The sequence below is a fragment of the Ctenopharyngodon idella genome, chromosome 3, assembly GCF_019924925.1.
Source record: "Ctenopharyngodon idella isolate HZGC_01 chromosome 3, HZGC01, whole genome shotgun sequence".
NCBI lineage: Eukaryota > Metazoa > Chordata > Actinopteri > Cypriniformes > Xenocyprididae > Ctenopharyngodon > Ctenopharyngodon idella.
Genome location: NC_067222.1, coordinates 42,662,574 through 42,950,931, shown reverse-complemented (window position 1 = coordinate 42,950,931; position 288,358 = coordinate 42,662,574). Strand labels below are relative to the sequence as shown.

The 288,358-nt window shown below is 38.4% G+C and overlaps 8 protein-coding genes, 1 long non-coding RNA gene and 1 pseudogene across 17 annotated transcripts; 6 read left to right on the top strand and 4 right to left on the bottom strand.

The window, feature by feature from the left end:
* The first annotated feature begins 11,084 nt into the window (after positions 1 to 11,084).
* Positions 11,085 to 22,957, top strand: tsen54 (TSEN54 tRNA splicing endonuclease subunit). The gene is made up of 11 exons (XM_051888008.1): positions 11,085 to 11,239; positions 12,390 to 12,548; positions 12,647 to 12,710; positions 12,794 to 12,877; positions 14,359 to 14,457; positions 14,651 to 14,703; positions 14,813 to 14,917; positions 18,018 to 18,589; positions 19,909 to 19,969; positions 20,101 to 20,214; positions 22,012 to 22,957. Exons 1-11 carry the CDS (start codon positions 11,178 to 11,180, stop codon positions 22,157 to 22,159), a joined length of 1,521 nt encoding a protein of 506 aa, XP_051743968.1. The 5' UTR covers positions 11,085 to 11,177; the 3' UTR covers positions 22,160 to 22,957.
* Positions 22,958 to 27,566: 4,609 nt separating this feature from the next.
* Positions 27,567 to 33,200, top strand: LOC127507724 (5-hydroxytryptamine receptor 3A-like). The gene is made up of 8 exons (XM_051885022.1): positions 27,567 to 27,720; positions 27,813 to 27,857; positions 28,099 to 28,208; positions 28,922 to 29,094; positions 30,730 to 30,890; positions 31,860 to 32,070; positions 32,347 to 32,478; positions 32,739 to 33,200. The coding sequence occupies exons 1-8, from the start codon at positions 27,637 to 27,639 to the stop codon at positions 32,990 to 32,992; spliced, it is 1,170 nt and encodes a 389-aa protein (XP_051740982.1). The 5' UTR covers positions 27,567 to 27,636; the 3' UTR covers positions 32,993 to 33,200.
* Positions 33,201 to 34,787: 1,587 nt separating this feature from the next.
* Positions 34,788 to 36,323, top strand: LOC127509180 (uncharacterized). Its single transcript, XR_007929165.1, has 5 exons — positions 34,788 to 34,921; positions 35,093 to 35,191; positions 35,702 to 35,916; positions 36,017 to 36,080; positions 36,167 to 36,323. It is a non-coding gene; the product is annotated as an uncharacterized LOC127509180 (long non-coding RNA).
* A 15,120-nt stretch (positions 36,324 to 51,443) lies between these two features.
* LOC127509380 (E3 ubiquitin/ISG15 ligase TRIM25-like) lies at positions 51,444 to 114,486 on the top strand. Of its 8 annotated transcripts, none has more exons than XM_051888041.1 (7): positions 51,463 to 52,209; positions 90,202 to 90,297; positions 90,390 to 90,623; positions 93,484 to 93,648; positions 101,072 to 101,090; positions 110,668 to 110,715; positions 113,275 to 113,795. In XM_051888041.1, the coding sequence occupies exons 1-7, from the start codon at positions 51,631 to 51,633 to the stop codon at positions 113,793 to 113,795; spliced, it is 1,662 nt and encodes a 553-aa protein (XP_051744001.1). In that variant the 5' UTR covers positions 51,463 to 51,630. The 8 variants fall into 8 exon arrangements, with proteins under 8 accessions (XP_051743994.1, XP_051744001.1, XP_051743995.1 ...); XM_051888037.1 differs by lacking the exons at positions 90,202 to 90,297; positions 90,390 to 90,623; positions 93,484 to 93,648; ... (1 more) ...; positions 110,668 to 110,715; positions 113,275 to 113,795 and adding exons at positions 55,158 to 55,250; positions 55,347 to 55,580; positions 65,046 to 65,205; ... (1 more) ...; positions 65,621 to 65,823; positions 94,483 to 96,409 and having other exon boundaries at positions 51,491 to 52,209; XM_051888034.1 differs by lacking the exons at positions 101,072 to 101,090; positions 110,668 to 110,715 and adding an exon at positions 93,995 to 94,042 and having other exon boundaries at positions 51,444 to 52,209; positions 93,484 to 93,643; positions 113,275 to 114,486.
* An 11,707-nt stretch (positions 114,487 to 126,193) lies between these two features.
* On the bottom strand, positions 126,194 to 127,320 carry LOC127507713 (ankyrin repeat and SAM domain-containing protein 4B-like; annotated as a pseudogene).
* Positions 127,321 to 135,810: 8,490 nt separating this feature from the next.
* On the top strand, positions 135,811 to 145,158 carry LOC127509382 (tripartite motif-containing protein 16-like). The gene is made up of 6 exons (XM_051888042.1): positions 135,811 to 136,479; positions 137,586 to 137,681; positions 137,778 to 138,011; positions 141,799 to 141,958; positions 142,425 to 142,472; positions 143,615 to 145,158. The coding sequence occupies exons 1-6, from the start codon at positions 135,901 to 135,903 to the stop codon at positions 143,944 to 143,946; spliced, it is 1,449 nt and encodes a 482-aa protein (XP_051744002.1). The 5' UTR covers positions 135,811 to 135,900; the 3' UTR covers positions 143,947 to 145,158.
* A 5,163-nt stretch (positions 145,159 to 150,321) lies between these two features.
* Positions 150,322 to 155,673, bottom strand: LOC127509383 (ankyrin repeat and SAM domain-containing protein 4B-like). Its single transcript, XM_051888043.1, has 2 exons — positions 155,374 to 155,673; positions 150,322 to 151,728 (listed from the first exon to the last, which is right to left on the bottom strand). Exons 1-2 carry the CDS (start codon positions 155,532 to 155,534, stop codon positions 150,621 to 150,623), a joined length of 1,269 nt encoding a protein of 422 aa, XP_051744003.1. The 5' UTR covers positions 155,535 to 155,673; the 3' UTR covers positions 150,322 to 150,620.
* A 2,865-nt stretch (positions 155,674 to 158,538) lies between these two features.
* Positions 158,539 to 170,019, top strand: LOC127509377 (peroxisomal membrane protein PMP34). The gene is made up of 9 exons (XM_051888031.1): positions 158,539 to 158,806; positions 158,908 to 158,968; positions 159,643 to 159,709; positions 162,414 to 162,562; positions 163,395 to 163,511; positions 164,687 to 164,832; positions 164,906 to 165,001; positions 165,512 to 165,594; positions 166,260 to 170,019. The coding sequence occupies exons 1-9, from the start codon at positions 158,735 to 158,737 to the stop codon at positions 166,405 to 166,407; spliced, it is 939 nt and encodes a 312-aa protein (XP_051743991.1). The 5' UTR covers positions 158,539 to 158,734; the 3' UTR covers positions 166,408 to 170,019.
* Positions 169,869 to 175,972, bottom strand: dxo (decapping exoribonuclease). 2 transcript variants are annotated; one of them, XM_051888029.1, is made up of 7 exons: positions 175,669 to 175,968; positions 175,179 to 175,544; positions 173,761 to 173,987; positions 173,462 to 173,681; positions 171,455 to 171,590; positions 170,979 to 171,073; positions 169,869 to 170,846 (listed from the first exon to the last, which is right to left on the bottom strand). In XM_051888029.1, exons 2-7 carry the CDS (start codon positions 175,244 to 175,246, stop codon positions 170,717 to 170,719), a joined length of 876 nt encoding a protein of 291 aa, XP_051743989.1. In that variant the 5' UTR covers positions 175,247 to 175,544; positions 175,669 to 175,968; the 3' UTR covers positions 169,869 to 170,716. The 2 variants fall into 2 exon arrangements, with proteins under 2 accessions (XP_051743989.1, XP_051743988.1); XM_051888028.1 differs by having other exon boundaries at positions 175,179 to 175,972.
* Positions 175,973 to 178,818: 2,846 nt separating this feature from the next.
* pitpnc1a (phosphatidylinositol transfer protein cytoplasmic 1a) lies at positions 178,819 to 287,617 on the bottom strand. The gene is made up of 9 exons (XM_051888033.1): positions 286,925 to 287,617; positions 219,577 to 219,725; positions 207,341 to 207,429; positions 203,340 to 203,347; positions 196,395 to 196,466; positions 188,409 to 188,504; positions 184,758 to 184,913; positions 183,642 to 183,705; positions 178,819 to 180,205 (listed from the first exon to the last, which is right to left on the bottom strand). The coding sequence occupies exons 1-9, from the start codon at positions 286,970 to 286,972 to the stop codon at positions 179,892 to 179,894; spliced, it is 996 nt and encodes a 331-aa protein (XP_051743993.1). The 5' UTR covers positions 286,973 to 287,617; the 3' UTR covers positions 178,819 to 179,891.
* Between the last annotated feature and the right edge of the window lie 741 nt (positions 287,618 to 288,358).

Sequence of the window (288,358 nt, the reverse complement as noted above, 5' to 3'; positions counted from 1 at the left end):
TCTGCCGTGCGCGTTGCTGGCGGACGCGGCTCGACCTTGAACTGGCAAGTCCGGACCTGCCTTTGAATGCTGGGTGGGAGACGCACCAAGCCGACTGCAGGACTTGGCTACACTCAATGAAAAGAAAAAAGCCTACTTTAAGCAAACAAGAGCATAGTAAACTCTTTCACCCTACTCCATTTTCGCATTTATTTATTTATTTCCCTGCCGCCTCTTCATTGGCGTCCCGCACATGCCTCTGCCAGGGTCTTTTACGCTACTCATGGAAGATACACTTTTTTTCCCTTCCCAGAATAAACCTTGATTTGATTTCTTTATTTCTTTGTATGTTTCCCAGTGGAGCAAAGACTTTAAAATGATGCTGCTTTACATATCTGAGGCGCTGCCTTCAATAGGTGAGCTGCCGTGGTGACAAAAACCTGACAAAAGCCCCAATGCTGGATCCAAATTGGGACCCCCTCGTAGACTGGCCCAGCCAAGGTTTTCTCCAATGCCACTCTCAGTTTTCCACCCCCAGCAATGGGACCCGCCGTTAGTGGCTGCCTCTCCCATTAAATGACTTGATTGGAACAGATGGAGGATGAAGTGAAACACAGACTTCTAAAGCAATTTCCCACAGCCCTTCCCTTTCCAATCAACACTGATACTGTTTTTGAAAGGCGAAGTGTGTAATTCCTTTGCCACTAGTGGCACTAAGCGGGATTGCGTCTGTTTGTTTGAGTGGCCAGACTGGGTCAGACATAACAACGCTGGGACGTGCTTAGAATAGCACACTATTTATGCAATATATACTATACTGTGTATAGCAGTGTTGGGGAAAGATACTTTTAAAAGTAATGTGTTTTACAATATTCCATTACTCCTCCCAAAAAGTAACTGATCACGTTACTTAGTTACTTTTAATGAAAAGTAATGGGTTTGTTACTTTTGCGTTAGTTTTTCTTACATGCACTCTAAAAAATCTTTGGGTTATTTTTTCTACCCAAGTCCTGGGTTGAGACTTATTTTGGGGGGTTATTTTTCCAGTGTTTGGGTAGTTTTTGTTTTACCCAGATCCTGGGTCAGACATAACAACCCAGGGGTTGAGTTATTTATCACGGGCTTTTTGCAACCTCGTCAGGAGAGAGCAGTGCAGCTCTGTCAAATTGGTGCATGTCTTTGGTAAAATACAGGTTTGTGTACATTTTATTTTATCTAAAAATTCATTATTGTTCTGTATATCGTTTAATTTTATGCAAAGCAACATACAGGGGCGCAATTTGAGTCACCTAAATCAGTGTCACATCGGTCTTTTCAAGCGATGGAAATGCCTGATGCCTTGCATAAAATGTTATGATTTTATTCAAAAAGATATAGAATATAAATACTTAGGATGTTAAAATATGTTCTCAGAATTGTACACTGATTATTTATGGCCAGGTTATGGAGTCAGTCACAGTATTTTTCAGCTGCGAGTGAAACACAGGCGGCGGTGAAGTTAGCACTTGCCCCGCCGAACACGAGCCATCTCCGGCACGAGATCCAGCGCCGTTACAATGGAAACAGGACAACAGACTGGTCGATTACACTTGAATTACTTCTAAATGTTTAATTTTTACTTCTAATATTTGTTAAACGAGCTTAAATCTAGGCAGTATGTATTAAAAACTATATAAAATATGCTATACTATGATTGAAAATAAAGGAATTATAATGCAAACCAGTGGTTGTGTGGAGTATTTAAAAAAGTGGGTTTGTTTTTAACCCTTTATTGGGTTGTTTTTAACCCAGTGTTTTTTAGAGTGTGAGCTGGGCTTTCTTGTTTGTTTTTTTTAAAAAAAAAAGGTTTTATTTTTGGCATATGTTAAGGCACTTTCACACCAAAAGTGTGGTTCAGGCTGAAGGAAATGCAAATTCACGTCTGTACAGTAGAGGGCGCAGCTCAAACAAACCTTTCAGCTGTGGTGCCATTCTGGATTGCAGAAGAAAAGGGCGCAATCAATAAAAAGGACAAAAAAGTAACTTGCGTTACTTACTTGAAAAAGTAACTCGGATATTTTGTTGTAAATTTAAGGCCCTGTCCACACAAACTTGGAGATTTGCAAAACCACAGCTTTTTCAATGCGGTTTGGCCGCTCGTCCACACGCAAACGCAGTATCAGGTCACTGAAACTTTTTTGAAAACTCCTGTCAAGGTTAAGATTTTCAGAATCCGGCTGTCGTGTAGCCGGAGATTTTGGCTTGTGACGTCGGAACCGGAACCGGAACCGGTAATAACCTTTTTTTCAGGATTCTTATTGGCCAACATTACTTTATAGTTACGGTTATATCGCCACCTGTTGGTTTGGCATGCTCTTGACAGCGCTTCATACCGTGTTTTTGCATTTCATGTGGATTTTCTTTTTTAAACTAAGGAGGAAAAACATTTATAAAAATACCCATGTACGTGCAGTGGACTAGGCCTAAAAGTAATGTGTTACTTTACTCGTTACTTGAAAAAGTAATCTGATTACGTAACTCACGTTACTTGTAATGCATTACCTCCAGCACGGGTATAGTATGTAAATGTTCTATAAATACCCTGGTACTTTTACCAAAATATGCAGTTTATAACAGAGCACATTGTGAGGATGTATCCCACAATGCACTGCACTCGACTTGATCTTCCATTTCCAGTGAAATGAATGAACCAGAAGAACAGGCTGTCAAACGTTAAAGTCATTGTTCAACATGAAAAGTTTGCTATCATGTATTCTCTCTCATGTTATTCAAAACCTGTACAACTTACATGGATGCCAAATAAATTAATTAAACATGCAAATGATGAGGTCATGTGACAACTGTAGTAACAACAGTGTATCATACTGGGTCAAAAATCACTCTAAAATTCAGCTAATTGACTTCAACATAAATTTAAACTATAGTACATTTTCATTTAATTGCAATTAACATGCAATTAAGTGACCGAAAAACATTACATTCAGTTCACACTTAAGTATATTCTTTTAAAGTATATTATGTCCACAATAAGAACTCTATTTAATAGTATGCTGAAGTGTACTTCTTTTCTTTCAATGGTGTGAAAACCCAGACTGGTTTATGCTTGTTTGGTGCTGGTCTAGGTGGCGAAGGTGGCGAAGACTTTCTAGTTACACGAGTTAAGAAACTTGTGGAGACCAAAACACAAAATACAGTAAGCTGGCCTTTTAAACAGGGTTGAAAGCTAAAAAAATACCGTCAATGTGAATGTATGTGCGTGCTGGCATGCAGACAGGTCACGTGACCCACTGCGGTAGATCTGATCTGGTCCCCCGGATATTATCATGGTTAATGGATGAGCTGAAGGTCCATGAAATTTATGACACTCATTAGCTTAGCGTCCCTCTCGCTGGCTCTTTTACAGCGAGGCGTGGGAGGGGCCGTGTGTTTGCGTGGGGTGATCTTTAGCCCCCGCTCTGGGATCAGACAAACACTTATTAACTGAGAGGAATGCAAACAAGCCAAGACTTTAAGGCTGAACACACTGGAGAGAGAGAGGAAGAATCTACCCCCCATCCACACACACACCTCATACATAACAACAAAATTAGCCATGCAGGGAACCAGCTAGAACATTCTGGAAGCGTGGAATCTCCCCGAGGGTGAATAGAGTAGAACACTGTGACCTTGAGGAGGAAAGTAAGGAGTGTGCTGCCCGTATGCCATACACACATTAATCAGCTCATATCTGGAGTCACGGGAAGTTTATGAACACTGAATACAACAATAATTGTTCTGCCTTGACAAAGCCATCATAATGTTGTTGCACAAACTTGAGTTTCTGACTCTAACTTCTGCTAGAGCTTTTAAGTTATATCGGCAAACGTTGAAGGTTTTCTTGTAATGGATGATCACATATTTACATTTACTTCCATCACAAATTTTTGACTGTAATTTGACAGACGCTTGGTGCTTTCAAGCTACATCAAGCAAACTCAGTTCATCAGATGGTTTGACTATTTGGGTTTATTATTTCTGACTGGACTCTCCCATAACAGACAATCCAAAATCTCAAAAATGACAGACTTCCCATGTGAAAAATAAGTACACTTTAGTATAGTTTTAAAAAGAGTACTTGGTAACACTTTATTTTGATGGTCCACTTTAGACTACTAACTATAACTTTGCAACTAGGCCTACATGTCAACTAACTCTTATTAGGGTATTAGTAGACTGTCTGCTTAATATCTGCTAACACTTTATTTTTGATGCTCCCCAACAGACATTCTACTAACTACAAGTAACTTTGCAACTACATGTCAACTATAAGTCATTAGAGTATTAGTAGACTGTCTGCTTAATATCTGCTAACATTTTATTTTTTTATGCTCCCCAACAGACATTCTACTAACTACAAGTAACTTTGCAACTACATGTCATCTATCAGTCATTAGAGTATTAGTAGACTGTCTGCTTAATATCTGCTAACATTTTATTTTTTTATGCTCCCCAACAGACATTCTACTAACTACAAGTAACTTTGCAACTACATGTCATCTATCAGTCATTAGAGTATTAGTAGACTGTCTGCTTAATATCTGCTAACACTTTATTTTGATGCTCCCCAACAGACATTCTACTAACTACAAGTAACTTTGCAACTACATGTCATCTATCAGTCATTAGAGTATTAGTAGACTGCTTAATATTTGCTATCACTTTATTTTGATGCTCCCCAACAGACATTCTACTAACTACAAGTAACTTTGCAACTACATGTCAACTATCAGTCATTAGAGTATTAGTAGACTGTCTGCTTAATATCTGCTAACACTTTATTTTGATGCTCCCCAACAGACATTCTACTAACTACAAGTAACTTTGCAACTACATGTCATCTATCAGTCATTAGAGTATTAGTAGACTGTCTGCTTAATATCTGCTAACACTTTATTTTGATGCTCCCCAACAGACATTCTACTAACTACAAGTAACTTTGCAACAACATGTCAACTATCAGTCAGTAGAGTATTAGTAGACTGCTTAATATTTGCTATCACTTTATTCTGATGCTCCCCAACAGACATTCTGCTAACTACAAGTAACTTTGCAACAACATGTCAACTATCAGTCAGTAGAGTATTAGTAGACTGCTTAATATTTGCTATCACTTTATTCTGATGCTCCCCAACAGACATTCTGCTAACTACAAGTAACTTTGCAACAACATGTCAACTATCAGTCAGTAGAGTATTAGTAGACCGTCTGCTTAATATCTGCTAATACTTTAATTAACAGTCTACTACAGTCTACTAATTCTCTAATGAGAGTTAGTTGACATGTAGTTGCAAAATTACTTGTAGTTAGTAGAATGTCTAAAGAGGACCATCAAAATAAAGTGTAACCAAGTACTTAATATGGAAATAACACTCTTTAAAAGGATATCCAGTAACCCTTTATTTATTTTAGTGTCCTTGTTACACATTACATGTAGTTACTGTAGTAATAACCATGAATTACATGCATAATTACATGCAACTAATCATAAACCCTAATCCTAACACTAACCCTATAGTAAGTACATGTACTAATTATATAAGTACTCAGTACTTGAATGTAAAATTACACTGAAACAAGGACACCTTAAAATAAAGTTTAACCGAATATACTTGTGTGAACTGAATGTAATGTTTTCAGACACTTAATTGCATGGTAACTGCAATTAAATGAAAATGTATTATAGTTAAGATTTATTTCAGGACTGAAGTACATCTTTATATGTAATTTCATAATTACTCCTATTGTCTTTGAAATATGGTTACTGCTGAATGTACTGACAAGCATTTATGATAAACTAAAATATACTTTAATGTAATTTCTATTGAAACTTGTGTGTGATGTATTTAAATAAATTTTTAATTACTTTTATAATGACGAAGTTACAATTTAATACATTTAAAATATATTAAGTTTAAATAATTATTAATAATTATATTATGAAATAATAATAAAAAATTATTACGTTAATATTGAATAACACACTAGAGTTAAAATTATAATCAAGTAGCCTACTTTACATGTGCTTTAGCATGTTAGTCAACACATCAAAATAAGTGTACTTCTTTAAAACATGACAAAAGATTATTAATACATAATGATTTATTTTAAAATGTACTAGTAAAACTTGACATTATTAAAAAGTACACTTTAATGTACTTTTTAATAATGTGATAAGAAACAAGCATGAAAGTGTCTCTCTTTAAGAGCACTTAAGTGGCCTTTTATTTCATTAATATTATATTATCTGCAAGTCCAGTTTTTTAAATAGACTTTTAAGGTTTGAAGTACATTCACATTCAATACAATATAGTAAGGCGTGTGAGGGGCACATGTGTTTGTGTGGGGTGATCTTTAGCCCTCTTTTTCACAGTTGATTCAATTGATAAAACTGTCTCAAAATGTTCTTGATTTTGAATCTGTCTGTCAATGCTCAAACAGCCAGCCAGAACACCAGCAACAGTAACCTCTCTAAACATCAAAAGCTTATAACCTCTAATATTCTGTCCAATTATTCAAACTAATAGACTTACAAGGCCTTCAAACTAGCCTCAACTTCTAAACAAGTCTCTATCAAGCAAGTCTGCCTTTGTTAGACTGGATCAGCTGGACTGAAACATTTCATTAGCACACAGTCGCACACCAGAGGCTCTGGAAACGTCTCTATGTTCAGGGGTGTTTGAGTAGGACTACTGGCTACATGTGGCATTGCACCGAGCAGCATCACTAAAAGTGCAGGAGTGTAAACAAAGCACTACGGGCAGATTAACAGATTAGTGCTGAAGGAAGCAAAACTACCGGATGAGTCTGTGATGCTATGAAGGTAAATGATTTGTCCTCAGCGTGGCTTTGTTTGCTAATAGTTTCAATGGTGTCAGCTTCTGCACTGCAGACCTGTTTGCACAGGATAGACCCTTTAAAGAGACTGAGAGGTCTTTGATTTTCAGGACTGAGAGAAAAAGACGGATGAAACTCACTGAAATATATTATTCATTTTAAATTGATAATTCATTTAAATTGGCAGCACTTGAACCACAAACTGTTTGTTTTTGTACTCAGAGAGCTTGCAAAAATAGGTAAATCCATAATGAAGTAGATGTTTGAGCCCAAAAAATTTGGTAATTTGATCAATCGTTTTTACTAAGACCGTGCAGAAAAAAACAACAACAAAAAAAAAACACACACACACAGACGTGTTTAATTTGGAAGGATTAAAATAACAAAGTAGGCCTGAGAAAACTAGTGTTTTCTTAATAAGACTAGAGTTGATAATCGAGTTGACCTTTTAATATGACCTCTCTGGCAATCTGCTTCACCAGTGTTTTGAAAACCAACAGTCTGCACAAAAGTGGAAAAAACCCAACAGCTCTGCTGATTTTAGATGAGACAGACCCGATTCAGTGCATTAACCAGCGGATTAGAGAGTCACATACTCTGAAAGACCTTCACACATCCCAAAACCCGGCAGTTAAGCGTTCCTGAATGGGATAAAGAGAATCACACACAAAGCTTCGGCGTCACTTTTGGATCGGCGCAGGAGTTGTTTGACGTAACTGACCACAAATCTGTAAAGAACTGTATAATGAACCAAATAAAATCTTTACAATGCCCATTCAAGATGTTCATGCAGCTGTAAATGATTGGATATCATAAGTATTGCCAAGGCAAAACATCATTAAGTCAATTCTTGCGCAGTAACACTGTTTTAAAGTGACACAAACCAATCAATACGCTCAAACTATCACATAATTCATCAAATACATTGTTAATGCTTATATTTTCCAAACAAAAATGATGTCACTTTCTGGAAGATGATGTCATTGAGGAAGGGGACATTACAAAAGACTAACAGGATGGAAAGAAAAAACCTGTAAACTAATTATTTAAAACAAAACTGAGAGAAACATTTCAAATAGACCCTAGTGAAAAAGTACACTTTAGCTTACTTTCATTTATTATGGAAATATTACACTTTAAAAGAATATACTTAACTGAATGTAATGCTTTTGGACACAAATAATTGCATTTTAATTAGAATTAAATGAAAATGTGTTATATTTTTACCTTAATAAGTCAATAGCTGAACTTTATAGTGTTTTTAACCCACTTAAGTACCAAACAGTTGATGGATCCCGTCGACTTCAATAGTATTTTTTTTTCCATGCTGGGGTCCATCAAATGTTTGGTTACAAATATTCTTCAGAACATCTTCTTTTGTGTTCAGCTGAAGAAAGAAATTCATACAGGTTTGGATCAACTTGAGGGTGAGTAAATGATGACAGAATGTTTATTTTTGGGTGAACCATCCCTTAAATATTCACCAGATAATTTGATAAATGAAAATGAAAACACAAGAACAGAATGTGATGCATCAGAAACTCTCAGAGTATTTATGTGTATATATATATGTACAGAACGTGTCATGCTGAGCCATGCATTTCTCTGCATGGGTGGCCCCGTTTGGTCAAGAGAGACACCACTGTCAGCTTAAGCCGTTTGTTGCCATGGCGATGGGTAGGACTTGGGAAGCTATCTGGCTTACTGGAAACGTGGTTCATTGTTGACTTTCAGGAAGGGGGTGGAGGAGCGCAGGCGGCGCTGCAGGAGGAGCTGCAGTAGCCGTGTTTTGGTTTGTGAGGTGTCTGTCTCAGGTGCCTGAGCTTTGTGGCCATTCAGGTCAAACAAAAGAGAGCTGGATGTGTGATACGGACAAACACACGTCACCCTTCACATCTTTCACCTGATACCCCCGAAAACACTTCAGTAGACCAACCATAGCCAGTGCGCTTCATCAAAGAGTCAAGCACTATAACAGACCAACAAAAATCAAATGATTAAATAGTTCACCCAAAAAATTGTTCACCCTCATGCTATTATTTTTTTATCGTGGACCATAAAAAGAGAACTTTTACAATTCTTTTCTACAAAAGTTTACCTGTTAAAGGGATAGTTCACCCAAAAATGAAAACTCTGTCATCATTTACTCACCCTCAAGTTGTTCCAAACCTATATGAATGTATTTCTTCTGTTGAACACAAAAGAAGATATTTTGAAGAATGTTTGTAACCAAAGATGAGCCCCATTGAGTATTTTTTTTCCATACTATGGCAGTCAATGGCTACTGTCAACTGTTCACTGTCAACCAATGGATTGACAGCGCGGAGTTGTTTGGAACTATTGAGAGCTCCATAAACTCCATAAACCATGTCACAACTCTCGGCTCTGATTCGTTCATGGAACATTTTTACTTCTTCTTATGTTTTTTTTTTTTTTTTTTGTAAATGTTACTACTTGTTTCAAAACATTTAGAGAACATTCAAAAGTAACATTCCCTTAAAGGGTTAGTTCACCCAAAAATGAAATTTATGTCATTTATTACTCACCTTCATGTCGTTCCACACCCGTAAGACCTTCGTTCATCTTCAGAACACAAATTAAGATATTTTTGTTTAAATCCGATGGCTCAGTGAGGCCTTCATAGCCAGCAATGACATTTCCTCTCTCAAGATCCATTAAAGTACTAAAAACATATTTAAATCAGTTCATGTGAGTACAGTGGTTCAATATTAATATTATAAAACGACGAGAATATTTTTGGTGCGCCAAAAAAACAAAATAACGACTTATATAGGGATGGCCGAATTCAAAACACTGCTTCAGGAAGCTTCGGAGCGTTATGAATCAGCGTATCGAATCATGAATTCGGATCGCGTGTCAAACCGCCAAACTGCTGAAATCACGTGACTTTGGCGCTCCGAACCGCTGATTCAACACACTGATTCATAACGCTCTGAATCTTCCTGAAGCAGTGTTTTGAAATCGGCCATCACTATATAAGTCCTTATTTTGTTTTTTTGGCGCACCAAAAATATTCTCGTCACTTTATTATATTAATATTGAACCACTGTACTCACATGAACTGATTTAAATATGTTTTTAGTACATTAATGGATCTTGAGAGAGGAAATGTCATTGCTGGCTATGGAGGCCTCACTGAGCCATCGGATTTAAACAAAAATATCTTAATTTGCGTTCCGAAGATGAAGGTCTTACGGGTGTGGAACGTCATGAGGGTGAGTAATAAATGACATTAATTTCATTTTTGGGTGAACTAACCCTTTAACGTTCGGATAACCTAAAAAACAAAGTTTTTAAAACATTTAAAAAAAAACTGGACGTTTTGAACGTTAAGAGAACATGTAGAAATAATAACTTAATGGTAATGTTAGCAAAACGTTCTTAGAACATATTTTTGTTACCTCTTAAGTAGGACTTCAGTACATCTTTATATGTAATTTCATAATTACTTCTATTGTCTGTTGAAATATGGTGAAAGTGTACTGCCAATACTGACAAGCATTTATGATAAACTAAAACCCAATAGTATTTTTCAATTGGCTTTTGGATTATTGCATAAAGTTTCTGATTTTTACATGTTTTGTTCATTATGATAATCTTCACAAATGAACACAACTTATGAAGCCTAAATTTAATCCTAGATAAATATAGACTATAAATACACCATGGTCACCATGGACTTTTCACGGTCACATTAAGCTTCTTACAACTCTTTCAGTCTTTATTTAAAAACACTTCCCCTGAGAGTTTGCGTTAGAATAGTTTGCAAGATTGTAATTATAAACACAATGAGGCTGTGAAAGCAATTAGTGAGTAGATGAGTTTACCTGTTCGGCCTAAAGACATTTAATGTCCTCGACAACCTCCGTAGTCGCATAGCCACTTGTTAGCATCCGCCTTTTACAAGACATAAAAATCACAAGAGGGTATTATTGATGTTTATGTATTAGAATAAAACATGAAAACATCTGATCTTGAGACCATAATTCAGGAATTTAATCAAATCCCTGCCAAAAAAAAAAAAAACACTTCAGGACAATGGAAGTTTCCAGGTTTTGGCTTACAAAAAATATCCCTGCAGCACTCCAATCTAATTAAATGTCATTTAATATGTTAATACTGTATTTTAACCGTCTGTTTCTGTTCGTAACTTTCATCGTATTCCTTAATAAAACAAAACAAAACAACACCGCCAACAAAGATGTAGTATGTGCTGTGCTGCCATCTTGTGATTAAGGCGCACAATCGCATGTATTGTATACTTTGCGCACTAGGACCCCGAAACGACACAGGCAGCAGTAAATATGGCAGACAGCGACACATCTACAGATGCTCACAAACTCAATGTTTATCAGGAGTTGCTCAGGTAAGTGTCATCGTGTATTCATTGAAATAAAGCCGTTGTTAATTGTTTGTGCCGTTATAGTTTATTGATTCGTTCATGATATGCAGCAACACAAGTGATAACCCTCGTGTCAATGTGCTGAAACAAGAAACATGCGCCAGGCAGCAAAGCAAACACTAGCGGCGGCCCGCCTGGGCGCTTTCAAAACACACTTCGTGAAGCTCCGAAACCTCTGCGAATCATTTGTTTCGAATCAGTGATTCGGAGCGCCCAAGTCACGTGTTTTCAGTAAAAGAGGCTTCCTTTAATCAAAACTGTTTCGAAAAGTTTCAAAATTTCAGTGGTTCCATTGGCTCTCCATAAAACAAAACAAGCCCTACAATTTAATAAAATAACACATACGGCCTATTATAAGGCGTTTATATTTAATATTATTATGATGAATTGATTATTAATTGTATGCACTAGATTACACCTTCGGTAAATCATTTGCAGTTGGTTTGTAAGAGAGATTTTTATGCATGCTTTGGTTGAGTTTTCGTTGTATTTACACTGTTGTTGACCAGCAGGAGTCACCAGCGTGTGGCGTTTCGAGCGCTTCGAAACAGTGAATCATTTTGCGAATCAATTGATTCAAAGTTTCGAAAAGCTTCGTTTCTCCCGTCACTAGCAAACTCGCTAAAGTTAGATCATGTGACAACAGGGTATGACAGTAGATGTTCTCAGTTTAGAGAAATGTCTCTGTTGCAGATTTTTATTATGACTCTATGAATATATGAGGATCAACTCACATTTGTTTCCATCCGATCACTAATATACACAGTACAAGAGCCATTGTGTCGCTCATATTCTTGGGTGTTTCAGCTTTGAGCACTTTTGGTCCACTACTAGACTACCTTAAAACACACATTATACACTATTTATATCAACAATTTCCAATAGTGGATATGCATTACAGTAGAATGAACAAATGTCATTTCCAATACGCCTAAGATTATGAATTTAATAGCATTCTGTGGTGGAAATGACCTTGCAAGCATTTAAGAATGAAGGGAATAAAGAGGTCTCACTCTGTTAAGGCTAATTTCATTTCCAATAAAAATTCATTCAATCCAATTCATGCACAATAAAAATATTCTGATGATGATATTTGTGTTTGCTTTGCATGCAGTCCATCAGAGCTGTTTGAGGCGAGGTCCCGGAGCCATAAGATACCAGTGAGGGGTCAGAAAGACTTCCTGCCCGATGGGTCCGAGAAGCAGACGGCCCATCTGCAGCAGAGTCTGGACGAGCACTGGACGCTCCTGACCGAGGAGAGGGTCGAGAGACTGTGAGTCATGTCATAAAAACACAGGCTCACTTACTGCACAACACGTAAAGCTAAGAAGACGGAAAGAAATGTCCTGATGCGTTTGTGTTTCTGTGCAGAGGGAATCTAGTGAAAGCTGTCTGGATCCCTGAGGAAGCACTAGTGGAATTACAGTCACCAGCAGTGAGTCCATGTCGAACATCAAATGAATCATTGTCTCCATCTGTTCATCGTCAACCCTTAGTAACTCTCATGTTTTTTTGCAGGGGAAATTTTGGCAGACGATGGGTTTTTCAGAGAGAGGCAAGCAATACCTGCGCCCTGAAGAGGCTCTCTACCTCATGGAATGTGTGAGTGGACATTTCCATTCTCATATTTATATCACGCTTTGAGTAATCTTATATATATATATATATATATATATATATTTATGCAGTGAAGTCTAAGAGGTTGCGCAGTCTTCAGTGTCACATGATCCTTCAGAAATCATTCTAATATGATGATTTGATGCTCAAGCAACATTTATGTTGATTTAACACATTCATTTGATTAATTAGTTGGAAAAAAATAATGTGTTAACATTATTAACACATTTAACGCCCCCGCCTCAGACTAGGTCAGCGTAGGTCATCTTACATTTCATACAGTTGATTAGTGATGAACATGAGGCAGGGCAACAACTCACTGTGTGATGAAGCCTATAGAATGCAGTTAAAATACCTCTAAAATTCAAGATATCAATGAGTAAATGTGAGTTTTTTTCCTCATATATCATGATATAGTTAAGCAATATCACAGTGATGTTTTTGTCCAGTATGTGTTATTGATTTTATACAACAGTTCAATAAATAAGAAGTTATTATTGTGTTATATTTATATAGTTACACAATATTGTCTACGTTTGCTCAATTTTGCCAACAAAAATATTACCTATAAAGCCAGAGCAGAACTTGTGCATCTCTGAGCAACACACAGTGTTGTTTCTTTTCTGAATGAATCTGCGATTTGAGCGAATCAATCGGGTGAACCAATGATTCAATGGTCCATTCATAAAGAGAAGTATTTACTTCACTCCTGAATGAATCGCCATTTGAACAGATCAAATGAATGAATGAATCAACGACTTACTTATTTAGACATTTAACGCCACCTACTGGCAGTTTTAATTTCTTATTTAGAGTATCATTTAATTAAAAATTTCATTTCATATTTCCATATTAATAAAAAACAATTAAAGGTATAGTTCACCCAAAAGTGAAAATTCATCATTTATTCACCCTCATGGCTGTTTAAGCCTAAAAGTTTATGTTTAAGAAATTCTATGTTAAATCAAATCAAATATTTATTTTTCTAAAGCTACTTTTTGTAACGTCCATTTGATGATTTTCTCATTTAACACAATAATGACTTTAAATTATCTTTTGGGGGTAATTTCTTATGCAAAATTTGATGTGCGATAATTTTTCGATTAATTAATCACTACATTGTGTAATTAATTTGAGACATTTTTTTTGGTTACACTTTATTTTAAGGTGTCAGTATTACTGTGTAATTATACATTTAAGTACTGAGTACTAATAATTAACTACATGTACTTACTATTGAGTCAGAGTTAGGATTAGGGTTTGGTTTAGGATTAATTGCATGTAATTATGCATAATTTCTAGTTATTACTACAGTAACTACATGTAACAATGACACTGTAAAAGAAAGTGTTAACAAAATTTTAATCGCTTGACAGCCCTAATTTATGATTATTATCAATGTTGAGCTTAACACCTTAATATTTTTTTGTCAACTGTGTCTTTGTGATGTTTTCTTCCTAATTCAGGGCAATGTGCAGGTGTTTTACCGGGACCTTCCTTTGTCCATTCAGGAGGGATATGAGCGCTTTCTCTCTTGTGAGACTGTGACTCTTCATCAGTATCAGGTTTGTCTCCTGATGAGAAAACACTCTTCTTAAAGGTGCACTCAGTATTTTGTGCTGTTAAACATATTTTAACTCTTTAAAATGATGTACACGTACACTGTCAGAAAGTTCCAAACCACTGGAACAAAGAAGAGCAAAACCTACAGTAACAATATACTGAGTGCACCTTTAAACATTGTCTTCCTTCATTTAGGTTTTTGGACATTTGAAAAGGCTTGGGTATGTTGTGAACAGATTTGACCCCAGGTAACAATCACATACTTATCCTCAGTACAATCAATTGCGGTTGCGTGTACCGAAATGATAGTATCAGATATTTCACTACAGTGTCCAATAAAAGTCATCTTTCACACAGTTCAGTCCCGTCCACATATGAGAGACAGCTGAATCTGCCGGCATCATCATGGGACAAGCAGAGAAAACAGCTGAAGAGGAAACGCTCTCAAAGTCCTGTATCCAGGTACAAGTCATGTTTACCACCGCAGTCTTCTTCAGCTCCTGCTCATGTTGATTAACAGTTACATATTTAAAATTTTGGATTATGATTTATTTTTATTTTTAGGTGTATATAGTAGAAGCGGTAACACTTCACACCGAGGTTCCATTAGTTAACATGAACTAACAATGAAAAATACTTCTGAAGCATTTATTAATCTTAGACAATGTTTATTCCAGCACTTACTAATACATTATTAAAAGCAAAAATTGTTTAATATACATGAGCTGACATGAACTAACAATGACCTGTTGTATATTTAGTAACCAACACTAGCAAAGTTTAATAAATACTGTAATAAATGTATTGGTCATTGTTAGGTAATGTTAGTCAATGCATTAACTAATGTTAATTAATGGGATCGTATTGTAAAATGTTGCCCTAGAGTCTACAGGGCTTAAAAGGTGCATGATTTATGGACCAAACTAGCAGGTTTCCTCTTTTGTAAAATCTGTTCTCTGATTGTAATCTGACCTTATTTGCCTTCAGATATTACAAGAGATGACTTAAACTAAGATGAAAGCAAAACTATATCTATTAAGGATGTTATTATTATTTTTATTTTAATTTAGCTCAATGGAAGTGTTAAAATGATCTCATTTAAATATTTGAATGTTTTTGGTTTTTATTTTATTATTTATTTATTTTTTAGCAGCTGCCCTTTTTTTTAGATCTTAAGATGAAACCTTTTATATTTAATGAACTTTATTAATTAAGCAGCTATAGCCAGTTGAGATGTTTGACTTTATTCAATGTTTGACGTATTCAAATCCCTAAACAAAACATTACTACACAAATTGGTCTGCACTGCATGGTGGAAGCAGGTCGGATGATGCAAGAGATGATGATAAAAGGAGGGAAGAAATAGACTAAAACATTATTAAATAATTTTTAATGGGCTGAATTTTCATCTGGAACCGGCGAACGTTCAACATAATTTTAATCACAAAATAAACAAATAACAAAATGAAAGTAAAGCGCCAGCTAGCCTAGTCCAGGCCTGGGGCCTTATTTATAAAACTTTCAGTGGATTTCATCCTAAAAGTTTACGTACGCACAAAAGCTAGATTCTGCATACACACAAAAGTTTTCAGATTTATAAAACCATGCGTACACCAGAACCTGCGCACAAATCCCTTTATAAATCCCATTCAGCGGAAGATTGTGCATACATGCATCTCCACCCTGTCTCCTCCCCGAAGCTTACGACGCCTAGTTTTACTATGCATAACCTCATCTGCATATCATTTCCATGCATATTCTCATCCACGTGACTCCATGGTTAACAACGTCAAAGGTACAAGACATTGGAAAATATTAGATACGAACTATGAATGCCATTTGTGCCATACACATTACATTGATAAAAATCATCCAATACCCTCTGTATGTTTTAGAATAAATATATCAAAATATCCATAAAAACAAAATATAAAATACTTCAGATAAAGGTTTTAGAATAGAGTTGATTCATTCATTTCCACTGGCCAAATAGTATTTTAATTGTTTTAAACAATTCGAATCAAATTAAAAAAGTAGCTACTATCTAAATTCATATCACTTTTGTTTAACTTCTGCGTAATGACTGCGTAATGTAACTTCAGTGCTTATCGCATTAGTGAAAGTGTAATATTAATGTGAATGTGTTTATCAAAATGAGTTTCCATGTGAGTTTAAATCATTCTTTTATTTATTTAAACTGCTATTGTGAACATGCACTGTATTTACGATTAGGACTCAGAATGAGGATTTAAAGTGGTTTTCCTTCCTCTGCCATCAGTCCCTCAGATCACCATCGGTGTCGCCAAACTGCTCTGTCTCCAAAATGTTCATACACATAGGTCAGAGTTTGCGTGGAGGTGCACAAATTTTCCCGTCAAGTTTGTTTTTATAAATCACAACTTATGCGTAGGAACTGGCGTACGCCTCTTTCAGGGCCTGTTTTGTGTGTACGCAACGGTTATAAATGAGGCCCCTGGTCCTCTCTCATCCTTCACTGTTGTCAATGCTCTTTTTATCCTTCCGAGCTCCTCCGTGAGACTTGCATCAGGTGTGGCGTGCAGGTAACACTCATTAGCACTCGTGTCACCGGCCTCCGTTTCCACATACCCTCGAGACTGCGCTCTACCCAAACCACCCCTCCACCACGGTGGCCGCAGCACCTGGGGGTAAGGACAGACAAGGCGAGTGAAAAAGAGACGGAAGGATGAGGAGAAACAGAGACGAGAGAGGGAAAAAAAATTCTTGGTCAGGTTACCAAAACGCACTACTGGGTGAACTCTGGTGAACTCTTCGACTGCAGGAACCAGGGTCTAAATGAAGTTCTGGGTAAAAATTTCCCCCTCAGAAAGTCCCTGCTCATGAGGTAGTGCTTTTTCAAAGTTCAGGAGCATTCAGGGGTGGGACTTGGGCGCTGAACTTGCTGATTGGTTGACTCCACGCAGCATTTTATTTCAACCACTATTTTTAAAAGTCTGTTGCGGTGCGTGCAGTAAGAGTTGTTTACTATTCGAATCAACAATGGAGTTTAAAAAATACGACCGATGTTTAGGCTTTATTAAGCTTATATACAGAGGACGAAATCTAACGGGAACTGGAAAGTTGTGCACAGTCCTATGTCACCGGACTTAATCTTCACAGTACTTTAGACCGCGATTAAAAACGCAGACAGCAACAGATCTGGGGGGGAAAATGTTCCTGGGACAAATTGTTCCGGGTAATTTCGTTTAAAAAGCGGCTTTATAATCACTGAAGCGGTCCGCACTGCGAAATCAATCTCTTACATCGTATATCTGCACTTTGTTGTTCATAAAGGTCAAGTCAAGTCATCTTTATTTATACAGCGCTTTATAAAATACAGAAACAATTCAATTCAAAGCAGCTTCACAGTGATAAAGAGTGATGAAAATGAAATGAAATGAGGGGTAAGTGTTGGATGGGGGGTTTGCGACGTTTAACCAAGGCAACAATTTAAAAGTATCCCAATTCCACGGAAAAAACTGCGGACTGCTACTTAAATTTAGTTCTAACTCTATATTGTCATCTCTGTCTTGATCGGCCTCAGTGAAAAACAGAACACGTCACCAGTGGAGAAGACAACAGCTGAAGACCAAAGTGACGAGCTAGTTAAGAGCAGTGAATCGCCGGCGGCCACAGATCTGTCTCCGCAGGAGCCCTTGCAGTCTGCTGAGGCCTCTGACAGGACGTGGTGGATAGAAGGGGATGTCCAGCCTCCACCTGCTCAAGCCCAAAGCACAGCTCCTCGATGGGACTTCAGCAGCATCTCTTTCCCAGACCTGGGCTCTCGTAGGAGCCGCTCGGTCTGCCTGGCTTCTCCAGACCGAAGCCTGCTGCCTGGCGCTCTGGAGGTGGGCGACTGTGATGTGACTCCTTGGCTCAGCAGACTCAACATGAAGCAGGAGAAGCTGTCGCGCCGGGACAGGGAGCGCCAGAGAGAGCGAGATCGCTACCACAGGGATGTTAATAGTGACCGAGAGGTGCGACGCTGCAGGAACTGGGCGGAGTATTTACAGCTGCTGGAGGAGAGGAGGCGGCGGCGGCAGAAAGATAGACCCGCGCATCTGTGGGAGAGGGAGGTGAAGCCGCTCACTCAGCCCGGCCAGTGCGCCTCACACCGTAAGAATACGCTGTTTCATTAATAGATTCCTCAAATGACAATGACAGAACAAACCCGTCCTCTATTGTTTGATCAAATATAACTAACGTAAGAATTAGGAAGCGTTTGGTTGCTCTTTCTAATAAGGTTTATTAAATAACTATCAAAATATTAAAGAAGTTTCAATTTGTTAACATTATTAGTGAACATTATTAAAAAAGCAATAATTGTTTATAGTGTTTATTAATGTAGGTTAAATATTAATAAATGTATTGTTATAAATGAGTAATTAATAATAAATTATTCAAATAAGTAGTAAAGTAGTAATAAACAATTAATTTAGTATTGTTTATATACTATAATAGTATTTATTAAACTTAATTACTTCAGTTAGTTGAAAAGGAAACATTTCTAATCTTTAAGTTTGTTTTCATTTTATTTTAGATTTATTTCAATTAACAATTTTTATTTCAAGTACCGATCAAGTACCGATTTTTATAGTTTTAGTTTTAGATAACAATAACACTGGTAATAAAAAATTACTAAATGAATAAATGTCATATAATAAAAATAATAATGATAATATAGTGTTAATTCATGTTTGTTCATAATACATTGATTAATAGTAATTCTGTACAATTTAAATGTTAAAAATGTATTTGTATATGTAGAAATTAACCAAGATAAATAATAATTGTTCATTGTAATTTCATGATACCTAATGCATTAAATGGTTCATTCACCCAAAAATGAAAATTCTGTCATTTATTACTCACCCTCATGTCGTTCCACACCCGTCAGACCTTCGTTCATCTTCAGAACACAAATTAAGATATTTTTGATGAAATCCGATGGCTCAGTGAGGCCTGCATTGACAGCAAGATAATTAACACTTTCAGTGCCCAGTGGTTCGAAACATGTATCATACTGCCAATGTCACGTGAACCATTGAAATTTCGAAATGTTTCGAAACACTTATGATGTAACAAAGCCTTGTTTACTGAAATCAAGTGACTTTGGTGCTCCGAACCACTGATTCGAAACAAAAGATTCATAAAGCTTCGAAGCTTCATGAAGCAGTGTTTTGAAATCGCCCATCACTAGATATTGTCATAAAGTCGTTATTTTTGTTTTTTTTGGCACACAAAAAGTATTCTCGTCGCTTCATAACATTAAGGTTGAACCAAAACTAGATGATTAGGTTTATCTGATATATGATCTCCAAAGGACATGCTTTTATGCTTAGAAAATGTAATGGTGCACCTGTTTGTGGAAAATACCTGTTTTTGTCTTACTCCCATGTGGCATTCATCATTTTTTTTGTCCTATTATGATGCAGGTGAACTGCTGGACCAGATCAGCATTGTCAAGTCTTCAAGCTGGTCTGAGGGGGTATCCAGGTGTGTAGGCTCACCTTTACTATCCTGTAGCCGTATCATATTGACGGATGTAATTAAACACCGTCAGAGTAAACCTGGTAGTAAGTCTTTGAGATGAGTGAACTGCTGTTTTAAACAATCTGTTTTCTCAGGTTGTCCCCGTCAGACCAGTGGAAGATTAGTTTTGATGTTTACCAACCGGACACGGTGGCGGAGTTTAAAAAGAGCCACCCCGGAAAGCCTTATAGCCGCATGTGTGTCTGCAGGTAAACACTGACACAATACACTGAGATTAGTCTAGTCATTCATTACGTGCTTTATGATTGTCTTTTTCCTGCTGTATTGGTTTTGTCATTTTGCCTTAGTTATACAGTGGTTAGATCCCACTGACTGCTGATTCATGCTGGAAAATCGGTTTATGTTTTTGCAGAACTTATCAATGACATGGAATATGCATCAAATCATAAAAATGTTTAATAATATGCTATATTTGTTCCCATAGTATGGCCAGTCTGAGATGTTTTTACCCTTTAAAAAATGTCTAGGAATAGGCATAACAAATGTAGTAATAATAACTGGAGATACTGAAAATAAAACATTTTACAGTTCAAATAAATACAAAAGTTTAAAAGAAGAATTAATGTAAATGCTAATTTTAAGCTTTGGAATTTTGCTGTTTAAAAAACGTTTAGGAATAGGCATAGATTTACTAACGCTCAAGGTTGTGCGTTACAGTGATTTTAAGGTTTTCTTTGGTATGAAATGAAGCAAAGTGGCAGCATCATTTTGATAAAAGACACCAATATTGATTTATTAGGAACCAAGCACCAAAGGTGCTGTAGCCTTTATTGTATCTGTTGATTTTCTTAATCTTTATTATTATTCCTCCCAAGTGGCAGCCCTAAGTACCACAGGTAGGAAAATTATGACATTTGGCACACTTATAGTGGTTATCCTGAATAGTAATCTGACTAACTTTGGGGTCTCAAAGACCAACTCTATAGGGCCACCACCAGTTCAACAATTCTCTTGTAAATTTTTTTATGTTATAACTTTTGACCCCTTCTTCATAGAAACAAAATTCTTACTACACCTGATTCCATTTTCAAATTTGGTCCAATTCTTAAAAAAATGAATGAACAGAATTTTAATATCCCTTTTTCTTCAAAAGTTATGATGATGTGAAGTTATGGATTTTGACCCAAAATTAGATTAGATGCTATATCTCTGCCAAACTTTGATTTGTTGAAACTCTGTACACTTTGTCAGCACCATGATCTGAGGGTACATATATATGAAAAATGGCTATTTTTGCTCATAACTTTTGACATGTTTATCAGAAAATCATGATCTTGGTCTGCAGATTCCTCGTGACAAATCCCTCGATACCAATTTTGCCAGGATCAGACAAATTGCCTGTCCGCCATTTTGAAATTTGTCATAAATTGTGATATATTTTAAAAGATTTGACATTTCAGGACAAAATTAGGTAGGGATCATCAACAGCATGTCCTGAAGAGAAGTTTTAACACAGCGCCACCTAGTGTTCCAGAAATATAAGGATTTTTGCAAAACACATTTTGAACACAATTTTGTTTTCTGAATTTTGGCAGCTAGTTGAACATGTGTCTTCCATGTGGTGCACAGTGATAAGCAACAAGCACCAAGTAAAACTTTTTCAAATGCCAATAATGGCCATATAAAGTACTTGGCCCATAATTGCTGCTTGCAGCTATCAATAATAATAATAATAATAATAATCAGAATACTGAATAGTGCAGTAATGTATAGTGAACTGTGCACATTTTTTGCCTTGTGACCACATATCTAGAAAGGGCCGGTCATAAACATCTGCCTGTGATCAAGTGAAACACATTTTTATGCTGAAATTTTGTTTTTAAAATTTTCTACATGGCAGGTTAAATTAATTTTATGAGCTTGCATATATCTGGTAGAGCTCCTGATAAAAGCTCAAATCTGTGTCTTGTGACAAGAAATCTATATTGTCTGAAAAGGTCCTGACCTGAGCATGCCAACTGATTTGTGTCTTCGTACATTGACAGTTTCGACGGTCCCGTGCCTGATCTGCATGCCATGAAGCAGCTGTCCTTCCAAAGTGGAGATGTCCCAGTGACGTTTGCTGTGGTGGATCATGGTGACATCTCTTTTTACAGCTTCAAGGATTTCAAACTTCCAACTGATGTGTATTAAAGGAGCATTTCTAAAACTGTACTGAAAAAAAAAAAAATGTGGATCTCAGGGTATTAAAGGGATAGTTCATTCAAAAATGAAAATTCTGTCATCTTTTGCTCACCCTCATGCCGTTCCAAGAATGCTGGTAATCAAACGGTTCCCATTGACTTCCATTGTATTTTTTGACTTCCATTGTACAATGCAAATCCATGGGAACAAAACTGATTGGTTTCCAACATTCTTCAAAATATCATCTTTTGTCTTACACAGTAAAAAGAAACTCACACAGGTTTGGAACGACATGAGGGGGAGTAAATGATGGCAGAATTTACATTTTTGGGTGCACTAACCCTTTGATTTGATTTTAATAGAAAACTGTAAAGAATTTGTCATGTGCAAGTTATGCCAAAACTATTTACACCAGCATTTCTGTCATCAAAAAATGTCTATTGTTTGGACAGAAAAAACATCAAACTCCACATTTTTCAGTTAATTATATATTGTCTTCAGGACCATCTCTACTGGTTCAATTTCATTGAACTAATTAACAAGCTTTCAGGGTATCAGGTTTAAGTTTTGTTTCTGGCTCTGTTTGTATACTCCATATTGAAATAACTATATGGATATCTTGGTTTACATATATTGGTGATGATGGTTCTTCATTATTCAGTGCTTATTCATGACTGCGCTTCAGTGGAAAGGAAGGCGCAATGCAAATATTCTGTTGAGAATGGGAAAGCAAGATGAGCATTTCAAATGGTCAAAGTTTGGCATTGGAATTAAAGCAATAACTCAATAAAACAATCTATTTCATTAGATATGAGAATGTTTATCAATAACCATATATATCTGGGTGCCGCTGTTTGTGAATCCACACACCTACATCTCTGCATCTACATTCCTGCAAAAGTTCCTAAGTTAAAACTCAGATTTCTATTGCATTTTGAGTTTGATCGTTTTGTTTGGTTAGCTGTCAATCAATTAAAAATTGGGACCCACTTTATATTTTATAATTTATATTTTATCTTATTTATAAGTGTCTTTAACTACCTACTACGTACTACGTACTAAACTACTCATTTGATACAATGCACTTATTGTGTAGATACTAGTCGTGATTAATCGCATTAACATAAATGTTTGTAAATATATAATATGTGTGTGTGACAATAGACACATCCACATTTTTTTTTTTTTTTTTTTAAACTGACATAGTAAAGCGTTGTAAACACTCCAGCTGTCCATGATGGCTATGGTTATTTTGTGTATGGGCTGCACCTCCCATGTCACAGCCATGGAGGCCGTTCCGAGCTCTGAATCTCTTGTGTCCCCGCTGGTTCCGCCCAGCCCTATGTCAACTGTGATACCTCCCAAGCTCCCTGAGCTACCTGCGCCTCCCTGGCTCCCTGTATTGCCGGTGCCACCCTGGAGGCTTCCTAGCCTGCCGGCACCCCCCTGGTCACCTGCCAGTTACTAGCCCTCCTTGGTTAGACTCTTTTTGGCGTGAGGTCGCGCCTTCCGGGAGGGGGGAGTAATGTTATGAAGTGTTGAAATGTTGAAAGTAGTTGTAGTTTTGTGGAAACCGTAATACACAAGCATTTAAAAGTTTGGGGTAAGAAAGATCGTTTTCAAATAAATAAATAAAAATAAATAATTTTATTCAACAAGGACATATTGATAAAAAAAAAAAAAAAATGTCAAAAAAAATAAATAATAATAAGACCCATTATTAATAATTGAGCACCAATTATAATGGCTGCTGAAAATTAAGCTTTGCATTACAGGAATAAATTAAATTTTAAAATATATTCTAATAGAAAAGTTATTTTAAAATATTTCATGATATTACTGTTTTTACTTTAATATCTTTTTTTTGTGACAATGTTTGGAGGATTTGAAAGCTAAATTGTGAAGCTCATCATATATAAAAGAATTTAAATGAATTATTCTGGTAAAACGTGTATTTATAAACATGTATTTATTTGAAGTGTAAATTTGTTCTATTGATTTTTATGGTCATTTTTAGGATTTTTACATGGTAACAAAGTTTAAAAAAATTGGTAGCAAAATTGGATATGACTGAAAATGTCATAATTATGGACTTCTATTTTGATATTCTGTTCTGTTCCTTTAGTTCCTGTTGTCCTGCTCTGTTAAGTTCTGGTTTCTGTGGTTACTGATTATCTCCTTGTTTGTTTCCATGGTTACGTATAATTATAACCTGTCAGTCATTATGTTTGTCTTGTATTTAAACTTTCTGTTATTTTCAGTCCCTTGTCAGTTCTTGTATATGATTTTTGTGGTTTGCATTCTTTCCTGAGTCTCCTACGTATTTTGGATTCTAAATAAAGACTATCTAGTTGATTCTGCTTCTGCTTCATGCATGCTTACCACAGCATTACAGAAGAACCGACCAAATAAGAGAAAAAGAAATGGACTTACCTCAGTGAGCGGAGTACCTGGGGTGGGTGCTCCTGCACAGTGGTTCCTTGATCACCATCTGTGAGGCAGAAAAGGAGCCCAAGCCTGCACCCACCTCATACCTAGTGCTAGAGCCTAGAGCCTGCCACCTGGGGCGTCCCGGAGTCGAAGTGCGCTGTCCAGTCCATCCCAGAGCCAGGAGCAGACCACTGCCTTATAGACCTGTGGTCTGAGGATCCAGTTCACTCCCGAGTCCTCACCCTCAAATCAACACCTTCTCAGCCAGTCCCTTCCAGAGATCTTCCCCCTCCGATGTTCCCACCCAACTTCCTTGCCCCATCTCCTCCGCTGGTTAAGTCCAGTCCCCTTGATCCATCGGGTCCGCTGGTGTCATCCAGCTCCTTGGCTCTGCCCCTGCCACTAACTCTAATGTGCGGCTCTTCGGCTCCATGTCGGGCTTCTCAACCACCAGCTCGGCATGAGGTTGAGTCCCCGGCTTCACCTCCAGGACCATGTCTCTACTGTGGCCCGTCAGCCCTGGGACTTCTCCGGGCTGCTTCCGGCTCAACTTCTGTCAGCCGTCGCTCTGCCTCCGCCACTGACTTCTGGGTCTCCTGCTGCATCTCAACCCTCCACCCCTTCAGCTCCAACTCCGTCGCCTCGGTCTGCCGTTTCCCCCGTCCCCGCCATGCGTCCGTAATACGTATGTTTATGCCTTGTGCTGGCACTTTTGAAATGGTGAGTATTTACTGTAAAAGTTAATGGATTGGTCCCATTCTCTTCAATTGTAAGAGTACCGCTGTAGGCCAGATTTCAAAATGAAAACTAAAAAATTTTTTTTTAAATGACACATGGATAAGGTGCAGCTTTTTCACAACCTATACTGATTTAGTTTGGTGAAGGTGTTAGGTTAGGTAAGGCCAGTGGTCTATCTGGGTCCTAAAGCATCAGTATAGTGATAATATTGCCTCTTTAAAATAAATCACTTGTTGTATTCCTCAATTGTAAGTTGCTTTGAATAAAACCATCTGAAAAATGAATAAGTGTAAATGTAAACAACACTATATTGTACAAGGGTTCTGTCCTTTCAATGAAGTGTTGAACAAAGCCCTTGACTCACCCACTGCATAAGGTTTGTTTGCATTTACACCATTGGGTTTTGTGGCATCTCTTTTTCATCTGTTTGATGTTACATGGACAGGTGAGTCATATAGCATATAAATCATGGTAGACACATAACTTGAAAAAGCTGATTACGTTCTGTTCAAGCAGACTTAAAATTGATGGAATAGAATATGGTGTCAATATGTCTCTGTTTAGAACAACGTTCTCTTAAAAATCCACAACATGAAGTGTTTAGGCAGGTGTTTATAACTAATTGATTCATTACAGAAAATGTGTGCCTGTTATGCTATATTTATGAATGAATAATCTGAGAACATCATTTATTGTGATCATAAAGTCATGCAGCCTGGTTATATGTAGTCATTTAATTTTTAAAACAAATAACACTCAAAGCCCATGAGGACATAAACCCTTTATACTGTGTAACAAACAAATTGTCAAACACCACATCAGACAAAGCATGTATATTAATGACATAAAGGTATTACATATAGGTATGATATCAGCTGTTTGTATAGGTTTTTTTTTTTTTTTTTTTTTTTTTTTTAAAGAACACAAGAGGAGGTTGGACATGCTTTTCATTTACACTATATAAATGTGACCAGGGACAGTCATCTGTTCTGCATCTCTTTATGACTATTTGCCATGGATCTACGGTGGCTAATATTTTATTTTGCCTCAGTCGGTAAGTCTGTTTTTAGTTGTCCAACTGTATCTGTTGTGTATTCTGGGTTGTATTTTCCTTTACCTGGTGGAGTTTTGCTCCTGGTGTTTGAGGAAGAGAGCATGTCATGCATGCTGTTCACACTGACATTATAATATTCTACATAGTGACAGATGAATTTGCACCAAACACTTCAGTTTGGTTTGATAAACAGCATTTTGATTTGATATGTCTATTTATTTTGCTCTCTACCCTTGTGGAAAAGAAGTGTGCTTAATTGCATTCACTTGCAGTGTATTTCAGATCTTAAAAGTATATTTAAAAAAAAAAAGGCCACTTAAGTGCACTTAAAGAGAGACACTTTCATATGCTTCTTTACACACTTAAGTAGAATTTTAAAAAGTGCACTTTGTAATGTCAAATTAAAAGTTTTACTTTAAAGTACATTTTCAGTCATTATATTGTAATAATCTTTTGTCGTGCATTAAAGAAGTGCACTTATTTTGATGTGTTGAATAACATACTAAAGCACAAGTAAAGTACTTAATTATAATTTGAACTGAAGTGATGTTTGGTATTACTGAAGTGTTAAGTTGATATATTTTAAGTGTACTAAATTGCAACTTCATCATTACAAATGTGTATTTACAGATATATTTAAATATACATGTTTCAATAGAAATGACATTTTAGTTTATCATAAATGCTTGTCGGTACATTCTGCAGTAACTTTCATCATATTTCAAAGACAGAGTATAAGTAATTATGTAATTACATATAAAGATGTTCTTCAGTCCAACTTAAGTGGGTCAAAAAACTTTTAAGTTCAGCTAATTGCATTTAAGATAATATTTTAAAGTATAATGCCTTTTCATTTAATTTCATTAACATGCATTTAAGTTTTCAAAAAGCATCCACATTTAGTTTGCATTTAAGTATATTCTTTTAAAGTATTATTTCCGTAATAAGTACTCTTTGTAAAAGTGTATACTTTTTTTTTCTTTTCTTTTTTTTACAAGTGTAACTACAAACAGTTGGTCATATGCATAGTTGCATTTTATATCTTCCTTTTAGCATTGTTATTATTGGAACAAACACACTAGTTGAGAAGTACATTTATGGAAGGATGAATGTTAAACAGAGAAAAAGAAACTTGATATTCCCTCACTATAAATGGAGAATATTAACTTGAATTGTCATTTGTGCAGGGTGGGTGTCTGCTGCTGGAAATTGCAGTTATAAGGAACTTATTGAACATCTCGGCTTGGACAAGAGTGACGTTCAGATGACGTCCCTACGGCCTGTGCATAACTGGACAACTCCTACCGTTGTTTTTATGGACCTGCTTGTGACCTCCATCACAGAAGTGGTATAAATCCAGCATGATTTACCCAGAATACAAATGATACAGGATGTTACACCATTGTAATATCATCACTCAACACTTCTTTCTTTCTACAGAATGAAAAAGCCCAGAGCATCTCAACACAAATCACAGTTATAAATGTAAGTATTTACATTTTGATATTATTGGCGTCACACAGTAACTGACTGATGAACCAAAGCAAGACATTAAAAAGATCTTCTTTATTTTAAGTCAGATATTAGATATACTGAAAAACAAAAAGAATATGTTTTTATACATTATTTGTATAAAGAAAACACTATTTGTCAATGATCAAACTTGTGACAAGTCAGCTGACCACTAGTTATAATCACTGTTAACGTTATGCTCATAATTTTGCAGGGTTGGAACAATGAGTTCACAGTATGGAACCGTGATGACTTTTGTGGGATCTTTCTCTGTTCAGTTAAAAAAGACATGATTTGGACTCCAGACATCAGCATAATTGAAAGGTCTGAAAAATTGCTTTTTTTTTTAAAGTGTAATTCAGCATGGCTTGGTACTTAACTTAAAAACCCAAAGGGGTCTTATCTGAGGAGTTCCTTGATCTTTTGTGTTAAAGGAGATCGTTGTATTATATTCAGAAGTGAAAACTTTCCAGTTCAAAAAGAGCATTTACTGAAACCAAGCACTTTCTGGCTGTGTGTAGCACCTACTGCTCTGCACATCCCAGTGCTGAGATCTGCTAGTCTATTTTTAATCTCCATAGTCTTTAAAGGGTTATTTCATCCAAAAATGAAAATTCAGGCTCGATTTACTCACCCTCATGTTTTTCCAAACCCACAAGACATCTTCTAGTGAATAAATGTGAATATAAGCCTAAATTAAACCTGCTTATTATATAAAATTGTATCCCTTCAGAAGACTGGGATTAAACGGCTCGGATCAAATTGATTACTTTTAAGATATCTTTATGAACTTAATTAAGCTTGAACATTTTGGTAGAAGGGACTTTTAATGGAGGGACATAAAACTCTCAGATTTTATTAAAAATATTTTCATTTATGTTTCGAAGATGAATAAAAGTCTTTGGAACAACATGAAGGTGAGTAATGGATGACAGAATTTTTATATTTTGGTTGATCTATACCTTTAAGGTTTGCATTTGATTTTATTGAACACCTTAATGTCACCTATACTCATAGTATTTTGTTTTTCTATTTAGCATCAAGACAGAGTTTGCAACAACAGAGAGTCAATATGTGCAGTTGCTGGATCAAGGCATTATTGTCACATCTAACACTTTAGCCCTGACCACGGCCTGCAAGATGAAACTGGACCAGTTTCCCTTTGACGTCCAAAGCTGCAACTTTACCCTTCAGTCTCCAATCCATTCAAGTACATCTGAAACTCAGAAATCAATGATGATGATCAGGGTTGGGCAAAATTCAAAAAATGAAGAACGTGAATTTGAATTGAATTGGCCACACAAACAGGATTTTGAATTGGCATTTGAATTGAAACAACAGGAAGAGATATATACTAAATTAAAATTCTGAGAAAATAAACAACCAAAAACATCATTAATTTTGACAACCCTGATGCTGGCAAACATGATTTTTCACCCTAGAATGCATGAACCAAAAAACTTACATGAATGCATAAAGGGAGTCAAAATGACCCGTATTGGAATTAACATTTTTCTTCAAAAAATAGGTGTCCTATTAATGAAATAATTAAAATAATTGATGATACACAAATGTTTTCATATATCAAAAATGTTTTTGTCCACTTTCCTTGTATATATGCATTACAAAAGATGAAACTTATTCTTTATAAAATTCAGTTGTACTTTTTCTTAAACTATAAACTAATTTAGATGTATTATAGAGCACAGCCAATTCACACAAATTTTCCCGCCATTTTGAATTATCCAAAAAACCTCTTTTTTCAAACTACTCCTAGGCCGTTGCTCCGATTTTCATTAAAATTGAACCAGGTCATCTTCAGACAATGCCGACAAAAAGTTATGGAATTCAAGTCAATTTGTCAAACCGTTCTAGAATAACACATGAATGAATTCAACGAAGTGCCCCCCAAAATGAACATGAGGCTGTATCTCTGCAACGCTTTATCGTACTCAGACCAAAATTGGTATATGTCATCACAATCATGACCCGAGGCTACATGCATGAGTTTCGGTGCAGCACCACCTACTGGTCCGGAGATACGAAATATGGCTATTTTTGCTTATAGCTTCTGAACGGTTTGCCCAAAAATCAAAATCGGTCTCGTTAGATTTGGGGCATCATGCCTAGTCAAATGATATACAATTTTCCCATATCGGCCATTTTGAATTTTGTAGTAAAATGCTGTATTTTATGAACACATTAGCGTATCGTTACGAAACTCGGTATGGGTCAACAACACAATGCCCTGAAGGATCCTGAGAAGTTTCCAGCCAGCGCCAACTAGTGGTTAAATCAAATATTCAAATGCTTATAACTTTGGGTGTGGTTGACTTATTTTCACGGAAGTCATCTCCTTAGACTCCTAAATCCTTGCTGAGTCCAACGATACCGAATATTCTAGGTTTCGCCTTATGGTTTGTGCAACGTGGTTAGCACATCGAGATGAAACCACCTTAGGAAATTCGAAAACATAGGTCGTTCGCTATACGCTAATGGCCAAATGTCAAAAGATTGATAGTAAGTGGCAAAAAAATGCAAACAAACTCTGAGGACACATAAAAAAAATGGTGGAATTGTGATTCAGACACAGGGGTGGCATCTGAGGCAAATTCTTGGCTCAGAGCAAAAAAAAAAAAAGTCACAACAGATTTTTAAGTAATCAATGAAGTTTTAAGAAAAAAAAAAATATTATTGACAAAAATCTATCGTGTTCAGACAAATTTTATTAGGAAATGAATACAGGTTAGTTTGGTCCCCTTTATGCACTCTTGGGTTAAAAATCATGCTTCATCTGCTGCATATTTGACATTAAAATCATTGTCTGTTATTGATTTTCTCTCAGGCAGGGAGCTCATGATCAGACCTTTCTCTGACGCATCATTCCTGACCCTCAACTCCAAGAAGGCCTTTCAGACTCAGGGAGAGTGGGAACTCCTCAGTATAAATATTTCTATTGGCAATGCCTCTACTCTAGGAGAAGACCAGGATCAGCTGATATATACGGTACAGAGCAGAACGACAAGAATTATATCATTATAAATTATCATATGTGATTTGTGCACTTCACTGTGAGTCACTTCAGTCACAATAAGACTCATGCTGTCACAATACGGTGTGCTGGTGATGAGGGCTGATGAGTGTGCATCATTAGTTTTCTGGTAACTGTGATGTCTGAGTGAGTGAGTGAGGGAGGGTCTGGTGGCTCATGACAGTAACAGAAGGAAATTAGAAATACCCTTGTCCTGAGAACACAGATCAACCCTTGTGAAAAAGAAGTGCACTTATTGCATTTGAATGTGCACTTGTGGTATACTCCTAATCTTAAAGGTATATTAAAAAAACCTGTACTTGCAGATCATATAATAGTAATAAAAAAACAAACCAAAAACCAACCAAAACTATTTCATCATTTATAGAAATAGTGTAGGTTAAACCCATCAAGCACAGTACAATCAAACTTTAATGGCCCACTTTACCTGCACTCACCAATTGCTCTTTAAACGCAAAGCTTTACGCTAGCAAGTGGCAATTTCAAACTAGACGGACATTTAAGGGTTACGGTACAGTCATACCACTTATTACACAGCATTTCACCACATAAATAATTATGGGGATAAGATATAATGTACACAATAATATTTTAATATTTTATTAGCTCACCAAAGTTCACACTTATGTATATTCTTTCAAATTACTTATTTCCATAATAAGTACTCTTAGAGGTATGCTAAAGTGTACTTCTTTTTCACCTTTCAGATCAAGTTCATGTATATAGTGTAATTTTATTGTGTTCATCCAACAGCTATTATGAAATATGAAAACCAATGCTAGAGAAGACAAGTTTTTCAGTAATTGAACTTTTGACTAAAACCTTTCAGATGAGATACAAACCTTGTAACAACTAGCCCTAGTCTCTGATGTTAATGTAAAGCTGCTCTGATAAAGCTTTTAAAGAAGTTTCTGTTCTTTCAGATCACCATGAAGAGGAAACCGTTCCTGTATGTCATTAACTTTCTGATGCCAGTATTTTACTTCCTTGTGCTGGATTTGGCCTCCTTCTTCATCGATTCAAGTGGAGGAGAGAAGCTTAGTTTTAAAGTAACTTTGCTTCTGGCTATTTCTGTGTTACTGCTGCTTCTTAAAGACATGCTGCCCTCTACTGCCAAAGATGTCCCACTGATTGGTGAGTTCATTTACTGACTGTATGTGTAGCAAATCAGCATATTCTAATGATTTATGAAGGATCATGTGACACTGTAGACTGGAGTAATGATGCTGAATATTCAGTATATCTATATTAGAATAAATTACATTTTAAAATATATTAATAGAATTAACAGCCTTAGTGAACATAAGATATAGCTTTCAAAAACATTAAAAAAATCCAAAACTTTTGACCAGTAGTGTATATTTTATTTTATTTATTATTATTAATATTAATATTTGATTTTTTTTACAGGCATTTATTGCGTTGTCATCTTCACTCTCATGGCCATCAGTGTTCTGGAGGCTATTTTTGTGAATTTTCTGATGGCTAAAGGAAATCAGACAGTTTCAATAGCACCAGTGGAAAGCACATCTGCTCTTTCTGGTAAATATTTAGCCAACATCTGATTATGAGGGGCATTTTCCATTAGTTACTTATCCATTATCATTCCCATTATTCGTCTCAAAGGCTTATTTGAGCTTATTGTTCATGAGATGTAAATGTTATCTGAGCTCTCTCTATCAGAACTTTTTGCAGCAGACAGGGAAAAATGAAAATACATTTAAGTCTTTTAAAAGAAACTGGTCCTTGGTAAAACATTTATATTATTTTATGTTTATATAAATACATAATTCCTCTCACAGATACCGTAAAGGACACAAATGCCCATTCAGACTCAATTGCAGACCACAATGAAGAGCGGCCGTACACTCTTAACGCTCTGAAGCAGATCCTCATGGAGTTTCAGGCTGTTGTTCATCAAAACCAACAAGAGAGGAAACCCTTGTGCTGGACCAGAGTGGCAACAATAATAGATGTTATCTTCTTTATTCTGTACATAACCACTGTCATTGTGTTTCTGGTGTTACTGTTCAAGGATTGGTTCTCTAAGACTTGAGAACAAGCACCCTGCAATAAAGCAATAAAACCCCCATGCAGAGATGGGTGAATATCTGAAAACACTTACACATCACTGTGTGTATATGCATTTCTTTGAGCAATTGATGTTATGCATTTATTATTTCTGAATTGGCTTCTAATTGTCTAACTATGTAATTGGCATGATACATTTTTACTTGAAAAATAAATTCTTGATTTATTCTGCATTATTCTTAATTCATTATTTCTAGTAGATTAAAGCGAAGGTATTACCGCAAATCTGTGTTCAGGATTGATCATACGGAAGGTTTAATAGGTGGAGCATAGAGCACATCAATTAAGACCATTTCGATTTCTTATATCGCTGCCTTAAATAAGTATAAAAATATAAATAATATATAAAAACTATGCTTTTTGTTACGAGTAAGCAGAGCGCGACCGACTTAAAGGTAGATATTTGCCCTGCATCCAATGTTTAAGGTCAGAACTGACGAGTTTGTGATCGTGAAGAGCACTCAATCGGCCGAAGTGACTTTTCTAAGCGATACCGGGACCATAGTGAATGAGTAATTGAAGATATAAGGTAATCAGAATAATCAAAAATCTAAATTAATACATAACCAATGAGTAATTTCTAATTGAAGACTTCAGATGCAAAAGCCTCTAAGTGCCGTCTGAAATTTTCTTATAAAATGAGCATTTTTATCAAGCTTGTATGTTTAGGTTCAGTAATTTCACTTTAATGGCAATTAATAGGTCCTTTTCATTGCCATTAAAGTGAATTAACTGAACATAAACATACAAGCTTGATAAAAATGCTCATTTTATAAGAAAATTTCAGACGGCACTTAGAGGCTTTTGCATCTGAAGTCTTCAATTGGAAACACTGGAGTCAGATTAAACGAGCAGCTAAAGTAAAATTGAAACTAAATTCTAGAAATTAAGTGAACTTCACAGGAGCGCTGAAAAGGCATACACGCGTTAAACCTTGTTTGTTTGTATCGTGTATGCCTCCATGAATATAGATCCTAAAAATCATGCACTTTCCAAAATAATACGCTAACTTTTATTCACTGAAAAAAAGCCCTACCCTCTTTGTTCTCTTTCTCTGGCTTATCATGTCTTGTTTACAAGTAAAGCTTCATATTGCAACTGGGCTACTTTACACTAATGTTAAACTTATAACTAAAGGACTATTTACTAGTGAATTAATTAATATCTGATAAATAAACTCCTATTTCAGCACTACTGACATTATTCATAAATGCTGTTAAAATTTCATTTACTGCTTTTGTCTTTTATTAACATGAAATGCATTGTTTGCATGAGGAAGTAGAAGTATAACATCCTTACAAGAGAAACTGACAGTAATGTTTCATTAGGATCATAGACTATGACAAAAAATCAGCTCATGATTATATTAATGATAATTTACTGTATGATAATGTCTCTGGAGGTGGCATCACAAATAAACAAAAACAGAAATAATATAAATTTAAGGTGTCACTATATAATGGACATTTTGATACTGCTCACAAAAAGCCAAATAATTTCAGAGATGATAATAATAATAATGAAAATGTTAATTAATTCATCCATTAATAATTGTCTTCACAACAGGTTCAGTAAGTTCACAATCAGTGAGTTCAGCTGGTTTCATCATGTCAGATTAGCTTTTCATTTGGAAAATGTGTTGCAGATTCAACAGCAATAGAATGTTTTGATTCAAAAATAAAACTCACAGATGACACAACTGAAAATGTGAGGATTTTGTTTTTCAGTCAATCGTTTTTAAATTACTTCTCAAATAGCCTTTCTTATTTTAAAACATCTTTCAGTCAGCATTAGCTTTTAATTGAGCTATTTTCAAGAATCAACAAATCATATCTAAATACAAATCAGTTCTTTCTACATGTTTCAAATGATTTGACTCAAGAGGACTCTGTTGGTAAGTGAACCTTTGAAGGGGTTGTTGCTGTTATCCAAATAATATTTGTGGTTTTAGGATCTTTCACTAAAACTACAGGATAAAGGTACTGTATAGTTTCTCTCCACTTTACACTGAAGTGTTCAAAAGCTTATCCATATTATAAGTGAAGTAACTGTTGGGTTCTTGCAGATGTCGTCTGAACTCTTCACGATGAACGATCGTCTGTCCATCACAGATCAGATCCTCCTTCTCTATGTTCATGAGCTTCATCTGAAAATCACTGAACAGGTTAAACATTCACATCATATCAGTCAATAAAACAGTGAAGGAGATTTCCTGTGTTTTCTCTCACAAAACTACCTAGTGCTAAATTTAAAAGTAGAGTCATGGCTTAATTTGCTTTTGTTAAACACTTTTAATTTTTAATATAGTACTATTTTGACACAATATCTATAAAATGTAAATTTTGTCATCATTCACTCACCTTGATGCTGTTTTAAACCTGTATGACTTTCTTTCTTCTGTGGAAATTTTAAAGAATGTTTTTTTTTTTTTTTTTTTTTCATTAAATACGAGTCAATAAATCCCAATGACTTTCATTGTATTAAAAAAAAAAAAAAAGAAATCTTATTTTGTGTTCCAAAAAAGTCTGGAACCAAAATGACTGCTACTGAACTATTAACTCACTACTGGATAAATCTTTCACTACACTTGCACATTTTCACATGATACAGTCATCAGATGTCATATCATCTCATCTGTTTCAAATGGAGTGGGACCTTTTCTTGTTTTCGGTAGCATTTGCAGGCTGCTCAGGAAGCGCTGAACTGGATTTTTTCTGCTCAGGAGAAGGAAGAAGATAGGTGTGAAAAACCAAAGGACTGTTTCAAGCCTGCAAAAGGAGAACTGCAGCCTAAAACCAGAGGAGACGCTCCAGCAAGAGCCTGTTGAAGAGGAAGTGCTGAAGATAGCAGTGGAAGAAGCAGCTGCGTCAGTGCAGGAGACCGTGAGAGGTTTTTCTCTTTACATTTCTATGAAATAGTCAAAACACACAGTGCACAAAACCAGCAGAAACTGCTGATATGAAATATGCCTGTTGTTTCTAACGTCTAGATCAGACCTCTGTGGAAGCTGAAGACACCAGTGCAATGGAAAAGAAGTCCAGGAGGAAAAGAAAGTATGCATTATTGTGGATGTATTGAATGATCAACAGCATACTTTATGTATTTTCAACTAATTGTTTCATTCATTGTCTTCTTGAAGGACCTGCGGCTGCTTCTCATGGTTAAGGAGCTGCAGACGTTAGTTCCTTCATCTCAAGCTCATTATCTGAGATGAAGTTACTGACAAAAAGATGCCTCTCCTTTGTATCAATTTCATTCTGTTAACAGACAATAAAAATGATAATGCTATATTATAATATTCTATAATGTCTGTAATTACAGGATGTGTTCAGCAATTGGATGGATGGATGGATGGATGGATGGATGGATGGGTGGGTGGATGGATGGACAGAACACCTCTTGACAGGAATAGTGTCATATTTGTCATTTCAGGCAGGGAGAGAGAAGATCAAAGTCTGACAATATTTTCCACCTCAGAAAGTCTTCTTTAAAATGTAAAATAGTTTGAAGTCAGAATAGATGGATGTTCTGGGTGTTTGCTAAAGTGTTGCTAGGTGGCTACAGTATATGGTTGCTAGGGTGTTCTGGCTGACCTTCCATAACATCCATACAGGCATTTCCACAAAACTGATCCAGTATTCAGTACTTTGACATTTTGGTAGGCTAAATCTTTCTAATGTTAACAAAAGATTTTGTTGCTCTTAAACTTAAGATTTATATCATCCAAGTAGCCTATGTAATACTAATGAAACAACTTGTCTTTTCTATGTAGTAAAGATACAAGCTCAGAGACATTTATAATCTTTTGATATACACACAGTGTCTTGTCTTGGTGCCCTGGATACTGATATTTTCTTATTTACTTTTAATTATTTTTAAACAGTATAGATGATTATTTTGTGATAATGCAACTGTTTCATTCACATATTCATGAGCATGAATGTGTTTGTCAGGCCACAAATCCAAAAAAGAAAAGAAAAAAAAAAACTATGCATGAGTGTTTGCTTTGGTGTTGCCACCCCTCATAGACTTCATGCCACCCCTTTGCCACCCTAAAAATAATTTTCTAGATCTGCCCCTGTGTAGATCATTTGTTCAAGTTCTGGTCTTGGTCTAAGGCTGTCAAAGCAATTGCACACCTTCTGAGACAGATTAAGAAAGATAAAACCAATTCAGTGGCTTCTGTAAATGAACGAGGATGCAATGATTCTGAAGGGGGTGCAAAAACAGGTATATCTGAAAGAAATGCATGTTCTGAGTCAAGGAAAATAACTTATAATATAAAATAACCGTTTTATAATAAACTTCATCAGCTGGAGGCCTTTATGGATACAGAAGGTATGATCAATAAAGCCTTCACCACCGTTTTTGTAATGTGCTATGGATTGCTTTAGTCCCTTCATGACTAAGAAGAAGGAAAATAGATGTGACCAAGGTACCAATTTCATATTTGCAAAGAACGAACTGAACAGGAACTTGACCCAAAAAGGCTCATTGCTTTTCTTGCAGATAAACAGTGTGATTGACCCTCATTCATGTATGCATGTGGTGTATGGAAGTGCCAAATCAAAGCTATACTGAGTTTTCTTAATGCTACAGTCTCCCTCTAATCAGGCAGGCTCAATGATGCATCACTGCACACTTTGTTTTATGAAGCCATGGTAATAGTCAATAGTTACCCCTTACAGTGGACAACCTGAATGACCCCAAGAGCTTAGAACCGCTCACACCTAACCATCTGATTACCATGAAAGCCACCAGTTCATAGGAGAAGATGTGTATGGGAAAAAGAGATGGGTACAGTACCTGATGCAGTACGGGTACAGTTAGAAAACAGTATCTTCACAGCATTGCTGCTAGACAATGTTGGCTTGCTTCAAAAAGGAATTTTCAAATTGGTGACGCGGTCATGGATACAGATGAGACCCTGCCAAGAAATGAATGGAGACTCGGAAGGTTTATAGACACTGTGACTAGACCAGATGGACTAGTAAAGAAAGCTTCAATAGCACTCGGTGACAAAAAACTGAACAAGAAGAAATAACTGATAAACAGGGTCTCAATAGTAGAAAGACCAGCTCAGAAATTGGTCTTATTATTGGAAGCAGAGTGAACAAAGCTTTAAAATGACTTTATTATGCTTTACATACATGTGTTATTGTAAGGGGAAATTACTCATATTTGAAAAACATTTATAATTTGGTGGGAGTATTAATTGTAACTAATCTTATAATATGTTTTTGTACACAAATTATAAGATTACTTTTCAATCCAACCGTCTCCATTGACTTTGTATTACATGAAGCTGCCTCTTCTTGTCATTTCTGACTTATAACAAAAAACAGAACAATGTCTAAAAGCTGCTATGTGACAGGGTGTACAGCAAACAAGCTAAAAATCCCAGAACCAAAAACAAGTTTTTATAAGCTGTCGACCCAAAAAACGAGCGTTTGACACAAAAGTGGATACAGGCAATTGAGACAGAGCATGACATGTCGTATTACTATGAGAACTACGCCCACTGGATGGGAACATAATCAGCAACAGGAAATATAATATATAAAACTGACATTTGGATATTTGACTTAACAGTGACAAAATGTTTACTGCACATGGAGGCATACTGAGGCATACTGAGTGTCAGGAACCCAAAATTTACCCGTTCTTCCTGCTGATGCTCACATCTTATTGCCTATATCCACTTTTGTCTCCTTAAAGGCTAGCTTTTATGGTTCGGTAGCTTATAAAAACTTAGTTTTTTTTTTTTTTTTTAGCTTGTTTGCTGTACACCTTGTCACATAGCAGTGTTTAGACTTTGTCTTATTTTTTGTTATAAGTCAGAAATGACAAGGAGGCAGCCTCATGCAATACAAAGTTAATGGCCCCGGTGTGGCCTAAATGCGCTGTCTCTACACTGGTTATGGCAGTAATGAACATTAGAGCTAGCACATTATTATGATACTAGATAATAGATACAAGTTTACTAGTGTGTTAAGCACCCCCCTGAAAAGTCATAAGGTCTGTGTATATTTGTTTACGGTTGTAAAACAGATGTAATAGACAGATGTAATATTCGATCCCGAGGAGGAGACGTACCAGGTAATAGATGTATGGCGCAGTCACTGGGTCGATGGGGAGGTAGTTGGGAGGCTTTCTCCTGGCATAGCAGGTTCGGAGCGGGTAGCTTGAGCGATCTGATCATCGATGGACCACTGGATGGGACTGATGATCATGGCTGGAGGGAGAATCGGCTCTGGAGAATCAGGTTTAGGATCAGGTTGATGAAGATGAGATAGGGCATCAGCTCTGCCATTCTTCTCACCAGGACAATAAGTGACTGTAAAGTCAAAACTAGTGAAGAAAAGAGCCCATCTGGCTTGACGTGGATTAAGGCGTTTAGCTTCACGTAGATATTCCAGGTTTCGATGATCTGTGATGACTTCGAAACGAAACTTAGCGGCCTCCAGCAAATGTCTCCATTCTTCTAAAGCTACCTTGATGGCTAGGACCTCACGATTGCAGATGTCATAATTCTGCTCCGCCAGGGATAGCTTCTTAGAGAAGAAGGCACATGGATGGAGGTGTGGAGAATCCCTGCCGCTATGAGAGTACCGCTCCGACCCCGGTGGTGGAAGCATCCACCTCAACGACAAAGATCGTAGGAGATCTGGGTCAGGATGAGCCAGGATCGGAGTGGACTGGAAGGCTTCTTTCAGATGGTGGAAGGCTTCGATGGCTGCAGGGGTCCAGGACAGAGACTTGGGCCGGCCCTTGAGAAGAGATGTGAGGGGTGAGCTGCTTAATGTGATGTCGTTGCTCCATCAGATTCCGAGAATAGATGAGGATATCGTCGATATACACTATGACAAATCTTTGGAGGAACTCCCGGAACACTTCATTAATGTATCCTTGGAAGACTGAAGGTGAGTTGGACAGGCCATACGGCATAACCCGGTATTCGTAGTGCCCAGATGGAGTGATAAAGGCGGTCTTCCACTCATCTCCTCCAGATGCGAATCAGGTTATATGCGATCCGCAGGTCTAGCTTCAAGAAAATGCGAGCTCTGCGCAGCTGTTCCAGAGCTGCTGGGACCAGAGGAAGAGGACGGCTATACTTTACTGTTGAGATGACGATAATCAATGCACGGCCGCAAGCCTCCGTCCTTCTTGGCCACGAAGAAAAAGCTGTTGTTGTAGAGCCTCCTGGATGTATTCCTCCATGGTCTTCTGCTCCAGGATGGACAATGGGTAAACCCAGAGTAGCCCCAGGTAGCAGGTCAATGACACAGTCCCATGGCCGATGAGGAGGTAGTTTCATAGCCAACCGCTTGCTGAATACATCCTGGAACTCCCTGTACTCAGAAGGAATCTGGACTTCTGTACTCAGTTTCTGGACGTTCGACGGAGGTGGAACAGAGAGGAACATCAGGTTGGACTGGACTGGGTCTGAGAGTGGAGGGCTGGAACCTTGGTGACAGGAGATAGGCAGTTCAGGAAACAGGATTCACTCCACGTCAGAATCTCTCCTGTGTTCCAGTTAATTTGGGGTTGGTGTTGTGACATCCAAGGGAGTCCCAGGATGATGTCAGCGGTGGAAACTTCCAGCACCATAAACGTGATCTTCTCAACATGAAGGCAGCCGGTGCGGAGCGTCAATGTGGGGGAGAAGTGACTGATGCGACCATGGCCCAGCGGCTTTCTTTAGATGGTGTGAATGGTTAATTCCTGGGAGCAGCATTTCCTCCTGACATGGAGCTTTTGGAGTAATTGATGAGAGATGAAGTAGCCGGAGTCAATGAGGGCTTGCACTGAAACACAGATTTGTGGGGTTAGAACATGTACGGTAGTTCTGGTTAGAGGAGTGACTTTAGGAGGAAGTTAAATTGTACTCACCACTGGGCGTGGTGGTCGAACGGGACAGGTGGTGAGTATGTGTCCTTCTCCCCCACAATACAAGTACAGCTGGTTGAGGATCCTTCTTTGATGCTCCGCATGAGTGAGATGATATGAGTCGACTTGCATGGGTTCTGGTGCTAGAAGGGCGAAAGGTGGAATGGAGGACGGAGGATTTGCAACGGGTAAAGGTAGTGAGCAAGCCGACAAGCACTGGGAGATATGAATAGTCTTCTATTCAATGAAGTTTTCTAATCCCATAGAATTGTCATAAATTACCATGAGTTGATGTATGTCATTGTTGAGTCCTTGTCTGAACGCTGTAATCAGTGCAATCTTGTTCCAGCCACTTGACGCTGCCAGAGTGCGGAATTGTAGAGCATAAGTGCTGACAGACTGATTTCCCTAGCGTAAATTATACAGTTGATCATACACAGAGAGTTCAGATGCAGTTTGACCAAATACCTCCTTGAAATGACTAATAAATGCTGTGAGCGATGTGGTTACCTGGGCATTGGAATTCCATGGGGATTGTGCCCACTGAAGTGCTTTACCAGACAGCAGGGAGATAGCAAACGCCACTCCAACTCGGTCATTAGAGAATTGTTGAGACTGCATCTCGAAATACAGCGAGCATTGGAGAATGAACCCGTTGCAATCTTCTGCCTCACCGGTGAATGTCGCTGGTCAGGCCATGGGACTGGCAGAGGCAGTAGGAGAAGCAGCGGGAGTGGATGGTGTGAGAGATGGACGAACTGCTTGGACGATGTCTGCAAATGGATTGGATGAACGATTGCTTCCAAGGCTTGTTGCACTCTGCATTTTGTGGTCTGGTCTTCTGTCACAGTACAGAAGGCAACAGACAGGTAAGTAGAAATGTGAGTGGAGTTTATTTCAGAGATGGTATCGTACACCAGGATCTGGATGTTGCAATGGTGAGCAGTTCGACAGAATCATATGAAGACTTAGCTGAGGAATAACTGGGCTTTCTCTTGCAGGTTATATATGGGCAGGCTGGGCAGGAACACTGAGAAGAGAGATGACGGGAGACTGGATACACGGAGTCAGGTAAGTCCACAAGTAAGTAACAGGTAGGAGTCTGTACGTGCGTATGACGAGACAAGATGCTGGAGTGAAGGTTGTGCAGGTTTAAGTAGGGTGCGTTGATGAGGAGGTGCAGGTGTGGTGAATCAGAACTCCAGGGAGAGTGAACGAGTGGGCGGATCTGGTGATGATGGGCTGACTGGTGTACGGGATGGTTGTGTCTCTGTGACCATTCTCCTTACTGAAGGCCTTAGCAGGATCAGCATAGACATAGGTTAAATCATTTTTCTCCAACAGCTTATATACTTATAGGATTTTATATATTTTCTCCAACAACAATTTATAAGCATATAGAATGGTGCATAAAACAATTTCATACTTACAAAAGGGGTTTAAATAATAAATCAGCTCCACTGAGAATTCCAAGTGGTCAAGGGCTTAGTGCGTTTCGTTTTAACCATATGCATGAGTTCCGCCGGTAGTGGGCATTCGTGCAATGTAAGCAATGATGCACATCCAAGTCCATGAGACAAGGGAAGTTAGCAAGTGAAGGGCATAAAAATTTGGAGTGGCACGCAGCCCTGGAACTGAGCAATGACTGATTCAGAGACCGGCGTATGAGTTGTTCACTTTCCCAAATGGCGTCCAGTTGTGAGCACAGTCAGTTAGCAACACGCGAACAATTGCTACCTTAGCCTCAACAGTAGGATAGATATGAGGTTGTTGTACAAGGAACACTTTACATTGTATTATGAAGCCTTTACATTTATGCGGAGTGTTGGTCATCAAACTTATCGGGAAATGTTAATCTTAGCCCGGTACCTGTATTTGGTAGAGCCTGAATGAACTTAATTAACTCCTCTGTCTGCATAATTGCTGATGATATTGGTTGAGGATCTCCGCTTGGTTGGAAATCTCTGAGTACAACAATAACAAATCCATTGGATCTGAGTTGGGCAAAGTCTTCTGTAACATGAGAGTCTCAGAAGAAAGATTTTGTTTAAATCAATATAAATATATACTGATAATATGTAATATAAATAAGATTTGGAATCAATAGATAAAGCTTTAAAAATGACTACATGTGAGCTTACATGTTCGAGTCTCTGTGTATACCTATATATTTTATCAACTATATAAACTTAACAACGTTCACTTGCACTGATATTGCAAGATATTTTCTCCTTGCAGTGTAAATGTATTTATATACTTCTTATTCTTCAATCTAGGGTGTACTCACACTAGGCACGGTTGCCTTGAACTGAGCCCGAGCGCGATTGTCCCCCCTTCCCACTCCCCTGCTAGCCTGCACTCACACTGCAACTAACGCTCCGGGCCGGACCACACTTACGTCATATACAATGCAACCTTTTGAATGCAAGAAAACAGGAAGAAATGCACTTTCGCTAAGACACTGCCTAATATATATTATCATTTATGCCGCGCATCGAGTTTCACTTGCACGTATCAGAGGATTACAAAGGCAGCAGATGTTAATGGAGAAATTTGCAGCTTCGCAAACTACAATTCCTGTTCATCAAAGGTGAGAAGCAGACCCGTTATAAACCCAAATACACTTGAATTAATTACATGAATTGATAAGTGTACTATCAGAGTAGTAATAAAGATGTTTGCCATCATGATGACAGTAGTACACACAAAAGTAGTATCTGTTCCGTGCTCAGGCACGGTTAGCGCTCACACTGCATGCGAACCACGCTCGAACCCAACTGAACTCTGGCCCACCCCTTCCAAGCGGGCCAGGGCAGGCTAAATGAACTGTGCCCAGGCACGGTTTGGAGCAATCACACTAGACAAACGAACTGGGCTTTGGGGGTCAAACGCGCTCGGGCACGGTTCAGAGTGCATAGTGTGAGTACACCCTTAATCTTCAGCAGAATAGGGAACAGAGTCTCTCACGAGAAGTGAATCGCAGCTTCTCTGTGTTTTAAGGCATGTTTATTGGCTGTTCGCTGCTGATGTCACACTTTCATGTGCACGCGCTCCATTAACTCAGGATCAAAGCCTGAGTTGACAAATGGTGCATTCCAAACAGGATATATTGCCCTCCGAAGGGCACTTCGGAGTGAAAATAATCATGGCCGCCATATTGAAGGGTCGTTCCAAACCGAAGTGCTCAAAACTGGCCACTTCAAAGGGCCCTTCTGAATGAAGGATTTCGAAGGGTACAACTGATGGACACTTCGGGCCCCTGTGATCCTTTGCACAGGGAAGTTGTTTGAATGGGTTTAGAATGGGTAAAGGAGGCTCGGAGTTCGATTTTACCTATAAATGTATGTGTAGTATTTTTCTATACTACTGTAATATTTATACGAGTTAGATTTGGCACATTATTATGGTCAAAATGACATTGTACTTCAACAAAAATCCTTTACAGCTCCCTTTATCAGTCCATTTAAATGTTTAAAATACATAGACACAATATACAATATGGCGATAAACCAAAAATAAATAAATAAATAAACTAATGTTAAACAAAGGGCGCAGCTTGCACAATCTACTCCTCCTTGATTGTCTCGTTAAGATGACGCAGAAGTGCGTTCCAAAAAAAGAGTTTTTTTGACCCCTACACTCTTCATCCCTTCGAAGCTCTCACTCCGGAGGGTAAACCCTTTTAAGGGATTAGGGCATAGGGATGAGCCCTTCCGAATGGAACGCAGGGAGAGACAGTTGATGATCACTGACATATACCAACAAAGCCTGATTGGATTGGTTTGGTTTTATCAACTCAAAACTAATCCCGCAACCCTGAGTTTGTTCAACATCCATCATGGTACCCAGGTCAATACACAGCAAGGCAGTCTGCGGTTGACAATTCATATCAAAATACTTGACAGAGAAATCCAGAAATCAGGCAAGGTTGAAACATAGGTAGACAAATGCAAAAAGGGAAAACCACTGTTAGCCAGGGAAAAACAAGATTTCGCACTGAGCCCAGTGTTGCCAATTGCTTTCAGCTGAAAGTAGCTAAAACTGGTGTATGACGTAATATAAATATAGATCAGTGGGCGAGTCACAGAATCTAGATAAGGTTTGTCCAAGAAGTTGCTAGATATGTCGCTAGGCTTTTAAAAACAGTCTCAAAAGGGGTGGAAAAGTCACTAAATCTAGTGACAAAATCATTAAATTGATTTTGGGGGGGACTGACATTAGTGACTGGTGTGATATTCTCTCTCGACAACACCCTAAATATGTCTTTAATGTTAATAAACAACAACTGAAACTATTATTCGGAAACTCAAATTACTGTCAGGTTTCTCTAGTTTTCTCAGGTTTCTTTAGAGGTTCTTAAAAGATTATTTGTGCCTTGAGGTGGAAATGCCCTAAACCTTGGGAAAACACAATTGCATGCATTACACTTAGGACAACCCTTGTTTTGTTTTGTTTTTTACATTAACAATTAAATTGCTGTTTTCTTTCTCACTTTAGATGCTGGAATAAAAAGCCATACCACAGCATCCGAAATAGAAACTCTTGTTAAATCATGGCTCCGTAATGCAGGAGACCAGGATGGGGGAAGGAGCAGAAGAACCAAAAGACTGGAGATCAGGCAAAGATCTACTCGTGCCTGAGGGGACTGAGTTATTTTATGAGGGGATTGATAATCTAAGTAATGTGTTCTGATGTGGTTATAATGTGTCGATCATGTGACAAGGAAGACTGGATGCTTGCTGCTGAAAATTCAGCTTTGACATCACATAAATAATTTACTTTAAAAATTGTATTAAAACAGAAAACATTTTAAGTTATAATAACAATATCAAATAAATGCAGCCTTGATGACCATAATTTTTTTTAAAAACATTCTTAAAAATCTTACCAACCTCAAACTTTTGAACAGTAGTGCATATTTTCTTCATTTTCTTTCTCACAGGGCCTATCTATGCAGGGCCACAAACCTCCATCCTTCTTGGCCATGAAGAAAAAACTGGTAACAGCAGCCGAAGTGGAGGGATATGTAGCCCAACTTTTTGTTCAGGAATGGATAATGGATTCTCCTCCATGGGGCACTGGCTTACCCTGTTCCAGGTCAATGGCACAGTCCCATGGTCGGTGTGGTGGTAACATTGAGGCTCGTTTTGGGCAAAATACATCTGCGAATGGAGAATAGCAAGTTGGGAAATCCGCAGATTGTAGAATGTGGTAGATTTTCCCCTATGCACCTGACTTAAGTTTACCTGGGGCGTCTCCTAGTCGACACCCGAGCGTCTACTGGCGACACTCAAAAATATTTATACTCTAGCACTGCGTCTACTAGTAAACAACTGGCTTTGAGTCGGTCAAAGTCTTGACCCTTATGAACACTATCACTTGGGAATAAGTCTAGTGTTCCCTAACTTGCTGCGCAGTAATAACCAGACAGACTCCAGACTATGCCCTAGAATATGCTGTAATCACGGCCAGACCTCATATCAATCACAGAGTATCCCACCAGCAAAAAGAATACAACAGTTTATATAGGATAGGAGCATGGTAAAGCATTCTACAATATGATTGGTTCTTCATATGTCAAACCCTTCTGTTACTAGGTAAAGCAAGATCTGCTTTATTAGTTCGTTGGTTACTCAATATCATGAGGCTTTTATATTTAGATGGTTGTCTAGCTGTCCCTAAGTTTCATTTCCCCTGTCCTTATATTTGGACATGATTCAGACACACACTGCCTTAGGCCCAATGTTTGAGAACATTTAGGTTTCAAAAGCATATAAATGTTATTCTTGCAAGGAAAAAGAAATGTTAGTTATGATTAATTAAAAACTTCCTTCACAAAAGCCACTGGATTTTAATTCTGTGAGATCTACCAGATCATCATCTATAAGTAATTGTGTTTTTCCTTTTCGTCATTCTGCTTTTGGACTATCGTCTTTTGCTGTGAAAGCTATATTTATTATCTATATTTATTTATGTTAAAAATTGTACATGGTCCCTTTATAAAAAAATAAAGTAAAGTAACCAGTGGTGTGAATGGCTCTTCATGCAGGCAGCCCACTCCCAGTGTCACAGGTTCCACTTGGTCTCCTGCTCAGGGCCCTTCCAGCTACTGATTGAACCTTGTACAGCATTTTAGATGTGGTTTTCTGGGGCTTGGGCTCTTAAACATTAGATTGCTCACACCTAAGGTGGTTGTTGTAAATGAAATTATCACAGATAATAATTTTGATGTACTCTGCCTTACTGAAACCTGGCTTAAACCAAATGACTATATCAGTCTTAATGAGTCTACTCCACCAGGCTACTGTTATAAGCATGAGCCCTGTCTGATTGGTCGTGATGGCGGTGTTGCAACAATCTATAAAGATATTCTTAATGTGGTAACACTTTAGAATACTGATCCTTTATTAATGAATAACTACACAGGAACAAATGAGTAATGGATTATTAACACTCTAGTAACTACTATTAACTAACAAGAAACTTAATGTTTTTGTAAAATATTGGATAGTAATAACTCAAGAGTTACTACATAATTCTAAAGGAACTACTACTTATTTGGATCAGTATTCTAAAGTGAAGATCATGGTAACCCACTAGTAATTACTTAAGTGTTACCAAATACATCAGAAGAAATGACTGTACAAAAATGTACAAAAACCTCAAAAGTTTACAATGACTTCAGTAGTTACTAGAGAGTTAACATGTTTTTCACTTTAGAATACTGATCCAAATAATTAGTAATTCCTTCTGAAGGATTTGGTAATACTTCAGTCATTACTAGTGGGTTACCATGATCTTCACTTTAGAATTAATTATACATTATGCATCATTCATGTTAATTATGAACCTGTATATAGTAGTTCTTAGTAGTTCTCTGGGAGGTATGAAAAAACAGTAGTTACTGATTAGCTAATAGTGAACTACTGCATTCAACCGAGCATTATTACTTACTAATTCATTAATTAGAGTTTCTTGTTGGTTAATAGTAGTTACTAGAGCATTACTCATTTGTTCCTGTGTAGATATTCATTAATGAAGGATCAGTATTCTAAAGTGTTTCCCTTAATGTTACTCAGAAATCAGGACACAGGTTTAATTCATTTGAAGTGCTTGTGTAAGAAAAAAAATTACTGCAATTTCTTTCTCTGGCTACTGTGTATAGAGCCCCTGGCCACTATGTTGATTTTCTAACAGAGTTTGCGGATTTTCTCTCAGACCTACTATTCATCATAACTTAACAATACTTTGATGTTTAGTTCTACAATGTAAATTACACACACCCGTAGCGAAAACAAGACATTTTGAAGCAGTTATGTTAATTTCTGAAAACATACATTTTTAATAAGTAAATAGATAAGGCAGTTTGGGGTGTGAGTGCAAGCAGTGTATATTGTAGAACAAAATGTCAAAGTATCGTAAAGGTATGTTTACCACAGGCTTTATCATTAAATTGAAAAACCCTATTATAAAACCCCATAGACAAATCTCGAAGGAGCCAGCAGCGAATTAGACTTTTGGGTTCTGACATTATACCTGCACCATTCTAGTGAAGTGCTTTACAACTTTACGACAGGAAGAGCTAAATAAGGATTTAGGCCCCATCATAACACAGAAACTGACAAATGACAAATGACTTCTAGCTTCTGACCAAGGCTACATCTCAATACTAGTTTTACTCAATCTTAGTGCTGTGTTCGACACTACAGATCATGACATACTCTTAGATCAACTACAAAATTACACTGGTATTCATGGACAGGCATTAAGCTTTTGGGAATTATCCACATTAACATCAGTAAATTATGGTGTTGTGAATTCTCTCCTTTTAAGTTTAAATTTCGCTATGTGTGTGACGTTTTAAGTAATGACTTACGTAAGTAGCGTAGTGCAGTGTTTCCAGCATGTACAAGCTTAGCATAACTGTCACTCCAGCGAAGCAGACAGATTGCGTGCTCTCACTAAAGTGCAGCGTTTATGTGCAAGATAAAGTTAATGACAAAAAACTACTAAGTACACTTCTATGTGTATATGGTCTCTCTTGTGCAATAAACAACTAAACTCTATCTGATGACTCCGACTCCCTGACCAGAGTTCTGCAGCGGTCAATAAGATATTCACCAGCTTTCAGTTGGTCAAACCCCAACATATGGAGTGCAGCAAGGGTCTGTTTTAGACCCTCTGCTATTTTCAAGACACATGCTGTGTCAGGGTTCTGTTTATGTTTCTTTGTGCCACATGTTCTCTTTTGTTCAGTTTTCCTGCCACTAGTTTATTCCCTTAGTTACCCTGATTTGAGTTCATTGGTCCCAGGTGTGTCTTGTTAATTAGCCTCGTTTGCCCCACTGTTTGCCCTGTATATATTCCCTGTGTTCTCCCTCAGTCTTTGTCGGTTCTTGACTGCAGTATACATCTGTATTGTACGTTTGTGTTTGATGGTGTTTCCTGGATTATTATTAAAGTCTTCCTTTCTGCATTCCTCCTCATCGTGAGTGTTGATCCACCATGGCACCTGACAGAAGAACCGACCAAAACAACACCAACCTGGCAGAGGACCGCCTATGGGAACTGAAGCAGAATGGCTGTCCATTGGAGAGGTATGTGGAGGAATTTCTTGAGCTCTCTTATGAGGTGAGCTGTCCTGAGACCTCTCTCTGTGTGTATTTTTGGATGGGACTGGATAAGGATACCATTCGGTATTGTGAACCCATTTGTTATTTCTTCCAAGTCGAGTCCATTAATCTGATTCTGTATTTAAATGGCTCAAGTTTCGAAGTCAAAGAAGTTAAAGTCAAGAAGTCTCCTCCTCATCCAGCCCCATCAGAAACACACAAGGTCTCACCCGCTCACCTTGAGCCGGTTCCCTCCGCATACCCCTCCAATGGGTCTGTCCATTTCTGTCCTCCTGCCATTCCCCATGTCCTCAACTCTGTGATGAAGATGGCCGCCACTCCAGAGTCTTGTCGCAAGATGGCCGCCACTCCAGAGCCTTGTCGCAAGATGGCCGCCACGCCTGAACCTTCAGTCAAAATGGCCGCCGCCCCCGCCTGAGCCCTCGGTCAAGATGGCCGCCGCCACGCCTGAGCCCTCGGTCAAGATGGCCGCCGCCACGCCTGAGCCCTCGGTCAAGATGGCCGCCGCCACGCCTGAGCCCTCGGTCAAGATGGCTGTCGAAACACCTGAGCCCTCGGTCAAGATGGCAGCCGCCACACCTGAGCTCTCAGCCGTAATTGTCTCCACACTTGTGCCTTTAGGCCTTTTAGTAGAGTATGAAAGGATGTCCTGGAGCCCAGAGATGGCTCCAGCCCCTAAGTCTGCTCCAGTGTCTGCCTCAGCCCGTGACCCGAGTCCAGAGGCGACTCTCTCCTTCGTCCCGAGTCCAGAGGCAACTCTCTCCTTCGTCCCGAGTCCAGAGGCGACTCTCTCCTTCGTTCCGAGTCCAGAGGCGACTCTCCCTTCCTGCACTGATGTATATTCATCACTGCTGGCCCTGCCCAGCTCTGTGTTTTCTATGTCATCATCATCGCCACTGGTCCCGCCTAGCTCGGAAACTTCTATGCCTTCATTGCCCCTGGTCCTGCCCAGGACTGTTTCATCGTCCTGTGTCAAGTCTGTGTCATTGTCACTAATTCCACCCAACCTCCCTCTCCCGCATAAATCAGCAAGTCCGTCATCCCCACCTCTGTTGATTCCCTTCAGTCACTCGTCTTCTCCTCTAATGCAGTGCTGTGTGGATAAGCCTCGGGTCTTCCGCTCTCCAGCTTTGCCCAATCAAGTAGATCCCATTACTCTGCCTCCAGCATCTGTGCCTATCACTCCACCTCAGCCCATTGAACTGTCGGCTTCGCCTTGGCTCCTCCCTCCCTCGGCTCCACCTTAGTCATCATTCTGCCTGCGCCACAGATCTACAGGCCTCCTGTACGCTTCATTCCTCCACCCCTTCGGCTAGTAACTTTTAGTAAGGGCGGTAGGGGGCACTATTACACATCCTCTGAAAGAGTACAGAATCTCTGGATAAAAACAGGCAATAAAGAAGCAGAAATAAGCTATAAAAGCAAGAGATAAAAGTGGAAATGATCAAAAACGCTGGTGGTGGCTAGCAACTTTTTTTAAGAGAATTTTGATGGGGAAAGAGTTAATGAGCTCATTGTTTCTGCCCAAATGAATACATCATGTTAGCTATTGCTGCATGATCTATATTATCTTACAACTGTACATTCTGACATATGGATATTACTTTGACACAGTATGTAGAAACATTTTCTAGAAATCAGCTTTGAAACAATATGCATTGTGAAAAGGGCTATGCAAATAAATCTACATTTAAAAAAAAGAAAAAAAAAAAAGAAGTGACAATGCTGTAGTCTAAAGGCGAATACACTGCATGACTTCTGCCCAGGTATTTGCCCAAATGTCCAGTCTGGAGAAATCATCATCTAGAGTCTAGAATTCTGTAAATACAAATTTGCTCAGTCATTCATGTGCTCGTAATTACGATGATTTCGACTCCACTTGAAGGGCATATAAAGACAGCAGGAAAGTGACTCTCGTTGACCAGGAATAAGGAAGCTGCTTTATAGACACAACCTGTTTTACACACGTCACTCAAACACAGAAGCAGGGAACTATTTTAACTTGTCAGTTCAGGGAAACAGAAACTGAAGTATTTTTGAGCTGTTGTGTGTTTGTGTTTTTCTGTATTTATGCAGTAAAATGGCAGAAGCAAGAATTTCAGTGGATCAGAATGCGTTCATTTGTCCACTGTGTCTGGATCTGCTGAAGGATCCAGTGGCCATTCCCTGTGGACACAGTTACTGTAAGAGCTGTATTACAGGCTGCTGGGATCAGGAGGATGAGAAGAGAGTCTACAGCTGCCCTCAGTGCAGACAGACCTTCAGTCCAAGACCTGCTTTAGGTAAAAACACCATTCTGGCTGAAATGGTGGAGAAACTGAAGAAGACTAAACTTCCTGCTGACTGTTACGCTGGAGCTGGAGACGTGCAGTGTGATGTCTGTACTGGAAGAAAATACAAAGCCGTCAAGTCCTGTCTGGTGTGTCAGGAATCTTACTGTCAAACTCATTTTGACCGTCATGAGAAATATCACTCTCATAAACCACACAAAGTGATTGATGCCACTGGACGACTGCAGGACATGATCTGCCATAAACATGATAAAGAGCTAGAAATGTTCTGTATCACTGATCAACAATGCATCTGTGTGTGGTGTAAGGAGTATGAACATAAAGACCACAACACTGTATCAACTGCAGCACAGAGGACAGAGAAACAGGTATGAACTGAGAGAGATTGTTCACGCAGAAATGAAAGTGCTGTCTTCATTTACTTCATTTCATTTTTTGTTTTTTAAAAAAGGAGTGTGCTTAATTGTATTGAATGTGTACTTGTAGTGTACTTCAAATCTTAAATGTATTTTTAAAAAAACACATGTACTTGCAGATAATATAATATTAGGCTACTGTATAAAATGAAATGCTACTAATAGGGATGCCAACCGTTCCGTATAATACGGAATCGTCCCGTATTCTCAGGCTCTAAATTGAGAATTAATCATTCCTTTTAGACAAATTTGCAAAAATAGCCGTTCGCGGAAGGCTTTAAGACCAAGTAGACTCTTCTGCCGGCTGGTCACTGTTGCTTCACAGCGAGCGGGTCTCGCGCTAACGGCAACTCCCTTTCCCTGTTCTCGTTTTGATTTCAGCAACATCCAGCCACCCTGAGGGAAGACGTGATCAAAAAGGGAAGTCGTCTTTCACTATTGCTAATGTTGTTAAATAGAGAAAAAAACATGTTATGCTCATTTAAGTAGCCTAACTTATAGCTTAGGCTATTCTTGGACCTCATTATTGAAACAAAAAATAATAAAGTCTCAAGCACCAAAAGCAGCCCATTAAGCTAATTATCTAAGTTCTCTACTTCTCGTTAATTGAAAAAATATGGATTTTCATTTATTCATACACGGTTGGAACAACATTTAGTTCAAACTTTTAAGTGCCATTAAATGCTTTATTGCCTGAAATTTCAAAGATTCAAATTTTATTCCATCTGTAGGCCTATCTTCCTGACATTTTTTATTTTTATTTTTATTTATTTATTAATTTATTTAATGGTTATGGTTTTGAATAGAGATTGATGTTTAACATCCGTTGGTGTAGCTATGGGTAAAATTCAACAATTTGAACATGGAGTCACATTATATCTATGGGATTGAACCATATTATAGGGCCTTGAAGATTACAAAAGAAAAGTTTATTAAGAATGAGAATATAGAAGGATATTGAGATATCTTTAAAACTTTTAGAATTACAGGCACACAAACTTTGGAAAAATACTATTTATGGCACTCAGACAGGAATGTTCAGTTGTGTTGATAGAAAAAAAAACGAGATACATTTCTAGTTTCAACATTATTTGTTCTTCAGAAAAATGTGCGACCATTGGAAATGTGCACCAGTTTACTCATGGAGGCGCATTAAGTTCCCTATCTCTGGAAATTAACCACATTGGGCCTTGAAAATAAAAGTTTGTTAAGAATTAGAATCTAAAAGGATATTAAGATATATGTAATATGAGTTACAGAAATGCAAACTTTGGGCGAAAAACACAAGAAGTGCTTTTTGTCATTTTTGAACTGTTGGCATATAATGAAACAAAGATTGCTAATGTCAGATAACTAACAGGCCTATCAATCTCTGTGTAAAAATAAAATAATGATGCTGTTCTAAAGTCATTTTACCCCCCTGTAATCTGACTCCAAATCTCAGGTGAAAATTGTAATTCTGACCCCCCTCTACAAAATATTGGATTACTCAGTATATACATCCATTACATTTAACATTTTGGCTTTCTTCTTCATTTATGTTTGTATTTCTACAGAAAAAAAGAAAGAAAGAAAATAAAAAATTTGAGCTTTTTGGTTGATTTTGACACGAAATTACCCAAATGTGTTTATGTCTGAGAACCTTTTATACATCTTTTATACACATACTTAACTGCAGATACTGAAATGACATACACTGTGTGGTACAGTACAAATATTTTGAGTGTCCCTTATTTTCCCATAAAGAACCATGATTGTCCCTTATTTTCCTTTTCAGAAGTTGGCAACCCTACTTAAAGAGAGTAAACGTTCATGTTTCATAAGTACACTTTATAAAGTGTGCTTTTTAATGTCAATTTAAAAGTTTTACGTTAAAGTACATTTAATAATATATAATTTTTGTTCTGCATTAAAGGACACATTTTGATGCTGACTAACATATTAAGGCGCATGTAAAGTACTTGATTATTAAAACTGTAGTGTTTATCAATATTATATTTTAAGTTAATATTTTAAATGTACTAAAGTGCAAATTCATTATTACAGTACATTTTAGTTTACCATGCATGCTTAATATATTTGACAGTACACTTTAACTATATTTCAAAGACAACAGAAGTAACTATGAAATTACATATAAAGATGAACTTAAGTCCTACTTAAGTGGGTCAAAAAAATCAGTCTTAAGTTCAGCTAATTGCTTTTAATACAAATTTAAACTATAAAACATTTCATTTATTGGCAATTAACATGAAATTACATGTCTGAAAACATTCCGTTCAGTTCAAACTTAAGTGTATTATTTCCATAATAAGTACACTTCTTAAAAGTTTGCTAAAGTGTGATCCTTTTTTTTTTTTTTTTTTAAAGGAGAGACAAATTTTGATTCACAAATCAAATCAAATCATTGATCAACTCATGGACGCGAAGCCCAAGTCATATATGGTGACATCAAAAACATCAAACTTCACTGATGTTCATGTCATGACATCATGATGCAAGAACCAATGAGGTTTGATGTTATTGATGTGTCACCTTATTTTATTTGGCCTCTGTAAACAGCTGAGACATTCTTCAAAATGTCTTCTGTTGTGTCTCACAATAGACAGAAAGTCATACAGGTTTGGAACGACATGAAGGAGAGTAAATAATGACAGATTTAAAACTTTATGGTGAAATATTCATATAAAACTGGACACTGATGAAATACTGCTGACATTTCAGTTTCATATTCATTCATAATCTCATTTCAGGAAACTATGAATCTGTGGTTTGAACTTACAGTATAAACTTACCATGCTAGATCTTTAACCCTCCACCAATTCTGGATTCATGTAACTTTAATTTTGTGTGTGATAGTAGTTTTCTGTGTCATTTCCTGTTATTGGTTTGTCCTCCAGGAACAGCTGGAGGAGACGCAGATAAAGATCCGTCAAAGAATCCAGCAGAGACAGAAAGATCTTCAGCAGCTGAGAGAGGCTGTGGAGTCTAAGGTGAGTCTGGAGAAGAAGAGGAGTTTGAGACGTCTCAGTTTGGACTCTGTCAGGCCCGCTGAAGCCACTGTGTGATTGTGATGTGTGTCCTAACAGCGCTCTGCACAGACAGCAGTGGAGGACAGTGAGAGGATCTTCACTGAGCTCATCCGCTCCATTGAGAGGAGCCGCTCTGAGGTCACACAGCTGATCAGAGATCAGGAAAAGTCTGCAGTGAGTCTAGCTGAAGGACGACTGGAGCGACTGGAGCAGGAGATCAATGATCTGAGGAGGAGAGACGCTGAGCTGGAGCAGCTTTCACAAACACACCATCACATCCATTTCCTGCAGGTAACAGAGATCTAGAAGAACAGGATCATAGTGGACTTGAGCAAAAGAAACATTTCATGAGAGCAGAATGAGCCGTTGACTGAGATGTTGTCAGGAATTCAGTCAGATTCAGTCCAGTGTGTGTTATCATATAATCATCAGTCAGACTTTCATCTGATCATCTTCTGTTTAAAGAGATACACTTACAAAACCCTGGAAAATCTCATAGGAAACATTTCTGAGCTCTTTTTTTTCTGGAATAAATTATTAGGTGGCAAATAATTCTAATCCATAATTTCAAAGAGGGAGGTAGAGAAGTAATTATGAAATTACATTTAAAGATACGTAAATCCTAAAAACGTGGATCAAAAAGTAGAGCTCTGATCAGGTGTCAAATCTAGGCCCTAGCCCGGCCCATGTCCGACAGCTTATCAGAATTCTCGGCCTGAGTCCGATATCAGCATTAGGCCCCACCCTACATTCCCAACATGTCCGAAATCGAGCTCTTGCCATCCGATGAAAAATCTTTCGTCCTGAGGAATCTTTACCGCAATCCTCTGGCCTAAATCACGAGCACAGTTTATGCTATATGGATACTCAATTTCAATTTTCAATTTGCTGTTCTAAACTAACGTGCAGCTTTCTTGTAGTACAAACAGCAGCTCGCACATTATGTGCAGTCAGATCGCACGCAGTCGCACATAATCATTAATAAGAACTTATTGTCAGCGCTGTCCTGCGAATTATAAACAAAATCGATTAGAAACTGAAAGTTATATGGCGTATATGTGTTTCTGTTTTGAAGTAACTTAAACCCAACTTCACTATTGTTAAAGAGACGCTGCACAGACTGGTAAGACAATTTCATACACGCATTCATTCTCACTAATGCATTTAAATAAATTCCACTTCATCTGTATCTGATAAGTAATGTAAAGACTCAGATAACTGGTGAAAATAAACTCTTATATTGAGGGTTCCTTCCTCCTAGTGATGGGAGAAACTTTGAATCAGTTGAACCAATTGCATCGCAAAGTGATTTCGAAGCTGTTTCGAAGCGCTCGAAACGTCACACGCTGGCGAAGCCTGCTGGTCAGAAGGATGTAAATGCACTGTAAATGGACTTCTTGCACAACTACTTCCGCGTTCTACTTAATATGGCTCGAGCATTTCCGGTCAGCGTTCAGCGCACTTATATACAGAGAGCTTCTCATAAAAACGCAGATTATTACTACGTTTTAGGGCTGCCAAATGTTTTTTTAAACAATTAATCATATTCTTTGCATTAACATTAATTATCTTCAACCTGCTGAAATGTTTATAAATATATTTCCCTTCCAAATGCGCATTCTGAATAATAAGTATATTTCCCCACTAACCTGCCGCCGTCAAGTGCTCTTCTTCTCATTAGCAGTGTTTTTTTTTTAGTTATCATTTCATACCTGTTAAATTTAAATTTTTAAATGAATTTGACTGATAAACACCCTTGCATGAAAAGAAAGTGCATGGTTTTACTATGGTAAGTGTAGTAACTATGGGTGACAACGCATTATCACGATGGCTAGACTATTTTACGTTACAGTTACAATTGCACTGCAAACAAAAACAAGTTAAAACTGTCAAGCATCGCCGATTCCCTCCTGACAGTCTGTTAACACATTGACAATCACTGTATAAGTCCGTTAGCATCGCGCGCTAGTTGCTTTCTGACTGTAAGCGAGCAGAAGAGCTTAAGACGTGCACAAACAAACCAAGCTGACGATTAAATAGCAGTATAACTTACCTTTCATATAATATTAAGGCAAACCATGGTTTTACTATAGTAAGAGTGTAGTAACTATGGTTAGTTTTCGTACGAGCAGTATTGCTTGCGTTGGTGCTCTTTTATTCCAGTGTTTGAAATAGTTGAATGAATGTGAAAACTTCCTTAAAGAAATTTAACAATGTTAAATATTTAATTAATCTTAAAGAATAACGCAATGACAGCACGACAGTGAAAAGGTTGTCAGTAAAAAAAAAAAAAAAAAAAAAAATGGCACAGAATAGTGACTAAAATATTATGTTCATTCTGGTCTTATTCATCACATCTCACACTGCAGCGCCGCGAACGCTAGTAGAGCGCTGACACCCTGTGATTAAAGAATCACAGCTTATTTTGGATTAAAACTTAAAGTTCCGTTGAGTTTGGAAAAGTCTGTACATAGTAATCATCAGATTTTCTCTTCTCCTGTCTCTGACTATGTCTGGAATTTAAAATCATCCTGAGGACTCTCATTTTAAGAGGCGTTTAGTTAGCTTATGTCATAACAGCACATTGAAATATATATAACCGGAAACAACCGAGACACATTATTTCAAACCGGATGTGCATCAAGAGGCTCAGTGCAAGTAGTCCATTCAGCTCAAGCATGCATGAAAAACATTTTACAAACCAATTGCAATTGTTTTATTGAAAGTGCAATCTATTAAATGCAATTAACAAATTATCTAGGTAACACTTTACAGTAAGGTTCATTAGTTAATTAACATGAACTAATAATGAACTGCACTTATACAGCATTTATTAATCTTTGTACATTATTACAATCTTGTTAACATTAGTTAACGCACTGTGAAGTAACGAACAAACAATGAACAACTGTATTTTCATTAACTAAAGTTAACGAAGATTAATAAATACAATAACAAATGTATTGCTCATGGTTAGTTCGTGTTAGTTAATACATTAACTAATGTTTAACTAATGAACCTTATTGTAAAGTGCTACCATTATCTAATACCATAAATATGACCATAAACTTAAATATGAAGTGTTGGTATTATGTATTATTTTATTAACCAACCCCAACCTTCATCCAACCCCAACCTATTTGTCACAGACCCGCCAGGCTCAACCATCAGCCAATCACAGCGCACTCCCTCACCAGAGTTTTAACCACACTCACCTGATCCTCATCATCACCCGATCACCACAGATACATAAGCGCACCACTCACCTCAGTTCACTGTCCGGTCTCGTTGATACCAAAGGACTGCTATTCCTATGCTCCAGTTCATCGTAGATACCTACCCATTCCACTCCAGCATGCTTCCCAGTCTTTGTGCCTGTATCTGTGTGTGTGTGTGTCATCCTACCGTCTCCGTGAGTCTGCTATTCCACTCTGCTTCCAACCATCCACGAGTCATCCACCTGCAATATAAAGGACAGTATCATTACTACAGTTTCACCATTACAAAGTAACAATTTACCAGTCACTTACCTGCTCATCTGTGTTTCTCTGCTGTTAGTAATAAACTGCACTTTACCTGCAAACCTGTTGTCTCCTACCCTTCTGTCCGTAACAGAAGACCGGACCAACACTAAACACTAACAGCATGAGCTCTCCCGATCCATTTCAGGAACTCGTGGATGTCCTCCTACGAACACTCACGGCATCAACTTCACCAGTGCTCACTTTCGCAAACACCGCCGTCACTGCTTCACCACCGGTATACGCCAGTCCCATGGCCAAACCAGCGCCCTTCTCAGGCTCGGCGGAGGATTGCAACGGCTTCCTCCTACAGTGCTCGCTGGTCCTGGAGATGCAGCCGCAATTATACTCTGACGATCGCTCAGGTAGCTTCCATTATATCCCAGTTGAATGGGTGAGCGCTTCAATGGGTGGAAACTATCTGGTCACAACATGGACCAGCAACCCAGTCTCTTACGAACTTCCTCACTCACTTCAAGGAGGTTTTCGGTAAACCAGCTGGTGATTCGTCGGTGGGTGAGCAACTCTATCAGTTAAAACAAGGATCAATGTCTGTTAACGATTATGCCCTCAAGTTTAGGACTCTCGCTGCTGCCAGTGGATGGAACGAACAGGCATTGTTCACTACCTATCGTCAGGGTCTGGATTCCAGGGTGCGGCTGCATCTCGCTGCATACGAGGATTCCATCGGGCTCGAATGTTTCATACAACTCTCCATCAGATTCGCCACTCGTATGCAGTCGTGTCTAGAAGAACACCAGGGCCAGCTGCTACGCACACCTTTATTCCGTCAGCCAGAGTCCATCAGCCCTCCAGAACCAGTCTCAGAACCCATGCAATTGGAGAACAATCATCTAGCCTTCACTAAACGGCAGAGACGGCTGACCTGAGGATTATGTTTATATTGTGGAGCTCCTGGACATGTGATTTCTACATGTCCCCTTCATCCTCCTCGTCCCATGGTGAGTTCGATAATCCCCTCCATTAAGAAAATGAAGCTGCTCACCATAATTGTAACACTTACTGCTGTCAATGTCTCCATTCCAGTCTATGCTCTCCTCGACTCCGGTTCAGCCAGCAACTTCATCTCTGGTGCCCTCTGCCATCAGCTCAGGCTCAAGACAACCTCTATGCCGTCCGTCTACCAGATCCATTCAGTAACTGGCAAACCACTCTGTCGTAAACCTGTTCATCAGTGCGCTGGACCAGTGAAGCTTCAAGTCGGAATACTTCATGGAGGAACAACATCTACTGGTTTTGGAGGATTCCACCGCCCATTCTAGGGCGCCCATGGTTGGGGCAGCACAACCCCATCATCTCGTGGACCACCGGAGAGATCCTGAAGTGGGGCAACAACTGCTTTCCAGACTGTTTTCCTCACAAGCTTCAACCTCCTACTCTTCCTCCTGAGTCACTCCCAGTGTGTTCAACATCCATTGAGAGCCCAGTAGAGAAACAGTCTGTGGAGATACCTCCGTGTTACGCCCCCTTTAGTGATGTATTCTGCCCGAAGAAAGCCTCCAAGCTGCCTCCACACCGGCCATGGGACTGTGCCATCGATCTGCTTCCAGGTGAGTCAGTGCCCCGTGGGAAGATTTATCCACTATCCATCCTGGAACAGAAGGCCATGGAGGAGTACATAGAGGAGGCACTAAACCAAGGTTACATCCATCCGTCCACTTCCACTGCTGCTTCAAGCTTCTTCTTCGTGGCCAAAAAGGACGGAGGCTTGCAGCCTTGTATTGACTACCGGGCTCTTAACAAGATAAAGGTCAAGTTCCGGTATCCTCTTCCCCTCGTCCCAGCGGCTCTGGAACATCTCTGTGGTGCCACGGTCTTCACCAAGTTGGATCTCCGCAGCGCTTATAACCTCATCCGGATACGTGAGGGGGACGAGTGGAAGACGGCCTTTGTGATCCCTACTGGACACTACGAGTACCTCGTTATGCCGTATGGCCTGGTCAACGCCCCCTCCGTATTCCAGGACTTCATCTATGAGGTGCTCCGGGAATTCCTCCACAAGTCCGTCCTTGTCTATTCCCGGAGTATGGCCGAACATCGCCACCACGTTGCGGAGGTCCTGCAACGCCTGAGGGAATTCCAGTTATACCTCAAGGCTGAGAAATGCTCGTTCCACCAACCCTCAGTGCAGTTCCTTGGATACAACATCTGTAGCAGTGGCATCCAGATGGATGAGGGAAAAGTGGAGGCCATCAAGAACTGGCCCATTCCATCCACCATTAAAGAGCTCCAGAGGTTCCTCGGGTTATCAAACTTCTACAGAAGATTCATCCAGAACTACAGTTCCATAGCTCATCCACTTAACAGTCTCCTCCGCAACAAGCCCAAGTCTCTGTCCTGGTCACCAGCGGCCAACGAAGCTTTCAACACCTTAAGAGAAGCATTCATCAGCACACCGCTCCTTATCCACCCTGACCCCGAGAAGCCGTTCATCGTGGAGGTAGACGCTTCCCATACCGGTGTTGGAGTGGTGCTTTCGCAGCAGCAGAGGAATCCAACCAAACTCCATCCATGTGCCTCCTTCTCCCGTAAACTCAGCCCGGTGGAGAGGAACTACGACATTGACAACAGAGAACTGCTAGCCATCAAACTGGCACTCGAGGAATGGAGGCATTGGTTGGAGGGCGCCAAGCACCCGTTTACCGTACTCACAGACCATAAAAACCTAGAGTACTTGAGGGATGCAAAGCGACTCAACCCACGTCAAGCCCATTGGGCGTTATTCTTCACCCATTTCAATTTCTGTATCTCCTATCGTCCTGGTCCCAAGAATGTTAAAGCTGATGCTTTATCTCGTCTCCACGCTGCAGAAGAAACCCCTGAAGAGCCTGAAACTATCCTACCTGAGAATATCGTTGTGAGTCCCATCCAATGGTCAGAAACGTCGGTCCCTACCTCCAATGCCTCCATCAACACTCCGCCGGGCTGTCCTCCTGGATTACTATACGTCAGCAGAACTCAACGCGCTCCTCTCATCCACATTTCCCTGGGCACTGGCCACCCAGGGGCCAGTGAAACCCCCTCACTGCTGAAAGAGCGCTTCTGGTGGCCAAACATGGCCAGGGATGTGAGAAGGTACGTACTGGGATGTAAGGACTGTGAATAACACTATTCACTTTTCCAGTTATTTGTTCCACATAGGAGCAGCAGTCAAGTCACCTTTATTTATATAGCGCTTTTTACAATGCAGATTGTGTCAAAGCAGCTTTACAGCGGTAACAGGTAAATAATTTTGTCTGTATAGCAGCTCTAGAAGAAAATGGTGTCATTGTCCAGTTTAAGTAAGTTCAATATTGATTCATTCCGTTGTAAAAATAATTAGTTATTAATTTAGTTCATTTATCTACACAGCAGCTCTGGAGTAAACAGTGATGTCATCGTCCAATTCAGTTCAGTTCACATACAATGGTGTCAATGCAGGCAGATCAAAAAGTTGAATATCAAGTGTCCCCAACTAAAAAAGCCAGAGGTGACAGCGGCAAGAAACCACAGCTGCCCCAAAAGACTTCTCCCTGCATCAAATTCAATCACTTGGTCGCTGGTCATCAGAGAACTATATCCAATCCAATCGCTTCCATATTAAAGAAGCTCAGCAAACCCTTACCAGCCAAATTCTTCAGCTTCAGCTTATTCTCTCGCTCAATCCTACAAGCTCATCATATCCGCCTCAATTAACACCATCAATCCACTAAAATAGTGAAAATATTCTACCTCACTGATGCAGCAGTGTCTTCCCACCCGCTCCCGCAGGAGCCCACTCTGTTCTTACACTGCAGTAGCAGTGTTTTCTTCTCCGCTCCCGCAGGAGTTCCATCTCTGGCTAATCTTGCCTTCACGACTGCATCAGTGTTATCTCCCCACTCCCGCAGGAGTTCCATCTCTGGCTAATCTTGCCTTCACGACCGCATCAGTGTTATCTCCCCGCTCCCGCAGGAGCTCAGTTCGTCTGGCTGACCCTCTCCACTGCTGCAGCAATGATGTCCCCTCTGCTCCCACAGGAGCCCAGTTTCTATAGCTAATTTTGTCCACTGCTGTAGCAGTGATGTCCCCTCTGCTCCCGCAGGAGTTTCTATAGCAAATTTCTCCACTGCTGCAGCAATAATGTCCCCTCTGCTCCTGTTGAAGCTCAGTTTTCTGAATGAATGAATAATAAAAAAAAAACGTTCTCTCGACCACCGGCAAGGCTTACCCATCCGATGCTGCGAGTCTTGATCTTCCATCAGATGCTGCGAGAGCCCTCCCGGTCAGTTTCTATCTTTTCTTCTCCTCCGTCCAGCGAGGCTTACCCGTCTGATGCCAGGAGCCTTGGTCTCCCGTTGGATGCTATGCGAGTCTTTCGGTCAGTGCTTATTTTTTCGCTTTCCCCATCCAACGAGGCTTACCTGTCCGATTCCATGAGCCTTGGTCTCCCGTTGGATGCCGCAAGAGCCTCCCAGTCGATCTTTTACGCTTTATATTCCACCAGTCTCATTTATCAGCTGGTATGAGCCTTGGTCCAGGCTCATACCAGCCAGTTCTAAAAAGTGACCAGGCCTTCTTGAAACGCCAGCCCGCCAATTCTCTGCATCTTTTGTCCAGGCTTATGTCCAGTTTCATCTGAAATGCGTCTTGTAGGGGAATTTTACAGTTAAAGACCCAAAAGACCAGATATGATGAATAAAGACCTGGAGTCAGAGTTTTTATTGAAGAATAGTTTGCAGTTTATTAAGCAGAAGTCAGCTTCAAGTCTCACAAGGAGTGTGCTACTGAAGTGGTTTGAGTGATCGGATTTAAATCCATCTCAAAAGCATTTCGGAAGGCAATTACACCACATTTATATCTGACCAGAGAAAACGCATGAAGTGACCAGGTGTAAAAAGACCTATATCTCTTCCAGCTGCGCTAAAGGCACGCTCGCTGTTGCTACTGCTGTTGGCGGGGACACTAAACACAGTGCGAGTCAGTCTTGACAGTCGCGGTAGGGAGCGGAGACACTGGTAAGTGTAATCAGGTTTATTTGAGGAACAACAGAGCAGAGTGCAGGTGAGTTGGAGCAGATGATAATGTTGTCGAGACGTGATACTGGATCTGATACTTGTCTTTGTTTTCTTAGGGAGCGAGGATGCAGAGTGGCGTGGAGCAGACGAACACACTGGAACTCACAGGAGACGTGGAGACACAAGGGATCACAGGAGACGCTGGAGACAGGTAAGTAGTCGTTTCGGGGAGTCCTGGAGGTAAGCATAACAACTGGTATGCATTAACGAGACCGGACAGTGACTGTGTGATCTGGCGTGTCCTTTATGTGGCTGTGGTGATGAGTGCTGAATGAGCGTCAGGTGTGGCTTGTTAATACTCAGGAGAGGGAGTGCGTTGTGATTGGGTGAGTGTAGAGCCTGGCGTGTCTGTGACAGCTATGATGTGAAAATTGGTCCAAAGCCTGGCCCTAGGGGTGTAAATAAGTTGGGGCCTGTCAGGCTTGGACTGAAATGCAGGGCTCTATCAAAAAGCAAATATTATAAATATTTGAATATTAGATATGAATATTTAAATATTAGCTAATTGCATTTAATTTAAATGTATACTATAATTCATTTAATTACTATCTGTCACAAACTGCACAGGGACACGAAGGCAGAGGATCTAAGTGCAGGATTTATTAAGATAATCGTAGTCGTACAGGCAAGGATCAAACACCAGCAATAACAATGTCCAAGGCAGAGATAAATCGTAAACAGGGACAGGCAATGGGTCAGGGCAGACTCATTGGTCCAATGAGTGTCCATGGTAACAAACAAGGGGAGCAGCAGGGGAACATGAGGTGCACACACAGAGGAGATACAGGGAACACAGACAAGGATCATGACACTATCATTCATTTATTTATCATTCATTTATTTATCATTCATTTATTTAAAATAATTATTTTAATTATAATTTGAAAAAATATTTAAGTGCCAAAAACATTACATCCAATCTGCTCTTAAGTATATATTTTTTTCTGTAATAATTGAAAAGCATGCTAAAGTGCACTTCTTTTTCACCAGGATTGTAAGTGTGAAATACTAGAGTTTGTAGCATTAAATAATGAATATGAGAAGAATGTATCTGATTGTGTGAAAGTGCTGGATTGAGGCGAGTTACTGAAGATCAACAAGAGCCGCACAGATCTGATATAGAGCAGGTTATTGGCTGAAGTGTGGAGCTGATGAGTTTTGATTTGTGTTTTCTGTAGAGTTTCCAGTCTCTCTCAGCACCTCCTGAATCTACAGACGAACTCGACGATCCCTTCAGTTCTCTCTTCTCTTTTGATGACATGAGAGAATCTGTCCGTCAGCTGAGAGACAAACTGGAGGATTTCTGCAAAGAGGAGATCAAGAAGATCTCTGACAGAGGTAAAAGAGATTCATCTGCTCTCAGAAATGATCCTCCATCATCTAATATCGTAGAGCATCATATTAGAAATGTCTTAGAAATGAATGTATTTTATCTTAAGTCATTTCTCTTCACGCTGTTCATGTCTGTTTATTTTCAGTCACATTCTCCAACATGAGGAACGACTTCCTACAGTGTAAGTCACTAAGAAAACAAGCAGGAAAACTCACTGAATGTATTCATGTTGTTCCTGTAGAAGGTGAAAGAAATCATGATAGAAGAGTTTTATAATTGATCATGTAAATGATGATTCAGGATATCTGGTCAGCTGTACTGAGACACTGATGATACACTGAACATTGAGTCATGAAGAGTTCAGATACATTAAAAGATCAGATTCATAATTCCTGATTCTGATGTGTTTCTCTCCATCAGATTCCCATCAGCTCACTCTGGATCTGAACACTGTGAATAAGCTCCTCTGTCTGTCTGAGAGGAACAGAATGATTACTGTCACTGACACAGTCCAGCCGTATCCTGATCATCCAGACAGATTTGAGTGTTATAATCAGGTGTTGTGTAGAGAGAGTGTGTGTGGACGCTGTTACTGGGAGATTGAGTGGAGTGGGAGTGATGGTGTGTATATATCAGTGTCATATAAGAGCATCACTAGGAAGGGAGGGGGTTATGAGCCTTGGTTTGGATATAATGATCAGTCCTGGAGTTTAGAATGTTCTCCCTCCAGATACTTATTCAGACACAATAAAATATACACTGATCTCCCTGCAGCATCCATCAGCTCTAGAATAGGAGTGTATGTGGATCACAGTGCAGGAACTCTGTCCTTCTACAGCGTCTCTGACACAATGAGCCTCATCCACACAGTCCAGACCACATTCACTCAGCCGCTCTATTTTGGGTTTCATGTTTGGTCTGGATCATCAGTAAAACTGTGTTGATGTTCCAGAACAGACTGTACATCCCCATAATACTTTGAGCTGCATGATAAATCAGTAACAGTGAGATATTACAGTCTTTTATTTTAATTTCCATTAATACAGCTGAACTTCTGCCACTGAAATAACAAAGTAAATGTGTGTATTAAATCCTCATTGAGACAGTAAGAACAGTGTGGGTGGGTGGGTTCAGGGTTCATTACAAAATGAACAGATTGAGGATAGTGTGGTTTTGAATAATGAAATAACAGAAACAGTTGTGAACAATGAAAGAGTGAAGATGTGGAAAAAGACATTAGTATTGGAGAAAATAGTGTTGGAAAAAAAATTCACTGTCCAAAATGTGAGGAAAATTGTTGCAGAAGATGAGGGATGAAGAAGCACTCTCTGAGATTTCAGATATTGGGTCACAAGGGATGTTTGGTAAAGTTGTTGATGTAAAAAACTTATAGTATCAGTGTTGTTGCAAAAAAAACAAAAACAAAAAAAACAATGAGCTTTGAAGTTCTGGTAACAATTTATAATAACTTTCATTAATAAATCATTAACAAACATTATATAATGCTTAAATGATCATTAGTAAATATATATTCACTTAACTAGAAATATGAAATAATGTGCTTGGTAATGTGTAATAAAGAACTTATTAAACATTACATAATGATTAACAGATAATGTAATGTAAATTAACATGCTTACAAATGTCATTAAACTTTCACTTCATATGATTATGCACTTCTTGAGAATCTACAGATGTTGTTAAGCTTTTTTTACATGTACAAATGCATAAAGCTGTTTGGTAGCTATATGAGTGATCCAGATGTTCAACAGAAAATATAACAATATAATGGCGCTTTTCCACTGCGTAGAACGACTCGGCTCGGTTCGGTTCGGCACGGCTCGGCTCGGAGCGCTTTACTTTTGGTTTGCTTTTCCACTGCAGTTTAGTTCAGCTTCAAAGTGGGTGGGATTATAGACTGATCGTATAGTTGCGCCTCTACTGCCATGGATGCGCTCCTCGTCTACCAACAAGTCTGCACTTCGTATACCTCGTCTACTGACCACAATACAGCCATTTCTTTTTTCAAGTTGCGTGGTTGTTTAAAACAAGTCATTTTAAAAAGTCGCGCAAACAAATGATACTGTGGTGGCTGTTACTGACTATTTAAATCTAGTGGGTTTGGTGTCTCGTGTTTCAAATCCAATGACGCTGGTAGTGACGATTCTCTCTGACCAATCAGTGATCTGCAGTGTTTACATGTCACATTTAGTATTGGTACAGCATGCTTGAAACATCAACCGAGGTGGTACTAAGCGACCCGTACCGTTCCGTACCGAGCCGTCCCATGCATTGGAAAAGCGCCAAAAAGTAAGCTGTACCGAGCCGTACTGTTCCGTACCGAACTGTACCATGCAGTGGATAAGCGGCCATATGAATGACTGGTCCCACTTTACATTTATATGTCTTTAACCCTTCGATGCGTACGATCACACCGGTGTGATCAGTCTTGGCTGGTCCCTGGAGCATACGATCACACCGGTGTGATTAGGATGTTCAATGCACCTTGTGATCAACTGCCAAATTCAAATGCGCTTGCATGCTTTGGCTGGCGCTGTGCCAGAGATGGACGCGTGTAGCGCTTTTCATATATCACAAATATGCAGTGTTTTTAATCACATAATGTTTATTTTAGGTTTCAGACATTTAAATACACATGAGTACTAACAAAACAATACATTTAAAGTTTGTAAAATAAACACTGTTGTCTATAGAAGTGGCAATAACAATCATTTTCATTAGAGTTAGACGACACGTTTTATTCATATCAGATACACATTGTGAAAGTAACTTTGAAGTTTACTCTATTCTTCTCCCAGTTCACCGGCTCACTTACTTTCATCTATTTCAGGAGAAGTGGATGAATTCACGTGTTGTAAATCCAACAGATCCGATTCTCTCTACTGCGGCGCAAAAACATGGCGGCACCTATCGCACGTATAGCTCAAATAACGCGGTCATTATAAAGGTGTTTAAACAACAAAACACATCCACTTGCACATATTTAACAATTGAAATATCAGATACTTCATGCTATAGTTAACACTTTTGTCACTATTTTTTGAGTAAAACAAGAAAAATGAAATAAAAACAGATCATCAGTCATACAGTGCTATTGTGGCTGCGGTCACATGACAAGCAATGACGCGTCACCATGGAAACAATAAAGTGGTATGTTCTAAATAATGGCTGCCTTGAAAAACTCATAATCAGCCAGAATATTTTAAACTTATGTGTGAAAGGGTTAACTATTATGTACGTGCTTAAAAAAATAAGTGTTAGGCATGCACTTGTGTTCAGGTTCTTTTGCAAAACACTTTTGCTGCTATTGAGGTGTGGTACGGGTAAGGTTAGGGACAGGTTTGGTGGTACGGGCAGGTTTAAGGGTTTAGTTCAGGGGTCAACAGTTTGATTACTATAAGGGAACACTGTTCAAACTGTTTATATTACATTGTTTTGATAAATTAACAAGTGTTTGGACGGTCTCACGGTGGAGACGAGGGAACGCAGAGCCAGTGCGGAGCCAATGGGCTGACAGGCTGAGGTGGAGACATGGGCCCGGAGGCCTGAGGTGCAGCCGGGGACTCAGCCTCATGCTGAGCTGGTGTAGGGAAAGCCCAAAGCAAAGCTGACAAGCCGCATGGAGCTAGTGGTGGGTGCAGAACCAAGGAGCTAGACGACACCAGTGGTGCCGACGGATCCAGAGGACTGGCCATGACCAGCGGAGGAAATGAGACCAGGAAATCAGGCAGGAACATCAGCGGAAGAAGATCTCTGGACAGGACCGGAGCATCCAAATATCCGGACAGGACTGGCAAAGAAGACAAGGATTCGGGGGTGGGGATCTGGGTGGGAACTGGATCTTTGGACCACAAATCTATCAGGTTTAGTTCCGCTTCTGGCTCTGAGATGGGCTGGTCGGCTCGCGTAGATTCCAGGGCTTTGTTGGTATATGGCTTTGATTCCGGGATGACCTCGGTGGTTGCCTCTGGCTCGCAGCCTGCAGGGATGCAGTGAGGGAGAGGCTGCGGTGTTGGAGCATCCAGCCTAAATACCCCAGCAACCTTTGGTTCTCAGGGAAAAGGTGGAGATGCAACGAAGGTGAGTTCATAGTTTTTTTTTTGTTTGTTTTTTACTCGTTTCAGAGTGGTCAGTTATTCTGTCAAGGGTAGGTGACTGTAGAAAGCGCACAACGAAGATAATTAGAAATACACAGTCTTTAATACAATACCAAACTCAGGAAGAACTACAGAATAGGGAGTATATATGCACACTCAGTAAATGAGGGAACTAAACAAGAATAGCTGGACAAGGATTAACTAATCAGTAACCATAGAAACTAATGAGAACAGACATGACAAACTAAACAGAACATAATCGTGACATCCTGTTGATGTATGATTCAAGAAATATCCTGTTTAAGGATATAGTATACTAAGTGTTGAGGCAATAAAAACATGTTCCTTTTCAAAAGCTACTCTCAATGCTGCGCTGAGTCCTATGGAAATACATCTTTGTATGACCAGCTGTGAATAATGTGTAACTTGAAAACCTCTGACAGTGACGTCATTGGAATGCGTGCTCATCAGAGGCTATAATTAGATGTGCCACAGGTGCATCCTCAGGTTTCTTTGTCTTCAGAACCATAGTGTGTGTGTGTGTGTGTGTGTGTGTGTGTGTGTGTGTGTGTGAAAAGCTCTCTTTCTGTCTCTCTGCTAGGAGTTAATTTTCATTAGGCAGTGCGCAGAATATTCTCTCTTTCTCCTCTCACTCTTCCAAGAATGCAAAAAGGAAAAGAGAAAAACAAAAGAAAATGAAGAAGATGGTAAGTGCGAGGTAAGCAGTGTGTTTCTTTGTGCCCAGGTAAAAAAAAAAAAAAAAAAAAAAAAAAAAAAGCATACTTGAATGCACTAAAAAAATACAAGCAAGTACATTTGTAGTACATTCTGATTTTTGTGCTAAATAAAAGTGTAAAAGTTATACACTATAAATACACTAATGAAAATTATATTTCTAGTTTAGTAGTACTTCAGTGCACTTAAAAAGTATACTAAATCCACTAATACTTAAATTGATTTTAGTGCATTGAAATAAAGTATGCTACTGCAAAATAAACAGATGAGTTTTATTAGTGTATTTCTTAAAAGTGTGCATTGAATGCTTTAAAAATTTGTTCAATCTTTTATATTGTAATCCTAAATTTAAATTAAGTTGATTTTATTAAAAATATATTACTAATGTACTAGTTACTAAGTACATTTTCCTAACACTTTTATTGATTTTAAGTGTAGTCAGATAAACTAAACCAAATATACAGTGTTTTATAAGTGCATTACTTAAAAGTGTGCTATGAAAGCTTTACATAAAATTTTAGTGGATTTTTATATATACTGTCACTAAGTTTGTTTGAATGGATTTTCATGAAAAATAAAACATGCAGGTTAAATGTGTACTAAAATTCACAATTTAACCCTCAGAGCCCGGTGAACGTGCCGGCGCTTTCTGCTGGATTCATTACAGCAGAAACAACTTAAAATACTCTGTCATTTGTGGCCCTACAGATTAGTGTAAGGCATCATTATAAAATATAAAGGGTCTACTTTTATTTGTGTACACTCACAATAACAACAAAACCTTGTGTTTTTGTAAAATAAAGAAAATAAACAGGGTGCGCTTTCAGCTGTCTCTGTCTCCGTGAGAAACTTTCTGAAACACATCTGAATAATGAACTGAAGCTCAGCCAATACTTATCACACAGACATGAGAGATATATCTTTAGAAAGCTTGAAGTGTCTACTTTTAAATGTAGTAAGTCATATTGAAAACAAATATTCTCTGTTTATGTAATCCTTATGAAACCAACGAGAGGTACAATCTTCCCTTCCTGGCCTCATTATCTGTAATGTGACCACACCCACGCGCAGCGCAGCCTTTGACACGCAAATCATTCATGTGCGAGCTGCGAGGCACGCTAACCTGCAAATGCCCCCATCACCTCAAAACAAAAGCATCAGCTTTACCATTCCTTTGCTTTTCACTGAGTTGTGAAGACGCGCTGTGAGTTTACCCTAAATTTACCTCAGAAGAAGAACGTTTCTGGATGGGACCGGAGCATCCAAATATCCGGACGGGACTGGCGAGTGAGGCAGATGCCAGATGCCACTGATGAGTCATATGCAAACTGTTATTCTCAGTTTTCTCGAAATGACACTTTGGAAATGACAGGTATGTGTCAGGAATGGCACAAAGGTGTGTGACTGTTCAAGTCTCTATTTTTAGATCAGTGTGCTCAATAATGTGCCTTTTTTTTTTGTTATGTATATTTGGATTATATTGTGTTGTAAATAAAATACAATAAAAAAGCCATTATTTTAAATCTCCTCACATTCTTTGTTCTAGTTCCCTCATAGTCCCATTCAGCTGACAGGGCCATTAGGGAAGGGTCTTTGTCTTCCGAGGTGTGAAACACATCATTATTCACGATTGTTCATGTCCTCCCCGCATACAGCCTTCTGACATGTCTTACAAATTTTAAATCAAAATATTGTTTTATGTGAATGAGTGGGAAGGATGATTTTCACATCATTTTGAAGCAAAAATTCTAGCCTACATCATACATTTTTCAAAAGTCTTGTGAACAAATATTCAGTATGGGTTTTATGGCCTTATTCCAGTGACTTCAATTTTTTATTTTTTTTTCACCAACCACACACAAACTTCATTTTCTCAAAACTACAAACTTTTACATACATGCTGCTCACATATTACTCCTTTCATCAAAGCGATGAAAGGAGTAGTATGTCTGAAACCTCAGTATAAAAGATTAGGTGAGAAGTTCCCGGATGGGCTACTGCTTCCGCCCAGATTCTCGAGTGCTCATCTGATGGATACTTTTCGAACATGGAGGAAAACCAAAATTAAAAACCAAAATCACTCTAGTAAGCACATGCATCTTGTGTCTCTAAAGTAGATTTACATAAATTCTAAACCATATTCATCATAAAGATGCTTACTAAATGTTTATTTAACATCTGACAGGAAAATCTTTGATAAGTATTGCAGATAAGCACATCACAATATGAAATAGACATCTGAGTGAGTGATATGTGTGCTATTATGTAGAATTCACTTTTGTCAACACTGATTACATTACATGAATGTCAAGGACTCTGGGCACGGTGGTCAGCCGCAGAATTGGCACAGCTGTGTTGAGATGGCAGTAGGATGTGGGGTTCACCGTCTGTAAATACATGATTGTTAGAACAATAAGTTTGAATAAAGCTTTGTTTCATGTGTTGTTGACTTGTATATGTATTTATTTATTGTGATAGTTACTTTTATTATTCTTTTACTCATTTATTCATGTTTTCAGTAAGTAAAATATAATTATTTTATTAATTCATGCATTAATTCATTGATTAATATGTTTATTGATATTGATATGTATTCTTCTGCATCCTTCCGTCTTTGGGAGATGATGGTGTAGCTTCCAGCTTGGTGATTTTCTAACTGCACCTTCACGAGTGGCTATAAAGCCTGACTCTTGAATGGCAATCTCTACTGCATTTTTTGCAGGTGAATGACGATGCCTGCTGAGGCTGCAGTTGCCTTTCCTTCCTCTTGGCTCTCTTTGCGGCAAGGTTTTTATTCCTGGTTTCCTCAGCTTTCTGTAAACCCTGTCTGATAATGAAATGCCAGGCAGAGCGGTCTTCTGCACAACTCTTCTATGTGCCAATGTTGATGTCGGACAGCTTCATGTCTTTCTTGCAGGTATCTTTGTAGCACAGTCGTGGACATCCAGTTAGTTGTGAGCCCTCTGCCAACTCGCCATACAGTAGGTCCTTGGGAATGCGGCCAGAGCCCATTCTCCTGACGTGGCCAAGGCAACGAAGGCGCTTCTCGCTAAGTATGGCAGACATGCTTCTCATGCCGGCTTGTTCCAGAACCTCTGTGTTAGGTACTCTGTCCTGCCACTGGATGAGCAGAATGTGCCGCAGGCGAAAGCTGTTGAGTTTCTTCTCATGCCTCGCATGAGTGGTCCATGTCTCACTGCTATAGAGGAGTGTGCTAAGCGTGCAGGCCTTGTAGACGTGCAGCTTGGTCTTCTCTGTGAGGTTGATGTTGTTCCAGACCCTCTGGTTTAGTCTGGCCATGACCGCTGCTGCCTTGGCAATCCAGCCGTTTATCTCTGCATCGATGGAAATAGAGCTGGAGATGGTAGACCCGAGGTAGGTGAATTTCTCAACAACTTCCAGGTTGTACCCATCAATGGTGATGGTTCGAGGGGAGTCTATTTCCTGGGCCATGATGTTGGTTTTGAATTTAGGGCTGTGATGGCTGCATTGTACACAGAGTCTCGGAGGTGGGACCACTTGGAGTCAGTGGTGTCATCAATAGGTGACTCGTTGGTGAGATCCTCCTGTAATTTTCTAACAAACTGCTGTGTCTTCTCTTGGTTGTTTGCACAGCAGGTGTTGATACATGGGTGGCCGTTCTTCTTGGAGTGATGCAGCTTCTTCGGTGTAACTCACACCTTGCTAGCCACAAGTGAGTGGTCCGTGTCGCAGTTGGCACTGTGGTAACTGCAGGGTGAGGAGGATACTGGCAAGTTCCACATGCCTAGTGATGACAAGGTCTAGCTGGTGCCAGTGGCGGGACTGTGGGTGTCTCCACGACACCTGATGGATCTCCTTACATTTGAAGAAGGTGTTTGTCACGCAGAGGCCATGTAAGCAGCACAACTCCAGCAGACGCTCTAGCATTGAAGTCACCGAGCAGGTAAAGTCCTTCAGTGCTGGGGATTCTGGATATTGTTTCATCTAGTGTCTCATAGAACTGGTCTTTCTCCTCTGAGGTGGAGCAGAGAGTTGGGGCATACACGCTGATGATGTTAGCTGGGCCAGAGGATGTAGACAGGTGGAGTGCAAGGATCCTCTCCGTGCCTGATGATGGAGGTTCAATGAAGGCGATGAGAGTGTTCTTGACAGCGAAGCCGACACCATGCTGCATTGGTTCATCTAAAGACTTCCCTTGCCAAAAGAAAGTGCAGCTTGCTTCCCTGATGTTACCGCTGTCGGCCAGTCGGGTTTCCTGTAGGCAGGCAACATCAGCGTTCAGTTGTGCGTATTATTGTGCATAAGTGTTGGGGTGGGCTAGCAATGCAATTCATTCTGGGGTAATCTTAATTTTTAAGTAGTGATACTTACATATTTAGAGTATAAAATCAAGTCTTCTCCAAAGGCAAGATCTGAAGCAGCTGCCCGACGTCTCCTTTGTGCAGACATTGCTAACACTGAGGAAAACCATACTAGGTAGGGTTGTCGAGTTAATGGTGCTATGAGGTGTTAGTGCACCTGTCGCTCATATCTTTTTTTTTTATTGCAGAACTTATAATTACATACAAGATCAGGAAAAAAGCCATGGTTGCATCTTTAACAATGAATGATCATAATGACAAAAAAAAAACCCCAATAAATATCATAGGTTTGTGTACATCATAGTATGAGATTATATACACAGAACAAAAGCACGATGACAAGGTTAAATATCTTATATAGATCATCATCATAATGAATAGATCATCATCATAATGCATCAAACATTTTTTGTTGTTGTTATTTATCAGCCTGAGGGATGAAACAAGAGTTAAATTCAACAATAAAAAGAGGAAAACATAAAGGAGATTTAAGCCACTTTTGCTTGTGAATGAAAATTTTGCATGTAAAAAAGAAATTAACAACAATATTCAAGAGATCACGATTTGGGATTTTCATAATAAAAATAGTATCTTTAAGGATAAAACTGGGGGTCATATTAGTAGGGTTAAAAATATGAGAATATGTTTCTTCAACAAGACCACAAAATGAGCAAGTTTAATCAATATCAAGATATTTACAGATAGATGAATTAAACCTCTCACTCATATCTTTTAAGTTGTTGCGCTTGTGATAATGTCGTAGGTCACATGATAATGTCAAAATGGCGGATGATGTCCGGATTGCATTCTTACTCAACAAGATCAGGCTATGGTAACACTTTATTTTAGGGTTTCATTCTCACTTTTAACTAGTTGCTTATTAGCTTGCATATTACTAATATATTGGTTGTTTATTAGTACTTATAACGCACATATTAATGCCTTATTCTGCATGACCTTATTCTACATCTCTTAATCCTACCCAATACCTAATGCTTAAATGATACAAAAACTACCTTACTAACTATTAATAAACAGTAAATTAGGAGTTAATTGAGGCAAAAGTTGTAGTTAATAGTGAATAGGTGTTCCCTATACTTAAGTGTTACCCAGGCTTTATAGTACCTACTGTTATATAGTACCTACTTATTGAAATTAAGTACCTACTCAGTGAGTATGTAGTTTTGGACGCAGCCGCTGTCTCTCTGTGAGTGTGTGTTGCTGCTGATGAGCTGATCAGCGTCAGCTGTGGCTCATCAGTATTGGATTAAATTCCCACCTAAAGTATTACGGTCACGGATTAAAAAATAATAAGCATGAATCAAAAATTTTAAAACACATGTAAAAATATATTGCACAAACTAAAACAAATAGTGCAAAATGATCAGAATAGCAAAAAACATGGTCACGGATCAAAAAATAATAAGCGTGAATAGAAAAATTAAAAGCGCATTTAAAAAAATAACAAGCATGAATCAAAACTTTAAACACATTAAAAATTAAATTGCACAAATCTTAAACTTATGTTTATGTGTTCTTAAAAGTTGTTTTCCTTGGTTTTATTACTCTGTACTTTGTGCTCTCTTACATTTTCTGCTCATATTTTACTCTTTTGTACGCTTGTGCTGTTTTTCTCTTTGCTCTTCTTTCTACGTTCTGCTCTTGCTTTTCCAAATGTTGCAGTTCGAGTTTCATGTAAATTACAGCAGACTTAAGCATCACCATTGGTTCACTAGTTCTAGATTGACAGCTCCTCCTCTTGCCAATCAATCGAAGAGAGGGAGTTGATGTCACTCCAGTGTGACTCATGGCTACTGATTCTCACACTCATACAGGGGAAGGTAACCGTCACAGCTGGCAGTTTCCGAGCTGGGGTAAAATCTTTCCGTGGCAGGACACCGTTTTGTATGTCTGCAACTCGACCTGTCACCAGTATATACATCTACCTGGCAATCTTTTATTGTTAAATTCACCATCCTAATGACAACCTGTCACAGTTGTGCCTGTCTGACGATCCATCACTGTTATGTGCACCTTTAATGCATCTACCACTGGACCTGGCAACGCGAAACGCAACTGCCACTTTGCACCGGCCTCACAACGTCACGCTTACGTGTGCCTGGCTTGTCTATACCTTTTATATTACTGTTAGATATTTTTAGTATTCATACAATAATAATAATAATATATGCTTGCTTGTTGCCTCTTGAATTCCTGTCTTTTGCACAAGAGAATATAACATATGAAGCCTACCTTACTAATATATTTGCTCGTGAATTACAGTTAAAGGAAGATAGCCATCGCAATTGTTTAGATCATTGTATATTGCTCGTAATTGTAAACTGTCTGCATATTTTGTCATGAATTGTTTTCCTGTAAACAGAGTTATAGATTTTGTGTTTCATGTACAGTATGTCATTAAAAATCACAGCATGCCGGATCAATTTGACCCCCTCTATGCATTCTAGGGTTAAAAATCATGCTTCACCTGCTCATGATCAGACCTTTCTCTGACGCATCATTCCTGACCCTCAGCTCCAAGAAGGCCTTTCAGACTCAGGAAGAGTGGGAACTCCTCAGTATAAATAAAAATCTAACGGCAATGCCTCTACTCTAGGAGAGGAACAGGGTCAGCTGATAGATACGGTACAGAGCAGAACGATAAGAATTAGATCATTATAGATTATCATTAATGTGATTTATGCACTTCACTGTAAGTCACTTCAGTCACAATAAGACTCATGCTGTCACAATATTGTATATGGGGCAAGTTGTCACAATGGGAAACTGCCATTAAACAGCCTATAGGGTTTTCATGAGATTATTTTCAACTGTCATGAGATTAGCCTTGGACACAATCCTGACATCAGAAATTGAGGAACAACAAATGATAAGTTTTATTTGAGAAGCGGCAGAAACACAAACCAATGCAGGTAATAACTGAAGATACATAGTAGTGACAACAGTGAAGACTTTCGTGATGATAACTGGTTTTGTCCGGGCACACACACACACACGCACACACACACACACACACACACACACACACACACACACACACACACACACAAGGGAGCAGACAAGACGAGGAGATGTATTGGGAAATCAGGAGATGTCTTTGGTGACTGGGAGATGGATTTGGATCAACTTGGAGCAAGGATGCAGCGTTGCAGATCACAGATACATACGGTAGGATTTTCCCAGGTAAGTTTACAGGTAAGAAAGTCCGTGTTCTCTTGATGAGGCCATATAACTGATGGTGTGCTGGTGATGAGGGCTGATGAGTGGCAGGTGTGCATCATTAGTATTCTGGTAACTGTGATGTCTGGGTGAGTGAGGGAGAGTCTGGCGGCTCGTGACAGTAAGAGAAAGAAACTCATGAAACAAAAATGGTGAACGTTTCAGCTTATATAACAAAAATATGACAACTTGCCCTGACCTGACATGAGAAATACCCTTGTCCTGAGAACACAAATCAACCCTTTTGAAAAAGAAGTGCACTTATTGCATTTTAATGTGCACTTGTAGTATACTTCTAATCTTAAAAGTATATATTTTTTTAAAAAACTGTATTTGCAGATCATATAATAGTAATGAAATAAAAGGCCACTTAAGTGCACTTAAGTAGAGTTTAACCATATTTAAAAAACAATAGAAGTAATTATGAAATTACATATAAAGATGTACTTCAGTCCTACTTATAGTGGGTCAAAAAGCACTCTAAATTAACTGCACTCTAAACTAACTGCATTAAATATAAATTAAAACTATAATACATTGTCATTTAACTGTCAAATAACATGCAGTTAAGTGTCCAAAAAACATTACATTCAGTTGAAACTGAAGTATATGCTTTCAATGTATATTATTTCTATAATAAGTACTCTTTTAAAAATGCTAAAGTGTACTTCTTTTTCACCTATCACATTAAAGTTTCCTTCATTATAGTTCACGTATTTCAGTGTAATTTTATTGCGTTCAGACAACAACTACGAAATATAAAAAACAAAGCTAGAGAAGACAAGTTTTTCAGTAATTGAACTTTTGACTAAAACCTTTCAGATGAGATACAAACCTTGTAACAACCAGCCCTAGTCTCTGATGTTAATGTAAAGCTGCTCTGATAAAGCTTTTAAAGAAGTTTCTGTTCTTTCAGATCACCATGAAGAGGAAACCGTTCCTGTATGTCATTAACTTTCTGATGCCAGTATTTTAATTCCTTGTGCTGGATTTGGCCTCCTTCTTCATCGATTCAAATGGAGGAGAGAAGCTTAGTTTTAAAGTAACTTTGCTTCTGGCTATTTCTGTGTTACTGCTGCTTCTTAAAGACATGCTGCCCTCTACTGCCAATGATGTCCCACTGATTGGTGAGTTCATTTACTGACTGTATGTGTAGCAAATCAGCATATTCTAATGATTTATGAAGGATCATGTGACACTGTAGACTGGAGTAATGATGTTGAAAATTCAGTATATCTATATCAGAATAAATTGCATTTTAAAATATATGAATAAAAAACAGTTATTTTAAATTGTAATTTTTCACAATATTACTGCTTTTTACTGTATAAATGCAAAATACAAGACAGAGTAATCCAGAAATCAGGCTAGGTCAAAACACAGGTAGGCAAATACAAACAGGGAAAAGTGCTCAGAAATGTTAGCCAGGGCAAAACAAGACTTCGCATTGAGCCTGGTGTGCTCAGTAGCCTACTAATGAGTGTGATAAGAAAGAGGTATGTCACTACTTAGGAGAGTGAGACCTCTGGTGTTGCACAGGGGAAATGACATTAGTGACTGGTGTGATATTCTCTCTCAACAACAGCCTAAATTTGTCTTTAATGTTAATTAACAACACCTGAAACTATTATTCAGGAACTCAAATTATTCTCAGGTTTCTCTAGTCAAAATGCATTTAGAGGTTCTCAAAAGATTCTTTGTGCCTTGAGGTGGAAATGTCCTAAACATTGGGAAAACATAAGTGTATACATTACACATGGGACAACCCTAGTTTTGTTTTGTTTTATACATTAACAATTCAATTGCTGTTTTCTTTCTCACTTTAGATGCTGGAATGAAAAGCAGCCAGACCACAGCATCCGAAGTGGAAACTCTTGTTAAATCTTTGCTCCGTAATGCAAGAGACCAGGATGGTGGAAGCAGCAGAAGAAACAGAAAACTGGAGATCAGGCAGAGATCTATCGGAGTTATTTTATGAGGGGATTGATAATTTAAGTAACGTGGTCTGATGTGGTTATAATTGGTCATTTTTCTGTTTTTTGAGCCGCAGGTGAATGATTTCTGAAGGATCATGTGACAAGGAAGACTGCATGCTTGCTGCTGAAAATTCAGCTTTGACATCACAGAAATAATTACTTTATAAATTGTATTAAAACAGAAAACATTTTAAGTTATAATAATATTTACATTATATAATAAAATAGAATTTTTTACTGTATTTTTGATCAAATAAATGCAGCCTTGATGAGCATAAGAGACTTTCAAAAACATTTTTAAAAATCTTACCAACCTCAAACTTTTGAACAGTAGTGCATATTTTCTTCATTTTCTTTCTCACAGGGCCTATCTATGCAGGGCCGCAAGTCTCTAGCCTTCTTGGCCATGAAGAAAAAACTGGATAGCCTCTTCAATGTACCCCTCCATGACTTTTTGTTCAGGAATGGATAATGGATACTCCTCCATGGGGCACTGGCTTACCCGGTTCCAGGTCGATGGCACAGTCTCATGGTCGGTATGGTGATAACGTCGAGGCTTGTTTTAGGCAAAAGTCGTCAGTAAATGGAGAATAGCCGGTTGGGAAATCTGCGGATTGTAGACCCGCTGGACTTTCAATGGAGATAGCATTGGCAGGAATCACTGGGGGTTGTTTTGGAGAAGTCTTTGGTAACTGAGGGAAGCAATTAGGGAAACATTGTGAGCCCCAGTCGCAGAATGTCTCCATGAGCATGTGGGTTGGTGTTGGACAAGCCAGGGGCATCCGAGAATGACACCGGCGGTGGATTCCTCCACAACCAGTGGTGTGAATGGCTCTTCATGCAGGCAGCCCACTCTCAGTGTCACAGGTTCCACTTGGTCTCCTGCTCAGGGCCCTTCCAGTCACTGATTGAACCTTGTACAGAGTTTTAGTTGGGGTTTTCTGGGGCTTGGGCTCCTAAACTTTAGATTGCTCACACCTAAGGTGGTTATTGTAAATGAAATTATAACATATAATAGTTGTATTCTGCCTTACTGAAACCTGGCTTAAACCAAATGACTTATCAGTCTTAATGAGTCTACTCCACCAGGCTACTGTTATAAGCATGAGTCCCGTCTGATTGGTCGTGACTGCGGTGTTGCAACAATCTATAAATATATTACTAATGTTAATCAGAAATCAGGACACAGGTTTAATTCATTTGAAGTGCTTGTTTAAGAAAGCTATCATGTATAGAGCCCCTGGGCCCTATGTTGATTTTCTAACAGAGTTTGTAGATTTCCTCTTAGACCTACTAGTCAACGTCATAACTTAACGATACTTTGACGTTTTGTTCAACAACATAAATTACACACACCCATAGCGAAAACGCATGGCAACGTGCTTTACAACTATAGGACAGGAAGAGCTAAATAAACTTATCACTGTGCCTAAACCAACAACATGTTTATTACATTTAATGCCCACTAAATTACTGAAAGAGTTGTAACTGTAGCAGAAGATCCTCTTCTCAATATTATTAAACTCCTCTCTATCTATAGGTCATGTCCCAAGACCCTTCATGCTGGCAGTTATTAATCCTCTCATTCAGAAACCACAACAAGATCCAAATGAATTGGCAAATTACAGACCCATTTCAAATCTTCCATTTATGTCTAAAATACTAGAAAAAAATTTGTCTGCTCCTTCTTGCAAAAAATTATATCTATGAAAATTTTCAGTCAGGATTTAAGCCCCATCATAGCACAGAAACTGTGCTTGTTAAAATTACAAATGACTTCTAGCTTCTGACCAAGGCTACATCTCAATACTAGTTTTGCTTGATCTTAGTGCTGCATTTGACACTATAGATCATGACATACTCTTAGATCGACTACAAAATTTCACTGGTATTCAGAGACAGGCATTAAGGTGGTTTAGATCATACCTATCTGAACGTTACCATTTTGCTTATTTAAACTGGGAATTATCCACATTAACATAAGTAAAATATGGAGTGCAGCAAGAGTCTGTTTTAGGCCCTCTTCTAATTTCAATATACATGCTGCCGCTTGGTAATATTATTAAAAAACATGGAATTAGTTTCCACTGTTATGCTGATGATACTCATTTATTTATTTCATCACGACCAGGTGAAATCTCTAAATTGACAGAGTATGTTAAAGATATAAAATATTGGATGATCAGCAAATTCTTCTATTAAATTTGGATAAGATTGAGTTATTACTTATTGGACTAAAAACTTGTACACAGAATCTCTTACAATACAATTAGCATTTAGAAGGATGTACTGTACTTCATTCTCTACACTTAAAGGTCCAGGTGTTATATTAGACAGCAACTTGGGCTTCACTTCACTTTGATGGTTCCTTTAACACATTCTGTTGACTATAAGTAACGTTACATGTCTACTAACTAGTAGAGTATTAGTACTATACACTGGTAGAGTTAGAATAAGTTGACATGTACTTGCAAAGTTACTAGGGCTGCCCCCTAATAGTCGACTAATTGTTAGTCGACGAGAAGAGGCTTAGTCGACCAAAATTTTATTAGTCGCTTAGTCGCAGAAAAAAAAAAAAAAAACACAGGAAGTGACAAAGTCACACAGCCTGTGATGGACAGATCGTTAACAGCTGGCCTATGTGGTAAATACAGTACATCGGGCAGGGCATCCAAATGCTCGCCTATCATTCATCAACCTCAAATATGGCTTATCATCTGAAACATGTATGTAATAGCACTTTATATGGCCGCTCGATTTAATGTCTATAAAAATGTGGGCTATTCAAGTGTTTGTGCGGAGTGTGAAAGCTGAATAGTAGCGTTTACTGCATGACAGCTAACATGGAGTCGCAGATGTGTGAAGAGTCTACTTTTATTTGTGTGCACTCACAATAACAACAAAACATTGTGCTTTTGTATAATAATGAAAGCAAACAGGGTGCGCTTGAACTTGAGCTCGCCAAAAAAAAAAAAAAAAAAACAACAACTCCAACTCCAACTACAGCAGCAATATTTCAACACTCATACCTGATCAAAAGCTAATGTAAAAAAATATGTTTTTAGCTGTTTCTTAAAATCATTCAGAGAAGATGATTGTCTCAAATACTGTTACGTATAGTTTTGGTTTTGTTTTTCTGTTCATGTTTCATGTGTTATTTTGCAGTATAGTCATTGTCATGTTTCTTGTTTCCTGTTTGCCATGTGCTCCCTTTTACCATGTGTTTCCCTTGTTTGTGTCATGTGATCCTGCCATGTGCTCCCTTGTCATGTGTCCTATGTTGTCATTGGCTCATTGGTTTGATTGTACACAGGTGTCCCTTTTTGTCATTAGTTCTTGTGTATTTAAGCCCTCATGTTTGCCATGCATCTTTGTCAAGTATTGTCCCTGTCCCACTCTGGGTAAAGTTTATTCATGTTCTTGTTTTGTTTACCAAGCCATGCCATGCCATGCCTTGTTAGTTTTATCTTTGGATTCATGTATGTTTGATGGAAATAAACTGCACTTGGGTTCTTCAAGACTTGCTTTTAGTGGACTCATTACAGAATACTAGACCTCTACAATTAACCCAGAAGTTGCCCTCCTTCGTCTGCGCCAAGGGAATCGTTCCCTAGAGGATTATGTAAAGAACTTTTGTGAACTCTGTCACCAGGTCAATTTCAATGACGTTGCCCTCAAGGGCATTTTTCGAAATGGCCTTGACGATCATTGGAGTTACTTAATGATTGAAAATGACATTCCTAGACCCCTTGCAGAGTATATTGACTTTGCTTTATTTATGAGCGGTTCCCCGTTTACTGTGGGACCTGTGGATGAGGGGCCCTACAATCCCACAGTACCCGCCACACCAGAGAGTCTCCACACCCCAATCGTCATGCCTGCCCAGCCAGAGACTGTTCATGTCATACCTGCCCAACCAGAGACAGTTCACGTCATGCCAGCCAGGTCAGTGCCTGTTCACGTCATGCCTGCTCAGTTAAAGCCTTTTCAAGTCATGCCTGCCAAGTATGAGTTTCTTTACATCATGCATGCCACACCTGAGCCCTCAGTTAAGATGGCTGCCAAGCCTGAGCCCTCAGCCAAGATGACCGCCACGCCAGAGTCTCCAGAGTGTGCAGCACTGGCCATTATGGCCACTGCTATTATGTGTGTTTGGGCCACGCATGCATCCACTCCAGCCCCTGACCAGCATCCATGGTCATGGATGCCATGGTCCCCTAAACTGCCTGCACCTCCATGGCCCCCTGAACTGCCAGCACCGCCTTGGTCCCCCTGAACTGCCGGCACCAACCTGGAGGTGTCCTAGCCTGCCAGCATCCAGCAAAACCAGATCACTGTGTATTGCTTGAAATGTTATGAACAGCAGCTACATTAATTATTTTCCATTTGCTTTTTTCGTTCTACCTCGGCTCAACATACAAAACTGACATATTTTCTCTATATTGTAATCATTATTTTCATAAGGGCGTATGTTATACGCCCTTATGAAAATTAACTATGGTTTTACTACAAATAAAAAAAACATGGTTACTGATAGTTAAACCATGGTAACTATAAATTAACCATGGTTTTGCTACACCATGGTATTTGTAGTATAATTGTGGTTATACAAATGGTAATCAATCCGCCAAAAACATGGTTACTACACTTTTACTATGAAAAAGAGGCTAATTTTTCATAAGGGCGGTAGGGGGCGCTATTACACATCTTCTAAAAGAGTACAGAATCTCTGGATAAAAACACAGGCAAAAAAGAAGCAAAAACAAGCTATAAAAGCAAGAGATAAATGTGGAAATGATCAAAAGTGCTGGTGGTGGCTGGCAACTTTTTTTTTTAAAGAAAATTCTGATAGGAAAATAGTTAATGAACTCACTGTTTCTGCCTAAATGAATACATTATGTTAGCTATAGCTGCATGATCTATATTATGTTACAACTGTAGATTCTGACATATGGATATTACTTTGACACAGTATATAGAAAAATGCATTTTCTATAAATCTACTTTGAAACTATATGCAGTGTAAAAAGTGCTATACAAATAAATGTACATATAAAGAAAAAGAAAAAAAGTGACAATGTTGTAGTCTAAAGGCAAATACACTGCATGACTTCTGCCCAGGTATTTGCCCAAATGTCCAGTCTGGCGAAATCATCATCTAATGTCTTACAGAATTCTGTAAATATAACTTCCCTTGGTCATTCATGTGCTTTTAATTACAATGTTTTAAATTCCACTTGAAGGGCATTAACACAGCATGAAAGTGTCTCTCCTTGCCCGGGAATGAGGAAGCTGCTTTACAGACACAACCTGTTTTACACACATCACTCAAACACAGAAGCAGGAAACTATTTCAACTAGTCATTTCAGGGAATCAGAAACTGAAGTATTGTTGAGCTGTTGTGTGTTTGTTTCTCTCCGTATTCATGCAGTAAAATGGCAGAAGCCAGAATTTCAGTGGATCAGAATGCGGTCACGTGTCCTGTGTGTCTGGATCTCCTGAAGGATCCAGTGGCCATTCCCTGCGGACACAGTTACTGTAAGAGCTGTATTACAGGCTGCTGGGATCAGGAGGATGAGAAGAGAGTCTACAGCTGCCCTCAGTGCAGACAGACCTTCAGTCCAAGACCTGCTTTAGGTAAGAACACCATTCTGGCTGAAATGGTGGAGAAACTGAAGAAGACAAAACTTCCTGCTGACTGTTACGCTGGAGCTGGAGACGTGCAGTGTGACGTCTGTACTGGAATAAAAAACAAAGCCGTCAAGTCCTGTCTGGTGTGTCAGGAGTCTTACTGTCAAACTCATTTTGACCGTCATGAGGAATTTCCCTCTCGTAAGCCACACAAGTTGATTGATGCCACTGGACGACTGCAGGACATGATCTGCCTGTAAACATGATAAAGAGCTAGAAATGTTCTGTATCACTGATCAACAATGCATCTGTGTGCTGTGTAAGAAGTGTGAACATAAAAACCACAACACTGTATCAACTGCAGCACAGAGGACAGAGAAACAGGTATGAATTGAGAGGGATTGTTCACACAGAAATGAAAGTGCTTTCTTTATTTTCTCACCGTCATGCCATTTAAAACTGGTTTGACTTACTTTCTTCTGCAGAATGTAAAAGATGATATTTTGAAGAATGTCTCATCTATTTTAGTCTATACATTTAAAGTCAATGGGGTACAAAGGTTTCAAGAAAAAAACATAAAAGTAATCTAAACAACTCTAGCGGTTAAAAAAAGTGTGCTTAAGTGTACTGATGTGCATTTGTAGTGTACTTCAAATTAAAAGTATATTTAAAAAAAATACTTGGAGATAATAAAAGGCCACTTAAGTGTACTGAAAGAGAGTAAACTTTCATGACTGTTTCATAAGTATACTTTATAAAGTACACTTTGTAATAATGTCAAATTAAAAGTTTTACTTTAAAGGGTACATAACACACACAGTTTCGACCAATCTCTGGTAATCTTGAGTACCTATAGAGTAGTATAGCATCCTTCATATCTTCAAAAAGTCTTTCGTTTTATCAGATTTATAATAGAAAGATATGCTGTACCGAGTCTTTCCGAAAACAGCCGATCTCCTGGAGGCGTGCTGTGGGCGAAGCTAAAGAGTGACGAGCACACGCAGCTTTTGCGTAGCGAAGCTATCAATAGTCAGCTAAACAAAACACACACAATACACCATCACATTATCCCTGGGTAACGTTTGATTCATTATACATTTGTGTTGTTTACATTATATGCACTCACGCACCGACTGCCAACAAAACATTTGATGCAGTTTTACTTACCACCTGCTGTTCAGACTCATGACCGGGATCATAACCGCTGTGACCGCTCAATCTTTCAGTTTCAAGCAATCTGTAAAACCAGCGTCCAACTGGGCCTTGTTTATAAAACCATAAGCACCGATCCTGAGGGCTCGAGCAGCCATGGAAAAACACAAGATATTCTCTATTCATTGTAACCAATAAAAAAGTGATTGCAACTTTCAAACACGACTTTATCTTTATTTTGATAATTAATTTAAGGCGGTTTCTATGGTTATTTTAATGACAAATGTCGAGAGCGCATCTATGTAATGCGTGAGCACAAATCTCTCAGCTCTACTTAATGCTGGGTTCTTTGGGAAGCAAGGTTATTTTTCCCTCACAACCAAAAACACACTTCTTTGGTGACATTGTTGATTTTGTGGTCTAAAAACAAGGTGATAAATTCTTTCTTGAGCAGCGCTGTCGATAACTACTGTAGCGAATTAGCTCAAAGGGAATTAATAATTATTCATAACTCATTATGATTATTAATTATGATTAATTATTGATATTTTAAGCAGTTAATCAGCTACATTAAAATTACAATCAATCAATCAGATGATTCTGTGAACATTCAGTATTGATTATTAATTAATACTAAAAGAAGGGTATTTTTCATGACCACAGAAAAATAATTCTTCCTTAGCATTTACAGTGCTTAGAGCTGGTAATAAAATCTAGATCATTTAAGAGACAATTTATTGCAGACAAGGAGTCAGAACCAAATATGTATTGCGCACAAATTTTATTAACTAAATCATGAACACATAACTAAACTAACAAACACATACAATTCACGCATACCTAGGAAATGAGAGAGTGGAAATGAATTGGAACCGTATCATAACAGGAGAATGGAGCGATGAGAAAAGTCAATTAAACAAGCTGGAAGGACCATCAGTTTTCCCAGTAATAAAGCACCTTTGCTAAGAAAGGTGGTTCACAAATTAATACTAAATCGCTGTTTAGTGTTCAAATGCACGATACTAGCAAAATGCCTTTAGCTGTTGAGGAACATCGGATCTGCAGGCTGAGGAGAAATCCTTGATGGTTCGGTCTGAAGATGTAATCAATATCTTCTGCGTTTGGGTGAAGAAATATGAAACAACTTAAGCTGTTATTTTGACTCTTGTAGTAGGAAAGAGTTCTTTCTCTCCGGGTTAAGCACATGGTGGGGGCAGGTCGAGGCCTACAGGCCTTGCAGGCCCACAGGCAGGACCCCGCAGTTGCAGTGTTGTTGGAGTAGGCCAGAGAGAGAGGGAGGAGCACTGTGCGCTGGCTTTTAAGGTCCAGGAACAGTCACACCCCTGAGGGTTGACCTAACCAATGAGATGGGTAGGGATTTCCGAGCTGCAAAATTCCTCTGTGGGCTTTTACGAGCCTTTGCGTTTCTAGCAGGGCATCTGCATATGAAACTGGCTGAGTTGTTTTGAAGAAACTAATGAAGATTCTTGTAATACTGATATGTTGCACAGGTATCAATATATCATATACACGATCATTTAAATCTTTAAAATACAAAGACACCAAACTTGGTATAGGTGACTTTATGCTGACCATTGGTTCTTTTCATAAAGTATGCATAACAATACTGAATACAATACAAGAGACAATACACAAACAGTAATAATGGATACCATGTCCTGGGGATATGCATGTTCATTTATAGAACAGTCTGTCTATAAATCAATGCAGAAAGGTCTGTTTTCAGGCTTTGTGTGTCTTTCCTATGGGCCTGACTCACAATAACTTTTGATGCAGAGTTCAGAGTGAGTTTTAAAGATTATTTGAAGAGTTTGGTTCCGAAAACATGATAAACGCCATTTTCAAAAAAACTGAGTTTCTGCCAAAATCAGTATTTTATCTGGTCGGTAATGAAAAGTCATTTATTAATTTTGCGCAAAATGCGATATCCGTCCTGTTATTCCGTCATGTTTTCTCCCTTTCTTTGCAAAACGTGACAAACGCCAGTCTCCTTTCTCTTTTCTATCTGCTCAACCAATCACAGCGCACCATTCTCCGCACTGTAAACAGTAATGGCGGCGCTCTGAATACATCCGGCATCCTAGTTTTCCAGAAAAATGAATAATTTTGATGGCACTGATGAACCTGTGGTGGTTTCTGCGGTGGGGAAGAAACGCAAGTCATCGAAATGTTATCATTTATGTGAGGAGATTAAGAAGATGAGGCACACGAGTCGGGAGAAGGAAAAATGCCGGCCCAAAACTGAATCATGGACAGTTTTTAAAAGCCGTTTTTAATACCAATGTACTCTGTAAATGTGTTTATTTTAACCGTGCGGTGGCACCAGATACTCTTTAATCGGTAATGACAAACGGAGACATAATTCATTTATAACATTAATAAGATGACTCGTTGAATTCATTTTTTTTGGGAGCAACGGCTGAATGTATTTTTAGTAAAATGCCTGTATAAGATTAGTATTAGCAAAGTTCAGAGGCTGTCATATATGTGAATCAACTTACTTTGTTGTGTATTTTCAATATGAAAAATAACTTTTATATTGATGGATTAATTGCATTTTGAAAAAAATAATCTGTTTTTATAATAAACCTTTTAAAATAAAAATGTAGATTTGAATTTTTAATGTTTTTATAACCAAAAGATGCTATGTGAAAGTTTGAAACAGAAAATAGTGGTTTTCATCTTGCCACTTTCTTGGTAAAGAAAACACCTTTTTACTCAAATGAGTTATAGCGTTTTGGAACCAAAATCTTTATTTGTTAAATGGGACAGATATTTGTGTCTGATTTGTCTCAGTCGTTATACTTCTGTAACCCGAACCTTGCTCTCTCACTCTGGTTGATGTGTGTGCAAGGAATTCCACCTTTTATTACGTAATACAGGGCCATACTCGAAAAAAACGTAGAAAATCTGAAGGAGTGTATTTGGCAGAGAAATACTCCGTCATACGTCCAACTCGTTTTTTGAAACTTTAGCCATGTTTAGCATGAGAATACAACTCTTTAACAGTGTCAAGTCAGAATGCATGAAATAGCATTAGACCCCCCCCCCCCCCCCCCCCAATTACATTTTAATAATAAATATATCTTTGTAATGCGTTAAATATGTACACTTATTTTGATGTGTTGAATAACATGCTAAAGCACATGTAAAGTTCTTGATTATAATTAAAACTGTAGTGTTATTCAGTATATTTAATTAATATTAATTAGTTAATATAGTTTCAATGTACTAAAGTATGCTACTTTTAAAGAGCCAAATTTTTATTCATTAATCAAATCAAATCACTGATCAACTTATGTACGTGGAGCCCAAATCAAATATGATCAACAAACATCAAAAACATCAAACTTCACTGGTGTTCGTGTCATGACATCATAATGTTTAGTCATGTGACTGTGACATGCAGGAACCAGTGAGGTTTGATGTTATTGATTTTATTTGGCCTCTGTAAACAACTGAGACATTCTTCAAAATATCTTCTGTTGTGTCTCACAATAGACAGAAAGGCATACAGGTTTGGAACGACATGAGGGAGAGTAAATGATGACAGAATTAAAACTTTAGGGTGAAGTATTCATATAAAACTAGAAACTGATGAAATACTGCTGACATTTTAGTTTCATATTTATTCACAATCTCATTTCAGGAAACTATGAATCTGTGGTTTGAACTTACAGTATAAACTTACCATGTTAGATCTTTAACCAATTCTGGATGTAACTTTAATTTTTGTGTGATAATAGTTTTAAGTGTCATTTCCTGTTATTGGTTTGTCCTCCAGAAACAGCTGAAGGAGACGCAGATGAAGATCCGTCAGAGAATCCAGCAGAGACAGAAAGATCTTCAGCAGCTGAGAGAGGCTGTGGAGTCTCATAAGGTGAGTCTGGAGAAGAAGAGAAGTTTGAGACGTCTCAGTTTGGACTCTGTCAGTCCCGCTGAAGCCACTGTGTGATTGTAATGTCCTAACAGCGCTCTGCACAGACAGCAGTGGAGGACAGTGAGAGGATCTTTACTGAGCTCCTCCGCTCCATTGAGAGAAGCCGCTCTGAGGTCACACAGCGGATCAGAGATCAGGAAAAGGCTGCAGTGAGTCGAGCTGAAGGACGACTGGAGCGACTGGAGCAGGAGATCAATGATCTGAGGAGGAGAGACGCTGAGCTGGAGCAGCTTTCACAAACACACGATCACATCCATTTCCTGCAGGTAACAGAGATCTAGAAGAACAGGATCATAGTGGACTTGAGCAAGAGAAACATTTCACGAGAGCAGAATGAGCCGTTGACTGAGATGTTGTCAGGAATTCAGTCAGATTCAGTCCAGTGTGTGTTATCATGTAATCATCAGTCAGACTCTCATCTGATCATCTTCTGTTTAAAGAGACACACTTACAAAACCCTGGAAAAATCTCACAGGAAGCATTTTTCTGAGCTTTTTTACTGGAATAAATATTTAGGTGATAAACACCATTAACTAATTTTTCCTTCTTATTTCTTCTGTCATGATGAAATCTGTGAACTTGATGGGATCAACTTCCACCCAACTAGATTTTTCATTATTTTTTAACTGAAATATTTTATTTGTACTACAATATTTTCAGTAATTGTCACCAAAATTGGGTCAGGTGATCTTCAAACTGTCAGAGTTCCTATGTTTCATTAGGCTTGTTCTCATTGGAGCTGCGCAGACTGATCGGCGTATGACATCAAAGTACCACCAGAGCAATTAAAGAGCAAACGACTCCTTATGCTTTTGAATCAATCTCGCAGTACTTTGATGTCATAAGCCGATCGGTCTGCGCCGCGCCGATGCATCTTGAACAAGCCTATTGTGTTTTTTCCCTGTGATCCAGTTTCCCAGAGTGTCTGATTATTCATCATGTTCACCTGTTCAGTTAATTATCTTATTAGTTCTCCTTGTTATTTAAGCCCAGTGTTTCCTGTGTTCTTTGTCTGGTGTCGTCTATTGAATGTGGAAGCTTTTTGCCTGTTCCTACGTTTCTCCTGTGTGGATTTAATTTTTCTGTCACCCATGGTTGCAAATGAAAGATAAATGCAGGATCTAAGTGCAGCAGAAAAAGGTTTATTCACAAAAGCATTAGAGACAAAACACTCTTCACTAAGAAACTGAAACAGAACAACCAGTAAAACACAACGTAGAACTGACCACTGAACAGAACAAAACACAAAATAGACAGACATAAATAGACAGAGAACAGAGGAGCTAATTAACAAGACACACCTGAACTAAAACACATATCAAATCAGACACCATGGAAACAAACAGACAAAGGTCAGCACTAATTACCAGAACAAGAAAACGAGCTTAGAGCTCAAACAATTAACAGAAACACAGATCCAAAACAAACTCTAAACATGAATAATCAAACTCAAACGTGACACAAACCTGATAAGATTGATTTTTATTTAACTGTTTGCCTGTAACACATTGATGAATTTGTCCACAAAGACTGCAAACACAAAGTGAGGCTGTATATTAGTAATGCTTATAAAAAATAAAACCTGATCTTGGGACCGTGCCCTCCTAAGCTTAGGGACCATTTTGGGGATTTCCACCTGGATTTGGCTTACCCAAATTGAAAAGCTTCCCATACCCACATACTGTGCTCTAAATACAAAATTTTAGTCTCATTTTGCAGGAAACCATTTGAAGTTACATAAAATACTGCTGTAAGTGATAATAATTATATTATATGTTGTCTGTGCTGTAATTCAGGACAGGATGAGAGTGTGTCGCTGGACGCCACCATCGTGCAAGTAGCTGAAGCAAGCACCGCCGCTTCGTGAGGTTCTGCAGCATATGCCACCACCTCTAGGGAAATTGCAGCGGGAGTAACTACCTCCAGAAATTCTGCAGCATAAGCCGCCACCTCTGGAGAATCAGTGGTGATGTACGCGGCCCAGGCACACCATAAGGTGACCCCCATTATGGGGAGCGCTGCAGACAGGGGAATCAGTTCAGGAGCAGGAGGGCTAAAATGAATTGTTTTGGGGAAACCAGCTGTTCGTACTGACACCAGCGGTGGATCCTCCACACTGGATGCAAACCTCTGATGCTTGATGATGGGTTCCCCTGACAGAACAGAGGGGGGTTGTGGTACGACAACTGCAACAAAACGTGACTCTGGGGTGTCAGACATAACGTGGTGAGGTTCTGAAAGATCCGCTGAGACGTGACGAGGCTCTGGAAGACCCGCTGAGATGTGATGAGGCTCTGGAAGACCCGTTGAGATGTGACGAGACTCTGGAAGACCCGTTAAGACGTGACGTGGCTCTGGAAGACTCGCTGAGACGTGACGTGGCTCTGGAAGACCCGCTGAGATGTGACGAGGCTCTGGAAGACCCGTTGAGACGTGACGTGGCTCTGGAAGACCCGTTGAGACGTGACGTGGCTCTGGAAGACCCGCTGAGACGTGACGTGACTCTGGATGATCAGCAGAGACGTGACTGGATTCACGAAGATCAGTAGTGATTTGACTTGACTCACGAAGATCAACGGTAACTTGACTTGGCTCATAAAGATCAACTGTGACTTGACTGGACTCATGAAGATCAGCTGTGATTTGATTTGTGGCCGCCATTTTGTGAGCGTGTTCTAGCGTGGCTGCTATCATACGAGAGAATTTCAAAGACAATAGAAGTAATTATGAAATTACATATAAAGATACTTAAGATCCTACTAAAGTGGGTCAAAAACACTAATTCCATTTAATATACATTTAAACTGTAATACATTCATTTAGTTAAAATAATTATTTTAATTATAATTTTTAAAAATAATGAAGTGTCTGAAAACATTTATATTAAACAATTATATTATTTCTGTAATAATTTAAAAATAAAGTGCACTTCTTTTTCACCAGGATTGTAAGTGTCAAATACTAGAGTTTGTAGCATTAAATAATGAATATGAGAAGAAAGTATCTGATTGTGTGAAAGTGCTGGATTGAGTTACTGAAGATCAACAAGAGCCGCACAGATCTGATATAGAGCAGGTTATTGGCTGAACTGTGGAGCTGATGAGTTTTGATTTGTGTTTTCTGTAGAGTTTCCAGTCTCTCTCAGCACCTCCTGAATCTACAGATGAACCTGACGATCCCTTCAGTTCTCTCTTCTCTTTTGATGGCATAAGAGAGTCTATCCGTCAGCTGAGAGAAAAACTGGAGGATTTCTGTAAAGAGGAGATCATAAAGATCTCTGACAGAGGTAAAGTCCTGCGCCTCGTTTATACAGACGAGTTCCTTAATGCATCCCACTTTATAAATCACAGTTCATCTTAAATTCAAGTGCAATGTGAACAAGTGCATCAAATCCACCTTCAGAACGACCACAAATATCCCTTGATGGTTCAGAAGTACGGCACTCATCTTATATATTTAGGAATTTAGGATCAAATCCGATACGTGTGTTTTATAAATGAGGCCCCTGGAGATTTATCTGCTCTCAGAAATTAGTCCTTCATCATCTAATATCATAGAACATCATAATGTCTTAGAAATGAATGTATTTTATCTTGTCATTTCTCTTCAGACTGTTCATGTCTGTTTATTTCCACAGTCACTTTCACCAACATGAATCCCAAGACCAAGAACGACTTCCTACAGTGTAAGTCACTAAGAAAACAAGCAGAAAAACTCACTGAATGTGTTCATGTTGTTCCTGTAGAAGGTGAAAGAAATCATGATAGAAGAGTTTAATAATTGATCATGTAAATGATGATTTGCACAGGATATCTGGTCGGCTGTACTGAGACACTGATGATACACTGAACATTGAGCCATGAAGAGTTCAGATACATTAAAAGATCAGATTCATAATTCCTGATTCTGATGTGTGTCTCTTCTTTAGATTCCCATCATCTCACTCTGGATCTGAACACAGTGAATAAAAACCTCTGTCTGTCTGAAAGGAACAGAGTGATTACTTACACTGGCACACAGCAGTCGTATCCTGATCATCCAGACAGATTTGAATATTGTTCTCAGGTGTTGAGTGGAGAGAGTGTGTGTGGACGCTGTTACTGGGAGATTGAGTGGAGTGGACAGGTGTTTATATCAGTGTCATATAAGAGCATCAGCAGGAAGGGATGGGGTATTGAGTGTGCGTTTGGATATAATGATCAGTCCTGGAGTTTGTACTGCTCTTCCTCCAGTTACTCATTCACACACAATCAGATAGATACTGCTCTCCTTGCAGCATCCATCAGCTCTAGAATAGGAGTGTATGTGGATCACAGTGCAGGAACTCTGTCCTTCTACAGCGTCTCTGACACAATGAGCCTCATCCACACAGTCCAGACCACATTCACTCAGCCGCTCTATCCTGGGTTTAATGTTTATCCTGGATCATCAGTGAAACTGTGTTGATGTTTCAGAACAGATTGTAGAGAGATTTTACCCATAATACTTTGAGCTTCATGATCAATCAGTTATAGTGAGATGATACAGAGTCTCTTATTTTCTCTTACATTAATACAGCTGAACTTCACTGACATAACAGAATAAATGTGTGTATTAAATCTTCAAAGAGACAGTATAAGAACTGTGTGTGTGTGTGTGTGTGTGTGTGTGTGTGTGTGTGACATATCAGGACACAAATTTGTATAATGACATGGGTATGACATTGGTATTACAAGGAGAGGGTGACTTATGAGGACATTACCCCATGTCCCCATTTTTCAAAAGGCTTATAAATCATACAGAATGAGTTTTTTTGAGAAAGTAAAAATGTGCACAGTTTCCTGTGATGGGTATGTTTAGGAGTACAGGAGTAGGAGGTTTGTACAGTATAAAAAATTTATAGTATCAGTGTTGTTATGAAAAACTGAGCTCTGAAGGTCTGGTAACACTTTATAACAACTTTCATTAATAAATCATTAACAAACATTATATAACACTAATATTATAATTAGTTAATATATATTCAAATAGCTAAAAATATGTGATAATGTGCTTGTTAATGTTTACTAATGAACTTATTAAACATTACATAATAATTAACAGATCATTATTTAATGTAAATTAAAATGCTTCCAAGTGTCATTAAACTTTTCATTCATATGATCATGTACTTATTGAAAATCTTCAAATGTCATTAAACTTCAGTTCATTTAATGCACTTTTTTACATTTACAAATGAACAAATGCATAGAGCTGTTTGGTAACTATGAGTGATCTGGATGTTCAACAAAAAATTGAACAATATAAGAATGACTTTATAATTATATGTCTTTAACTCTTTAACTCTTCAGACTTTTATTTTTATATTTCCAACATTTATTTTCCACTGGCACAATGTGTTAGATTTTACCGGTATGGCTATAATTGTATTTTGTTCACTGATGAAATTAATATGCTGGTAAATCTGTATATTCTATTGAAGTTCAGCAATGAAATGTAAAAGATGAAACCTAAATAAAGCTGTTGATGTGAAGCAATAACTTGTGGTATTGTATATAACAGTACAATTAATAATAATAATAATAATAATATTAATAATAAAATAACAGTAAAATGCTGGACTTTATTTTACAGTATGTTTTAAACTATTGTTGTAATTTTACTGTGGTATGAAATACAGCAACTACTGGATAATTGTTGCGAGTAAGTTACTGTTAATTTGACAATAAACATTCTACAGTGTACTCTGTACTTGCTTAAAAAATAATTGTTAGGTATGTACTTGTGTTCGGGTTCTTTTGCAAAACACTCCTGCTGCTATTGAGGTGTGATACGGGTGAGGTTCGGGACAGGTTTGGTGGGACGGGCAGGTTTAAGAGTTTAGTTCAGGGGTCAACAGTGTACAGTTTGATTACTATAAGGAAACACTGTTCAAACTGTTTATATTACATTGTTTTTATAAATCAACAAGTATTTTCTTTAAACAAAAGTTGATTTGTTTTCTCCTGCTGATGTATGATTCAAGGAATAACCTGTTTAAGGTTTACTAATTGTTGAGGCAATAAAAACATGTTTGCACCAAATTTATGTGGTTGTTATTTCTTTATCAAGCATTTAGTTAAATTTAACCCTTTACACAAGTGTTTTTACAGTAGCTAAAAGTCCAATTGCCATAAATAGTACATGATTAATAGTAAACATTTATAAACATTTACAAATGATGAATAGTTTCTGCCTCAATAAACTCCCAATTACTGCTTATTAATAGTTAATAAGGTAGTTGTAGCATTTAAGTTTAGGTATTGGGTAGGATTAAGGGATGTAGAATATGGTTTGCAGAATAAGGCATTAATATCTGCTTTATAAGTACTAATAAACAGCCAATATGAAAGCTAATAAGCAACTAGTTAAAAGTGTGAATTCTTCCCTATACTAAAGTGTTACCGAAGTCTGAATACACACCAAAACAAACAAAGACCACATTACAGACTGCGATTTGATGAGTTAAAGTATGCAAAAATGCAAAATTGAGTTTTACATGTTGTTTGAACATAATTGTGTGTTGGCAGTGTGTGTACACAACCACCCTATAATGATAAAAATCCACCCACTCCTTTTTTTTTTTTTTTAATTCCAATAAATCATAAGCAGTGTCTTTGAACAAGCCGTTTGCAGATTCTGGGCAAAGTGACGTCACATTAGCCACAGGCCCCGCCCACGACTGCTGATGGACTCTGCCGTATTAGTATAGACGCGCCCTGAGCGAGTTGTACACAGTCTGCCATTTTCTGTAGCTGTAGTGACAAGAATGTCTTGTAAGAAACTCAGGTGTTTTGTTGTTGGATGTAAGAGTGAACACAACAGTCTTCATGTACTCCTGACTTCAGAGCTGCTGAAGACGCAGTGGATTAGTTTTATTTTTGAAGGGAATGCACCCCCATATACCTACATTTGTTTATGTCTGCGCTAATCATTTTACACCAGACTACTTTCTGAATGAATGTCAATACAAAGGGACAATACCAACTATACAAAACAAGTTTAGCTAAAAAAGTTGTTACTTAAGGATGGATCAGTACCAGCTGTTCATGATCCAGCTTACAGTCTCCAGACAGAGCGATACTGGATACGGCAGTAATGAAAGGGAAAGCATGCACTTTATTATAGTCCATATACAGATTTGATAGTTGATTTATGGGTATAAAGTTTACCAGTTTATTAAGCACCACCTGAAAAGGCATAAGGTCTGTTTATATTTGTTCACTGTTAATTGTAACGAGTGTTTCTGTGTAATTTGCTGTGTATGTTGATGATAATGCAAGGGAGAGAGAAAGTTTATAATATTTTAATGCACACTTGCACTGTGTTTTATTAAGCTCTTACAGTGATTTTCTGGACTGAAAACAGACGCTTCACCTTTTGTGAGAAGTAAAATAAACATTATAAAACTCATCAGTAAAGTTTTGGTCATCATTCAGACGGGGTCTGGTACAACAGGCTTCTACTAATAATGGATAAAAGCAAGATGACAACTTAAGTTACTACCGTAATTACACTAAACATTACCTGTTCTATCTCCATGCAGTATATTCTCTGGCTCTGTAGGCATTGTTGTCTGAATCTGGTTTGGACTGAACACGAGAATCAGCTCTTGAAGCTCCGCCCTCTTAGGCAGGGAGCAGCAGCTCATTTGCATTTAAAGGGACACACTAAAACGGCACGTTTTTGCTCACCCCCAAAAAGTGGCAATTTTAACATGCTATAAAAATGATCTGTGGGGTATTTTGAGCTAAAACTTCACACTCTAGGGACATCAGAGACTTATTTTAAATCTTGTAAAAGGGGCATAATAGGTTTAATGAATACTGTATTAATATCAATAGTTTGTGTGAAGTGCTTAAAATGACTAATTTATCTTTTTTTTTATTTTTTTTCACATTTGTAAATTTTAAAAAAGTGCATTAGGTGAATTCAAGTTTAAAGAAATTTAGCATTCAAATGTACAACAAATGAAACAAATAAGCTTTTAATCATTGTAAAATTTCTTTTAAAATCATAGATTTTCAAGAAGTACATGATCATATGAATTGAAAGTTTAATGACATTTGTAAGCGTTTTAATTTACATTAAATAATGATCTGTTAATCATTATAGATGGATGGATGGATGGATGGATGGACGGATGGACGGACACATTCAGATCAACACTCAAATAAAAAACATGTAAATTACACATAAGGCACATAACTTCTAGCTTCTGACCAAGGCTACATCTCAATACTAGATTTGCTTGATCTTAGTGCTGCATTCGACACTATATATCATGACATACTCTTAGATCGACATACTCTTAGATCTTAGATCAAAATTTCACTGCTATTCAGGGACAGGCATTAAAACGGTTTAGATCATACCTATCTGAACGTTACCATTTTGCTTATTTAAACTGGGAATTATCCACATTAACTTAAGTAAAATATGGAGTGCAGCAAGAGTCTGTTTTAGGCCCTCTGCTATTTTCAATATACATGCTGCCCCTTGGTAATATTATTAAAAACATGGAATTACTTTCCACTGTTATGCTGATGATACTCATTTATTTATTTCATCACGACCAGGTGAAATCTCTAAATTGACAGAGTATGTACTCGTCTAAGTTGACAGAGTATGTTAAAGATATAAAATATTGGATGATCAGCAAATTCTTCTATTAAATTCTGATAAGAGTGAGTTATTACTTATTGGACCAAAAACATGTACACAGAATCTCTTACAATACAATTTGCATTTAGAAGGATGTACTGTACTTCATTCTCTACACTTAAAGGTCTAGGTGTTATATTAGACAGCAACTTGGGCTTCACTTTATTTTGATGGTCCCTTTAACACATTCTGTTGACTATAAGTAACGTTGCATCTACATGTCTACTAACTAGTAGAGTATTGGTACTGTAGACTGGTAGAGTTAGAGTTAGAACAAGTTGACATGTACTTGCAAAGTTACTAGGGCTGCCCCCTAATAGTCGACTAATCGTTAGTCGACGAGAAGAGGCTTAGTCGACCAAAATTTTATTAGTTGCTTAGTCGCAGAAAAAAAAAAATCCACAGGAAGTGACAAAGTCACACAGCCTGTGACGGACAGATCGTTAACAGCTGGTGTATGTGGTAAATACTGTACATTGGGCAGGGCATCCAAACGCTCGCCTATCATTCATTGACCTCAAATATGGCTTATCATCTGAAACATGTAAGTAGTAGCACTTTATATGGCCGCTCGATTAACGTTAACCTATAAAAATGTGGGCTATTCAAGTGTTTGTGCAGAGTGTGAAAGCTGAAAAGTAGTACACTTACTGCATGACAGCTAACATGGAGGCGCAGATGCGATAACTTGCACTTAAAGTACTCTGTTGGTCATACAGATAAGAGTAATACACCTTTTAAATCTGTGAAGAGCCTACTTTTATTTGTGTGCACTCACGGTAACAACAAAACATTGTGCTTTTGTATAATAATGAAAGCAAACAGGGTGCGTTTTCTGCCGTCTCTCTCTTTGAACTTGAGCTCACCAAAAAAAAAAAAAAAAAAAGAACAACTCCAACTCCAAATTTATTTATAGAGCACGTAATAAAACAACATAGTTAACCACAGTGCTGTACAATAAAATCAAAAAAGGAGAGAATTACAAAAATTAAAAACCATGAAAAAAACATCAACACACAACATTCCAGACTAACTCAGATGGCTAGCAACAGCGACAATATCTCAACACTCATACCTGATCAAAAATATGTTTTAACTGTTTCTTAAACTCATTCAGAGATGATGATTGTCTCAAATACTGTCACATATAGTTTTGGTTTTGTTTCATGTTTATGTTTCATGTGTTATTTTGCAGTATAGTCATTGTCATGTTTCTTGTTTCCCGTTTGCCACGTGCTCCCTTTTGCCATGTGTTTCCCTTGTTTGTGTCATGTGATCCTGCCATGTGCTCCCTTGTCATGTGTCCTATGTTGTCATTGGTTCATTGGTTTGATTGTACACAGGTGTCCCTTTTTTTGTCATTAGTCCTTAGGCTTGTTCGACTTGAAGCAGTGCATGCCGGTAAGAAATTTTGTCCGACTTGAGACAGCGCCGACGCCATGTGACTGTGACATATGGCATCAAAGTACAGCGAGAGCGATTCAAGATCAGCCACCTGACTCAGCCAGTGCAGTTTCTCAAAAGGAGCTGCACGAGCTCTGATGACGATACAGCTGTTTCACATTTGGCCGGATTCACCGCATGACAACAATCACGTGTGTTTTGTGTTTATTGTCAGTACAGTTTCACTAATGCTCACAAATCTGTATTTTTATAACAGTTAAAGCTCTTTTCATGTAGTCGCGATGTTGTATTGTGTCTATACAGCATGTTTATCAAAATAAAACTGATAAAAAACGTAGACCCCACTACATTAAATACAGGTATTTAAATAATATATGCTTATGTTGAACTTTATTCTTGTAAAAACAAACACTGTAAGCAATACATAAAGTATTGAATGAAAATGTCTCTGAAACATCGGTGTATTAGTCAAATATTGCATTTATTTCACTTCAGCTGTGAAAAGGTATGCAAATGCAGCGTGAGTGTCACTACGAGAAGCAGAAAGTGTCCAACTTCACGTCTCCGTTTTCAGCTCCTCCCCGCCTGCACGCAGCTACTCTCGCCGATTGGTTGCATCCAGCCACAGCCGATGTCGAACACACCTAGTGTGTATTTAAGCCCTCATGTTTGCCATGCGTCTTTGTCAAGTATTGTCCCTGTACCACTCTGGGTAAGGTTTATTCATGTTCTTGTTTTGTTTACCAAGCCATGCCATGCCATACCTTGTTAGTTTTATGTGTGATGGAAATAAACTGCACTTGGGTTCTTCAAGATTTGCCTTCAGTGGACTCAATACAGAAAACTAGACCTCTACAAATAACCCAGCAGTTGTCCTCCTTCGTCTGCGCCAAGGGATTCGTCCCCTAGAGGATTATGTAAAGGAATTTTGTGAACTCTGTCACCAGGTCAATTTCAATGACGTTGCCCTCAAGGGCCTTGATGATCATTGGTGTTACTTAATGATGGAAAGTGACATTCCTGGACCCCTTGCAGAGTATATTGACTTTGCTTTATTTATGAGTGGTTCCTCATTTACTGTGGGACCTGTGGATGAGGGGCTCTATAATCCCACAGTACCCGCAACACCAGAGAGTCTCCACACCCCAATCATCATGCCTGCCCAGCCAGAGACTGTTCATGTCATGTCAGCCAGGTCAGTGCTTGTTCACGTCATGCCAGCCAGGTCAGTGCCTGTTCACATCGAGGCTCTGCCCAGCCAGAGCTTCTTCACGTCATGCCTGCCCAGCCAGAGACTGTTCACGTCATGCCTGCTCAGTTAGAGACTTTTGAAGTCATGCCTGCCAAGTCTGAGTCTCTTCACATCATGCATGCCACGGCTCAGCCTTCAGTTAAGATGGTTGCCACGCCTGAGCCCTCAGCCAAGATGGCTGCCACGCCTTAGTCCTCAGCCAAGACAGCCAACCCGCCAGAGTCTCCAGAGTGTGCAGCACTGGCCATTATGGCCACTGCTATTATGTGTGTTTGGGCCACGCATGCATCCACTCCAGCCCCTGACCAGGATCCAGAGGGGACTCCAGCCCCTGACCAGTGTCCAGAGGGGACTGAAGTCCCTGACCAGTGTCCAGAGATGGCTCCAGCTCCAGACCAGAGTCCAGTGACTGCCTCTGCCCATGAACATGCTCCAGGCCATGACCCCATAGCTCCACCCAAGAAAATTTTCTGGGAGGGGGGGAGGGGTATAGGTACCCTGCTATGGTACCCTGAATTACTTGCACCGGCATGGTCCCCTGAGCTACCTGCACCTCCATGGTCACTTGAACTGCCTGCAATCCCAAGCGCTATACAAATAAATATGATTTTTTTTAAAATAACAAATAAAAAGTGACAATGCAGTAGTCTAAAGACGAATACACTACATGACTTCTGCCCAGGTATTTGCCCAAATATCCAGTCTAGAGAAATCATCATCTAGAGTCTAGAATTCTGTAAATAAAACTTCGCTTGGTCATTCATGTGCATGTAATTATGAAGTTTTTGACTCCACTTGAAGGGCACATAAACACAGCAGGAAAGTGTTTCTCCTTGAGCATGAATGAGGAAGCTGCTTTACAGACACAACCTGTTTTACATGCGTCACTCAAACACAGAAGCAGGGAACTATTTCAACTAGTCAGTTCAGGGAATCAGAAACTGAAGTATTGTTGAGCTGTTGTGTGTTTGTGTCTCTCTGTATTCATGCAGTAAAATGGCAGAAGCCAGGATTTCTCAGGATGAGTTCACGTATCCTGTGTGTTTGGATCTCCTGAAGGATCCAGTGGCCATTCCCTGCGGACACAGTAACTGTAAGATTTGTATTACAGGCTGCTGGGATCAGGAGGATGAGAAGGGAGTCTACAGCTGTCCTCAGTGCAGACAGACCTTCAGTCCAAGACCTGCTTTAGGTAAAAACACCATTCTGGCTGAAATGGTGGAGAAACTGAAGAAGACTAAACTTCCTGTTGACTGTTACGCTGGAGCTGGTTACGTGAGGTGTGACATCTGTACTGGAAGAAAATACAAAGCCGTGAAATCCTGTCTAGTGTGTCAAGAATCTTACTGTCAAACTCATTTTGACTGTCATGAGGAATATCACTCTTGTAAGCCACACAAAGTGATTGATGCCACTGGACGACTGCAGGACATGATCTGCCGTAAACATGAGAAAGAGCTAGAAATGTACTGTATCACTGATCAACAATGCATCTGTGTGTGGTGTAAGGAGTCTGAACATAAAAACCACAACACTGTATCAACTGCAGCACAGATGACAGAGAAACAGGTATGAATTGAGAGAGATTGTTCACATAGAAATGAAAGTGCTATATTTATTTACTCACTGTCATGCCATTCAAACCCGGTTTGACTTACTTTCTTCTGCAGAATGCTTTTTTAAAAGTAATCTAAACAACTCTAGTAATCTAACTCTGGTTAAAAAAAAGAAGTGTCCTTAAGTGTACTGATGTGCACTTGTAGTGTACTTCAAATTAAAAGTATATTAAAAAAAAAATACTTGGAGATAATAAAAGGCCACTTAAGTGTACTGAAAGAGAGTAAACTTTCATGACTGTTTCATAAGTATACTTTATAAAGTACACTTTGTAATAATGTAAAATTAAAAGTTTTACTTTAAAGGGTACATAACACACAGTTTCGGCCAATCTCTAATCTTGAGTACCTATAGAGTAGTATAGCATCCTTCATATCTCTGAAAAGTCTTTAGTTTTATCAGATTTATAAAAGAAAGATATGCTGTACCGAGTCTTTCCGAAAACAGCCGAGCTCCTGGTGTAACGATGGGTCAACAGAGTGGGGATCCATTTGCAGCTTTTATTAAGAATAGTAAATACACAGGTAAGGGCAGAGGCAGAGACGTAAACGGGGACAGGCAATGGTCGAGGCAGGCGGCAGACAAACGGTATCAGGAAGCAGGCAGAGATCAGGGCAGGCGGCAAACAAACACAGTCCAGTAAACAGGCAAGGATCAAGGCAGGCGGCAGAGAATCACAAGAGATAAACAGTCCAATCGGTAACGGTATAACAATCCACAGAAAACGCTTAGAAATGATCACCGGGGCAAATCAAGACTTCGCAGTGTGTGTGTGTGTGCGTGCTGCTTAAATAGTGTGAGTGTGATGTGGTGCAGGTGTGTGTGCAATCAGTCCCAGGAATGAGGGCCTATGGGAAATGTAGTCTGAATGATGATCTCAATATTCCGGTGAAGGCTCCCTCCGGTGGTGCGGGGGAGGAAGTGCGGGAGCCTCACTTGTGACACCTGGAGACGTGCCGTGGGCGAAGCTAAAGAGTGATGAGCACACGCAGCTTTTGCGTAGCGAAGCTATCAATGGTCAGCTAAACAAAACACACACAATACAACATCGCATTGTCCCTGGATAACTTTTGATTCATTATGCGTTCATGTTGTTTACATTATATGAACTTGCGCGCTGACTGCCAACAAAACAGACATTTGATGCAGTTTTACTTACCACCTGTGGTTCCGACTGATGACCGGGATCTTTTACCACTGTGACCGCTCCATCTTTCAGTTTCAAACGATCTGTAAATCCAGTGTCCAAATGGGCCTTTTTTATAAAACCATAAGCACCGATCCTGAGGGCTCGGGCAGCCACAGAAAACACAAGATATTCTCCATTCATTTTAACCAATAAAAAAGTGATTGCAACTTTCAGACACGACTTTACCCTTATTTCATTTAAGGCGGTTTCTATGGTTATTTGGGAATAACCATAGGGTTCTTTGGGAAGCAAGGTTATTTTTTCCTCACAACCAAAAACACACTTCTTTGGTGACATTGTTGATTTCATGGTCTAAAAACAAGGAGATAAATTCTTTCTCGAGCAAGTCCTGTGCAGCGCTGCCGCCGACTTCCGTAAACCAAATGAAGCACGTTGATGGGCGTGGGCGTGGTCAGAATTAAAACTTCAGGGTGAAGTATTCATATAAAACTAGACACTGATAGAATAATCCTGACAATTTAGTTTCATATTCATTCACAATCTCATTTCAGGAAACTATGAATCTGTGATTTGAACCAACATTATAAAATTACCATGCTAGATCTTTACCAATTTACCAATTCTTTACCAATTCTGGATTCATGTAAATTAAAATTTTGTGATATTACTTTTACGTGTCATTTCCTGTTATTGGTTTGTCCTCCAGAAACAGCTGAAGGAGATGCAGATAAAGATCCGTCAGAGAATCCAGCAGAGACAGAAAGATCTTCAGCAGCTGAGAGAGGCTGTGGAGTCTCATAAGGTGAGTCTGGAGAAGAACAGAAGTTTGAGACGTCTCAGTTTGGACTCTGTCAGTCCCGCTGAAGCCACTGTGTGATTGTGATGTGTGTCCTAACAGCGCTCTGCACAGACAGCAGTGGAGGACAGTGAGAGGATCTTTACTGAGCTCATCCGCTCCATTGAGAGCTGCTCTGAGTTCACACAGCGGATCAGAGATCAGGAAAAGTCTGCAGTGAGTCGAGCTGAAGGACGACTGGAGCGACTGGAGCAGGAGATCAATGATCTGAGGAGGAGAGACGCTGAGCTGGAGCAGCTTTCACACACACACCATCACATCCATTTCCTGCAGGTAACACAAAACATCTTAAGGCTAAAAGTAGCTCCTAACTTGCCGATTTAGGAGAAACTCTTGTTTCTCTAATTTTAGGACTCCTGCATTTTTGTTCTAAGAGTATTTGGTCTTAGTAAGTCACAACAAACAATCCTAATCCACCCAAAGACACTGTACACCATTAGGCAACAGTGATAGAGCCTTAGGTGCTGAACATTTCTTCATAAATGCAATACATATTTTGATTTATAAATTAGAATTTACGATGAGACACCAAAAATAAATATTTAATAATAAAAAAAAAAAGATCAGTTCATACTTACAAATGATTGAATAGAGTAAAAAAAATATAATAAGCGTATTTGGCATGCTGTCCAAGGGGATGGAGGGCTCCGAACTTGGAATTTAGCCCAAACCCAGAGTTCTGCCTCGTATCGCAGCCGAGAGTGAGGAAGGAATGGGGTTATGGAGGGATGCAGAAAACTGTCGAGGTAACTATAGGTGAGTCGGCTCTCATCTGTGTATATACCTCCACTCGAGCTGATAAGATAGACCATTTGAATGCGCTCCTCCCAAACTGTTTATAAAACATAATTTGTCAATTGAATTCTGAATCTGCGAGACGCAGACATGTAAGAGGCTGAGAATTAACTGAACATATACTAGTTTAATTAGTGACACTTAGCCTACATTTTAAAACCTTTATTTAAATATATCAACATTTTTATTAAACAAAAATCTTTTTGAATAGGGCAACATTTGTATTTTAAAACCTTTATTTTAATATGGAAACATGATACTTCATTCTACATTACTTCTATGATTAAATCGCTGACAGAGACTCCTCCCCCATCAGCCAATCACTGTGGTCATTGTTAGTAAGCGTGTTGACATCATCCATAGCAACGAGGTCAACCCCGCCCTTACTCTTAGCTTAAGACTTCTGTCTATTCCTTAGTAAAAGTTTGTCTCAGCAGCTTTAGGTTTTAAGATAAAACTCTTAACTAAGAACTTTTACTACTATTTAGGAGAACTCGTAGTGGTAAGATAAAATGTTTTGTGAATACGGCCCCAGGATCATAGTGGTCTTGAGCAAGAGAAACATTTCACGAGAGCAGAATGAGCCGTTGACTGAGATGTTGTCAGGAATTCAGTCAGATTCAGTCGTGTTGTGTTATCATATAATCATCAGTCAGACTCTCATCTGATCATCTTCTGTTTAAAGAGACACACTTACAAAGCCCTGGAAAATCTCATAGGAAACATTTTTCTGAGCTCATGTTCCTGGAATAAATATTTAGGTGGCAAACACCATTAACTAATTTTTCCTTCTTATTTCTTCTGTCATGATGAAATCAGTGATCAGTGACTTGATGGGATCAATTTCCACCCAACTAGATTTTTCATTATTTTTTAACTGAAATATTTTATTTGTAATACAATATATTCAGTGTAATAGGTTGTTTGCAGTCACGTGGTTCTGGTGACGCACGAAATTAATGTGGAGGGCAAGCATGGAAGAGATGGGGAAAAGTCCGTACTGTGCTGGATTAGAAAGGTATAAACAGAAAATCACAACATATTTTGGACGTGAACCTTATGTTATGAAGAGGAGCGATTTTTCTACTGAATTGAAAGACTTGACTGCCATCGAGGAGGTAGATATAGAGAATGTGAAGCTGCCGTCACGCCGTGCTCAGTTCTGGGTTTGTTTGTTTTTATTGCGCTGCCTTTCTACTAGTGATGTTAAGGTTTTTGTCGTGATTGTGAAAAATGTCGCCATTGTAGCTCATTTATGCTGAATCGAGAATTGCAACAGGAGCTCACATCATTGTTCAGGGGAAAAACTGGACGGTGTAATACAATTTTCTCCTTTTCTACGTGTAAAAACACACTAAGGGAAGCAGGTTGAGGAGGTGACGGGGAGATGCTGTATATCAACTCTAATAATGTCACTGATTGAACCCACTCCCTATCGCTCAATAAAATAATCACATTGCTGAGTGTTTTTGAAAGTGTTGTATTTTGTTTGGTTTAATAATTAACATTACATTTGCAAGTATGACTCTCACTCGGCTTGTGAATGAGTATAACTTGCACGCAGCCACTTCAAAACTGTTCACAACTGTTCAAAGCTTCTATGGGTTTAATTTTGGTTGTCATTTGTTGGGGAAAAAAAAAAAAAATACAGTGTGTCGGTGTCTGTCAAAGAATAAAAGGGTGTCTGTCCTCCGATTCTCCTCTGTGGTCATATGGGAAAGTGAATATTTACAAAGAAAAAATTAAAACTACAGTTACATTTACACCCTTCCAACAAAGAAATGGATCGACTTCTGTCAGCTTGTTGAACACATTTTTTTTTTATTTGGACATTTTCTACCATGTGATGGCTGAAGCAGCAGCGCGTGACACTGTTTTCACGGTAACCAGATCAACATTATAAACGGAATTCTACAAAACTGAAGTGAAAACACCAAATGATCATGCAATGGGATAAAATATCTTCTCTTCCTGCAAACGATACCATGAAGAATGTGATTATTTAACCAAGTCAAAAACAAAAAAGGTAAGCAGGTATCCATATTCATTTCAGTATCGGCAGACGCCAAGCGCTATAAAAGGTGACAACTTTTAAAGTAAAAAAAAACGATATAAGTTACGTAAACGATAAAAAGCTCATTGTGGTTTCTCGGTTTGATAGATTTGAGCAACCATAAACGACGCAAAACATAGGAATTTTGAGTTTGTGATAGGATTCCTATATAGGCTGCGTTCCACTCCAGTTTTAGACACGCACTCGTGAACTTCCCTAAGCACTTCCCCTCGGGAGAATCCCTGCCACCATTTTGAAGTGCGTTCCACTTCGTCAAGTGGATGAGGGAAGTTTATATGGACAGGCCCTCGGTCAAAATCGAGGGAGCGAGTCTACTTCATACACTTCAGGCAGCTCTGAGAAGCACAGAAGAGGGTATGCTGGAGAGAGGGATAACGTGTCCTGTAAGAGGTGCTGGTGTTACCGGAGGCTGTAATATTTTGTCCTGGCTTCCCTGACTGTATTCCCGAAAGTTGTCCTTGGGTGCTGAGTCTTGGAGCTGTTCTAATACGTCACAGTCTATCTGCGGTGAGCTCTGTGGGAAGGGCTCAGTCGGGATTGTGTCTGTGAGCAGTGGTTGTTGTGGCTGCGTGGTGTTATCATAGTCCTTGTGGGATGTGTCAACCGCATGTCCATTCAGGTGATGAAGTGAAGTCCTGTGGTCAGTTGTACTCTGTCCAGGTGTGTGTGTGCCATTCAGGTTGAGTGGATTGGCACAAACTGCTGAAGGATGGTGGAGGGAGAAGTGGATATCCTTTAGCACAAGTGGATATCCTTTAGCACAAGTGGGTGTCCTTTAGCACTCTTGCACCAAGTTTGTTTGGGTGCAGGCCATCCTGTTTAATCTCCAAAAGACTGAAGTTATCAATGAAGTTTAGTCCCTTTATGTTGCAGGTTTTTTGCAGCCATGTATTAAGCCCAAGCAACCGTGAAAACCTATTTGTTCCTCTTGCTGGGAGTGGTCCACTGATGAACGACTGAACTTTCAGTCTTCTAAGTGTTTCAAAAGGTTCATTGAAATCCCTCTTAAGGAGTTCTCACTGCTCTTTCCAAATATTATTCTTCCCCACATGAATGATTAGTTGATTTGCAGTCTTATGTTTAATCAGAATGTCCCTGTTTAAATCAGAAGCTGTTGCTTGTGGAAGGCAGCATGTAGTTGTAGTTCTGCTACTGATGTTATTGATTATGGAGTCACCCACTATCAGAGTCCTGGGCTCGGCTGCACTCTGAGCTGAGTGACGCTGTCTGCTCGACCTTGAGCAGCAGTTAGCATCAGTGTTAGCTGCTGGCTGATTTGAACTGTGTCCGATCATGTTTGGGGATTCCTCACCCACATTCATTAAAACTTCAAATCTGTTCTCCAGATGTATAGGCGGTGGTAGGGAACCAGTGTTTGGGTGAAGCTCTGTTGTGTATTCCGTCTGGTTTGGTAGTCCCGCAAGTAATTTTGTTTCAAGAACTGCAATCCTTTGTAGTAGTCTGTGGTAGTTTGTGCAGCAGGTAGATTCTTCAACCAGAGGAGGCTGTGTTTTCCCTTCTATACTGTAATACATTCATTTAATTAAAGTAGTTATTTAATTAGAATTTTAAAAATAATTAAATGTCTGAAAACATTTATATTAAACAATTATATTATTTCTGTAATCATTTTAAAGCATGCTAAAGTGCACTTCTTTTTCACCAGGAGTGTACATGTCAAATACTAGAGTTTGTGGCATTAAATAATGAATATGAGAAGAATGTATCTGATTGTGTGAAAGTGCTGGATTGAGATTAGTTAATTGAGATAAGTCAGTCAACAAGAGCCACACAGATCTGATATAGAGCAGGTTATTGGCTGAAGTTTTGATTTGTGTTTTCTGTAGAGTTTCCAGTCTCTCTCAGCACTTCCTGAATCTACAGACAAACCCAACGATCCCTTCAGTTCTCTCTCCTCTTTTGATGGCATGAGAGAATCTGTCCGTCAGCTGAGAGACAAACTGGAGGATTTCTGTAAAGAGATCAAGAAGATCTCTGACAGAGGTAAAATCCTGCTCCTCGTTTATAAAGACGTGCGTAGAAAGATCCTAAATGTGAATGTATGACAGATTCTGAAATGTTCCTACACTTTATAAAACATCCATTTGCACAAAAAATGTTCTTAAATGCATCCCACTTTATAAATCACAGTTCATCTTAAATTCAAGTGCAATGTGAACAAGCGCATCAAATCCATCTGCAGAAAGGCCACAAATATCCCTTGATGGTTCAGAAGTACGGCACTCATCATCATGAGCAAGTGTTTATTTATATACATGATGTGAATGAAATCCATGGAATTTAGGATCAAAACCTATACGTGTGTTTTATAAATGAGGCCGCTGGAGATTCATCTGCTCTCAGAAATGAGTCCTTCATCATCTAATATTATGCAACATCATATTAGAAATGTCTTAGAAATGAATGTATTTTATCTTGTCATTTCTCTTCACACTGTTCATGTCTGTTTATTTCCACAGTCACATTCACCAACATGAATCCCAAGACCAGGAACGACTTCCTACAGTGTAAGTCACTGAGAAAACAAGCAGAAAAAATGCACTGAATATGTTCATGACACAGTTTGGTCAGGCAAAAACAAGAAGGGGGTCTAATTGCAGCATTTTTAATAAAAAAAAAAAAAAAAAGCTAATAGAAGATAATCCATAACTGTCAGGGATCTATGAGGGAGGACTCAAAAGCAGGATGAGTGTTGACAGGTTTATTGACAAGACAAGACGTTAGACAAGATATTGAGGGAGAGGTGGTAAACACAGTCCAAACAGTAGGTAGGGATGAGGCACAATGACAGGCAGGCTGAGAGAGAGTTTAACCCAGGATGACAGTAGGTTGGGGAGCAGAGATTGATTGGCAGTGCAAGAATGGAGAGAAAGAGCGTAGCCCAGGCAAGAACACACAGCTCAAGTGGTTAGTCACTCGTGGTTTCACAGGCACTGCACAGGTCTTGCTGCTTGGTAGACAGAGAGGGTGGCCAGGGAAGCTCAGCTTGCTGGACAGGACTAGGAGAGATCAGAGACACAGCAAACTAGACAAGACAAGGCAGATGGCTAAAACAAAAGATAAGCTTTAACTAGAGAAACAACTACAAAAGTAATAAGCTAAATAAAGAGAAAACTAAAGCTAAGCAAAAACTAAGAGAACTAGTAAAAGAATAAACAGAGACTGGTTATGAAACAATAATGAAAAACCAACTACAGAAGAAAACTAAGAACTAAATTAAATGCTGAAAACACAAAAGGGAAAAATACTAAATAATAGCAAGGATACTCAGGAATGAGGCAGAACAGGACTAGACTGGAATAACAGGAAGAACTTTAAGGAACTTATGCAAATAACACTACAGATACTAGCAACAGGAAAAGTACGAGGTAGCATAGAGGTACACTGAAGCACAAGGGCTGCGTTCCACTCCAGTTTTAGACACGTACTCACAAACTTCCCTAAGCATTTCCCCTTGGGGGAATCCCTGCTGCCATTTTGAAGTGCGTTCCACTTTGTGAAGTGTACGAGGGTAGTTTATATGGACAGACCCTCGCTCCTTCGATTTTGACAGAGGGAAACAAGGAGGTGGGAACAGAGGAGCACATGGCCAACACAAATACAGACAGAGCCATACGCTCAAGCACAACACAAACAAAGACACATTAAACAAAGACAAGACAGACAGATCTGTCAGAGGAGAACCCTGACAATAACAATGAAGATCACAGGAAAACATGTGGCAGCATAAACAACACAAGACCAAGAACTTACCAAACTGAGGGCTACATACTGTATACACAGTATGAACAAAAGGAGCTAAATGAAATGCAGGTGGAACAAAACAGTAACCATAGAAACAAAGTGGTAAATGTTAGGAAACTAGATCAGTTAACAATGACAAGGAACACAGGCAAACAAAAACAGAACAGAACCAAACCAAAACACAATGAAACTAAACCTAAACGTCATATTGTTCCTGTAGAAGGTGAAATAAATCATGATAGAAGAGTTTTATAATTGATCATGTAAATGATGATTTGCACAGAATATCTGGTTAGCTGTACTGAGACACTGATGATACACTGAACATTGAGCCATGAAGAATTCAGGGGCCATATTCACAAAACATCTTAAGGCTAAAAGTAGCTCCTAACTTGCTGATTTAGGAGAAACTCTTAAAAATAATGGGCGTGCAGTCCTAATTTTAGGACTCCTACATTTTTGCGTTAAAACTAGCTCCTAAATCTGTGAAATGCTAGGAGTAGTCAAGAGGACTCCTAAGTCACTAAGACAAAATCAAAAACAGTCCTAAAATGATTGTTGGTGCCAATCCACCTTAGCAATCCACCCAAAGACACTGTGCACCATTGAGGCAATAGCGTTAGAGCCTTGGGTGCTGAGCCTTTTCTTCATAAATGCAATACATATTTTTATTTAGATTAGATTTGATTTGATTTAGATACATTAAAAGATCTGGGACCATATTCACAAAACATTTTATCTTACCACTACGAGTTCTCCTAAATGGCAGTAAAAGTTCTTAGTTAAGAGTTTTCTCTTAAAACCTATTCACAAAGCTGCTGAGACAAACTTTTACTAAGGAATAGACAGAAGTCTTAAGCTAAGAGTAAGGGCGGGGTTGACCTCGTTGCTATGGATGATGTCAACACGCTTACTAACAATGACCACAGTGATTGGCTGATGGGGGAGGAGTCTCTGTCAGCGATTTAATCATAGAAGTAATGTAGAATGAGGTATAATGTACAGTGTCTGGGTGGATTGCTGAGGCGGCTTGGCAGCAATGGCCATTAGGACTGTTTGTGATTTGGTCTTAGTGACTTAGGAGTCCTCTTGACTACTTCTAATGTTTCACAGATTTGGGAGCTAGTTTTAGCACTAAAATGCTTTGTGAAATACTCTTAGAGCAAAAATTTAGGAGTCCTAAAATTAGGACTGACACATCCATTATTGTTAAGAGTTTCTCCTAAATCGGCAAGTTAGGAGCTACTTTTAGCCTTAAGATGTTTTGTGAATACGGCCCCAGATTCATAATTCCTGATTCTGATGTGTTTTCTCTCCATCAGATTCCCATCAGCTCACTCTGGATCTGAACACAGTGAATAAACACCTCCGTCTGTCTGAGAGGAACAGAGTGATTACTGTCACTGACACAGTCCAGCCGTATCCTGATCATCCAGACAGATTTGATCAGAGGTGGCAGGTGTTGTGTAGAGAGAGTGTGTGGGGACGCTGTTACTGGGAGATTGAGTGGAGTGGGAATTATGTGGGTATATCAGTGTCATATAAGAGCATCAGGAGGAAGGGAGGGGGTAATGAATGTGCGTTTGGACATAATGATCAGTCCTGGAGTTTGTTCTGCTCTTCCTCCAGATACTCATTCATACACAATCAGATACGTACTGATCTCCCTGCAGCGTCCATCAGCAGTAGAATAGGAGTGTATGTGGATCACAGTGCAGGAACTCTGTCCTTCTACAGCGTCTCTGACACAATAAACCTCATCCACACAGTCCAGACCACATTCACTCAGACGCTCTATCCTGGGTTTTGGGTTGGTTCAGAATCATTAGTGAAACTGTGTTGATGTTTCATAATAGATTGTAGAGAGATTTTTCACATAATACTTTGAGCTGCATGAGAAATCAGTAACAGTGAGATGATACAGAGTCTCTTATTTCCTCTTCATTACATTAATACAAATGAACTTCTGTGTGTGTGTGTGTGTGTGTGTGTGTGTGTGTACATGCGTGGGATGAAGAAGCACTTTTTTGAGATTTGAGATATTGGGTCATAAGTGATGGAAAACATGAACTCTTTAGATTAAATAAAAGGTCGTGACTCAACGTTTGGTAAAGTTGTTGATGTAAAATAGTTCTTTCCAGATATGAAGAAATTTATAGTATCAGTGTTGTTGTGAAAAAACAGTGAGCTCTAAAGGTCTGGTAACACTTTATAATAAATTTCATTAATAAATCATTAACAAACATTATATAACACTTAAGAGATAATTAGTTAATATATATTCAAATAGCTAGAAATATGTGATAATGTGCTTGTTAATGTTTACTAATGGGTTTAGTTCAGGGGTCAACAGTGTACAGTTTGATTACTATAAGGAAACACTGTTCAAACAATTTATATTACATTGTTTTGATAAATGAACAAGTATTTTCTTGAAAAGTTGATTTGTTTTCTCCTGCTGATGTATGACTCAAGGAATATCCAGTTTAAGGTTTACTAAATGTTGAGGCAATAAAAACATGTTTGCACCCAAATTACAATTATGTGGTGGTGTTATTTCTTTATCAAGCATTTAGTTAAACTTAACACAAGCGTTTTTACAGTACAGTCCAATGGCCATAAAAGGTACATGATCAATAGTAAACATTTACAAACATTTACAAATGATGAATAGTTTCTGCTTTAGTTTGGGTACTGTAAAAACATGAACAAATAAATAATAAATGATTTGTAAATATGTGTAAATAGTTAAAATCTCAGTAACACTTTGGTATGGGAAACACATGTTCACTATTAACTATGACTTTTGCCTCAATAAACTCCCAATTATTGCTTAATAATAGTTAATAAGTTTGTTGTAGCGTATAAGTTTAGGTATTGGGTAGGATTAAGGGATGTAGAATATGGTTTGCAGAATAAGGCATTAATATCTGCTTTATAAGTACTAATAAACAGCCAATATGTAAGCTAATAAGCAACTAGTTAAAAGTGTGAATTCTTCCTCATACTAAAGTGTTATCAAAGTCTGAATACACACCACAACAAACAAAAACCAAATGTGTGGGTGACCTTTACAGACTTTGATTATATGAGTTAATAAATAATGTGTTAACCAATTGTTTGAAGTGCTTAAAATTACTAATTTAGCTATTTTTTTCAAAAAAGTGCATTACGTGAATTCAAGTTTAAAGAAATTTAGCATTTAAATGTTCAACAAATGAAACAAATAAGTTTTAATCATCGTAAAATTTATTTAAAAATCATATAGATTTTCAAGTGCATAATAATTTACATTAAATAATGATATGTTTATCATGATGGATGGATGGATGGATGGACACTCACTCAGATCAACACTCAAATAATAATAATAATAATAATTTAAAAAAAAAAACGTAAATTACACATACAGCAGGTTTTTGCATTAACTTATAAATCCAATATCAAATTTATTTTGTAATTATTTTTCTGATCTATTTGATTTTTGAAATATAATCATTTTACACAGTTACTGTCACATTGTTTTCATGACAAATTTATATAAACATTAAATAATTAACACATTACTAACAGGTAAAGTAAATATAATGAACACAATGACAAAGTTTCTGTTTGGATTTTAAAATACTTAAGAGACTATGGATAGATCATTATAACAGTGATTATTATGTTTCTAGCATGTTATATGTTTGGCAACAGTTCTTCTAACTCTAATTGATGAAGTGTGTAGCTTTTCATTTCTTAAACAACCATGTAGGAAGGCCATATTCCAGGATGACAATGTCAAGATTCATCAGGGTTAAAATTGTAAAAAAAAAATGGTTGGGAGGGAGCATGAAGAGAATTGAATTGGCACCTCTGAGTCCAGACCTTAATTTCATTGAAAGTCTTTTGGATGTGCTGGAGTAGACTTTACAGAGTGCTTGACTCTTGCATTGTCAATACAAGATCTTGACCAAAAATTGATGCACCTCTTGATGAAAATAAATGTTGTGATGTTATTTACATCAAGAGGTGCATCAGTTCCCTTTCAGTCGGTCACGTTCGACGTACGTCAGTAGTGACCGACGAATTGGGATATCGCTAGAAAGCCCTATCACCTTCGAGTGTAAACTAAACGAGCCAATGGATATTGGCGTGCGTGATTAATAGCACCTGCTCCGTCCCGCAGCGCGGGTATAAGTACAGATGCAGATGCACGCGCACTTTGTCTTTCGCTTCGGAGCCAAGCATTTGCGTTCCTGCAAGATCGCCTTTACTGTGTAAGCATGAGTCTCTTGGAGAAGAAGAAAGCCTTCTTGTGAAGTCTGTGCTGGTGTTACGGCACTTACAGTGGCAGTAACGAGTTACAGAGCTCTCAACTGCTGTTTTTACAGCAAAGCTGTCTTTGTCCGGTCGGTTTGCGATTTGGGTACCGGTTCCTATTCTAGGTGTACCTGCAGTCACACCGCGGCTGATCCCCTGTGTGCTTCAGCACAACACAAAGAGCTGTCTCTTTCCTCCTTCTAAAAGAGCTTCACAGACGGACACTGTGTCTTTTTCAAGATGTCATTCCGTCTGTGCGTTTTTGGAGGAGGTCGTTTCCTATCCTCACTGACGGCCACAATCACTTTCTCTCATGTCTGCATAGCGTGCTGAGACTGTGTTTGTGGGTGATTCATGTTCTCTTGTAAAACAAAAAAAAGAGAACATGCCCACGTTGGCGCGTTGTTCGTCTTGCCTTTCTTGTAAGGGCTTTGAGCACTCAACGCGCTGTGTGCCGTCGAGCTGCCGGCTGACAGCGTGGGTTGTCATGGCATGTTCGGCGCTCTAGATGCGCGGTCGAGACTCGAGTGCCTCAAACGAGGTGGAGTCCACTCACCTATTCCCCGATCTAGTTTCTTTTTCTGAATCAGAAAAGTGCTACTTTGGTGAATAAGCCAGGGTGACCTGAGGATCACAGTGGGGCAATACCCGCCGAGCCAATCTCCATGGGCACCCCACTCCTCTAGCGCATTGCAAACATGCTGTGACTGTGTTGATGGGTGGTTTATGTTTAGTAAGAACATGACCACGTCGGCACTCAGCGCGCCGTGTGTCTTCCAGTTAGATGGCTACATTCACTGTCCCAAATGGCTGGTAGCTTCTGGGTGGATTGCTGGTCCTTCTCATGGGGGACCTAGCGTTTCAGTCAGTGCTCCAGCAGAGGATCAGATGTCGATTGCTACATTGGAGAGAGGGTTGTTGGGCTCTGGAAATGAAGATGAGGCTGAGCGTCCCACAGTTGTGGTGTGCTCATGCTGAATCGGATTCAGAGTTGACGACCATGCTTTCCCGGGCCCCTGGGGGCATAGTGTGACGCGTACTCGCCTTGCCCCGCCCCCTGTTTTTTAGCCTGGATGTGCATGAAAAACTTGGCAGTATGGAAGCCTTTTGGTGCCAAATATGGAATGCTAAAAGGGCCATAATCTGCATTAAAAGTTTTTCCTCTCTCACTACCCTCGATGGTGGGGTGGCAGTGCTACGGGCACACCACCTCTGCCCTGCATGTGTCTTGGCCCCCGGCGAGTCTGTGGAAGGCCAAAGCACTCATTGCATGTGGGTAGTTCTGAGTCGGGGTTGAGCTATGATGTGATGCAAATCACAGCGCAGGCCCCTGGCCAGACGATGTCCACCATGGTGGTCCAGAATCTCACAAGCTGGCCTAAAACCCAGCCCACTCAGTCCGCAGCCAGGCCAGGTGGTTAGCGAGAAGCAGTCCTGAAATATTCTGTTCCGCCGCTGGCTCTCTGGAGTCCAGCGTTACCTACGAATTAGAACTGTTCCCCAAGCCTCCAGGTCCAAAGAGGGCGCAGCTGGCAGTGTACGGTGCTCCACCTTGCCACTCTCAGCCCCCTCTCACCTCGCCTGCAGGTCCCAGTGTGTATGTCAAGGCCGCCTCCCTTGCGCCGTCTCCCATACACACTGCCACCTCACAGAGTCCGACCCCACTTCGGGCCGCTATGCCGTCCGAGTCGGGTCCCAGTACTCTGCCTCGCTGCCCCACGCCAGGTATATCTGTGGTGCCTTTGGTCCCACTGGCTCGGAGTCTGGGAGCCTGGGAGCCTGGTTAGCGCTTCCCAGCCCATCCCGTTGGCTCATTCGTACCATCAGACTCGGCTATGCGATTCAGTTCACGCGGCGTCTCCTGGTGTTCAGGGGTGTCCATTACACTCGCATGTCCCTGGACAATGCACCTGTTCTCCGGGCAGAGATTGCTGTCCTCCTCGCGAAGGATGCAATCGAGCCGGTCCCTCCAGCCGATATGAAGTCAGGGTTTTACAGCCCCTACTTCATTGTACCCAAGAAAGGCGGTGGGTTACAGCCAATCCTGGATCTGGTGTCCTGAATCGGTCCCTTCACAGGCTGCCGTTCAAGATTCTTATGCAGAAACACATTTTTTCGAATGCATCCGTCCCCAGGATTGGTTCGCAGGGATCGACCTGAAGGACGCGTACTTTCATGTCTCGATTCTGCCTCGACACAGACCCTTCCTACTGTTTGCGTTCAAGGGTCGGGCATATCAGTACAAAGTCCTACCCTTCGGGCTGGCCCTGTCGCCCCACGTCTTTAGGTTGTGGAGGCAGCCATTGTTCCGCTCAAGGAACAGGGCATTCGCATTCTCAACTACCTCAGCGACTGACTCATTCTGGCCAGCTCGCGAGAGCAGTTGTGCGAACACAGGGACATGGTCAACTGGGACAAGAGCAAACTCGCCCCTGGGCAGAGGATCTCTTATTTCGCTATGGAACTGGACTCGGTCGCCCGGACAGCGCGCCTCACCGAGGAGCGCGTCCAGTCAGTGTTGAACTGCCTGAGTTCGCTCAAGCGCAGGACAGCGGCCCCACTGAAACTTTTTCAGAGGCCCCTGGGGCATATGGCATCTGTAGCCGCAGTCATGCTGCTTGGATTGCTTCATATGAGGCCGCTTCAGCACTGGAACAGCAACTGCCATCGTACCCTCACTCAGTGCTCGGACCCTTCGTTCCTGCGGGCGGGAGTTCCCCTCGAACAAGTGTCCAGGCATGCTATGGTCACCACAGATGCCTCTGCCACCGGGTGGGGAGCCACGTACATCGGGCATGCAGTATCAGGTCTGTGGACAGGGCCCCAACTGCATTGGTAATTGCCTTGAGTTACTAGCAGTACATCTTGCACTGGGCTGCTTCAAGGAGCTGCTGTCAAACAAGCACATACTGGTCCACTCGGACAGCACTGCGACCGTGCCATCACCATCAGGGTGATCTACGCTTCCGTCGCATGTTGCAACTCGCCCGCCATCTCTTGCTATGGAGTCAGAAGCATCTGAGTTTGCTTTGTGCCATTCGCGTCCCAGGCGTGCTCAACCGTGCAGCCGACGAGCTCTCATGGCAGCCTCGGCTTCCGGGCGAATGGAGACTCCATCCCCAGGTGGTCCAGCTGATCTGGCAGCGTTTCAGAGCCGCACAGATAGATCTGTTTGCCTCTCCGGACACAGCCCATTGCCAGTTGTTTTATTCCCTGACCGAGGGCACTCTCGGCACAGATGCTCTGGCACACAGCTAGCCCCGGGGCCTACGCAAATATGCGTTTCCCCCAGTGAGCCTTCTCGCTCAGCTCCTGTGCAAAGTCAGGGAGGACGGGGAGCAGGTCTTGCTAGTGTCTCCATATTGGCCCACTCTGACCTGGTTTTCGGAACTGACGCTCCTCGTGACAGCACCTCCTTGGTCCATTCTTCTGAGGAAGGACCTTCTGACTCAGAGACGGGGCACCCTCTGGCACCATGCGTCCGGACCTCTGGAAACTCCATGGCTGGTCCCTGGACAGGACGCGGAGGTTCTAAGTGATCTCCCCCAGTCAGTTCTAGACACTATCACTTCTGCTAGAGCTCCTTCTACGAGGAACCTCTATGCTCTGAAGTGGAACCTGTTCGTCGAATGGTGCTCCTCTCACCAAGAAGACCCCCGATCAGCCTCGGTCAGGTCAGTGTTTTCCTTCCTGCAAGAGGGCTTGGAGCGAAGGCTGTCTCCCTCCACCCTCAAGGTGTATGTTGCCGCTATTGCCGCACATCACGATGCAGTTGATGGTAAGTCTTTGGGGAAGCATGACCTTATCGTCAGGTTCCTGAGGGGGGCAAGGAGACTGAATCCGCCTCGCCCTCCATCTATACCCTCTCAGGATCTCTCCCTGGTACTTACATCTCTCTGGGGTCATCCCTTCAAGCCTTTGCAGTCAGTGGAGTTAAAAGTACTGTCCCTTAAGACTGTCCTCCTGGTGAACCTGCAAGCGCTGCCTTCGGAGGAGGCAGACCCAGCCCTGGTTTTGCTCTGTCCCGTCCGCGCTCTGCGCCTGTATGTGGATAGAACGTGAAGCTTTAGGACCTCAGATCAGCTTTTTGTCTGTTACGGAGGCCAGCAGAAGGGAAAGGCTGTCTCCAAGCAGAGGATGGCCCACTGGATAGTGGACGCCATCGCCTTGGCTTATCAGTCCCAAGGCGTGCCTTGTCCGCTCAGGTTAAGAGCTCACTCCACTAGAGGAGTTGCCTCTTCCTGGGCTCTGACGCACAGCGAGTACATATCTTTCCATGTACTCGCTTCCAGTAGCCAGTAATGCGAAGAACACGTTCTGTGTGTCTGCTTGCTATGCCATTCCCGCCCCCTGGGCCGGATACGTGCATCCATTGTTCCAGTGGAGTTCCCCGCTTGGCGAACCCTGTCTAGTTCCTCCGCCACCCCTTGCGGCTCGGACATTGCGGAGTGTCTGATGCTAGGCCAAACGTCCGTCACTGACATTGATATTTGGCTGGGTGTTATATGTTGTGACCCCTCCACGTGAGTGGTCCCATATGTGTATTGTCCACGGTTAAACTCCCTACGGTGAGCCCGTGTCTTTCCCTTAGCAGAGTCAGCTCTGCTGTCATCTGTCAGATGAGTCTCCCCCTATCTCTAGGCTGGAGCCATCCCAGCGACTCCATATGCGTACTGCCCACGGCCAGTCCATATGTGTATTCCCACGTAATTCCTCCCCTGCAGGGTAGGTTGTGGCTTCCGCAGCGTCCCCTATGGGTTCACTTCCCCAGTGTTGACTAAGTCTTACTGAGACTCTAGACTCTAGTAGACTCTCTCGGTGTAAGCTCGCCCCCTTCTCTGCCCCAAGGTGTGCCGGGTGGCTGGAACTTATGCTGGGTGCTGGAAGGGGTCAGTAACTTTGCCGTTTTATTTGGGATCCCAATTCGTCGGTCACTACTGACGTACGCCGAACCTGACCGACTGAAAGGGAACGTCTCGGTTACGTATGTGACCCTTGTTCCCTGAAGGAGGGAACGGAGACATACGTCCCATCGCCACAGTTCCTGTGCCTTCGCTGTAGTGCAGACTCATGCTTGACTCCTCAACGAGAAACAAAGTGCGCGTGCATCTGCATCCGCATTTATACCTGCACTGCGGGACGGAGCAGGTGCTATTAATCACGCACGCCAATATCCATTGGCTCGTTTAGTTTACACTCGAAGGTGATAGGGCTCTCTAGTGATATCCCAATTCGTCGGTCACTACTGATGTACGTCTCCGTTCCCTCCTTCAGGGAACGAGGGTTACATACGTAACCGAGACGTTTTTGATTCTTCATGCTCTCTGAACCATTCTTTCACAGTTTGAGACTGGTGAATCTTGATATTGTCATCCTGGAATATGGCCATGATACATCTTCCGACATGTTTGTTTAAGAAATGAAAAGCTACACACTCTTTTAGGGTTAAAAGAACTGTTGCCAAACATAAAACATGTTAGAAACATAATAATGACTGTAACAATAATCTATTTATAGATTCTGCCCACACTTTGAATATCAGGTAGGTTATTGTTTAATTTAATTCAATTCAAATTTATTTCTATAGCACTTTTTTGCATGGTTGCAAACAGATTTACATACATATAGAAAGTAGTTACAAAAGTAAATTATGACAAATAAAGAAAACAGTCAGTTATAGTTTGAAATGGTGAAAGAAATTAATGTATCTGATCAGGTTGTATTCCTAATGCACTTCAATGCACCTACTGTAATACACTTTTCTCATTAATGCTACTTTATTGGCTTGTTGCACTTTTAAATATGGACTGCAGCCCTTTGGGCTGTCAAAAACTGATCTTGACCAGTCCTCAAAAATTACACAAAAAGTTAAAATGTCAAATAAATTCAGACATGTTAAGGGTGCAGTAAGTAGGTTTTGAACAACGCTGTTAGACATAGACTTGGTCGGCATTACTGGGAATGCCCACGAAAACCTCATATCCGTTTATGCCGTGGGGGAAAGCAAACCATTCGAATTAACGCGGGTAGACCTTGTTAGATGCTTAATATTTACTCTTCGTAATAATAACGATTGATTTTGGCTTGGTACAATGCCTAAAAGTTGCTGTGTGGCATTCTGCACATCTAATAAGTTAAAAAAATACACAATCTGAAGTTGTATATACTGCCAAACAAACTGACGGAACCGGTGTTCTGACAACCCTGTCAGATTTTGCTACCAGTAGGTAGCACAATTCGACAGTGAAAAATGCTATCAGATTGTGCTTCCAGCAGTACAATCTGATATAGCATTATTCTTTAGAACAAGTGGAAATCGACAGCAAAAAATGCTACCAATCAGATTGTGCTTTATTAATGTCTACACCTAAACCAACCCTAAACCTACTCTTTCAACAATGCATGACAATCATGACAAAAATGATAAAATATTGGGGCGCACGCTCAGTAAGCCCGGGTAGGACAATCTGACTAGGATAAAATGTCAGGACACTGGCAAGGAGGACAAAGTGGCTGAAATAAACATTCCCTGATATTTTGTGATTTAAAACCACTCCTGCAAAGCCACTGGTGAAAAAATTGTGAGCCTCCAGGGACCTGTAATTCTTCATATTGCTCTGCGAGTAGATTCCTGTGTGATATAGCACATCCTCGAATATAGGCTAATAGCATGTCGCTGCTACAGTCGAATCTATGCATAGAATTTATTCATTTAACATGCTAAGACATGCAATCCTCGTGGTCGGGTCCCGCTTCTGCCGAGGCAGAGCAGCGGCTCAGATCATGGGGTTCGCAGATGAATCTGGCAGAGGGGTTAGAGACGGGCGGCGCCCTTTCTTTGCTCTTTCCTGCCAGGTTCAGTGCCGTTTCCCAGGTGGAAGCATGATCTGCGGTTTCTTCCCCCCGGGTTGAGGCACCGGTACTTCACATGTCCAGCTCTGAGGAGGTGGATATTGTGATATTGATCTGAGGACTTGCCACCTCACACACATATCGTGTTTTCAAATCACACGTCTATTATTCTAACATCAAAAACAAACCAGTTGTGTTTGAAAGCCATGATTATTTTTTGTTTATTTGAAATATTCAGACCTTGATATACATGTCGGATTTTTTTATTTGCTCCATTAAATTTTGAGAAATTAAATCAAATATGTTTTCTGATTTTGTAAACTTACAAATATTGAAGATATAACGAACAGCAGTTTGCTGTTTGCTGGGAGTGGAGCATGCACGTCAGCTCACATGGGGCGGCTGACAGTGCTGATTCATAAAATTGTCCCGAAGTGTAAAGAGAAGCATGCACTAGCGGGAGTTTTTAGCTCCACTCCTGTTGGCTTTATTCTCGAGGGAATAAAAGTCTAATGCAAGGCTCGGATCTCGCGTTTGCCGAGGCAGCGCGTGGATTAGGTCTGCAATAAAGAATATATGGCTCGGATCTCGTGTTTGCCGAGGCTGCGCATAGATTACGTGCCCATTATTTTATATATGTATATGTATTTATATATATTTGGAGGGAACTGAGCAGACGGGAGTTTCCCTTTCTCTCTTTTCCCTATCCCTTGCAAACTATTATGAGCTATAATTCTTTTTGTAATATATTCAGCCTGTCATTCAGCTATTCTTGACTGTTTGTTTCTGGCTGCATTTAATTTGAGGATTAAATGAAATATTGAATACATTAAATTCTGAGGAATTTAAAAGAGGAGGCCGGTCTGCCAACCCTGCCACCTCGTGTGCTTTAGGGCGCAGTGGTTTCCAGCGATCCTTCGAGAATAGAAGGGTCGTAGAGCAGTCAGTTCAGATGTTCCCTGCCGGTTTGCCGTTTCAGGGCACTGGTCTGAAAAAAAAAAAAAGAAAATGTCGCCACCCGTGCTTCCCCGCAGAAAGCTTGGGGACAGGGACAGGCGACACAGCCGAAGTCTTCGTGGGGTAAGACAGATCTGAGGACTGTCATTATCGCCAAGAAGGCTTTGAAGAGTTCCTGACGCCAGTGGCGTGGGACCTTCGAGGGTAGCCCCCTCTGAATAGGGTCCTTTATCACACTACATGGTATCCGCCCCTCCTCGGTGCCCTCAGGGGGCCATTCTGCCAACCCTGCCACCTTGTGTGCTTCAGGGCGCAGCGGTCAACATTTGATTCTGTTGTTCCCTGCCGGTTCGCCGCTTCAGGGCGCCGAGTCGAATGCTCAAAAAACACCAGAGGCCAGTCTCGAGAGACTGGTTCCCTTAGTAGAATTTCTGGTAGAATGGAAATTTCTTCCAAATGTTTCTCAATGGGTACTGCTCACAATAGAAAAGGGTTACAGAATTCATTTCGGGTCTCGCCCGCCCCAGTTCAACTGGGTCCTCCCTACATTGGTTAACCCCTAGCAGTCTCTGGTATTGGAACAGGAAGTTCTGACGCTCTTGCAAAAACGAGCTATACAAAGGGGTTCTCCTCCCAGCAAGCTGTCAGGGTTTTACAGCCGGTACTTCACTGTTCCAAAGAAGGATGGAGGGTACTTTCATGTATCCATCCATCCTCAGCACAGGAGATTCCTCAGATTTGCTTCGGGGGCGAAGCTTATCAATACAGGGTTCTTTTTTTTGGCCTAGCTCTTTCACCCCGCACCTTCACAAAATGCGTGGATGCAGCTCTGGCTCATCTGAGACTCTAGGGCATTCGCGTGTTGAATTATATCAACGATTGGTTGCTTTTAGCTCAATCCGAGCTCATGGCAGTCCAACATCGAGAGAAGGTTAGGGCTAAGACTCAATGCCAAGAAGAGTGTGCTTCTTCCAGCTCAAACTACCAACTATCTAGGGGTAGTCTGGGATTCCACCACGATGCAGGCACGTCTGTCTCCTGTTTGGGTTAATTCCATTCTCTCAGCCGTGAATGGGCTGAAATTAGGCCAGTAGAGCAGTTTCAGAGACTGTTGGGTCTGTTGGCAGCTGTGTCCAACATGATACCTTTTGGCCTGCTGCACATGAGACCCTTACAGTGCTGGCTCAGGACCAAGGGGTTTCTCCAAAGAGGAAATCCTTTTTCGCATGATCAAGGTCACGCGGCGATGCCTTCGTGCCTTAGTCATGTGGAAGAAGCCTTGGTTCCTGTTCCTAGGACCTGTGTTGGGGGCTCCTTGTGGTCGCATAATGCTAACGATGGATGCTTCCCTCACAGGTTGGGGGGCGATCATAAGCGGTCGCTCAGCTCAGGGTCTTTAGGAGGACCATCTACTTTCCTGGCACATAAATCAGCTAGAAATGATGGCAGTATTTCGAGCTCTCAAATACTTCCTCCCAGACCTGAGGGGCCATCACGTGTTGGTCCACACGGACAACATGTCGGTGGTCTCCTATATCAACCACCGGGCGGTCTGAGGTCTCGCCAGTTGTGCGAGTTAGCCCATCGGATCCTCCTGTGGGCCCAGGGGAAGCTCCTCTCCCTGAGAGCAGCTTATATCCCAGGGCATCAAAATGTGGGGGCAGACATCCTGTTGAGGCAGGGGCCGAGGACCGGGGAATGGAGACTCCACCCCGAGGTGGTGGAGCTCCTTTGGAAAAATTTTGGTCACGCAGAAGTCGACCTGTTTGCTTCAAAAGAAACTTCTCATTGCCCACTGTGGTACTCTCTGACTCATCCAGCCCCTGACCGAGGCTAAGTCTGTACGCATTTCCCGCGATTGCTCTGCTCCCAGGAGTTCTGGAGAGGGTTCACCAGGACGGGGTCTGTCTCATGTTGAAAAATATGAGAAATTAGCTGAAGTCAAATGTTTGTTTGTGAGTTTAAACTTATTGTACTACATGAAGGACATTTTAACTGGTGTATTAATTTTTAGAATCATTGAAATCACAGAAAGTCAGCTATGAAACAACAACTACATGATGGTAAAGGAGTGTTAGCTGAGAGAAACTGTAAATGTTTGTGTACAGCAGAACTGAGTGCAACACGTTATTCAAGGAAGGTGTCCTTCATAACACCAGGCTGCTCCAGTGCAGCTTTCCTGCGAGCCAACGCTTCCAGGATCTTTTTGTGCGGCCCCAGCTGGATGCGGATGCTTTTGAGATCATCATCTGAGCAGAGCATCAGGGCTTCAAGATCTAAGAGTTCATGGGTGAACACAGGACCAAAGTCCAACAGGCCAATCAATGCCAAGAGCGAATCCAAGTGTGAGGACTCCTCCAGACCGATCTCCTCTTCATTCCAAGGCAGTTCTGAATCCTCGTCTAAACCCGTCCTTCATCCACAGCTTCAAACAACTCTTGACGGATGAGGAACCCTAGATCTTCTGTATTACCGCTGGGGAGGTCTTCAGGGTCCATGGCCATTTCCATGGAGAAGTTCCTGCAGAACACCATTTTCCCGAGACCAGGCCTTTTGAAAATAGACTTCACCTGACTGGCTCCCTCGTCGTCTGAACCTCGCTTGGCATCGTCATCATCATCCTAAATTTCATCCTGCTCATTCAAGACATCAACAAAACCAGGTTTCTCTTGCGAGCCGCTGTCTTGTTTGACAAAAATGACATTGCCGTCCCATTATCTACTCACTGTCCCTTTGACCCTCTTCCCAAATTTGCACTGAAGGTTTCCCTTGATTGTCGAAGTGACAGATCCATTGGTGTCCGCAGCAATGATTTTGGAGAACTGATCGCCATTCACACTGCTCAAGATACCCGTGCCGGACAAGGAACTTCCCTCCGAGACCGAGCCGCCATGGGATATCTTGTCCATCTTACTCTGATGTCTCTTCTTGACCTGTTTGCACTGCTTCACTCTGCACTCTGCATCTTTAGTAGCCTGATCTTTCAGACGTGCCACCCTTTTGCCGTTCTGGCCTGTCTGTTGGGCGGCAGCAGTGTCCAGGAAGCGGACACAATCCATATGATTTCGAGAGGCAGCCACGTCCATGGGAGTGTGGAAATCATTGTCCAGAGCGAAGAAATTGGCTCCAAAGTTCACCAAGAAGCTGACGATCTGCATGTGACCGTTTGCAGAGGCATGATGCAAAGGCGTGTTCCCCCAGATGTCACTTTCGTTTGGATCACCCCTACAAGACAGATAATAATGAACAATCATTTTAGCTATTGTACAGAGCAGTCAGCAAATTGATACTTATAATTAGTGGTGCTTGCATCTCTATTTCTGTTTCTCATACACAGGGTTAAGGGGTTTGTCTATGTGCTTGTACTATGGACTTGAATAGCACCTCAAATCATGGTGCGTGTTGAAAAAAGGTACTGTTACTTTCCTAAATGATCAGTGTGGCAGCGGTAATCTGGGCAGAAAATTCACATTACATTGAAGGAGGGACTTGAGCCATATCTAGAAGATATCATAAGCCACTTTTCTACTGTCGGGCCTAAAGCGGGTGTGCTAGTGCGTGCCAGGGCCAGTCGCGTTTCCACTGTCACTTCCGGGGCTTGATTGTGCCTCGTCTGGGCTTCCTCAGGGCCAACGGCCAGGGTTTTTCAGCCCACCGAATACCTTGGTCCAAAGCAGGCCAGCTCGGGCTTGAGGGAGTGGTTACGAACAAAGGCGGAGTTTATCTGAGTGTGGAGATGGAGGCGCCATGGATGATTACATGTAGGTTACCAGTTAACATCAGCATTAAAGACTTTTAAAAACATTTTAGCTCAAAACTCACTTTCAGACAGCAGCAAGTGTTTGAAATAACTTCTGTTTGTGTTCCGATGTGGATTCTGTTCACCAAGACTATGCGCGTTATTACCATAGTAAACATGGTAAATACGACGGCTTGAAGAAATCAGACAAATCATATACGTAGGCTATCACAATCATGTATTTATTTTATCTGTCAGAACACCTCATCTCTTAACGGACTGTCTAATATCCATAGCTCCGCATATTTCATAAAATAAAGCAACTCCAGTTTTTCGGGATTCCTCTGTTTCTCAGACTGAAAATATAACTGTTGGGACTGTCACTGGAGAGAGTGCTAAAGCTCCTCAGGTCGTATTTTTGGTGGAAAATTTGTATAAATTATCATTCTTTGTAAATGTGATGTAAACTGTCCCATGACTACAAATAAACAGAAACAGACGCGACTGAATAAGTGCGTGTGTCCTCTTTCTTTTGTGAAATAACAGTAAATACCACTTTATTTCTGTGACTAATGTTTAATCTTGACATAAATGAATTCATTATGATCAATTTGTTTGGTAAAACTTCAGTGCTTGGGTTTTTAAATCTTTAAGTAAACAACAAAATGCCAACAAACGCCTGCTTTTATCATGTTCACTTTACGATCTCGCTAGTTTCCAGTGATTTCTTTCTGATTATTTTTCTGATAAAACTCCTATTTGTTTGTGAAATGATGGGTTTGTGTGACGTTGTTCCAGAGAGGCGTGTTACGGGCGGGTTTTAGTGAAGCGCTGCGAGCTTCTGGCCCGACGGTGGAAATGCAGCGTGATTTTGGGCTCGGTGCTACAAGTCCGGGGCTATTAGCCTAGCCTGGCCCGCTAAAAGCCCTGGCTCGCACTGGCCCGACAGTGGAAAAGCAGCTATAGAGACTTGAGGATGGGCTATTTTGACTTAGACTTTGACTATTAAGAAATCATGGAGAACAACCTAGAAACCAACTAGCAGTGCCTTAGCATCCACCCAGCAGTAATGAAGTACTCGAGACTGGACTCGGTTCATCTCAAGTCTGAGTCCAAGACCATATTCTCTTGGTTTTGTCATGGACTCTGGAGCATTTGGATTCCGTCTTGAGTCCAGTCTTGAGTTCTTAAACACTATACGTATACGTTTTGTGGTCTGTACCCACTCGTGCATATGATCCACCAAAACCAGGCTTTATTAACTCCAAAGGAAAGCATGTTTACGTTGACTTTGCTGAAAGATCATGCATTGCTGGTCACCAGCATAAGGTACAGTAGGTTTTGCATGCTGGGACCAGCTACACCAGCTCAGTTTTCCTTGAGAACAGCATTACTATGCTCGTCCACCAGCTAGACCAGCACTAACAAGCGTAAACCAGCCTGGATAAACATGGAATTCATTCTGGTTTATTTTTCAGCAGGGGAACTGGACTCGACCCAGTTATGATCTCAGTCTTGATTCGGGCTCAACCTACTCTTGACCTGGACTCGGACTTGAATGAGCTGGTCTCGACTACAACAACCAGTTGTAAACTGGTTAGGGAAGAAGTCAGCAAATGCTCAGCAATGTTCAGGATTCATCCACGACACTATAGTATCATGAAAATATAGTGTAATTTAAGGCAAGGAAATAAAGACCCAACCACAACAAGAATAGCTATAAATATAAAGTTTATTAATTGTTCTAATTCTATGAGAATGGGGAAGTCCACATCACACCTATAATGATAACGACACAGAGGAACGATATAGTTAAAACGACAGTCTCGGACCAATTTTTTTCCAGCTGATGAACGAAAAAAATATTGACAACCAATTAGAATCCATCCTGTTTTAAAGACATGAGATAACTGCTGTGTGTTTATAGTAATCAGTGTTATCATCCGTTGGTGTGGATGCTAATAGTTATAGTCACTGTTACTGTTATTTTTCTTTGTCTGAACAGATTGGGACAGCTGACCAATCAGGGAAGACTGGGTATTTCGGAAAGAGTTTCAGGCTTAGAGTGAAAAGAGGTTTTGCAGCAATCTTTGACATCACAGAAATAAATTACTTTATAAATTGCATTAAAACAGAAAACATTTTAAATTATAATAATATTTCACGATATTATTCTTTTTACTTTATTTTTGATCAAATAAATGTAGCCTTGATGAGCATAAAAGACTTTCAAAAACATTTTAAAGAACCTTACCGACCATTTGAACACTTGTGCATATTTTCTTCATTTTCTTTCTCACAGGGCCTATCTATGCAGGGCCGCAATCCTCCATCCTTCTTGTCCATGAAGAAAAAACTGGAAGTGAGAGGGTTTGATGTAACCAAGCTTCAGAGTCTCTTCAATGTACTCCTCCATGGCATTTTGTTCAGAAATGGATAATGGATACTCATCCACGGGCACTAGCTTACCCAGTTCCAGGTCGATAGCACAGTCCCATGGTCGGTGTGGTGGTAACATTAAGGCTAATTTTGGGCAAAAGACTTTTGCTAATGGAGCACAACAGGTTGGGAAATCCACAGATTGTAGAGTCACTGGACTTTCAATGAGGTAGCATTGACAGGAATCACTGGGAGATGTTTTGGAGAAGTCTTTGGTAACTAAGGGAAACAGTTAGGGAAACACTGTGAGCCCCACCACGGAACGTCTCCCATTGTCCATGAGAGTGTGGGTTGGTGGTAAGCATGAGCCCTGTCTGATTGGTCGTGACGGCGGTGTTGCAAGAATCTACAAAGATATTCTTAATGTTAGTCAGAAAACAGGACATAGTTTTAATTTGCTTGAAGAAAAAAATTAATTGCAATCTCTTTTTTAAAAAGTAACTACATAAGGCAGTTTGGGGTGTGAGTGTGTGCAGTGTACGTTGTAGAACAAAATCTCAAAGTATCGTAAAGTTATGTTTACTGAACGCTGATAACACACTGGAAGGTCTCCCTCCTCTTTAGCCCGGAGGACACGGTATCCGTGATTTCCAACAAGAATGTCAAATTTAGACTCGCCTGACCATAGAACACTTTTCCACTTTGAAACAGTCAATTTTAAATGAGCCTTGACCCACAGGACATGACGGCGCTTCTGGACCATGTTCACATATGACTTCCTTTTTGCATGATAGAGCTTTAGTTGGCATCTGCAGATGGCACGGCGGATTGTGTTTACCGACAGTGGTTTCTGGAAGTATTCCTGGGCCCATTTAGTAATGTCATTGACACAATCATGCCGATGAGTGATGCAGTGTCGTCTGAAGGCCCAAAGACCATGGGCATCCAATAAAGGTCTTCGGTCTTGTCCCTTACGCACAGAGATTTATCCAGATTCTCTGAATCTTTTGATTATGTTATGTACTGTAGATGATGAGATTTGTAAAGCCTTTGCAATTAGATGTTCAGGAACATTGTTTTTAAAGTATTCCACAATCTTTTTGCACACTCTTTCATAGTTTGGAGAGCCTCTGCCCATCTTTACTTCTGAGAGACTCTGCCTCTCTTAGACATCCCTTTTATAGCTAATCATGTTACAGACCTGATATCAATTAACTTAATTAGTTGCTAGATGTTCTCCCAGCTGAATCTTTTCAAAATTTCTTGCATTTTCAGCCATTCGTTGCCCCTGTACCGACTTTTTTGAGACCTGTAGCAGGCATCAAATTTGAAATGAGCTCATTTAGTGGATAAAAGTGTAAAATTTCTCAGTTTAAACATTTGTTTCGTTATCTATGTTCTATTGTGAATAAAATATTGGCTCGTGATTTGAAAGTCTTTTAGTTTTCATTTCATTCAAATTTAAAAAAACATCCCAACATTTACGGAATTTGGGTTGTAGATTGAAATGAATTGGCAAATTACAGACCCATTTCAATTATTCCATTTATGTCTAAAATACTAGAAAAAAGTTGTCTGCTCAGTTTTGCCATTGCACTTTTAGACCATGACAGAATACCAAACATAGAAAAGATATGGATATTATGTCCATTAAGGTTACTTCCAGTGGGAGCTTTCCCAAGCCCAATGGGCCTGTGATTTTTATTTTTCAAGGAGAAAGAGACATGGAGGATCACATGGAGGAGTTCGTTGGCATCAGCCACCTCAGCCACTGGTTCCCTTCAGTCATTCATCTTCTCCTCTAATGCAATGTTGTGTGGATAAGTCTCGGGTCTTCCGCTCTCTAGCTTCACCCAATCAAGTGGATCCCATAACTCCGCCTCCAACATCTGTGCCTATCGCTTCATCTCAGCCTGTCGGTTCCGCCTTGGCCCCTCCCTCCATCGGCTCCACTAGAAACCGTTGTCTTCACGGCTCCACCAGTCTCCCTTATTCCTCCGACTCCACCTTAGTCAGTCGTCATTCAGGAATGCTTCATCCCTCTACCCCTTCGGCTCCAGGCTCAGCCTTCCCTGTGGCTCCACCTTGGTCCTCAGTCGCACCGGCTCCGCCCCAGTCCTCTGATACTCTGGCTCCACCTCTTCCATTTGCTCCCTCCTGGCTCCTTCCGCTGTCTGCTCCACCCTGGTGCCTCCTGCCGGTATCACTGCTGGTCTTTGGTCTTTCGCTGGCCCCTCGCCCACCTAAAGAACCCCTGCCCTCCCTCCCTCCCTCCCTTTGTCGAACTGTTATGGCACAAGGCCACACCCTTACCTCTAAGTGACAAGGTGGTCATTTGTCTATTCAGAATTGCTGTTGACTTATAAGGCCATAAATGGTTTAGCTCCTGTGTATTTATCTCCTATCGCCCTACAATCCATCACACTATTTAAGGTCACAAAAAAGAAAAAAGAGCATTTTTGCATTTGGCTCCCAAACTCTGCAATAGGTTTCCTGATAATGTTCGGGGCTCAGGGCTCAGAAACACTCCCAGTTTAAGTCTAGATTAAAGACGCATCTCTTTAGCCAAGCGTTCAAATAATGTATCTTATAACCCTACACTCCAGTTATATCAGATCAAAAGCATGTCTATTGCTTGAAATGTTATGAACAGCAGCTACGCTAATTATTTTCCATTTGCTTTTTTCTTTCTACCTCGCGATCAACATACAATACTGACAAATTTCCCCTATATTGTAATCATTATAATCACAACTTATATAATTTCTTTAACTCATTGCCCACCACTGACTGAATTTTCCGTCAATTATGAGACATTTCCACACTATTGATGGAATTTTTCGGCTTTCCGTGTTTTCACTGTAATACGCCCTTATGAAATTTAATCATGGTTTTGCTTAAAAAAACCAAAAAAAAAAACATGGTTACTAATAGTTACCACAAATTAACCAAGGTTTTGCTATACTTATACAAATGGTAATCAGTTCGCCAAAAAACATGGTTACTACACTTTTACTATAAAAAAATGAGGTTAATTTTTCAGGTGGTAGGTGGTGCTATTACGCATCTTCTGAAAGAGTACAGAATCTCCGGATAAAAACACAGGCAAAAAAAGAAGCAGAAACAAGCTATAAAAGCAAGCGATAAAAGTGGAAATGATCAAAAACGCTGGTGGTGGCTGGCAACTTTAGAATATCCTGCGAGGACTTCAGAAGACGCAACATCTGGATCAACACGCACATTCCCAAATTTCTATATATCATAATTATTGTTAATATGTAATTCATTTTTCCAGGAGCTCTTTGCTTCTACCTTCAATTAAATTGCTAACAGTGATTGTAAATTAATTGCCTAAAGTATTACATTATTAGCTGACTGCATTCTCTAAATTGTAATGATGACATGCATTCTCTGTAAAGCTGCTTTGAAACGATATGTATTGTGAAAAGCGCTATACAAATAAATGTGAATTGAATTGAATTGAACTTTAGAATATTCTGACGGGGAAAATTAGCTCATTGTTTCTGCCTAAATGAATACATCATGTTAGCTCTACCTGCATGATCTATATTATCTTACATTACCTTACAACTACAGGTGCTGGTCATATAATTAGAATATCATCAAAAAGTTGATTTATTTCACTAATTCATTCAAAAAGTGAAACTTGTATATTATATTCATTCATTACACACAGACTGATATATTTCATATGTTTATTTCTTTTAATTTTGATGATTATAACTGACAACTAAAGAAAATCCCAAATTCAGTATCTCAGAAAATTAGAATATTGTGAAAAGGTTCAATATTGAAGACACCTGGTGCCACACTCTAATCAGCTAATTAACTCAAAACACCTGCAAAGGCCTTTAAATGGTCTCTCAGTCTAGTTCTGTAGGCTACACAATCATGGGGAAGACTGCTGACTTGACAGTTGTTCAAAAGACGACCATTGACACCTTGCACAAGGAGGGCAAGACACAAAAGGTCATTGCAAAAGAGGCTGGCTGTTCACAGAGCTCTGTGTCCAAGCACATTAATAGAGAGGCGAAGGGAAGGAAAAGATGTGGTAGAAAAAAGTGTACAAGCAATAGGGATAACCGCACCCTGGAGAGGATAGTGAAACAAAACCCATTCAAAAATGTGGGGGAGATTCACAAAGAGTGGACTGCAGCTGGAGTCAGTGCTTCAAGAACCACTACGCACAGGCGTATGCAAGACATGGGTTTCAGCTGTCGCATTCCTTGTGTCAAGCCACTCTTGAACAACAGACAGCGTCAGAAGCGTCTCGCCTGGGCTAAAGACAAAAAGGACTGGACTGCTGCTGAGTGGTCCAAAGTCATGTTCTCTGATGAAAGTAAATTTTGCATTTCCTTTGGAAATCAGGGTCCCAGAGTCTGGAGGAAGAGAGGAGAGGCACACAATCCACATTTCTTGAGGTCCAGTATAAAGTTTCCACAGTCAGTGATGGTTTGGGGTGCCATGTCATCTGCTGGTGTTGGTCCACTGTGTTTTCTGAGGTCCAAGGTCAACGCAGCCGTATACCAGGAAATTTTAGAGCACTTCATGCTTCCTGCTGCTGACCAACTTTATGGAGATGCAGATTTCATTATCCAACAGGACTTGGCACCTGCACACAGTGCCAAAGCTACCAGTACCTGGTTTAAGGACCATGGTATCCCTGTTCTTAATTGGCCAGCAAACTCGCCTGACCTTAACCCGATAGAAAATCTATGGGGTATTGTGAAGAGGAAGATGCGATATGCCAGACCCAACAATGCAGAAGAGCTGAAGGCCACTATCAGAGCAACCTGGGCTCTTATAACACCTGAGCAGTGCCACAGACTGATCGACTCCATGCCACGCCGCATTGCTGCAGTAATTCAGGCAAAAGGAGCCCCAACTAAGTATTGAGTGCTGTACATGCTCATACTTTTCATGTTCATACTTTTCAGTTGGCCAAGATTTCTAAAAATCCTTTCTTTGTACTGGTCTTAAGTAATATTCTAATTTTCTGAGATACTGAATTTGGGATTTTCCTTAGTTGTCAGTTATAATCATCAAAATTAAAAGAAATAAACATTTGAAATATATCAGTCTGTGTGTAATGAATGAATATAATATACAAGTTTCACTTTTTGAATGGAATTAGTGAAATAAATCAACTTTTTGATGATATTCTAATTATATGACCAGCACCTGTATATTATCTTACATTCTAACATATGGATATTGCTTTGACACAGCATGTAGAAACATGCATTTTCTAAAACTCTGCTTTGGACCTATATGCATTGTGAAAAGCGTTATACAAATAAATGTGCATTTTAAAAAAAAATAAAATAAAAAGTGACAATGCAGTTGTCTAAAGGCGAATACACTACATGACTTCTGCCCAGGTATTTGCCCAAATGTCCAGTCTGGAGAAATCATCATCTAGAGTCTAGAATTCTGTAAATACAACTTCACTTGGTCATTCATGTGTTCGTAATTACAAAGTTTTCGACTCCACTTGAAGGGCACATAAACACAGAAGGAAAATGACTCTCCTTGACCAGGAATGAGGAAGCTGCTTTACAGACACGCCTGTTTTACACACGTCACTCAAACACAGAAGCAGGAAACTATTTCAACTTGTCAGATCAGGGAAACAGAAACTGAAAGTATTGTTGAGCTGTTGTGTGTTTGTGTTTTTCTGTATTTATGCAGTAAAATGGCAGAAGCCAGGATTTCAGTGGATCAGAATGAGTTCACGTGTCCAGTGTGCCTGGATCTCCTGAAGGATCCAGTGACCATTACCTGCGGACACAGTTACTGTATGAGCTGTATTACAGGCTGCTGGGATCAGGAGGATGAGAAGAGAGTCTACAGCTGCCCTCAGTGCAGACAGACCTTCAGTCCAAGACCTGCTTTAGGTAAAAACACCATGCTGGCTGAAGTGGTGGAGAAACTGAAGAAGACTAAACTTCCTGCTGACTGTTACGCTGGAGCTGGAGACGTGCAGTGTGACGTCTGTACTGGAAAAAAATACAAAGCCGTCAAGTCCTGTCTGGTGTGTCAGGAGTCTTTCTGTCAAACTCATTTTGACCGTCATGAGGAATATCACTCTCGTAAACCACACAAAGTGATTGATGCCACTGGACGACTGCAGGACATGATCTGCCATAAACATGATAAAGAGCTAGAAATGTTCTGTATCACTGATCAACAATTCATCTGTGTGTGGTGTAAGGAGTATGAACATAAAAACCACAACACTGTATCAACTGCAGCACAGAGGACAGAGAAACAGGTATGAACTGAGAGGGATTGTTCACGCAGAAATGAAAGTGCTGTCTTTATTTACTCACCATCAAAACCAATTTGACTTACTTTCTTCTGTGGAATGTAAAAGATGATATTTTGAAGAATGTCTCAATTGTTTTAGTCTATACATTGAAAGTCAATGTCAATGAAAGTTTCAAGAAAAAAGCATAAAAGTAATCTAAACAACTCTAGTGGTTAAAAAAATAAGTGCTTAAGTGTACTGATGTGCACCCGGTCCATGCTGGTGAAAAAGGGGTATCTTTGCAGAGTTGAAATCCAGAAATTGTTGATTTGTTTGTCTCTCTCGGGGAGAGATTCAGAACGGCATATCTGTTATGTCTCACTAAATGAACCGGAGACTCAGAACGGTGTTGTACCTGTTGGTGTCTCAGCTTCGCAAGCTGGGACTCAGAACTTGGTATATCTGTTAATGTCTCACTCTTTACAGAGTTGAGATCCAGAACAAGAAGTGTCTGTTGAAAGGGTACCTATATCCTTTTCCGATGAGGAGGAGATTGCAATTTGGCGCTTCACCATTCGAGTGCTGTGATTGGCTGCTGGCATCAGAGGGGACACACAGTGTGTCCCACCTTTCTTTCCCCTGTGGAACTTATTTGCATAAAGAACAAAGATGGAAGTCTTCGAAGTGTCTTGAAAGTTTACCTATGCATTTCTCACTTTCCAGACCACCACTAGAATACCTTTGGCAAAATTCTAAAAAAAAATAGAGACCAAACATGATGGAAAAAGAATGAACTTTATCTGATGGTGTTGGACAGTTTGTTTGTGTTAGTCCACTCAAGATCTAATCAAATTGTAGCAAACCTTTGTCCTGTTATGGACAGAGAGGGGCCCGGCCAAAAACTGGGCCCTGGAATGTGCTGTTCCCTACAACACTGATGAAATACTGCTGATATTTCAGTTTCATATTCATTCATATCTCATTTCAGGAAATTATGAATCTGTGGTTTGAACCTACAGTATAAACTTACCATGCTTGATCTTTAACCCTCCACCAATTCTGGATTCATGTAACTTTAATTTTCTTTTGTGATAGTAGTTTTATGTGTCATTTATTGGTTTGTCCTCCAGAAACAGCTGAAGGAGACACAGATGAAGATCCGTCAGAGAATCCAGCAGAGACAGAAAGATCTTCAGCAGCTGAGAGAGGCTGTGGAGTCTCATAAGGTGAGTCTGGAGAAGAAGAGAATTTTGAGACGTCTCAGTTTGGACTCTGTCAGTCCCGCTGAAGCCACTGTGTGATTGTGATGTGTGTCCTAACAGCGCTCTGCACAGACAGCAGTGGAGGACAGTGAGAGGATCTTTACTGAGCTCATCCGCTCCATTGAGAGAAGCCGCTCTGAGGTCACACAGCTGATCAGAGATCAGGAAAAGGCTGCAGTGAGTCGAGCTGAAGGACAACTGGAGCGACTGGAGCAGGAGATCAATGATCTGAGGAGGAGAGACGCTGAGCTGGAGCAGCTTTCACACACACATGATCACATCCATTTCCTGCAGGTAACAGAGATCTAGAAGAACAGGATCATAGTGGACTTGAGCAGGAGAAACATTTCATGAGAGCAGAATGAGCCGTTGACTGAGATGTTGTCAGGAATTCAGTCAGATTCAGTCCAGTGTGTGTTATCATATAATCATCAGTCAGACTCTCATCTGATCATCTTCTGTTTAAAGAGACACACTTACAAAGCCCTGAAAAATTACATTACCTTACATTACCTTACAACTACAGGTGCTGGTCATATAATTAGAATATCATCAAAAAGTTGATTTATTTCACTAATTCCATTCAAAAAGTGAAACTTGTATATTATATTCATTCATTACACACAGACTGATATATTTCAAATGTTTATTTCTTTTAATTTTGATGATTATAACTGACAACTAAAGAAAATCCCAAATTCAGTATCTCAGAAAATTAGAATATTGTGAAAAGGTTCAATATTGAAGACACCTGGTGCCACACTCTAATCAGCTAATTAACTCAAAACTCTGTCCTTCAAAACTCTGTCCTTTTCTGGAATAAATTATTAGGTGACAAACACCATTAACCAATTTTTCCTTCTGGTTTCTTCTGTCATGATGAAATCAATGAACTTGATGGTGTCAATTTCTACCCAACTAGATTTTTCATCATCTTTTTTAATGAAATCTTTTATTTGTACTACAATGTTTTCAGTAATTGTCATCAAAATTGGGTCAGGTGATCTTCAAACTGTCAGAGTTCCTATGTTTCATTAGGCTTGTTTGAGATGCATCGGCGCTGCACAGACCGATCGGCGTATGACATCAAAGTACTGTGAGAGTGTTTAGAGAGCAAACGACTCCTTATGCTTTTGAATCGCTCTCGCAGTACTTTGATGTCATAAGCCGATTGGTCTGCACAGCACCGATGCATCTCGAACAAGCCCATTGTGTTTTTTCCCTGTGATCCAGTTTCCCAGAAAGTCTGATTATTCTTCATGTTCACCTGTTCAGTTAATTATCTTATTAGTTCTCCTTGTTATTTAAGCCCAGTGTTTCCTGTGTTCTTTGTCTGGTGTCGTCTATTGAATGTGGAAGCTTTTTGCCTGTTCCTACGTTTCTCCTGTGTTGATTTATTTCTTCTGTCACACGTGGTTGCAAATGAAGGATGAATGCAGGATCTAAGTGCAGCAAAAAAGGGTTTATTCACAAAAGCACTAGAAACAAAACACTCTTCACTAAAGCCCGGGATACACTGCACGATTTTATCAATCCTATAAGATCATCACAAATCACACTGTGCGACATGGATCTATTAAACTTGGGCACGACATGCATGTAGACTGTATGATGATGACACTTATTGACTCGTAGACTACGATGCAAGTTTCTATAGAAGAATAAAATGTCATCAGCACATTAAAGTGGTTTAAAAAACTACTTTTTCTGTAGTTTTGCTTACTTTTGGAATTGGAATGTTATATGAGAAGAAAGTAATAAACTCAAATGATGTGATAGAAATAATCTGTAACACTGAAGTGATCTATGTAACAAAACTATTTTAAAAAAAAACTATTCCAAAAACTATTTAAAAGGTAAATACAACACTCTTAGACATTAGCACTTATCATACAAACCTCAACAATGGTGACAATCAAATAAAAAAATAATAATAATAATAATTCAGCTGCATAATTTATTCATTCCGCAATGCATGTTTGGAGCCATGAATGTGTTTTGTATGCTGGCATGAAGCATGTCACCATTGTTGTGTTTTATATGCCGAATGTTGATGTCTGTGAGTGTATAAATGACACAAAACATGTTTTAAACATAAAGTTAACAATGACAGTGTTATTTATACACTCACAGACATCAACATTCAGCATCTGAAATGCAGCAGTGCTGCTACTAATTATTTTTTTACACATCGGTTGAGTTTTATACTTTTCAGTAATGCTTCATTTCTTTAAGTCAGCAATTACAGAAAAAGTTGTTGTTTAAACCACTTTAACGCAGTTAAAACGAACATGTTGACCTGCTTTATCAATGCAGAAATGTTTTCTAAAAACACCTGCAATTTCTGAAAACGAAGCAGCTCTACAAAACTCAACTGTCACAAGCTCAACTAAAGCATACACTGATCTCCATGATGGTGACCTCAAAGGAAACCTTTTCAACAAAACATCAACATCTAAACCTCTGTTAATTCTCAATAAGAACTTCTGTAGACATGTGACAGACATAAAGTCAGTCTGGTTAGTAATAAGTGAAGCTGGTAATGCTGTTTGTGGAGTTGTTTAATCAGATCTTCACAGATTTAATGTCTTTTATCTTCAGTTCATCTAAGGCTGTGGCTGAAGAAAGTCGTAGTTTGTGTTCTTATTTCTCTTTCTTTCAGTGCTTGTTCACAGCAGGTCTTTGAATGATTGAAAGAATGTTTCAGGAACATCATATTAACCTTTAAATAACATTCTACTAACATTAAGGAAACTGGACATTTTTATGTTCTTGGAATGTTACAAATCAACGTTCCTAGAATGTGGAATTTTCAATCAAAGTTAAGGTCAAAGTTGAAAGAACATTTGAGGAACATTATAAACATTATAAACATTATAAAACACGTTCCTCTAACGTCAAGAAAACTGGACATTTTTTACATTCCCAGAATCAACACTGAATATTTGGAGAACGTTCTTATAACTAAATTCTGTTAGCTGGGTATGCAGATGTTTTATCATCCAAACTATTTTCTAGAAAGTTCACACATAGTTCCTTGAAAAAGAAGTGTGCTTAATTGTATTGAATGTGCACTTGTAGAAAATTACTTCAAATCTTAAAAGTATATTTTTAAAAACTGGACTTGCAAATAATATAATATTACTGAAACAAAAGGACATACGTGTACTTACAAAGAAACACTTTCATGTACATTTTTAAATAATGTCAAATTAAAAGTTTTACTTTTAACATTTTGAATCATTATGTTTTAATGATCTTTTGTCATGCTTTAAAGAAGTACACTTATTTTGATGTGCTGACTAACATACTAAAGCACATATAAAGTACTATGTAGTAATTTTGACTCTAGTTTGTTATTCAATGTTACATTTAAAGTTAACATATTTTAATTGGTACCGATAGCCTTGTGTGCAGCGCACCATGTTGAGTTCATGAACCTTTCCCCATCCCGTCCCCTCACTCGTCCCTCCACCCTCTCTCTCCCACTTCATTTCCTGTATTTAATAAAATACAAAAGCGAGAAAATTAAATCATAAAAATAATAATAAAAATATTTTAAAAATTATATTTAAATACATCACAAACAAGTTTCAGTAGAAATGACATTAAAGTATATTTTAGTTTATCATAAATACTTGTCAGTTCATTCTGCAGTAACTTTAACTGTATTTCAGACAATAGAAGTAATTATAGAATTACATATTAAGTCCTACTAAAGTGGGTCAAAAACACTAATTCCATTTAATATAAATTTATACTGTAATACATTCATTTAGTTAAAATAATTATTTTAATTATCATTTTTTTAAAATAATTAAGTGTCTGAAAACATTTATATTAAACAATTATATATTGTTAAATATTATTTCTGTAATAATTTAAAAAATAAAGTGCTCTTCTTTTTCACCAGGATTGTAAGTGTGAAATACTAGAGTTTGTAGCATTAAATAATGAATATGAGAAGAATGTATCTGATTGTGTGAAAGTGCTGGATTGAGTTACTGAAGATCAACAAGAGCCGCACAGATCTGATATAGAGCAGGTTATTGGCTGAAGTTTTGATTTGTGTTTTCTGTAGAGTTTCCAGTCTCTCTCAGCACCTCCTGAATCTACAGACGAACCCGATGATCCCTTCAGTTCTCTCTCCTCTTTTGATGGCATGAGAGAATCTGTCCGTCAGCTGAGAGACAAACTGGAGGATTTCTGCAAAGAGGAGATCAAGAAGATCTCTGACAGAGGTAAAGTCCTGCACCTCCATTATACAGACGTGTGTAGAAAGATCCTAAATGTGAACGTACAACAGTTTCTAAAATGTTCCTACGATTTATAAAACTTCCATTTGCACAAAAAAAATAAAAAATAAAAAAATAATAATGTTCTTAAATGACATTTTTCACAGTTCATCTTAAATTCAAGTGCAATGTGAACAAGTGTATCAAATCCACCTTCAGAAAGGCCACAAATATCCCTTGATGGTTCAGAAGTACGGCACTCATCATCATGAGCAAGACATTTATATACATGATGTAGGATGAAATCCATGAAATTTAGGATCAAATCTGATACGTGTGTTTTATAAATGAGGCCCCTGGAGATTCATCTGCTCTCAGAAATGATCCTCCATCATCTAATATCATAGAGCATCATATTAGAAATATTTTATCTTGTTATTTCTCTTCACACTGTTCATGTTTATTTCCACAGTCACTTTCACCAACATGAATCCCAAGACCAGGAACGACTTCCTCCAGTGTAAGTCACTAAGAAAACAAGCAGAAAAACTCACTGAATGTGTTCATGTGTCACAGTTTGGTCAGGCAAAAATAAGAAAAGGATCTAATTGCAGCTGTTTTAATTTTAAACAAAAAAGATAATCAACGACAGTGAAGGTCACAGGAAAACATGTGGCAGCACAAACAACACAAGACCAAGAACTTACCAAACTAAGGCCTATATGTACACGGTGCAAACAAAGAGAGCTAAATTAAATGCAGGTGAAACAAAACCGTAACCATAGAATCAAACTGGCACATGCTAGGAAACTAGATCAATTAACAGTGACAAGGAACAGGCAAACATATTGCATAAAAAACGCTGGATAGAAACGCCAAGATGCGCATAAATTCTAAAAATGTGCATAAAACACTTGTGCGCTCAAATGAGTCGGATAAAATATGCGCATAAACTACGATGGAAACACTTTTACCAAATAAATTCCTTAATGTACATAAAAAAAAACGTGACTTTGCGATGGGACGGCATAACTGGACCAACCAGCGGACCGATCTTGTTGCACAGCATCTGAAATGTTGTTTTGGTCATTCTGTAATGCCTGAGCAAAGTCTGTCGTTAAAGTGGTTCAGTTAATTTGCCTCAAACGATTGTGTTCACAAACACCTGCATCTGAATGCAAGATAACATGACAGCGTTTATTGTGTTTCGTCTGCGCGCTCTGAGCCGCAAATAATTTATTATACTCGTAAATTATTATATACAGTGGATTCTACTGCAGCAACTTTCATTTTTCTTAGTGATATTTAGTGCCAGTTAATCAGGAAGTGACGATTTTTTTCTCTTCGACTCACTGGATGGAAACAGTGCTTTATTCGCAAATGTTTTACGCGATATTCAAAATTTGCGCATAAGTTAAATATGCAACTTTGGATGGAAACATAGGTAATAAAACTGAACCTAAACATCATGTTGTTCCTGTAGAAGGTGAAAGAAATCATGATAGAAGAGTTTAATAATTGATCATGTAAATGATGATTCAGGATATCTGGTCATCTGTACTGAGACACTGATGATACACTGAACATTGAGCCATGAAGAGTTCAGATACATTAAAAGATCAGATTCATAATTCCTGATTCTGATGTGTTTCTCTCCATCAGATTCCCATCAGCTCACTCTGGATCTGAACACAGTGTATAAACACCTCCATCTGTCTGAGAGGAACAGAATGATTACTGTCACTGGCACAGTCCAGCCGTATCCTGATCATCCAGACAGATTTGATGTGTATCGTCAGGTGTTGTGTAGAGAGAGTGTGTGTGGACGCTGTTACTGGGAGATTGAGTGGAGTGGAGATGATGGTGTGGAAATATCAGTGTCATATAAGAGCATCAGCAGGAAGGGAGAGGGTGATGAGTGTTTGTTTGGATATAGTGATCAGTCCTGGAGTTTGTACTGCTTCTCCCTCCAGATACTCATTCTAGCACAATAAGATAGAGACTGATCTCCCTGCAGCGTCCATCAGCTCTAGAATAGGAGTGTATGTGGATCACAGTGCAGGAACTCTGTCCTTCTACAGCGTCTCTGACACAATGAGCCTCATCCACACAGTCCAGACCACATTCACTCAGCCACTCTATCCTGGGTTTTGGGTTGGTTTAGGATCATCAGTGAAACTGTGTTGATGTTTCAGAATAAACTGTAGAGAGATTTTACCCATAATACTTTGAGCTGCGTGAGAAATCAGTAACAGTGAGATGATACAGAGTCTCTTATTTCTCTTTACATTGTTCATCTTGTCTACAGATGAACTTTTGCCGTTGAAATAGACAATAAGAATTGTGTGTGTGTGTCTGTGTATCTGTGTGTGTGTGTGTCTGTCTGTCTGTGTGTGTGTATTCGTCTTTTTCTCAAGCTCTAATTGTGTTGATGGAAATCACATTCATTTAGTTTTCATTGTTGTGACACATAAATACATAAATCGTTTCTATTATTACTATCAAAATCACCTGATATAAAATACATTAAAAAAAAAGTGGAAGTTTCCTAAAAATAGTGACATGAATAAACCAGTGGGTTTATTAAATGTAAGTGGTGCTTACAGTGGCAAAACTTGGCACTCGGTTGCTATGGTATTCTGGGTGGTTGCTAGGCAGTTGCTAATGTATTCTTGTAGCCAAGCCCCATCTCTATATGATGTTCAGATGCAGAGATATAGGTCTTGCTGAACAGTTGCTAGGGTACTCTGTTTGGTTGCTAGGGAGTCGCTTGGCAGCTGCCAGTGATGATACAACAAAGGCTTCTTGACAGTATTATTGATATAAATCAACCCCAGTGCCTCTGACATTCAGATTTAAAGATACCCCTCTTTGGGTTTGGGTTGCTAGGGTGCTCGACAGTGGTTGCTAGGGCATAGAAGGTGATTCGTGATTGGCTGTTTGCTGCCTTGAGTGAAATGAGCTCACCCTTTTTATTAAGTGTAGCTCTGTTCTTTTTCTAGTTATCATTTAACAAATAACTCATAAAATAATTATTTTTTAAATATGTACTGTATCTGATTATATGTAAGTGTGAACTCGTGAAATGTGTCTTTGTTTGAGAACTGAATGAATGTTTTGTGAAATTGTGCCAGCTGAATCAGTTATAGTGTGTCAGCAATCGAGAACAACTGTTTATATAAAATAAATGAATTCATTGTAATATCGATTGTCTTCACAAGTTTCAGTTTTACTGAGAGTTCAACTGGTTTCATAATAAATGTTTTGATTCAAACAATAAAACTCACAGATGGTCACAACTGAAAATATAAGGTTTTTGTTTATCAATCTATTATTTAAATTACCTCTCAAATAGCTTTTGTTATTTCTGAAGCATTTTCAGTCAGCATTAGCTTTTAATTGAGCTATTTTTCAAGAATCAACGAAAGTTGTTCTTTCTACATATTTTAAATGATTTGACTCAAGAGGACTCTGTTGGTAAGTGAACCTTTGAAGGGGTTGTTGCAGTTATCCAAATAATATTTGTGGTTTTAGGATCTTTCACTAGATTGACAACCTGAAGTGTTCAAAAGCTTATCCATATTATAAGTGAAGTAACTGTTGGGCTCTTGCAGATGTCGTCTGAACTCTTCATGAAGAACGATCGTCTGTCCATCACAGATCAGATCCTCCTTCTCTATGTTCATGAGCTTCATCTGAAAATCACTGAACAGGTTAAACATTCACATCGTATCAGTCAATAAAACAGTAAAGGAGATTTCCTGTGTTTTCTCTCACAAAACTACCAAGTGCTAAATTTAAAAGTAGAGTCATGGCTTAATTTGCTTTTGTTAAACACTTTTAATTTTTAATATAGTACTATTTTGACACAATATCTGTAAAATGTAAATTTTGTCATCATTCACTCACCTTGATGCTGTTTTAAACCTGTATGACTTTCTTTCTTCTGTGGAATGAAAAGAAAGTTTTTGTTTATACAATAAAAGACAAAAAATCCCAATGACTTTTGTTGTATAGACAAATAAATACAATTATTTTGTGTTCCACAGAAGAAAGAAAGTCTTTGAACGACTGCTACTGAACTATTAACTCACTACTGGATAAATCTTTCACTACACTTGCACATTTTCACATGATACAGTCATCAGATGTCATATCATCTCATCTGTTTCTAATGGAGTGGGACTTTTCTTTGTTTTCGGTAGCATTTCAGGCTGCTCAATTTTTCAGCTCAGGAGATGAAAGAAGATGGTGTGTAAAACCAAAGGACTGTTTTTGTAGGGATGGATGGATGGATGGACAGAACATCTCTCGACAAGAACAGTGTCATATTTGTCATATTAATCAGGGAAAGAGAAGATCAAAGTCTAACAATATTTTCCACCTCAGAAAGTCTTCTAAGAAATGTAAAATAATTTGAAGTCAGAACAGATGGATGTTCTGGGTGCTTGCTAAAGTGTTGCTAGGTGGTTGCTAGGATATTGTGGGTGGTTGCTAGGCTCTTGATATGCAGTTGCCAGGGTGTTGCTACAGTATATGGTTGCTAGGGTGTTCTTGCTGACCTTCCAAAACATCCATACAGGCATTTCCACCTCTGTTCATAACAGAAATCCAAACTTCATTTGCAAAACTGATCCAGTCTCAGTGCTTTGATATTTTGGTAGGCTATTTCTTACTAATGTTAGCACATTCAAAAGATTTTGTTGCTCATGATAACAGCTCAGAGACATTTATTATCTTTTGATGTTTTTGATACAGATAGTGTCTTGACATGGTGCCCTGGATACTGATATTTTCTTATTTATTTAGTTATAAACTGTTTTTAAACAGTATAGATGATCTTTGATAATGCAACTGTTTCATTCACATATTCATGAACATGAATGTGTTTGTCAGGCCACAAATCCACAAAATAAAAAAAAATAAAAAAAACTATGAATGGGTGTTTGCTTTGGGGTTGTCACCCCTCACAGTCCTCATGTCACCCCTTTGACACCCTATAAATAATTTTCTATTTATTAATGAATGACTTTCGTGACTCAACGTTTAGTAAAGTTGTTGATGTAAAATAGTTCTTTCCAGATATGAAGAAATTTATAGTATCAGTGTTGTTGCGAAAAACAGTGAGCTCTGAAGGTCTGGTAACACTTTATAATAACTTTCATTAATAAATTATTAACAAACATTATATAACACTTAAGAGATAATTAGTTAATATTCAAATAGCTAGAAATATGTGATAATGTGCTTGTTAATGTTTACTAATGGACTTATTAAACATTACATAATAATTAACAGATCATTTAATGTAAAATAAAATGCTTACAAGTGTCATTAAACTTTCCATTCATATGATCATGCACTTCTTGAAAATCTTCAAATGTCGTTAAGCTTCAGTTCATATTTTAATGCACTTTTTTACATTTACAAATGAACAAATGCATAAAGCTGTTTGGTAACTTGAGTGATCTGGATGTTCAACAGAAAACTGAACAATGTAAGAATTACTGGTCCCACTTTATTTTTATATGTCTTTAACTACTTTGTACTTGCTTAAAAAATAATTGTTAAATATCTACTTGTGTTCGGGTTCTTTTGCAAAACACTCCTGCTGCTATTGAGGTGTGATACGGGTGAGGTTCGGGACAGGTTTGGTGGGACGGGCAGGTTTAAGGGTTTAGTTCAGGGGTCAACAGTGTACAGTTTGATTACTATAAGGAAACTGTTCAAACTATTTATATTACATTGTTTTGATAAATAACAAAAATTTCTTGAAAAGTTGATTTGTTTTTCTCCTGCTGATGTATGATTCAAGGAATATCCAGTTTAAGGTTTACTAAATGTTGAGGCAATAAAAACATGTTTGCATCAAAATTACAATTATGTGGTTGTTATTTCTTTATCAAGCGTTTAGTTAAACTTAACACAAGCGTTTTTACAGTACAGTCCAATGGCCATAAAAGGTACATGATTAATAGTAAACATTTATAAACATTTACAAATGATGAATAGTTTCTGCTTTAGATTGGGTACTGCAAAAACATGAACAAATAAATAATAAATGATTTGTAAATATGTGTAAATAGTTGAAGTCTGAGTAACACTTTGGTATGGGAAACACATATTCACTATTAACTATGACTTTTGCCTCAATAAACTCCCAATTACTGTAATTAGAAGTTGTAGCGTTTAAGTTTAGGTATTGGGTAGGATTAAGGGATGTAGAATATGGTTTGCAGAATAAGGCATTAATGTCTGCTTTATAAGTACTAATAAACAGTCAATATGAAAGCTAATAAGCAACTAGTTAAAAGTGTGAATTCTTCCCTATACTAAAGTGTTAACAAAGTCTGAATACACACCACAACAAAGACCAAATGTGTGTGTGACCTTTACAGACTTTGAGTTATATGAGTTAATGAATAATGTGTTAACATCAATAGTTTGTCTGAAGTGCTTAAAATGACTATTTTAGCAAATTTGTTCACATTTGTAAAAAAGTGAATTAGGTGAATTTAAGTTTAAAGAAATTTAGCATTCAAATGTACAAAAAAATGAAACAAATCAGCTTTTAACCATTGTAAAATTTCTCTTAAAATCATATAGATTTTCAAGAAGTGCATGATCATATGAATTGAAGGTTTAAGCATCTTAATTTACATTATAATGATCTGTTAATCATGGATGGATGGATGGATAGACACTCAGATCAACAGTCAAATAAAAAACATAAAATTACACACAAGGCAGGTTTTGCATTAACTTCTAAATCTAATATAAAATTATTTTTCAATTATTTTTGAAATATAATCATTTTACAGTTACTGTCACAACTTGTTTTCATGACAAATTTATTTAAACATTAAATAATTAACAAATTACTAACAGGTAAAGTAAATATAATGAATATAATGACAAAAAAGACAAATTGTCAATACGAGATCTTAACAAAAAAATTGATGCATCTCTTGATGAAAATAAGTGTTGTGATGTTATTTCCATCAAAAGGTGCATCAATTTTTGGTCAAGATCTTGTATTGACAATGCAAGAGTCAAGCACTCTGTAAAGTCTCCTCCAGCACATCCCAAAGACTTTCAATGTATTTAAGGTCTGGACTCAGAGGTGCCAATTCATGTGTGAAAATAATGATTCTTCATGCTCTCTGAACCATTTTTTTTTTTTTTTTTTTTTTTTTTTTAACAGTTTTAACCCTGATTAATCTTGGCTTTGTCATCCTGGAATATGGCCATGATGTGTCTTCCTTACATGGTTGTTTAAGAAATGAAAAGCTTCACACTCCATCAGTTAGGGTTAAAAGAACCCTTGCCAAACATATAACATGTTAGAAACATAATAATTACTGTAATAAAGATCTAGATTCTTAAGTATCTGTCTATTAAAATCCAAACAGCGACTGTATAGACTAATATAGTTCATATATTTACTGAAATGCTCCCGTCTAGAGTTCATTTCTCCAGTGAACTAACATGCATAGTTCACACTGCAGGTAAATGTGGCCCAAATCTGATTTTTTTTGCCCATGTGACTCGTATCTGTTTTCCCCATGACAGTATGAACAGTAGGCCTACAAACCACACCAAATCTGATGTCACTCAAGATTTGTAGCAATTCTGCGCTCATGGGAGTCAAGATTTTACATACCCAACGTTATCAAGACAGTGGCGAAAGGGAGTCAGTAGAAGGACAGTGATGTGTCAGAACTCCTGAGACAGCTCTATAATACAAGCAAAACATGAGGGCTCATATCATAAAAGTTTCAAAACTCTGCTCTCTTTTGTCTTTTATTTTTCATATAGCCTGCGCATAATTTCACTGGCTTCCGCAGCAGATCACACTACAAATAAACGCATAATCACTTACTTTAATGCCCTCAGTGTTTACTTCCATATGATAGCGCACTGTGTTGCCAAGTCTGCGATTTTCCCGCAGAATTAGGTTACTGTTGCCGTGGGTTGTTTTGCAACTCCGTGGGTTGAAGCGACCGCACTAATGCGATATTTAACCCCAGGAACCACAGTTACCGGAATATCCCACGGAACTCAATTGGGCTAGTTTTGGACTAGTTTTGAGAAGCAATTGAGTGGATTTTGTGGTAAAAATCTGGCAACCCCGTTTGTATCGGTCTTAAACAACAATGTGAACAGCTATACAAAAAAATCTGATCTAAGCAAAAATCGGAATTGAGCATTAACGCTTGCAGTGTGAATGTAGCCTAAATGACTTGCCTGAGGTAAATGTCATGCTTCATGAGATATTATTCTCAGTCTGTTTTATTGATGTCTTTCTGCAGTTGAAACGCTGATTGAGAGATTATAGATAGATAGATAGATAGATAGATAGATAGATATACAGTGACATATTTATTTAGAGATGTATAAGTTACTTTTATTTCAAAGATGAAAAAGCAGCAGAAATCAACATTCTTCGAAAAAAGTGTTGATTCTTAAAAAAATTAGCTGAAGTCAAATGTTTGTGAATTTAAACTTACTGTACTACATGAAGGACATTTTAACTGGTGTATTAATTTTAAAATCATTGAAATCACAGAAAGTCAGCTATGAAACAACAACTACATGATAGTAAAGGAGTGTTAGCTGAGAGAAACTGTAAATGTTTGTGTACAGCAGAACTGAGTGCAACACGTTATTAAAGGAAGGTGTCCTTCATAACACCAGACTCCTCCAGTACAGCTTTCCTGTGAGCCAACGCTTCCAGGATCTTCTTGCGTGGCCCCAGCTGGATGCGGATGCCTTTGAGATCATCATCTGAGCAGAGCATCAGGGCTTCAAGATCCAAGTGTTCACGGGTGAACACAGGACCAAAGTCCAACAGGCCGATCGATGCCAAAAACGAATCCAAGTGTGAGGTCTCCTCTTCCTCATCCAGACCGATCTCCTCTTCATTCCAAGGCAGTTCTGAATCCTCGTCTAAACCCTCCCGTCCTTCATCCACAGTTTCAAACAACTCTTGACGGATGAGGAACCCTAGATCTTCTGTATTACCGCTGGGGAGGTCTTCAGGGTCCATGGCCATTTCCATGGAGAAGTTCCTGCGGAACACCATTTTCCCGAGACCAGGCCTTTCGAAAATAGACTTCACCTGACTGGCTCCCTCGTCGTCCGAACCTCGCTCGGCATCGTCATCATCATCCTGAATTTCATCCTGCTCATTGAAGACACCAACAAAACCAGGTTTCTCTTGCAAGCCGCTGTCTTGTTTGACAAAAATGACATTGCCGTCCCCTTGTCTACTCACTGTCCCTTTGTCCTTCTTCCCAAATTTGCGCTGGAGGGTTCCCTTGATCGTCGAAGTGACAGATCCATTGGTGTCTGCAGCAATGATTTTGGAGAACTGGTCGCCATTCACACTGCTCAAGGTACCCATGCCAGACAAGGAACTTCCCTCCGAGACCGAGCCGCCACGGGACATCTTGTCCATCTTACTCTGATGTTTCTTCTTGACCCGTTCGCACTGCTTCACTCTGCGCTCTGCATCTTTAGTAGCCTGATCTTTCAGACGTGCCACCCTTTTGGCGTTCTGGCCTGTCTGTTGGGCGGCAGCAGTGTCCAGGAAGCGGACGCAATCCATATGGTCTCGAGAGGCAGCCACGTCCATGGGAGTGTGGAAATCATTGTCCAGAGCAAAGAGGTTGGCTCCAAAGTTCACCAAGAAGCTGACGATCTGCATGTGACCGTTTGCAGAGGCATGATGCAAAGGCGTGTTCCCCCAGATGTCACTTTTGTTGGGATCCCCCCTACAAGACAGATAATAATGAACAATCATTTTAGCTATTGTACAGAGCAGTCAGCAAATTGATACTTATAATTAGTGGTGCTTGCATCTCTATTTCTGTTTCTCATACACAGGGTTAAGGGGTTTGTCCATGTGGACATGAATAGCACCTCAAATTATGGTGCATGTTGAAAAGAGGTGCTGTTACTTTCCTAAATGATCAGTGTGGCAGCGATAACCCGGGCAGAAAATTCACATTACATTGAAGGAGGGACTATATATAGAACATATCATAGAGGCTTGAGGACGGGCTCTTTGACTTAGACTTTGACTATTAAGAAATCATGGAGAACAACCTAGAAACCAACTAGCAGTGCCTTAGCATCCACCCAGCAGTAATGAAGTACTTGAGACAGGACTCTGTCCATCTCGAATCTGAGTCCAAGACCATATTCTCTTGGTTTTGTCATGGACTCTGGAGCATTTGGACTCTGTCTTGAGTCCAGTCTTCAGTACTTAAACACTATGTATACATTTTGTGGTCTATATCCACTCGTGCATATGATCCACCAAAACCAGGTTTTATTAACTCCAAAGGAAAGCATATTTACACTGACTTTGCTGAAGAATCTTGCATGCTGGGACCAGCTACACCAGCTCAGTTTTCCTTGAGAACAGCATTACTATGCTCGTCCACCAGCTAGACCAGCACTAACAAGCGTAAACCAGCCTGGATCAACATGGAATTCATTCTGGTTTATGCTGGATTTTTCAGCAGGGGAACTGGACTCGACCCAGTTATGATCTCAGTCTTGATTCGGGCTCAACCTACTCTTGACCTGGACTCGGACTTGAATGAGCTGGTCTCGACTACAACAACCAGTTGTAAACTGGTTAGGGAAGAAGTCAGCAAATGCTCAGCAATGTTCAGGATTCATCCACGACACTATAGTATCATGAAAATATAGTGTAATTTAAGGCAAGGAAATAAAGACCCAACCACAACAAGAATAGCTATAAATATAAAGTTTATTAATTGTTCTAATTCTATGAGAATGGGGAAGTCCACATCACACCTATAATGATAACGACAGAGAGGAACGATATAATTAGAAGGACACTCTCTGAACAGTTTTTTTTTCCAGCTGATGAACGAAAAAAATACTGACAGCCAATCAGAATCCATCCTGCTTTAAAGACACAAGATAACTGCTGTGTGTTTATAGTAATCAGTGTTATCATCCGTTGGTGTGGACGCTAATAGTTATAGTCGCTGTTACTGTTATTTTTCTTTGTCTGAACAGGCCTTAAAGGGCACCCATTATGCTTTTTCCTTTTATTGTGAAATATAGCTATTTGTGCATGTAAACAATCCTCAGTTACAAGGTACAAAGTCCACAGCAGATGCCTAAAACGCCTTGTTTGTAGACCTGTTATTTCCGTGATTAGCCATGTCACCAAAACAGTAAGTGATTTTGCTATGTTCTTATTATCACATTATCAGACTCTGGCTCAAACTGGTTTGGCAATGCCTATGCCATAGTTACCATAATACAGTTTACAGCAGCTCATGAATCATCAGAAGCTGAAACCGATTATGGTAAGAGGCGTTACATTTCCCACACAAGCTCTAAGCGGTAGACCAGTTACAACAGATTGGGCCAGCTGACCAATCAGGGAAGACTGGGTGTTTCAGAAGGAGCTAAAACAGAGTGTCAGGCTTAGAGTGAAAAGAGGTTTTGCAGCAATGCACAGTATGAGAAAAATAAAGTGTTTTTTTGAACTTTAAATCATGTAAATGTATACATTTTCTCCAAAAATAAAATTAATATGGGCACTTTAAGACAAAATAACTCAAGTAACATCAAAATAACTACAATCTTTGGCACCTCTCTGACGCATTTGTCCTCAACATCAATTAAAATTCCACCCTCACATATTTTCTCGTAATTCATATGATGCTTGAAGTTATAACAATCCAAAGAGTTAATATGTAACCTGCTGTAATATGAAAGTCCACAGCTACACCCATAAAATCTCTGATTACAATATCTACAAGAGCTTATCTCTTTGAGCTCCATCTGTTCATCAGTGAATGAGGCACACAAGGGGCACAGGTGGTGAAAAATATCTAAGAGAAACATAACTTTTAGGCTATCTCTGAATATCCAAAACCAAAAACACTGGCTTATAGCATTCAACAACACACAGCACATTTAAGGTGCTTGTACTGTTTGAAAGCCAACCATGGCAATCAGTGCTCCATGAGTGAGATCGGCCCCAATGCTGCACTGAATAAATAAACTCTACCCTGAGCTAATGCTGGATGAACTGTGGAAGGATGAAGAGGCCTATTGTTCCTGATTTGCATAACTAATTTGGCTGATTAAACTCTTGGCATCAACTCTGGGAATTTTACAAACGATGTACGCAGCAGATCATGCAAGAAAGAAAGTCAGATTAGGACACAGAGCTACCCAGAGAGAAGCTAAATAAATAGTGTAATTCTAATGAGCTTTCCTTTTTATCATGTTTAATATTTTAGAGGTATTTTATTCATGACATCAGTTTCAAACTGTAGCAATATATAAGACATTTATGTGATTTGCTGTAGTAAACATAAGAGTGATGATTGATTTTCTCATAAAGCAAGAAGACTAAGGGAACCGCCCAAAGGTCATAAAGCTGGTTTAATACAGAGAATCTGTTGTAATGTATAATAACCTAAGCATACTTTTAAAAAGAGTACTTATTACGGAAATAATATACTTTAAATGAATATACTTAAGTGTGAACTGAATGCAATGCTTCCAGACACTTTATTGAATGCTGCCATTCAATTACAATGTATTATAGTTTAAATGTATATTAAATGCAATTATTGCTTTTTGACCCACTTAAGTAGGACTTGAGTACATCTTTATATGTAAGTTCATAATTTTATTGTCTTTGAAACATGGTTAAAGTTACTGCTGAATGAACTGACAAGCATTTATGAAAACCTAAAATACACTTTAATGTCATTTCTAATGAAACTTGTCATGTAATTGTGTGTAAATATTTAAAACATATTAACTTTAAATGTGATATTGAATAACACACTACAGTTTTAATTGTAATCAAGTACTTTACATGTGTTTAATAAGTACATTTGATGTTAGTCAACACATCAAATGTGCTTATTAAAACTTTTAATTTGACATTATTGTAAAATGCACATAAATGTCTACATAGTGTGTTAAGTAATATAGGCATGAAAGTGTCTCGCTTTAAGTGCACTTAAGAGGCCTTTTATTTCATTATATTATATTGTCTGCAAGTACAGTTTTTGAAAAAATATACTTTTAAATTGATAAGTACACTACAAGTGCTCTATTCAATATGATTAAGCGCACTTTTTTCACAAGGTACCCACTGTAATGACCAAAATAATGAAAAGTCCCTGGATCAAGATCACAGTTTGATTATAGTAATAGATTGTTTGATATGTAACATGGATATCTATAGCCAACTGTAAGACATACAAAACAAGGTAACAACCATTGTAAAACTTAAAATAAAACAATATTATTCTAGATGAAAGCTCAATGTATAAATTTGATTAAATGTTTAAACCTACACTGAACATGATCAGTATAGAAAGTGTTGTGGGTTTTTCTGAGCTCACCCTCTGCTACATATGAGCTGAAGAGCTTCAATGTGTCCGTGGTAAGCGGCCCAGAGAGTGGGTGTCATGCCGTCCTCATCCGGGGTGTTCAGGTCTTTTCTTGTGGCTTCTTTCAGTAGATCCAAATAGCCATCAATGGCTGCTTTGTGATATCGTGACATGATGGCTGTAATAACTCTCTCTCTCTCTTCTTCAGCAAGTAAAATGTATCTTGAGAAGTGTTACAGGAGCATCGTCGCAGACATCTCTCGCGTGTGTTCTGTCTCTGTGTCTGAGGGAGGAGAAACTCTGATCACACTGCCTGGACACGACATCAATATCACTGTCATAAACTAAAGTCCAGTCTGAGCTGTAATCGCTTACCAGACGCACACCATCAGCTTTAGTTTGACAGAGATCTAGACAGGGGAAACTACTTGTTCTTTTTGTTATAGTTTTCATCTGATCATTTCAAATAACAATATCTTAAAAAGCTATATTATTACATGATTTTAGAAGTCAGGAAAGTTATTTATTTTTACATCTAGCTGACATTATTGTCTTTTTTCTGTTATTGTATCTATGCCACTTGCCCTAAACTAACACAGCATGCTTTAATTGTATATGACTTAGATCTCTCACAAAAAAAGAAGAAAAAAAGGTATAAGTCAAATTTCATGGCAGGGCAAGTGGACATAAGGTGTAGTAAAGATACTAATATCAATGTCCTTGTAGTGTACTTGTAAGTGTACTATTTCAATACTACTTGGGACTAAATTGGCCCACTTTGTAGTAAAAGTATACTTTTAAGTATACTTTAAGTGTAGCAGTATTAGACTTTGAGTACACAAGTTTTTTCTTTGTTTTTACTGCAGCTATACAAGTGAACATAAGTCTTTATTTATACTGGTAGCGCATTTTTTAGTTTATGAAAGTACACTTTTAAGAATACACTCATTAAACTACTAGTTTATGTATACTACTATATATTCCTATTTATCAAAGTTACGACGCTCAAAGTTTAATGCAAAGGGAGATGTTTTCTTGTACAGAAATCGCTTTTTAAGGACTACAACAATATAGTCACAAACCCCAAAATGTACATAAACCCTGTCCCCGGGAACACGCAAACACAGGGGGTAAAGGCCATGTTGGGCTGCTTTAGAGAAGAGGAAGAGTTGTTGTAGTAGAGTGTTGTTGCCATGCCGTCATTTTACGCCGGACTGCTTCACAAACGAGGGTCAATTCAATGCTGGATTTGCACAAAAGATTAACATGACGGCACATGCTAGTCGATGAGTTGAATCAACTCCACAGCAACTACATAAATTTATCCACTAACCATTCAGAAATGTCCAGATGCTTTCTAAAAGTTGTAACTTCTTCCTGAGTCTCTCCATCAGTGTCCGACTCCGGTTTGAACAATGTAAGGCTGAACATTGTTACTGACAATCCTCATTTTGGCTGCTTGAGATTCTCCAGCTTTGTTGTTGTTGAGTAACCGAAGCGCAAGCTGTTAAAGCTCCGCCCTCTTCTGGAAAGCGGGCCGGGAGCAGCAGTTTATTTGCATTTAAAGGGACGCACAAAAACGGCGTGTTTTTGCTCACACCCAAATAGGGGCAAATTTGACAAGCAGTAATAAATGATCTGTGGGGTATTTTGAGCTGAAACTTCAGACACATTCTGGGGACACCAGAGACATATTATATTTTGTAAAAGGGGCATTATAGATCCCCTTTAACTGTACTTTAAGTAGATTTTTAGTAACTATGTACACTACCAGTGGACTATACAAAAATTCACATAGATACTCAGAATCAGGAACATAGCTGTTTTCTTTATAAATTAATATTTTCAAACAATACAGCTTTCAAGTATGTAAAACTATCTGAAAAAGTATGTAATAGGTTAATCAATCAAAAGAGCAAACACAACCACAAGCCAAGCCTATACTTGGAATACGTAAAGGGTTCGTTCACCCAAAAATGAAAATAATGTCATTTATTACTCACTCTCACGCCGTTTTACACCCGTAAGACCTTCGTTGATCTTCGGAACGCAAATTGAGATATTTTTGTTTAAATCCGATGGCTCCGTGAGGCCTACATAGGGAGCAATGACATTTCCTCTCTCAAGATCCATAAAGGTACTAAAAACATATTTAAATCAGTTCATATGAGTACAGTGGTTCAATATTAATATAATAAAGAGACGAGAATATTTTTGGTGCGCCAAAAAAAACAAAATAACGAATTATTTAGTGATGGCCGATTTCAAAACACTGCTTCAGGAAGATTCGGAGCGTTATGAATCAGCGTGTCGAATCAGCAGTTCGGAGCGCCAAAGTCACGTGATTTCAGCAGTTTGTCGGTTTGACACGCGATCCGAATCATGATTCGACACGCTGATTCATTACGCTCCGAATCTTCCTGAAGCAGTGTTTTGAAATCGGCCATCACTAAATAAGTCGTTTTTTTTTTTTTTTTTTTTTTTGGCGCACCAAAAATATTCTCGTCGCTTTATAATATTAATATTGAACCACTGTACTCACATGAACTGATTTAAATATGTTTTTAGTACTTTTATGGATCTTGAGAGAGGAAATGTCGTTGCTCCCTATATAGGTCTCACGGAGCCATCGGATTTAAATAAAAATATCTTAATTTGTGTTCCGAAGATTAACGAAGGTCTTACGGGTGTGAAACGACATGAAGGTGAGTAATAAATGACAGAATTTTCATTTTTGGGTGAACTAACCCTTTAATTATACTTTTAAGTAGCCTATATCTCGATCAAAAGATTGAGTAGAAGTAGGTTTTTCTGTCAGTATAAGTCAAGTATACTTCTGAAAAGTACATACTGAAAGTATACTTTTCTTATTTTTAGTTTAAAAGAAGTATATTGATAGCACACTTCTTTTTTGAAAGGGTTACCTAAACTTTTGAATGGTAATGTATCACGATTTCCATAAAGATATAGTTCTTAGTGAGCATAACAGACCAAAAACATCAACTGTAGTTCCAATAACTAATAAAATAATAATAGACCAAATAATTATATTCAGGTGTTAATTATTGTCCAGACCGATGGCTCAAAGGAGGATTCTGATTTCCGAGCCACAAGCTCCCTCTGCTGGAAGAACCACTGCCAGTCCTCAGTGGTCTGACTGCAGTGCATCATCCCGCCGCTCGGGGCGGTAAAGAGCAGCGGGATCGAGAAGGAGCAGCACAAAGAATGCGGAATTGCGGAAGTATAACGTGATTCTGTTGTCGGCACCAACAATGAATATGAATTCAGCCAGGAGTGATTAGTTAACTGTCAGCTAGTTTACATAAAGCTAAGACGCAGAATTCAGGTTTTTGGACTGGAGAGAGAGTAAAAGATGTCAGACAGCAGCAGATCAGTCGGCCTGCTGTCATATGAGACACTTGTGCATGCGGTGGCAGGTGCAATGGTGAGAAAACACCAGCCAAAAGAACTGTAGATATTTTCCCATTAATGTAATAATATTCCAAATGTGGGATGTATGTTAAAATGTGTTTTATTGCCTTGAAGGGCAGTGTGACAGCAATGACAGTGTTCTTCCCTCTGGACACAGCCAGGATCAGACTCCAGGGTCAGTTCTTCTTCTCATGCATGATTTGTTTTGAGCTGCAGTGGACAAATGGTATTTGATATAGGTTTGCTGTAGCTTAATAATTTGTGTTATCATTGTTTTGTATTTAAATGTAGTGAAGTTAAGAAAATAATCATTGAAATTATGAAACTTAAAACAATAATAATAATATCATGGAAATTGTTTTAGTGAATAAAATTTTCTAGTTATGCTGTGCTTTAAAATACTGAATCAGCCAGAAATTTGTCTGCAGTCTCTATTAATTGATCTTAAAAAATATAAACCCTATCAAATTTGATAGTTGGTACACAAATTTCTAAAGCCTCTAAATTTTCATCAAGATCAAACGTTTGCTGAAAAACCTGTTGGTCACAATCTACTACATGCCTTCTGTTATCTGATTGGTAGTTCATACATTTTTAGCATGTAAATGGCCTATTAGTATATGTGTAAATCTTCCACCTTCAGCTTGTAGTTCACGTGTCTTTTTGCTGTGAAATCTGTGATTTTTATAAAGTAAACTCCTCGATTATGAGCTCCATATTCTTTTTATATGAACCATAAAAGCCTGATGTGTTAAATATAATTAACAAAAAAAGCATGCAAATATTTTGTATATTTGTCAAAAGTTTCAATAAACATTCCAATTCAAACACATTTGTCATTGGTTTCAGTGGATGAGAACCGGAAGTCCCAGTCCACCCCCATCATTCTGGCTGAGATCGCGAAGGAGGAAGGCATGTGAGTCAGTGTGTGTTCAATGTTCGCGACAGATCATGACACCTCTTGACACAGAACGTTGAAAAACATATGCTGTGACTCAGCCACTTATTCACTTTATTATATTGCAAATACCCCATATTGTATATTGTTAAAAAGAGTGTGTGAGTGAGAATGAGTGAACTCATGAACATCTGTAGACACTACTGCACAATTTATGTTACATGCATCGTTGTTAAAGGTGCAGTAAGAGATTTCTGAGAAACACTGTTGAAAGTGGATCAGAGCAGCACAACACACTTGTAGCCAATCAGCAGTAGGGGGCGTGTCCACTCTTGATGAGGGAGGAGAGAGAGTGAACAAGAGGAAGATTTGAAGAAAGACTGTAGAAAGAAAGATGAGAGTCAATACAAAAGAGAAAGTCTCAGAGGATTATCAGTGGACAAAGAAGGGTTACGATCTTTAAGGCCCGCGTTAATATTAGAAATGCTTTCCAGCGCTGGGCAAAAGCGTTTTTTTGCTTGCCCCGCCAAAATTTTCACTTGCCCCAAGAAAATGGGCCTATAAAATAAGCCTAGTTATTGTTTTCGTTGTTTTTGATACATGTAACCTTAATAAATAGGGTTATGACACCAAAAGCTACTAGATTAACTCGCTTAAATTTTAAATATTGTTAGACAAATAAACAGTCAAGCAATAAAATAGTAACAAATAATCAAATTACGAGTAATAGCACAAATAAATACAACAGAACAAACATACATGTAATAAACAGTGCTTTTCAAGTTTTTCATGAAGGTTTAAACAGGAGATTTACAGAAATTGTAATCTAATGTATAACTATTTAGCTATAGATTAAACTTAATTGAAGTTAATCAGTCAAGAGCAGTTACAGATGCATTAATAATGTTTTGAAATGTTGAAAATATAAAACGTTAAATACTGTTATTTGAAATTATTTATAAAATGAAATAATTTCAAATAACATTTCAAATAACATTGAGATTCAACCGATTCATTCAAACGGCTGATTCATTCAGGAAGTGTTGCTCAAGAGATGCAAAACAATGCTGTGTGGACTTTGTTTGGAACTATTTTAGGCGAAATAGAGCGAAACAGGTGATTTGGTGTCTAAAATATAAGTCACTTGATATTAAGTTCTTGTTTATTAAACTGTACGCTGTATAAAATCAGTATCACATTTGTAATCATGCTGATATTTGTAGAAAAATGGTGCTCTTTGTGTAATATTGGTTAACTGCATTAAAGGGTTAGTTCACCCAAAAATGAATGACGAATGTCATAATGTCATTAATTACTCACCCTCATGTCGTTCCACACCCGTAAGGCCTTCATTCATCTTCGGAACACAAATTAAGATATTTTTGCTTAAATCCGATGGCTCAGTGAGGCCTGCATTCACAGCAATGACATTTCCTCTCTCAAGATCCATAAAGGTACTAAAAACATATTTAAATCAGTTCATGTGAGTTCAGTAGTTCTACCTCAATATTATAAAGCGACGAGAATGTTTTTGTGTGCCAAAAAAACAAAATAACGACTTTTCAACAATATACTGATGGGCCGATTTCAAAACACTGCTTCGGAGCTTTACGAATCGAATCAGTGACTCGGAGCGCCAAAGTCACGTGATTTCAGCAGTTTAGCTGTTTGATAGGAGATCTGAGTCACTGATTCGATTTGTAAAGCTCCGAAGCAGTGTTTTGAAATCGGCCCATCAGTATATTGTTGAAAAGTCGTTTTGTTTTTTTGGTGCACAAAAAGTATTCTCGTTGCTTTATAATATTAAGGTAGAACCACTGAACTCACATGAACTGTTTTAAATATGTTTTTAGTACCTTTATGGATCTTGAGAGAGGAAATGTCATTGCTTTGAATGTAGGCCTCACTGAGCCATCAGATTTATTCAAAAATATCTTAATTTGTGTTCCGAAAATGAATGAAGGTGTAGAACGACATGAGGGTGAGTAATAAATGACATTATTTTCATTTTTGGGTGAACTAACCCTTTAAATTATATAAATATGAAAGATATACAGGGGCATTTTTGGACCCTTAACCTGAATTCTGGGTCATTCTAAAGACATTTTAGGAGACTAAATCACGCAGTGAATGCGTACACCCTAAATATGCACACGCACTAGTCTAACCTACTAGACTACGTCACGTAATGCATGCGTGCACTCAATGAGTGTGTTTTTGTTTGGTTTTTGTAAATTGAGGGACATACTCGATAATTTCAGATCGTTAAATCAACAATTATGATATCATAGACGATATATATCACACACCCTAGACCAGGGGGCAAGTGACCGTTGCGTCTACTGTCCCGAGCGTCGTTCACACTGGCCCCGGGCCATCAGGCAGTCCTTATTGTCGAGCCCTGCATCTGCTCTTTATTTTTCACTAAGCTTTATTTGACTTTGCTTCAGCAATAATAAAGAGGCATCCACTCTTGCATTGCGTGCTTGTGCATTTTGGGGGCGGAGCAATGAAGGGAGGGGTGTGTTTGTTTGGGTTGATTTCAAATATCAACAGTGTTTCTCAGAAATCGCTTACTGCACCTATGAACCACTTACGAATGTGCTTGGAATTGGATTTGGAAAAAACCCAAAACAAAAACAGAAGTACATTTCATGTGGGCAGACTTTGAGCTGGATATGCCAGGCTGCTTATGTCAAGATGTCGTTTCATTGTGTTTCAGATTGTCTCTGTATCGAGGCTGGTTTCCGGTCATTTCTAGCCTGTGCTGCTCTAACTTTGTCTACTTCTACACATTCAACACACTGAAGAGAGTGATGGTCTCGGACCGGTCCAAGCCTGCCACAGATTTGCTCATGGGCTTCATATCAGGTACTGTAATGGTGTGCTGAGCCCTCTCCACAGCTTTTCTCTCATCTCAGTTTCAGTGTTTCACTCTCGCCACTATATTTCTTTTGCTATTACTGGAGTGTTATTGTAGAGCTACACATATAATCAGAATAAAACTGGAATCGTAATATGGCTTACTGCGATTATCAGATGCGTATTTCAGAGTAAAAGGCTCCCTGTTGTTATTCGTCAAAATAAAAGTTTGATGGTTTAATGTTGGAAAATGAATAAAGACAAATATTAGTCTTATAATTTTCCAGTTGTAAACAGTGATATCGTCAACTAAAACTATTAAAAACATTTGTTAAATGAAATAAAGCAGAAATGAAATAAAATATAAACATTTGTTGAAAAACAAACTAAATAAAACTAAAACTGAAATAAAAGATGAAAGTGAAAAGATAAAAATGACACTAAAATTAACATGAAAACCAAAAATAAGAAATAAGAGCTATATAATTCTATAATAAAAGTAAAATAAACTAAGATAACACTGGTTGTAATGTAAAAAAATGTTTGCTTTATTTTTCTTAAATACTTTTATTTTACAGTAAAATATACAATAGTAATTTATTTTGATTTTATTTCATATTTTTTATAATAATAATAATATAATTATAATAATAATATATTTTTTTAAATCATATTTTAAATAACATTTGCAATTTTTATCAGACACATCGCAATTAGGTTCTTAGTTTATCGTTACTTTTCAATGTTATTTTGACATTGAAAATATTACTTCACCTGTAAGCAATTAACACATATGATAATGTCACTCTTTTCTTCTTCCTGTTGTTTTATTTTCATTTAGGCACTGTTAATGTGCTCCTGACGACTCCCATGTGGGTGGTGAACACACGACTGAAGCTTCAGGGGGCAAAGTTCAGGAATGAAGAGCTGCATCAGACCCACTATAAGGGCATATTTGGTCAGAACCGCTCACACACTCATTTATCCGATGAGGTATAAACTCCAAACCAATGTTCAGTCAAGTCATTTGTTAGTAAAGCACATTTAAAATTCAGCCAAAGTGCTGTACAGCAGACAAAATGGCTGTTTACTACATATTTCTCCAAAATATAGAGCTTGATCTGATTGTAAACACTTTCTTACTGCAATTATTTTTAGATCACTGCTGTATGTAGGGCTCGTATGATTTCTGCAGTGTGGAAAACATGGATGGAATTGTGGAATCCAGTCACAGAAATGGAATTTATAGTGTAATGGAATTCAATCTAATGGAATTTGTCAAATTTTGGATGAATAAATCAAAAGTAGGGCTGTGCAGTTAATCAAACGACGTGACGCTCTGACGGGAATGAGGACGGGAATGCATGAACTTCATCTCCAGAGCTGCTTTGAGAGTCACTTCACCAGCATTTGACAATTTCATTTATAAAACTATCATCATATCATATACACACAGAAACTCAAAGGTCTTCATGACAACCTGTCAAAATAAAAGTTTGGTGTAACTTGAAGAAATTATGACAGAAATACTGGATATTGCTATTGTGCAGTAGAATTTACTTCTTAAAGCAATATTGCATTTTTAGGAATATCACAATTTTTCTTCCATGTTTTAATTTTAACAGTCAACCTCTGTTGTGCAGCACTTAAACAATAAAAAAAAATGTATTTTTTAATTTGATTACAGTTTAAAAGATTCATTAATTTGTTAATTGTTAAAAAAACATTTCATAGGACTTTATTGTAAAAACTTATAATAATTAAATTAACGTTTTATTAATTCAATTGATTAGACATGCTTTTTGATCATTAACATTTAATTAAGCCTGTAAAAATGCATAAAATGGAAAACATATTGGGAAAAATAAAATGGAGCTTGGGAAAAAACAACTGATTTCATAAGGTATTTAAGGAAGAAACTAAGGAGTTTGTGCAAGAACGTGGTGAACAAAATAATTACAAAAAAATGTAATTAAATTAACTTTTAATTGTCAATTTTGAGATGTGTGTGTCAGCTAATTAGAGTCAAGAATTAAAAAATGCAGTGGTATAAATCAATAATATCAGTAATAAGAAAAACAGGTCTACATTGTCACCAATAAATCAAATAATTTTGTCGTTCTCCTCTCACAGATGCCTTCTCCCAGATAATAGCCAATGAGGGAGTGGGAACGCTGTGGAACGGGACACTGCCGTCTCTTGTGCTGGTGTTCAACCCCGCTGTGCAGTTCATGTTCTACGAGGCTATGAAGCGAAGAGCAGGACGTGGAGGCAGGAAGGTGAGGGACAAAAAATTACATCATTCATTTATCAATTTGTGAAATAACTAAAATGTTGAATTTTTATGGGCAGATATCATCACTTGAGATCTTTCTCATCGGTGCCATCGCTAAAGCTATTGCAACATCTGCAACGTATCCTCTGCAAACTGTTCAGGCCATTCTGAGGGTAATATCATCAATATGATTGCATTAAAGTGCCCTTATTACGCTTTTTTCAGATGTAGTGTGTTTTATAGCTGTTTGTGAATGTAAAATGTCTGCAAAGTTTCAAAGTGCAGATAAATGGAGTATTGTCTACTAAAAGAATGAAGCGATTCTGAACTGCCTGAAACGAGTCGTCAATAATTCAGTCTTACATCTGACCAATCACAACAGATTCGGTCATCTGACCAATCAGAGCAGAGATTTAGAGAGACCGAATCCTTTATCAAACCCTTTCAGACACTGTGAAAAAAGAGGTGATGCTGCAATGTATATTATGAGAAAATTAAAGTGTTTTTGACCTTGGATGCATGTAAACCTATTGTAGGAGAATCCAAAACAAAATGAGGAACTTTTGAAATAGCATATTAGGGGCACTTTAAACCATTACATTGTATAATACACTTGACAGATGCTGTATTACTATTTTTAAAGCAGTGATTGTGTGAAATATTTCCCATTGCTTCCTCTGCAGTTTGGCCAGTATAAGTCAGATGGTAAAGGGGGTCTAGTGGGCAGCCTGAGGAACGTGGTTTCTCTGCTAATGGACCGGATCAAGTAAGTCAACCAGAGTCACTAGTTTAATGCTCAGTTTCACTGCTTATCAACCAGGGTTATTATAGTTAACTAAAACTTAAGCATTTCTGTTACTTGAAATAAAATGATCTTTAACTAAAATATTAAAAAAAAAAAAAAAAAAACTATTTTATTTCAGCTAGTTGGCAAGGAAACATTTCTCATTTTTATCATACAGTCAAACCAAAAATTATTCAGACATTTTTTATATATTTTTACTAGTGGGTGCAGGACACTATAGTTCATTTATGTAAGTGAGGATTGCAAAATAAAGTAAACTGTGACATATTATATCCAAAAATTCTTCATACAGTGGACTACCAGTAAAATTGATAAAAATTTGGGACCAAAAATTATTCAGACACTTTGACCTGACCATGTGTTATCTCATCATCAATTGGTCAATTTGTATATAATAATTTATAGCTAAAGCTTAGCACTTAAATTTAAATTTTTTCCCCCACAAAATACTACTGAATTTTATTGGCTGCTGGCCATAACATCAAAATAAATACCGGTTTATTGGCCAGAATTTGAATATCAGTGCCTCCCTGTTTTTTTATTTTGATATCTGCAGTGTTGTAGTTTCTAGCTATCAAACAACATGACTGAATTGTTTTGATGAACTGGAGTCCTCTGTGTGACAGGAGACACGGGCTGCTGGGTTTGTATAAAGGTCTGGAGGCGAAGCTGCTGCAGACTGTGCTGACAGCGGCACTCATGTTTGTGGTGTATGAGAAGATCACTGCTGCCACCTTCAAACTCATGGGCCTCCAGAGGAAGCTCAAGCACTGAGATACTGTAGCCTTCATTTATGACTACCTCTCTAACACACACACCCTCAGGAGGAGATTCACACATCCCATCAGTCACTGCTCCACTAACATGGGTTCATCTGGGTAAGGTTCAGTCCTACCTTAACACAGGTCAGTTTAAAACAAGAAAAAGGGCATTCATGTACCTTTAGTTTTTAACATATTGCTTTTTTAAAAAAAAAAAGTTTACATGATCAAGTTTCTTTTATCAGAGTCTTAGAGAAAATGGTTTACTGATTTTAAAACAACTTGTGCCACAGAAAGTCTTTTATAACATCTGAACCAGAAGAAAATCATGACATTGGTTATGAGTGTTTCTGAATTTAAAAATGTAAATCCTGTCATTTACTCACTCTGATGTCATTCCAAAACAGTATTGTTAATGTAAACTAAAACTATGGACCCTTTTCACATTTCCGGGGCTCTCAGAAGTGGAGGTCGTCATAGTTGCACGGGAGAAGACCGCAAATATATTTTTTTTCACATTTGCTCAATAGCAAAAGAAAAAAATCCATTATAGCCTGCTTATGATTCTCCAGAAGAGTGAAAAAATATCCAGAGATTGATTACGTTGGTCAGAAGAGACTGAATTTGCTGTCACTCCCTCAGCCATTGTATTAGAAACACCCTCGCAGCAGCGTTAATTCATTTTTTGTAATTAACTGCCAAGGTAATATAACACGAAGTATAGTGTTATTAATGTACAGTATGCAATTTTTTTTAAATATGGAAAACTTTACTAGATTTGCAATGTTGATAACTGGAAATGCATCATCACAGTCTTTGAAAAGGGTCCATTAAGTTGTTTTTGTTGACGGAAATAAGGCTGAAATAAAATATAAACATTAGATGGAAAAACTTAAAAAGCTACCTCGGCAACTAATGGAAATAAAATATTTAAGTTGAAGTGCTAAAATTAATAAAACTTAGAAATGAAGCTAAATAGAAATAATAATTAAAAAAAAAATAACAACAGCACATAACTAAATCTAAAAGTATATAAATAATACTAAAGTAATGTTGTTCCAACATGAAAAATGTTTCTCAGAATGTCCAAGCTTTTATAGAAAAAGCCAGCATTAACATGATGAGCTCTGTAAAAAGACAATAAATGCCCCAAGTGTATGGAAGAGCCTGAATATGCATCAATACACTTCCCCTCCTCTGCAGTTCTTAATTGTGGATTGACATTAGACCGGTTTAAATGTGTAGGCATGAGTGAAATTTGAGACAGCAACATTTTAGTCTGTTCAACACACAGAACTGTTTTATGAGTTCAGAAGACCTTGACTGTAACTTTTAGGGTATAGTTTTAGTAGAAAAAAGAGCAGCGTGAACATTCTTCAGAATATCTTTATGTTTCAGAGAAAGAATAGGAGTTTGTAACTACATGAGGGTGAGTAAATGATGGCAGAATTTTCATTTTTGAGTGAAATGTCTAACAGTAGACATTTGGTTTTCATTGGGGAACTGAAAAGTGTATGAAAGTTTGAATTAGGGACATCTGTCATGTGAATAGAGATCAATTAATAATATATTTGGCACAAATGGTATTGTGCTTTAATAAATGCAGTAGAGCCTTATAAGTGATGTGCTGCTATGTCACGTGACAAACCAAGCAATGTGTCCTCTCTGATCCGCCAAATCAATGTTACTGATTCTGAAATATTCTCAAAGCGTTTTTGTTTACTTTTGTACAATGAACAATTTTGGCACCACTTGATGTCCAATGTAAAATCTGGGTCCTGGAGCAAAACCACTTATCTAGAGGATGTTTTTCTTTTGTGATGATTGGGTTAGCTGATTTCATGGCATTGATTGACAACTCCCAGTTTTAATTTGAGAACAAAAAGTTCTTTATTGGATTTTTAGTGTATCCAATTATATCAAAGAACTCTTAAAATAGAGTTGCACGATTAATCGTTAAAAGGTCGCAATCTTATTCCTAAATGAAAATGATTCGGCTATGTCTATTAAACCTTTGACAAGTACGATTAGAGCGAACGTTTAGATCTGCTTTCTGAGCCAGAGAGAGCAGTTGTCATGTAAAGGTATGAAACAACTTCACAAACAGTCTTTTCAACCACACAGAATCATTATTTCTGTCTTAAAATAATTCAAATTACCACAGAAGTAAAAGCTATAGAAATTTATAGTTCGAATATAAACACTGATGTCCACGGAAGTGATCAAAATAAAGTAAATCCGCTTTTGAAAGTAACTTGATGCTTTAAATAATGATTGTATGAATTACATCATTACACCAGTAGGTGGCGACAAGTGACTGTTAAATGTATTTGTCATTGAATCGTTCATTCAAGAGATTCATTCAGAAATGAAACAAGTGAAGTCTTGATGAGTGAGTCATTGAATCATTCACTCAGATTTAAAAAGCAAAAAATTCTAATTAAGTATTTTTAAATAGACTAATTTAGTAAATTGTGTTTTGTTTGGTTGTCCATTTTGAATTGCGGGAGAATCGTGCAGCTATAAATTTATCACAATGTAGCATTCATGAAAGGCATTTAAAAACACACCACTCAGTGGCCACGTACACACTGTAAGTTTCAGGAGTGACAACCGCATTTAAATGCGGGAGTGAATCCCCTAAATTATCGTTACATGTGTGTACAGAATACGACTCGCTCTCGAAAATGCGATGATTGACAGCTTGGAAACCATAGCGACGATCTGGCGTCTCTCGTGTTTGGTATCAGTTATCGTGAACAAAGTAATATTAAAGTGACAAAACACTCGTTATTTTCAGCAATTTAACTAAACACACTAACACAGCCGACGGAGGCGTTGTGTTTTGTTTATGCTTGTATAACCTGTTTCACACAGTGCGCGGCACTCATTCTGTGTTGCCATGGTCACTCATTATAAGCTTTTTGGGCTCGTCTCATAAAGCAAACGGGTTTATGGAGTTATTAAAGTGAGCAGACATGAATCGCGATTTTCAGCATAAAGCATTTAGATAGGCTTGTGCTTTCCCTGTGATTCGCTGCGCATACACGAGAGACACACGTTACACCGGTGCACGTAAACGTTGTTAAGTTCGGTTCCGTACACACTGCGTGGAATTTCTGTAAATGTGGTTTTCACTACCTGTATTTTTCGGGAGTTAATACGGTTGTAGAATGCGGTTGTCACTCCTGTATTTTACTGAACTGTGTGTGTACAGAACGCGATTAAGCACTAAAAGGTGAACTGACAACCGAATTTAGCTGCAGTGTGTACGTGGCCAGTGTAAACCTGAGCTTGAGGTCAAGGTGAATTTATTCACACCATACTTGCCTTAAATGTGCATTTTTGAGAGAAAAGCTTCCAGTTTACAGAAGTCTTACCTGCTGTGTGTCAATGAAACTAGTATGTCATGTGGACCATAAACAATAAGATATTAAAAACAAAGAGTTTACATAATGATCTTGCAACTAAGACTTTGTACTTAAGTTTCTTTATTTAAAAATTTATATCACATATGTTTTGTAATTTCATTTGTATAACCTCTTATTTAACTGTACTTGTACTTTTTGGCATGTTTAAATGAATTGCAAACTTTAAGCAAATGCTAATAAAAGCTTTTGACGAAGATATGTCCATAGTGATTGCTCTGTGATATTAAGAAATATTAACACAAGTATGGAGCCACGCACATGACAAGATATCATGGACACAAAGACCCCATTACTTAAATTGTGGCCATGGTATACTAACAAATTTTAACTAAAATGAGAGAACGAAATAATAAACCATGGCCACAAATTATGTCTTGGGAACAAATTCTTAATTTGCAGCCACAATATCTTTTCTTCTGCATGTCGTGCAAAATCTCTGTACAAAAGAATATAGTTGGGCATTTCTAGAGTCATAGTGTCGCATTCATGACATGTAAATTGTTTGAAAAATCATTCTTAAATTGTCACATAAAATTCAATGAATTTACATAAGAACCTTTTTACAAGAAATTTGGTGTTTGTGTTTCCTGAACGAGGCTCATTGTGTCATTTGATTGGACTGTTAAAATTATTTTTTTTTAAAAATCGGTGACTTTAAATATGTACATTTTCTTAAATGTTTCAAAGACATTTTGAAGTCGTCATCATCATAACAACAAAAGCTAAAATAAAACCCCAATATAAAAAATGAAAGTGCGCATGGACGTAAAGTAAATGTTTGTTGAAACCGTACTTTCTAATGTCCCAAACTAAATCCAGAAAACACAAGGAATACCAAGTTGTGCACAGCACTGATACAGTATGTTAATGACTGATAAAAATGACAGCATGTCAGTGGTGAGATGAATGCTGGCTCCTCGTGTCCTTCACGTACCACTCTGGTAAGAATGTAAATGGAGAGTCTCTGTGGACGGTGTAGGTCACATCTCTGTGTGGATCCCATTCGAACAGGTACACCAGTCTGAAAAACATCACAGTCAATCGTTAAATTCGAACCCATTTTACTTACGTAAATCTGACATATTTCTAAGTGAAACAATATTCATTCTGGAAAAAAAACTGTAGGATGGCGCTTGATTTTTTTTAGGAATACCTTGGGTTGTCCTCTTTGACGACTGATTTGACAAAGGACAAGAAATCGTTGCAGAAATTCATACAGACTGTTGGTTTCCAGCAGTTGAACTCATTCTACAAAATAAAGAGAAATGAAAACATCTCACTTTATTGTTCTATAATGACATCAAAATGTGCTTCCTTTTAAGGTCCCGAAAGTCTTGCAATGATATATTCATTCCCCCAAACTTCTGAATGGTAGTGTGAATTAGAGCTGTTAGCTTAGTTAACGCTGCTCAATCGTGAGTGGAGTTTTCCTGTGCTTTCATTTCATCCTTGTCTGCACTCCTATTGGTACTCTGTCACTATAAATGGTCAACTCCTAAATTTCAATTTTTGTGGCTTCACACTGCTGCCCTCTAGAAGTCTATGTAAGTAGTAGACATCAAGGCAGCTCTAATTTCAGACTAAACCAAGTGGGATTGAAGCTTTAATATGTGGTTATTTAAAGCAAACCTTGATCAGGTGTGATATTTTCGAGGTTTGGAAGGTCTCAATAGACACCACTATCCCATCATGGTCTCGAAATCCAGCGACTATCTGTGGCACTCCAGGAAGAAACGACTGCGCCCACCATTTCAGCAGCTTGTACCTAGGAGAGGAACATAGATGTTTCTAAGAGGCTGGCTGTTGTTTTCACACTAGCTTTTCATTAATGTCCCAGAAATTTATTCAACCCTTGGGAAAACACCAAAGTAGCATTTGACCACTGCCAAGAATAGTGAACATGAAGTAATTTGTGTGAACTATGCCTTTTATGTCCTGTTCACACCAATACGAAAATTTAGCATGATAAACATTTTAATTTGAACGAATGGCTGTTAATGCATCTGTTCAGATGAACGCAAACATCTGCATGGTGTCAATGAGACAGTTTTTATGTAGAGGTGTTCTGATCGCATTTACATCGCACTGCAAACAAAACTGACCAAACCCATAAGATTTGTGCTTCTGATAGCATGTCCAAAGTCTTGGCTGTTACATAAAACTATGACTTGGTGTTGCTCACGAACAGACGATTTTGCTAAGTGACAATAAACAACAGATAACCAGTGCACTTGTTTCTCTGGCCCATTAGGTCTACAGTATATCTTTATAGTTATGGTTATAGTATCATCCTTGGCATGAAAGGGCCTTTAATTTTAAGGCAGATTTCACACCTGGAGTGTTTAAAAAAAAGCATTTGGTGCGCACAGTTGATTATTTACCAGTTTACTCGCAGCATGAATTGTATTAGTTCACCCAAAAATGAAAATTCTGTCATTAATTACTCACCCTCATGTCGTTCCACACCCGTAAGACCTTCATTCATCTTCAGAACACAAATTAAGATATTTTTGATGAAATCTGAGAGATTTCTGTCCGTCCATTGACAGTTTACACAACTACCACTTTCAAGCCTCAGAAAGGTAGTAAAGAAATCATAAAAGTAATCCAGTGATTTACCAGTTTATATATGATTTACCAGTTTATTTATAAAATATTAATCTCAGACGTGCGTTCATGCAACGACGTCTGCTCTCGTGTCAACACATGTTGTGCTGCTCTCGTGAATGCGTTGTATGGAAGATTTTTAGTAAACAAAGTATAATATAGCCATTTTTACTCTACTATTATATCTGATTTCTCTCTCTGCCATTAGATATAGCGAACTGTGTGTGTGTGTGTGTGCTCACATATTATGAGTAGCCATAGAGAGAAGCATGTGATGATCTTGTGCTCAGTCATATAATAGTCTGCCATGCAATGATCTTATGCTCATATATGGCGAACTGAAGACTCTTTGTGCAAAAATCATATGAGAAAGCATGTGATGAACTGAGATCTCTTGTTTTGCTTGGTCTAGTTTAAGATACACAATAGCAGTATATATGAAATGCATTGACTCCACCTTGATTGGATTATGTGGAAAACTGTATTTAAGGCTGTCAGAGACAACAAACTGGAGTTGCTCTGCAGACCAGCTCGGCTTCGTAATAAAGTTTATCTTTTTGCATCAAAACTTCAAGAGTGATTTTTCACTGTGGCAAAAGAAGCCACTACAGTCGGAGATTAATATTTTGTAAATAAAGTGGTCAATTATGTGCAAACAAACAAAGTGTCGCTTTATAAAATTGGGGTTAAACCACTGGAGTCACATGGATTACTTTAAGGATGTCTTTACTACCTTTCTGGGGCTTGAAAGTGGTAGTTGCGTAGACTGTCAATGGAGGGACGGAAAACTCTCAGATTTCATTAAAAATATCTTAATTTGTGTTCCGAAGATGAACGAAGGTCTTACGGGTGTGGAACGACACAAGGGTGAGTGATTAATGACAGAATTTTCATTTTTGAGTGAACTAACCCTTTAACTAATTTATCTGCCCATTTAGAAATGTTGCCTTGTTAAACTGAATCAAGAAGAAACTGCAATATTGTAACAATCCTTGTTTCAGAACAAAACAAATGATCTACAAGTCACACCTGTGGAAGTTACTTCGTTGTTTCGGGGTGCAGATCTCTGCGGAGGTCTTGAGCTCCACATAACACCCCGGAGCCGGAGGAGCATCGGGGTCTTTGACGCGGCAGTCCACCTCCCCAGAGAAGAGCAGCTTATGGTCGGCCAGACGGGTCTGAACCACCGTACAGAACGCCTCATTGGTGTTCACGACGCCCCCCGGGTCTGGAGTGCCATCCACATCATCTTAAAAGACAGCACAGTGGTCGATCAGCAGCGAGATCCTTCACTATCAGCAGTCTGATAATACTCGACGGTCCCAAACCTGCGCAGGTGTACTGCTCAAACTTGTAGCCCCAGTACATCATCTCCTCCTGCCGCTCTGACCGGGTCACTCGATTCACTCTGGCGGCCTCCGTTTCCACCTCACTGATGTAGATGGTGCCTCTGAACTTGGACGCGGCCAGCATCCACCCCTCCTGAGTCTCGTATGGGGTGGTCAGCACTTTGGTTAGGTGTCCTCTCCATGTCACAAAGTCCACACCTAGAGCACTGCAAACACGCACAATAACTCAACCACAGAAACAAGACATCTGTGCAGCAGTGTTCGCTTAATATCATTGAGATACTAGTTTTTATTAGATTTTTTTTTTTAAATATTTTAGTGTTTATTATATTTCAAGTTACAAAGATATTATTTTAGTTATTAAGTAAACTATAATAACCCTGCCGTGTAGCACACGCAATCGGGGTCAATGATGTGACGCTCATATTTTATCTAATTAATATATTAAGAAAATACAGTAAAAAGTAAACACAAAACAGGAAATTACATCATAGAGAGGACCACTGCAGACCCTCATGAGTCAAGGTCAGTAAGTTATTAAAATTATCAGTGTTAGTTTAGGTTGTAAAATGTAATGTGGTGCGGCTCCCCACAAAAACATAATATTTATGAATTAAATGGTTAGTTCACCCAAAACTGAAAATACTGTCATCATTTGTACACCCCCATGTTGTTCCAAACCTGCAAGACTTTTGTTCATCTTCAGAACATAAATGAATATATTTTTCATAAAATTGGTGCAATTTCTGTCCCTCCATTGACAGCTACACAACTACCACTTTGACGCATCAAAAAGTTCATAAAGAATTCGTAAAACGAATCCATATGAATCGAGTCCAAATTTTCTGAAGAGACACAATCACTATATGATGAACAAATTAAATTTAGGCTTTTATTTACATATAAACATTCATCACACATCAGTTGTGGTAAACAGAAGCTCAAGCATGTTTGCTTGATGTGTGCGAGAACCAATGAGATTCATTCTCACGCGTCAAGCAGGTTCGGTTGAGCTTCTGTTTATGATCAACGTTAAAACGCTCAATTCATATGGATTAGTTCGATTTCTTTCTAAATTTTTCTAAGGGTGAAAGTGGAAGTTATGTAGGTGGTCAACTGAGGGACAGAAATCCCTCAGATTTGATTAAAAATATCTTAATTTGTGTTTCGAAGATGAACGAAAGTCTTACGGGTTTGTAACGACATGAGGGTAAGTAAATGATTACATTTCATTTTTAAGTGAACTAACCCTTTATAATTCGTGATATTTGTAAAGGGAAAAAAAACATGTCACTGCCTTACCTCAGAGCTCATTGTGGGCCTATATTTAATCATACGTTACTCGTAAAAACTAATTATTTACAGACAAGTAAAAGAGTGCAGAATATGTATCTCACCAGCTGGAGGATGAGGTTTGGTCTCTGGTCTGTATCTTGTCTCTGTTGGCCAGAATCCACTTAAGCATGTGATCAAGCTTCTCTTTCACGCCGTCATCTCTTTTTACGAAGCGGGTGGTGTATCCGTCCCTTAAATTGAAATCTGGACTTTTTCTGGGCTCAACATAATATCGCAGCTGCCTTTGATCATTGAAGAAGTTCCTGTGAGAGTCCAGCGAGAAGAAGCCCACCTCCACTGGCTGCTTGTACAGTGGGAAATTTCTCTCATACAGCTGTCTGCGAGTGCTCAGAGTCCCAGCAGGTCTGTGCTGGGCTTCATCGGATGCTCTGTGTCGTTTATCGCTGTTATAATCACTGCTGGGGTCTCTAGATCGTTTAGAAACAGAGTCATGAAGATGGTCCCTGCTGTAGCTTTGAGCCATGGCCTGTTTTTATCGGAGTATGACGAGTTAAACCCCCTGCTCAATATTATTAGCAAATGCTTATTTACCTTATGAATTAATACCGTAGAGACAGTGAAGTTCAGTGCAGTTCATTTGTCAATACTCCCATTGAGAGCCATACAGAGTTCATAACTGACAAGGCTATGTGATAGCAGCAACACTACTCTCATTAGCTAACATGTCTTCCTCAAAAAATTAATAATAATCCTGGAATGTGACGCTCCTAAAGTTGAACGAGGACCTTAATTAGGATTAAATGTATATCTCACTCAGATAGCATATACTGTTAGCGTCTCAAGCGTGTAAACAACTATGAAAATTCATTTTCAAAATTAAAGCCCATAAATTCACACTTCAAAATAAAAGTCCTCAGCAAAACGCCCATATATATATAAATCAAAATGGATCATTCTTATTCTGCATTGCTTGATTTTTAATTAATTAATCATTTATTTAATGTGGACTTTAATATGTAAATTCACCCTATTTTCTAAATACATGTTATAAATCGTATTGTGAACAATTTATCCGTTGCACACAGTGAACCTTATTACTAAAATCAAAAACAGTTTAAAAAAAAAAAAAGGAAGCTTGGAGGCAACATTACCTGACAATGGAAAGTAATTGATCAAAGAATTTTTAAGTAAATATTTGCAGTGAAATTGAGTGACTATGATGCTCTGACGTCATCATTTGTGTAGTCACTGTACCTCTGTTATTATATTATTATGAATTTTATTGTCTTTTTTTATACACAATAAAATGCGCTCACCTAAATAGAACGTTCCTGTCATGTTTTTACTAAAATAATTGCCATTAGTCAAGTTTAATTGGTGCAGAGAAAAAAAAAAAAAAAAAAAACAGGCATTAGGCTGCCATGACATTCAAAGACAAAATGTCCTGTAGAATGAGAGTAAAAGCAAAGGCTGCACCTGAAATTGCATACTTCCCTAGTATTATATGGTAGGCAAAACCAGTGACAAAAGTAGTATGTCTGAATTCACAGTACTCATGAAAATGTAGGCAAAAGTTTAGGATGACCTAAAGTGTGCATACCATACTCTGTTTAAAAAAAAAAAAAAGATGGACAACGCACCTTAACTCTCTTCCATTGTAGAAATGAAGCTGCCAATGTCCCAATATGGTGCTGACATCTAGCGCTGATTCAGGACCTGAGTCTTTACAGTAGTGAGCGAGAAGTGGAGGCGCGGTATCAAGGAGCGCAGAATCGGTTAGTACTGTTTACTGCAGAACAACTCATGTCGGTGTGAAATAAAACAGCTATGGAAATGAAGAAATTAAAGTTAAAGCTTTAATCTCCTGTCAATCAAAAGTCTGTTGGTGCTTCAGAGACTAGTTCACTCAGAGAAGCTGTCAATCTCAGCTGTCAATCATGACATCACACTCCCGTTTTTATAGCATCAAAATAACTAACTAAAATGAACACTTGAACTTAAATCAGCGTGATAAAAACTACCTAAAATGACAGAAACCATCTTTGGAAAAAATGTATTTGAAGTGTAATTTGATTGTTTAGTTTGTCTCATGTCCCATATAATTACACAGACAGGTCAGGGTTTATGACTAATACAGCCACCCGGGGGCGATCGAATATGTTTTAGCTTCAGTTTTTTTTTTTTTTTAGATTTGTGTGGCACACTTGGTGCATACTTTACTATCCCATGAACCCACGGGAGAGGATTTGTGAATAGCGGTGAAATGACACAACTGACGCTGGTAGGTCACATGATAATCACAACATGGAGAATGCAGTACATCCAAATTACATTCATACTACACACACTCGTACTATATAGAACATAATTTTTAATGGTTGCAAAGTAATTACTTATTCAAAATAAGTACCTACTCAAGAAAGTATGCAATTTTAGACACAGCCAAAGTCCCTTTATTCCACCATGAAAAATCATGGTCACCTTAAAAGGCAAGTCATTTCACTCGGCGGCCATCTTTGAAATGCCTCAGGCAGTTATTTCAGTCATGCAAGTGCAGCTCCTATCTCTTTGAATGGGGAAACTTGAAATTCTCCAAAGCTGTTCACCAAACTTACGATTAAATTTCATATTTGAAATCACCAATGAAATCTGACGACAGCTCTTATGCTCAAATAGCGTTGTCTTTCAGGCTAGACCAGCTAATGCGCATGTGCAGTCATAAGCGCGCGACTCAGAACACACTGTTTTTATGGCAACCGGAGCTTTTAATGGCGGCTGCAGTGACGTGATAACTTTATCAATCAGAGATTGGCACTTTTATTTAGAAGGCGGGACTTATTCCACCATATTACGCATTGCACTTTCTCCCATTTATAAGTAATATGAGTGCTCCATCTAAAGTCTTTGGTAAAAGCCATTGCATCCCCCCATCCTCAGTGTACAACACTTCACACTAAGGGTGCGTTCATACTTGTAGTTCGGTTCGTTTGATTCATTTGGTCTGGACCAAAAAAAAACATTTAGTCCTGGTCCGATTAGCATTCAGATTGGCAATTTTAACACCGAACCAAAAGATAAGAGGCATAGGGATACATTCACAACCTGATTGGTCGGATTTTATTACGTATTTCCTATTTTGAGACGGAACGTACCAAACATCCAAAACAACGCTGTGTGCTGAGGTAAATGCGCTTGTTGTGTGTGCGTAGCCTGCATATGATGGTATTCTGGCCAGCTGGGAACTCGTGAAGAGTTTATAAAATGTGTAAAGGAGTCGATCTGCTGCGTGGAGACGCGCGTCTGATGCCTGTGATGGGCAAACTCGCGACTATGACGAAAAAAAAATAAATATGATTTGCGTCGAGTTTCTGTCCTTTTTAGGGTCTCATCTTCCTGTTTTTGGTTCGTTTGCATGTCTTTGGTCCGTGTTGCATTCATATATAGTTTGAACCGCACCAGAGTTCGTTTGGAAGTGGACCGAGTCCCATCTTTTCAGCGGTCTCGGTCCGCTTGTTTGGTGCGCACCAGGGTTCGGATGGCAGCGTTCACACATGTTCAAATGAACCGCACTAACAGAGCAATCGCACCAGGGTTCGTTTTAATCGAACCAAACATGACAAGTGTGAACGCTCCCTAAGAATTTCTGGTAAACAAATTTTAAAGGGTTGTAGTTTTGTTATATCCACACACAGCAAAGACATAGGTTTGGTGACACTGAAATGAAGTAGAATCCCCAAAAAATACTGTAGCAAATGCTTTAATTTCACAATGGCAGTTGACATCAAAAGCATGATTTCCCAAGATTTGGCATGTGCATTTCTGAATCCTTTAGAAAAGAGTGTTTAAGTTTAAAAGAACAGATATGCGGGAACCAGCAAGAGTACAAGAGCTTTTCAATTTACAAAGTATACATTGGCCAGCAGCAGCAAACATTCCTTAGAGCTCAAAGATTATACAACAATCTAATTATCAAGCATTCTTTGAGGACTTCATTTGCATTCATATTCATGGATAATGCATCACAGAAATAATAATAATAAAAAAAAGAACATATAAAGTAAATTATAACAGGATACTCAGTTACATGGCAGATGCTCCTCAACCTAACAAATATATTATGAAGATAAACTACAGTATGTACAGACGTGTTCCAGTTTGTATTGTCTAACAACAGACCAAGCAAAAGGGCCAGGTCAGTAAAGTTGGTATCACTTGGTTTTCTGAGTCCATGGGAATGGGACAGATCAAAGTTAAAGACAAGAGCATAGTGAAACCACTATCAAATTGACCCCTACATTCTTATAAATGAGATATTTACAGTACATGTCAAACACATTTATTTTAGTGAGAAATTCTGAAGCCTGAGGATAAAAAGTCACGTTAACATAATATCACAACTGAAATATTAAATGAGCAGAATATACCATTAAATACACCACTACAGCAAAAACAACAGTGGCTACAAATCCTCTCCATATTCAACATATGTAGGAAAAATGGCTCAGCAGGAAGGAAATTGAAAAAAAAAAAAAAAAAGTAAAATATTCAGCTCTGTCTATCAATGGGACAACTCCTGAGATATTTTTAACAGTGATCTGTAATGTTTTTGTAAGTTAGAATGCACTTTTTGGCCTATTGTAAATTAACTTCCAGTGTAAAACATGAGGTTGCACTGGTTAAAAAGCCACTCTGTGCGTGTGTGTGTTTGGGAAACCTTAAGTATCTCTCAGCATTTAAAGAGAGATTGATTCACGTTGTGTCAAACGAACACATTACTGGGGTGTGTTTTCATAAACTAAGGCCAGAACTGTGGTTTACTGAGGTTGCGGGGAGCTGGAACCCCAGGAAAAGAGACTGGGAAGGCGGAAGGCAGAGTCTCTTCGTGCTGGGTCGGGAAGAGTCAGGGTCTCCGGAGCTGACTTCTTCCTTGGTCTGTCCTTGGGCACAGATAGGAAGTCTGGAGCTTCAGTGGAGAGGGGTGTAGAGGGAGCGCTGGATGGTCCGCTGCGAGCGCAGGCTGGCAGGGGCGTCTCGCTGATGGAAATAGCTGGGGGAAAGGTGCCCAGCTTCTTATTGGTGGCTTCCTGAGTGGCTCGTTCATATTCTCTCACTTCCTCCATCGTCATGTCTTTAAACATCCAAGCAAAGAAATTTCTATTAGTGGGCTGTAGTGGACATGTGAAACATGGAGGCAAAGTCTCCTCAATCAAATGGTAATTATTGGACTAAACCACGTGTGTCTAACAAGTAACCCTGAAGAACTTAATTAGCTGGATCAGGTGTGTTTAATTAGGGTTGAAGCTAGGGGGTCGCGATATACCGGTTGATGATAACCGTGATGTTTAAAAAATGAAATATTGTTAATGTGTTAATTAGGGGTGTCGCAATATACTGATATTGGCGATAACCAAATTATTTCAAATGAAGAGTACTCGTATGATAATATGGCACGTAAATGATCCAATATATGGTTAACATCCCAACATACAGTAGGTGGCGGTTTTGCACCTTAGTGCTGGTTGCCACCTGTCATAAAACACAAGCAGACACAGCGCGCAGCTGCTACTTCCACGTAAAAGCATGTTGTCGGATATGACCAACGAGGCACTCTACCCACACTTCAAGAAAGTTAGAGCTTGCCAGTGTGGAAGTTTCTTGGATTCTGCGAAAATGACCCGTTAATCAGCCCAGTCTGCAGGACTTGCCAATCAACAGTGAACGCAAAACAGCGCAAAAGCCACCAAACCCTTCAGATCCCCTCTGCCTCCGTTATCTTGCAGATTTGGCCACTGTACAGTCGGATTGCTACGATAGTCAGTGTTGACGGTGTTAAGCCGCAGAAAACAGACACTACAATTAAAAACTGAATACATCTGCTTAACGCAGCGTGAGCTGAATGCGAGTCGCAGCACAGATCAGTATTGTACAATAATTTACAAATCTCATAAACTTATATTTTATTCACAATAGAATATAGATAACATATCAAATGTTGAAAGTGAGACATTTTGAAATGTCATGCCAAATATTGGCTCATTTTGGATTTCATGAGAGCTACACATTCCAAAAAAGTTGGGACAGGTAGCAATAAGAGGCCGGAAAAGTTAAATGTACATATAAGGAACAGCTGGAGGACCAATTTGCAACTTATTAGGTCAATTGGCAACATGATTGGGTATAAAAAGAGCCTCTCAGAGTGGCAGTGTCTCTCAGAAGTCAAGATGGGCAGAGGATCACCAATTCCCCCAATGCTGCGGCGAAAAATAGTGGAGCAATATCAGAAAGGAGTTTCTCAGAGAAAAATTGCAAAGAGTTTGAAGTTATCATCATCTACAGTGCATAATATCATCCAAAGATTCAGAGAATCTGAAACAATCTCTGTGTGTAAGGGTCAAGGCCGGAAAACCATACTGGATGCCCGTGATGGCCCTTAGACGGCACTGCATCACATGCAGGAATGCTACTGTAATGGAAATCACAACATGGGCTCAGGAATACTTCCAGAAAACATTGTCGGTGAACACAATCCACCGTGCCATTCGCCGTTGCCGGCTAAAACTCTATAGGTAAAAAAAAAGCCATATCTAAACATGATCCAGAAGCGCAGGCGTTTTCTCTGGGCCAAGGCTCATTTAAAATGGACTGTGGCAAAGTGGAAAACTGTTCTGTGGTCAGACGAATCAAAATTTGAAGTTCTTTTTGGAAAACTGGGACGCCATGTCATCCGGACTAAAGAGGACAAGGACAACCCAAGTTGTTATCAGCGCTCAGTTCAGAAGCCTGCATCTCTGATGGTATGGGGTTGCATGAGTGCGTGTGGCATGGGCAGCTTACACATCTGGAAAGGCACCATCAATGCTGAAAGGTATATCCAAGTTCTAGAACAACATATGCTCCCATCCAGACGTTGTCTCTTTCAGGGAAGACCTTGCATTTTCCAACATGATAATGCCAGACCACATACTGCATCAATTACAACATCATGGCTGCGTAGAAGAAGGATCCGGGTACTGAAATGGCCAGCCTGCAGTCCAGATCTTTCACCCATAGAAAACATTTGGCGCATCATAAAGAGGAAGATGCGACAAAGAAGACCTAAGACAGTTGAGCAACTAGAAGCCTGTATTAGACAAGAATGGGACAACATTCCTATTCCTAAACTTGAGCAACTTGTCTCCTCAGTCCCCAGACGTTTGCAGACTGTTATAAAAAGAAGAGGGGATGCCACACAGTGGTAAACATGGCCTTGTCCTAACTTTTTTGAGATGTGTTGATGCCATGAAATTTAAAATCAACTTATTTTTTCCCTTAAAATGATACATTTTCTCAGTTTAAACATTTGACATGTCATCTATGTTGTATTCTGAATAAAATATTGAAATTTGAAACTTCCACATCATTGCATTCCTTTTTTATTCACAATTTGTACAGTGTCCCAACTTTTTTGGAATCGGGTTTGTAATATAATAATAATATAATTTCTTTTTAATTTCTATTTGACTAATTGCATTATTATTATTATTATTCAAGATTTCTATAGATACCATGATATATCGTTATCGTGAATAATTTTGGCCAAGATAACCTTGCAGTAAAAAACCTGATATCCTTCAGCCCTAGTTGAAGCTAAACTCTGCAGTACTACAGTATGACCCTCAGGAAGCTGAGTGTGACAGCCCTGGACCAAACAAATCTAATATAACTTCATATTCCATCTGATGTTCACAATTTTTCCATTAAGAAGCGACAGTAACATATTTCATGTCACCTTTATGTGTTTCTACAGGATGTTGTTTGCCTATTATTTATAATAGTCTTCCTTTCAGACCATTAGTCAACAATTCCTTGGTAATGATGTCATGAGTGGTACCTTTAATTCAGGGGTGTCTGGTCCTTCTCCTGGAGGGCCTGCTTCCTACAGAGTTTAGCTCCAACCTATCTGACTAGAAGTTTCTAGTGATCCTGAAGACCTTGATTGATCTGGTTCAGGTGTTTAATTAGGGCTGAACTCTGCTGGAAGGTGGCACTCCAAGAGCAGGATTGGACACCCCTGCTCTAATTCAACCAACCAACTACCCACAATGACCTCCCTAACACTTACTGCAACCTTAGGAGCTCACTGAGAATGCAATAAGCTTGAAAGAGGCAAAAGAAACTCTGCTTCCCAACCTCTTGCTGTCTCCTTTTTTGAGGATAGAACGACTCTGCTTTCTACATCTTGAATCTGAACACTTTCATTGTTCATGACTGAACAATTTTCAAGAAGTGTCATCTAATCAGTTTGGTCAAGGTCCTCGATGAGAACACGAAGAACAACTTTAAAGAGCTGATTTTCTCAGCTTCTTGTTTGTTTGTTCTTGCAGTGACTCATGCAAATCTAAACACGGTTATGAGTTATGGATCACGACATCCTTCGGCATCCGTGAGGTTTGTTAGTCATGACTCTGGGACAGAGTCAACACAAAAGAAACCACCTTAAAGGTAAAGATATGAATAAACAGCAATCTATACACAGCCTTCCCTTCAGCCTGATTAGATGACTGGTTGGTCAATGCCAAACTTACCAATCCACTCATCAACCCAGGCGAATGCCTGTCTATGACCCAGCAACAGCACATCCCTCACCACCTAGAGAAAGACAGGATAAAATATATAGTGATTGTGGTGTTGCAAAGTAGGACATGTTCCTGGATCACTTGTTGGTCCTGGGGTCCAATTATCACTATTAACTAGCTATTAACTAACTATTAACTGTGACTTTTGCCTCAATAAACTCCTAATTACTGCTTATTAATAGTTAGTAAGTTTAGGTGTTGGGTAGGATTAGGGATATAGAATATGGTCTTGCAGAATAAGGCATTAAAATGTGCTTTATAAGTACTAAAAAAAAATAAAAAAAATAACGACTTATATAGTGATGGCCGATTTCAAAACACTGCTTCAGGAAGCTTCGGAGCGTTATGAATCTTTTGTGTCGATTCATGATTCGAATCACGTGTCAAACCGCCAAACTGCTGAAATCAAGTGACTTTGGCGCTCCGAACCGCTGATTCATAACGCTCCGAAGCTTCCTGAAGCAGTGTTTGGAAATCGGCCATCACTTTATAAGTCATTATTTTGTTTTTTTGGCGCACCAAAAATATTCTCGTCGCTTTATAATATTAATATTGAACCACTGTACTCACATGAACTGATTTAAATATGTTTTTAGTACATTAATGGATCTTGAGAGGAAATGTCTTTGCTGGCTATGGAGGCCTCACTGAGCCATCGGATTTCAACAAAAATATCTTAATTTGCGTTCCGAAGATTAACAAAGGTCTTACGGGTGTGGAACGGCATGAGGGTGAGTAATAAATGACATTATTTTCATTTTTGGGTGAACTAACCCTTTAACCTATCCCTAACATCAGAAATAAATAAAAGGTTAACAGGAATGTTGTTGAAGCCCCAGCTCCAGCACAAAGCTGACTAATCGTAACCCTAAAATCTGATTGGTTGACAGGAATGTTGTTCCACAACAACAACAAAAAAAAAGATGATGATCCAGGAACGTGTCCATGCAATATCGTGGTAAGCAGATCTATCTATAGATCTGTGTGATCTGCAGTGAGAGTAACTGCAAGGTTGGGATTTTAGGGGGCTCGTCTGGGATATGCATGTGGAGGAGTAGAAGTAACCTTGTGCACAAACTGCTCCACACGTGTCTGAAGTCCCCACACCTCGAACTTCACTGTCACAAGCTTATAGGAGCACATGATGGGGTCCTGCGTGTCTCTCCATCCCTCCTGCAGCAAACCCCGGGCTGTCTTCTCGGATTTAAAGTGTCGTGGGTCCTGAAGTGGAAATACAAATTGAAAATGGTTCACAGAGTTAATTTTATATACAATATACTGGAATGTAACATTTTAAACTTTTTGAGATTTATCATTCACAGAAGAATAGAAAGAAGACAGGAAAAGGTGGGACCCAGATCTAGATATTACAGGAACCCACATGCCAACAATGCAAAACCCTAAATCAAGACTCTGACAATTGGATATCCCATTATAATTGTGAATGTTAAATCACTCTCCGGTTCAACTCTGATAGAAGAAATCATATTATTTGTATTCTGTATTTGTAAATGCTGTATTTCAATTTTGTACCCAGTATTATTGTTTAATGCCTGTACCTGCCATCCAGTTCTAGCTGAAAATATGGCATCTTGGTACACATGCACAAAATTAGACAGTGAATTACATTTAAAAGTGAACACTATTTTGCTCTGTTATTTTGACACCAACGACTCAACGGTGTTCCACAGGGTTCAGTACCTGGCCCATTTATACTCTCCCTTTTCACAAAATCACTTTGCAAAATTATCACCTCTCAGAGCTTTTCCCCATCATTCATATGCAAATGATACTCAATTAATTAATTCTCTTTTCACCCTCTGACAACCGATTATCATCTGGTATTATCACATTTCTGGCAAGCATTTCTGTCTGTATAACTGAACTTATTGAAAACCAAGCTGCTGATCATTCTGGCAAAGAACCAACCCTGCCAAGACCTTATCTTTTAACAGACAACAAAATCATCTCACACAAACAGAATGCCAAGAATCCTGAAATCATAATCAAAGAGGTCTATTACACCTGGAGGCATCTATCTCTTCTTGTTAATGGCAGTTTTGAAATTCCTTCATGGAAATTCTTCCATCTTTGCTCATGGTACACAATTGTTTTTGACACAATGACCTAAACTCTAAATGCCATGTGACTAATGTGAAAAAAAAAAAAAGTTAAGAACATTTGTCCCAGCATAAATGTCAAAAATAATTCCTTCATTTGACCATGACTAATACACTTATGCCCAAAGTATACTTCGGTTTTAATGTGAATGCTAGTGTATGCATACAGCCAAATGTGTAGCCTTTCAAAGTTTACTCTATTTGATTGCACTAGAAAGTTTCACTCTTGTCTAGTGTCTGCGGTATTTCTCTCCAGAAGTTATGGCCGATAAAAATGTCTTTATACTCATTAAAGGGTTAGTTCACCCAAAAATGAAAATTCTGTTATGTATTACTCACCCTCATGTTGTTCCACACCCGTAAGACCTTTGTTCATCTTCAGAACACAAATTAAGATATTTTTGATAAAATCCGATGGCTCAGTGAGACCTGCATTGAGAACAAGTTAACTTAGACTTTCAAATGCCCAGAAAGCTACTCAAAATATATTTAAAACAGTTCATGTGACTACAGTGGTTCCAACTTAATGTTATGAAGCGACCAGAATACTTTTTGTGTGCCAAAAAAAAAACCAAAATAACTTTATTCAACAATATCTAGCACTCGTCACTGAACTAAACACTGCTTCATGAAGCTTTGAAGCTTTACGAATCTTTTGTTTTGAATCAGTGGTTCGGAGCGCGTATCAAACTGCCAAAGTCACGTGATTTCAGTAAACGAGGCTTTGTTGCATCCTAAGTGTTTCGAAATTTCAATGGTTCACGTGACTTTGGCAGTTTGATACACGCTCCGAACCACTGATTTGAAAAAAAAGATTCGTAAAGCCTCGAAGCTTCATGAAGCAGTGTTTAGTTCAGTGACGAGTGCTAGATATTGTTGAATAAAGTCGTTATTTTTTTTTTTTTTTTTTGGCGTGCACAAAGTATTCTCGCCACTTTATAACATTAAGGTTGAACCACTGTAGTCACATGAACTGTTTTAAATATGTCTTCAGTACCTTTCTGGGCGTTTGAAAGTCTAAGTTAACTTGCTCTTAATGCAGGCCTCATGAGCCATAGGATTTTATCAAAAATATCTTAATTTGTGTTCCGAAGATGAATGAAGGTCTTACGAGTGTGGAACGACCTGAGGGTGAGTAATAAATTACATAATTTCCATTTTTGGGTGAACTAACCCTTTAACACTAAGGTTGTGGGTATCTCTTAACCCCCTCACACACACACTGTTGCATTTTCCAGTAGTTTCCAGTAGTTATTTTCTGCTTCTTTTTTGACTATGAAACAATGGGCCAGGTTAGGGTTGCCACCTTTTGGACAAACTAATTGGCACGTGTACAGTATGTGCATACAATACTGATGATGAAATGTGCATCACACGCACTATACGCATACCGTAGCCTACGTGTTAAAACCGAAGTATACTTTGGGCTTACAGCAGAGGGAAAGGAACAGATTCGGTTGCTCACTTTTGTTTGTAATGACCCAACAAATAGTGTCCCCTATGCCGCAGTGTCCTTTAAGGGCACAAAAATGACAGTTGGAACTTCCCCAGAGTGGGATCTTTGACTGAGATCCACAAAAAGGCTGCTCAGCAGCACAGCGGGGGGAGAATCATGGTGGGTGGCATCCCCTTGAAATACACCTTTAGTCATACTCCGTATAAAACTCAGATATCTATGACAATTATACCTTGAAATGCATTGGGGGTGCATTACACAAACTGCGTCAGTTTAACACCATGTCCTAACGCAATTAATATACTATATACCCCCAACATACTATGGTTATGTTATTTGAATCTTCTTTTTAAACCATTGTTAGTGCCCTGTTGATATTTTGCAATGTTATTTTTTTCTCATCATATTCCATTCAAATCATTTACTTAAATGGCATTCATTTTTTATTTTGACTAAATAAACATTGACAAGATGAACATTACTTGCTTTATTACATTGTGCCACATTAGGTTGTCTTGTTTTCCGTGACACAAGTGATTTTATTTGTCTAAATGTGGACTAGAGTGATCACTTGTCAGTCCCAGAACTGCAGCTGTTCTTTTTCCTTCCACATCTAATTCCACCTCTGCTTTTTTTTTTATTCTTCAAACAGAAGCACTGCTGGCCTGGATCCTCAGATAGCAGTAAGCTCCTGCCAGAGAAAGATAACACTGCACTCCTCTCATCTGTCTATGCTTACCTCTGCAGGAGGAGAGAGACAGTATGTGAAAATGAATTACTGCAGCGGTACAGTGGAGAGGTGATTCTGAGTCTTGCGTGTATCCAGTAGAGATCTCAACAGGGCCTCTTTAATAATTCAGTATTGGCTTAAAAATAACCCATACTCCTTTGTTTTCTTCTATGTGGGAGAAGCACTCCCCTGTTTCTTCAAAACAAAATCCCATCAGCACTAAATACCATATCAACTGAGCTCAAATGAATAAATCATAGAGGGCAGTGAGGAAAATATTGGAGGTGAATATGAGCACATAATGTACTTCAGAGGGAAATTTGTACAGTGTAAATTTTATATTGCCTATAAATTATTTATGACTTTTTAATGATTACACATTTATGTGGTTTATTGAAGAAATATCTTACCTCAGACTCCTTGTAGTAGCGCTCTGGTATCTCGTCATAGGCGATGTCAATAAAACACACCTCCGTTTCTTCATCTCTGAGCTCCGTATCAAAGATCTAGAGCACAATGAGAGGATGTTAGAAAGAAAATTAGTGAAAAAAAAAAAAAAAAAAAAAATCAAACAGCTACCATTGAAGATGTCGGGTGCATTTCACAAACTCTAAATCGGTCTTAACCAGATGCAACTAGTGACGCAACTAGTTTCCTTCATCTGCCCACACTAAGGGATGTTTACACGACACCGTTTTCAACTAAAAACTGCACATTTTTTATGCGTTTTTCCCATTCATTTACACGACAACAGCGGCCTGAAAATGCATCCGTTGTTAGTACTGTACATCGTTGTCGCATAAACGTACCCTACAAGCAACAATGATGTGAGAATCAGAACATATTTGATGTGTAAAATACAGATATGTGGAAAGGATGAGATTTCACTGTGGGTGGAGAATTTCAGAATTAGAAACCAAGCAACCAACAAAATTCACGTGTTGTAAATGAACAGATTAACTGAAGGTTGCAAAGTTGCTGTATTATTGGTTGGTTTCAGACGTCACACCCACAGTCCGAGAGTGTGATACATATAGCAAACAAAACTGAACAGCAGTTTTTTAAACAATCTGCCAAGAAAGAAAGTCAGGCTTATTTCCCAGACTGATACAATGAGTCGAATTTTTCAAAATTTGTGAACTTCACATTCAACTAAGCATTTTACATGTCAATCATATGGTCTTTTTCTAACTAAGTGGGCAGTTGTTGACCAGAATAAGCTGTCGTGTGTCAAAGATCTGGCTGCGTGACACTAGCTGCTGATTTCAGGCAGCAGATCACATGAGCTCCGCTATCTGCTCTCCCATTGGTAGTTGAGGCATCACATTGCGGCACATTAGCATACCATGCATCAAGGCTGGAATACACTACATGACTTTTGCCCAGATTTGTCCCGCGATTTACAGTCTGGAGGAGCTGTCGCTTAGTTGCCAAAAGTCAGGAGTCTGCAGATTTTGGGCAGAAAATCGCATAGTACATGATGAGCAGACTTTTTTTTGCAGTCGGATGATATTCAAACGTTTGGCATTTTTAGCACATTTTAGAACACTATTTAATTATCATGTATCTCCTAGTCTCGTGTACCCAGACCTTCAGACTGACAGCAGAAGGTCTGGAATCTATTGCAGCTTTCATTGGCCAATGACAGTTCATTTTGTTACACGTCAAGTCTATGTCCCGACAATAACAGATCGGCGTGCATCTTATAAATGATTTATTCAAGAACATTGTGCAAGTTTACTGCAACAATGGAGCTCTGAACTTCACATACTTTTGAAAATCCAGCATTTAGTTTATCTTGGAAAACGCTTGTTGTCACAGTTGTAAACACAAAAGCTTTCTTCTTCCATGAGGGGGTTTGGCATCACGGCATTTGTTTCCAGGCGGACAGTTAAAGAACGCGACACACACATCTCCCAGACATCCTGTAGAATTCAACCAACCAGATGACGACTTTGAAAATCCTGAAGTGTTTCCAGTTAAGTGTGCCAACGGTCCGTAGTCTGAGGCTGAGACTACGTATCTGCTAGCAACGAGGGGCATATTTCTGGTTGAGTTTGTTGTTTTTGGATTGACTTAAAGGTCTGGTAGTGTATTAGATCCTCAGCCATTTAGTGTACGATGCCCAGTTTTTCCCTCTGTAACCATTTACAGTCAGCAAATATGACACATTGGGCCAGATTTTCTAACAGCTTGCGCCAGCGCAAACCCTCTTTTTGACTGTCAGGATTTACTAAAGACACTCAGTGAAACATTAGCACTGAAAAGGCATGGACAGGGTTATTTCTGCAGCTGACCTTATTGCATATGCATTTGTAGGAGACGCAAAATTTATGGGAGGAGAGTATTTAAATTAATCAAGCAAGGTGATTTACTACGGTTTGAGCTAGTCAATTTACTGGTATTTGTGCCATTATTTACTGCCAAAAAAAGCATGTCTTAAACCAGACACTAATTTGCACTGCTCTTGGTAGATTGTGTTGGTCATTATAGAAATGATCCGACTGCATCTGTGTTCTTTAATTTGCACGTCATCAGTAGATCACGAGCAGAACTTTCCACTCCCATTTGCACTTTTTTGGAATTGCTCTCTCATACTAATTTGCCCTGTTTAGTAAATCTGGCCCCTAGTCTTTCTGTTGTGGGTAACAGTAAAGAGAGACCCAGCAATCTTCAGCAACCTTCAGCAGGCTCCAACACTTCTACAGCTGCAGACTCCATGGTGTCCACAGGAAGGAGCTCTCGGTCTGCATGTGAGTCAATATCAGCGAGTGCACTCATCCGAGAGCACCAGTGCTTGCAGCCTAACAAAGACTCTAATGGGTGAGAGCGCTCCGCTTCAAAGGATCAGGAGCTTTCAGGTGAGAGAACGACTCTCCTGTTGTCTGCCACCTATGTGGCTTTGCCAATTACATTGTAATTCTTTTCATATCCAAATGACAGTAAGCTTCAGGGATGACATGGAAAGAAATTTCATAAAACCTCTTTATTTTAAAATATAGACACAAAGGAGAGTGCACTAGCTGTGAGAGCAAGGAATGGATGGGTTGAAATTGTAAAACAAAGAGTGAAAGGGAATGACATAACAGAGTAGCTGAATATTTCATAAAATAAGGTATGGTGGGGACCTTATCAAGAGAGATGGAGAGGAAGACAGAAAGGGAAATTTGAAAAGCACTTGAATGATGGCTCTAATAAATATCAACCTAAATTTCTGAGATGTAGCCACATGATGAAATCATCATGGAGTCAAAGCACAAAATTCGGACAAGCTTGTTTGTCAAAGCCGAAGAACAAAATACAACATCAAGCTCTAAAGACTCCCAATGGTGTTTAAAGCAACATTAAAGTGGACTCCTGCTTCAACGCAGACTAATGCAGGCTGGAGTGCACAGTTTAAACTTCAAAGCAGACAACATGGCTCAAATGTAGGGAAAACATCAGAAACAGCCTCTCACGCCAACGAGGAGGCGGAATACAGATCAAGGATTTGTGTTTTCTCCTCTTACAAATGCAGACAGAGTTCTGCAGGTGCGAAACGACAAGAGACAGATGAGGGGGTGGGTTCAAATATCTCTCCACTGAAGACTGCAAAGTGCTGCCCCTTGTACCTGCCTCATGACCGTGGTCGATTAAGCAAAAAAAGCAAGGTCCATAAAGAAATGATTTACGGAGTCTGGTGTGGAAGAACTTGACTGGCCCTGACCCCACTGAACACCTTCAGGAGCAAGACCCCATCACCAAACATCAGTGCCTGACTTCACTGCTGCTTGTGTGTCCGAATGGGAGCAAATCCCTTCATCCATTTTCCAACGTCTAGTGGAAAGTCTTCCCAAAATAGAAATGGAAAGAAGTGCCCATGGTTTTGTAATTGAATGCTCAACAAGAACATATGCAGTAGGTGTGCAACTGTCCAAATACTTTTGGACATATCCACCTTATTTTGCAAAAAGAACTAGAAGAATAACAAAGTGCAGTAAACGATAAAACTTATTTGTGCTACAAACCAGTGTGTGAGCATGATAAGTTAAAATAATATAAGAAATACAACTTTACATTATCAAGCATCATAACAGACTATTTTTGTACAGCAAAAATAACTGGAAGTGAATGACACCGAAAGCCAGAAACATTCAAGTTACAAATGGTCTTGCCACTCTAATGTTAAAAATAAAGCGAATAACATTTCCATCCACCTATTTTTATGCGCATTTTGCAATATCTCAAAAAAAGAAAAAAAAAAAAAAAAAAAAAAAAAAGAAACGCTGGGTGGAAATGCCAAGATGCGCATAAATTTTTTTATCCGATAAAAACATATGCGCATAAACTACAATGGAAACACATTTACCGAATAAATCCCTCAATGCACAATAACAGTGCCTTTGCCTCAACAGTGGATGTGATTGGATAACTGGACTAACCAGCCACCAATCGCATTGCGCAGCATCTCAAATGTTGGTCTGTTCCTTCTGAAATTCCTGAGCCAAAGTCTATCAGAATTATTTGGTTTAATTCCCTCCCGGAAGCATTTCACATGATTGCGTTCACAAACACCAGCATCCGAACGCAAGATACCATGACTGCGTTTATTGTGTTTCATCTGCGCACTCTGAGGGGCAAGTAATTTATGATGTAAGAATAAAGAGCCATATTTTCTTCCCCTATTGCATCAATTTTCATTTTTATTACATACATTTTGCAGCAATGTCTCAGCAAGTGACATTTTTGTTATTCTGAAAACATCGGCTGGAAACACTGCTTTATTCGCAAATGTTTTATGTTACATCCGTCTGTAAATAACTCATTTGATTTGCAAGAACTCAAAATAAAAAAAGTTAGTTAATTAACTAAATCTTTTATGTTAATTGATATCAAAATGTTTGAGTTAGCTAACTCAGTACTTCAAGTTAGAAGCAATTAAAGGGTTAGTTCACCCAAAAATGAAAATTCTGTCATTAATTACTCACCCTCATGTCGTTCTACACCCGTAAGACCTTTGTTCATCTTCAGAACACAAATTTAGATATTTTTGATAAAATCCAATGGCTCAGTGAGGCCTCCACTCCCAGCAAACTAATTTAGACTTACTAAAGACGTATTTAAAACAGTTCATGTGACTACAGTGGTTCAACCTTAATGTTACGAAGCGACAAGAATACTTTTTGTGCGCCAAAAAAAAACCAAAATAACGACTTTATTCAACAATATCTAGTGATAGGCTTCATGAAGCTTCAAAGCTTTACGAATCTTTTGTTTCAAATCAGTGGTTCGGAGCGTGTATCAAATGATCTCAAACTGTCAAAGTCACGTGATTTCAGTAAACGAGGCTTCGCTACGTCATAAGTGTTTAGAAATTTCAATGGTTCACGTGACTTTGGCAGTGCTCCAAACCACTGATTCGAAACAAAAGATTCGTAAAGCTTCGAAGATTGTTGAATAAAGTCGTTATTTTGTTTTTTGGCGCACAAAAAGTATTCTCGTCGCTTCATAACATTAAGATTGAACCACTGAACTGTTTTAAATATGTCTTTAGTAGCTTTCTGGGTGTTTGAAATTCTAAATTAACTTGCTGGGAATGGAGGCCTCACTGAGCCATCGGATTTTATCAAAAATATCTTAATTTGTGTTCCGAAGATGAACGAAGGGGTTTGGAACGACATGAGGGTGAGTAATTAATGACAGAATTTTCATTTTTCATTTTTAGGTAAACTAACCCTTTAACATGCATGAGTACTACAAACTCAAATCTTGATAGTTCTGCTTACTTAAAATTGGGAACATCATAACTCCAAAAATTTGATGTAACTGATTACCTCAAATTTTTTGAGTTAGCCCAACTTATTTGGGTTTACAATGTAACGCAATGGTCAATCACATCCGTCTAGCGCATGTTTACATAGAAAAACAATGGAAAAGTAGTGTAGTGGACTGTTCTCAGGGTCTGAATCTTCAGTTATGAATTCTCTGCCACAGATCCAGTTCTGTTTGGTTCCACTAGTGGTGCAGAAATATCTTACAGCAGCTTAAAAGTCAGCATTATATCAAAACTATATTTACTATGTTCCCGGTTTTTATTGTGCACAAGTATTTGGATTAATGTGCATCCATATAATTAAAACATTTTCATAATCTCATCAAAATCTAATAATAAATCACAAATCTCTCTTATTTTTCATCCCCTTCCCTCCAACCACCTGCACCAATAGCACTGGGCTTTTACAGGACAGGTGGCTCGACAGAAGCCATTACTTTAAAAGAACCACGTGGAAGCACGTTTGGAGCAGGTCAACATGCATAGTGGTAATCCATCTGTGATTTTGGAAAAGATTTTATGGTCATATGAAACTGAAAAGTTTTTAGCTGAAATTTAAAGTGATATGAAGCCAATTTAACACTGCCCACACTGCAAAAACACTACAGCACCATGCTGCCTCTCCTCAGCAGGAACCAGGCATCTCGTTAAAATAGAAGGATTAATGGTGCGAGATGCAGATAAATGATACCTGCTTTAGTCTGATAAAAACTGATGCTCTGGATAAAATTAATTTTTTTGGCAAGGCAATGGTCCCAAACACAAGGCCAACTTATCAAAGTGCCTGAAATGAAGATGCACAGTCAGCCTGGAAATAAAGTTGTGTTTAAAGGATCCCAGGCGGCTAGAATGATGCACGTCTGAGGAAGAATTAGTCACTGGACTCAAGTTTGCGTATGTAAGTGCATACATGCCAAATCAGAAAGGTTTCATTGCTGCAATAGTATGTGGAATGAACATGGATGTTTAGTTTTCAAACATAATTCAGCTGAAATATAAGGTGCTGTATTAATGTTGTGTGAGTAATGTCATTCACCATCGCCCTGACCCTTACGTGTTGATTTCAGCACCATGGACAAGGCAAATCAAATGAGATGGGTGATAAAACCTCAAGCTATTTCCTGCTCATCAGCCGCAGTTACTAAAGAAGTGTTGGCATCTCAGCTTCGCGTGTGAAACGCAGATGGTGAAAGAATGCAGCGTTCTGTTATTTCTCACCTGCAGATGCAGAAACAGCCCTGAGGCGAACCATCCAGCACACCACAACCCCCCAACAGATGCTGCCCTGCTCCTACACCTCTCATTTACAGTGCCACAGGCATGTTCATCATTCTTTCAGTCATTTTGTCTGCTATCAATCATGTGTCTTGTTTATCATTTGGTATGAAAATGCAACCTACTGTATTCTCAGCAGTGTATATACTGGAGAACAATGTTGGCTGTCACTACCTCATCCCATCACACAGTAAAAAATATCTCATTTTTACTCCCCGTCAGCTGTACATTTAATCACTGCAAGTTCAAGCACATCATTTGCAAATGTTAGATCTTCAAACAAATACCCACATGCGCCTCAAACTGATCACAGAAGAGGAAAAACTATCTGCCTGCAGCGAGTGATCTTAAAATGCTCTCATTTGGGGCAGAGGATAAAAGTGTTATTTGATGCCAAGAGCAAAGGAAGAAAACAAAGAGAAATTCTTTCTAAGTGAGTGAGCATGTGTGCGGAGACTCGAACAGAAGCTCGGGACAGAGCAGACAGTATTGGCTCAGACGGACCGTAACAGCCGTCTGGAACAATCCCGATGCATGTAAGCGCTCCGACTGACTGCAGGCCAGCATCATTAAAGAGTCAAACTCACACAGAACTCTCTCCAGGATAAATCCCATGTGAAATCACCAGTGATTTTTGGCTTGTGGGTTCCTTCCACTTAGATTTACACAGTGTTAAGGAAGTCAGACATTTTGAAAATATTCTAGCAAATATTAACAGAATAGCTGAGCCAAAAATTCTGAAGATTCTGGCATCATTTGCCGAACCTCATGTTGTTTAAAACCTGTATGAGTTTCTTAACAGATGTTTAACAGAATGTCCAACCTGCTCTTTTCAACACAATGAAAAGTAAAGTTGATGTCGGACGGAAACCTCTTAACTCCATATTTTTACATTTTTATTTTTTTTCATAAATCATTACTATTGGTCACCCTTTACATCTGTCTGTGGTAGAGCGGCACAATTCTGGATAAATTTAGAATCACTTTTTGTTTGTTTCAAACAGAGATCACGATTCTGAACAAACAACTGAACAAAATAACATGTAATTTACTAGAGATTCTGACAAAATGTTAATTGCTGCAGTCTATTTAAAACGTTTAATTAATCTGAATGAATTATTTTTTTAAAAATCGGGTTGAGTGAATGATTCAATGACTCACTCATAATCGGTACAATTGTTGAAGCGCCATGTTACTTTCAAAGGGTGATTTACTCTATTCTGGAGATGAAAGAGAATTGAGAAAAGACCAGGAAAGATGAAATTATACACAAACACAGACACATTCACACTACATGCAGTATACATACATTGTCATTGATGCCTTTGTTGTCTTCATACTTTGTCTCAACGTGGATGGAGAACTTTGGCAGGAAAGAGCACTAAAGAAGAGAAAAAAGTTGCGTCAAATATGAGTTAAATTTGGCAAACCTAGAAAGTATTTGGACACATAAAAACCATGTCAAATCAAGTGTTATCTGCACTCAAAATGCATAAAAAAAAAAAAAAAAGCTTTTCTCTTCACTAATGTCACTTGTCGTCATTTTTGCTCATTGTCTTTGAATCAGCTGGTGTTGTGGTGATTTTTATTGGATGTATGAAGTCAGTTTTCGAATTCACACAGGTGTAGAGAATCACATTAACTATCAACATGATAAACTACTGCTTGACAACCACACAATACTTTTGTCTTAATTTTTAGCACTAGATCTATTGTTTTATTTCAAAGTTCTTTGTAATTTTTTTGGTTACACTCTATTTTGATAGTCCACTTTAGATATTCTACTAACTATAAGTAACTTTGCAACTACATGTCAACAATCTCTCATTAATTGTAGTTGCAAAGTTACTTGTAGTCAGTAGAATGTCTGTAGGGGAGCATCAAAATTAAGTGTTAGCAGATATTAAGCAGAGGGTCTACTAATACTCTAATGATTGATAGGTGACATGGAGTTGCAAAGTTACTTGTAGTTAGTAGAATGTCTGTTGGGGAGCATCAAAATAAAGTGTTAACAGATATTATGCAGTCTACTAATATTCTAATGACTGATAGTTGACTTGTTGCAAAGTTACTTGTAGTTAGTAGAATATCTGTTGGGGAGCATCAAAATAAAGTGTTAGCTGATATTAAGCAGTATACTAATACGCTAATGACTGAGAGTTGACATGTAGCTGCAAAGTTACTTGTAGTTAGTAGAATGTCTGTTGGGGAGCATCAAAATAAAGTGTTAACAGATATTATGCAGTCTACTAATACTCTACTGACTGATAGTTGACTTGTTGCAAAGTTACTTGTAGTTAGTAGAATGTCTGTTGGGGAGCATCAAAATAAAGTGTTAGCAGATATTACACAGTCTACGAATACTCTAATGACTGAGAGTTGACGTGTAGTTGCAAAGTTACTTGTAGTTAGTAGAATGTCTGTTGGGGTGCATCAAAATAAAGTGTTAGCCGATATTAAGCAGTATACTAATACTTTAATGACTGATAGTTGACTTGTAGTTGCAAAGTTACTTGTAGTCAGTAGAATGTCTGTTGAGGAGCATCAAAATAAAGTGTTAGCAAACATTAAGCAGACAGTCTACTAACACTATAATGACTGATAGTTGACATGTAGTTGCAAAGTTACTTGTAGTTAGTAGAATGTCTGTTGGGAGCCATCAAAATAAAGTGTTAGCAGATATTAAGTAAGTACTTTGTTACCACTGCATATAAGAGATGGAAAATACACACCACAAACAATTTATAAATATCTTTACAGGATCTATCTATGCATACAACTGTTAATTCTATTTAGCTGAGTAACTAATTTTTGACATCTATCAAGAGAGGTCAAAGCCACGATTGTGAACACGCTGCACGCATACTCTAAGTAGATCTGGTGCACTGTTCCTGCACGTTTCAGTATGATTGTGTTTTATGAGCCTGGCGTTCTGCTGTAATGATGAGCTCTTTTCTGCCTCACTGGATTTACAGCCTCCATGTCCTCCTCCTCTCTCCTCCCCACACGTCCTGAAGCTGTAGCCCCTCTGAGACCCAACACACTGCTGCCTGATTAGATTAAGCATTGCTCCCGCAATCGCTATGGAGATCAATAGAGGCTGAGTTACGTAACGCTGGAGGATATGCTGTTGCAGTGGGGGAAGGGCAAAGGATCGAGGAGAAGAGAAGAAGAGCAAATCTTTGGGTGTAAACCCACAAAGCAATGTTAGAGTTATGGTTCTGTTCCAAGACCTAGCAAGCCTCCTCGCTGGCTACTGTCTACATAGTATTGCTCCAAGCAACTTTATACTCAACATTTAAAGTAGTTAAACTACAGCCAAGCTCTTTAAAAAAAAAAAAAAAAATAGTTTGTTACATTTCATGCTACTAAACTTAAACGCATACCTCAGGTCTTTATCGACCCGGGGTCAGTGTGTTGTGATTGGTCAACAGCTTTGAGCATGTTTGGGAAATGTCACGCCCCTTACCATAACCGCGAGATTCAACACACTACTAACTACTATCAGTTCGGTCTGTTTTATACTCTAATCCACTGTATCCTCAGTACACACTACATTAAAAAACATCAGAGAGTCTCCAATAATGATGAAAAAAACAGAATGTATCCTAATAAAATGAAATTAGTGTAAAGGGAATAAATTGCAAGTGTCTTTTTTTGGCGATATGGAGCAGTGAACACCCACGTTTTCTACAGCCTGGGTGCCAGCAGTATTTTCGCCATTTATTTCCTCTAAGGAGATTTGAAAAGATTCTCCATTAAAGTCTTGCAAAACATGAACCAAACCAACCATCTTAAATAAAACATTACAAACTTTGATCTGAAGAAAAAAGCATTAGAAATATAGGGGGTAAAGTGTGAATGACATAATTGAATGAACTATTGAACCATTTTAAGTTTATTGTAAAAATAATTACATGAATTAGTTTGAGAGTGTACAGAGACCAACTTGATCACATGGTAACTGAGTTCTCTGATTGGTCAATCTCTCTTCGGGATTATGGGTAGTGTAGTTCTTTGCTGGAAATTGTGTAATTGACTAAATATGTTGAAATTTTGCTTACTCGTGACTTCAACAGAAGCATATACCATGAATGAACAACCTCTGAGCTCATGGCGGGTCTGTCTTGAAAGGTTTATGTTACTTCTAAAAATCAATATGTCTATGACGAAAATAAATAAGATTTGTACTTCCAGAGCTCTACTGTTGCACTCTATTAAATTAGCAACGGATAAAATAAAAGATTAGAACTTTGATATGTTGACTGCAATTTCCTTAGCACAGCGACATAAAAACCTTATCTAAGATGTCAAAAGAAAATATAAATAAATTTTTGTCTCCATAATCACTCAGCCAATAATGAGTGCATTTCAATGCTGCTCAAACAGCCTAATGTGGAAAAAGGGACTGTCACAAATTTGCATGTAGCTGTTTCCATTTTGTGCTCATTTTTACATCATTTGGGCCTTTCTCGTCTTCCACTGCTCTCATCTGAGCGGTTTGTATCCTGTTGTTCCTGGCATATGGTTGATTATGATAATGGTATTCCGATGAAGAGCTCTCTCATTCATCTCTAGGTACAGATACGACACGCGGCGATTCACTGACTGTCGTCCAGCTTAAGTTAAGCCTTAATTTACCTCTGTAATAGTACGATAGTATAAACTGAATACAGCTATAGTATGATGAATGCGTTTTAAATACACAATAATCAGGTCAACACACACAATACACACAAATTCTGCGTTATTTTTTCAACCCAAACACTAGGTTGAGCCTGTTGGGTGCATGGGTCTTTTCGCCTGATGCCTAAAATCAATTATTTTATCTGTAAAGATATTAAATACTTTGGATGTTAAGTGTGTCCTCAGAGCTGTTCACTGTTTGTTTATGGGTACATTATAGAGTCAGTCACAGCATATTTCAGTTATGAGAGAAACGCAGGGTGGCGGTCTGAAGTTAGCAGTTCCCCCGCCAAACACAATTCCAGCTCCGGAACAAGAACCAGCGCCATTGCTGTGGAAACGGGATAACAGAGACTGGCCGATTACACTTCAATTACTTCTAAATGTTTAATTTTAACTTCTAATGTTTGTTAAATGAGTTTATGGCTATATACACTCTAAAAAATGCTGGGATGTTTCAATCCAAATTTTGGTTAAATATGGACAAACCCAACCATTGGGTTACAAATTTAATTAAAAAAAATTTAACCCAATGGTTGGGTTTGTCTATATTTGACCCAAATGTGGGTTAAAACAACCCAGCATTTTTTTAGTGTACATATTAAAAATATATAAAATATGCTATACTGTAAAATGATACTCACTGAAAATAACAATGAGTTACCATGTAAACAAGTAGTTGTGTGGAGTATTTTACAAAAGTTTACACGATTTAAAGGTGCAATATGTAAGATTTTTGTCCGTTAGAGGTCGCTAGAGGCCTATTCAAAACAAAGGCGTAGCTTGATGACGGCAAGTTTGAGCGTGGAATTCTGGATCATGTGGTCTTCAACTCAACGGCCGGTGGAAACAATTGGGATAGGACTCAGGAAGAAATCATGTTCATGGATGCGATTATTAACGTTACTGTAGTATGAAGCAGAGCAGGACCGAGTGTTATGGGAGCTGAACGAGGCCGCTGGAGCGATTGCGCAACACACGCCTCACGAGCAGCAGAACTTTTATTATGCCACAGTCGCCGGCGCCGCTTCCGCTTTTCTGGTCATGAATATGAGGTAACACAGCTCTGTTTATCATATTAGATACATTTGTTTGTGTTGAAAATGATGTTATAACGTTACTCTGTGCGTTCGCTCGGTGGCTGCTGTGAGACACTTGTTTGAGACACATTGCAGTAAGATAGATAGATTTTAGAATATCATATTAATAAATGCTGGATGGCTTGTGTTGATAAAAGGCACGCAATTAATTTTAAAACGTATTGTATGATGGAGAAAATTCTGTATTACTGTTACTAAAAATAAAGCTGCATCTGATTATGCTATGTTAGCTACTGAGGCATGGTAAAGCATGGTACTCGCAAAAAAAATTAGATTTAAACAATAAGACTAAACGTGTTGAGCTATATAACAATAATTAGTTTTCTGTCTATAAATGTAACCAAACAGTTGTTCCCTTGCCTATTAAAACATGTAATATATTAAAGCGTCTTTGGTGTTTCCATGGTTTTTACAAAATAAAACCGGAAACTGAGGGTAACGCGGGTATGACGCAATTGACAGGCGACTCCTCACACGTCCCGGAGCCTTGGTTAAAATTGCAGTTTTCAAATAGTTGGAAACATTTGTGATATTGTAAGTACTCAAGTGAACAAAGTATATAACACTGGTCTAGTGGTTTTTGGATATTTTACTGCAAAAAATCTTACATATTGCACCTTTAAGTTAATCTGTAAGCACTAATTCATGTATTATAGTAAAAATAAATTAATAAAATCCACCCATTACGCTGGGTTAATAAACAATCCAAATTTGCTGGGTAAAATTAGCCCAACTTGTGTTCTGTCCTATATTTACCTAGCCCTTGGGCTAAAAACAACCAAAATTGGGTTGTTTTAACTCAATCACACACATTTTAACTAACTGAAAATTGCTTGTTCCAGAGCTAGCCATATTTTAACCATGGTCAAACGATTGAAATGAATCAATTTAATTGTTTTTACAATGAACAGATTTATGCTGATTCGAAACACTTTACAATAAGGTTCCATTTTTTTTTTACATTAGTTAACGTGAACCATGAAAAATACTTCTAAAGCATTTATTAATCGTAGTTAATAATAAATTCAACATTTATTAATACAATGTTAAAGTCAAAAGTTGCATCTGTTAATATTATTTAATGAACCTGCACTTACATGAACTAACAACAAGCAGTTGTATTTTTATTAAATAACGTTAACAACGATCAAAAATACTGTAACAAATGCACTGGTCATTGTTTGTTAATGTTAGTTAAAGCATTTACTAACGTTAACTAATGGGACCTTAGACCATGTGTCCACCAAAGGATTTTTAACAACTGAAATTCCAGGTGCTCTTCTGGAAATACCTTGCTGTGGGCGCCTGAGGTTTTTTTTTTTCTTTTTCTTTTTTTTTCAGTTGAGACGCTTTGGCTGTTATGATATGGAATACCCGTTGAAGTGTTACTAGAATCTGATTTCACAGACAGTTTTTTTCTGAATATAAAAATATTGGTACAATGTAAAGTAATAAAGTAACTATTTGTAATCCAAATAGATGGAAATTGTATATGCAATTCAAATAAATAAATCACAAATTTAGGCCTAAATATTATTTGAGTGTGCATGCAGACGGAAACACCAATTGGATGACTGTAGTTACAGCATTCCTTCTGTCTAGAAGGAGAAAACCCATTTTACACAACATGTAATGTAACTAAAGTCTATGAGTCGCTCACACAGAATGCTGCTTTTCCATTGTTTTTCCATTATAACACGCGCTAGATGGGCGTCTTTGACCGTTGCGCGCACATTTCACGTCTTTTGACATGCTGTTCTGAAAAATCAAGTAAAAAAAACAAAAACAAGCTTTTACCCTATTCCACTGCCCTGCGTCTTGTGTTTTTAAATGCAATAACACTTTCTGTGTGAATGGCCCCTAAGGTCCCAAAATCGTATACCTTGAATATATTCATAAGGCTCCAAGGAGTCCTGAGTTGTTAAAATGTATATTGCTCTTTCGAATAAGCACAAGGTTTTCCATGAAACCTAATATGGTCTCCAAGGAGCTTGAAGACACCTGGTCTGCAAGGTTTTCCAATACACTCTAATTATATTACAGCACAGCAAGAGAAAACAAGAACAGTGCATTCTGGGATAGCATAACAACATGGTTGGTGGTTAAGGGGAATCAGCTAACAGACACTTTAGCTCTGTTCCAAAACACAGCGAGCTTAATGTGTGCTGCCTACATAGACAAGATAACTGAACCAGAACCTGAAATAGAAATAGAAATGTGAGTGATTGAGAGCACTCTTAATAGCAACTATTGTGAGACGCACAGAGACTTGACTAACAACTGATTCCAATTGGCTTTAGCATGTTGCTATGCTAACATAATTTACTCTTATTAACTTATTAATAAGCATACAATGCATAAGATCACTTTTTAGTGAAATTAGTGTGTTCAACAGCATGTTCATTTCATCTGACATTCTGGGTTTCAGTTTCAGGCATACAAATAAAAGAAGAAGAAGCCATACTCACTGTATACTCTGAGAGCCAGCGGTGGGGGAGGAAACAGATGAGGAGAGAGACAGACAGAGAAAGAGAGAGACTTCATGTTAAAGGTCATGGTCCAGGCAATAAACACTCCACAGTCTTAAAGCCATCAAACATTCAATAACAGAAAGAACTGCATTTTTTCTGGGGAACCAAAGCTCTCTTTCTATACTGAACATGTGTGCATGTACGTGTCAAATATGTGCTTGTAGTTTGTGTGCACATACATCTCTGATATGTCCATGTTATGCTCCTTTTTATTTGGTGTCGTTTCTAAAGCATTTGCTCAATAATTGCTCCTATATATTATGTCAAAGAGATGTCCCTGGTGAAGCTTAGGATGGCTTCGAGCAATTGCATGTCACATTTAAGATTCAGACTGTGTATATCTGCTTTTTAAATATGCTTAGCAGATGTTCGTATACAAATAAGACAGCTAAATGAATAATTGACCTATTAATTTAAATCTTGTCCTTATTTACTTACCCTCATGTTGTTCCAAACTACTTTTATGGTGCTTATTTGTCATTTTTGGTGCTTGAGAGCCTGTGGCCATTTACAAACTGTTGTATGGAAAAGATCTCTGTGAATATTGTTTCATTGTGTGTGTGTGTGTGACATGAAAAAATTACATAATACAACATGACGGTGAGTAAAAAAATTACATAATTGTCTTATTTGAAGGTTAAGCTCAGTCAATATCATCAACAACATGCTATAACAAAATTTTTAAAATGTAATTCAAAATAATTCAACATGAATGCTTTTACAATTGAAGTCTAAGAGGCAAGACATTCTAGGGGTTTTACAAGCAGAAATGTTTTTTTTTTTTTTTTTTTTTAACATATTTGATAATTAGGGTTCGCTTTTTTGTGCGAAATGGTTCACAGACACAGACATTTAGTACATCATACACATATGTGTGTGCTTGAGTGAGCTGAGTCTGAACATAGAAGAAGAACATTCTGCAAATATTTAAGATTTATATGGGTTTGACAGTTAAATTTTTATCTAGTTCAGTCATGAAACTCTAGATGGCACAGGCTGATCGGTCCTTTACATGCAATCTGGAAGCAATCACATCATTTACTACATGGCACAAGCTGATTGGCCTCTTCTGATCCTGCAGCCAATGAGATTGCTTGCTCAACATTTAAATTGTCTGGTTCAACGTGTGATGTAGGCAAGTCAGAGTTCCTCTGAAACCCTCCACCTCCCCCAGCTCCACCTGCCTAGATCTGATGCAGGATTTATGCATGTCTATTTATGCAGCAGCAGCATATCTTTCATGCTCACAGCAGCCTGTCTGTGTATCTATTAGCAGTAGCAGGTCCATACATGCTCTGCAGCAGCAGCATGGATATGAGATAGAGCTGTATGATTAATCGAAATTAAACTGCACAAAAAAAAAAAAAAAGAAATCATAGCCAACGGCCAAATCGTGTGTCTTATTCTGTGTGAGAAGCCACATCATCTCACAGAAGGATGTTTTCAAACACTCAACTGACATTATGAAGTGAGTTTGGAGTAAAAACATGTTATTAAATATTGTCTTTTGTTGGAGGTTCATAAATGCTTGTGTTTGGAAAGATGTTTGACGCGTCTTGCTTTTTTAAATGCATGTTACTGATCACAGAGCCGTGCTTCACTGATAAGCTGCGCATAAAAAAATAAAATAATTACAGCCTTTGCGATTTCATAATCGCACTAAGCCAAATGGTTTAAGCAGGATTTCTGGTTAATTTCGATTAATCGTGCAGCTCTAATATGAGATCTAGTCCACCAAGACCAAATACATGAACATTGCCATGTTTATTAACATGCTAAAACTATTCCGAGAGTTATCATAATTGTATTAGACAAAAGAGCAGAAATATGAAAGCATTTTATAAAGAATAACTGATTCATTTTAAAAGCCTGTTCACATTCACAAACCTATTCACAGTAGCAGTAAACAGTGGCACTTTCCAAAAATAGGGTACTCTTTGGTGTCCAGTTACTTTTTTAAGCATTAGAGACATAAATCAGATGTTATATATAGTGAGAACTATTGGATAAACTATTATCTAACATAAAATGAACCTATAGTAGCATGTAAAGGCAGTTTTAAAAACATCCAATGTTATATCTCCCTCTTAAAGGGTTAGTTCACCCGAAAATGAAAATAATGTCATTTATTACTCACCCTCATGTCGTTCTACACCCGTAAGACCTTCATTCATCTTCGGAACACAAATTAAGATATTTTTTGATTAAATCCGATGGCTCAGTGAGGCCTGCATTCAAAGCAATGACCTTTCCTCTCTCAAGATCCATAAAGGTACTAAAAACATATTTAAAACAGTTCATGCAAGTTCAGTAGTTCTACCTTAATATTATAAAGTGACAAGAATACTTTTTGTGCACCAAAAAAACAAAATAATGACTTTTCAACAATATAGTGATGGGCCGATTTCAAAACACTGCTTCAGAGCTTTACGAATCGAATCAGTGACTCGGATCTCCTATCAAATGGCTAAACTGCTCAAATCAAGTGACTTTGGTGCTCCGAGTCACTGATTCGATTCCCTTACAGAAAAAACACATGAACTTCACATGTGCAAAAACACATGTGGTCACATGTGACCACATATACATGTGATTTTGCACATGTGAAATTTAACATGTGAAAACATGTTAGAAGCACATGTGAAAATATGTGGATCACATGTGAAACGTGTTTTGCACACGGGAAATGTGTGCTTTTATAACGTTTACCAGGTGAAAAATGTGTAAAACCACATGTGATCACATGTGAAATTCATGTGTTTTTTCTGTAAAGGTTCGCAAAGCTCCGAAGCAGTGTTTTGAAATCGGCCCATCACTATATTGTTAAAAAGTCGTTATTTTGTTTTTTTGGTGCACAAAAATATTCTCGTCGCTTTATAATATTAAGTTAGACCTACTGAACTCGCATGAACTGATTTAAATATGTTTTTAGTACATTAATGGATCTTGAGAGAGGAAATGTCATTGCCGTGAATGCAGGCCTCACTGAGCCATCGGATTTAAGCAAAAATATCTTAATTTGTGTTCCGAAGATGAATGAAGGCCTTACGGGTGTGGAACGACATGAGGGTGAGTAATAAATTACATTATTTTCATTTTTGGGTGAACTAACCCTTTAAAATTGTGATTCTGTCCCACTTTAGGCATCTTTTATGACTATATCCAATAATTTGACAATGTACTGAAATATTTAATTATAATTATTAATTTTAATTCATAGTAGTACTGATTTTAATTACATTTTAATGACCAAAAACACAAAATGTGTCCCATATTTTGCACACGATCCAATTACCACACAATTTCATAAAAACTGGCCAAATTTAGTCTGAAATGTAAGTTTCTCAATATTAAATTGTAGTGTACTGAACTGTTGTATAAATGCAATATACTTGCATTGAGCTATAGTGCTGAATATACAATCTTAGAAGAATAGATTCTATATAGAACCTTAAAGGGTTCTGTCAGGCGCTTAATATCTAGAACCTTTTAGGAGTTCCCATCATGGGATCATTTTATGGATTTAGTTTTAATTTATTTAGTTTTAACTCATTTTTAATTAATTTTAATTAAATAAACATACCATTAAACACAAAAGTATTAGGCAATTATTTAAGACATTTCTCACTATATAGTCACTTTTTGCCATAAAGAGCTATATAGAACCACACTGAACCATTTTTCTTAGTTGAAGCACTCATGCTTGCTCATGTAATATTAATTAATTACAATAAATGAAATTAAAAGTCATCTTCTATGGCCACTTTTCTTATTCAGGTCAATTACTGTCTGTCATGACAGAGCAATAGTATGAACAAAATCTTGCTCAGCAGTTTAGATAAAGTTAGTTAAAAGTGTGTTACTGCCACAGTATCATAAGATGCATGTTAAACAATTACAACAGGGCAGTATGCTTGCAAGTAAGCAGCTGTAGTTACCGGTGATGGTGTAGGGATAATAATTCCACGCTTTCTCCGTCACATAGAAGATTTTGGGCACCACAGCTCTGGCCCAGCTGGGTAGCTTGCTGAAAGAGACAAAAACAGGAAGGATAAGTATTGAGAAGAAACTAGAGAGTGCCAGCTCACTGCGCCAATGCCAAACGGCCCGTTCCCCCCGCTGCAATAACAGTAGTAATGACAGACTAATAGCTGCAGTGAGGAAGTGCTGATGGCCGCTCAGGGACGAAGATGCACTTTCATTCTGTCTCAGATCAGGTTTCCTTAATCGCTGCCAAAATCTCCTTAAGAGCAGCTGCAAAAACGGTCTTCAATCAGTCACTCAGTCCTAATAGACGGCTGTGAATGTGAATGGTGAGTCTGACTGCTAGACAGACAGCATATCAGTCACTGGAGAGATCTGAAATCTTCAGTGCCTCAAGATTCTCGAGATACGGGACAAGACAGGGTACAGTAGTGAAACAATATAGTTTGTTATGGATTAAATCTGTCAAACAAGTTCAGATATTCAACCAACTGCTTCCATTTTCTCATATTTTTTTTTCCTATTTTTTATCACTCTATCACAGCCTGCTATCCATGTCAAAGATGTATTATGCATGGTGAAGAATCAAACCTTCCACTATAAGAATGAATTGAGCATACAGAAAGCTGCATTCCAACAACTGCTTTTAGTTTAACTGTTTTTAAACCTTTCAGATCCATAAGTGACTGAGGGCCAGACAGAAAACCTAAGGTTTTGACAGCTTATTCCATTGACAAAATAATCATTTTGCAAAAATGCAATAAAGGGAGTAGCCATTTTGTTTTTCTGATGTTGATAACTGTACTAATATGACATACTTAAAAGTAGACTATGTAACTTTTGGCTCTGTGGCAGTTAAAAAACAAAACTGCATGCATTTTGCAGGAGAACATTATTTTGGTTGTGCTTTGCTCTGCGTGACTGTGCAGATGAATATGGTTCGCTGCACCTGTTAACACATGGAAATCAAAAAATTATGTCATTGAGCAAGTGCCATATTTTATGCTATTGTTTTGACTATTTGAAAACACTGATATTTTTAAATGAATGACTTTCCAAAAGTTATGATGATTGCCAATCTGATTTGGTCAAACGTTGCAATTTTTTTTATATAACTGATATTCTCGCCAAATTGACCATGGTAGTAACTAATTTATAGACTGCCATTGTCATCAACCAGTGGTCAACATTATTTTTAAGACTCACCTACACTAAAGGATTTAGTTCTATAAACTATTCCATCTCCGCTTCACTTTTACAACATTTCAAATCCCTCAGTTCTCGCCATCTCTGAAAAGCCAAGCCAATGTTGATTCTTGTTTTATTACAAGCTCTGTTGCGTTCTCTTTTTGCCAGCAGACTCTCCTCTGTTTGGTGTTTGTTTAAAATGAGTAAACCCCTGGAGGTTGGAGATTTAGGCCGCATTTAATCTGTATGATTTCAAAAGCAACACATCGCCTGATCGCCGTTTATTTAACAGAAATGAGCTAAATGAATACTCTGCTAGTCAACTGGAGATGTTTCATTTGTTATAGATATATCTGTATCACAAAATGTTTCAAAAAAGTCACTTTTTCAATGACGTACGACTTGTATTTACAGGGGAATATCCTATCTGTCTGCTTACATGACAGGTGCAAATGCACACATCCGATTCATATCAGATTTACTGTATTTCCACATATGAATGAGGCCTGAAACCGATTGGAGAATACCGGAATCCATGCGTTTTTTTTTTCTTTCAGGTTCATTGGTCCTATCCAATCTGTTTCACATCGGGGGAAGGGGGGGAATTGGGTGAGTGACATATGTTCACAGTTTCCTGCGAAAACCATCCTGCTAGGTCTAAAATATAAACACTTATAATAGGCTTACCATAATGAATCAGGGTAAGACATTAACATGTTTTGGAAGAAGGATTGATGATGTATTGACTCATTTTAATTTTGTTAATTTTGAACAAAAAGCTACATATTTTTAACAAGAGACAAATCAAATAAAATTCTTCTGTGTTCTAATTATTACACTTCAGACATTTCCAGTGTTTTGTCTTTTAGTTTATTAAAACAAATAATGTTTAACGGTAAGTGACTGATCTGGAAGTTGCTGAAATATGCCTCTAAATACAGTTTTTTTTTTTTTCCCTTTTAATAAATATGCAAAGTTATCACAAAACTGTTTTTGCTTTGTCACCATGGGATGCAGATTAATGTGGAAAAAAAAAGTCATTTAAAACAGCTTAGCATAAGGCTGCAACATGACAAAATGTGAAAAATAAATAAATAAAGATGATACTTATGCAAGGCACTGTATATTTTCTCCAAATGCACAGTACAATTAACTCCTGAATAATAAATCAAATTTATTTAACTGGCATTTCTCCAAGACCCTTATAACAGCATTTCATTTATTGATATTTCATACCATTTGAGCTTCAATGAAATTCTACCACATAACTATTGCAATGATTTTAGTTTTGCTAAATGCCTCACATGGATTAAAGCTATAAATAAATCACCTATTCTTTTACTCCCACAGAAGATAATGAAACACTTGACAAAATGGAATAAATCCCTTAAATGCGCTTAAATATATTTAACTATTTAAATGTTTAATTAATTTCAGACAAACTTGAGTATGGTGATACTTGTCATTGAAGCAAATACACAAAATAGTGTTTCAAACATCAGTGTAATAAAAATGTATGTTGCATGCATTTGTCTCCTCTCTCACTTGGAGTATTGCAGTGTTTGAAGCATGTAGTAATTTCATTTAAAGATTGCGAGACGACACCCTTAAAGGGTTAGTTCACCCAAAAATGAAAATTCAGTCATTAATTACTCACCCTCATGTCGTTCCACACCCGTAAGACCTTCGTTCATCTTCAGAACACAAATTAAGATTATTTTTGATAAAATCCGATGGCTCAGTGAGGCCTCCATTGCCAACAAGATAATTAACACTTTCAACACCCAGAAAGCTACTAAAGACACATTTAAAACAGTTCATGTGACTACAGTGGTTCAACCTTAATGTTATGAAGCGACGAGAATATTTTTTTGTGCGCCAAAAAAACAAAATAATGACTTTATGACAATATCTAGTGATGGGCGATTTCAAAACACTGCTTCATAAAGCTTCGAAGCTTTACGAATCAGTGGTTCGGAGTGCGTATCAAACTGCCAAAGTCACGTGATTTCAGTAAACGAGGCTTCATTGCATCATAAGTGTTTCGAAATTTCACTGGTTCACCACTGGGGGGCGCTTAACAGTTTGATACACGCTCCGAACCACTGATTCGAAACAAAAAATTCGTAAAGCTTTGAAGCTTCATGAAGCAGTGCTTTGAAATTGCCCATCACTAGATATTGTTGAATAAAGTCGTTATTTAGTTTTTTTGCCGCACAAAAAGTATTCTCGTCACTTCATAACATTAAGGTTGAACCACTGTAGTCACATGAACTGATTTAAATATGTCTTTAGTAGCTTTCTGGGCATCTGAAAGTGTTAATTATCTTGCGGTCAATGCAGGCCTCACTGAGCCATCGGATTTCATCAAAAATATCTTAATTTGTGTTCTGAAGATGAATGAAGGTCATGAGGGTGAGTAATTAATGACAGAATTTTCATTTTTGGGTGAACTAACCCTTTATTCACATTAAACTTTCAACAGACTGTAAAATCTTCTTCCAAACACTCATTTTAAAATGAGTTTCAGGAACTAGGTAAGTAAGGCAACAACGGCACATTGTAAATAACTGGAAACTAGCGAGATGTTTTATGTCAAGTCAGAAATAATAAAAAGATATTTTGTGACATTGTTGAACTCAACAATCACCTTTTCCCAATAAAATTCGTATGGAAAAATTCTATTAAGATTCTATTAGGCTATAACACTTCCTAATACTGTCCTAATACTGATATAATATTAAGTAAAGAAAAGTATATACCTGCAAGAGGCAATAATTTGGGCAGTTATTTGACATAACCAATAGATTTGGCAAAACTCAAGGTTTTCCATACGGTTCCCATGAGATATAAGCAAAAACATCATTGCTATCATAGATGCATTTACAATTCTGATTCATTTGTGGTAGTGGGAGTGTTGCTATTGTCAAACCTAATGGCAGATAAAATTGTGGAGCATCTTTTGTCCCGTGTCTCAATAATCGGTGGCTGTGATTTAATAAAAAATGAAAATTACAAATCTGTATGCTATTTTGTCCATGGAACACGAAAGAAGAAATGATTGAAGGATTGTTATGCAGTACTTAATGACCAGGAACTATCAAGATCCAACACCCCCAAAAAAGTAGCCCACACACTATAGACTTTTAAAGTCATACTTTGCATGAGGAACAGACCAAAATTTAAGTCAATATTCACTTATGATCTCGCCCTCCCCCTAAAGCATGTCTAGCATCCAGGGTGAGTAAATAACAGAACTTGTATGCTTAATTTAATCTTTTTGTTACTGGATTCAACATTAAAACCAATAAAATCAATGTTGTGTTCGGGAAGCATGATAAATTTTCATCTTGATGTAATAAGCCCATGGAGATGAAGTTCTTCTCATGCCCTTCTGCAGTTGTGTCCTAAATAAACCAGATGCAGAGTGGATGAAACTGGGACGGGTGCCAGTCCTAAAAGCCTGAGCAGCGGGAATAAAGAAAGGTTTTATGCAGGCCTTGCAGATTTCGCTGGCGCATGACTCGGCACATCTGTGATGTAAACCTGAGGTAAGCGAACCTCATCCTGAGGGCTTTTAAAATGAAAAAAGGTTTTCAAAAACGAGCCTACAATAACTCTCAGATGCCCATACACCACTTCATTTGAACAAAACCCCATTATATTACATGTATCTGGGGGATTCGTTTGTTTCCATCCATTTAAAAATGAATAAACCCATCCATTTTTCATACATTTCAGTCTGAAGTGAATCAAAACATGTTCTATCTAGATTTTGTCTGTGAAGTCCTGTAAACGGCTCCAGCTTGTGTAAGTGGCAAAAGCAGGTGGCCTGTGGGCGAAAGCGCAGGTACAGCATCCCAGAGCCAAATCTCAAATTATACACGTGCTATAAAAGCAGGAGCTCAGCCGTCTCCATCCCACGCACATCTCAACCTCCCCACACGATCTCTTATTTTCTCTCTTCCTTCTATCTTTTTTGGTCTCATGTGTGCTCCATTTTGACTGTTCCTCCTCATCATGTCTTTTATCCCCTTTAAGTCTTGATTTATCTCTAGTTGTCATCTAGAGTTCACACGAGATGAAGGGGATTTTAAGAGGGAATTATTTTTAATCTGTGTGTTTTAAGTGCTACTGTAGTTATCCTACTGTAAAATAGGATATTTTAGGCTTGTAAAATAACAGCACATCAAACTAGGGGCATCTCTCCCACACATTTGTAGACACTTTAATATAAATGCTGAAATGCTGAAAATGTGAGTCATTTTTTTATGAAGCAAATGTTGAGCTACTGAAGCGCTCACACTAAATTTAGTGTAAGCCTCAGACACTGGGTCAAAGGTTAGAAGCTTGTTTTTAATGGGTGTGTGTAATTAGAAGCACCATAGAACAAAAAAAAAAAAAATCTGGCTTTCATTAGAAATTATTTGTCTCACTAGGTGTATTTAAAATGCTCCTTTTTCGCTTTTTCGGATATTACCCTTCATGTAGTGTGTAATATAGCTGTTTGTGAATGTAAAAGGTCTGCAATGTTACAAAGATCAAAATGCAGATAAATAAAGTTATTGTCTCCTAAAAGAAAAAAGCGATTCTGAACTGCCTGAATCGAGTCCTCAGTAATTCCAGTCTTACTTCCTGCATGAACTTACCTAGGTTTGTAACAAATTTGCATAATGCCAGCTTATGGTCTTCATTGGTTGCCTTTGAACAATGTCTACTTTGACCCTCAAACACTGTAGTTGAGGCTGAGACTGAAAGAATTTAGTTTGTAATGTTGATATGTCGAGAAGACGCTGTTTTCTGTGCTAACAAAGCAAATCCACTTTGATGCACTTCCAAAAGAAGGGGACTCGTGAAAATAATTGATACTGCAAAACCGATGCGATTGTGCTGAGGAAATTCAGATATGGTAATGGCCATTTGGTTTCTGACACACGCTGTAAGCTGTAGACCAATCACAACAATCTGCGCCATCTGACCAATTAGAGCAGAGTAGACCAATCACAACAGACTTTTTTTATACCCTTCCCTCGCTAACTTCCCTCAGTCTCATTGACTCGGATATACATCATTGCTTACGTTGCATGAGTGCCCACTACTGGCGGAACCTTTTGTAATGGGCCAAATTGGAACGTCCTAAGCCCCTGATCACTTGGATTCCACGAAGGAGTTGATTTATTATTTACATTTTTTTTTTGCCCTTACAAAATTGTTTAATGCAGTATTCTATATGTGTTTGAGTGTTTTAAATATATATATATATAACAATTAATATACACTATATTGCCAAAGGTTTTGGGATGCCTGCCTTTACGTGCACATGAACTTTAATGACATCCCATTCTTAATCCGTAGGGTTTAATATGGAGTTGGCCCACCCTCAGCTATAACAGCCTCAACTCTTCTGGGAAGGCTTTCCACAAGGTTTAGGAGTGTGTTTATTTGAATTTTTGACCATTCTTCTTGAAGCGCATTTGTGAGGTCAGGCAGTGATGTTGGCAGGAAGGCCTGGCTCGCAGTCTCCGCTCTTATTCATCCCAAAGGTGTTCTGTCGGGTTGAGGTCAGGACTCTGTGCAGGCCAGTCAAGTTCCTCCACACCGAACTCGCTCATCCATGTCTTTATGGACCTTGCTTTGTGCACTGGTGCGCAGTCATGTTGGAAAAGGAAGGGGCCATCCCCAAATTGTTCCCACAAAGTTGGGAACATGAAATTGTCCAAAATGTCTTGGTATGCTGAAGCATTAAGAGTTCCTTTCACTGGAACTAAGGGGTCAAGCCCAAACCCTGAAAAACAACCCCACACCATAATCCCTCCTCCACCAAACTTTACACATGGCACAATGCAGTCAGGCAAGTATCGTTTTGGCAACCGCCAAACCCAGACTCATCCATCGGATTGCCAGACAGAGAAGCGTGATTCGTCACTCCAGAGAACACGTCTCCACTGCTCTAGAGTCCAGTGTCGGCGTGCTTTACACCACTGCATCCGATGCTTTGCATTGCACTTGGTGATGTAAGGCTTGGATGCAGCTGCTCGGCCATGGAAACCCATTCCATGAAGCTCTCTACGCACTGTTCTTGAGCTAATCTGAAGGCCACACAAAGTTTGGAGGTCTGTAGCCATTGACTCTGCAGAAAGTTGGCGACTTCTGCGCACTTTGCGCATGCGCTGACCCCGCTCTGTGATTTTACGTGGCCTTTAAGTTGCTGTTGTTCCCAATTGCTTCCACTTTGTTATGATACCACTAACAGCTGACTGTAGAATATTTAGTAGTGAGGAAATTTCACGAATTGACTTACTGCACAGGAGGCAACCTATCACGGTACCACGCTTGAATTCACTGAGAGCAACCCATTCTTTCACAAATGTTTGTAGAAGCAGTCTGCATGCCTAGGTGCTTGATTTTATACACTTGTGGCCATGGAAGTGATTGGAACACCTGAATTCAATGATTTGGAGGGGTGTCCCAATACTTTTGGCAATATAGTGTATCAGAGTTGTTTGTGGTGGGGTAAATTAAAAGCGATATGCGGTGATGTCACAGTCGTGTTGCATTGTGGTATATGGAGCTGTCTGAAGTGTACATATGAAGTAGACTCGCTTCCTCTGTCAGAATCGAGGGAGCGAGGGTCTGTCCATATAAACTTCCCTTGTGCACTTCACGAAGTGGAACGCACTTAAAAAAGGCGGAAGGGATTCCCTGGAGTGGAAGTGCTTAAGGAAGTTTGCGAGTGCTTGTCTAAAACTAGAGTGGAACGCAGCCCTAGGTCATCTGACCAATCAGAGCAGAGCAGGCTCTCGGAAAGGAGGGGTTTTGAGAGTCTGAATCCTTTATCAAACTGTTTCAGACACTGTGAGAAAAGAGGTGCTGCTGCAATGTTTATTATGAGAAAAAGTGTTTTTTGACCTTGGATGCATGTAAACCTATTGGAGGAGCCTGATTCAAACAGGCTTGAAAAATGACTGAAATCTGATTTGTGGTAATGTGTCTCAGGCTGAATGATCAGAATGTGTTTTTTCTCCAAAATGCGAGGGGTTGTTAATAACAACAGGAATGAGGAGTGTCGTAATAGGCATGTTTAGGGCATACAAAACCACAGATGTTTCACTTCGTAAACAACTTGAAAAGTTGACACATTCTTACCAGTCAACACTCTTTTGTTTAATTGTGGTACATTTCTTGGCATTAAACCATTACGCTGTTGTCTGAAGCAAATTCAGATATGGATGCGGCTCTATTGAAAAACAATCAGTGGAGGAACATGCATAGCTAAAGTCTCATGCATGCTAAACCTATGCAAGTTTGCCTCGTTACTATGACTACTAGTGTGGACGTGCTAACAAAAGTGACCGCGGTCTGAACAGGGAAAAAAAAAAAAAATCAGACGTTCAGATAGTCGTCTATATATATATAACCGAGCATGACAAGCGGAGGTGACAAAAGCATTTAGAGCTTCACTAAACACATTCACAGAAGCCCAAAAGCCCACCAAGCTTTTGCCCATGGTCTAAACTGGTTAGAAGTGATGTCATGACCACCTCTCTCAACCAATCATGACCCTTAGAGGAACAATTTAATCAAGCTGATCCCAGGGGGACGGATGTCTCAACTCAATAAAGCATTTCTCCAAAAACACATCTGCATGAGTGACTGATTTATCAGTGCCCAGAATGGCCAGAGTCCTGGGGGGACTGTGTCCTGTGAACCCGTTTGCTGGCTATTTTGGGGAAAGTGTTTGGGTCCCTAGTCATGTCCTTACTTATTCTTGTTAAACTAGCAGCCACTTAGAGGCTGCTCTCTCAGTGAGAATGAACTGAAGATCTCCGGTGGACTGCACTGACCCTGACTGAGGCTCAATGTCAATGTACTAAAAAACATTTATAAAAAAGACAACAAACAACAGGGGAAAAAGGGAGATTAGCAGATAGTAGATAAAAGTCTGAAAAGGCATTTGCAACCCATTGTACTTCAGTGACATCAGTTTTTCAAATTATATTCAAGTAGGAAAAAATGTTGGGTCTGATTTTATCCATTAGGAAATGACAAGACCTGAGAATTGATGATAAATAATTGTTCAGCTAATGATAAATATTAGTGTGGGTGATGTCATCTAGTGGGGAAAGTCAAATAGTGAAATCTGGAATATATGAAAATACGAGAATATTTGAGTAATTACAACATGTACTGATGAATAACGCATACTAAGACCAGTATACTACCGTTCAGGGTCAGTAAGACTTCACTGATTTTTAATATTTTAGTTTTTTTTTTTTTTTAAAGAAATCAATACTTTTATTCAGCAAGGACACATTAAATTGATGAAAAATGACAGTAAAGACATTTTCAATGTTACAAAACCTTTCGATGTCAAATAAATGCTGTTCTTTTGAACTTTATATTCACCAAAGAATTCTAAAATATATGTATCACAGTTTTTTACAAAAATATAAAGCAGCTGTTTTCATCACTGGTAATACAACCCGAATTCTGGAAAAGTTGGGATGTTTTTTAAATTTTAATAAAATAAAAGCTAAAAGACTTTCAAAATCACATGAGCCAATATTTTATTCACAATAGAACATAGATAACATAAATGTTTAAACAGAGTAATTTTACAATTTTTTGCACAAAATGAGCTCATTTTAAATTTGATGCCTGCTACAGGTCTCAAAATAGTTTGGACGGGGGCATGTTTACCATGGTGTAGCATCTCCTCTTCTTTTCAGAACAGTTTGAAGATATTTGGGCATCGAGGTTATGAGTTTCTGGAGTTTTGGTGTTGGAATTTGGTCCCATTCTTGCCTGATATAGGTTTCCAGCTGCTGAAGAGTTCATGGCCGTCTTTGACATATTTTTCGTTTAATGATGCGCCAAATGTTCTCTATAGGTGAACGATCTGGACTGCAGGCAGGCCAATTCAGCACCCGGACTCTTCTACGACGAAGCCATGCTGTTGTAATAGCTGCAGTACGTGGTTTTGCATTGTCCTGCTGAAATACACAAGGCCTTCCCTGAAATAGATGTCGTCTGGAAACCTTTATATACCTTTCAGCATTCATAGTGCCTTCCAAAACATGCAAGCTGCCCATACCGTATGCACCCCCATACCATCAGAGATGCTGGCTTTTGAACTGAACACTGATAACACGCTGGAAGGTCTCCTTCCTCTTTAGCCCGGATTTCCAACAAGAATATCAAATTTAGACTCGTCTGACCATAGAACACTTTTCCACTTTGAAACAGTCAATTTTAAATGAGCCTTGACCCACAGGACACGACAGCGCTTCTGGTTCACATATGGCTTCCTTTTTGCATGATAGAGCTTCAGTTGGCATCTGCAGATGGCACGGCGGATTGTGTTTACCGACAGTGGTTTCTGGAAGTATTCCTGGGCCCATTTAGTAATGTCATTGACACAATCATGCTGATGAGTGATGCAGTGTCGTCTGAGGGCCTGAAGACCACGGGGATCCAATAAAGATCTTTGGTCTTGTCCCTTACGCACAGAGATTTCTCCAGTTTCTCTAAATCTTTTGATGATGTTATGCACTGTAGATGATGAGATTTGCAAAGCCTTTGCAATTTGACATTGAGGAACATTGTTTTTAAAGTATCCCACAATCTTTTTACGCACTCTTTCACAGATTGAAGAGCCTCTGCCCATCTTTACTTCTGAGAGACTCTGCCTCACTAAGACATCCTTTTTATAGCTAATCATGTTACAGACCTGATATCAATTAACTTTATTAGTTGCTTGATGTTCTCCCAGCTGAATCTTTTCAAAATTTCTTGCTTTTTCAGCCATTTGTTGCCCCTGTCCCAACTTTTTTGAGACCTGTAGCAGGCATCAAATTTGAAATGAGCTCATTTAGTGGATAAAATTGTAAAATTTCTCAGTTTAAACACTTGTTATGTTACCTATGTTCTATTGTGAATAAAATATTGGCTCATGTGATTTGAAAGTCTTTTAGTTTTTATTTTAAATCAAATTAAAAAAAAAAAAAAACATCCCAACTTTTCCGGAATTTGGGCTGAAATGTTTCTTAACCATCAATTCAGCATATTAGAATGATTTCTGAAGGATCATGTGACACTGAAGACTGGAGTAATGATGCTGAGAATTTAGCTTTGCTATCATTGTAATAAATTACATCTGAAAATATATTTAAATAGAAAACAGTTACTGTATTCAATAGTAATCATGGGACTGTTTCACAAAATGACTGTTTCTGAACATATATGACTTCTTTCAAAAACATAACAAAAACCTTACCATTGAACAGTAATATACATTAAGTCAATTTATATTTTATCTTGACTTTAACTGGTATATAAAATTTCATCCTGTCCAACCTACAGACCTATCTTACATTCCTAGTGACTCAGACATTGTGCTTTTCTGTGTTAAATATACCTCAGTTATAAACAAATCACACAATAACATACATCATCTCATGACTTCTGCAGTTACAGGTTGACGCTGGTCTATGCATGTAATGCAGCTAACAGCATTGGCTCACTTCAGAAATGTCTGTGTTAATAGAGAGGTCACTGTTTCTTTAGAAGCCTTGAGCGTCCGCCCAGTTCATGCAGTAAAAGCAGACACGATATAAAGCCAAGGAGAGATTCTCCTCACAAGTCATATTTTGCACTCATTTCTTCTGTGTGCAGTAGGTCCGTTCAAGGAGACTGTCATTATTTGTATGAGCTTCCACAATGTTGCTTTCCAGTTTATCAGATCTAAACCTATAAATGTCATATAAAATGTCACATAAAGCAACAAGTTTGTCGTTACACATGCATGTTTATATGTTGGATTTTGGCCAGAACATTCTGCAAATTGGACTTTATGATGATAGTCAACACACATGTTATGGTTTAGGAATGTAGGTGATGTTGACGTGTTGACTGACTAATATAGTGCGTCACACACCTTGACCTCATGTACTAACAACTCATGCTTTGCCTTGACAAGTAATTGATGACAATTTGTACTCACTTGTTGAGATAAATGCGTTTCTCAGTGAATTGTCCAGGGCCGTAGGTGGGGTCCTCATAGGGTTCGTTCTGCACCACCTCCACTCCCTCTCCTCTCTCGCTCTGCTCGTGGCTGTGCTTGCTGATCATGTACAGCTGGCCAATCCTGTACTAGAGACACAGACCCAAAACAGTCAGGACCTCCATGTTAAACTCACATAATACGTGACATATTTTAACCACAAATTAGGCCCAATGTATACTTTGGTTTTGCATGCAGTGTAAAATAACTGCATCATCATAAATTTCATCATCAGCATCGTACGCACATATTGTACACATGATTTTTCTAACTGTGTACCTACATTATTTTTTATGTAAAAGTGGGCATGGTGATTTGTAAATTGAATGTGTCTGGCTTCTGGTGTCATTCACTTCCAGTTTTAGCTAGAGTATGCTGCTTGATATTGCAAACTGGTATTTCTTACCATATTTTAATATATTTTCAATTATAAACACACTGGTTTGTAGCACAAATAGTTTTACTGATTACAGCACTTTGTTATTATACTAGTTATTTACCTAGAGAGGCTAGTGAATCAGACGTCTCGCAAAATCACATAAAATAACTTACTTCTGTGTTGCATATGGAAAGTAAGGTGGTACCCCACAAAGACGGCGCACTCATATTACTTAAGAATGGGAGAAAGAGCAACACGCAATATGACGGATTAAGTCCCACCTTCTTAATAAAAGAGCCAATTGCTGATCGTTGCATCACTGCAGCTGCCTTCAAATATGGCTGCCAAGTGAATAGACCTTCCTGGAAAGTGACTTTGATACTCCACAATAGACCTCAGGGTAACTCCACAATTATTTAGGCTTAGTCGACCAAAATCTTATTAGTCGGTTACTTGCAGGAAAGAAAAAAAAAAAAAAAAAAAAAAAAACTTCATGCAGTCTTTGAGGGACAGATCTTAAAAGGAGTAGTTCACCCAAAAATGAAAATTTGATGTTTATCTGCTTACCCCCAGGGCATCCAAGATGTAGGTGACTTTGTTTCTTCAGTAGAACACAAATGATGATTTTTAACTCTAACCGTTGCGGTCTGTCAGTCGTATAATGCTTGTCAATGGGAACTCCATCTATAAGAGTCAAAAAAACACGCACAGACAAATCCAAATTAAACCCTGCGGCTCGTGACGACACATTGATGTCCTAAGACACGAAACAATCGGTTTGTGCGAGAAACTGAACCGTATTTATATCATTTTTTACCTCTAATACACCACTATGTCCAACTGCCTTGAGCGCATGCATGGCATCCGGTGTGTGAGGTCCGAATGCACTCTGATGCCGGAAGTGATCGCTTGCACTCATTGACATATATACGCGAGAGATCACTTCCGTCATCAGAGCGTGTTTTTAGACCTCACCAACCGGATGCTCAAGGCAGTTGGACATAGTGGTGTATTAGAGGTAAAAAATTATATAAATACTGTTCGGTTTCTCGCACAAACTGAACGTTTCGTGTCTTAGGACATCAATGTGTCGTCACGAGCCGCAGGGTTTAATTGGATTTGTCTGTGCATTTTTTTTTTACTCTTATAGACGAAGTTCCCATTGACACGTATTATACGACTGACAGACCGCAACGATTGGAGTTAAAAATCATCATTTGTGTTCTACTGAAGAAACAAAGTCACCTACATCTTGGATGCCCTGGGGGTAAGCAGATAAACATCAAATTTTCATTTTTGGGTGAACTATCCCTTTAACAGTGGGTCCTTGTGGTAATTACAGTAAGTCGGACAGGAAATCCAAACATTCGCCTATCATCCATCGACCTCAAATATGGCTTATCATTTGAAACATGTAACTTTACATAGCTGCTCATGCTAACATTAACCTAGATAAATGTGTGCTATTATTAGGCGCATATCCAAGTATTTATGTGGAGTGTGGAATATAACATGCTTACTGCAAGACATGGAGGCATCGGTGCGATCACTTGCATTGTTTCCTGATAACAGCAGAAATAACTTAAAATACTCCGTCATTTTTGGTCATACTGATAAGAATAATACATCATTCAAAACTGTAAAGGGTCATTACTTTTATTTGTGTAAACTCACAATAACAATAGAACGTTGTGCCTTTGTAAAATAAAGAAAATTTCTATCTCGGTCTCAGTGAACTGGAGCGCGTCACAAAAATGAACCGAAGCTCAGTGTATAGGCTACCTGTCTCAGAGACACGGGAAATATATCTATAGAAAGCTTGAAATGTCTACTTTTAAAATGAACCAATTCAAACAGAAAAGAAATACTCTCTGCTTATGTAATCTGTATGAAATGTGCATTCCTCTCTATAGGCACGTACTGCGATGGCGAGTCAGCATCGTCAACTTCATCTTTGCAGCCTATTCAAAAAACATTAGTTTATTAATAAACAATTAAAATGTCTCCTTGACATTTTTTCCCGACACATTCATAGTCATTACTTTTGCCAATGCTTTGCGGCAAACTTTATGCATTGGAATAGGCTATATTACGCCTATATTCTCATTATGGTTTAGTATTCCCCTCAGTATTAAGTAATTAAAGAAATATAAACGTGCGATTAGTCAACTAATAGCTTAAATGAATGACTAGTAGTCGACTAGAAAAATCTTTAGTCGGGGGCAGCCCTATGCGCTTTGATTTTGTTTGTTTTTTGCACTAATTAATCTGTCCATAAGGTGGCAATACTGTTCAAGGCTGTTGTTTCACATTCAAAAATGAGATGGAGGATTCGGAACAGCTACGACAAACTACTTGAGATGGCAACAACAACAGATGGCATTGCTAATGAGTGCTTGTGTGGGGGGCAACTCTAGTTAAACAAGCACAAAGACATTTTTATGAGTCAACTTATGGATAGAAATAGCGCAGAAACTGGACAAGGTTAGAGTGTGAATGAATCAGTGTTTCTTCATTTCACTCTTGGTGTGAATAGACCTTTCTTCTGGAATTTGTTCATAATTTTGTTCTTGATGTAAACAAGGTGTGATCCAACGAGTATCTGTTAAACAGATCTTTGCTTTTAAATGAGTTAACTGAAATTATTGGAGTGCTGTTGTGCCATTCAAGCCTCTTAACTATCTTAAACAGCAAGTGCACACTGGTCAACCAGCTTCACCAGCATAAGCCAACCACTGGAATTCATGCTGGTCATCTCTTTTGTTTGCAATGCCCATTTTCCACAATCCATTCAATTCTAGATGAACAATCAAGTCTTGACCAACATTTTTTCTCGTTATATAGCAGTTTCACTCAGATATACATCACAATAGTAAAAAAAAAGTAGTTAGTTTTGTGCACTTTCAGTATACAAGTTGCATCAAGTTATAGCATATCTGATTTCAGATCCATCTACTCCTAAATGTAACATAACTTTGGCCACTTTATATGTGTCCTCCTGTAAATTTCCAAAATAACCTGTAAATGTGGACCAGATTAGGATTAGGGATAGCCTTTGGTCCTCCACCAGCCCATAACACAAGTCATCAAAAACATTCCACAGCCTCACAATCACGAGGGTTATGCTCTGCCTTATACAGGATGCAGTATCATAAGTTTTGGAGTGTATGACAGCTGTGACAGCTGCTTATCTGTGTGAACAGAACAGGCCTCAGGCATCTGTTCAACTTTCTGCATCTACTGCCACACTGGAGACACGCAATGATCCTTATCAAGCCAGTCATACATGCAGAGTATGACCACAGCCCTGAAGCTCATGCTGTTATATTTATAGGTCAGTTATCAGATATGACGTACTTCTCATTTTAAAGCCTTCAGGCTGGGTAGAAACACAGTGTGTTTGTGCACAACCAAGATGAACATCTTTGCAATCTTAGTCAAGATAAATATCTTATAGGCAAACTGTTCCAGTGAACATCTCTAACAAGTACTAGATTACATTTCTTTTATATGTATGTAAAAGCTTTAAATGTCTTTGATCTTAAAAGAACATTTAAGTTATGTATTAAAGGGTTAGTTCACCCAAAAATGAAAATTCTGTCATTAATTACTCACCCTTATGTCGTTTCACACCCATAAGACCTTCATTCATCTTTGGAACACAAATTAAGATATTTTTGATAAAATCTGATGGCTCAGTGAGGCCTCTATTGCCAGCAAGATAATTAGATCCCCAGAAAGCTACTAAAGACATATTTAAAACAGTTCGTGTGACTACAGTGGTTCAACCTTATTGTTATGAAGCGACGAGAATACTTTCTGTGCTCCAAAAAAACAAATAATGACTTTATTCAACAATATCTAGTGATGGGCGATTTCAAAACACTGCTTCATGAAGCTTCGAAGCTTAACAAATCTTTTGTTTCGAATCAGTGGTTCAGAGCACCAAAGTCACGTGATTTCAGTAAACAAGGCTTTGTTACATCCTAAGTGTTTTGAAATTTCAATGGTTCAACACTAGGGGGTGTGACTTTGGCAGTTTGATACACGCTCCAAACCACTGATTCGAAACAAAAAATTTGTTAAGCTTTGAAGTTTCATGAAGCAGTGGTTTGAAATCGCCCATCACTAGATATATTAATGAACTAACCCTTTAATGTATTTGTACATTTTATGTGGCTATCTTGTTCTTTAACCTCAGTTTGTGTATAATATTATATATATATATATATATATATATATATATATATAAAGTTATATATATATACACCTGAATAAGCTAATCAAGGTCTTCAGGATCACTAGAAAGTTGCAGGAGAGTTTGATCAAGGTAGGAGCTAAAATCTGCAGAAAAGAGGATCTCAAGGGCCAGAGTTGAGAACCCCTGGGCTAATAAATACACTTTGTGGTGTGAAACACTGCAAGGAAAACAAGCTTGCATATATCAAGTCTGACTGTTTGACACAGAATGTGTTTTTGCGTTTAAAAGCACAAGACACAAGGTAGTGGAATGAAAAAAAAGAAGAAAAAAAAATCTAGGCATGGTCTAGATCAGTGTGCCGCGGCTGTGAAAGATTGTCAAGTGTGCAGTGGAAAATTACCAAATGCCATAAAATAAATGAATAAAATAAATTCTATACAGCTGAAAATATATAGTCGCTGTCAGGCAGAAACCTTGTATCATAATTTTTGTTTTATTTTATTTTTTAAAATCAATGCTATTTGTCACCTGTATGTGGGTTTTACAAATATGTAACCAATGAAAATGATTTAAAAGAGCTTGTGACAAAACCTCGATCCTCAAACTGTCAGTCAAACCTCATAACTCATAACAAATGCAGTTTGGAAATAGATCTCTGCTTGTTTGCAACGTAAAGGTAAATGAACTGATGTTTAAAAAAAACGTACAGCATTTTCTTTGCTCAAGAAACACGATGTCTACAAAGGCTAATGTTTTATATCCCTTACGAAAATTAACCATGGTTTTACTACGAATAAAACCATAAAACCATGGTTCTTGTAGTTATTCCATGGTAACCACAAACTAGCCATGGTTTTGCTGTGGTTATACAAATGGTAGTCAGTTTGCCAAAAAAAACATAGTTTTACTATGACAACACCTTGGTTAATTTTCGTAAGGGATGTATTTGAAGAGCGGAGAAGAGTCTTAATCTGATATTTCACATCTAGTTGTAGCCAATATGCTACTGTTTTAAATATACTGCTTCATCTATTAGATCATGAGATTTTGTCCAAATGTATTCAACAACAAGAAAAACTGAGGGCCCATATAGCTACAATAAACTTTATAACCTGTAAATTGATGACAACCTATAACGTGGATACGATGCACTTACTGTCTCAGATGCGGCTATTCCAACGACAGACAAAATATGTCATTCGCTGGTCAGAATTGTAGCAACTCATCTGAGCTGGATTTCCGTGGGATTTTTTACTTAACAAAACTGTGCCGTGACAAGAAAAAGGTTGGGGAACACTGGTCTAGATCAGTGTTCCCCAACACAGCAAAAATCCAGTAATTTTAATAGGAATCCACAAGTTGTTCAAGTGTGTTGACAATGTGTTGACCAACAGAAAGCGGCTTGATTTGAAAGTTACTGTATTTGAAAGTGAGTTGTATTTGAAATGGTTTTTGTACACAAAATTTTACTAATGTGAGTGCACTTTTAGAGCGATAGAAAGAAACAAAGACCAAGTGTGTAAATTCAGCAGGATGAAACAAAAATTGCAAAAAAGAATGACTGTTCCCAAACAAGTTTCCCAAACACACCCCTCACCTGCCATTGGTCAGTTAAACGGATGGTCCCAAACTCACAAAATTTGTTAAGCCAGTGCTGCTATATTGGGTTAAACACAAAGCAATGTTTTGAAACCACTGTAGAAAACCACAGAGCCATGCTGTTTACGTTTGTTCTGTGAAAATAAATCTAAAAATTGATTGCTTGTAGTTTTCTATACACAATAAGCTAGGATAGGAAAAAGTATTTTAACGTTTCTTTGTTTTTTTTGTTTTTTTAAATAGACACTTCGCCTTTAAGTTTCTTTTAACCTAGTAGATACCCAGCATTTCACGACCAGCCATAATTCCTCTTAGAGAAGAAATGACACTTCAAACATTCAAATTCGATGCCTAATGCGACCACTGTGTGCTACACACAACTATCAATATTTAACCTCCTCTCTTCCCTGAAGCATGCCATGCTCACCTTCACCTCCATTCATCTGAGCTTTTTAAAAAACCATGGCTCTTTGTTTGATTAATGAGATATTGTCCTCATTGTTATCCGCTGAAACCCAATTAAAGCTGCAGAAAAGCAAGAGAACAAGAGCAGCTATGGGGTTCAAGTGGTGGTGAATAATTCATCACTACCACTTTCACTTTGTGTGTGACGGACAGGCGTGAGGCGAGATGAGAGGACGGACAGACTGCATGAGAGTGCATTAAGTGTTGGCGGTGAAATGACATTTTAAAAATAAATAAATGAGGGATGGGTAGAGAAGCGTGTGCTTTGCACATCCCCCAGGCAACTGCTTGATCTTCTTTGATTGCAAACTTGAGTATTTTTTTGTTCTTTTAAGCATAACTCTAGTATCACCCACAGCAGCACTCTGTTACCTGGAGAGTGCCTGTTTCATGGGAATAGAGTTACTTAATGGCGAGTCATTAGATTGTGCCGTCAGGCTGCTCTTTGAGAGCTCTTGAGGGCTGCCCTGATTGTGTTGGGAAGAGAAGTCTGTGGTTTTGTTGATACTGAAAAACCTCTCTCGGGTGCACTGAAGAAAGACTTCAGTCACAAGCACAGAGAGGTTCATGCACTGCAGTGAACTGACTACAGTATGGGTCAACAGCACGTTTGAAAGGAATTTGAGTGGTGGATCTTAATGCAAAACTTCCCACCAGGGTCACTATTTTAGCGACTTGATGCTAGGTTGTGATGTTAATGTGATTTGTGGGTTTATAAGGTATTGCTAGATTGTTCTTGGTTATTGATAGGACATTGCTAAGGTGTTCAGGGTTGTAGCTCGAGCATTGGGTGTTTTGGCTTGTTGCTAAAGCATTGATAGGGTGTTTTAGGTGGGTGCTAAGGCATTGCTGGAGTACTCTGGGTTGTTGATAAGCCATTGCTAAGGTGTTCTGGGTTGTTGCTTGGGCATTGGGTGTTCTAAGCTGTTACTAGGGCAGGGATGGGCAACGTCGGTCCTGGAGTGTCGCTGTCCTGTAGAGTTTAGCTCCAACCCTGAAAAGACTCACCTGCTTGTATGGCCTTAGTAATTCTGAAGACATTGGTGTGTTTGATTAGGGTTGGAGCTAAACTCTGCAGGACAGTGGCACTTCAGGACTAGCGTTACCCATCCCTGTGCTACAGCATTGATAGGATGTTTTGGGTGGGTGCTAAGGCATTACTGAAGTGTTCTTGGTTGTTGCCCATGCATTGGGTGTTCTGGGTTGTTGCTAGGGAAGGGATGACAATGTCGGACCTGGAGTGCCGCTGTCCTGTAGAGTTTAGCTCCAACCCTGAAAAAAACTCACCTGCCTGTAGGCTTAGTAATACTGAAGACATTGGTTAGCTTGTTCAGGTGTGTTTGATTAGGGTTGGAGCTAAACTCCGCAGGACAGCGGCACTGCAGAACCGACGTTGCCCATCCCTGTGCTAGGGCATTGATAGGGTTTTTTGGGTGGGTGCTAAGGCATTCTGGGTGTTCTGGGTTGTTGCTAGGCCAATGACATGGTGTTTTGGGTGGGTGCTAAGGCATTACTGGGGTGTTCCTGGTTGTTGCCCAGGCATTGGGTCTTCTGGGTTGTTGCTAGGCCAATGACAGGGTGTTTTAGGTGGGTGATAAGGCATTTCTGGGGTGTTTTTGGTTGTGGCCCCGGCATTGGGTGTTCTGGGTTGTTGCTAGGCCAATGACAGGGTGTTTTGGGTGGGTGATAAGGCATTACTGGGGTGTTCTTGGTTGTGGCCCCGGCATTGGGTGTTCTGGGTTGTTGCTAGGCCAATGACAGGGTGTTTTGGGTGGGTGATAAGGCATTACTAGGGTGTTCTTGGTTATATGTGGGTTATATGCAAAACTTATGATGTCAATATGGGTATTATTGATGTATTGATCAGTACACTGACATATGACTGGCCACATCTATATATTAATGCTTAATTATAAAACAAAACGTAATGGCTGGACTATTGTTACTATTGTAATATTGTACTACTGGATTATTGTAAAATATCTTCGTTTGTGTTTATCTGAAGAAAGATAGATAAGCACAGATTAACAAACTAATAATAATAACGATAAAAAAAAAACTACAGTTTCACTACAGACAGACGACTGTGCAATAAAGTTTTCAGTTATCAACTGAATAAAACTGAATAGCTATAACCTCAATGACAAGAACTTTCTCTTGGTTGCCTGTCCGATTGTTTTATCATAGCACCAGCCTACACACAAATTGCAGAGGCATTTGAATACAAAAACTTCAGAAATGCTTTAAAACCCTCCCAGATGATGTTTTGTCAAGGAAAGCGCTATTGAGAAGACAAAGTGAAAGACTGTATCTTGAGCAACAGGCTGTTGAGAGTAGGCGAGCAATGGTAACAGATGACTGTAGAGCCATTATCTACACAATACTACTCAGACTCCACTATATCATTAAACCACGAGCAGCAGCACTCCACATTTACATTCCGCCTATTCACTACTAATTAGAAAGCTTAAGGGATTTTGTCCCCATGGAGAACAGGAAATTAACTGTGATCTTCTTGACGAGAACAACTTGAAGCGCTCCAGCTGTCTATAATAACAAACTGCTAACTGGTTTGTCCGCAACAGATTTATCTTTTTGACCTTTGTAGATGTCTTTCAGACTGAACAGGAGAGAGAAATTTATAGATTTTTTGCACTCTCTGGGATTAAAAACAACTGAATAATTGTAAGTGAATTGCACTTTAGAGCTGATCGGTGTAATTTTTTGCGAAGCTCGTATACCATTTTTATGTGCTGAGAAAACGACTGTATTATTAGGTAATCCATTTGTCGGTTGACTTCCTGAAATATTTTTTTTATACTGAATAATGACTTCATTTATTTTTTTTCTGTCATGTGCCCCAATAATGCTTAGGGCGACCAAAGTTTGAATATTTCCTGATTCTGTTCCCCTCTCCTATAGTTTTCTATCAAACGGTATCAGAAGATGTGAAATATAGTGCGTTTGTATGGACCACTATCATGCTGCTTTTTTTTTTTTTTTTTTAACATGACAGAGTCCGCTCTGCCTGACATCTCCATGGAAAACAATTTAGACTGAGTTTGTAGCAACATGATGGTGGATAAATGACAGAAATTAACATTTTTGGTAACTATTCATTTAAGAGTGCACCAGACTCATGAATTCAACTGACATTGACAAGCTTTTCACAAAAACCTCAGGCTCTGTTATTAGAGCAGACTGAACAAACACTGTTTACCGGAGCCATTGCTGGGTGATAATTGTGCTCTCCTTTCAGGAGAGAACACTTTGATTTTAAACCAATACCTCACACTTAACTACCCAGAGAGATGCGAACCGTTGATTTAACGGCAGCTTGCATCAGATGAAGGGGGGCTAATCAAACAGCAACTGTTCTTCTAGAAAGCTCAATCAGAACAAAGAGCAAAACAGTTTCTTATCAACCCACGCAAGGTACATGCTGTACATGAGCCAATACTAGCTCTATGTTGTACTGTAGAGGTAACATGGCATTAGATATATACAGTATATATATAGAAGAGTACAGAATGAATACAATATTCTTGTATCATGATCAGGGTCACAGTAAGCAACTGGTATGTTCGGATCACTCCAGTCTGACCCCATCCCCTCTTTTCAGTAGCCCTGACAATGGTATTTACATAACAATCCAAGGTACTTTCAAAAGGTACAAAGAATACCATGCTATTACTATGCTACATATCTGAAAAACATGCTATTGTCATGATGCCATGTCCTAAAAAATTACAATACCATGATGCTTTTTGCCACTTTTTGTTAGTATGGATGTAATGTCTCATATTTCCAACACTCTCATGAAACTTTGTAACTATTTTACATTTTGGTGAATTGGTCGCAAATTCGAATGAGATGTATGAAACATAAAACAGTTTTGTTTTCTAATAACATTGGGTTGCTAGGGATAGTTCACCAAAAACTGAACATTCTGTCATCATTTACTCACTTTCATGTTGTTCTTTTTTTGTTACTTTTTCTTCTGTCAAACACGAAAGATATTTTGACTTTTTTGGACCCTATTGACTTTCATCATATGAGCAAAAACAGTAGAATTGTTCTTCAAAATATCTTTTTTTGTGTGTGTGTGTTCCACAGAAGAAATAAAGCGCAAATTCCAAACAACATTTTTCAGCCTTTAAGGGCACTTGGGGAAGGGGACAGCATTTAAAGGTACAATATGTAAGAATTTTGCAGTAAAATATCCAAAAACCACTAGGCCAGTGTTATATATTTTGTTCAGTTGAGTACTTACAATATCCCAAATGTTTCTAACTATTTGTAAATCGTGATAAAATTGCAATTTTAACCAAGGCTCCAGGACTTGTGAGGCGTCGCCTGTCAATTGCATCATACCCGCGTTAACCCTCGGTTTTATTTTGTAGAAACCATGAAACACCAAAGACGCTTTAATATGTTACATGTTTTAATAGACAAGGGAACAACTGTTTTGATATATTTAGTATATTTTAGTATAGTTTAATAGACAGAAAACTAATTGTTGTTATATAGCTCAACACGTTTAGTCTTATTGTTTAAATCTAATTTTCTTGATTTTTTGCGAGTACCATGCTTTACCATGCCTCAGAGAAAAACACTATTTTGTGAAGTAGCTAACATAGCATAATCAGATGCAGCTTTATTTTTAGTAACAGTAAGGATTTTCTCAATCATACAGTGTTTTAAAATTAATTGCATGCCATTTATCAACACAAGCCATCCAGCATTTATTAATGATATTCTAAAAATCGATCTAGCTTACTGCAGCCTGTCTCAAACAAGTGTCACGCAGCAGCCACCGAGCGAACGCACAGAGTAACGTTATAACATCATTTTCAACACACTCAAATGTATCTAATATGATAAACAGAGCTGTGTTTCCTCATACTCATGACCGGAAAAGCGGAAGCGGCGCCGGCGACTGTAGCATAATAAAAGTTCCACTGCTCACGAGGCGTGTTGCAATCGCTCCAGCGGCCTCGTTCAGCTCCCACAACACTCAGTCCTGCTCTGCTTCATACTACAGTAACGTTAATAATCGCATCCATGAACATGATTTCTTCCCGAGTCCTATTTTAAAATACAAAAAATAATAATATCTATTGCAATTGTTCAAACATTAAGAATAAATTCATATTAAAATTTTAAATTAAGTGATTTTAGTGTTTTTTTTATCTAGATGAATTGGCCATAGCCTTAAAAAAAATGTCATGTGGTCCGACCGTGATTTATCTTAAAATTAATTCATTTCCTTAACATGCTTAACATTTTTTTTTTTTTTTACAAGTTCTCAGTAAAAGTGTTTAGAAACAAAGTATTTGCAGTTCTTTTGAGATTCTGTTAAGAATGACCTTATATTTTTGTTCTATAACTTCAGATAAGTTGCCTTCTTGAATGTATTTTAAGACTTATTTTTCCTGTAAATCGCATAAAACTGATAAAAATGTTTTAAAAGTACCATTCACTTAAGCATACTGTATCAGTGATTCATATTTCAGCAACAGAAATTAGATATTTTATTTTCAATTTAATACAGTTATTGCTATTATTGGTCGCACCACATGATGTGTGGTCGCTCCAAATGACACAAAGACCTTAAATATCATTAAAAATCTATTTAAAGAGATCAATAAACAATCAATTTTATACAAAAAAATAGATTTAAACCAGATTTCACAGAATTTTCATGAACACAGTTTTTATAAAAAAAATTTATATTTAAAAAAAAAAAATTAACATCACAAACATAAGTGCACCATTTCATTTATGTTGACTTTCATTTAAGTTGAAATTAATTAATACTTTAATTCATCAAGGACACATTAGGCCTAAACTTATAAAAAGACAGTAAAGACATTTATAATTTTACAAAACATTCCATTTTTTTAACAAATGCTGTTCTTTTGAACATTCTATTCATCAAAGAATCCTGACAAATAAAATATCAGTTTCCACAAAAATATGAACATTGATAATAATCAGAAATGTTTCTTGAGCATCATATCATCATATCAGAATGATTTCTGAAGGATCATGTGACACTGAAGACTGGAGTAATGATGCTGAAAATTCAGCTTTGATCACAGGAATAAATTTTATTTTACTATATATATATATATATATATATATATATATATATATTCACATAGAAAACAGATATTTTAAATTGTAATAACATTTCATTCTTCTCCTAGCAAGGTGTAACTCCATTCTTGCTGCAGGGTCAGAATTAACACGCATATGGCCAGCCGATATTTACTTTGCTTGGCAGTGGCATCTGGTAAAATAGATTGAAATAGTTATAAATAAATAAATGATAAATGACTAATAAATGAATAATTACCAAGCTGAAATTACATACTCTAAACAATTTTTTACAATACAAACATAAACTGCCTGAAATATTTTTATAAAATGACCCAAATTGCATAAAAATCTATCCAAAATGATAATAAAATCAAGTACTTTATGTACATAATTGAATATAAAAGCACAAAAACTGCCAATCTAGGGCATATATCTATCATGGAAAACACTCTGCAGTGGTCGCACCACATGATATTAGGTGGCACCATATTTTCAAATTCAGTTAAAATTTACAGGTACAGAAATGGCCACCTAAACAAAACAAGCTAGCTTCCCACAAAAGGTCACTATGAAATTTGTAATAAAAGTATATATTTGCAGAAATAATTTAATATTGATTGTTTTTTTGTGGTCATACCACATGATGTGGTAACTACATACCAGCCGTTAAAAAGGTTATTTTTTTCCATATTTAAGAGAGAGTTACAAACCTGCTCGCTGCTTTCATGGGTCCTTTGCAAATTAGTAAACTTCCTGTCTTTGAGTGGATTTCAACATGAAGACATTTCCAAAACAGAAGTTATGGTCGGACGGTCGCACCACATGATATTTCAACACTTTAAATAACAGAAAATTGCAAATAACTAATGTTTTTTGAAAAGTTAATGTGAGTACATGCACAGGAGAGGTACTACATATATATGGTATCTTTTTAATGCATTTAAACCAAATTTTAACTGAAACAAATGCAACTGGACAGAAAATTTAGGCGTCACGTCATTGACCCACAAACAGAATAATTAAAGTTTTGTTTTGATGTACAGTATTACACAAATTTTCGCCATGCATTCCATATGAAGTATATATTAATTTCATAGGTATGACATGTGTTTAATTGTAAATACATTAGGTAAATGTGACTACCTGCATCGTCCAAAGAAGAGACAGCAAGTTTTATAGTTGAGAGCAAAGGGGGAATGCACATATAAAACATATTAAATGAATATGTATTTGCAACCATTATATTAACCGCAATAATAACACAATTCCTGTTGTAAAAACAGCTAATGGGGTGACGGATGCCACGCTGCATTGTCACTGTATCATTTCAGGTGAAGATAATGAGGAAATTACGTTGTCTTTCATTTTCGCCCAGTGCGTTCCAAATGGCTTCATTATGACATGCAAGTGCCCTGCTCCCTCCAAAGTCCCCACTTCAAGGGCTCTGCCCTTCAGAGTGAGAAGGGCATAAGGATGCTCATTTCTGATTGGAAATCACCCAAAGTCATGAGGATGAGTGAATGCTGACAGAATGAACATTTTTGGTTGAACTATATCTGGTCTCCCAGTGTAACCCCTCCACCCAGGTACTACTCACCCTGCTCTGCGCGGGCCTCGAACCCGGGTCTCCGGAGCGGGAGTCGGACACTCTAACAAGGAGGCTAAAGGCTGCAACCTCTAGCATCAGTCTTGACCTCTAGCATCTCTTGAGATCAGAGGAGTGAGGTTTACTCGCACAGCGACTACTAGCTGGCCTCCGTTACACTCACCCCCCTAAAGCTTACTCCCATCTGGGTCATGGCACCAATGTAACCCCTCCAGTTCGCACCTGCCCGCTCCAAGTGGGACGTGAACCCTGGCCCTTCTGCATGGGAGTCAGACGTTCTAACAAGGAGGCTAAAGGCTGCAACCTCTAGCGTCAGTCGCTAGAGCATCTCTTGAGATCAGAGGAGTGAGGTTTACTCACACGGCGACTACTAGCTGGCCTCCGTTACACTCACCCCCCTAAACCTCACTCCCATCTGGGTCACGGCACCAATGTAACCCCTCTACCCACGTCCTACTTGCCCCGCTCTGCGCGGGCCTCGAACCTGGGTCTCCGGCGTGGGAGTCGGACAATCTAACAAGGAGGCTAAAGGCTGCAAGCATCTCGAGATCAGTGAGGTTTACTCGCACAGCGACTACTAGCTGGCCTCTGTTACACCAGCATGACCAGCTCCAATGATGAAAACATGTATAAAACAATTAAAAGACACAAAACAAACAAAAAAAGGCTTTTTTGATGTATATTTTGCGATGGATCTTGTCAAACATCCAAAACAATGCTGTGTTCTGGGATAAATGTGCACATTGTATGTGCGTACATATGATGGTATATGATGGAGCTGACAACTCATAAAGAGTGTATAAATTGTGTAAAGGAGTCAAAACAGTGGCAGGAATTTCTACGTCACCCACACAAATGAAGATCTGCTGCAAGCAGACGCAGTTCTGATGCCTGTACCAAAGTGTGATGGGCAACATCGCTACTATCATGAGAAAAAACAGGTATATTTGAGCATTCTGTCCTTTTTGGGGTCGCATCTTGTGACATCATGTCCTGTTTTTGTTTTCTTTTAGATGTCTTTGGTCCATGTTGCGCTTATATTTCAGTCAAACCGCACTAGAGTTCGTTTGGAAGTGGACCGAGATCCATATTTTCAGGGGTCTCGGTCCGCTTTGGTGCACACCAGGGTATGGATGACAGCGTTCACGCTTATTCCAATGAACCGCACTAACAGAGCAATCAGAGTTCATTTTACACCTTAAAGAAAGTAATTTGGGCCCAATTTGATTTCATGATGTCTTTGTAGCCAAAAAACAAGCTTGAATCCTTATTCATTTATTACAAGAATCATCTTCTCTTTAGAAGTGTCAAAGCAGGAGGTTTCAAGGTCTGACAACCACTTAAAGTGTAGTTGTTCGCCCAAAGCATTCTGGGAAAAAAAAATGGATTCGACAGCAGTGATTATTTAGAATATCCTAGCCACCTGAGTGTTGATTAGATCAAATTCAAGCCCACCGGCAGAGTTTGACAGAGGAAGCATTGGGGGCTGTATTTATGAGACAGCATCCTGTGTTTGCGTGTGTGTGATTGATAATGTTGCCGTGAGCCTGGGGTGAGCGATGTGTTCTTAACGCGATTCAGCATTAGCGCCTGTGGTGATGGCAGGGTGAAAGAGAACGTCACGGGATGATACAGGAACGTGGGGGACGGAAGGGAGGAGCCGAGAGAGGAGACCCTGGCAAGGTGCCCTTTTCCCAGGGCGAGTGGAGTGACAGTCAGGTAAATGATTGGAGGGTCTGCGCACATCGGCTGCTGTTATCTCCACCTCATCCATCACTGCTGGAGAGAGTGCAACCTCAGCGCTAGCGCAGCATATAACACGGGTCAATGGAGTGTCAGGGGAATATATTGGAGAACGAGAGTGTGTGTTTATGGGTGTTTCTTTGGCTATGGGCACTTTGGGCAGTGTGGACTTTTAGAAATGAGAACTTTTAGAAAACTCTCTTAAAACTTACTTTTTAAAGACACAATGAAATCAAAATTGGCAATTGCAGTGTTTATTATAAATGATTTATCCGTGCACATCATTTTTTTTCATTAATGTGCCTCATAATTTTTAATCAAAATAACTTCCCCTCCCCCTCTTGCAGCTTGTCTCTTCTCTTCTCTGATGATGTGTTTACTGGCGTGAGGGCGGGGCAACCCATCACTCACATGAGATCCACCAATAGCAAACCACAACCATCCAATCAATCCCCCATGGACAAAATCAAGCCCCGCCCTACATTTGTTCTTGTTCAAGAAGCCATTTTACTCGAATACACGTCACAATAGGGAAGAAAAAAAAAGATCGCAACTTCTGTTTTATGATGACTCTCACTAGTTTCTTTAACGTGTCCTCCGGTGGACATATTAATTGACGGAGAATTCAGTCATATTTTTCTGAACCAGCAAATGAACCACATCTCAAATAACGTATTATTTAATTTTGGAACAAAATAGCCGACTCCTTATAATTACATTGTAATATAATTCATATGGAAGCTTGTTTCTGCCATGGAATAAAATATTTGAAAAGATAATTGCGACTTATCTCACAGTTCTGTTCTCTCAAAATTGCAAGTTATAAAGTCAGAATTGCAGGAAATAAACTCACAATTTATATTTCTTATATCTCACAATTCTGACTTTATAACTCACAATTGCATGATATAAAGTCAGAACTGCGAGATATAAACTCGCAATTACGAGAAAAAAGTCAGAATTGTGAGGTTTTTTTATTCAGTGGTGGAAAAAAGCTTCCATAAATTCATTTTGACAATAAATATTTAAATCTTTTATGATTACTTAAAGGTGCAATATGTAAGATTTTTGCAGTGTGAGGAGTCGCCTGTCAATTGCGTCATACCCGCGTTAACCCTCGGTCTGCCTCGGTTTCCGGTTTTATTTTGTAGAAACCATGGAAACACCAAAGACGCTTTAATATATTACACATTTTAATAACAAGGGAACAACTATTTTGATATATTTATAGACAGAAAACAAATTGTTGTTATATAGCTCAACACGTTTAGTCTTATTGTTTAAATCTAATTTTCTTGATTTTTTGTGAGTACCATGCTTTACCATGCCTCAGAGAAAAACACTATTTTGTGAAGTAGCTAACATAGCATAATCAGATGCAGCTTTATTTTTAGTAACAGTAAGGATTTTCTCCATCATACAATGTTTTAAAATTAATTGCATGCCATTTATCAACACAAGCCATCCAGCATTTATTAATGATATTCTAAAATCGATTTAGCTTGCAGTGTGTCTCAAACTAGTGTCACGCAGCAGCCACCGAGCGAACACACAGAGTAACGTTATAACATCATTTTCAACACTCTCAAATGTATCTAATATGATAAACAGAGCTGTGTTTCCTCATACTCATGACCGGAAAAGCGGAAGCAGCGCCGGCGACTGTGGCATAATAAAAGTTCCGCTGCTCGTGGGGCGTGTGTTGCGCAATCACTCCAGCGGCCTCGTTTAGCTCCCACAACACTCAGTCCTGCTCTGCTTCATACTACAGTAACGTTAATAATCGCATCCATGAACATGATTTCTTCCCAAGTCCTATCCCTATTCTTTTGCACCATCCGTTGAGGTGAAGACCACATGTCCTAAGATTCCACGCTTAACTTTGTTTTGAATAGGCCTCTAGCAGACAGAAATCCTACATACTGCACCTTTAAGTAATAATTTATATTTCGTATGATATATTTTCATATTTTAAGAATGAAAGTCTGGGACAAAGGTAAAACAAAGTCTATAAATAAAAGAAGCAAAAATAAATTATAAAGGTATGTGAAAGTTTCCAAGACAGTCTTAATACGACCTTCACAAAATAAAACGTTGTAAATCTGTCAGTTTTAATAACAAAAATCAACTGCTGGGACATGAGAGTGCCCGAAGCTAAAGCAACACCCTTATGTGTGTGGAAGGCTGTGGGTGTGAATGCCACATGAGACATATTACAGTGCTCGCACATGAATGTGACGCAAGCAAAAGTGTTAATGAAAGTTTCTGAGAGAAAGAGAGAGAGAGAGGAACACAATTACCACAAGTAACAGCATGCTTGCTTCTCACATATGTGCTTTCATGATCACAGTGACAAAGAAAACCATCAAAAGTGGTTCTCAGCTGGTTTTGCTAATTATAATATATAACTTTTAATGCACAACTTTTAAAAAAAAAATGCATTTGAGATAAAATAAACCAAATGGCATAGGCCCAACAAAATTATTAAAACAACAGATGCAGGCACAAACCCCATGTATCTTCATTGCAAGTGAACCTGTATTCAACGCCATTTAGGTTGTATATTTGCCTTCAGCCATTTTGTTCATGGTTTTCAAGGATGAGGACATGTACTGAAACCTGTCCATTTTGACATCCTAATGACAGATGAATTGGCATTAAAATACACTTTCTTTCTTCTGTTGAACACAAAAGATGCTTAGCAGCTGTTTTCCATGGATGCAACCTGTATCGCTCCAAAAAAATAAACAAAAGCATCATAGACATAGTATGACATGTGCACTATATGCCAAGTCTTCTGAAGTCACATGATAGCTTTGTTTGTGATGATTTACATACATTCCAGCATGTTTCCCCACACAAAGCTATCGTGTGGCTTTATCATATGATCAGTTGGACCATTCTTAGGTTACGTAAATGTTTTTTGTGTTCCACAGAAGAAAGAACATCATATCAGTTTGGAACAACATGAGGGTGAGTAAATGTCATAATTTTCATTGTTGGGTGAACTAACCTTTCATGCTACATAAAGAAGCAAGCACACCAAAACAAATAAAACAGCTACAGTATGCTGCCCTTATCAGCATGGGGGGATGTCAGGAAATGTTGCTATAGAACATCCTTTGAATAAGATGAATACTAAAGAGAGCCATATCTTGCACGATTACAGTCTAAAATGTATAGTTACCAACAGCTAGTTGCATGGCAACTATACATAGCAACTGCATCGCGCTGTCAGGAGCCCAGGTAGATGTTCTGAGGGATGTTTAGCATGTGAAGTGTAGGATCACAAGTCCTCAGCACACCGATTCTTGTCCATTTCCCCTAAAAGCACTGTGATATCAGCCCTAGCAGTCAAATCATCACCATCAGGGGTTAAAATGGATCAGAGAGTGATGGCAGAATGGCTTCAAAAAGAAAAAAGGCAGTTTGTTTATCAATCTATTCCATCTCCTTTCACCTCCAGTGTAGTTTTCTTTTGTTATCTAGTACGCTCCTTTCTCAGATTCACACTCTACTCCTGTGAAATCATGAAATAAAATGCAACCTTGTTTCTGATATAAACATAGTGACTAGCAATAGCAATCTTTAGTGACCAGGACATCATTCTTTACCCGCCCCCTCATTCATGTTTTTAAAGTTAGACATCAATCTTCTTAGTATTCTCCAATATTTTCATTATCAACAGTAAAATAAGAAAAAAATAAAATAAATTAAAAAAAATGCCTGTTTTTTTTTTTATAAGAAGTGTATAGCGTTGCTAGTGACCCGAGTCATGCGTTCTGTGCAAAAATAATTGAATCTCTAATGACTTAATATGTGCAATTCACCATTAATCAAAGCAGCAATGTCCGTTTCACTCATAATTACAGCAGGCAGAAAACAAAAGAATACACAAGTATCATCAGCAAAACTTGAAATGCTCATCTATTTTCAGCAGAATAAGTACTGAATGCAATCAAATATCAGTGTCAGTATCACTGTCAAGTGATCTGGTGAAGAAACTGTCAGATCAAAATATTGATTTTGAAGGTGTTGAAAATGATAGTTTTGAGAATATGTTTGAGATAGTGAGTATGAGGCAGATGCTGAATGTACTGGGAAATGAGCTCTGATGAGGACTGTGATGACAATAAACAGCATCTGCTCAAATTTAACCCTTGTAAACGACCGTTCGCAAAGACCCGCCCCCTTTAGTTACTGTTGCTACGTCTGACAAGCCATGCCGCTCTCACACCATACATCATGTTCTCACGCAGTGAAAAATACATCGTGGAGCAAAGAGGACACTGACAACGCGTCGACAGACAAGACAGAGCAGGTTACTTTTGATATGAAACAAAGTCTCAAATTTTAAATTGTCATTTTAAAGAAATTTAAACAATAAATACCCTTTTGTGGCTCTTTAATGTGTCGTGACAGATCGCTGTGGTGTCTCAGTTCAAGCGGCTCGTGAACCGATCATCTCTTCCTACTAGTTCATTTATAGCATCAAATAAACATGAATGAACATCATAAGGAATGTTGTTTCAACTGAGGAAAGATGTCAGTACACACCATTTTTCAAGTTCAAGTCCACCGACGTTAATCTGCTAACTCCCCTGAGTGCTTTGTCGGACAAAATGGCGTGGTCAAAATTGGTGATATAAACTCACCATTGTGAGAAATAAAGTCAGAATTGTGAGAAAAAGTCTGAATTGTGATATATAAACTCGCAATTGCAAGTTTTAAAGTGCAATTCTGAAGACTGACTTTTTTCAGAATTATATCTCACAATTCTGACTTTATAACACGCAATTGTGTTTATATCACCAATTCAGAGAAATTCAATTCAGAGAAAAAAGTCAGATTTGCAAGATAAAAAGTCGCAATTATCTTTTTTTTCCATTATTAAGCGCCGAAAACAAGCTTCCATAAAAATGTCTTAAAATAAATGGGTTACAATATAAAGTGACTAAAATCCAATCACTAATTTTAATAACAGTTCATTTAAAACCTTTGATGTTACAAATTATTGTGCTTGCTTTCTGACATGCAAATACAAGGCTAGTTTTATCTATTTTGTATTTTAAATATGACATGTCTTATGACATGACATCCTTTTAGAATGTGCTGCTTTGGAAAATAGAAATCTGCAGTACATACCATTCAAAAGTTTGGGGTCTGTAAGATTTGTTTTAATGTTTTTGAAAGAAGTCTCTTATTCTTAAAATGTCTCCATTTATTTGATGAAAAACAGTAATTTATTTCAGTGATCAAAGCTGAATTTTCAGCATCATTACTCCAGTCTTCAGTGTCACATGATCCTTCAGAAATCATTCTAATATGATGATTTACTGCTCAAGAAACTCTTTTCTGTTTCTTTTCTGTCACTTTTGATCAATTTATTATGTCATTGTGTACTAAAAGCATTATTTTCCGAACCCAGTAAAATGTACAGTAAAAGTAAAAGTGTTTTAATGTTTATGTAAGTAGTCATCACTAAATTGATGATGAATGTAAAGAGCCGACTAATCGATAATGAAATCCATCGTTGATTAATGATGATCAATTATTATTGATTAGTGATATTATTGATGAGCACACATATGAGCACTGATCCAGATGGAGAGGTGCTGATTGCGCGGTGTGATTCTCTGTTGGCAGGACAATGTATGGGAGCAGGTGATCTGCTGCAGTGTGTTTAACAGAGAGCTGTTTCTCATTCTCTCTTATCTGCAGTGAAACGGAAAGCGAGAGTGTGAGGTTTGCACACACACTGCAGAGAGACTGTCAGTGTCACAGAACGAAAACGACAGACACAATATTTCTACTTCCCTTTCATTCCCTCTCTGACACGCACACATTTATGCATATTCAATGAATGCGCAAGACGCCTCAGAGGAGTCGTACATTACAGACTCTGAATCTGACAGTAGTTTGTTACATAAGGTGGATCATTCACACAGTCAGTAAAAATACAGGCCAGTGCACTGTGTTAATTTGAAGGAACTTCCTTGTTGAAGTGTTTTACCTCTATTTTGAATTACGCATTGCATTGTGTTGTGTTTTAGGGTTGAAGGAAATGTCTGTAAAATTGGAAAAGGTACTCACAATTTTCTTACAAGACTTTATCCACTTTTAAACACTACACATTTTTTTCTTTTGATCAATTTATTACATCCTTGTTAACCCTTAAATGCATTAATTTTTCGCCAATTATTACATATTCTGTTCTTTAGCGACCCAGATCTATATCTACCACGGATGGTTCTCTAACTGCCGCAATAGTATAAAACTCTCCTGATATTTTAACAACAATTACAAAAGAATAAAATAAAATAAAGCATATTTTGTTACCTTTTGGAACTTGGAAGGGTTCAATTTGAGCAGATGCTTTTTTATCATAATCACTGTCCTCGTCAGAGATGATTTCCCCATATATTCAGCAACTGCCTCATGTTCACTATCTCAACCATCTTCTCAAAACTGTCGTTTTCAAAATCAGTATTTTGATCGCTTGACAGTTTCTTCACCAGATCCACCATCAATTGACACTAATATTTGATTGCGTTCAGTACTTTCTCTGCAGTAAAATGGCTGAGCCATTTCAAGTTTTGCTGAAGTTACTTGTGTATTCTTTTGTTTTATGCCTGCTGCAATTATGAGTGAAACATCACAGACATTGCCACCTAGAGGAATAAAGGTGAACTGCACACTGAGTAATCAGAGATACAATTATTGTTGCGCAAAAAAAAAAAAAAAATAAATAAAATAAAAATAATAATTTTTATATATATATTTTAGTAGTCAACATTTGAAGTGGATCAAAACCTTTCAAAGTTGTCTTAAAACCTTCTTCTTAGGACAACCTTGATTAACTTTTTTGATCCACTTCAAATGTTGACTACTGTTATATATATATATATATATATACACACACACAGGTGCTGGTCATATAATTAGAATATCATCAAAAAGTTCATTTTTTTATTATAAATTATTTTTAAAAATGAAACTTTCATATATTCTAGATTCCCTACATGTAAAGTAAAACATTTCAAAAGTTTTTTTTTTTAATTTTTATGATTAGAGCGTACAGCTCATGAAAGTCCAAAATCCAGTATTTCAAAATATTAGAATATTTCCTAAGATCAATCAAAAAATGGATTTGCAAAACAGTAAAGTTCAAGTTCTTTAAAGTATGTTCTTTTGTGCACTCAATACTTGATCGGCAGGACATATTACAGCAAATGACTTGCTCCTAGCACAAATTACTGCATCAGTGAAGTGTGGCATGGAAGTGATCAGCCTGTGGCACTGCTGAGGCACTATTGAGCCTTCAGATCATCTGTATATTGTTGGATCGACTGTTTCTCATCTTTCTCTTGAAAATATCCCATAGATTCAGGTCAGGCATGTTGGCTGGCCAATAAAGCACAGTAATATCATGGTCAGCAAACCACTTGGAAGTGGTTTTTGCACTGTGGGCAGGTGCTAAAGTCCTGCTGGAAAAGGAAATCAGCATCTCCATAAAGCTTGTCAGCAGATGGAAGCATAAAGTGCTCCAAAATCTCCTGGAAGATGGCTGCATTGACTTTGCACTTAATAAAACACAATGGACCAACACCAGCAGACGTCACGGCCCCCCCAAATCATTACTGACTTCAGAAACTTCACACTAGACTTCAGGCAGCTTGGATTCTGTGCCTCTCCAGTCTTCCTTCAGACTCTGGGACCATGATTTCAACATGAAATGCAAAATTTACTTTTATCTGAAAAGAGGACTTTCGACCACTGTTCACTGTCCAGTTCTTTTTCTCCTTAGCCCAGGTAAGATGCTTCTGACGTTGTCTCTGGTTCAGAAGTGGCTTGGTAGTCCTTTTTTCCTGAAGATGTCTGAGTGTGGTGACTCTTGATGTGCTGACTCCGGCTTCATTCTACTCATTGTGAAGCTCTCCCAAGTGTTTGAATCAGCTTTACTTGACAGTATTCTCAAGCTTGCGGTCATCCCTGTTGCTTGTGCACCTTTGCCTACCCAATTTCTTCCTTCCAGTCAACTTTGCATTTAATATGCTTTGATACATCACTCTGTAAACAGCCACCCCATTCAGTAATGACCTTCTGTGACTTACTCTCTTTGTGGAGGGTGTCAATGATTGTCTCCTGGACCATTGCCAAGTCAGCAGTCTTCCCCATTAGTGTGGTTTCAAAGAACAAAAGATACCCGGAATTTATACTGTAGGGATGGTCATTTAATGAAACTCAAATGTAAATATTCTAATATTTTGAGATACTGGATTTTGGACTTTCATTAGCTGTACGCTCTAATCAACAAATTTAAAAAAAAAAAAAAAACTTTTGAAATGTTTTACTTTACATGTAGGGAATCTAGAATATATGAAAGTTTCATTTTTTTAAATAATTTACAATAAAAAAATGAACTTTTTCACGATATTCTAATTATATGACCAGCACCTGTATATATATATATATATATATATATATATATATACATATACACACACACACACACACACACACACACTATTACATTCCTCAGGTTGCTAGAGACCATATACACTTTTTACAAACTACAAAAAAAAAAAATCATTAGAAAACAGACATTCTTTATAATTTCATTTTCTTCTTATGTTGTTTATAATGAATTGATTGAGGAATACTAAGAAAGGTTAGTAGCCTCAAACTCAGACGTCACGGACCGATGGCTGAACGTCTGATGCATGTGGCACACTTAACTGGAAACACTTTAGCATTTTCGAAGTCGTCATCTGGTTGGTTGAATTCTACAGGATCTCCGGGAGACGTGTGTCGCATTCTTTAACGGTCCGCCAAGAAACAAATGCCGTGACACCATACGTAAATACGTCATATTTACAACTGTGAGAATGAGCGGTTACCAGGATCAACTTAACGCTGGATTTTCAAAAGTATGTGAAGTTCGTGGCTCCACTGTTGCAGTAAACTTGCACAACGTTCTTGAATGAATAATTTATTAGATGCACGCCGGTCTGTTATTGTAGGGACATCGACATTACATTTTCACGCCCCTAAACATGACACGGAACAAAACGAACTGTAATTGGTTGTGTGACATGTCAGTCAAACGTCCTCTTGGGCGGTCCTTGGCAAATGAAAGCTGCGATAGAGTCCAGATCTTCTGCCGTCAGTCTGAAAGTCTGGCTACACGAGGCTAGTTGATGTCTAACTTTGAAAAATGAATGAGGGGGAGGGTTGTGAATGACATCCTGGGTCGATAAAGACCCGAGGTATGCGTTTAAGGGTTAAATAAAACGTAAATCTTTCAAAGAAAAAAAATCCCCAAAAAAGACCCCACATCATGGTAGTGTACCTTAATTTTTTAAATTTAAATAATAAAAATCCCTTTTTCCTCAATATCACTTTACATGCTAAGTGTGAAAAGTTCTTTAATGGCATGATTTTCCATTTTTAGTGGGAAATCAACAGGCGTAACCTAGAAACAATCAATCAAGCAGTTCTTACAAATCAATCTGCATGATCTGTTCATAAATCAATCTGATTTGGTTCTCATTGATTCAAGTGCAACTGTTAACAGCTCAGTGGAGGGGAAGATTATCAATGAAAGACCATCACCTGAAAGACAAAACTGAGCAAAGGAGAAGATGGTTGACAGCAGCACTGAGAATACAATGCATGCTTGCGATATGTTCCGAATTACATAGTGATACACTGAGTTTGTGTAGCCTGAAGTTCACATAACTGTGTGGAGTAAAGCATGCAGAAACAGGCAGCTCCACCGCAACTGACATGCATTCTGATGATGTTTTAGTTGTGGTTCAGAGATCGAGGGCTCCGCCCTCTGCTCTCAGTGGCCCCGCACACAGAATTTAATGAAGTCATTAACTCAGACAGCAAACAGCATGCATGCCCAATGCACTCGAATCAACCTACCGCCCAGCGGGGAGCATGTTTATTTTAAAACGTCAGATTGAATTCATTGACTTTCACTCTCTGTGGAAAACACCACTTACATTGCAGTAATTTCATTGTAATCCACTACTCTATTCGAGTGCAATGTTCTCATGTGAATGAAATGAGAAATGACTGTTTTCAATGACATTTATTCAGAAACTACTACATAGAGGGTCTCAAACGACCTTTGACTGACCGGCATTTATAGTGAGTTTACAGTGTAAGAAAAGTTGCAATCAGGGCTCAACAATAAAGGTGGCCAATGGCTCAAGGACAGTGTGAAAGTCTGTTGCGATGGTCTTGTTGCTCTTGTACAAGTGCGTTTATGTCTTATTATGGGCTTTTTAACTGCTTAACTTAAAAAAAAAAAAAAAAAAAAGTGTCAGTGATGTAATCGAACACTGTTGTGAATTCCACAGATTTAAATCTGCCATTAAATATAGTTTTGTAGCTCTGAAAATATGCTACTGTTTAAAAGTTTGGTTACACTTTATTTTACAGTGCCGTAGTTACACTGTAATTACTCATATAAGGACTAAGTACTATTAATTAACCACATGTACTTACTATAGAGTTACAGTTAGGGTTAGGGTTTGGTTTAGGGTTAATTACTTGTAATTATGCATAATTTACTGTTATTACGATTTTTACATAAGTCTCTTATGCTCAACAAGGCTGCCTTTATTTGATCAAAAATACAGTAAATTGTGAAAAATATTGCAATTTAAAATAACGGTTTTCTACTGTAAAATATGTTAAAATGTAATTTATTTCTTTGTTGGTAAAGCTGAATTTTGAGCATCATTACTCCAGTCTTCAGAGTCACATGATCCTTCAGAAATTTCTTATCATCATCAATGTTTTATGATTTAAAACTTTAGATGAGGTTTGTCAAAAGTGCGAGAATGATTTGAAAGCAAACAAATCATAAAATAATAGGTACAATGGAGTTACATTATAGCTGCCTAAAGTCCAGCTATTGTTACAAATGGAAAAACCTAAAAAAAATATGAAAGAAAACTCAATACCTAAAAAAAAAAAAAAAAACTAAAAATACCTATAGCTCAAATGGTTTGAAATAAAAAGTTCTTAACTGTTGAGTCCTAAAAAAGATCAAAGGTATAAAGCAGAATATAAACAAATAGAATAAATCAGTCTCTCAGAAGAATCAACAGCGTTCAGACATGAAACACCAGAAGACAAAAGACTGTAGCTGGTTATTCTCGGTGTCTGAGGCATTATTGTTTCTCACATCTCCTAGGACTGTTGTTTTCTATCAGCTGTGAAAGGCAGGCAGTGAAGGTGCTCATCACTGCTGCTCTCCCTCTGGACTCTCACAGTCAGGAGCACTTAGGAGGGTCCTACACTCTCACACCTTTAATAGGGTTCAGAGATAGAGAGATTTATAGCCACCACCAGCGCTTGTTATTCCTGAGAGAAGAGCTCAAACATGATGTGAATTAGGCACTCTTTAAGATGCGCTACATTTCAGTGGTGTGCGGTGGTGTTTTAAAATGAGGAGTTTTTTTATATATCAAATGTAAATGTATGTTCCTGTTACACAATTATCCTGGTTAAATAAACATTACATATAAAGAGACCAAATACAATTCTAATTTGTATTTTTACACAATGTAATGTTCTATTTATTAAAACCAAGTATAAATTTCATCAAGTTAGTGTTTTTATGCATTTTTACATTTATTCCCAAATAATATGCTAACTAAAGGCAGAAACAATTTAAACTATATATATATTTATTATTTGTGAACGAATGTTCAGCTTTTCTTTTTAATAGTCAATTTCTTATCAGTAGTCATCCAGCTTGTACACATTGGTCACAGACACGAAGATGTACCTTTAATTTCCCTAAGCTGATTGCTCTCTAAAAACCCCCGCAGTCATCATGTTTTCAGGCCATTTCAAGTTTGATTTTGACGTGACATAATGCGATAAGGGTGTGAGTTGTTTACTTACATTTTAATTAGTCTTCCCATTAACGCCATCATTGTCTTCATTCAGGCCGATTCGACGAGAGTGCGCACGAAAACAAAAGGCGCGATTTATCGCACGAACCAATCTTAACCGATCATATCCAAACATAGTGCGATGGAGGCACTGCCTCCTCTCACATGACTTTCCTCCATTCATTCTCAATTACCCCCCACTAAACTCACTGCACGCTTTAGGGGTTCTGCTTTAACTCTATGTGATCAAGGGAGGCACAAGAGACGCGGACTCCCCGCTGTAACTTCACCTGCGGGTGTCGCTGTTTGAAAATGAGTCACTTTTACACTTTTTAATGTCAAAATTTGTAATATTTGCGTTGTTTTATTTTTGCAATATTATTTTCTCATCCAGTTTTTTTGAGGAGGCACTGCTTCCCTTGCCTTCTCGGAGGAAACGCCCCTGCTACATTTGTTTTCTTCTTTTAAAGGTTTACCCCTAAAGATATGAAACCTGTTTTTAGGACTATTAATGATTTTTCACATTGAGAATTTTAGATGGGGTGTGCACTTAAAGCTACAATATGTAAATTTTTCACCACTAGAGGTCGCCTATTCAAAACAAAGGAGTAGCTTGATGATGCAGAGTTTGAGCGTGGAATCTTGGGAGATGTCGTCTTCACATCACAGCCAGTGGAAAAGAATCGGGACAAGACTCGAGCAGAAATCACGTACATGGATGAGATTATTAACGTTACTGTAGTATGAAGCAGCGCAGGGCCGAGTGATGTTGGAGCTGAACGTAGTGGAGCTCTTATTATGCCGCAGTTGCCAACACTGCTTCTTCCGGTCAAGCGTATGAGGAAACAGCTCTGTTTATCATATTAGATACATTTGAGAGTGTTGAAAATGATGTTATAACGTTACTCTGTGCGTTCGCTCGGTGGCTGCTGTCAGACACTTGTTGCACACTGCAGTAAGCTAGATTGATTTTAGAATATCATATTAAATGCTGGATGGCTTGTGTTGATAAATGGCATGCAATTAGTTTTAATGGAGAAAATTACTTAGCTACTTAACAAATTAGTGTTTTTCTCTGAGGCGTGGTAAAAGCATGGTACCCTCAGAAAATCAAGAAACTAGATTTAAACAGTAAGACTAAACATGTTGAGCTATATAACAATAATTCGTTTTCTGTCTTTAAATGTAACCAAACAGTTGTTCCCTTGTCTAATAAAACATGTAATATATTAAAGCGTCTTTGGTGTTTCCATGGTTTCTACAAAATAAATTCAATAAAACCGGAAACCGAGGGTAACGCAGATATGACGCCATTGACAGGCGACTCCCAGACACGTCCCCTATCCTTGGTTAAAATCGTGATTTTCTCACGATTTACAAATAGTTGGAAACATTTGGGATATTGTAAGTACTCAACTGAACAAAACATAACACTGGCCTAGTGGTTTTTGGATATTTTACTGCAAAAATCTTACATATTGACCCAAAAATGAAAATTCGCCCTCATATTCCAAACCTGTAAGACTTTCATTCATCTTCGAAACACAAAGATATTTTAAATGAAATATGAGATTTCTGTCCCTCCATTGACAGTCCATGCAAATACCATTTTGTCACTTGAAAAAGTTCATAAAGATATTTTGAACTAATCCATATAAATTGAGCGGTTTAGTCCAAATTTTCTGAAGAGACACAATCGTTCATTCTCGTGTTACACAGCACGTTTCAGCTTCTACAAGAACCAATGAGGTTCATTCTTGCGCGTCAAGCAAGTACTGTTGAGCTTCTGTTTATGTTTGCTGCTTATATGTGAATATAACAGATGTTTTACATGTTGGTCAGACAGTCTCTTCCTTTTTATGTGGGTGGTTCTTGGCGAGAATAAGCTACAAAGTGGACCATAATTTATGTCGATCGTCAAACATCAGGCTCTGCAAGATTACAATCTCACTCTTCACAAAGCCCTGAAGACAACATAATATGAAGCACTATTTCCACAAGTTTTCAAGAGACGTAACACTTAAAAAAAAAATCACACACAAAGCAACAAGAGTGGATTCGCTTCACAGTTGAACCTCATATTTCCGTTAGCCCAAATTTACCCAATGAGAGATTCTGAGGATGGGATTACCCTTAAACGACATCCATTTTCCACGTTTCATAACCTTATTCAATCACACAGCTCAGTGAACTGAGCCATGCTTATAAGTGGGGGGTCTGTGGGGGGGAGATACCTAATGTACTGCATTACACTGAATTACACAACCCCTGCTTAGAAAAAGCCCTCAAAATACTCTGACTTCAGCAGGGGTAAAATAACTGAATGTGCCCTAATGTAGCCTTCCCATAACTCTCTCCACTCCACATTGAGCAAACTCATGTATGCAACATGTGTGACACAAACCTGACAGCCATATATCATGCATTCAGTCCATTAGTTGTAAATGGGGTATAGACCTGCTTTGAGAGGCTAATTTGATTCAAAAGTGGCTCATTAAATGGATGAGAGAAACCGAGACAGAAAGACAGGACAGATAAACAGCAGAATGTGTGACTATGAAAGGTCAGTGTGGGTGGATGAGAGCTCTTTGATAGAAACCCCTGGAGTGAATGAACGAGTGTTTTTTTTTTTTTTTTGTGCTGAATGTATATTCAATAACCTCCCAAATATGCCAGAGCAGCTAAACCAGTTCAACACCAGCATGTTGCAACTATGAGAAACAACATCATGTGAAATATAACATCACATTTTAAGATTGATGAATTTGCAGTTGTGAGAAACTTGAGTCGCAACTGCAATTGTGATATATAAGGTCATAATTGTGGCATATAAAGTGAAAATTAAAATGACAAATGTGGATCAATTCAAAATTGTTTGCAAAAGAATAACAGTGCGTCAGTAAAACAATTTTTCCTCACCCCTGGTAGTCTTAAAATGAGCAGGCATACCAAACCTCCATTTACACACGACCCATGACCCACAGCACGAGCTCATGCATCACCCCTCACCCCCATCAGCTCAGAGCCCTGCCGGCACTATATGCATGTGCTAAATGTGGACTGGTGCCTGCTGGGAAATGTCACTGTGCTTAAATAAAGGTGTTTATAGGGGTGACTTGAGCTGAAATGTGAGACACTCAGCACCGCAATCACATCCATTACAGCGTCGTCTGCTCATTTCCTTTAGGTTTGCAATGGCAAACGCAGTTATCACTTAGTATCATTCCACAGTCACGCACCCAATTTTTCCTGCCCCTTCTTGCATCCGTATGGCTCTGCACTCCTTCAGTGATGGAGAGATGGCCACTAGAGACTCAACGGGGGTTGTTCTCTCTGAATAAATCATGAAAGAGTGAAAAACATACTGTGTGTGTGTTTGTGAGAGAGAGAAAGATCCCAAATTAAAACCCTGGTCTACAGAGTCTTGTTTTAGCCCCTTTTCCTCCCATAAACCCCTGCCTGCGTGAGTTAATAAGCCGTGCCTGATGAACTTTCACGGCCAATGGAGTTTCCTGATGAGGGTGAATTGCTGCAGCGCTGCAGTCTTTAAAGAGCTTGTGGTGATGTTGGCATTCACAAATTAAAATGTTTGCAGCATCGTTTTAGTAATCTTGCTGTCAAATTAACAGTCAAATGATTCGTGTTTTAATAACGAGTCGATGCAGAGAACATGGTGGTTTTGGCTGATATCATACTGATACATACAGTGTTGGAATTAAAAGTAGCAACGCTACTTAGTAGTTTAGTGTTGTGTTGGGAAATCTAATTCGTTTTAGTAAATTGATTAATTTGGACGGTTCATTTCATAATCCCTGTGCAACATTTTGTCAAAAATTAACATTGTAATTATGTTGCAATTATGAGAAACAACATCATGCGAGATATAATGTCACATTGTAAGATTAAGTTGCAGTTATGAGGAACGGAGTTGGAATTGTGAGATATAAAGTCACATTGTAAGATATAATGCACTAAGTGTGAATAGCCACAACATTAAAAAAAAAAGATACAGGCCACTCAACATCTGCAGTGGTGTAGGCCATAGGGAGTATGGTGTGTGAAAGTAGCTTTAGACCTGTTCGACCCGAGTTTGAATCCGCCTTCTGATGAACTTGCTCTTTGCCCTTTTCTTATCACATATCAGATCGACAGCGGCTATTTGCACTAAGTGCAAATAGCACATTTTCTTAGCAATAGATGCTATTTACACTAAGCGCAAATAGCTGTAGATGCTATTTACATTAAGTGAAAATATATTCCATTTACACTCAGGCCCCGTTTACACTAGTTCATTTTCGTTTTAAAACGCATACGTTTTACTACGGTTACGCCTGTCGTTTACACTACGCCGGCGTTTTCGAACCTCGAAAACTGAGACTTTCGAAAACGCTAAAGACCCCGTTTTAGTTTGAAAATGCTGAGGTTGTGTTTCAGTATTAACGGACAAAAACGGAAAACGATGACGTGGCTGCCCTAAACTCTGCATTTTTTTAATACTGCAGCTGCCTACATGCGCAAGAGGCGACTGTTTACACTTGTACGCGCATGCCCAGTGTGCTTGAACAGTCATGTGACATGCGTTTTTGGTTGTGTAGTGTAGACGGAGATTGTTTCTGAAACGCTGTGAAAACGCCGTTTTAAAACAAAAACGCACTAGTGTTAAAGGGGCCTAAGTGACAATAGCAGCATATATGCGATATGCTATTTACACTGTGAAAATAGCGTTATATTCTATTTACACTATTGCAAAGAACTGCCACTTTTATATAAGTGCAAATAAATGCTATTTATACTTATAGTGGCAGATACTTTTTGCCCCTCAGTATTGTTGTACATTAACAGGATGCAATAATAACAGTGTAAATGATTATATTTATTAAAATTATAAATGGGACAATAAAACCCTCCTCACACCTACCCCTAACCCTACCCGATAAATACTTTATTAAACACTCGTTAGGCACTTTATTTCCACTTTTCAAATATTTTCTTAATTTTTTATTAAAAATAAATGCTATTCCGATCTGATATGTGATGGGAAAAGGGAGAAGAGGAGAAGAGTTCGGCAAAAGGCAGATTTGAACTCGAGTACATCGTATCAAAAGTCACTTCCAGGCACCATACTCCCTACGGCCTACGCCACTGCAGACGTTGAGTGGTGCGAGTCTTTTTTAATCTTGTGTGACCCAACCAGACATGGGTGGGCGGAGTTAGTGTAAATAGCCTTTGCCAACAAGACAGGCTATTTACACTTGGTGTAAATAGACACTCTGTATAAATTTTCAGTCGAGAAACTGAGTCACAACTGCAAGATATAAAGTAGCATTGCAAGGTTTAACTCGCAATTATGAGAAACGGTCACAACCTGTGAGATATGTTCTTAAAAATAGTCACAATTATAAGAAACTGAGTCGCAATTGCGAGATATTGTGAAATGCCACATTGTAATTATGTTGCAATTATGAGATATAGGGCCAGATTTACTAAACAGGGCAAAAAACACAGACGCAGCCGGATCATTTCCATAATGACCAACACAATCTACCAAGAGCAGCGCAAATTAGTATCTGGTTTAAGACATGCTTTTGGCGGTAAATAATGGCACAAATACCAGTAAATTGACTAGCGCAAACCTTAGTAAATCACCTTGCATGATTCATTTAAATACTCTCCTCTCATAAATTTTGCGTCTGAAAGGGAAACTCCTACAAATGCATATGCAATAAGGTCAGCCGCAAAAAATAACACTGTCCGCGCCTTTTCAGCACTAATTGTTTTAAGTAAATCCTGACAGTAGTTTTTTAACATCAAAAGAGGGTTTGCAGTAGTGCAAGCTGTTAGTAAATCTGGCCCATAATGTCACATAAGATTTGAAGTTGTAATTATGAGAAAATGAGTCACAACTGTGAGATATAGTTACATTGTGAGATATAAAGTCATAATAGTAGCATATAAAGTATAATTTAAAATTACGATAATTAAGATATTCATATTTATGAAGTTTTAATGTTACTGTAATAAAAACAACAGTGTCCTAGTTGTCTTTATGTAAATCTTTAAGGCTCTGTGTTTATGACAGGCTCCTGAGGGAGAAGCTATTTATATTGATCCCTGGTTCAGAGCAAAGGATTTCTCTGTCAACATGTTCGGTTTCCTTCATACAGTAAAAATAATCCGACCGGGCCAGTCGAGAAAATCTCTGAGCGTGACGATGAGTGACAGAGAGATGAAAGAGCTGTGGGGTAGTGATGTGGTGAAAAGCCAATGCTATAATGATCTGAGCTGCATTAGAAAAGATTACAGCTGATACACACAAACACACACACACACACACACAGGAGCATGTGTTTTTATTCTGAATAGCACTGTTAACCTATCTATATATTTAATAACCTAGCAACCGCAAACTGACAGATTGGCATGCGGGTCAGGAAGCCAGTAGGGCAGTATATATAGCTCCGGGTAGCCATAACCAGCATCATTCCCATTTTGTTTCCGACGTGTTCTCGGATTCCCGGCGAGAGTGAGAGGTGAATGGACCGCCTCATTTCTTCATGTCATCCTTAGTTCCACGCAGCAGTTACACATTCCAGCTCAATATAGCAAAACAATGGAAAGCCGCTCGCTCCTGATGGAAACTATGTCTGGAAAACCCAGAGACAGGTGAGGAACTGAGGATGGCAAAGGAATCATACGGGAATGATGTGTCACTATGGAAAGGGGAAGTCCCTCTGCTGTATTAGTCACTTTAGCGACCTATTTACATGCTAACGCTGGGAACATGGTTTTTACAAGGAATGTTTGTGGTTAAATACAAGTTAAGCTCCATTGACAGTATGTTTGGCATTATGCAAATTACCACAGACAATCATTTTGACTCATCTCTCAGTTTGAATAAACAACATAGTATAGCCAGGCAACAACAAAAGTACAGCCACATTACATAAGCCCAACGTATACTTAGTTTTTTGAGTGTACGCTAGGAAATATGTACTGTGGATGACGCAAATATTGTCATCAGTAAAGATTGATGCGGATGATGTAAATATTGTCATCACCGTACACGCATACTGTACGTATTCAGCCTTAAGCCTAAAGAATTCTCCACTTTTTATGCATACGCTAAGGTCAGCGTTCAGTGCGCGTGATGCAGATTTCATCAGCACAGTACACGCGAAGCCCAATTTTTCTAACTGTGCAACTCTGTACATGCAGGTCGTTTATTAGTTTGTCCACAAGGTGACTATCTTGTGAAGCAATGTACAGAGCCACACGCATGACATGTGTGAAAAAAAAATATTATATCATGGCCACAAATGAACGAATTAGTTCAACATAGCTACGATTTACTAAAACGAGGGAATGAATGAATAAATCGTGGGAACAAATTTTTAATTTTGGGCACATTGAGTTATCATTTTAAATTTTTTAATTTTGAACGTGCAACGGACAACAAGCTACAACAACAATATATGGCTACGTGGATAAGAGATTGTGTGAGGAGATTAGAAAGTACCCATAAGTCTAGCCTAAAATATTATAAAGATGTGTATACATTGCAAGAGATTGCCCAGACACTGGACGAAACATTCTGTCAACAGAGGTGGTAATATCTTAGTAATGCATATGCGCCGAACGCCTGTGTAAAAAAAAAAAAAATATTTTGGCCTTAATGTTTCATTAACTTTGTACACTCATTTTGCATATGCACCTTGCATATTTTTGCAATAATTGAAATGGAAAAGAAATGGAAGAGATGCAATAAAAAGAAATGGAAGAGATGGAACATGAACAAACTACAATGAACAAAGATGAAAACACAACAACAACAACAGACGTCCGTGTTTATGCGTGCTTTAATAAGAGATACACACAATTAGTTGAAATGAGTACAAAGAAATTTTATTGCTTATAACTTTTAGAGAGGAACCATTCGGTCAACTTACTGAGGTAAACGCTGCACAATGGTATCGCTTTTTACAATGCCAGACACATAACGATAATTAATATGATTAGCATTTTGCTTGACTATGTTATCAAACAGCTGCTAATGTTACATAAACCATGTTCACATTAATGGGTCAGACAGCTGCCTTCTAACAATCAGTATCCTTACAAATGCTTTGAACAACTCAGAACGTCAGTGGAGAAAGGCATATAGTTCATCATAACATCGTAATATGCATCATACACCTGCCATATTGCTAAATCTACCAGGTTTTTCATATCAACAGAAAAATATACCGGGATAACCTTCTTTTGAGACTCCCTTGTGCGGTCAGTTAATGATATGCTAAAGCCCGCCGGCACGTTGACGTGATTGGTTACAAGGTAGTTTGTTATGCCAGAAACACCAGCGATTTTAAACCGCGGGTTTTAGACTGTCTTTGGTTTACTGCAGGTTTTTAAAGAGAAAATACTCAGCAATGGTGTTGACTGATGAATGGTTTGTCTTGAAGCATGTTAAAAAACACCAGATAGACATATGAACAACATTTAACTTGATTTTCTCCACAGGGGGACTTTAAGACAATTTAATACTTATTTAAGGCCTTTTTTTGGAAAACTTTAAGACATTTTAAGACTTTTTAAGGACCCGCGGCCACCCCGAATATGCCAAAGTATATGGATAGTGTTTTGTGTAAGCTCTGTATTTTTGGTAGAAAGATTTCATTTGAAAGCTACAAAAATTCAAGTTGCACATTTCTGCCTTTAAACCCTCAGGTACACTTGCCCCATAGATGTCCATTGTAACCATTATGGTAAACATTTTTTTTTTTTTTGGCTTGTTTATTTTAACAAATAGAGAGTTGCATTTATTTTCTATTGTGATCGACAGCATGCTTAACCGGTTCTGAATCCATTACACTCTTCTACTGCTAATCGGTAAGCTTCCTGGAGCAAATCCATTACTGGTGTAACAGCAGCCACAAAAGAGTTCTCTGCTTCTCAATTGATCTGATCTAACTTAAGCCATGGACCCACTGCAAACGTCACTAAGAGAGGCCCGTAAGCCGTAAGGGTCATTTTCATTCCTCTAATGGGGCATTATCAGCGTGTGACTGTATGAAATATTTGGATTAGCTATTTTTATTCTGCTTTGACCCAATTTCTTTTTGTGACAACCTTCATCTGGTCACAATGCTTAGAGAACAAATCTCTCCGTCAATTTAGAAGAATGTTCAGATAGAAAAGTTATTGGCTCTTGTCAAAAAGTCTTTAAACTAATAATAATATGCCCATTCATAACTGTCCACAATACTGCAATTATTTGACAGATAAATAAAATACCAAACAAAGTACAAATAAAGTACCAAATGATTCTTACGTAAGCAATAAGGTACGAGAGGCTGTGCTGTATCGTGAATAAGTCACGGCTGAAAGGCATTTTGAGGCACAACACGAATAAAACAACACAATACAAATATTAAAGCCTAAAATATATATCAATGCAACTTTAATGTAGTAAACTTTCACTAAACCCTTCGTTCCGCCAGAAAAAAATAGTCCCTGGCCGTGAACAGCAACAGAAGTTACATTATTAAGCCATTAGATGGCGACAAAGACTGTCTTTATGAGCGTGTCAGTCAGTAGCAAAGACTTTTACATTGAAAAGACTTGAATTGTTGTGAACACGGAACAAGACGCAACTGACAAATGCTTTGACTAGCGCTGTCAGTCACGGAAAAACCCCTTAACTGTTAAAAGGACAAGATATTGTAGCGGATATTTAAACAGATTTTTCATAATGAACATAGGACTGACCTGAAGGAAAATGCTAAATATGAATGCAGGTAATAAACTCGCTCAGTCAATCTCTTTTTCACGATACTTTTCTACATAATACAGTAAGCTTCAGTGAACAATATCAGCTGAGAACAAACAGTTTACATTGCTAAGAGTGGTTGCTAAGGGTGTTGTGTAGTGATACACAGAACCTTTGGGTGAAGTGGTCATAGCCGTGTTGTATCGTGAATAAAACACAGCTATTGACCAATCAGAATCAAAGACAGGAATGAACCGTTTTATAACCTTACATAATTGTAGTTTATTATAGTTTCCACTATCAATTTTGCATTTTCTCTTTTTAATTTCAGCTTGTTTAGGTTTAGTAAGTTGTAATTATTTAGTTATTTATATGTTTGTTTTTACTTCAGTGTAATTTTCATGTCTTCTCTAACATAACATCACAAACCAGTGTCTATCTGACTATGATGACACACCAATTGGGCTGCACACATCCTTAAAAGTGAAGCCAATAGTGATGTGTCATTCATGAACGACTCGTTCATTTTGAACAAATCTTTAATATGACTCAGAAACAACGAGTTATCTCAGAGAGTGATTCGTTCATTTTGTGTTGACCGCGCATGCGCAACATCCCATAGGTTCTGTACAGGAAACAGAAATTATTAGTTCACCTCTTAAGTCTTTCGGGTTCAAGTCATTCGTTCATCAAATCCCAGGCCCATAGGCTGAATGCAGAAACAGAAATGATTAGTTAATCTCTCGAGTCTTCGGGCAAAGAGTATAGAAGCAATGTAAGTTCTTTGCTTCGGGTCTGAGTCCTTTGTTCTTTTTTCATGTGACAGCCGTATTGGATACAGAAATTAGTTAATTCACAACCTTCCTTACAAACAAGTGTGTAGTGTTTTAGTTTTAGTTTTTTAGCTAGTATAATAATTGATTTTCCTATGAAGACTGGACATATTGGTCTAATATTTGTATAAAAAGATTGGTCAGAAGGGACATAGTGGCATAACGTAAATGTTTATTGCACATATCTTTTGATAATTATGATAATTCCTAAACATAATACAACATACAGTCAATAGTAATACGAATGTAATGTTGTATTTGTTGCGAGACTATGAGACGGGAAGCGGTCACGTGACAAACGAACGAAGGACTCAGACCCGATCGAAGACTCAAAAGATGAACTAATCATTTCTGTTTCTGCATTCAGCCTATGGGGCTGTGACGGGATAAACGAACGACTTGAACCCGTCCTGAAGACAGAAATGATTAGTTCAGAGGTGAACTAATCATTTCTGTTTCCGGTACTGCATTACATATGGGGCTGTCACGGCCCAGTTCAGACACTGACGGACCTAACGACTTGATCCTGAAGACACAAGAGGTATCGAATCTTTCTGGGGAACAGACGTGATAATTGTGAGGTGACAAAAGAAAGAACGACTCGGATCTGGAGGTGAGGTGAACTAACAGACTGCATAGCCTGAAGGCACTGCCAAGCAATTAATCATTTCTTACTCATAATTTGGCCTTCATGGCTGCATTAGCCTATAGCTTATTTTTTATTGCAAATGTGATTGACATTTGCATTAGTATGTGTTGGAGAAATTTAACATGTAACATTTTAATTCTATTCTGCTGAAATGAACAAAATTACTTGGGAAAAAAAAAAAAAAAAAAAAGATTCGTTCATCTTGCTGAACGAGATTCAAAGATCCGAGTCAGTGATTTGAACTTCACGCTAATAGAAGCCAAAGTATTTGATCGCCACCTGGTGGCTGGCTGCAGTATATGTCATAAGCCCCGCCTTTTTTTCCAAAGAGGGTTTCTGTCATTAAAGATAGTTCTTATCACCCAGACGTATGTTCAAGTGTTTGTTTTTCCAATACGTTTGGTGTTAGTTATTTAAAGGCACAATATGTAAGATTTTTGGATTAAAATATCCAAAAACCACTAGAATGTTCAAATCCAGAGAAATAAGCAATTTTAACCAGGACACGGACCTTGTCCGTGCGTCACCTATCAATTACATCATACCCGCATTACCCTCGATTTCCGGTTTTATTTTGTAGAAACCATGGAAACACCAAAGACGCTTTAATGTATTGTGTGTTTTATTAATGCTGTGAAAAAGGGTTTAATATCATGATTGACAGCTGTGCTTGCAATTGAGTCTGTGGGCTCCGAATGACATAATCGGCAACAACGGTTACTGAGATATTTTGGCTTCATTTTTCTACAGTGGAAGGAAGTGGAGATGTGTCGTCCATTTTTTTTTTTTTTTTATGTGACACAAGCAGCCAAATTGCCAACATTTGGTATGGTATAGAATCTCATGCTCATGGTATAAAATCTTTGAAATATATTCAAGTTTTGTTTGAGGCTTCAAATAGACAGCTGCACCATTATTTTTTGTACGCTGGTTTATTACAGTGGTGCCATCTATTTTAGACCTACCCACCCCCAAATGTGAAATACAAAAAGCAAACTGTGGTTGGTTGTTTTACATGTTGATCAAACATCCCCTTTCTGACTAAACGAGTGGTTCCTTAATGAGAAGTCAGTCTTGTGGGACACTAAATCAGAATATCCAGCATTGTTTGAAAATATAACAACAGAAGTCATTCAGTTTTCATTTGTTCTGTACTGTTAGTTTCAGTTTTTGGGAAAAAAAAAAAGAAAAAGAAAAAGAAGAAAAAAAAAAAAAAAAATCACATTTTTATTGTTATTCTACTTAACCGAAATATTTTCACTGGTAGTTTTCTTTGTCATAATAGCTAAATATATTACCATAATAGATACTAATCTTGATGTAAATGTCATGCTAGTTAATGTGCAAGTTTCAGTGAGCCCTTTGTCTTACACTGATTGCGCACACACACACTGGGGCTGCTAACAATCACAGAATAATTTTGTGCGTGCTGTGTTAGCCACTCAACTCTAATCAGAAGAGTCATTTTGTGGTGTTACTGAGCAGTGGATGTGAATGTAGATGTTGTTAAGTGACAAATCTTCCCTGGAGCCTCACAAATACAGTGTGACACTGAAGCATCACTGAACACATGAAGCTCAGCTCTCCACCAAAACTAATTTACCACTTTACATTTCATATCTAATCGAATTAAGCAGTCATAATATAATTTTTACTCAGCAAACACCACTTTTATCATTAGGCTAATTATATCCGCTGATATCAAGTATCAACCTCTAATGCTCTAGAAAGGCTGGATGACACTACACGACTTTTGCCCAGATTTTTGCTCCAATTTGCAGTCTGGATTAGTCAATGCTAGTTGCTAAAAGTCAGAGCTGATATCTTCCGAATACATCGTTTTTAACAGGAGATGGTGCTGTGTGTTTTAGAAACATCCGTACTCTGCTTGCTTCCAATTCCTTACACACATACACACACACACACACCACCTGAACCTTCTATAAAATAATCATACATAAAGTTTGAAAAGGTTAAAGCTAATTACAAGGGTGTTTGCATTGGCCTGTCTGCACTAATATCATGTCATAAAAGCATTCTAAGGTGCAAGTACATTCTCAGACTCAGCCGAACGCATGAGCGCTCTTTAGCCCTCTTCTTTGTGAGCATTTCAGTGTGTGGTTAAAAACTAAGCTCAGAATCGATTCAAGAGAGAATCGTGATGCATTCGGAAAATCTCAGAATCGATCCACGAATCACGATGCATTGACATTGTCCCAGCCTTAATCACAACTGTTGCGATTTGATGATCGCACTGAGCCACATCACATTCTCACATCCATGCATTGTCAAAATTAACAAAAAAAAAAAGTTACTGGGCACCGTTTAAACACCGATTTTATTTGCATTTGGAGCTTTGAACCCTGACTATTAGAAAATGTAACATTTTGCAGTTTATTTAGTAATTGTTTAAGGCCATTTTGCAATTTCAATAATCATACAGTATAACCCCCAAAACCCAACCTTTCTTTTCCCTCAGATTTACGTAATTTACGTGGGTCCTACTTTTCAAGTCGGAAAATACGGAAATCCATTTAAATTTATTATATCATAAAATAAAATATATTATAATTATATATTATTATATTATAAAAAATACATCCCTGTAAATGAGCACAGACTCTGATTTTTTAGCTTTAGAGTAGACTAGGGATGCACCGATACCGATACTAGTATCGGTATCGGCCCGATACCAAGCTCATGTACTCGTACTCGTAAAAATACCCCCGATACCAAAGACCGATACCTCACGTGACATAACTGACAGAATTTTCCGTGCACAGAGACACCGGCGGCAGCAGCAGAAACAATGTCAGCCTCAGAGGTGTGGAAATACTTCAAATTAATGATGACAACAAACACATTGCAAGCTGCATGCTTTCAATCACAACTCGTTATCGATTAGTGAAGGCGGGATAGGCGGAATCGCGCTGAATGACACGGACCAGAAGCGCTATCTCACGTGCGCGCTCTCTCTTTCTTTTGCGCGATCCCAGTTCTCTCAGACAGCGCGCGATCAGTTGTCCTCGCGCCTGAATGGTCAAATGCACACATAGCTGTCAAAATGTCCATCGTGTGGAGTATCTCACGTAAATACAGTCGGTTATGGCTTAAGTGGATGTAAACATTTGGGTGAAAACAGGATGTGTGTCAGTATCCATGGATTCGGTCTTAAAGGGACCATAGCCTAATTAAATATTTGTTATTAATGTTTTTGCATCATTTACTTTTCAGACTTTTAGAAAATGCAAAAATAAAACATGTTTTCAGCTAAATAGAGAAATCCACATGAATAGCAGCTTAAATTGGTTTCCTTCAGGGCGCTGTGTTAATTATCTGAGTTTCCATATGTGGGCAGACTGACTGAAGGTCTTTAAAAATGTAAAAATATGTATTTGATATGGCTTGGAAGGATACCACTGAGCTTGAACGTGGGTGGTTGACATTTACTTTTAACATTTAACATTAAAGCAGAACAATTTTGCAGTAATGAAGTGTTTTATATTTTAAGCTCTACTTTTTTTTTATTGTAGGCTAACACCTGAATCCATCATATGGTGCAACAGATCACATCCTAAAGGATTCAGGAAATCTAGGACTGCTGTTTTGAAGGTTGACAGTTAATTCCTATTGTGACATACAGTAAGTGTTTCATGCTGAGATATGAGATTGAAATGAGAAATGCTATTATATTTGTTGAAGGACTATTTTTATGAGGAAATGCATTATTATAAGCGATACATTCATGGTCTTGTTGTCTTTGTAGATCTTTATAAATCTCTTAAATCTCATTTCTATATTTGACGTGAGAGATAATGTATCATAAGGTGTGATGCACATCTCACCATGTGGTTTAATGCTAAAATAGACTACACTGAAAAGAATGATTTTCTTAATCAGTATTTTTGTCCCGCTTTCAGTACAAGTATCTAAACATTACTAAATCAAGATACATTTACTTGAGAAGCAAACTCACACAAGATATCTGCCAATGGGTTAAGAAATAATAAAGCATATTCACTTCATTTTGATACATGTTTCAGAAAACAAATCGTAATGTCTCATCATTTTGCACGTAAATGTATCTACATTTAAGAAACTGTAGATACTTGTACTGGAAAACAAGACAGCAATACTAAGTAAGACAATTATTTTGATTCATACTGTTTTGAACAATCTGAAATGGCATCTATGTATCACTTAATATAATAACAATGCTTTTAATATAAGAAATGCTGTACATGAAATGAATTGAAAAAAATATCATCAGTTTGTATTGATGCCCGTCTCTTGCCTTCAGTCAAACGTTTACATGATCTTTCAGATATTTTCAAGGAATACCAAAGAAGAAAATCTGACCCAAATGTCATTACTGCAGTACACTTCCTGAAATGCAATGTTCATTTTTTTTTTTTTTGACAAAATATAACAATATCTGTCTAACCTGTGATAATTTACACTGACTTTTTGAAGATTACTGGAGTAACATTTTGTGACATTTACTAGTAATTTCTGAGGAAAAATTGTTTGTACACCAAAGCGGCATCCCAATTCAGAGTCTTCCTTCTTTCGAAAGCTGAATGCATCACAGCGGCGTGATGAAGGCTGTCCCAATTTTAAGGCTCCTTCGAATGTTGTCTCCAAGTGCACCCTCCGTTTCCCAGGACACAAAGGATAGAATGATCCTTTGCACCCTAGCATATCCCAAGATTCATTGCATGTTAGTGACGACTAGATTTTTTTTTTTTTGAGAGAGAAAATGACAGATTACACATTTAACCTTCTGGTCCTCTTCGTTTAGGGGTCACACTTGGCTCCTTCACGGTCAAAAGGGACCGAAGCCTTGAAATGTAACTTTTTTGTTTTTCAGGAAAACCAATGTAATATATTTTTGTTCAATAATATTTTTTGATTATTATTTAAAATAATAAATCTTTAGGGTATTTTATGATACTATGCAATATTTATTAGCTATTTTCCCCATTGAAAATAATACACTTTTTTTCATAATATATTTTTGAATTATTCTTCAATTAAAGCAGTATTCCATGTTAAAATAGAGACAAGGCATTTAAAATCCAATTTTCTGGGAGTAAAAAAAAAAAAAAACTTATGTTGTGTAACCACTAGATTCCTATATAGTTCTTTATAAAACGGTTAGTTCCTGTATGTTCTCAATTGGTATTGTTCATTGAAGCTTACTGTATTATGTAGAAGAGTGTTGTGAGAAAGAGATCGAGTGAGCGAGTTTATTACCTGCATTCAGATTTAGCATTTTCCTTCAGGTCAGTCCTATGTTCATAATAAAAAATCTGTTTAAATGTCCGATGTATTATCTTGTCCTTTTAACAGTTAAGGGGTTTTCCCGTGACTGACAGCGCTAGTCAAAGCATTTGTCAGTTGCGTCTTGTTCCGTGTTCACAACAATTCAGTCTTTTCAATGGAAAAGTCTTCGCTACTGACTGACACACTCATAAAGACAGTCTTTGTCGCCATCTAATGCCGTAATAATGTAACTTCTGTTGCTGTTCATGGTCAGGGACTACTTTTTTCCTGCAGAAGGAAGGCCACTCCGTAGGGTAGACCGTCCCATATAACAATGCTTGGTTCGACCTTCGTGGACTTCGAAAGGCATGGCCTTTCGAAGGATGCAGCCTCTGAATTAGGACATAGCTCAGATGTTTTTCCAGTGTAGTTACTTTTGAATAATCTCAAGGCCACATATACAAATAAAGAGAAAGCCTTGAATTAAACTTGAATGTCTTTTGTCGCCAACAAAACAAAAAATTTGAGTGTGAAAAACTCTTCAGAAAGAAAAGCAATGCTTCACTGTTCTGTTACACAAAGGAATGAACCCTGCAGGCCACAGATTATGCGGCAGGTCGTCTACACCCCCTTGACTGAGACAAGAGCTCTGATAGGAATGTCTGTGACCTGTCATCAGCGTTATTGCCTCTGAACAACTGATGAATCAATTTCAATTATCTCCTCGTCACACATCATCACACCACACTGCTGTACAACAGATGAAGCGTTGAACATCTCTGGTCTGATCTGCGCACCTCAGTATTGACTTTAATCGACAGACTACCAGCCCCGTTCAATGGCAGAAGGTTGCTGGGTGTCCGTTCTGTTGTTTTCTAGTAGGTGTTTCTTCTCCGCAGTATCCAATTGTATCAGGTGGCGGATCACATGACCTTCAATATCTGCACTCATACGCTGCATCTGAAATCGCATACTGTACTACATTTAAATTTTCTAATAACTAAAAAACTAATAAAACTAAAAAAGTATGAATTATTATTGGTAGTATGAATGGAATTTGGGCGTACTACATCCGCCATGTTGTTATTGTCACATGACCTTACCAGCGTAATTTGCGTCACATCACTGCCATTCACAAATTCCCTCCCATGGGATAGTAAAGTGTCCATCAAATGCGCACTTCAGAATCTCAGCAGAAGTAGCAGGTACTTTTTATCTACCGTTTTTCACATACTATGTATTCGGACATACTACTGTTTTGGCATACTGTTTTTTACATTCTAGTAAGACAAATATGTAAGAAGAGGTATTCAATCTTCATTGACCAGCTCCTAAGACAAGTGATGTAGAACATATGCACGTTCATATAATGTAAAACATATATAAACATTCGTATTACAGCGCTGTACATGTCAGCAAGATACTTTTTAATACAATTAATTCAAATTCAAGTGTGTACATGCTTCATTTTATCTTGTTGATCGAATTATTTCAGGTCTACACCACCCCATTCCATCTGATTGAAATTTCATTCAATCGGATTCCATCAGAATTTATTGGAACATTTACATGAAGGCTTTTCAGTCCAATTGAGCCATCAATCCGATTACAAACGGATTATTTGGGAATGTAAACATGGCTGGTGAAAATGTTTGTCTGTAAAACACCATCAGTGTGAATGCCACTTACCAGCTGCAGCGATCCAACTCTTTCCTCAGTTAAAGACCTTTATTGACTCAACCTCTGTCATGTTTGAAATTATCAGAAGCAGCTTTTGTTTTTATTGCAGTGACCAATGAGTTCACAAATGCAGAATGTTATCTAATATGATTGTATAATCAAGCTTTTTTTTGGATTCACTTAAAATTTGGGGGGAACATTTTACATTTTAATTCAAATTAGATTGATTTGAACCAGTGGCTCTCAACAAGGTGGCTATGGGGCTTCAACAAACCTGTAAGGGGCCTCAAGATGACCTGAAATAACATGTGTTTTGTAGATGTGCTTGAATATTTTTGTGGACAACAGGGTGCTTGGAAAATGGTTGAAAACCACTGATTTAAATGGTCAAACGTATTACGCTGAGCCAAAAGTACTGATCTTATATTCGTAGCAGTCAAATTAGCTAAAATATTTTATAAATGAACACTCAAAAGGTCTTTCAGTTCTGTGGAGGTTCCTCTGCAGGTTCTGCAGGGTTCAGATTTAGTGTGGAGCTGCTCATGAGGCTCCAGTTCACTAGGTTTTGAGACACTGCCAATGTCTTTAAAGGGTTAGTTCACCCAAAAATGAAAATTATTTCATTTATTACTCACCCTCATGTTGTTCTACACCCGTAAGACCTTCGTTCATCTTCGTAACACAAATTGAGATATTTTTGATGAAATCCGATGGCTCAGTGAGGCCTGCATTGCCAGCAATGTCACTAAATCTCGATTCGAAACAAAAGATTCGTAAAGCTTCAAAGAAGTGTTTTGAAATCGGCCGTCACTAGATATTGTGGAAAAATGGTTATTTTGTTTTGTTTTTTGGCGCACAAAAAGTATTCTCGTCGCTTTATAACATTAAAGTTGAACTACTGTAGTCACATGAACTGTTTTAAATATGTCTTTAGTTGCTTTTCGGATCTTGAGAGGTACAGTGACATTGCTGGCAATAGAGGCCTCACTGAGCCATCGGATTTCATCAAAAATACCTTAATTTGTGTTCTGAAGATGAACGAAGGTCTTACGGGTGTAGAACAACATGAGGGTGAGTAATAAATGACGTTATTTTCATTTTTGGGTGAACTAACCCTTTAATGGACAAATTTGATGGTCTCTGCCCATACACCAATGTGTAAATCATGGCAGATCTGGTGGTCAAGATCAAGCTCCTAGATCATTACTACCATCAAGCTGCTGGCTGAATAGAGTACAATAACAGATCATACTTAAAAAAAACCAGGACTAAATGTATAGATTTTTTTTTTTTGGTCCAGACCAAAAGAATCAAGAGGCTAACCAACTACAAGTGTGAACACACCCTTAAGTGTGAACACAGTTATGTGGACGCTCGGCTTACACAGCTCTCATCTGTTGCGTTTGGCGTGGTGCTCCCCATTGGTGCTCCCCATCTGAGCTCTTGGACTGATGGCTCAGGCCTGACTCAACAATCCTCCTAAAGGACAGGCCTCGCACAGGTGGTGCTGTCAGCATGGCGTTGTCACCACAAACCGCACCATGCCTACTCAGACATCTGCTGCTTTTGTCCAAGGGTAAGCTCTGCCCATACTGGTAGACAAAACTGCAACAAATGAAGTGCTTATTTGACCTTGTGTTGAGAGGCCTACCTGACTGATGGAGCTCTGTGAGTGTATACAGGTCAAAACAGCACTCTAATAAACTAACAAATCACATTTCCATTAACTGTTTTTTCCTCTGAAGTTGGCCTGAGACAGTAATGCATTTTAATGACCCATTTGTCGAGTAAACAAAGGCCTTGTGTACACTGTAAAGAGCTGGGAATAACAACCACATTTATTTGCAGGAATAAATCCTGTAAATTGTCGTTCTGTGTATGGCATTACCAGTTCCAAATCTATAAGTCTTTTGTTCTTCTTTGGAACACAAATGAAGATATTTTGAATATTCTTTCCTTACAGTCTGTGCATCTAAGACAACATAAAAGTAATCCATATGAATCAAATATGGTAATCAAATGTGATAAATGGAAGCTCAAATGTGTGTTCTTGATGCACAAGATACTCTGTGTGCATGCTGATTAATGTTTATATGTGAAAAGCCTAAATGAAATCTGTTCATCATAAAAAGTGATTATGTCTCTTCAAAAGACTTTGATTGGTTACGTGGACTTTCAATGGACGGACAAAAATGATCAGAGAATGTTAAAGATATCATCATTTTTGCTTAGAAGATGAACAAAAGTCTTATGGGTTTAGAAATACACAAGGACTGATAATTGGATCAACTTTCCCAGACATTTGTCTTGCGGAAATCTGATGGTGACTTGTTCCAAAACATTTTTTGACAGTAAAGCTTCAGTATATTAAATTTATTAGCTAAATGGGACAGTTTTGAGAAATACGGGTTACTATTTTCAATTTGTTTGAAGCCAAGGACTCTCAAATATAATGGTCGCCCTTTCAAGGGACCTCCTTTCTAAAATATAAAAGCAATTATGTATTTTCATGTACAAACACCCTTTTATACTGTGTGAGAAAAGTATTAGGCCTAGTTGTCAAGGCCCATGTCAGACCCCTTGTGAATGGCTGTCGACAAAATACAGGTGCATCTCAATAAATTAGAATGTCATGGAAAAGTTCATTTATTTCAGTAATTCAACTCAAATTGTGGAACTTGTGTATTAAATAAATTCAGTGCACACAGACTGAAGTATTTAAGTCTTTGGTTCTTTTAATTGTGATGATTTTGGCTCACATTTAACAAAAAAACACCAATTCACTATCTCAATAAATTAGAATACTTCATAAGATCAATTAAAAAAAGGATATTTTAAACAGAAATGTCAGACTTCTGAAAAGTATGTTCATTTCTATGCACTCAATACTTGGTTGGGCCTCCTTTTGCATGAATTACTGCATCAATGCGGCGTGGCATGGAGGCGATCAGCCTGTGGCACTACTCAGGTGTAATGGGAGCCCAGGTTGCTTTGATAGCGGCCTTCAGCTCATCTGCATTGTTGGGTCTGGTGTCTCTCATCTTCCTCTTGACAATACCCCATAGATTCTCTATGGGGTTCAGGTCTGGTGAGTTTGCTGGCCAATCAAGCACAGTAACACCATGGTCATTGAACCAGCTTTTGGTACCTTTGGCAGTGTGGGCAGGTGCCAAGTCCTGCTGGAAAATGAAATCAGCATCTCCATAAAGCTTGTCAGCGGAAGGAAGCATGAAGTGCTCTAAAACTTCCTGGTAGATGGCTGCGTTGACTGTGGACTTCAGAAAACACAGTGGACCAACACCAGCAGATGACATGGCAGCCCAAATCATCACTGATTGTGGAAACTTCACACTGGACTTCAAGAAACATGGTTTCTGTGCCTCTCCACTCTTCCTCCAGACTCTGGGACCTTGATTTCCAAATGAAATGCAAAATTTACTTTCATCTGAAAAGAGGACTTTGGACCACTGAGCAACAGTCCAGTTCTTTTTCTCCTTAGCCCAGGTAAGACGCTTCTGACGTTGTCTTTGGTTCAAAAGTGGCTTGGTACATGGAATGTGACAGTTGTAGCCCATTTCCTGAAGACGTCTGTGTGTGATGGCTCTTGATGCACTGACTCCAGCTTCAGTCCTCTCCTTTTGAAGCTCTGCTAAGTTCTTAAATCGGCTTCGTCTGACAATCTTCTCAAGCCTGTGGTCATTCCTTTCACTTGTACACCTTTTCCTACCACACTTTTTCCTTCCAGTCAACTTTCCATGAATATGCTTTGGCACAGCACTCTGCGAATAGCCAGCTCTTTCAGCAATGACCCTCTGTGGCTTACCCTCATTGTAGAGGGTCTTGATGATCGTCTTCTGGACAACTGTCAAGTCAGCAGACTTCCCCATGACTGCTGTTGGGATTATTGACCTAAACCCAGTATTTATACCCTGAGAATGGTAATTTAATAGAACTTGAAATTAAATGCTCTAATAATTTGAGATACTGATTTTTTTTATTTTGATGAGCAGCAAGCTGTAATCATCAAAATGAAAACAAAAAAGTCTGGAAATATTTTACTTTATGGCTAATAAATCTAGAATATATTTAAGTTTTACTTTTTGAATTAAATTACAGAAAAAAAAATAACTTTTTCATGATCTTCTAATTTATTGAGATGCACCTGTATGTGTCCTCTTAGTTGGCGAGAGTCTTTCTTAATCAGGCCGGTCATAATTAAAGCCTTGACCAAGTGCAGGAACCGAATGCTGGTGGCATCAGCCGGCAGAGACCAGGGATCCCCTAGAAGGGAGTTGGCCGCTCTTATCAACACATTAAAGTGGTGGCAAGAGAGGCAATCACAAAGGCAAGCTCTCTTACAAATAGACTCTGATTTGATAAGCGTGTCTAAGAGTCAGGGGGCTTCCTGATTGGATGACTTCATTAGCTGGCCTTGTGTAGGAGAACACAAGCGATCGAGTGCCGGCTGACTCACCAGCTACAGCCAACATCTTCAAACCATGTGATAACCTTCAGCTCACATCCTCCCAAACACCTCTATACAAGCGTGACAGCTGTGCATTGTGTTTCAGAAACAGTCACCGTCCTTTGACAGCGTTTCCGGCCAAATCCATTGCTTTTCATGTCAGAGTTCAGCTTCAGTGAAAGGTGACAAGAGACAAGGGAGTAAAAGATAGGAATATCCTTCTCCATCCTGTCAGCCGGAGCCTTCATTTACATCCTAGTATAATTTGAAATATGCAAAGCCATGCTGAAATATTCCACGGTTAGTATGTTTTTGAACGTCTTGACAGCTAGCAGAGTTTTTTAACAGTAAAAGCTTTAATTGTTAGCAATAGAAATATGATCATAGAACTTGAGATAATTATAAGTAGCATTTCACAAGCAAAAACTTATAGTCCGCATAATTACAGCTGAAAGAGAAGAAAATATTTGAAATACAAAATTTCTTCACTTTTAATTTAGCAAGTGGCATCTCTTCAATTCTATTGCTGCAACTATGATTATTTTGATAAATAGATTAATCGGTCAATTGTTTGTTCAATTAATCGGACGAAAACCCCCAAAATATATGTAAATAAATTTAGAGGACCTATTATGCCCCTTTTTAAAAGATGTAAAATAAGTCTCTAGTGCCCCCAGAGTATGTATAGCCACTTTTCCACCATCGCGCTGCAGCGGAAACTCAACTGGAACCGTTCGGCCTGATGGTGGAAAAGCGGCTTATGTGAAGTTTTAGCTCAAAATACCCCACAGATCATTTATTATAGCATGTTAATACTGCCAATTTTTGTGTATGTCCCTTTAAATGCAAATGAGCTGTTGCTTCCGGCCCCCTGCTTCGAGAAGAAGGTGGAGTTTCAAGAACTCATACACCGGCATACGGCAACAACAAAACAGGACAATCTCACGCACTGAAAATGTCAGAAAATACATTCATGCACAATGTTTAACTAGTAAACTCATTTCCAATAATTCTAATAGCATGTGAGGGCAGCATCAGTTCTTGCCAACAGCATTGGTGTTGACCCATCTTTCAGGATCAAACTTTGTGAAAATCCAGCATTGAACAGACCCTTGTTTGTGAAGTAGTCCAGTGTAAAATGACTGGGGCAAACGTACAAGACTTTTCTACTTTCTTCAGGACATTTCCTTCAAAAATGAAGTGTAACCACAATGTCCTCAGTGACTCAGATGGTGGGAGTCTATGGAGACTCTTATATTCATTGGTACATCCAAAACACAACACTTGTAATGCCTCTTTGGTGCAGACATTGTTCAACTTCAGCTGCTACAGCGATATACAAAAATTGTGGACTCTGTGCTTCTCACTCAGGGCTGTATCTATGTAAATAGGGCAGATTGTCACTGACTGTGAGGTCCTCTTTAATTAAAAAAAAAAAAAAAAAAAAATATTCACTTAAATTCATTGTTTACAAAATTTTTATTCAACATTCTGCCCAATGACCTCAAAAATATACTAAAGCCATGCCCACTTAAACATTATGTGCAAAAAAGGGCTTATATTGCTTATGGCGATAGCATACTATTTGAAAGTAGAAGTTAAAAACAAAAGACTAAATGTTGACTGGTACAAGGAACACATTCACTCATATGAACATACAGTACTACATTACAATAGTCCCTTTAATGTTACAGTTGTCTCAAAAATAAAATTTGATTTCATGCCAACTTTAAACAGCACACACATACGTCAAAGCACCTGACAAGGCAAGTCACGTTAACCTATATGCTTTTGTTTCAAGTGTTTAATATAAAGTATTCCCATGTAAAGTATTTCCACTGGAAATGGAAAGTCAAGTCAACCACGTTGCATTGTGCGATCTTGTATATTGCTCAATTTGGCAGATGTAGCAGGTCATCCAGGGATTCCATTCAGAAAATGGATTCTAAAACACACAGCAGCATACATAAACTAGTATGGTAGTATACTATTCTGAACATAGCCAAGGACAGAGGTTCCTTACCAATCAAATACTACAAAGACACATGCATGTTACAAGCTTTTGTTTCATTACTATAACCTCCAAATGCAACCATTTCAAATATTACATCACTACATTTTGAATTGCATTAGCACACAAAGCTTTGTGAGTGCTTTGTATTCTGTGCTGTGTAATCTTAGTGCTGTGGGCGTTTCTCCATTAAACAAACAGTACCTCATTACCAGTGCAATTCTTTACACAAGCATCATCTTCAAGCCTTCAATGATGCTCTTCTATCACTGCCAATGACATCAGCTTGGCCCTCAATCCTTCACACCTCATAAAATCAGTCTGCGCCTCAGGCTGCTTGTGTCCAATCTCAGCTCAAGCTCTAGTTTGTGACGTGAATGTGAATCTATGGCAGATGATGAAGGAATCTTCTTGGGGAACTGGGAGTTCACAGAGGCCGTCAAGGTATCGAAATCCATGCAACAATCACAGGTGGATAAGTTCTTAAAGGATTAGTTCACTTCAGAATTAAAATTCTTATAATTTACTCACCCCCATGTCATCCAAGATGTTTATGTCTTTTCTTTCTTCAGTCGAAAAAAAAAGTAAGGTTTTTGAGGAAAACATTCCAGGATTTTTCTCCATATAGTGGACTTCAACAGTGTACAACTGGTTGAAGGTCTAAATGCAGCTTCAAAGGGCTCTACATGTTTCCAGCCGAGGAATAAGGGTCTTATCTAGTGAAAGGATCCATCTCGTTTTCAACAATTGTCCAACATCATTGTTTTACCTTTTTTTGTAGAAGGCGTTTGACTTCTTTGCACGTTTGCTTTGAAAACACTGGAGCAGTACTTCCACCTACGTCACGAGTGACCTTTCCAACATTTTTTAGAAAATGACCGATAGTTTCGCTAGACAAGACCCTTATTCCTCATCTGGTATTGTGTAGAGCCCTTTAAAGCTGCACCGAAACTGCAATTTGGACCTTCAAACCATTGATCCCCACTGAAGTCCAAAAATCCTGGAATGTTTTTCTCAAAAACCTTAATTTCTTTTCGACTGAAGAAAGACATGAACATCTTGGATGACATGGGGGTGAGTAAACTATCAGGAAATTTTAATTCTGAAGTGAACTAATCCTTTAAAATTGGGAACACTGAAAGTGAGCCAGAAATGCAAAACACACATTAGTAATGGACACATAATAATAAAAATAAATATATAAATAAACTGCATGCAATTAATGATCATCTGTCTGTCTTGCCGTCTTTGATGTTGTCAGGAAACAAAATGATAAATGATGAATTCAGATGAATGTTATCAATGTGTTGTTGAAGTGCAGTCGTGTTTTAAACATCAGGGATTGTCTGGACGCTTTCTTCTCATCATGCCCTGTGAGACAGGCTATATTTGCCTTTGCACTGCCACTAATGTTCCCCACTTTCATCTGTAACCTTTGTGCTCCTGTCAGGGTGCCAGTGGGCAGACCTCAAACGAGCTTTAGGGTCAAATACTTCTCACAGGGAACCACTGAGAGATGATCTGAGCTTCCAGGAGTTGGCCAATGGAAACTGAACTGTTAAAAGTACGTGATGGATGGGGATGAACATGAAACGCTGGACTGCGATCCGATCCATTAGCCATGTGCCCATCAGCAGGGTTTGTGGGATCTCCAAACAGCCTCAACATTAACGTCTGCAGGAGCTCTTTCATAATACAACAAAAGTCAGCTGTCTACCTCTATGACCTTCAATTTACTGCAGGCTCAAGGGCCACGGCCAGTTCAAATAGCCCAGGGAAAAAAAATAAAATAAAGACATGATCTTCCTCTGGAGCAGTATCTGATACAGTTAAATAAAAAGGTAAAATCAGTTCATCAGAACTGAATTGCGATGGGACACATTAATCCATGGTGATTTAAATCTGGTGTTGTTTTCCACATCTCTCAATACTTTCCTGATGCTTTCTTTTTTTCCTAATAAAGAGCAAATGCCCCAAAGTAAAAAAAAAAAAAAAAAAAAAAAGTAAAAGCAATTTATTAAAGGAACTGTTCATCCAAAGATGAAAACTCCCTGATTATTTACTCACCCCCAGGCCATCCAAGATGCATCTGACTTTCTTTCTTCAGCCAAAGAGAAATTATGTTTTTTTGAGGAAAACATTCCAGGCTCTTTCCCCAGCTAAATCAACTGAACAAGGGATCACTGTAGTCCATTTTTGACTGTCCAAAATTCATTACTTTCACTTTGGGATGGTCACGCTTGATGTAGGCAGCAAAACCCACCCCACTGTTTACAAGTGTGGAAGGTGCAGTCCAAAAGTTGAATGATCGTTGTGATATATTAGTATGTGTGTCGGTTTATTGTTTAAAACAGCCTGTTTGTGTTCCTGGATGCTTGACAATGGACCCTGTCTACGTCACACATGACCTTCCCAATGTGCAAACGTCACACAAGAGGCCGTGAACTCAATTGTCTCATTGACGCGCATCGCAGAGCTGGACTAAAGCGAACATTTGTTGTTAAAAAGTATATACTTTTTTCCCCCCCAGAAAATGGCTGATCGTTTCACTAGAGAAGACCCTTTGTATTTATTGGCTGGGGTCATGTGAAGCCCTATGAGACTGCCTAAATATGGATTTTAAACCATCAGAAATGGACTACGGCGATCCCTGTTCACTTGCATTAGATGGACAAAAATCCTGTAGCGTTTTCCTGAAAAACTGTTTTTGTCTTACCCTGCTTCCCTATATTATAGACTTAGCAGGATGGTTTTCACAGGCAATTTTTCCCTCCACCCCTAGTTGTCAGTAAATTATAAAAGGTAAAAAAAAGTTTTAAGTAATGTGATAGGCAGTGTTGAGGGTAACGCATTACAAGTAACTTGAGTTACGTAATCAGATTACTTTTTCAAGTAACTAGTAAAATAACTTTTACTTTTTCAATTTACAACAAAATATCGAAGTTACTTATTGACCGACAGCTCTCCTGTCCCCATTTTAAGAGAAATAAAGTGTAGAGGTGATGTGTGCGCTGTGTGAACATGATGATTATTGTAGTTCTTGACTAAATGTGAACATTTACTTTTTTTGTTGTTATTAAAAGACAAACGAGCAAGCCCAGCCCAGGTAAGAAAAAGTAACGCAAAAGTAATGTAACGCATTACTTTTCATAAAAAGTAACTAAGTAACACAATTAGTTACTTTTTTTAGGAAGTAATGCAATATTGTAATGCATTACTTTTAAAAGTAACTTTCCCCAACACTGGTGGTATACTGAAATTGTTTCAATTAATGAAATATAAGGGTCTTTTACTGTTAATTTTAGGTTTAGTCTATAAAACTTAAAGGGTTAGTTCACCCAAAAATGAAAATAATGTCATTAATTACTCACTCTCATGACACTGCTTTATGAAGCTTCGGAGCGTTATGAATCTTTTGTGTCGAATCAGCAGTTCGGAGCGCCAAAGTCACGTGATTTCAGCAGTTTGGCGGTTTGACACACGATCCGAGTCATGATTCGACACAAAAGATTCATAACGTTCCGAAGCTTCATGAAGCAGTGTTTTGAAATCGGCCATCACTATATAAGTCCTTATTTTGTTTTTTTTTGGCACACCAAAAATATTCTTGTCGCTTTATAATATTAATATTGAACCACTGTACTCACATGAACTGATTTAAATATGTTTTTAGTACATTAATGGATCTTGAGAGAGAAAATGTCATTGCTGGCCATGCAGGCCTCAGTGAGCCATCGGATTTCAACAAAAATATCTTAATTTGTGTTCTGAAGATGAGCGAAAGTCTTACGGGGGTGGAACGACATGAGGGTGAGTAATAAATGACAAAATTTTCATTTTTGGGTGAACTAACCCTTTAAAATGTTGCTACTGTATTTTTTACTGTAAAGTTCTGGCAACCACAGCTGCCTTTTTTTTTTTTTTTTTTTTTTACAAGCAATGAACAACAAAAAAAGTATCAGGGAAGCTATCCAACCCTTTCTGTCCATCCTCTTACATTTGACATGAGCAGTCCATTACGTGTAGCTAACACAACTGAACACCACCGAGCCCTGCTGTGTACATCATATCACAGTGAGTACAGAAAAGCGTGTCGGGTTTTGTCAGGTCTCGGCCTTCTTTGAAACACCGCTGACAGCCTGCAGTAATGGATTTAGATCAGAGGATTCACTTTAGATATTTCCAGCTCGACCTCTGAGCTTCTAAAACAATTTGGAATAGATTTACTGTAAGCTGAAGCTGTGACATGTTACAAAAGAACAAAAAAGCACATGCTGGATAAGACGTTTCAATGAAAAGAACCTGAACACAAAGGCCTGATTATGACCAGCACTTTACAAAGAACATGCAATATATTTGGAAACAATATCTGAATGATAAAACCTTAGAAACCAGAGATGGTCAATACTAAGGGTACCAAGGTTTTATGACATAATGGATATGGTTAGCTAGCTTAGAAATGTTTCATTTTTCCAATCGATTACAATCCACAAATAAATGTAGAGAGATTCACAAAATTAAAATTTATGAATAAACAGAATGAGATCCACAAATATATCATAAGAGTTTAACAAAACTGATTAAACGTGATTGGTTAAAGCAAGAACGTGCTATAATTGGTCAGCGCAATCTGTTATCTGACTGGCTTGAGTAGATGGTGGGTAGAGTCCAATTCGTGGATTTGTGTCTCGACACCAGAAATGTTTCAAAATCAACAAAATGGGGTGATTCACAAACGCAGAGGAAGCGATTCATAAATCAGTGCCAGGCAGAGTTGTGGTTGTAACATTAAAACATATTTCTAAACATTTTCTTGTAAATTGGTACATCTCGCTTAATTTATTAGTGAATGTAATTCACTTTTGTGAACCTCCTAACGTATATTTGTGGATTTCATTATTTGTTCAATTTTTGTGAAAATCTTTGCATTTACTTGTGGATCATAATCTATTTATTTGGGGAAAAAAACTCATTTGACTCATTTATCTGTCATACAGTCAATAATATCTTTCCCTGCCACTGACAGAATTTTCTCGTCATTTATGAGACAACGCTTCCACGCCACTGACGGAAATTTCCGGCTTTGCGTGTTTTCACTGTTATACAGTTGGGGGCGCTATTATGAATGAAAGAGAAGAGAATCTCCAGATCAAAACAGGCAAAAAAAAGCAGCAGAAACAAGTGATAAAAGCATTGCTTTTGCATGTTGTGGTGTTTGAAAAACAAAAAACGCGATTTTCTCAGCTTTTTGTTCAAAGTGTTTTTTTTATTAAACTTACACACATTGTTGATAAAAAAAAAGAATCCATGAAGCTAGAAATTTTTGAAATTTAAAAAAAAAAATTTGGCAGGGAAAGAGTTAAGAAGCCTATTGGTGACACCAGTATCCTATGCTGGTGGCCAGTATCCACAACAACATGCTGGTGACTAGAAATGCAGCTCAGAAGATTTTTCTAATGGTTGCTTAAGGAATCTACATTACTCATAGGAAACAACCCAACCCTCCAGTCATCACTGCTTCAGCTACTGACAGCCGCATTCAGACGCACATCCAGAAGCTTCTGGCCAAGAATAAGTGCACAAATAAAAGAAGATGCTGCTGAAATGGAGGATGGTGCTGACAGCAAATGATGTTTGCTGCCCACCCTCACCACCAAAATAAATCCATATTTTCTCTCTGTCATGATGTTCCAAACCTGTGCGATTTTATTTTGATCAGATACATTATTCAAAATTTCTCCTTTTGTGTTCCACTGAGGAAATAAAGTTATACTGGACTGGAAAAATATTAATGTGTAAATAAAGTGAAGTAAACAATGCATTTGAAAAACAAAAGTGCAGTGCAGGATGAGTCATGGATATTTTGCTTGGTTTTCCTAAGAGAAAAACAGTTTAATTTTGTAAATCTCCAGAAGAACAGTAGCAGATGAACTTAACACACAACCCACAAATTCTAATTTTAAATGGATTGGGTCTTCAAGTATTTCAACTAAATACAGACAAAGACACCATGTCCCATTTTGTTTACCTTTTTATTTTGTCCTGGATGTTCACAAGCCTTCTCACACTCTTAGGGCCCTATTTTCGTGCATCGTCTAAAGCTCACGGCGCAAGCGCACTTAGGGCATGTCCGAATCCACTTTTGCTAGTTTAACGATGGGAAAAATGGTCGGCGTGGTCTAAAAGGGTTGTCCCTATTCTCTTAATGAGTAATGGGTGTGTTTTGGGCGTAACAAGCAAAAAACCAATCAAGAGTCTTGTATCCCATTCTCTTTAAAAGCCAGTTGCACTCACACCATGCTGGATTTGCTATTTACATGGTGAAATTTGCAAGTGGAAAAACTGAATGCTTATCTAGCAAGGAAACCGATCTGCTCATGCGCGAGGTTTATGCACACAATAATAATCTTTTACATTGTAATCAATTTATTTCTAATATTTGGCATGTTGGCACGCTTATTACTAACGCGCTCTTTAAATAACAAAAAAAAATCCGTCTGTTCATCCATGGGCGTGCTGGTCTGAAAACGAGGTGTGTTGCATTGTTGGCGTGTTGCTATTTTGAGGCAACTGAAAACCATTGACCAACTGAAACCTGGTCTAAAGTCAATGGCGCAGTCGTTTCAGTTGCCTCAAAATAGCAGCGCGCCAACAATGCGCCGGAACACACCTCGTTTTCAGACCAGCACACCCATGGATGAACAGATGGGCGCAAATGCATTTCCTATTTAAACAACTTGGCGCAGGATGTGAAAATGATATCTGCGTCGGGCTGAAACTTGGCGCCACATTGCACCAAGTGTATGATTGGGCCCTTAGTTTGTGCCTGTCCAGAGAGAACAAAATGGCTCTTTCCATATCAGATCTACAAAGAGATACAATAAAGTTACATCTACTGAGGCTTTAAAGTCGTAATGAAACGGAAGAAGTGAGAGATCCTTTCTTCGGTATTGTGACGTACATCTGAATTCACGGATTATCGAAAATGAAAGAAGTTAGGTTGGGGGACTTGATTCTATGCATCGGTTGTCGATTGGATAGAGGCAGAGTATGCAGTCGATTGTAATAAAGGGGCGAAGTTTAAACAGGCGAAATGATTGGAGAAGTCCTGCATGTGTCACCAGAGAAAAACTTGTCAGATTTTCCTGTGAAAATGACATTTCAAATAAAAATTACAACATCAAAAAATGAAAAAAGAAGAAAAAAAAAAAAAACATATGCATGGATGAATAGGTCACAAGATTAATATGCATTTAGAAAATAGGGTGATTTTTATTTCATGACGACTTTAAGCGAAAATCACATACTAAAGCTCCTCCCCTTGAGTAGAGTACATGCTTTCAAACCACATGAACAGAGATACAACATAGACAACCCATTTCCAAGTAAAGTAAAATCCTGAAGTTTCTTTATGCCCTTGAGAAGTGAAGATTCATCTGTTCAGTGTCTCTGCTGAAAGTCGTTAAATCCATTATCAATAGGACCTTGAGTTTCAGCTGAAAATGTCCAATTAAAGCAAAGAAAGTGTGTTTGCTTCCACCTGTGAAAGCTCCTGAGCTTCAGCTGGTCACGGCTCAATTTCTCACCTAATATAGATGCTACTGTATTTATTTCATAGTTGAGGTATATTAATTGCTGCAATTACCATTAATCATAATAACTGGCACTCAACACAAATGTCACTATTAGTCTTTAATATATAAATAATTAAGAGCAACAACTGTAGGAAATCACTGTAGGAAAGTGTAGGATCTCCTAAACAGCAATGAGGAATTAAATTAAAGAATTAAAATGGAGACCTATGTTCAAGTCTCCAGGCACTTCATACTTTTTATATCTTTCCTATGTCATTATTTTGAACTGAAGAAATCCACTTTCAATTTTAATTAAAGATTCTTTTCAATGAAATGATCACTGAATGATTCATACACAAATTGGACTGATTCGACTGCATCTGTTCAAGTCAACAACTCACTGATTCAATGATCCAGTTAGAGCGAGTCTCCAGCTAACAATTCACTGAATTGTTCGTGTGCATGACTCAAAATGTGTAAAGAATCAAGAGATCCTCAGAGCTTGAGTGTGCAATTCACAAAAGGCATATTTTAGTATTGATTATTGTAAATGAAAATCTACTGTGGTGTGCTGCAGAAATCAGTAGAAAACACATGAAAATAGAAAAAATACCTGCAAATTAAGAAAACATCTTCATCAGTTTGACAACACGTGCTGCAAAAATTCACAACGCAACCAAATCTAGAAACGCGCAGTGGGCTGTTTACATTAATTTCGTGTCATAAAAGCATTCTGAGGTGCAAGTACATTCTCAGATTCAGCCGAACACACGAGCGCTCTTCTTCGTGAGCATTTGAGCTTGTGGTTAAAAATTAGCCTAGGTTCAAACGATCTGTAAATCCAGCGTCGAACTGGGCCTTGTTTATGAAACCAAAAGCGCCGATTCTGAGGGCTCGAGCAGCCACGGAAAAACACAAGATATTCTCCATTAATTTTAATCAATTAAAAAGTGATTGCAACTATCAGTTTCTATGGTTATTTTAATAACAAATATCGAGAGCACATCAGTGTAATGCGTGAGCACAAAACTCTCAGCTCCACGCTGGGTTCTTTGGGAAGCAAGGTCATCTTTCCCTTACAACCAAAAACACACTTCTTTGGTGACATTGTTGATTTCGTGAAGTCCTGTGACCTGTGCAGCGCTGCCGTCGACTTCCGTAAAGCCGAATGCGCGTTGATGGGCGTGCTCTTGCTCTCTCTGGCGCACTCTTCAAGGAGAAGTGCCCGTACAAGGAATTCCGACCTATCTGACATCACACAGCCCCATACTTGAAAAAAAGACTGCGAAGTTTGAGGATTTTGGAAGAGTATTTTTGGCACAGAAATACTCTGTCATACATCCAACTCGTGTTTTGAAACTTTGACCATGTTTAGCGTGAGAATCCAACTCTTTAACAGTGTAAATAAGTCAGAATACTTTAAACTTATGTGCGAAAGGGTTAACAGTGTAAATAAGTCAGAATACATGAAATAGCATTATACCCGAGTGACTCCGAGTATAAGTTACCTCTCTTTCAGAAACGGGCTTGACTTACCCTGCTTTCTCGGGTTTGACATACCTCCCATTCTGAAACAGAAAACCCAGAGTTTCCCTCATTTTAGGGTTAACATACTCAGAGTTACCACTTAACCTCCTTTCTGAAACAGCCCCCTGGCATTTTATCTATTTGTATGTTTTTTTTTGTTTGTTTGTTTTTTAAGTTGCGACGCGTTGAGCTCTCTCGGCCACTGTAAAAAAAAAAAAAAAAAAAAAAATCACATTTACAGAACATCATGACTGTCAGTTATTTGTGAACTAAATCTGCTGTAAAACAATTGTATGGAAATGCTTGATTGTGAACATTTGTCTGTATTTGTATGCTACTTTACACCACATCCCAAATTATTATGCAAGTGACATATCAGTAGAATAAACATTCAGATTTTAGTTTTTCTAAGAAAATGTTTGTTTGTTTATTTATCCATGTCTTTTTAGATAACTGTTATCAATCTCAGACAAAATAATTTGCCAGGTCTATGGAAACCCTACTTAGAGGTTGTTCCACATTATTAAGCAAGTCACAGTTCTCATGCAATATAGAGAGGAAGAAAGATCTTTCTGAAGATGAAAAGCATGAAATGGTCCAATGTTGTGCAAAAGGCATGAAAACAACTAATATTGTGTGAAAACTGAATGGAGATTATCAAATTATCATAAGATTTGTGAGTGATTTAGAGCACAGCAGAACTCAGATAAAGGCTTATTAAGGAAAGTTCCTGTCAAAATAATTAATTGTAGGGCAGCTATAAAAAAAAAAGCCAGTGTTGAGCAGAAAACAGGTATTTGAAGCTGCTGGTGTCTCTGGAGTCTCAAGAAGCTCTCCATGCAGGCTGGCAGAAGTGCATAAAGATGCATTTCAGCCACTCCAAACAAAAGCTCACAAAGAGAAACATTTACAGTGGGTGTAGAAATATATTTTCAAACAGTTTTATTGCTGTGGTGTTTTTTTGCAGCATGGGATAGTGCATAGTGCATTGTATTTCAGAAGGCACTATCCTTCTTTTTATACCATAGCTGAAAATGGCCAGTAATGAACTCCACATATCTTGATGAAGTCATTTTAATACCCTCAAAGACCCTAAAGGGACCTTCCATCTCACTTCCCAATATCCCAGCCCAAATCATCACCCGCTAGCTCCTTAGTAGTAAAGTAAATAAAGTAAATAAAACTATTTAAAAATGAGTCTTCATGTATTTCTACACCCACTGTAAATGTTTCTCTTTGTGAGGTTTTGTTTGGAGTGGCTGAAATGCATCTTTACGCACAACTGCCAGCCTGCATGGAGAGCTTCTTAAAACTCCAGAGACACCAGGAGCTTCAAATACCTGTTTGCTGCTCAACACTGGCTTTTTTTTATAGCTGCCCTTTTAATACAATTTTTTTTTTTTTTTGACAGGAACTTTCATTAATAAGCTTTTATCTGACTGAGTTCTGCTGTGCTCTAAATCACTCACAAATCGTATGATAATTTGATAATCTCCATTCAGTTTTCACACAATATTAGTTGTTTTCATGCCTTTTGCACAACATTGCACCATTTCATGCTTTTCATCTTCAGAAAGATCTTTCTTCCTCTCCATATTGCATGAGAGCTGTGACTTGCTTAATAATGTGGAACAACCTCTAAGTAGGGTTTCCATAGACCTGGCAAATTATTTTGTCTGAGATTGATACCAGTTATCTAAAAAGACATGGATAAATAAACAAACAAACATTTTCTTAGAAAAACTAAAATCTGAATGTGTATTGTACTGAAATCTTACTGATATGTCACTTGCATAATAATTTGGAACGCGGTGTAACTATAAGTAACCAATTCAAAGTTCTATTTTTGGCAAATGTAAAGGCCCTTTCACACCAAAAGTAAAATGAATAAGCCTCGGATTGAAGGAAAAATGCAAATTCATGCCTGTACTGTAGAGATCGCAGCTCAAACAAACCTTTCAGCTGTGCTGCCATTCTGGACCACAGAAGAATAGGAAGCAGGAGAAGAAAGCTCAACACTCTTACTTCAGCAATAAATAAATAAATAAATAAATAAATAAAAATAAAAAAAGAAGCACAAATGTGATATTTAACTAAAGTCATTTTTGCTTATGGTTGAATTGGGTCATTGAAGGTCAGCAGCAAAGAAATTGCTTATTAAAGTGAGATTAAATACATAAAGTATATTTGTGTAATTTAACATCTTTAATTATTGCAGGTTTGCATAATATTCTGAGTTTCCATTTCACTGTTTTTATTCATTTTGAGGAATTCTGAATCTGTTTGGTATGTGGAAAAAAAAACACTGGAATTTTAAAGGAAAGCTCAAGAGAATCCCTTTCATTTTATCACTTCACTCCTCCAAGTCATTCTTCCAGCATCGCTCCACAAATGATTATCTATAATTAATGAAGTCTGACTGAGAGGTTTTTATCACTCAAGAATGTGCAAACTCCAGGACCTATATGATAAATGTTCATTCTTTGCATGCATACAGAGAGGGTATCAACATACAACAAAAGCTAGAGTCACACTTGTTTCTAAGAGCCAAGGAAATGTCCTTGATGGCAGTCAACATGAGGTTGATGTAACAGTTATTTGAAGACATCTGAGATACCATGACCTGTAATCATGCTCTCAGCTCAGTAACCTCTCAAGAGACCTTTAAATGATCAAACAGATTTTAACTAACAGTCTTCGCCGTTGCCAGGTAAATCAATCATCCATAGCGTTTGCAGATGGCTTTTTCCTCTTATTAAAACACACACCCATGTACACAAACACATAAAATGCTAATTGTTTTATAATGATATTTTATACCTCTCCCTCAGGGAAATAATTTGGGGTTTGCTTACTCTGTTTACAGTATGTACCTCGATTTATTAAGCACTAATATTAATAATGATGCAGTTTAACATGCAGCTTCCTTGAACACAAAACACATCTGTGGTGTCAGTCAGCAGATGGGCTGCAAAAGCACAAAGCCACATGACAGGAAGACGGCAGTCACTCTGGTATTGCACTTAAGAAGCGTTGATAGATCTGATAAGTCTCTGCTCAAATCCATTCCATCCAATTACAGTTACATTCAGTCAGTCAATTCAAGATGCAAATTTATGCGCATAAGCATCTCGTACTATATTGGTCCCATAGTTAGTGGGAACAGAAATTTCTTTGATTAGTTAGATCACATTACAAGCATTAAGATGTTGCTTCTTATATTTTTTCCCATAATGAAGACATTATGGTCAACACGCTTACCTAATATAACTAATGCACACATACACACACACACTTCCTTTTCATACATGGAGACTCTTCATTCTGTGAGCTAATGATATTTTCTATTCCTTAAACCAATTCATGTAAATTGTGACACTTTTTGAAATTAAATAACTGGGAAAATGGATATTTCAGGATATTCAGGATATCATTTATGTAGATTTAAGTTTACTTATATCCTACTGAAACAGGAGGTTTAGACATATCTAAGGTCTCATCCTTTTTTCTTTTTTTTTTTTCCCAATAACTTAATTTTGTCAACTTTTAGGAATAATACCACAAAACTGTAAATTTGATTTCATTTGTTCTTTCAGCCTTTTCTAATGTCCTATTTCCTGATTGACTGATTTTAAAATACGTTATTTTGATTTTAAAAGTCGTTCTTTGTTATGATAGTAATGTTAGGGATTGCATAAGGATACAGCAACTATTAGGGGTGTAAAAAGATATTGTATCACGATATATCGCAACACAAAAATGCAACAATATTGTATCGTGACAATATGTATTGTGTATAGTTCATCCAAACTGAAAATTACTGTGTGAGAAAAAAATCAAGTTTACAGAGTTTTAGTGTCAGTACTACATTGAACTATATATAATGTTGAATAAAAGTAAGCAATAAGGTGTGCTGTATCGTTAATAAGTCACGGACGAAGGGCGTTGTTAGGCATGACGCGAAGCGGAGTTACCACACAATACAAATATTAAAGCCAAAAATATGCATCATGCAACTTTAATGTAGTAAACTTTCACCAAAAGCCTTCCTTCCGCCAGAAAAAAATAGTCCCTGACCGTAAACAGCAACAGAAGTTACATTATTACGCCATTAGATGGCGACAAAGACTGTCTTTATGAGCGTGTCAGTCAGTAGCAAAGACTTTTACATTGAAAAGATTGAATTGTTGTGAACACGGAACAAGACGCAACTGACAAATGCTTTGACTAGCGCTGTCAGTCACGGGAAAACCCCTTAACTGTTAAAAGGACAAGATAATAAATTGGACATTTAAACAGATTTTTTTATTATGAACATAGGACTGACCTGAAGGAAAATGCTAAATCTGAATACAGGTAATAAACTCAATCTTTTTCTCACAATACTCTTCTACATAATACAGTAAGCTTCAATGAACAATATCAGCTGAGAACAAACAGTTTACGTTGCTAAGAGTGGTTGCTAAGGGTGTTGTGTAGTGATACACAGAACCGTTGGGTGAAGCGGTCATAGTTGTGTTTTATTGTGAATAAAACACAGCTATTGACCAATCAGAATCAAGGACAGGAACTAACAGTTTTATAATGTATAATAATGCAATGGGGGATATTTGTGGGTCCTGATATTGCCAAATGTCTTATGTTACCAGTAAAAAGTGGCCTACATTATTTAAAATATATCTAGTCGGTGACAGAGTGCAAACATATTCATCTAAAAAGAACTGTGTTTCAGCATCCAACACTATTCATTTCCACCCCCAATGTAATACCAAATTCAGCATTTTAATCAACAGTACATTTTTGTTATCCTTTTAACATATGTCTTGGAGTATCGCAATAATATCGTATCGTGAGTTCAGTATCGTGATATGTATCGAATCGTGACATGAGGGTATCGCTACACCCCTAGCAATGGATCTAAACAAACCAATGTATGCAGTTCAAATGGAGCTAATCGTTAGTTTGCTTTATAAAATAAAAGATTATGTCAGTCTGTATCAGTGAACGAGCTGGGGTTTTCAGTTTCATAAATGATACTGGTCTGAAAGAGGCACTTGGCACAGATCCATTCTGTGTAAATTTAAATATCTCGTTATAAAATACCCAATGACTGTAATGAAGAGTTTATCAAAGTATTAATCTTGTTTTCCGATTAAAAAGTACATTGAAACGATGTCAAAACCACACTAAATAAACAACAACAACTCCAATCCCAGTCAAAGAGTGATGGGAATGGAAAGTTCCACAGCACCACCAAGTGGATTTAACTATGGATTTCTGCACTGTCTCTCCAGTCCGGGAGAGAGGGAAAAGTTGCAAACAATAAAACTGGTGTGAATTGAATTCAAATAGACGAAAATGCCATTTGGGGGCACATTAACTACAATAAAAGTCATTTGGGTGAATTTACAATTGAGTTACTTGATATATTGAATTAACTGTTTTTCATATATGTCCCATGCGATAATCAATCGCTAAATATAAACTTAGTGCACTTACCTCTTCCACAGTTAGTGGCATGCATATCCGGTATTCCTTCAACAACATTGTCCTCTCCTTATGATTCCCACGCTAGATCGAGTGCCAGTGATCATCTAAATCAATTCAGCCATCTGGTGGTGCATGCAATCACGAGTTGTCATATAAAAAAAGATGGAAAATTTCAGTGCACTTCTGTAGAAACGCTCTTGCCGTTGTGTTTGCAGTGAACGTTCACGCGCGCGGCTTGTGATGTTGTAATGAATTCACTCTTGGAATTTGCGATGCTCGTGCGTTTTTACGCGCAGGGAAACACGCCAGAAACGCACAAGAAATCCAGTGGAGAAGACGATTGTCGCAGCGTCCCTGTGTTATTGTGTTTTAAACTTTAAACTGAAGCGGATCTGTGCTCTGGTCTTCTTTATAATGAACCCCTGCTTCCCGTGCACCTGTCCCGTCCCGCTCCACACAGATGATAAAGCGATGATTTGAGTAAATCTCAAAGTAAACACGTTAAACACGGCGCACCTGGAGTTAGTGGCATTGTTTTCCTCTTCTAGTCAAACGAGAAATGTGCAGCTGTCGTGTACTCCGCTGCGCTAACGCGGGATGGTAAGTTTGCAAGGAGAAAGACACGCTGTGGCAGTGTGGCGCAACGCATCACAATGTTTTCATCGGCCAATAACGCCTTCAACCGATGGGCGGCACTAGTGACTGTAACATCACACCCCAGCCGCAGCAATAAATCCAGCGAAAGAGAGTTTGTTTGCTTTTTCCTTGTTCGTTTGTGAATGGTTAAGAAAATTAGAGGTATGTCACTTATATGTCTTGTAACATATGAGACGTGCAAGATACTGTGACAAATATATTAAATAAATTAATATCAATATTCAGTATATTGAATATATATAAATCTAGGCCTATTACTTTAAATCTCTCTCTATAGACAGACAGGTAGTTAGACAGACGGACAGACAGATAGATAGATAGACAGACAGATAGAAAGACAGATAGATAGATAGATAGACAGACAGACCGACGGACAGAGAGACAGACGGACGGACAGATAGTTAGATAGACAGAGAGACAGACAGATAGATAAATAGATGGATGGACTTATGGATAGATAGATAGATAGATAGATAGATAGATAGATAGATAGGTGGATGGACGGACAGACATAAATAGACAGATAAATGGATGGATGGACGGACGGACGGACAGATAGACAAATAGACGGACAGATAGATAGATAGGCGGACGGACGAATAGATAGATAGATAGATAGGCAGATGGACGGATGGACAGACAGATAGATAAATGGATGGATGGACAGATAGATGGATAGACGGACGGACGGATAGATAGACAAACAGACAGATAGACGGACGGACGGACAAATAGACAGATAGATAGATAGATAATAGATGGATAGATAGATAGATAATAGACAGA

Excerpts from the sequence above, each read along its gene's own strand:
- pitpnc1a (XM_051888033.1), bottom strand. The coding sequence starts at position 286,972 with ATGTTGTTGAAGGAATACCGGATATGCATGCCACTAACTGTGGAAGAG. Across the intron at positions 207,430-219,576 it reads AAACGCATTTATCTCAACAA|CAAGCTACCCAGCTGGGCCA; the intron begins GTGAGTACAAAT and ends TGTCTCTTTCAG. Across the intron at positions 188,505-196,394 it reads ACAAAGGCATCAATGACAAT|ATCTTTGATACGGAGCTCAG; the intron begins GTATGTATACTG and ends ATTGTGCTCTAG.
- LOC127509377 (XM_051888031.1), top strand. The coding sequence starts at position 158,735 with ATGTCAGACAGCAGCAGATCAGTCGGCCTGCTGTCATATGAGACACTT. Across the intron at positions 164,833-164,905 it reads CAGGACGTGGAGGCAGGAAG|ATATCATCACTTGAGATCTT; the intron begins GTGAGGGACAAA and ends TTTTATGGGCAG. Across the intron at positions 165,002-165,511 it reads CTGTTCAGGCCATTCTGAGG|TTTGGCCAGTATAAGTCAGA; the intron begins GTAATATCATCA and ends CTTCCTCTGCAG.
- LOC127507724 (XM_051885022.1), top strand. The coding sequence starts at position 27,637 with ATGACGTCCCTACGGCCTGTGCATAACTGGACAACTCCTACCGTTGTT. Across the intron at positions 30,891-31,859 it reads AGGATCAGCTGATATATACG|ATCACCATGAAGAGGAAACC; the intron begins GTACAGAGCAGA and ends CTGTTCTTTCAG. Across the intron at positions 32,071-32,346 it reads CAAAGATGTCCCACTGATTG|GCATTTATTGCGTTGTCATC; the intron begins GTGAGTTCATTT and ends TTTTTTTTACAG.
- dxo (XM_051888028.1), bottom strand. The coding sequence starts at position 175,600 with ATGGCTCAAAGCTACAGCAGGGACCATCTTCATGACTCTGTTTCTAAA. Across the intron at positions 171,591-173,461 it reads CAACGAAGTAACTTCCACAG|GTACAAGCTGCTGAAATGGT; the intron begins GTGTGACTTGTA and ends TTCCTCTCCTAG. Across the intron at positions 171,074-171,454 it reads AAATATCACACCTGATCAAG|AATGAGTTCAACTGCTGGAA; the intron begins GTTTGCTTTAAA and ends TTTATTTTGTAG.
- LOC127509380 (XM_051888041.1), top strand. The coding sequence starts at position 51,631 with ATGGCAGAAGCAAGAATTTCAGTGGATCAGAATGCGTTCATTTGTCCA. Across the intron at positions 90,624-93,483 it reads ATCACATCCATTTCCTGCAG|AGTTTCCAGTCTCTCTCAGC; the intron begins GTAACAGAGATC and ends TGTTTTCTGTAG. Across the intron at positions 110,716-113,274 it reads CAGGAACGACTTCCTACAGT|ATTCCCATCAGCTCACTCTG; the intron begins GTAAGTCACTGA and ends TCTCTCCATCAG.
- LOC127509382 (XM_051888042.1), top strand. The coding sequence starts at position 135,901 with ATGGCAGAAGCCAGGATTTCAGTGGATCAGAATGAGTTCACGTGTCCA. Across the intron at positions 137,682-137,777 it reads AGGCTGTGGAGTCTCATAAG|CGCTCTGCACAGACAGCAGT; the intron begins GTGAGTCTGGAG and ends GTGTCCTAACAG. Across the intron at positions 142,473-143,614 it reads CAGGAACGACTTCCTCCAGT|ATTCCCATCAGCTCACTCTG; the intron begins GTAAGTCACTAA and ends TCTCTCCATCAG.
- LOC127509383 (XM_051888043.1), bottom strand. The coding sequence starts at position 155,534 with ATGTCACGATATCACAAAGCAGCCATTGATGGCTATTTGGATCTACTG. Across the intron at positions 151,729-155,373 it reads CAGCTCATATGTAGCAGAGG|GGGGGATCCCAACAAAAGTG; the intron begins GTGAGCTCAGAA and ends TCTGTCTTGTAG.
- tsen54 (XM_051888008.1), top strand. The coding sequence starts at position 11,178 with ATGGCAGACAGCGACACATCTACAGATGCTCACAAACTCAATGTTTAT. Across the intron at positions 12,878-14,358 it reads CTCTCTACCTCATGGAATGT|GGCAATGTGCAGGTGTTTTA; the intron begins GTGAGTGGACAT and ends TTCCTAATTCAG. Across the intron at positions 18,590-19,908 it reads CGGCCAGTGCGCCTCACACC|GTGAACTGCTGGACCAGATC; the intron begins GTAAGAATACGC and ends ATTATGATGCAG.